Consider the following 254796-nt stretch of genomic DNA (forward strand, 5'->3'; position numbering starts at 1 on the left):
AATCATCTAAAGGAAATATTATTGGTAGTATAGTCAGCCATGATATTGAAGGAAATGTTATTGAGTAGTATAATCATTCATGATATCGAAGGAAATGTTATTGAGTAGTATTATAGTCATCAATGATATCGAAGGAACTTTAGTCATCCATGATATCAAAGGAAATGTTATTGAGTATAATTGAAGGCCGAATTAAAAAGACTAGTTTGCGAATGACGTCATGTCAACCGACCAAATATGCTGTACTGCGAAGGTCAGCAACCATCACGTTGCGCCTTTGCCCTGACGTCAGACGCAAACTAGTCTTTTTAATTCGGTCTTCAATTATAGTATAGTCATCCATGATACCAAAGAAAATGTTATTGAGTAGTATAGTCCTCCATGACATCAAAGGAAATGTTATTGAGTAGTATAGTCCTCCATGATATCGAAGGGAATGTTATTGAGTAGTATAGTCCTCCATGATATCGAAGGGAATGTTATTGAGTAGTATAGTCATCCATATATATCAAAGAACTTTAGTCATCCATGATATCAAAGGAAATGTTATTGAGTAGTATAGTCATCCATGATATCAAAGGAAATGTTATTGAGTAGTATATAGTCTTCCATGATATCAAAGGAAATGTTAATGAGTATAATTGAAGGCCGAATTAAAAAAGATTAGTTTGCGTATGACGTCCTGTCAACCGGACCAAATAGGCTGTACTGCGAAGGTCAGCAACCATCACGTTGCGCCTTTGCCCTGAAATTGACAGGACGTCATACGCACTAATCTTTTTAATTTTGTCTTCAATTATAGGTAGTCATCCATGATACCAAAGAAAATGTTATTGAGTAGTATAGTCCTCCATGATATCGAAAGGAATGTTATAAAGTAGTATAGTCATCCATGATATCAAAGGAAATGTTATTGAGTAGTATAGTCATCCATGACATCAAAGGAACTGTTATTGAGTAGTATAATCATCCATGATATCGAAGGAAATGTTATTGAGTAGTATTATAGTCATCAATGATATCGAAGGAACTTTAGTCATCCATGATATCAAAGGAAATGTTATTGAGTAGTATAGTCCTCCATGATATCAAAGGAAATGTTATTGAGTAGTATAGTCATCCATGATATCAAAGGAAATGTTATTGAGTAGTATAATCATCCATGATATCAAAGGAAATGTTACTGAGTAGCATAGTCATCCATGATATCGAAGGAAATATTATTGAGTAGTATAGTCATCCATGCTATTAAAGGAAATGTTATAAAGTAGCATAGTCATCCATGATATCAAAGGAAATGTTATTGAGTAGTATAATCATCCATGATATCAAAGGAAATGTTATTGAGTAGTATAGTCATCCATGATATCAAAGGAAATGTTATTGAGTAGTATAATCATCCATGATATCGAAGGAAATGTTATTGAGTAGTATAATCATCCATGATATCAAAGGAAATGTTATTGAGTAGTATAATCATCCATGATATCAAAGGAAATGTTACTGAGTAGCATAGTCATCCATGATATCAAAGGAAATGTTATTGAGTAGTATAGTCATCCATGCTATTAAAGGAAATGTTATAAAGTAGCATAGTCATCCATGATATCAAAGGAAATGTTATTGAGTAGTATAATCATCCATGATATCAAAGGAAATGTTACTGAGTAGCATAGTCATCCATGATATCGAAGGAAATATTATTGAGTAGTATAGTCATCCATGCTATTAAAGGAAATGTTATAAAGTAGCATAGTCATCCATGATATCAAAGGAAATGTTATTGAGTAGTATAATCATCCATGATATCAAAGGAAATGTTAATGAGTAGTATAGTCATCCATGATATCAAAGGAAATGTTATTGAGTAGTATAGTCATCCATGATATCAAAGGAAATGTTATTGAGTAGTATAATCATCCATGATATCGAAGGAAATGTTATTGAGTAGTATTATAGTCATCAATGATATCGAAGGAACTTTAGTCATCCATGATATCAAAGGAAATGTTATTGAGTATAATTGAAGGCCGAATTAAAAAGACTAGTTTGCGTATGACGTCCTGTCAACCGGACCAAATATGCTGTACTGCGAAGGTCAGCAACCAATTATAGTATAGTCATCCATGATACCAAAGAAATGTTATTGAGTAGTATAGTCATCCATGACATCAAAGGAACTGTTATTGAGTGGTATAATCATCCATGACATCAAAGGAAATGTTATTGAGTAGTATAGTCATCCATGATATCGAAGGAAATGTTATTGAGTAGTATAAAGTCTTCCATGATATCAAAGGAAATGTTATTGCGTATAATTGAAGGCCGAATTAAAAATACTAGTTTGTGTACGACGTCCTGTCAACCAGACCAAAAATGCTGTACTGCGCGCGAAGGTCAGCAACCATCACGTTGCGCATTTGCCTTGACGTCAGACGCAAACTAGTCTTTTTATTCGGTCTTCAATTATAGTATAGTCATCCATGATACCAAAGAAATGTTATTGAGTAGTATAGTCCTCCATGACATCAAAGGAAATGTTATTGAGTAGTATAGTCATCCATGACATCAAAGGAAATGTTATTGAGTGGTATAATCATTCATGATATCGAAGAAATGTTATTGAGTAGTATTACAGTCATCAATGATATCGAAGGAAATGTTATTGAGTAATATATAGTCTTCCATGGTATCAAAGGAAATGTTATTGCGTATAATTGAAGGCCGAATTAAAAAAGACTAGTTTGTGTATGACGTCCTGTCAACCGGACCAAAAATGCTGTACTGCGAAGGTCAGCAACCATCACGTTGCGCATTTGCCCTGACATCAAATGCAAACTAGTCTTTTTAATTCGGTCTTCAATTATAGTATAGTCATCCATGATACCAAAGAAAATGTTATTGAGTAGTATAGTCATCCATGACATCAAAGGAAATGTTATTGAGTAGTATAGTCATCCATGACATCAAAGGAAATGTTATTGAGTAGTATAGTCATCCATGACATCAAAGGAACTGTTATTGAGTGGTATAATCATTGCTGATATCGAAGGAAATGTTATTGAGTACCGTAGTATATAGTCATCCATGATATCGAAGGAAATGTTATTGAGTAGTATAGTCATCCATGATATCGAAGGAAATGTTATTGAGTAGTATTATAGTCATCCAGGATATCGAAGGAACTTTAGTCATTCATGATATCAAAGGAAATGTTATTGCGTATAATTGAAGGCCGAATTAAAAAGACTAGTTTGTGTATGACGTCCTGTCAACCGGACCAAAAATGCTGTACTGCGAAGGTCAGCAACCATCACGTTGCGCATTTGCCCTGACGTCAGACGCAAACTAGTCTTTTTAATTCGGTCTTCAATTATAGGTAGTCATCCATGATACCAAAGAAATGTTATTGAGTAGTATAGTCATCCATGACATCAAAGGAAATGTTATTGAGTAGTATTATAGTCATCAATGATATCGAAGGAACTTTAGTCATTCATGATATCAAAGGAAATGTTATTGAGTATAATTGAAGGCCGAATTAAAAAGACTAGTTTGCGAATGACGTCATGTCAACCGACCAAATATGCTGTACTGCGAAGGTCAGCAACCATCACGTTGCGCAGTTGCCTTGGCATCAGACGAAAACTAGTCTTTTTAATTCGGTCTTCAATTATAGTATAGTCATCCATGATACCAAAGAAATGTTATTGAGTAGTATAGTCATCCATGACATCAAAGGAAATGTTATTGAGTAGTATAGTCATCCATGACATCAAAGGAAATGTTATTGAGTGGTATAATCATTCATGATATCGAAGAAATGTTATTGAGTAGTATTACAGTTATCAATGATATCGAAGGAACTTTAGTCATCCATGATATCAAAGGAAATGTTATTGAGTAGTATATAGTCTTCCATGATATCAAAGGAAATGTTATTGCGTATAATTGAAGGCCGAATTAAAAAAGACTAGTTTGTGTATGACGTCCTGTCAACCGGACCAAAAATGCTGTACTGCGAAGGTCAGCAACCATCACGTTGCGCATTTGCCTTGACGTCAGACGCAAACTAGTCTTTTTAATTCGGTCTTCAATTATAGTATTGTCATCCATGATACCAAAGAAAATGTTATTGAGTAGTATAGTCATCCATGACATCAAAGGAAATGTTATTGAGTAGTATAGTCATCCATGACATCAAAGGAACTGTTATTGAGTGGTATAATCATTCATGATATCGAAGGAAATGTTATTGAGTAGTATAGTCATCCATGATATCGAAGGAAATGTTATTGAGTAGTATATAGTCATCCATGATATCAAAGGAAATGTTATTGAGTAGCATAGTCATCCATGATATCGAAGGAAATGATATTGAGTAGTATAGTCATCCATGATATCGAAGGAAATGTTATTGAGTAGTATAGTCATCCATGATATCGAAGGAAATGTTATAAAGTAGCATCTAGTCTTCGATCATATATAAAGGAAATGTTATAAAGTAGTATACAGTATTGTCTGAAATAAACGATTATTACAGATGAAAAATAATAGGAATTTTGGTGAAAAATAATGTATTTTTCTATGATAAATAGCATTAACATGTCATCCACAATTTCAATAGCATAGTCTTCCGTGATATCAAAGGAAATGTTATAACATAGTCAATGAAATATTATAACATAGTATAGTTCCAGAGTATAGTCATCCATGATATCAAAGGAAATGTTATAACTTAGTAGTCTTCCATGATACCAAAGGAAATGATATAGCATAGTCAAGGAAATGTTATAACATAGTATTATAATAATAGTTCCAGAGTAAACGATTATTACAGATGAAAAATAGTACATGTAGGTATTTTGGTGAAAAATAATGTTTTTTTTAATGAAAATAGCATTAATATGTCATCCACGATGATCAAAGTAAATAACTGTTCTAAAGTATAGTACAGTCTTCCATGATATCAAAGGAAATGTTATAACATGGAAGCCTTCCATGATACCAAAAGAAATGTTATAACATAGTCAAGGAAATGTTATAACATAGTATAGTACTATAGTTCCAGAGTATAGTCATCCATGATATCAAGGAAATGTTATAACATAGTAGTCATCCATGATATCAAAGGAAATGTTATAACATAGTAGTCTTCCATGATATCAAAGGAAAGTTATAACATAGTATAGTCAGCCATGATATCAAAGGAAAGTTATAACATAGTAGTCATCCATGATATCAAAGGAAATGTTATAACATAGTCGTCATCAATGATATCAAAGGAAATGTTGCAAATAAGTGCAGTCATCAAAGAAAATGTTATAAAGTAGTATAGTCATCAATGATATCCAAAGAAATGTTATAAAGTAGTATAGTCATCCATGATATCCAACGAAATGTTATAAAGTAGTATAGTCATCCATGATATCCAAAGAAATGTTATAAAGTAGTATAGTCATCAATGATATCAAAAGAAATGTTATAAAGTAGTATAGTCATCAATGATATCAAAAGAAATGTTATAAAGTAGTATAGTCATCAATGATATCAAAAGAAATGTTATAAAGTAGTATAGTCATCCATGATATCAAAGGAAATGTTATAAAGTAGTATAATCATCAATGATATCAAAAGAAATGTTATGAAGTAGTATAGTCATCCATGATATCAAAGGAAATGTTATAAAGTAGTATAGTCATCAATGATATCAAAAGAAATGTTATAAAGTAGTATAGTCATCAATGATATCAAAAGAAATGTTATAAAGTAGTATAGTCATCCATGATATCAAAGGAAATGTTATAAAGTAGTATAGTCATCCATGATATCAAAGGAAATGTTATAAAGTAGTATAGTCATCCATGATATCGAAGGAAATGTTATTGAGTAGTATAGTCATCCATTATATCAAAGGAAATGTTATAAAGTAGTATAGTCATCAATGATATCAAAGGAAAGTGTAACAAGTTACGTAAACACTTTGAATTGTGTACACAAAATATACATTTTATGAGATTGATGTTAATAAATAAGACAAACTCATGCAGTGTTGAACATGTTTGTTGTTTGTTTTGAACAATAGCTGCCAGGTGTCATATTAAATTTTTAGTGTACAATCTAGAATGCAAAATTGTCAAATGTCTATAGGGCAGCTATTGCAGATAGGGCCTTCTGGCACTAATCCCTTAAAGTATTGGCAGGTTAAATCATACTACCCTGACATAGATATCATGAAAAAATAAACGAATTAGTCATTCCAAAAGTGATGTACATTGGAAAAAGTATGCGTTTGACAGACTCTGGGCATATGGGAGTCTGTAAGGGCTGTGCAATAATTATTCCCCGGGGGTCAAATTTCGAACGGTCGCCAAAAATCGCTTGCCCCCCCTCTCGTCCTGCCAAAATCGCTTGCCCCCCCTCACGGCCCGCCAAAAATCTTTGGCCCCCCCTTTACACATGCCAAATATTTGGGATCCCAATTTGCAAATCTTAAATGGTTTAGATATATGTTGCGAGCAGGACAATTTACATATTAAAGCGTTCCGTACTGTTTTCCTAAGCCTTTTTAGAGCGTTTTATTTAAAAGGCGCCCCATGAATGTGTGCCAAAATTGCTTGCCCCACCCCCTCTCGGCTGGCCCCAAATTGCTTGTCCCCCCCCTTTCGGCTCGCCAAAAATTTCTTGCCCCCCCCCCAAATTTTACCCTCCCCCAGGGCTCATAATTATTGCACAGCCCCTTAGTGGTGCATGGTGTAGCTATGAGCAAAATTGGTTGAAAATAAGCATATTTCTACAGTCTATGAAATAAGCAAACTGTGGCTAAAAAGTCAAGATATCATGCCGGCCAATTACGCGGGGGGGGTTCAGCTGCGCCGGCATCCACTACTCAAAATATTGGACATGCCTATCGTCTATCACACGGTAGAGGACGGTAAAAACAAAAATTCCTATCGTTTATTCTCTAATTAAAAAGTGTTAGCCCCCCCAAATAAAGTTTGTTTCCTGTAGCGCGTATTACGTTTTTGACGGCTGTATTTTTATTTACAAAGAAAAAAACACACCTCAAAACCGGAAAAAACGCAAAAAAATTATATAAAACACTGCTAGAGTAAACATTTACACATCACCCGGCACATCACACAACAAACGAGCGCAGTGAAAAACTACTGGAGAAAACATCACACATTTTTTTAATAGTTATTCTTCCTTATTATGTACGGATTTGCGATACAAAAAAAAATAGAATTGTCTCTAAAAAATAATTTTGGTACATATTAGCACCAACAACTCACATGTAAAATATGAGCATGCACAGCACCCTCGTTCAGCTTGAAAAAATTCTAGAAATTTCAGCCTCTCTGAGTCTAGCTTGCAAATGGTAAACTTTGGAGGTGCATAACATCGTGCGCCATCATCATCCCAACCTGCATTTTGCATTTTTTTAAAGTACCAAATGGTTACATTACAAAAACCAAGAAAAAAAATTGGGATCTTGATGGCGCACAAAATCAGCAAATCCAATGATTTGATGAAAAGCGCCCTCGTGCAAACTTCAAAGCATCATAACGGGCTGCGCCATCAAGATCCCAAGTCCGAACAAGTTTGAAATTAAAGACCTCCATGGCAAGTTTCATTTTTCAGCAAAAAGTTTTTGGGATTTCATTGGCGCACCGAGTTAACAGAGGTCAAAGGTCAAAATTTCCTATTTTCGCACATATTTGCACGCCTGTATTATTGCGCGCCAACGTCACCTGACTCTCCGAATAGCATTTCATCAAAGAAGAGTTAATTCTCTGCAAGAACTGAAAAAATTAGCTTGGGATCTCTTGATCTTCATATTTTTCTGATTTTTTGAAAATGGACTTAGCCTCATTTTGGAGGTCAATTTGACATATTTTTCCCACTCGCTGTACAATGTGGGCTTTTTACTGCATCACAAAAAGATGCGCCAACAAGATCCCAATTTTATTTTTCATCGTCTAGCTTCTTTGGCGACCAGTAGACAAAAAACAAGCAACAGCTAATTGGGATCATGTGGGCGCACTAATATAAAAGAGGTCAAAGGTCAAGCTTTGTGCCAAAGTGATGCATATTTGCCTATGTGCAGCACGAAAGTGGAACTTTGACCCGCAATAAAAATGTGCGCCAACAAGATCCCATCTTACTTTTTGGATGATTGGATAAAGGGGCTTATGTATAACTGATAACAAGTAAAAGTGGGATCATGTGGGCGCACTAATTCAATAGAGGTCAAAGTTCATACTTTGTGCCGAATTGGCATTACTTTGCCTATGTGCAGCACAAAAGTAGAACTTTGACCCGCAATAAAAATGTGCGCCAACAAGATCCCATCTTACTTTTTGGATGATTGGATAAAGGAGCTTATGTATAACTGATAACAAGTAAAAAAAAAGTGGGATCATGTGGGCGCACTAATTCAATAGAGGTCAAAGTTCATACTTCATACAAAATTAACCAATTTTTAGCCTAAAGTTGCCGAATTCAGCAACCTTTCACTCAAATTTTGCAAAATATGTATTTTGACAAAATTGTTTTTTTACTCTCACCAACTACCATGATGGAATCAGCATCATCTGAAATGCACTCACACAAGTTTCTATGAGACATGTCTGGTGATCCCCATTGAAAAAAAATTCGGCACAAAGTATGAACTTTGACCTCTATTGAATTAGTGCGCCCACATGATCCCACTTTTTTTTACTTGTTATTAGTTATACATAAGCCCCTTCATCCAATCATCCAAAAAGTAAGATGGGATCTTGTTGGCGCACATTTTTATTGCGGGTCAAAGTTCCACTGTTCAGCTAAACAAAATAATGCCAATTCGGCACAAAGTATGAACTTTGACCTCTATTGAATTAGTGCGCCCACATAATCCCACTTTTTTTTTACTTGTTATTAGTTATACATAAGCCCCTTTATCCAATCATCCAAAAAGTAAGATGGGATCTTGTTGGCGCACATTTTTATTGCGGGTCAAAGTTCCACTTTCATGCTGCACATAGGCAAATATGCATCACTTTGGCACAAAGCTTGACCTTTGACCTCTTTTATATTAGTGCGCCCATGTGATCCCAATTAGCTGTTGCTTGTGTTTTATCTACTGGTCGCCAAAGAAGCTAGACGATGACAAATAAAATTGGGATCTTGTTGGCGCATCTTTTTGTGATGCAGTAAAAAGCCCACATTGTGCTGCGCGTCATTGTTCGAGTGGGAAAGAGGTCAAATTGACCTCCAAAATGAGGCTAAGTCCATTTTCAAAAAATCAGAAAAATATGAAGATCAAGAGATCCCAAGCTAATTTTTCAGTTCTTGCAGAGAATTACCTCTTCTTTGATGAAATGCTATTCGGAGAGTCAGGTGACGTTGGCGCGCGATAATACAGGCATGCAAATATGTGCGAAAATAGGAAATTTTGACCCTTGACCTCTGTTAACTCGGTGCGCCAACGAAATCCCAAAAAATTTTTGCTGAAAAATGAAACATGTCATGGAGGTCTTTAATTTCAAACTTGTTCGGACTTGGGATCTTGATGGCGCAGCCCGTTATGATGCTTTAAAGTTTGCAGGAGGGCGCTTTTCATCAAATCATTGGATTTGCTGATTTTGTGCGCCATCAAGATCCCAATTTTTTTTCTTGGTTTTTGTAATGTAACCATTTGGTACTTTAAAAAAATGCAAAATGCAGGTTGGGATGATGATGGCGCACGATGTTATGGACCTCCAAAGTTTACCATTTGCAAGTAAGGCTCAGAGAGGCTGAAATTTCAAGAATTTTTTAAAGCTGAACGAGGGCGCTGTGCACGCTCATATTTTACATGTGAGTTGTTGGTGCTAATATGTAGCAAAATTATTTTTTAGAGACAATTCTATTTTTTTTTGTATCACAACCCCCCTTATTCATGTACATAATAAGGGAGACTGGCTCTTAATACATTTTTTATAAATATTCTTGAATATGAAGAAATATGATTTTTTTGTGTGTGTGTCAGAGACATCCACTGTAAATTTTCATTCCAATTTGCAGCAAAATTTCATTTGAAGACCTGGATTATATCTAAAAAAAAACCGCATTTCGCATTTGACATTTGTGACCTGCTACAGGAAACAAACCTATTTTTTTGGCCTTAAAAGTTTTGCTCGTGACTTAAAAGTGACTTATATAACACTTTTTAATTCAATTTCATGGTGTTTGAATTTTACTGAAACTTTAACCTAAAAGTACAAGTGGAAGAACAACTATTTATGCATGATCAATTAGGCGTAAAATTCAGTGTCAGATGGCCAGTTGACCATGTGCCTGCGAATTCCTAAAAATGATTGTCCACTTCCCGGTCAAGTTCAAGGGCTTACAGAAATATTATTTTGGTCCAGTGACTTCTATTTTGTTGAAACTGGCATGAAAAATCAGGTGTTTTTCAGTTATTTTAAACAATACTTGTTTTTATTTTGACGCAAGTTTGTGTTCTTTCTCAGGTCACAAAAATTCGGCATGTGGGTTTCTTTGTTTTTATATATTTTTTTTCAAGCCAACTCGCTCAGAATCAATTAGAATGCTTGAGCTACGCTCGAATATTTTCAAAACTTCAATACACGTAGGCCTACATAATGGGATACCAGTGTTCAGCGATTTAAAGCGCCAATCACACAATTCTGTCATAATACTTTAAGGGATCGGATAGCGACGTTTGCACAATATATCTGTAGGACCTGAGAGCACACCAGACACACCAAATTGCATTCTGAATACGAGGAATGTCTTTCTGATATCAAAAATTGTTGATTTTTTTTTTAAATTCTCTCATGGCAAATTATTAAAAATATAATATTACTGACATTTAACAGTCTTCGAAATAAACTTTATAAATCTAATATGTATTTGATATATTTGACAAGAAATAAGCTTTATCAATCTAATGATATGTAGCTGGGAGGAAAAGCCGACAATCATTTGAAAATTTTGATCTTTCGTATCGAATATTTTCCCAAAAGACTATGGTCGAATCTTTCTCTCAACTACATGCACCCCCTCCCCACTTTTGAGGCAAAACCCCCAAATCATGTAAATTTCCACTTTTTGGGGCAATTTTGCGCAAAAGTTGCCAATTTTGCACCCCCTGAAATTCACTTTTTTTTTGACTGGCGACGTTTCACATCCTATCCTGGATGATACCGCTACGGGTTTCTTTGTTTTTATATTTTTTTTTCAAGCCAACTCGCTCAGAATCAATTAGAATGCTTGAGCTACGCTCGAATATTTTCAAAACTTCAATACACGTAGGCCTACATAATGGGATACCAGTGTTCAGCGATTTAAAGCGCCAATCACACAATTCTGTCATAATACTTTAAGGGATCGGATAGCGACGTTTGCACAATATATCTGTAGGACCTGAGAGCACACCAGACACACCAAATTGCATTCTGAATACGAGGAATGTCTTTCTGATATCAAAAATTGTTGATTTTTTTTTAAAATTCTCTCATGGCAAATTATTAAAAATATAATATTACTGACATTTAACAGTCTTCGAAATAAACTTTATAAATCTAATATGTATTTGATATATTTGACAAGAAATAAGCTTTATCAATCTAATGATATGTAGCTGGGAGGAAAAGCCGACAATCATTTGAAAATTTTGATCTTTCGTATCGAATATTTTCCCAAAAGACTATGGTCGAATCTTTCTCTCAACTACATGCACCCCCTCCCCACTTTTGAGGCAAAACCCCCCAAATCATGTAAATTTCCACTTTTTGGGGCAATTTTGCGCAAAAGTTGCCAATTTTGCACCCCCTGAAATTCACTTTTTTTTTTTTGACTGGCGACGTTTCACATCCTATCCTGGATGATACCGCTACGGGTCACTGACCAATCTCCGCCGAGAAAACAGACGGCTTGAGGAAGCATCCAGGATAGGATGTGACACGTCGCCCAGTCAAAAATAGTTCAAGTCCAGTTGACTAGACTTTAATTACCAATTTGATATAAAAAAAAATAAAGAAAATAATTTTAAAAAAATATCTCTATTTGTCACATAAAATAACCATTCTACATGCAACATCAATGGATGGGCTGTCATTTTAAAGCGTAAAATCAGTCTTCTAACTTAGTGATGCAATCTAGAAGTCCATTTTTGACGACAAATGCCGCGCGCGTGTTTCGATGTGATGGTCACATACGGTAGTTAAGTTTTTCAGGCTGTACACAGACAAAATAGTATATTAAACTATAATCCGTTGTTTTATTTCTCAATTGCATTTACATTATGATTTAATTAAAGTAGCCTTAAAGTATATAATACCTAAACCCTCGTCTACAAGCATGTAGAGGGCTTTAGATGAAAGCTAAATTAATCTTCCATAAACAACATTATAACGTGATGGAGCTTGAGCAAATAAATTAGAATGATAGGCCTATATAGCAATACAGGTGTATACAAACAAGTTTTATTGAAAGCCCGGGGGCACTCCCATATATTGACATACGACATGTGCCCATGAAAAGACCCCGTTATTTTTGGCAAATCCTACATGACCCCGTTTTTCCAGTAGCCTACACTGAATGACCCCCTTTCTTGAACAATTAGTCCTCAAAATATTTAGCCAAATAAATGAGTTTTGTCTATTTTGTACTGTACGATGTGAAATTTTGGGCGCTCCCACATAAAATCACTCAATTTTTGACATTGCCAACAACACCGAATGACCCCTTTTTCTGAAAATTTCTACACCGATAGACCCCTAGCTTCGTACGCTGGTGGTCACAGGTACGTCACGTCACTATCATAATTTATTCGAGTGCCTTCCACGGGATTGAAAGACCAATCTATTGTATTAGCATATTTGCGGCTAAATTGAATTAGCTTTCATCAAAAACACTCTATATGCTTGTAGACGAGGTTCTACGGTATGTGTTTTAGTAATGTAAATATATTGCTTGCCTATACTAATGGCATCATGCATTTGAATCCAATAAAATCGTGAATAAAATGGAAATATGTAGTTTATATATAGGCCTACATTACAGTTCGATTGGGGTATTCCAGTTGATATCCATACTACCCCTGTGGAATATTTTGGAAATATCTTCCACGGGGGAGTATGTTTTTTAAATGTACGGTAATTGGTCAGAGTTAATCATTTTGAAACTCGTACTCCTCCTGTACTATGGCTTCACCTACATCTTCCACAACTGGAGTGGGTATTTCAAATGGAAGTTATCCAGTTGTCTATTCTATTTGAAACTCATATTACCTCTGTGGAAGTGTTCAGCTAAATCTTCTACAGGGGTAGAGTGGATTTTACATGGAATAGCCCGAAAGATACTCCCATAATCCTTTGCTAGTAGAAATGTGACACGATATGACAAATGAGTCGTAGCCTATTTTGCCAAATTGTTGGCAACGTATTATAGAACTCGAAAAATATGAATTATACCTTGAAATTATCATGAATTTTGCATTATAAAAATTATGAATATTACCCAAAAATTATTAATTTATACATTTTATCCTAAAATTGTGAATTTTACCCTAAATTTATTGAGGGCCCTAGGGTACTTGGCCACCACCAAAATTATTGGAGTGCTGGGCCCCAGCACCCCCGGTTCCGGCCACCCTGTTTTAGGCAAATATGCTGACATTTTTTGCGCCCAAATGCCCCCGGAAAATAATCCGGTGCCAACACTAATTCAATTACTAACTTGATAAGAGTGCCAAATGGAACAAAATCGAAATGTAAGTTGTTGTGCAATTCTCGCGCTTCACAATACGATGCGCCGCCAGCGGTTGGTTTCGGCAGTCAAATTTTCGACTACAGAGTCGACATCGCCGTTCTAGCTGCTATACGCTGGCGAAGTTACGTAATTAATCGGATTAATTACCATAGCAACAGGTGAAAACAATTTTGAACATATCGCGCTGCACTACAAGCAGGTTACACTCATCACCTGTGTATGTCTGCAATCATAGATTGAATACAATACTGGTCTTTTCAAAGATACTATTCTTACAGGTGCAAGTAATCAGCATGATATGGTTCAATGAAGAGGTACCGCCTGAACGTATCATTGCAGCGCGGTATATTCAAAAATTGTTTTCACCTATTGCTATGGTAGTTAATCCGATCATTACGTAACTTCGCCAGCGTATTGAAATCACGCGAGTGTGATAATAAATATGTTGAAAACAGCTCCACGAAGGATTCCCTGTGATCAATAGATAGAAAATGGATCTACTATTATACAGCCTGTCTCAAAAAAAATTGTGCAAGTAAAAAGCGCCCTCTTTGGCAATTATAATATACCGTTGTGACATGATGCTTACATCAACATCAAGGGCGTAGTCTTAGCTCTGAAATGCCGTTTGTTCTGTTCAATGTGTTTGTTTTAATCTAGAGATTAAACGACGAAAGGGTAAAATCACAATTGTGCCACTTTTACTAGGGAATTAACAAGAGGGTTGTACATGTAAATCAATGATAGCATCAAGAGTTCCTTCGTGAAATCAAAAGAATGCATCAATTACACAACAATACAAAATTGATTTTACTGTTTTTACTGTTTTATCATGATACAGGTATAAGGATTCTCTTTTCCCAATTAAACCAGATCAAAAGATAAATAAACATTCTGCTGTAAAATTAAATACATGTGCATGTCAATGATTTTTGGTTAATACCGTTTTCCTTGTCACTCAAGACATGATAAAAGACAAACAAATATTGCACACTTATGTGTTAATGAACGCGTATTACTTGTTGGGAGATAAATTAAACAAAATAATGCACGCGCGCTGATGTTGATGTTGATGATGTGTTGACGAGCCCCGAAGGAGGAGTGCATTAGACTCATCAACATCAGTTATGTAGTCCTCTTCCATAGTAAAAGTGGCACAATTGTGATTTTACCCTTTCGTTGTTAACTAAACATATATCTCGAGATTAAAACAAGCAAATTGAACAAAACTAACGGCATTTCAGAGCTAAGACTGCACCCTTGACGTTGATGTAAGCATCATGTCACAGCGGTATTTCCTAATTGCCAAAGAGGGCGCTTTTCACTTGCACAATTTTTTTGAGACAGGCTGTAGTTGTAAACTGTTGCTTTAGTGTGCATTCGCATGTAACGTCATTATAATGGCATTTAAATCCACAATGATGCATGTTCCTGTATTGTATTCGTATTACGCGGGCTTTGGATGTTGACTCATTTTCCCATGATGCACTGCGTATTTTGGCCTCGACCCAGCGACCGCTGGAGGCGCATCGTGTAGTGAAACGCCCAGACAAACAAGTGGTATGTCTATGGTGAAACGCGAGAATTGCGACTCATTTGGCTTGATCACATCACACATTTGAATATAAACACTGCAATGGGTTCCATTATTATATACAATATTCACGACTTTATTTTGATGATTTGTATAGATTAAATTTCAAAACTACTACTCCTTTCCACGTTTATCGAGGAGGGCCTTCAACAAATATCGGAGTCTGCTTTCTTGCTGCTCCTCTTCCACTTCTTCCAATCTTTCTTCCTCTTCGGCAGCTTCCATCTGCGCAAGGTTCTCATCTGCACGTTTCTTAGCATCGGAGGCGTTGTTACCAGTACATCTGAAGAAAATAGAAGAAATCGTAATATTTTACTATTAATTTCATTTAAATGGTTTTTATTATTAAATTGCATTACTTAATACAGTCACAACATATTTTATGACATCCCAATTGCAATGTCAATCCCGGAGCAATATAAAATCGATACAGGTGAAGGTTGAGACTTTCAAAACAGTGGCGGCACCATAGATTTTATGGGGGGGGTGTTTTTTTTTGGGGGGGCGGGGGGTCCGAAAAGCGAGGACAAAATGGTTCATGGTGCAAGCGATTCATGGTGCATGCAGTTCATGTCACAATATGAATCACAAATCAGTTCCATTTTTGCTGGCCCTTCTGTAAATGCTAAGGGTTTCCTTGAACCAGTGAAGAGGGTAAAAAATCGGTCCACTTGACTAGCGTTAATAAATGATTCTATTGGGTCCCAAAATTAGTTTGATTTTTATAACCTGAATGAGGATGCAAATCTTGGCGTATTCTGCATTCCAACTTTCACCAACAAATATCCACCCTTGTCATCCTTTTTCCTTTTCACCCCATATTCACTAGGAAAAAAAATGAGAAAAGTTTAACGATCTCGCCCAAGCTGGCTATGCCTCTAAAACATGGATATCATCTACTTTATCAACTGCTGTTGATCCTCGGCTTCATCTACATTATAGCTTACCTCCCATTGGATTCTGCTGGTGTTCCTCGGTAGCAATTAATGTGGTAATATTGGTCGGTATGTAGACGATACTCAAATACGTGTTTCTTGTCACTATCTCCATCATGAATCGGATTCGAGCTATTCACTGAACGGCCACCGCTGGTCAACTCGCTAGTAGTGAATAATCTGCAAGTGGAGGAGATATCGTGATCAAGAGTATAAAAAAGTGATTGTTTTTCTTAGTATTGGTTACAAAACCCCGGTACAAAACTGATTCACTGGGTGTATATGCAATTCTCTTGGCAACTCCAATCTGTATCACTACACTTTTAAAACGATCTAGTCGATTAGTGAAATAAGATCTCACTAGATTTTCCGAATCAAATTTGGTCCGAATGACTATTAATTATTTATCGAAAATCAGATGTAGGCTACTCTGAAACACTGATATGCCAACAACCAGGAGCTTTGACCCCTGGACCCCACCAGGGTCCTAAGGTGAGCCCCTGGACCCCACCCGTTTAACGCATCGCGGTAAGCCTCTTGCACATAAATACTACAACTTTTGATCAGAAATTGGGAAATGTTTAAATCTTGCCCGGTCCGGTCTAGTTACGCCACTATGTGGTTCCCAGTAGTTTCTCTCCCTATGGTTAATATAGACATGGTCTGTAGCACAGACTACCCCGGGGGGGGGGGGGGTCTTCGAAAAAAAATTACGGGGATGTGCCACGCAGACTTTCGGATGCTGACTTTCTCTATACCTACTTTTGGCTGATTTTGCCACCCATCAGTATACCAATTTTCCACAAAAAGCACCCAAATTTGCCCTAATTGGGCGCTTTTAGGGGCACTTTTGCCTAAATGCGCCCAATAGGGCGCATTGGTCTCCACTGAAAACCCACCCATTGATATACCAAAATTGCTGAAAAGATACCCCAAAACCGTGGCACATCCCCGTATACCTTCAACCAGGGAGAACCCCCGGCCCCTCCGGGCAGACTACATTCTTCTCAGAATACTCCTCGGAATTTTATACCGTATCTCCTGGAATATAAACCGCAACTTTTTTTTTTTATCATTACAGTTCTACTAACCCGGTGGCGGTAGTACTCCATGAATCACACTTGCCGGTATTGGCGTCTCTTGTTAAACAGTTGTCACACTTCTGTGGCCCGTAAATAGGAAACCCGTCCATAGCTACGCCAATAAACGGGGCCGGACATGCGCCAGCATCAAAATCACCACCATTTTTAGTGCTCAAACAGCCGGCATTGAGACCCACTGCAGTGTCATCATCGTTTACATGCACTGGACTGGTGAAATTATTCCACTAAAAGAAACATAGAAAAATTGGAAACAATGTATAAATTATAATAATGAACAGGGGATAGAACTTGGAACCACGCATCGCACACTAGCATAAAATTACAACGGAAACACATGCATATGCCCTAGGCAGATAAACAAGAGAAAAACTTGCTCCGGATATACATACCTGTGCGGGGACTTGGACCTATAGTTATAATTTTACCCGATAATTTCTTTTTACAAAATAGTGAGAAACATTTTAAAATATGACAAAAGTATGAGGAGCAGTGGATGAGGACGCCACTAAACGCACAGCGTGATGTTGTGTCACCCTATAGACAATTTTCGTAATTGACCGCTTCGTCGCCGTTGGCGGCTTTGGCTCTGCTAACTCGAATTTAGCGGAGCAGAAAACTGAAAGCGAGGCCAAAGTCTAAATTACATACTCCCAATTATGCAAAGTTAATTTGCTAAGTAACTATAAGGACTATCTAGCTGACACTTGGTACGTAGTACAAGTAAAATAGAAGTATATTACGTTTAGCATTTTGCTAATTGTAATCTGCATAATTAATTAGAGGTTCTTAGAGTTCATTTTTATTTTTTCAAGTGGGTATTTCTACGAAAAGCTCCGTCAGTTTCGATCCAAATGTCGACAGAGGATACTTTTTAAAGTAGAAGAAAAAACAAACAACATAAATAGATAAATAAACTTACCCCATGATAATGGTACTCTCCATCATTATTAGGATGCCCACCACAATCGTCCATTGTTTCATCTGCTACAGCATCCGTATCAGATGAAGTATGCCATGTCCACAATGGTGTTCCGGTAATCGTTATCCCAACAAATCCATCCACTCCTTCACACGCGTCGTCAGCCCGTAGTTCGGGATTTTGGAATACACTTGGAATAACTCTTTGCCTGTATCTTCTTCTGATTTCCTCCACGTGTTGTCCAATCTACAAAGTTGTCAACATTCGTATAATCAGGGACGCCGTTGAATACAAAATAGTGGTAATTGGTTTCTGTTCCCGTCTTTGGGGCTGTGAACACCTTTTCCGTAATGGTCATTGAGCTGAAAGAGATTTAATTGGATAGAGTGAGAAGCAAATTGAGTTATATTAATACTATAGTATAAGTTCTTGAATTGTGTCACTCCTCATGGGAGCATTTTATTTTTAACAAAAAATTTAAAAATCAAAATGATATGATATGATATGATATGATATGATATGATATGATATGATATGATATGATATGATATGATATGATATGATATGAATTATGATATGATTATGATATGATATGATATATGATATGATAATGATATGGCCACGTGGGCAAATCAGTGGTTCACAGCAGGTTAGGAACATCAAGAGTGAAGAGGTACAGTAAAGCATCAGCCATGTGAAATAAGATATGCACTCTGCTCTTGAAGGATGGTGCGCCGTTGTCAGATACGTCTTCGACTACTCCATCTGGTAGGCTATTCCAAACGTGAACAGCAGGTCCTGCCAATGGATACGATTCTATAGAAACTGGTAGGGCCTACTGTGAGAGCATGGCAAGGCATGGCAAGGCATGGCAAGGCATGGACAAGCTCGGAGTGGGTATCTCTTCTGATTACAAATGGCTTTGGTAGCAGTGCCTTCCGATCTGGTGGGCACAAGCTGGTGTGAATTTTATAGAGGACTGTTGCTACAGCAACTTGACGTCTTTGATGGAGAGATGTGATGTTCAGCTCTGTGCTTGCTTCCTCTTCGCTAACACCTATGATTCGAAGGGCCTTCCTCTGGATAGAGTCTAGTAATTCTAGAGTGGTGGCGCTGCCACTCATCCAAGACAGTGAGGCATATTCCATCCCACTGCGAACTTGAGTCTTGTAAACGGTTGCTCTGCCTCTCATATCAAGTTTATTTACAACTCTCCTCAGAGCGCCTAGCTTCTGCCCTGCGCTGGATGAGACGATAGAAAATATGTTTTGTGACTCCCGGAATCTCCAGCTCCTCCTTCTCAGCCAGTTTGATGGTACCAAACAGAAGATCTAGCTTGGTTGGGTTCCTCTTTCTTGATATTGTCATTGCCTTACATTTCGATGGCTCGAAGGTCATCCATCTATCTAGCTGCCCAGATCCTCATTTTCTCCAGGTCTCTGTTTAGGCTAACAGTAACGGCTTCAGATGTCTCTAGATGTAATCTCACAAAACAAGGTGGAATCCTCTGCGTAAAAGTACAGCTAGTATTCACACTCATCACCCAGATCATCAATGAAGACAGAGAACAAAAGTGGGCCCAATATTGACCCAAGGGGAACTGATGCATTGATGAAGGAAGTACCTGATGACTGACCAGATAAGACAGCTTTGATGGAATGATCTGACAGGTAGCTCCTAATCCAGGTGAGCAGCTTGCCGGGTAACTGGGAATTAATGTTAACTGGGAAATCCCCAAGAATATAGAATAAGTGGATATGACATCATATGGGGAAAATGCGCAGTAATTTATCATACACATATCATATCATATCACAAGCGTATCATATCATATCATATCATATCATACGCATATCATATCATACGCATATCATATCACAGGTGTATCATATCATATATCATATTATATCACATATCATATCATATCACATATCATATCATATCACAAGCGTATCATATCATATCATATCATACGCATATCATATCACAGGCGTATCATATCATATCATGTCATATCCGGGGTCATATCATATCATATCATATCATATCATATATCATGTCATTCATATCAATTTATTTCAAATGATATAATTCCATGTCTTATCATATCATGCCAGTTCATCATATTATATTTTATCGTGCCATATCAATTCACATCTCATATCAATTTGAAAGCGCTCTTTAGCAAAGTCATAGTTCATTGAATTTACAACCGTTTGACAAAACAGGCGAAAATAGTACCTTTTTGCACAAGAGAACTGGCCATTGCTCATTCTAGTGACGCTAGTGTATGGACAATATAAGTGCGCCTTTTCATTTAATGACATAAAATTTGACAAATATTGTAAGGAACACTTGAAGTTTTAACTTTTAAAACCTACATTTTGGTCAAAAATGTGCTTGGATAGGTAGTTTTCAACAGATTTACCACATTCGCCTTACCACATTGCCACATTGAATTGTGTTATCTGTTGACCTAGTGACGAAAAGTATTTTAGGGGGAAGTGTTAGCTTTCGTTTGATATAAAAAAAATCCTGATTGGATGAAGAAAATACTTGAGGTTTCGACAAAATCCAATTACAGAAGCCCATTTCCAGCTAGAAGCTCCGCAGCTCATACGATGCTATGCACTCAACCGTGTAGTGTAATCAAAGACTGTGGTAGAGACATTTCACTGCTTGCTGTTCTCTGCTTGGAAGCTCTTGGACGAAAATTACTCAGTTGTATGGAGGTGGAAACTGTGCGTGGTTTATAAGAGAATCGGTTTTGTATAGAAACCTTTCCATATGCATCACACCACATCACATAAATATATCCACATCACATCACAGCACATCACATAACATCGCATAATTATATCATATCACATCATATATCTTATCACATGCCTATCATATCATATCATATTATCATATCATTTCATATCATATATAATTTCAAAGGTCTATATCATATCATATCATAATATTATTATATGTACATTAGTATATGCCAATCATTAGGTATCATACATATCACATCAAATCACATGTATCGCATGATATGATATGATATGACGTGGCATCACATCACATCACATCACCATAATTATATATTCACATCACATCACATCACATCACGTTTTATCTCATCAACATACATACCCACGTTACATCACACCATATCATTATCATATCATAATCACATGACCCAAGCGTGTTTCCACCAGGACCGACGGGTTAAACAACATATCATAATCATATCATTACGCATATCGTATCATAAGCGTATCATATCATATCATATCATGCCATATCATATCATATCATATCATTCATTATCAATTTATTTTAAATGATATAACTTCATGTCATATCATATCATGTCAGTTCATCATACATATCGCGGCATATCATATCACATCAATTCACATCTCATCACATCAACATATGTACATTACATCACATCATGTCCATATCACATCACATAATCATATCATATCATACGCATATCATATCACATGCGTATCGTATCATTTCATATACCATATCATATCAAACGCATATCATATCATATCATATCATATCACAGGCATATCATATCATATCATATCATATCAAATCATATCATATCATACGCATATCATATCATATCACAGGCATATCATATCATATCATTTTATATCATATCATGTCATGCATATCATAATAGATTTGAGAGTGACCATTCTTTTCCTTGCTCCTTGCTCTCTTTCGTCATTCTGTTTCTTTCTAGTTTTCTCTCTATTCATACAGGCCAGCATGCTTAGGCCATAAGCTTTTAAGCTTGCTTGAGCGTTTTAATTGAGCCTGGTCTCATCAGGACCCAAGTGTGTGTCCACCCGGACCGACTGGTTAAAGAAACAATAATACCATAATATTTACTTACGACGAAAGAGTGGTGTCATCAGTATAACTCGCGCTAGACCAGGTGTAGACTCCTGTTCCAGTAAAGAATTCACCTACTTGATCATCTGTCAGAGCATAGGACATCCCAACACATGAAATGATCACAGCAACGATAAAACAGCCATGAAGTGATAACATCTGTGAAAAACAAAATATCGGGATTCATTAAGGTCTGCTAGTCCAGTAGCAGGGTGGGTCCAGGTTTTTGAAAGGGGGACCCAAATAACTATATAGACCATTCTGGGGTGGCCGAGGGGGTACCCCTCTCGGAGTAGTAAAATATTACATACATTTGGTCAATATCCCCTTTCTCGCCAAAATAATCCCTAATGTTTTTAGAGGAGGGCAGATAGCCCCATGCTCCACCTTGGGTCCGCTCTTGCAGTAGAAAGAAGCTTAAAAGGAAATGCAAGAAGGGACAGGTCTAGAAAAATAAAACTTGCCTTTTCAATGAGTCTACCTGTTCAGTAATTCCTCATGTTTGAGTGAACTCTCCCATTTACTCATCTAGCGGGGACCCGTGCGAAGGTGCACTCTTCATGAAAAATATAGGTAGATCCAAATTAGAAAAAAAAATACAAAGGGACAACTTTTTATGTTAAACCGTTCAAATCCCGAAAAAAGTCAATATTTAGGGTGGTTAAGTCCTCTTTTGCATGTAAAGTAAGCGAATTTATTTAGGGAAAAGTTTCACTGTTTGGAAATTCCGTACCACCTCCCCCGAAAAAAAACCAAAACAAATAAAACAAAAAACTGGCTTCCTGACTAGGTGTGGTCGTGGTGACATTTTGATTCTCTATGATCTCAATTGTGCGACTATTTACCGACATAAGTCTCACCGTTTGGGTCACATAATGTTGTGTTTTATTGCAATAAAGTATTTTACAAAAAAAAAAAAAAAAAAACTTGTTTATCGCCGAGAAAGCAGGTTTTCAAAAACTAGACTTCTCAAATATTCGAGAAACCTGCACACTTTCTCGGCGAGAAACCCAAGTTTCCATCTTCTATTAATACTATAGTGATTTGCTTATCCGGAGGTTCGTTAAAATATCCAAAATTAAGATTTTGGTACCGTTGTTAGTATCATATCACCGTTGATAGTAACATAGCCTGTTTGTTTGTTTATTTCTTCTTTATACTGGGTCCATATTCAGGGGAAAATTTAAGTATACCCCTGTTCTTCCATATGGTCCCTGTTTGTTGTTAAGCCGAAAGCCGTACATTAAATACAAAATAAGACGCACATTTTACCTGAATCTGTAATTTCTCTGCTTAAGTACAAAGAAATTCGCTATTTGAATGGGGCTTCTACTACTGCTGTTTTCTCTGGGTTTTTTTTTTTTGTGTGTTTTTTTCGTGTTTTTTTTCTTTTTGCCAAATTTTCCATTTAAAAAATACCTAATGACAATTTGAATGACTTATCCTTCACTTTTAGACAATTTATAAACAATTTTAATTGTTTTACACCTTTGCTGGGATCACTGAATGTGCCTTTAATTGTAATAGACCCATTATGATAAAGGTTTAAGGGATCTGGAATGAGCGTTTTGAGCGTTTCGACAGTATTTTTTTGTGGGACATGAGAACACATCAGACATATCGAATTGCATTCTGATACGAAGAATGTCTTTCTGATATCAAATAATTTTCATTTTTTGAAATTCACGAGATAATACAAATTTTATGACAAATTATTAAAATTTGATATAGTTTCACATTTTTGATATATAACAGTCCTCGAAGTAAATTTTATAAATCTAATGATATATTCTTAAAGTGTATGTACCTGGGAAGAAAAGCCGACGATCAATTGAAAATTTTGACCTTTCATATTGAAGATATGGATTTTTCCCCCAAAAGACCTATTTTTTTGTGTTTTGGGGGAAAAACCCTATATCTTCAATACGAAAGGTCAACATTTTCAATTGATCGTCGGCTTTTCATCCCACCTACATACACTTTAAGTATCAATCATCAGATTTATAAAGTTTACTTCGAGTACTGTTAAATATCAAAAATATCAATTTTTAATCATTTGCCATAAAATGTGTATTACATGGCGAATTTCAAAAAATCAAAATTATTTGATATCAGAAGGACATTCTTCGTATTCAGAATGCAATTCGATATGTCTGATGTGCTCTAATGTCCCACAATAAATACTGTCCAAATGTTCATACCCCATCCCTTAATGTAAGCTGTGGAAAGTAATAATAATAATAATAATAATAATAATAATAATAATAATAATAATAATAATAATAATAATAATAATAATAATAATAATAATAATAATAATAATAATAATAATAATAATAATAATAATAATAATAATAATAATAATAATAATAATAATAATAATAATAATAATAATAATAATAATGTATTTGTGCTTACCTTGTTGTGTAGTATACCAGAAGTCTGGTCAAGTTGTATAAAGAAAAATAGCTGATGAGTCCAAGAAGTCCAAACGGCCAGAATGAAGAAAAAAAAACCAACGTCACATCTCTTTTAAACCAATTTTTTAAACCAATTATTGTGTAAACACTTTAATGCGCATGTCGAAGAAAACAAAATTGGTGGTGACCATGACCAACAAGCGCAATACGTCCAAGTCGCTTTTGTTAAATAAATTGTATTGTATTGTTGCGTCAGATTCTCTTTACCGAAATATCTGGTCACTATGATTTTAGACTACTCCGTAGTCCACTTGCCCATTGTGCATACTCTGGATATTGTATTTAAGCTTAAAACTCTGATTTAATTAATGTGTGCACAATTGATAGATTTTCACAACTGATCTTTTCAGTCACCGTACTCCCTCTCTTTGTTAGCTTCCCAAGTGATTTTCGGGTAAATAAACTGGTAGATTCCAAAATCAGAATTGTTCAGCATTAAAGTGAGCCATTATTCAAGATATAACATAAGTATGCTTACTTTTACTGTCACTGTTATTACACTTACACTTACACTTACGGTTTAATGGGAGGTGGATAGGCTAAAGTGCCTTTATAACCCCATATCTCTTCCAATGACTATCAAGTGCATTTTTGAAGGAGTTCACATTTTCTGCACTTATGACTTGCTGTGGGAGATTGTTCCATCCATTTACAGTTCTCTGGAGAAAAGTCCTGTCTACACTTGAGTGATTTGGTTAATCTTGGCTTGAATATTTTCATACTGTGCCCTCTTGTGTTGCTCTCATCAACAACTTGAAAGAATCTATCCTTGTCTGTATTTTCTAGACCTGTGAGGATTTTGAATGTCTCAATTAGATCTCCGCGGATTCTTCTCTGCTCCAGACTATATAGATTCAGCTCCTCCAGTCTCTCCTCGTAGCTCAGGTCTCTTAGTTCTGGCACTAGTTTTGTGGCACGTCTTTGCACTTTCTCCAAGGTTATGATGTCTTTCTTCAGCGTTGGGCTCCAAGCTTGTATGCAATACTCCAAATTATATAAACTCTTTATGACCATAAAACACATCAGTATAATTTTGAGCTCCAACAGGATGCGTTCATCATAGTTAATAATAACATAATTTTATTTAAATCAAAATTCGACTATGGCATAGTCTACTATGATTTATGAGAGGTATGAATGAAATGAAAACGTCCACTTGATGGAGAAAAAGGTATGTTTGCCATGCTTGCAGACGACACAAAGTACCGACAAGTTTTTGTAAAATGATAAAATTTGCATGACACACAAGAAACAAACAAACGTTGACGCATTTTCGCCTGGTCTTTGCAGCATATCACAGAAATGGACGTCCACCTTTATAGTCCATGCTCCAGATGGAATGGTGGTGGGTACATGGAATGTGCGGCAGATTTTGAGATGCATTTCCAGCCTTTGCTATAACAATCTTCAGAAAACCGGCTGTAAAAGATTCGGCAAAATGTGTGAAATCTATACCGCATTGAGCAGAAATAATCGAAAATTACTATTTTGTGGGTATCTTTTTCGACAAAATTTGTATATTTTGATGGTTTCAAAATCCCAGCCACACAACGATATCGAATTCCCACCTATGGGATGCTGTCCGGCGTGATATTTTATATTTTGTAAGCCTTTTTTCGTTAATTTTGCCCCCCTCCCCCTACCGCCATGGAAAAATCTTGGAAAAAAACACTGGGTAGAGAGAGGGGAGTGTGGATGGGGAGGAGCATAAAAAATATCAAACAGTTATCTTCAGCAGCTTGTTTAAACCATGTAAACGCACTATACCTATAAGCTCCTATAGCCTACCATTCGAGAAAAGTTTTCTTCAATAATTTGTCACCCTTTATGCTCTGATGAATAGTACCTAATTTAAGTTCCCAGAACTGAAGGTAACTGAAATCTTTTGAGCGAAACAAACAATCTAAGACTACCCGATGGGACAATGGTGACAGGTATTGCATACCAATCAATTTAGTGTATCATTTCTTGGAAGGTCACGGTCAATTTTGGTTTCATAACCAAGGATGAAATCACAGCAGCTGATAGGTGTATCCCATCATGCTATGCAGTTCCATAGTAGAACTGCACATGCCATAGAAAGTGTACACAAAATCCCTCACTTCAACTTTTAATTACTCACTTATATCAGCGGAGCTTAGACTTTTGTTTGAAAAAATATCCATAGCCCTCAATATCTAAGTGGCTCTTGTTTATATTTTGTATACATTTGCTATGGAGCAAGCAGATAGACTGCAATGCATGATGGGATACTCCCTTTAGCTGCTGTGGGATGAAATAAACAGTTTATCTTTTAAAAGAATAAAAGAGTGATTGCCTAGCTATTCATCAATTGCCATGAGCTACCATGCATGGTCATGGCCAAGAAATTCTGGCACATATCAAGGGCACCTTTTCAATAATCCGTCGATAACTACCCTCTAAAAGGGCTTAGAGCATGTAGAAAAAACGGTACGCAAATGTTAAAATATCACTAGGATCTACAACATGCTAGGGGAACAGTTCTTAAACCCCAATACATTTGTACATTCATTGAATAACCTTTGAAGATTTGGGTACAAAAACTCATACTCTGCAACTTGAGCTCAAATTTTGCACTATGATTACGTAATTGAGGTTATTGGACTATGCCATTGGGACGAAGCTCTTGCGGTCCATAGTGTATGCAAACTTCCTTTTCGCTGCACTGGCATCGTAATACACCATTAAGGTTAGTAACTATTTTAAACTGTTGCGATTTGGTAGTTCACAGCATCGTGCGAATGGTAATGATCTTTGACAAAATTGCATTGATTATTTCATAGCGAGCGTGTAGAAGAATTCAAATATCACAGATATACTTTTGTAGGTCCTGCGGTTCTTGAGTTATGTTATAAACATGATAAAGAGGGCTGACACAACAACACTTTTGTAAAACGTACCTAACTCATTAACATTAATAAATCAAGCAAGTTTTCAAAGTATATAATTTGTAGAATGAACTTTTGCAAAACATCAAAAGTGTTATCTTAATTATGAATGTTGATATCAACTGTGAATTTTGTTCATTTTTGAACAATTCCAAGTAAAAACGAAGTTGATTTACTCACGTTTTTAGTGACCTTTCACTACTACACTATATAGTGGCTTCATCAGACTGGCAACTCATCATATCTGACTGGATGCACTGCTGATAACACACTACTTCATCTGCTATCTACTGCTGATAGCACACTACTTCATCTGCTATCTACTGCTGATAACACACTACTTCATCTGCTATCTACTGCTGATAGCACACTACTTCATCTGCTATCTACTGCTGACAACACGCTACTTCATCTGCTATCTACTGCTGATAGCACACTACTTTATATACTATCTTCTGCTGATAGCACACTACTTCATCTGCTATCTACTGGCTAGTAAAACTATTATACACTGCTTCATCATTACGCAATCTAATGACATAGCATTACTTCATCTGCTATCTACTGCTGATAGCACACTACTTCATCTGCTATTGCTGATAGCACACTACTTCATATGCTATCTACTGCTGATAGCACACTACTTCATCTGCTATCTACTGCTGATTGCACACTACTTCATATGCTATCTACTGCTGATAACACACTACTTCATTTGCTATCTACTGCTGATAGCACACTGCTTCATCTGCTATCTACTGCTGATAGCACACTACTTTATCTGCTATTTACTGGCTAGTAATACTATACACTGTTTCATTATTATGCTACCTAATGATGGAGCACTACTTCATCTGCTATCTACTGCTGATAACACACTACTTCATCTGCTATACTGCTGATAGCACACTACTTCCTATGTTATCTACTTCTGAAAGCATACTACTTCATCTGCTATCTACTGTGTGATGTGCCCTGAGTAATTTAACATATGAAAATGTTTGACTACAAAAAACGATTCTCTTATAAATGCATCTAAGGTCAAATAACTTAAAACTGTCATATGTGCATGAAACTTGGTGGGTACAGTAAACATTTAGAACCAAATTTTTGAAGGTCATTTTAGGTCATCTGGGGTCACCCAGGGTCATCTGAGGTCAAATAACATAAAATTGTCGTATGGGCATGGAACTTGGTGGGTACAGTCAACATTTAGAGCCAAATTTTGGGAAGGTCATTTAGGGGTCACTAGGGGTCATATGAGGTCAAATAAGTAAAAATTGTCGGATGGGCATGAAACTTGATGGGTAGGCCTACAGTCACAATCAGCCAGGTAATCACGCCCAGCCGAGAACCGCCAAATACGGGTAACCGCCTAGTTTCTATGATTGCTGATGGTACATTACCCCATCTGCTATCTACTGGCTAGTAATACTATACCCCAGATAACACAAAATGTTTAGAAACATTTTTAACATGTTATATTTTGGTGTTTGGGGTTTTGGTAAAATCGTTTTATAACATTAAATGTCGGGTTATATAAAGGTCATCTGTCTGATAGCACACTACTTCATCTGCTATCTACTGGCTAGTAATACTATACACTGTTTCATCATTATGCGATCTAATGTTGGAGCACTTCTTCATCTGTTATACTGCTGATATCACACTACTTCATCTGCTATCTACTGCTGATAGCACATACTTCATCTGCTATCTACTGCTGATAGCACATACTTCATCTGCTATCTATTGGCTAGTGATGTTATACACTACTTCATCATTATGCGATCTAATTATGCGAACTTCATCTGCTATCTACTGGCTAGTGATGTTATACACTACTTCATCATTATGCGATCTAATGTTGGAGCACTTCTTCATCTGTTATACTGCTGATATCACACTACTTCATCTGCTATCTACTGCTGATATCACACTACTTCATCTGCTATCTACTGCTGATAGCACATACTTCATCTGCTATCTATTGGCTAGTGATGTTATACACTACTTAATCATTATGCGATCTAATTATGCGAACTTCATCTGCTACTGGCTAGTGATGTTATACACTACTTCATCATTATGCGATCTAATGTTGGAGCACTTCTTCATCTGTTATACTGCTGATATCACACTACTTCATCTGCTATCTACTGCTGATAGCACATACTTCATCTGCTATCATACTGGCTATAGTGATGTTATACACTACTTCATCATTATGCAATACGGTATAATGATGGACAACTACTTTATTTGCTATATTGCTGATAGCACACTACTTCATCTGTTAGGCTGCGATCACATAGAAGTATACTGTATACGGTATTCGCTGTTTTTTGCTATTTGATGGTTAAATACCACTAATTATGTAAACTCCTCAACAAAAGTTTGGAAAGTTTTTTCAAGCATCTGTATCTCAAATAATTTGTGACATATTCATATCGTGTTGCATATCAATGGATAGCTACAATACTCTCCTTTACAATGACACCCCATTTGAAACAATAAAATTTTTCACGGCTTTTCAGATGCCATGCAAACAAATAGTTACTCGTCGTATTTCCATGTATCGCCCAGGCCTATTAGTGGTATGTAACCTGATGGGTCAGGGCGCGCGAAGTGCACAAAACTATAGGGAATTTGAACATATTTAAAGGAAGGTACACATGACAATTGTTGCTTTATTTTTCTTCTGTTATGATTTTTAGGGGGCGACTCCCTTGCAAAAAAAAAATAGGGGATGTCCCTGTTCTCCCGCTTCCGCCGCCTATAAGTGACGGGTATGTGCCTACCGACGTCGGGAGGTATAGGAGCCAGTTAAATGTAGTTTAAAACAGGGCGGGGGTCATTGTGGGTATAACAAAATCTACCAAAAAAACGTTTCAAAACGTAAAAAGGGGTCAAGTTTAAAAAATCTTTCCTGTGTGGCTTTTCACCCTTTTTTAAACTTGGTCCCATTCAGTAAAGTAGTACCGTAATAACATGAAGAATGAGTCCTAATTTCTACATGCAACAATAAGACTGTTCGAAAGCGGTGCAATATGACGTAGGCTATGTATTATCAAAAACATTTGAAGGTTTATGTTTTATTATGTTTATTATATTGCGTGTTCATAAAGAGTAGTAGAGTATTATATATACTTAGCAAATTGACTGTCTGTCAACCTGTTACATATTATAGGCCCTACAATTTGTACATAAGGCGCAGAATCGCACAAGACGATGAAGAATAATTTAACAAAGTGAGTATTTGCTACTTTTGCCTTAATTCAAAATACATTATAACGTCTTTACGGAAAAACTTCAATCAAGCACGAACATTAATTAATTTACTTCACAAAATGAACACTGACAACTAAGAAAACAAACAAGTAGCCTAAAGATGACTTTGTATGAGTCTTTAGAAACTTTCATAAATGGGACCAAGTTTAAAAAGGGTGAAAAGCCACACAGGAAAGATTTTTAAACTTGGCCCCTTTTACGTTTTGTAACGTTTTTTGGTAGATATTAATTCTTTTTTTGAGGTAAAAAGATATTGCGCGGTAAGTGGTTCTTTGTAGCCATGCGAGGCGAAGTAGTTGGATATCCATATTTCGCGGTTAGCAGTTCTTTGTAGCCCTGCGGGGCAAACTTGTTGGATATCCATATTTCGCGGTTTGTGGTTCTTTGTAGCCTTGCGGGGCAAACTAGTTGATATCCATATTTCGCGATGAGTGGTTTTTTACAGCTTCGAGGGGCAAACTAGTTGGATATCCATATTTAACGACCCGTAACCACCCCAATCAGCTGGATGGGGTAAAAGAATTATTTAAAAAATAATAGCTGAACCCAATAGTTCAGCCAGGGACTGGAAACGCCATATTGATGACTATATAGAGTGTATTCAATAAACCCAAGTGGAACGAGAGCTGCTAAGTAACCGCTATCCGAACCATAAACACATGCATGATCAGACAACGAGTGTTCAATTTCCTCATAGCTTCTCACGCTGTACACACGTCAGTCGAATTTGGCGGTGTTGGTTTTTAGTTAGAGCGTGTTTATAGTGAGACAATCTTTCCGTTATTTAGCTAAACTACCGCGTAGTCTAGATTTGCAATGGTTAGTAAAACATAAACAAATATAGACTGCGTGGCAGTCCAGCTAAGTACCGCATAATCTGGCTCACTATAAACACGCTCACTGTTCACTTTGTGTTGAACATTGTATGTGGGCCGCACTGTAATAACATAAAGATCAGTCTGATCAGTGTGATGATATCATTTCAAGAGGTCAATTCCCGATTAACATGATTAAGCTAAACAGCCTATGTGGAAGAATTTTATGCATGAGCATTGAGCAACCACATCAATGATGTAGTAATGAATATCTTCTATTGTTATCGGATTAATTTTTACGACCTTCGATTACAAGGGAGTAGCACCGAGGACACGGTGTTTGATTTCACTCACGTAATAGATCAATATGACCTTCATCCAGCAAGGATCAGCCAAGCACTACAGTGGCCAAGCACGAAAGGTTTCTTGTTATCTCTTCAAGTATTTTTAACTTAGGTCTATAATCATAATGCAGGCCTAAATCCCGGGCCTAAATTAAGTGTCACTGTTCGAGTAGGAGGATTTGTTTGATATTATTCTTGATTTTGAATAATATTATAGTACCCGTTTGTTTCCTTAGCACAATATCGGTTATTAAAATTACAATTCACCACATACACATTCCAGTTTGCGAGAGGTTTATAATGAATAAATGAATAGGTGTTATTATTTCGTGTTTTAGGATTTTGTTAGAAAAGGGATGATTGTTGATCATGTTTATTTTATTGTTGTATGTATTTTCCTGTCATTTCCTGCAAACCTAATAAAGATATTTTGATAATTGAAAATAGTCTGTATCATAAATCGTAGAGGTTGAAAGAGTCAACAAGCGTCAGAAATTATAATTTGCCATGGAACTTCGGTCATATTTTATTTGAAATATAACTGGATGTTAGGGTCTGCATGCATGGTATGCATAGTATGATGATATACAGACACTGACCTTTCCCTAAAACTATTTTGCTTAAAAGCAGCAAGTTGTGTATCACACCCATCATGGGTTTGAACCCCTTTATTGTATTTTATTGTTAAACCTGAATAGCGTGATTACTTTTGAATGAGCGGCAGCACGCATACTTCTCCTGTTTGAGGATAGCTGGATCTATCTCCTTTTCCTCCCATCTTCTCTGTAGTACAAAGCTGTAGTTTTATCTAGTGTTTAGACAATGTTTACTCAACCATTGCTATCAATGGATGTTGCCATTTTTGACGACTTCTAACTTTTGGTAAGCCCAAAATGAATCAATAAAACCGTGTATAAGATATTTGCGGGGATATTTGGGCGCGATTACAAAAAATTAGAAAATAAATGGGCACTTCTGGGTTGGGTATCTATAGAGGCCCTGCATGAAATTATTGATTGGCTCCAAACAAAGGATTTGAACCGGTGTCCTTCACCGTAGTTATGGCGGAGTACAGTCCATTCAATCAAATGTTGTCATCAACCTATATTTGATCGTAGTGCAGTGTTATGTGTGTGAGACGAACTGTCACGGTAGATTGCAATCATGCTTTTGTTGAATGCATTTGAGTAGTCTGCCATATTTATGGGATGATAAGTCACATGCAATGCCTCTATAGATTCTATAGAATTTAAGTATGATATATTTTCGATGGTAATATATTTTCACTTTCAAAGTTTGTAGTTTTCATAATTGCAATTTCTGAATATTATATAAAAAGCACTAATAAGTCTATAAATGTAAGAGTATCGGATCATTTTGAATGTTAATAAATGCGAAACGCCGGCGGTAGACACCTGCGATATCAGGGATTGCCGCGATTCTTGCAGTAGCTTTTATGACTAGAATACAATAGTGGATACAATAGCGGATACAATAGCGGAACAATAGAGCTCTCTTACGGGCAAATAAACCTCGTCGCGTTTTGCTAAATTTCACTTCTTCTTTTTCATGAACTAACCGTTATTTCATTAAGTAACCGTTATTTTTAAAACTTGGCAAAACCTCGACGCGAGGTTTTTAATGAAAATAAAGGGGATTAATGATATACAATTTTGAAAAAGGGTCAGTTTGGTATAAAAGTTTGAAAAAAGGGGTCATCGGGTAAAAAACAACAACGAAACAATGAAGCAAAATTCTATTTGTTTTTCCAAATTTGCCAAATTGACAATACAAATTTGCTGAAATAAGATTCATAATTTCTGCATTATTTTATGGAATTTTGATGATAAAATTGACTTATTGGGTAGCCGCGCTAGAGGCGGTCATAGGGTTTGACTTTTAAAAGGGTGATATGGTACATGGTATATTTGACTTTTTTTTTTTTTTTTTTTGCGCTGATACTCATTGACCTGCAGCCACTGTGATGATGCTCTGTAATCTTTTCATCTCTACATGTGTTTTAAGGATTTTACGATCCCAGACTTTTTACCAGCTGTCATTTATAACTTTCTGATCCTGTAGATCATTTTTGGTGTGAATTGGATCTTTGTAACCAGTGAAATTTCATGATGATTTTTTGGATGGTCATCTGGATATTTATGAATATCTACCAGTACACACATGCTACCCAGCACTTGGATACTCAACATTATGGTTTTCTGATGCAAATCACTGAACCAGTATCAAGTACACTTCAGCTCACAAGTACTTTTCAGAAATCAATTTTATCAATATCAAGTACCAACAAGCAGCTAAGTATGAATGAAACTGTCTTGGATAATTGCTCACTATCTCAATCTGTTCATGCACCTCCTAATACCACAACTACAACTAGTAGGCCTATACAGTATAGCAGAAAGGAACTATTAGGCCTACGCAGTAAGGCTTCTAAGTGGTTACCTAATGATACGTACAGTACCTTAAGGGATCTAAAATGAGCGTTTATTGCGTTTCGACAGTATTTTTTGTGGACATGAGAGCACCTCAGACCTATCGAATTGCATTCTGAATACGAAGCATGTCTTTCTGATATCAAATAATTTTCATTTTTTGAAAATTACAATATAATACAAATTTTATGACAAATTATAAAAATTTGATATTTTTTCAAATTTTTGATATATAATAGTCCTCGAAGTAAATTATATAAATCTAATGATATATTCTTAAAGTGTATGTAGCAGGAAGGAAAAGCCGACGGTCAATTGAAAATGTTGACCTTTCATATTGAAGATATGGATTTTTCCCAAAAGACCTAATTTTTTTTTGGTGTTTTGGGAAAAAAATCCATATCTTCAATACGAAAGGTCAAAATTTTCAATTGATCGTCGGCTTTTCATCCCACCTACATACACTTAAAGTATAAATCATCAGATTTATAAAGTTTACTTCAAGTACTGTTAAATATTAAAATATCAATTTTTAATGATTTGCCATAAAATGTGTATTAAATTGCGAATTTCAAAAATCAAAATTATTTGATATCAGAATGACATTCTTCGTATTCAGAATGCAATTCGATATGTCTGATGTGCTCTAATGTCCCAAAATAAATACTGTCCAAACGTTCATACCCCAGCCCTTAAAGAACTTAACTTTCTTTCGTAACAGAAGCAGGCGTGCAGGTACCCATATCAGAGGTAAACATGCACATCCCAAATCAACCCATTTACCTGTTGCTGATGAACACTCAAGTGTTTCAACAAATAATTCAAGGAGTTCATCTTATGGTTCTCTCCCCAATCAAAACTCTGTCAATTTGTCTAATATCTCTGTTGGTCCATACCTAAACATATGCCAATGGAATGCCCCGGTGGAATGCTCAATCCGTGCGGAACAAGACAACAACATGCTCTGACTTAATCCTTGAACATGAATTGATGCTCTGTTTCTTACTGAAACATGGCTTGGCCGAGACGATGATGATGCAGTATCTGGCGAATCTATCCCACCAGGGTATACTCTTTTATTAATATTCCGAGAGTTGCAGCCAATCATTGTGGAGGTCTGGGAGTTATTTTCAGAGATGCCCTGAAACTGAAACTTATGCCATCTGATTTCAGTACCTCTACTGGTACCTTTGAACATGCTCTTATATCCGACAAACAAAGGAAAGTTATTTACGCTCTTGTATATAGGCCACGACCAACTTCTGCAAATCAATTAAAAACATCTGATTTCTTAAGCGATTTTGAAGATTTTCTAATCTACTTAAATTCTTTAAGTACTAAAATGATCTTGCTCGGCGATTTCAACGTCCATGTTAACACTCCTGATGATTATGATGCCAAGCACTTCATAACATCCTTTGAAAGTGCTGGATTTTGCCAACATGTGACTGGTCCCACCCACAAGTATGGTAACACATTGGATTTGATTTTGTCGCATCCTGAAGATGGCTTGTTTAGGGATACGTGTACTGGCACTCGCCTATCAGACCATCATGTTATTTTCTGTACACTTAACCTGGACAAGCCAACTGATGTGAAAGAGTCAGGAACTGTCGTAATTTTCGGAACATGGACCAGACATCGCTGAACAATGATCTTGTATGCAAATTTAAAATGCTTGTTTCTGAATCTAATAATAGTGACCTAGTCACTAGCAAATACAATGAGATCATTACAGATGCTCTTGATACACATGCTCCCAATACTAGGAAAATTTGTAGAGCCAGAGTCAGACAACCGTGGTATACCCAAGACATTCACAAAGCTCGTCGTGAAAGACGAAGGCTTGAAAGAAGATGGAGAAAAAGCAAGTCTGAGGCTCACCACGAGTTGTATATTGCTCAAAACAATGTTGTTAACTCAATGATTGAAAATGCTAAAATAACCTACTACAAATCTGAGTTTGAAAACGCAGATAGCAAATCTGTTTTTAAGCTTGTAAAAGGTCTCTTAAATAGCAGTAAAAAGGTTCTGCCAGACCATAGCTCCGCAAAGGAGCTCTCTGACGAGTTTGCCAATTTTTTCTCTGAAAAAGTTGCTAATATCCATAGAGAATTGAAGATTGAACAGAGTAGAATTAAGAATGTTGTTGATGTATCATATGATAATACTGTTTCTTGCAATCTTGCACACTATGATCCTGTTAATGAAGATGATGTTGTTGATCTTATCAATAAGTCTGCTAACAAAAGTAGTCTTTTGGATCCAATACCCACTTGGTATATCAAGCAAAATATGTCTGTTTTTGTACCTGTAATCCACCGTATTATTTATGTTTCTCTTACCACAGGGTATTTCCAGACGCACTCAAGCAAGCTATTATTATTAACCCATTGATAAAGAAGCAATCCCTGGATCCAAATGTTATGAAAAACTATCGCCCTGTCGCAAATATTCCGTTCATTTCAAAACTGATCGAGAAATATGTTTTCAGATGCATCAATGCTCATATTGATAAGTACAATCTTGGTGAAGAATACCAGTCGGCCTATCGCTCTCTGCATAGTACAGAGACAGCGCTTCTCCACGTCAAGACTAACATCATGCAGTACCTTTACAACCAGCAAGCTGTGTTTTTGGTTTTACTAGATCTGTCAGCTGCATTTGACATGGTAGAGCATAGTGTTTTGGTTCATCGTATGGCTAATGAAATCGGCCTAAGCGGAACTGCACTAGACTGGTACAAGTCATATTTTACCAACAGAACCACCAAAATTTGTATCAATGGTACTTTTTCTGATCCCTATCAGATGTACTATGGCCTTCCACAGGGTTCCATCGTTGGTCCAGCATCATTCAGAATTTACATCATCCCGGTTGGTCGTATTATCAGGAAGCATCAAATCCATTGCCATATGTATGCCGACGACATTCAGCTCTTTTTAAATTTCAATCCTTCTGATCCGATTTCCATTCAATGTGCTCTGTCAAGACTCTCAAACTGCATTAGCGAGATAAAACTGTGGATGACTAACAACATGTTGATGCTGAACGATAACAAAACGGAGTTTTTTATCGCTGCTTCACCACACAATAGGCGCAAGTTACCATCAAATATTCATCTTCAAATTGATAATAATGTTATCATTCCCTCTGACACTGTTCGTAATCTGGGTGTCCTCTTTGGTCAGCTTTCCATGTCAACCCACATTACAAGCTTGTGTAGTAATGTCACTTACCATCTTCGTAACATAACACGTATACGCCGGTTCTTAGACATCAGAGACACATGCCACCACATCGTTAGGTCGTTAATTCTTTCTCGCCTCGACTATGCAAATGCAGTTCTACTTGGAGCAAATGCAACTGACATCGCGAGACTTCAGAGACTGCAAAATTGGGCGGCAAAAGTGACTAATTTTCTGTGCAAAGAAGCGTGATCATGCAACACCGTTCATCAAAGAGCTCCACTGGCTTACTATCAAGAACAGAATAACATTCAAAATCCTTGTCATTGTTTTCAAGTGCCTAAATGGCTTTGCTCCATCATACCTTGCCTGCAACTTGTCTCTGTACTCACCTGCACGAACTGGCTTACGATCTTCAACTGACAGTACCTTAAAGAAAGGACTTAAAACACACCTTTTCACACAATGATTTTTCTTTTGTTCCATATTATTTGCTTGCTTTTATTTTTGTTTGTTATTTATTATTAGTGTATCATCACACACGCTGTGATATCTATGAAACAGCGTGTTAATAACACGGTGTTATAAATAATTTGTATGTATGTATGTACAAAAAAGGGGTCTAATGACAGGCTAGACCCTCCTCGGGTCCATGGAGAACGACTGGTAATGTAGATTATATAATATTAAATAAACCCGGATTAGGAGAGCTATAGAGGGTATGCAATACGACGTCACTCATGACAGAGTCATCCTCATTTAAATAAAATTCTGTCCTCCATAAGGTGCCACGGGGCAAATTGCATGATAATACATTAAACCAGGTGATAGGTATGAATGGATGTGGAATCGATCTAGAGACCTGTCCCTCTGTCATCTTAAGCTATTTTAGAACTGTCCTCCAACATGGCTGCCATCTCAATTGTTATATCGTTCCGGTTGGTTTATTGCATACACTCTATTATAAAAAATAAACAAGTTGGTGTGTAGATTAATTGAGTTTTCGTCGACGCACAGTGCTCCAGGAGCACTATAACTTTGTTGCCATTAGTTAGGGCTTAGTGGTGTGTTGGTTTTAATCTTTGGAGTGAAGGAGAAGGTGATTTTAGCTCTAATTAATAATAAATAATAATAAATAATTAAAATAATAATTATTTACCCAGAGATGGACCGAGACTGTGGGACAGTCTATCACTATAGTTGAGTCCCCGGGACTCTCACACACACTCACATGAGTATAGTCAAGTGTTATAGGCTGTACACAGACTAATTAAAGTAGTTAAAATATAATTCGTTGTTTTATTTCTCAATTGCATTTAATACATATCTGTTCTAAAGTAGCCTTAAAGTATATAATAGGCCTATATGTTTTCGTAAATGTATTGTCTGCCTATACCCAGCAAACACAAAACGTTTTTAAAACGAGTTAAATAAGTTATATTTTGGGTTTTAGTTTAGGTAAAACGTTTTAATAACATTAAAATGTCGGGTTATATAAAGGTCATGAAATCGTTTTAAAACGTTTTGTATGAAAAAACACACTACAACAATATTTTTAAAATGTTTTCGAAATGTCATTAAACTATTTTTGCAAACATTTTGGCCAAATATTTTGTCAACACTTAAATAATATTATGTTAAAATGTTTGCACCCAGCAAACACAGAAATGTTCTTACAAAACGTTTTAATAACATTTAAAATGTCGGGTTATAAAAGGTCGTGAAAACATTTTAAAAACGTTATTGTAAATATTTTGGGCAAACATTTTTTTGTAATATATTTGTTCAACCTCAAAATAACATTCTGTTTAGATTGTTTTGTATAAGTTTTCAAAAATTTTTTTGAATGTTATTAAAACGTTTTTATACCCTTTATATAACCTGACATTTAAATGTTTTCTGTAAAACATTTGTGTTTGCTGTGCAGTAAATTACCAGCAAATGTTATTTAGTGTTATGAAAACGTTTTATACCATTAATGTACCCTTTATATAACCCGACATTTAAACGTTTTCTGACAACCTTTTATAACCTTTTGCGAATGATGTTGAAAACGTTTTGTGTTTGCTGTGTATCTATGGTATCGGGTTTATGCAGAAACATGCACCCAATAATCCATCAAAATTGTGAATAAAAGAATGGAAATGTATAGTTTATAATACATGACAGTTCGCTAAATGTAATAGAAATTTGCTATTGTAAAATAAATGTGACACGACAGGGCAAAATGAGTCGTAGCATATAGCTAATAAAAATTCCTTTAAAAAGGAAATGGTCGTACCAAAGAAAGGGCGCATGTTGTAGGGTATTATAAATGTTTGACATAAGTATTGGAATTAGTGAACTGGGATAAACAAGCAAGCACGTGTAATATTTTACGATTTGAAAAGGTGTGATTAAAACGCATTATTTTGTATATTGCAAACACACCCCTGTTTATAAGTATCCACACAATGTCCCCATTTTGCATAGGCCTACTATATGAAAATGGGGATACAAACTGATAAAGATATCTTGAATCACGGTAGACCTATATCTCACCAACAGCCGACAACATGCTATGCAATTGTGATTTGTATTGAACCCCTCAACGTGGAGTTGTAAATGTATACGTTATTTGCGCTGTCTTTGTTTAAGCGTGGATGTCTACGGTTGCAGGTGTGTCCACGTTTGCATAGGCTTAGGAACCGGGGAGGGGACTTGTGGGGGCTTAGCCCCCTCAATATTTTTGGTCTAGGGGCTCAGGGGCTACAAAAAGAAGAAAAGTTATGTAAAATGTATTTGCCTACATAATACTACGGATGATAAGTTTTAATTATGCATGTAATCATTCATGACAATTATTGCATTTAATTACTGTACAACACATATTGTAAGTTTGATACATAAGACAACATTTTTACAATGTTATGCACATAATATTTTACGGGTTTTTCGAATGTACAGTGTACGGTCCTTATCTGAGAGGCTGGGACAAAATTAGTGTCTGATACTGTTGTATCGCGTAACCTGTCTGCCGCCCACAAACAGCGGTATTACACTTTCATTGGGCGAAAACGTTGACAAAAATCTGGCAATTGTACTGCCTGTTGTACTGTGCAAATATTACGGCCATAATATTTCTTTGCAACTTCCGCTATGGGTCAAAAGTGATTCTAGTATTCCCAATAATTATTACCTCTATCAAAAGATCATCGTGAGGTACCGTGTCTAGCTTGTATGTAATGGGTTAATTTTATAGTGAGTAATTAGTATGAAAAACTCCATCGGAACTGCATCGCACAATATCACTTGCGTCGATTCAAACTACAAAAATTGTGACGAAAGTTTCATCTCATACTAAACGTCATTAAATGTCAAAAGTGCTATTTAGTATTAGAATCCAAAAACAAATCAATTTGAGCAATAATGGCTGAAAGTCACTGCTGAAAGTGTGGCCAAATTGTTAGCAACGTATTATCAGTGTACTTCGGTTTATATATAAATGCGCACGTGCAGTGGCGTGCGCAAAGGGGGGGAAGGGGCACGCCCCAACTTTTGTTGGTCATTCGGGGGAAATCAGTCATTTCCCCCGAAATGACTGATTTCGCCCGCACCGAAAGAGTGCCAAATAAATGGAATAAAATTACAGTTGTTGTGCAATTAGGGACCATTCACAAACACTTGTTAGGGGGCTGATGCAAAAAGGGGGGCTGATGCAAAAGGGGGGGCTGAAACGTTTTTACCCTCCTCAAGGGGGGGGGCTGAAAAATATGACAACAAATTTTCCTGAAAAAATGATTTATATGCTTTTCTATGGGGTTGACCCATAATTTTCATGTCAAAAAGGGGGCCCTGACATTTTTGAGGTCTCAGTAAGGGGGGGCCGAAAATTTTCGCGATGAAATTTTTTTTGCATCATGCCCCCCTAACACGTGTTTGTGAACGGTCCCTTACGACTAAACAAACGATTCATTTAGCTTGATCACTTCACATATTTAAATATAAACATTGTAATTGTTTTCATTATTATATACCGACTTCATTTTGATGATTTGTATATTTTGAATTTCAAAAATACTACTCCTTTCCCCGTTTATCGAGGAGGGACTTCAACAACAAAATTCGGAGTTTGTTTTCTAGCTGTTCCTCTTCCTCTTCCTCTTCGGCAGCTTCCATCTGCGCTTCCTCTTCGGCAGCTTCCATCTTCGCAAGGTTATCATCTTCGCGTTTCTTAGCATTAGCGGCGTTGTTACCGGTACATCTGAAGCAAATAGAATAAATCGTGATATTTTAATAATAATTTAATTAAAATGTTTTTAATTATTAAATTGCATAACTTAATACAGGGTGTCCTAAAAATTATTAGTATACATATCATAATATATTCTATGACATCTCAATGTCACCTGGGAAAATCGATACAGGTGAAGGTTAAGACTCAAAACAGTGGCGGCACCATGGATTGGGGTGGTTTTTTTGGGGGGTAATTTTTTGGGGGGTCCGAAAAGGGTTGGATCAATCGGATCACCCAGCTTTAATCGCAAATCATGTTGAAGCTTGTTTGGGGTGAATTTCCAAATTCAGACACCATTTTGTAACCAAAACAGTTAATAACTGTCTATAGCTTCTGTCCTGGACCCCGATTCATGGTGCATTCAGTTCATGTCACAATATGAATAACAAATCAGTTCTATTTTTGGCCCTTCTGTAAATGCTAAGGGTTTCATTGAACCAGTGTAGCGGGTCAAAAATCGGCCAGCTGGCTTACATTATAATGATTCTATTGGGTCATTGCGCACACCAGTTGGTCATTTTAATTTGCTAAAAGGGTCCAAAATTAGTTTGTAGGCCTGAATGAAGATGCATTCCAACTTTCACCAACAAATCTCCGCCCTTGTCAGCCTTTTTCCTTTTAACCCCATCTGCACTAGAAAAAAAAATGAGTAAAGTTTCACGATCTCGCCCAAGCTGGCTACGCCTAAAAAAAACCCCAAAAAACCACCTAAACATGGAGTTAGTCTAGGCTTCATCTGTTATAGCTTACCTAGCAAGGGATGGTGCTGGTATTCCTCGGAAGCAATTAATGGAGTATGGCGCGTCGGTATGTAGACGATACTCAAATACGTGCTCCTTATCACTATCTCCATCATGAGTCGGATTCGAGCTATTCACTGAACGGCCACCGTTAGTCAACTCGCTATTAGTGAATAATCTGCAAATGGAGGAGATACAAAACTACTTAAAGTTCACTGGGCGTATGCTACTCAAATTTATACCACTACACACTCTTAAATGATGTAGTCGATTCTAGTAAAAAAATCTCACTAGATCTGAGTCAAATTTTAACCAATTCTAGACACGATTTTGGGTCAAATTTGACTCGAAAATGAGTGATATCTTATTTCACTAGAAATCGACTGGATGATTTTAAGATTGATTTATTTCACAATTCATTCATTCCTACTATTATTCCCACTACTGATGTCAACAATTTACAATACCCTACATCATGGCACTTTTTCTTTGGTACGCCCATTTCCTTTTTAAAGGAAATTTTATTTTAATTTAATTAAGTTCCCAGGGTAAGTTCAACAAATTATGTTATTAAGTATAAACACTAATGATTGTTGATCAAGAAATTGCACACCCCTCCAACACCACAACCAAATGAACCTGTAGAAGTGCTCTTCAGCAAAATCATAGGCGAAAATAGTAACATTTTGCACACGATTTGCAATTTAAAGAGAATTGGACATTCCTCATTAACATGAAGCTAGTATGTGGACAATGTGCTCTCTCATTTAATGACATAAAATTTGACAAATATTGTAAGTATCACTTGAGGTTTTGACTTTTAAAACCTACATTTTTGTCAAAAGTTGTACGTGAATAAGTTGATTTAGCGGGAGTGTTAGCTTTCGTTCGATATAAAAAACCTAAAACAGTGGCGAAATTCTGATTGGATGAAGGGAACACTTGAGGTTTTGACAAAAACCAATGACAGAAGGCAGTTAAAAGCCACTTTTTATCTTGATTTGAATCTGTTTTATCATAATTATGCAGTTTTATCATATGCAGTTGTTTCACCAAGCAATAATTTTTATGTAATTAATGTTTTATTATATAAATGACCTCAATGGAAATAAGCCCTTTTTAGGGCTTTCTTGGTCTATCCTTGGCATTGTATGTTGTTTTATAAATATGTGATGTATTTTAATGCATTTATTCTGTTCTGATGTGTAGTATAATGGGTTTTTTTTAATTGCCAAATAAAATCTATCTATCTATGCCTATTCCAGCTAGAAGCTTACACAGCTCTTATGATGCTATGCACTCAAGTCAACCGTGTAGTAAACACAGACACTGTATGGCAAGCCCAAGCGGACAAAAATGGCGAACATCACGCTGTGCTTATCGAGCATAACGCCGTGCATCGAACACACCACTGTACCTGTCGAGCATAACGCCGTGTACATCGAACACAACACGCCGTGTTTGTCGAACTCATAACGCCGTGTGCATCGAACACAGCACTGTACCTATCGAACATAACACCGGCCTGTCGAACATAACACGCCCAAGCGGACAAAAATGTCAAACCTCACGCTGCAGCGTGCTGTGCCTATCGAGCATAACGCCGTGTATATAAAGCCTGTCTCCCCGTCCGGGGGCGTTCGTATATTTTTTTCGTAGACTTGGGCATATTTTCAAATACCAGGGGTTCGTTTCCCAAACTGTGGGGACGCGACCCTTTTAGATGTCGCAGCTTTTTCAAAATGGGGTCGCAGGGTCTACCATCCCGGGGGGGGGGGTCCCATAAAATGACATGCGTCATGTGCCTGTCAAGCGACCCTTTATTTTGGGCAAATCCGGAAATCCTACACCCATCGACCCTGTTTTTTCATCAATCCTACACCCAACGACCCCATTTTCAGCAGCCTACACCCAATGGCCCCTCTTTTTAGATTTAAGACTGAAGACTGAAATTAAAATTTCAAACAAATTAAGTTGAAACATTTTGACAATTTTATTAAAAGGCATTGGGGTCGCGGTCACGTTTGGGAACATATTTAAACACGAAATAAAGAAATTTAGCTCAATAGGCCTAACGCATTTTTCAAATAAATAATTTAAAAAAAAGTAGCCCCTAAGTCATTTACGAACAGCTTGTTTCATTAAATTGATAACTAGCTATATGTAACCCGTCGCCCGTGTAATGACACGCCCGGGTGCTCACTTCAGTTGCTCAATAGGTTACTAATATATTAGAAAATGTTATAGGTTGTGCCCTCGGTTGTGCCTTAGGCCTATAGTATTCAGTTGCTCAATAGGTTACTAATATATTAGAAAATGTTATAGGTTGTGCCCTCGGATGTGCCTTATCATTATTGCGGGTCACTTTGGTCCTCCATATAACAGCAAACCCGCACATATAATGAGTACCTCCCCCTGAACCCGGCGTGTTTAGTTCGACATGCAGTGTGTTGAGTTCGATAGGCGGTGTTATGGTCGACAGGCGGTGTTATGGTCGATGTACACAGCGTTAGTATGCTCGATAGGCACCGTGTTGTATTCGATGTACACGGCGTTATGCTCGATAGGCACCGTGTTGTGTTCGATGTACATGGCGTTACGAGTTCGATACACGGCGTGTTATGTTCGACATACACGGCGTTATGCTCGATAGGCACAGCGTTATGTTCTACATTTTTGTCCGCTTGGGCTTGCCATAACTGTGTTCTCTACAAGGTACTGCTGCTTGGACAAAATTGTGTGCTCAGGTGTATCGAGATGGCAACTGTGCATAGATGCGTTTATAAGAGAATGCAGGCCGTCTTACAGTAAAATTTCCAGAGGAATCAAAATTCGTGTAAGCCGCAAAATATTGCCCAGTTTGTGTTATATTTTGGTTAAAATAATAAGACCAGGCCTTCGAAATCCCAGGTATGAAATATCCCTTGTCCGGTCGTCTATTTTGTTTTCAAACGAAATTGCTTTCATATAGTCCATTGCTTATTGTAATAGCTTCTAAGACTGTAGAGAGTCTACAGTATATGATTTAATTCATATTCTCTGAGAATTTTACACCGTATATTCTGGAACATAAACCGCAACTTTAATATTATGTTTATCATCACAGTTCTACATACCCGGAGGCGGTGCTATTCCACGAATCGCACTTGCCGGAGGCGTCGTATGATAAACAGTCATCGCACTTCTGTGGACCGTACAAAAGATGCCCATCCAAAACTATGCCAAGTAAGGGGGCCGGACATGCCATAGCATTGAAATTACTGCTTTTAGTGCTCAAACACCCGACATTTAGTCCCTTGGCTTGATCATCACTAGTATTCTGAGCGGTGAAATTATTCCACTAAGAAAAAACATAAAAAAACATAAATTTGAAAAAAATTTATATATATATATATTATGTATAAATGATAATAATATATGGATAGGCCTACAGGGGAAAGAAGAACCACGCATCGCACACCAGCACAATTTAACATTATTACAATGGAAACATAACATGCATATGGCAGATAAACCCTAATACCTGCCTGTGCGGGGACTAGAACGAACCCATAGTGATAATTTTACCAGTAATTTTAAAGGTAGGACTATTATACATTTTGATAAAGAATTTTGCACGTGGTTGATCAAGAAGGTAATCTTCAACCAACGTGCAACCAGGACACAATGCAGCTAAAACGATCATATACAAGGGCAAATTTAAATCTACAACTCTTCTTCGCTCAGGTCCACCTGAGTGAATATAATATTGATGTCTTAAAACCCCGGGCTTAAAACCAGAACCACCTATGTCCACAATTCCATGTTACTCATTTCGGTAATAAATGGACGGTTAATTCAGCCCTCCATCATAAATGTAAGGACTTTGGGGTATACGCATGGTCACTTGCATCTTACTATAATTGTTTAAAGTGACCATGCATATAATACCCCAAAGTCACTTGCATCATTATGGAGGGCAGAATCAACCGTCCATTTGTTGCCGAAATGAGTAACATGTAATTGTGGACATAGGTGGTTCTGGTCTTAAGCCCTCCATACATATACATTGGGTTGTGACCTTGAAAGTATTTCAACATTTGAACCGAAGTAGCTCCAAGTATAGACTACTTTCAGAATATTGGACTCGACTACGTCTCGTCCAATATTTTAAAACTCGTAGCTCTACCAATACATATGGGCTCAAAACCACTCATCGATATACCAAAATCGCTGAAAAGGTACCCCAAAACTGTGGCACATCCAACTAGGAAGAACCCCCCTTACTTTTTACTATATGGCTGTGAGTCATCTCCGAGGGTACGGAAAAGAAAATCAACTCATTTGGCACATCCTGCTACCGTAATATGCTGAACATCAAGAGAGTAGACAGAGTACCAAATAGGCCTAATACCATCTAGAATCTGACAGAGACAGCACCACTTGTTGAGACTCGTCAACTGAAATTCGTAGGGCATATACCCCTACTTGTCTGACGATCAGCCTGTATAAAGAGTAGGCCTATATATTATACATGGCAAGAGGAAACCGATGGCAACAAACTTTGTTCTGGAAATACATCCAGTGTCTTATGGAGGATATGGACAGCATGCTGAGTCAAGATCAACTATCAGCAATTGCGCAAGACCGAGGTAGCGGGAGGAAACTTGTGGTCGCCTGCTCCGCAGCCGAAGGATGATGATGATGCCTTGGGTTGAGCGGACTGCAGAGGGTACTTCTTGAAGTAGAAGGAAAACAAACAAAATCAATAAATAAACTTACCCCATGATAATGGTACCTTCCATTAGCATCAGCATGACCACCACAATCGTCCATTTTCTCAGTTGCTACAGCATCCGTATTAGATGAAGTGTGCCATGTCCACAATGGTGTTCCGTTAATCGTTATCGCAACAAATCCATCCACTCCGGTACACGCACCATTAGCCTGTAGTTTAGGATTTTTGGGGATACACTTCTTATAAGTCTGCGCCTGGATGGTTTTCCGATTTCCTCCACGTGTTCTCCAATCTGTATAGCTGGCAACATTTGTATAATCAGGGATGCCGTTGAATACGAAGTAGTGATAGTTGGTTTTTTTCCCCGAATTTGCTGTGAACACCTTTTCCGTAATGGTCATTGAGCTGAAGGAGATTGGATAGAGTGAGAAGCAAATTGAGTTACCGTATATACCCGGTTTCTATATCATATCATATCGTATCGTATCGTATCGTATCGTATCGTATCATATCATATCATATCATATCATATCATATCATATCATATCGTATCGTATCGTATCGTATCGTATCGTATCGTATCGTATCGTATCATATCATAATCATATCATACATGTCATATCATATCATATCATAGGCTATATCATATCATATCATATCATATCATATTACAGGCCTATATCGTATCATATCATATCATATCATATCATATATCAAGTCAATTATATCAATGTATTTCAAATGATATAATTTCATGTCATATCATATCATGTCAGTTCATCATATTAGGCCTATATCATATCGTGCCATATCGTATCACATCACATCAATTCACATCTCATCACACCACATCCCATCACATCATATCACATTACATGCCTATAATATCATATCATATCTATGATATCATATATCATACCAATCATGGGGCCTATACATATCACATCAAATCACATGTATCAGATGATATGATATGATATGACGTGGCATCATATCACATCACAGTATCCTATATCCACATCACATCACGTTTCATCACATCAACATCCACATCACATCATATATCATACCATATCGTATCATAATGTCACAGGACCCAAGCGTGTTTCCACTCTAACTATAAATATCATATCATATCATATCATATCATATCATATCATATCATATCATATCATATCATATCATATTGATACCATGTATGTCATGCATATCATAATACCATCATTATGCAGTTACTGTCCGTTTTTCCTATTCAGTGCACACACAGCGCTCCAATTGATGATTGACCTCTAAGCTCACTCACTGTATTGTAGGTATAGGCAATGGACTAGTTAGTGGGCTGGTGGGGAAACCCTTCACCCAATAATAGCCATAGAAGCTCACATGTGAATTATAATGTTCATCCTTAACATACTACAATATGAAGTAAAAAATGTCACGGGAAAGCTGTTGTCGAGCTGTTTTCCCGAAGAGAGTCTTCCAAAATTTCATAACAGTCGGACGTGTAATTTCAATGGCAAATTGTGCTTAACAGCTGACTCGCGATAGCTCCAACTTCGAACGAGCACCATCGTGTGATTGGTTTGATCAATTTTCGCCATAGAAGCTGTAAATAAACTTCAATTCTTTCCCTCTATGGTCATCTAAAATGATTAAAATGCGATTTTGGGAAGATTGTTGTTGAGCCCTCCCAAATATGGAGTTCTGACTGCCTAATGGGGAGTTAAAAAATGGAAAAACTTTTTCCAAACCGTGTTAAGTCTAAAATCACATGTTTCTCATTTACTTGTGTGATACGATCACAATAACTGTGACAAGTTTGACATGAGTTGTACCATCAACATGGCTGGATAACAATACGCAGACTATTGTTCTCGTTTCGGAAACAAAGGCCACGCTCAGTGCGTTTGCTTTAATTGTAATGGTGCATCCAACTGAAATTATAATACCTATTTCATCACAGCACATTGAATATCGCACAGGTAAATCAGAAATATATGTTTATGGATTTAACCAGGGCTATGAGACACATCCCTGATTTTAACATAGTTGAGCTGTTTTCAATGAGGTTTATCTTGGTTTAATGGGGTTTAAGTCCTGCAACGGTCGTGTTGAATTCTGCTGTAGACATGACTGCATAATGTACTATTAACTTACGACGAAAGATCTGCGGTGTACCCGGTATAACTCGCGTTAGGCCAGGTGTAGGTTCCCGTTCCAGTAAAGAAATCACCTACTTGATTATTTGTCATAGCATAGGACATCCCAACACATGAAATTATCACGACAACGATAAAACACCCATGAAGTGATAACATCTGTGAAAAACAAAATATCGAGATTCATTAAGGCCTACTAGTCCACAGAGTGGGTCCAGGATTTTGAAAGGAGGTCCAAATGAAAAAAAAAATCCCTCGCGAAAATACGATAATAGGCCATTATGGTTGAGAGGGTAGCCGACGCCTCTCGGAGTAGAAAAATATTGCACAAATTTAGTCAAAGTCCCCTTTCTCCCCAAAATATTGGTTCCCTATTTTTTTTAGAGGAGGGGCGGGCCCCATGCTCCACCTTGGGTCCGGTCTTGTAGTAGTAGGGGAGAGAGGGGGTAAGTTGAGCCACTTTTTACATTTCCTTTCACTACGCTCAAATAAATAAAGCAGGACCCAAATGCAGTGTTACAAATGAAACATATGTATGTTTACTTGGTTATGATACCACAAAATTTTAATCAAATGTTGGCACTTTCTCACAGTGAGACGCCAAAATTTATTTGCAAATTGGCTCAACTTACCCCAACGGTGGGGTAAATTGAGCCAGTCGCGGGGGTAAGTTGAGCCACCATAGAAATGCACAGTTATATGCCATAGCTGTGAAATTCAATTTTGCCTTTTTTCTAAATTGTTGTTTTCATGTATTTATTTCGAAAAATAGTTTGAAATAGAAGTAGTTTGATCTAAATATTGCATACAAGTAATTTCTGACAAGATTTTACTTTGAATAAAAAAATTGGGGAAATTTATGCAGGTTTTTCCTATGCTCAACTTGCCCCATAGCCTTTGGCTCAACTTACCCCATGTGACCCTTTTTGTCAACAACCAAGCCTCTCGGCTGACTAAAACTTGTTACAGTTGTAAATAGTTTTCTAAAATAGTGTTCATATATCACATCCTCAATACCCAGAATGCTATCATTAAAGCCATTTTCTTTCTGGGTGAAACATGAAAAAAATTTCCAAAAGTTCAACAAAGTGCGAAAAATGAACTTTCTAATGCCACCTTCTTACCATATGTGCAAGTGATTCCATATTACACTTGAGAAGCCTCTATTATGCCATATACAAATAAGTGGAACTGCAAAGTAAGAGAAGTTTTTAATTTTCTTTCTAGAGGGGGTGGATCAACTTACCCCCTGGCTCAACTTACCCCCTGGCTCAACTTACCCCACTCTCCCCTACTATACACACCACACAAAAGTATTACCATTACAACATGTAGTTGAACATTGATTCAATACTCAATCCCGGGCAATTCCGCGGGCAATATCCTGTCGATTTCACATGACATACTGCTTGGAAATGTTACTTGCATGATAGCTCATGATATAGGCTAATAAATGGGATGGAAGGTGTGTGTAACTTGTGGTGACATCATGCGCATACTGCAGTTACTGTCCGTTTTCCTATACACAATACACAGTGCTCTTTCCCATTGACGCGTGACCTTTACAAATAGCCCTACGTTAACAGTATGGGGATATGACTAGTTAACGTCGCTGTGTGAAAAATAACCGGCCAATATTAAAAGTACTCTTCTAAAGTTCTAGAAAATATAGTTTTTAACATGTCCTAAATTTTAGCTAATTTAGATGTTTGGAAATATTCGTACTTTGGTGTTTTAGTTAATGTTATAGGTAATAGTACATTGCCTAGTTAACGTCGCTGTGTGAAAAATAACCGGCCAATATTAAAAGTACTCTTCTAAAATTCTAGATAATATAGTTTTGTAACATGTCCTAAATTTTTAGCTAATTTAGGTGTTTGGAGAGGGTCGTACTTTTGTGTTTTAGGAAGGACATGTAAACGACAGATAACACCAAAAATATGAAGAAATTATTTCCAAACCGTGTTAAGTCAAAAATCATTATGTTGCTCATTTTCAAGAATGCTGGTTTACAAAAGCACGCCATTGTCTGATTTCGTGAACAAAGCCACACATAACATTGTTTCCTTTCGTTTCCTTTATAATCGGTTACCCAACTGAAGCTATGAATACCAGCTTTATTGCGATATCGCACATGAAAACAGTCACTTGTGCACAACCAGAGAAGATCCGATTTAATCAGTTGAGCTGTTTCAATGAGTGTTATCTTGGTTTAATAGCTTTTAATGGGGTTAAGTCCTGCAAAGGTCGAGATGAATTCTACTGTAGACATGACTGCATCATGGCCTATTCCGATGCTTACAACATGTGTAATGGCGGAAAGACGGGAATCCGTTTAACAAAGAAACTATATAATCCACAAAATGTCCAGATGCCTTTAAAATTGTCACCAAATGGTTTAATCGGTTTCTGCAAGGTATCAGGAAACTGGTTACGGATGAAGGTTGCACCTTGCACGGAAGCGGTGATGGGCGAAGATGAAAGTCAAAGATGGTTGACGTCTTGCAAGGGTTGGGGACGACTCGGGAATTTCAAATGCAATAATAAGGTCACGTGGTTGCTCCATAAAGGACATAATGGCATTTAAACACGTAATGAACACACAAGTCAATATTTTTGGCGCGTTTCAAGGTCATCCGGTGCCTTAGGCCCTTCGCACTTGATTATTAGTTTCCTGTTTACCGCCCGCGTCCAAAATTGAAAATCTCAAAATAATTAATTATTTTATTTTTATTTCTAATTTTCTCTTTAAAATAACTTTCAACTACTTCTACTTGCCATTTTCTGACTTTAATAATATCAACAATAATGATGAATGAACAAAGAGTACAACTCCACCTTCACTTATTTATAAAATCAAATATTGTTGTGAAATAATTAAATGCCCGCCCTTGTCAAAACGAGTCAATAGTTGCTTGTAATAGTTCAAACTAAATAAAGAAAATAAAAGATAATTAATAATCAATAATTAAAAGTCACCTCGTCCCTTTTTCAAAATCTTTAACAGGAAACTCATAATCAAGTGCGAAGGGCCTTATGGGCTAGCCACGTGAGTGACCTTCTTCTAAGTCCCCGGGTCTGAGTCCTCCAGACCTTGAAGGACCTTTGTCTTTTAAGGCTGGTAGTTTCTTCCACCCGACACATCCATGAACCATTCTCCCACCACCATTTTCCTGATACCTTGCTGAAACCAGTTCTTTACAGTTAGTTAAACTATTACGATGTAAAGGCATCGGGATATTTTGTGGACGAACGTTTCTTCGTCTCTGCATTCAATCAAACGGATTTCCGATTTGCCGCCATCATAAGCACTGAATAGGCGCATGATGTCACCACAAGTGACACCTTCACATCTTATCATTATTAGAATCAGCCAAATTCGTTGTGTTTGTAGGACAACGGAACAATTTTGCCGTCTTAAGGGCATACTACACCCATATATTGGTTTGATTGGTCTAAATAAATATTGTTTCATTTATACCTAGGCGATATATGCACGGATCATGTGAAATAAAAAAAAATATGAAAAAAAAAGAAAAAAAAGTGCTTTTAAACAATTGTAGTAAGTCATTTTAGCCCTATATATATTTTGTTTACTGTATCCTAGTTACTCAGATGCGTGTTTCATAACAAACCATGATTTATTCTATTCAACATGTTCAATAGGGTACATGAATAGAATACATTAAATCCTTTGTTATACTCTCTATAGAAAATCTAGTGGTGCATGCAAAATATATAAACACTTACACAATGGATCTATAGTCATTAGTCAATAATACTATAATGTGTTGTTAGGAGAAGAAAAGGCTATTAGGTCACCATATGTCAGGTTATAGGTCAATTGGTTCAGGTCAAATTTAAGCATCAATTTTGAATACACATGTGAGAGTTTGTGATATCATAATGAGGAATAATGTTGATATTCTGTCTTTAACTGGATATATATCGAGAAGTGCAAGGTGGATATACTAATATAACTTGGGATGTAAATGGTGAGTACAATTTAGAATGCCTAGTTAAGATGGATTTCACAAATAAATATAAAATAGTTACCAAAATCACAAACGTTAAGCTTACGGAAAACTACCCAATATGGTGGTACAGGTGACAAGAAATACAATTTTTTCAACATTGCTGTAGTATGGTTGTGGTAACCTGTTACCTGTGGCTTAATTAAGTTTCAGTGAAATAAAGTAAGTTAAAAATACAAAATATAGCTCAACATTGAAAATAGAAGCATTTTAACCAGTTCCTTTTTTGATAGTTGTGGAGCACCAAGTTCATGAAGTCATAAAAGAAATCAGGAACCACTTATTCCCATATTACATATCAACTTTATTTCCCTAACGTGTTAGCAACACATATCCAAAATTTTAACGAAATCCGTTGATAGTAAGCTTTCCAAAATGAAGTGAATTTAAATCATCAGTGATGTACCACCTTTTGGCTTCTACTTTTAAAAGCACGTAAGCTACGTTGATACCGATGCCACCAATAAAACGAGAAGATTTGCCCCTTCATTTTGCATACCACTTTGTCCAATTTTTTTTTGTAATTTCTTCACAAAATGCAAAAAAATGCAAAAAAAAATCAATGGGTGTAGTACCCCCTTAAGTAAGACATTAAATTCAAAGCACATTGTTAAGCGCCCAAGATAGTATGGCGCATGCACCCAAACCGCATTGACCAATGGTCCACTCTTCATGAAGAAGGTTAAAATTAGAAGGGGAAAAAGAATTACTAAGGGACCGCGATTTTATTTAAGAAAAAGATTCACATTTTGTTAATTGCGAACCCTCCCCTCTCAATAAAAAAAAATCCTGGCTACCTGTCTATAGGTGTGGTCGAGGTGACATTTTGATTCTTCCGACATCATGACTCGCCGTTTGGGTCACATAATGATTATGCTTCATTGCAATAAAGACTCGCACAATAAAGTATTTTACACACTAAAAGAAAAAAAATCTGTTTTTATAAAAAAAAATGATAATAATGAATTTTGTTCACCTTGTAATGCTGTATACCAGGAGTCTGGTCAAGTTGTAGAAAGAATATATTGCTGAGTCCAAACGGAATGAAGAGGTCCGAACGGTCGTAATGAAGAACAAATCAAATGTCACATCGCTTTTAAAGCAATTATTGTGTCAACACTTTAATGTGCGCGCATGTCGAAAAAACAAACAACAAACTTGGGTGGTGACCGTGACTAACAAACAAAGTGGCTTATGTTACATAAATTGTATTGTTGCGTCAAATTCACTTTTCTATCAATTTCTAGTGCCATTTCTATATTTCACGAACTACCCTTCTTTTTTTTTTTTTTTTTCTTTTTTTTTTTTTGAAGTTTTTTATTCCCTGTTCTTGGAACTGGTGGAGGGAGAAAAACATACAAAATGGGCCACCAGTTCCCAACGATCATGAATTAAATCATAATATTATAGTCAAAATTTTTAAGAACAGGTACAAAGGACAATCACAAAAGAGACAAAGACGATGGACAAAGAGAACGTTCACTCTTACAAACAAAACACAAGCACCAGTCTTGTGTCAAACAAGTGCACACATTACTTGGTTACACCCATCTTGATCCATAAAGGCGCAGGATTGGTCATTGCACAAATAGCCTTCAATTGCAAGAAAGTGTGCAATTTGTATAAATAGCACAAATTGCACAAATAGCCAGTTGCTTAAGCAATTTTCACAAATTGCATAAATAGCCACAGATAGTGCAATTGATGCAATCTATGTCGGACAAATTGCATAAATAGCCACAGTTGTTGCAATTTGTGGAATTTATGTCAGTAAATTGCACGAATAGCCTACAGTTGCAGGAAAGTGTGCAATTTGTACAAATAGCACAAATAGCAACGTATGTAAGCAATTTTTACAAATTGCATAAATAGCCACAGGTGTTGCAATTTGTGCCATTTATGTCAGTCAATTGCACAAATTGCCTACAGACAATTTTTACAATTGTAGAAATAGCCACAGGTGTTGCAATTTATGCAATTTATAAAAGCAATGAGGACAATATCTGAGTTGCTTCCAGTAAGCGCTATTTGTGCAATTTGTGCAATTGGTGGAAAGAAAATTTAAGGAAAAATGATACGTACGAGTGCGTACGAGGATGTTGTTTATAAGCAACAAAAAAAATCCGTCAACTACCCTAACTACGGTTACACTAAACTTTTCCGGGCTCGCGCTGCGCCATTTCTTTCGAGAACCGCTTTCATACTGAATCTGAGGCATCGCCGTAGCGCTGTCCCATTGCTTTCGAGAACCGCCTTATTACAAACCGAGAAAATTTAAAAGAATGATACGTACGAGGATGTTTAGAAAGAAAAAACAAGTCCGAAAACCGCCCTAACACTAACACTGAACTTTTTGGGGCTGCCTTAATCATCATCATCATCATCATCATCATCATCATCATCATCATCATCATCATCTCATCATCATCATCATCATCATCATCATCATCATCATTATCATCATCGTCGTCGTCAACATCATCATCATCATCATCATCATCATCATCATCATCATCATCATCATCATCATATTCATCATCATCACCATATTCATCATTATATTCATCATTATCGGAGTCATCATCATCCTAGGCATCATATCGGAGTCATCATCATCCTAGGCATCATCATTATAGTCAAAAGCTGCGTCGGCAGTGTGATGATATTATATCCAATTCATCATCCGAGTCATACTGAATCTGAGGCATCGCCGTCTTGTCATCCTCATCATCATGGTCATCATGATCATCCAAATCTTCATCATGCGAGGCATCGTCATCAACAAAATGTCACGGTTGATTTAGCTCTTATTCATGCTAATAGGGTAATTAGACTCCCAAAATAGCGCTGTCCCATTGCTTTCGAGAACCGCCTTATTACAAACCGAGAAAATTTAAGGAAGAATGATACGTACGAGGATGTTTAGAAAGAAAAACAAGTCCGAAAACCGCCCTAACTACGGTAACACTCAACTTTTCGGGGCTCCCCCAATTTCAATAACGCTAACAAAATGACACACCTTCATATCGGAGTCATCATCCTAGGCTGGCTAGGCATCATCTTTATAGTCAGAAGCTGCGTCGGCATATGATATTATATCCAATTCATCATCCGAGTCATACTGAATCTGAGGCATCGCCGTCTTGTCATCCTCATCATCATGGTCATCATGATCATCCAAGTCTTCATCATGCGAGACATCGTCATCAATAAAATGTCACGGTTGATTTAGCTCTTATTCCTGCCAATAGGATAATTAGACTCCCAAAATAGCGCTGTCCCATTGCTTTCGAGAACCGCATTATTACAAGCCGAGAAAATTTAAGGAAGAATGATACGTACGAGGATGTTTAGAAAGAAAAAACAAGTCCGAAAACCGCCCTAACTACAGTAACACTCAACTTTCAATAACGTTAATAAAATGACACCTTCATTCATTTTGTCATTATGCTTAGGCTTGGTTGGGGGAATGCTAATACACAAAATTTCCCGGTTGATTTAGCCCTAATTGCGTAATCATCGTCGTCATCATCATCATCGTCGTAAACATCATCATCATCATTATCATCATCATCATCATCATCATATTCATCATTATCGGAGTCATCATCATCTAGGCATCATATCGGAGTCATCATCATACTAGGCATCATCATTATTCATCATCCGAGTCATACTTAATTTGAGGCATCGGCATCTTGTCATCATCATCATCATAGGCATCATACGGCAAGTCCCGGCGCGCCGGCTAGTTAAGATTTTTACGGCAAATCCTGCCGGCGAGTTAAAATTTTACCACAAGGTTTGCCAGCGAGTTATAATATAGCAAAGTCCTGCCGGCGAGTTACAACAAGTCCCATAAGCGAGCTAAGATATTTACAGCAAGTCAACTCGCTTTTGAAACAGTGGACTTTTTGCAAGGGGGGGGGTAATTGCATAAATTGCACAAATTGCTCACGGCTAGAATGGACTTGGCGATCAATGTCATAATTTCTCATATAGTCGGCACGTTAAAGCCCTTTCCACCAATTGCACAAATAGCGATCATCGGAAGCAACTAGGATATGAGAAAAATAATCTAAGTTCAAAATTGCATAAATTGCACAAATTGCTGACGGCTAGAAAGGACTTGGCGATCAATGTCATAATTGCTTATATAGTCGCCACCTTAAAGCCCTTTCCACCAATTGCACAAATTGCACAAATAGCGATCATTGGAAGCAACTAGGATATGAGAAAAATAATCTAAGTTCAAAATTGCATAAATTGCACAAATTGCTGACGGCTAGAAGGACTTGGCGATCAATGTCATAATTGCTTAGATAGTCGCCACCTTAAAGCCCTTTCCACCAATTGCACAAATTGCACAAATAGCGATCATCGGAAGCAACTAGGATATGAGAAAAATAATCTAAGTTCAAAATTGCATAAATTGCACAAATTGCTGACGGCTAGAAGGGACCTGGCGATCAATGTCATAATTGCTTAGATAGTCGCCACCTTAAAGCCCTTTCCACCAATTGCACAAATTGCACAAATAGCGATCATCGGAAGCAACTAGGATATGAGAAAAATAATCTAAGTTCAACATTGCATAAATTGCACAAATTGCTGACGGCTAGAAGGGACTTGGCGATCAATGTCATAATTGCTTAGATAGTCGCTACCTTAAAGCCCTTTCCACCAATTGCACAAATTGCACAAATAGCGATCATTGGAAGCAACTAGGATATGAGAAAAATAATCTAAGTTCAAAATATAAATTGCACAAATTGCTGACGGCTAGAAGGGACTTGGCGATCAATGTCATAATTGCTTAGATAGTCGCCACCTTAAAGCCCTTTCCACCAATTGCATAAATTGCACAAATAGCGATAATCGGAAGCAACTAGGATATGAGAAAAATAATCTAAGTTCAAAATTGCTTATATGGCCAGCATTAAAGCCCTTTCCACCAATTGCACAAATAGCGATCATTGGAAGCAACTAGGCTATGAGAAAAATAATCTACGTTCAAAATTGCATAAATTGCACAAATTGCTGACGGCTAGAAGGGACTTGGCGATCAATGTCATAATTGCTTAGATAGTCGCCACCTTAAAGCCCTTTCCATCAATTGCACAAATTGCACAAATAGCGATCATCGGAAGCAACTAGGATATGAGAAAAATAATCTAAGTTCAAAATTGCATAAATTGCACAAATTGCTGACTGACGGCTAGAAGGGACTTGGCGATCAATGTCATAATTGCTTAGATAGTCGCCACCTTAAAGCCCTTTCCACCAATTGCACAAATTGCACAAATAGCGATCATTGGAAGCAACTAGGATATGAGAAAAATAATCTAAGTTCAAAATTGCTTATATGGCCAGTACGTTAAAGCCCTTTGAACCCTTGTCTTTTGCATTTACTTCTAGCTATTTGTGCTATTTGTACAATTTATGAGTGTGGCGAAATGTAAAATTTCCCTATACCTTAAGTATAGGAAATTTACTAAAACAACCAATCCTGCGCCTTTCTCTCTTGATCCTGCCATAATCAGTTTGAAAATAATTGAAGAAAAGGACAACAATTTAAGATGCTTCAAGATCAATGGTCCATTTTTTGAAATGGAGCCGCAGTTTACCTTTACTTTCAGCAATTTTATACTCAATTTTCTGCTTCAATTTGACCATATTCAGAAAGGCATTGAAACTAAGGTTAGTCTGTTTAAATCTGCACTTATGAATGTAAAATTTAAGGCACAGAAAAAGGAAATTAATACAAAGGTCATGTTCTGAGGTATCCCTGATACCAAACATTTTATCAAATTTGGAAAATGTAAAAGAATCCCCAGTGACACTGTTGATATAAAAACATAGTTCATCCCACATGGGAGACACATTCTTGCATTCACAAAATAAATGCAAAATTGTTTCGGGCAATTCATTACAAAAGTAACAATTGGGTGAATCCACCCTACCAATTCTGTGAAGAAAATTATTTGTACAAATTGCCCTATGAAAAACTTTAAAATAAAAAGAGCGTAACTGGGTTTCAATAGTACATTTAAAATTGCTACTATGCACACAGTTCCATTCAATTTCATCAAACACATCGAGACAATCAACCCATTTGTTTTCAGCTTCAACAGTGGCTTGGTTCCTAAGAGTTGAGTAGGCATGTTTTGAAACCTTCTCTGCATCTAAAAGCGAAGCAGAAATGGGCTATTCCAGAAAACAGATGCACACCCCCTATAGAGGAGTTCGGATATCCGGATTTCTTGTCCAGTCGTGATTGTTGGAAATCCAGACTTTTAAAGTGCCCAAAGGCAAAAAAATCCGGCAGAAAAATACCGTAGAAACCCGTCTATAAGGAATAGAAGCGACTGTGATGATAGCATATTTCACGCTAGCGCCCTCCACAATATTATATCATTATGGAATTTGAGCAAATCATTTACCGACACAAGCAGGTATACAATGTATTATTTTATCTTTATTTCGCATCTCACGAGCATAGCTCACTTGGCAAGGCATAAGACTTTGGTTCTTTAGATCGGAAGATGGTGAGTTCGAGCCTCATCACGGTCACACAAACTTTTATAAACAAAATATTGTTCAAACTTTTCATTTATATTTTCTTGCATTTTCTAAAGACTCCTTTCGTGATCATTTTTTTTTCATATTTAGTTTAATTTATTCTATTGTTTTTCTTTTATTGTTTCTTTTCTTTGTTTTTTTTCTTGTTTAATTTTATTTTTTCTTTATTTTTCTTTGATTCATATAATATTGGCAGGATAAGGAGAGGAGGAACTAAAGACCCATTCAGTGATTTGCTCATCCGGACGATCGTAAAAATCATCAAAATTCACCTTTGTCATTGTCATAGATGTGGTAACATAGCCTGCTAGTGGTTCAGCAGAAAACCGTGTGACACATAATATACATTTGGCTACATTTTATTATACGATAAATACGAATTTATTAAACATGGTAACAAATATTCTCTAGCAGATCGGTTATACGATGGAACTGGTAGGCATAGGCCTATTATAAATTCGATATTAAATATCTTCCTGACGAGACAGATCTGCGCATGTGGTCAAAGACGATTCCTTACTAGCCACAGACCGTCCGCTGGAATTAGTTGAATCGCTATGGCTGTTGGTCGGACCTCTCATCTCTCCACATCGATTGTGACCTATCCCCGACATTGCCCTTATGAACTCACATCCTCCTGTTTTATTTCAATACGCTGGCGAAGTTACGTAATAATCGGATTAACTACCATAGCAATAGGTGAAAACAATTTTTGAATATACCGCGTTATACACTGATACGTTCAGGCGGTACCTCTTCATTGAACCATATCATGCTGCACCTGTAAGATCTTTGAAAAGACCAGTATTGTATTCAATCTATGATTGCAGACATACACAGTACAGGTGATGAGTGTAACCTGCTTGTAGCGCAGCGCGATATGTTCAAAATTGTTTTCACCTATTGCTATGGTAATTAATCCGATTAATTACGCAACTTCACCAGCGTATAATGGCCGAATAAATTCTGACCATCACTTGGCTTGTTGGATTCGTCTATACTACAATTCGCTGTCGAAGTGACGTAATAATCGCAATAACTACCATCAAGCAGATTGCACTAATCACCCGCGTATGTCACCAAACATAGATTGAATACCACTCTTTTCATAAATACTAATCTTACATGGCAGTGATTAGCATTTCTTTGACAACTATGGTTTAATGCATAGGTGCCACGTGAACGATGAAGTGCAGGGCTATATATTCGAAATTGTATTCATCAATTGCTATGGTAGTTAATCCGATTAATTACGTCACATCGACAGCGAATAGCCTATAGTATGGGTTCAAGTGGAACAAAAATAGTGTATGTCCATTGCTAGCTATGGTAATTAATCATGTTAGTGTTTACATCACTACTTCGGTGAAGACAAGAGAAGTGTGCCTTCTCTACCAACGCCTGTGATATAACAGGTGCAAGCGAAACAAAATTGAATGACCAGAATAGTTTCCTTTGTCAGATGAATTGATTGAAGTTTTTGAAGACACTCTATTCTTGATGGGACAATAGATTCAAATATGGAATAATTATTATTCCTCATCTATTTTTTTTTATTGAAAAAACTGCAATTGTGGCAACAGAACAATATTTATTTTGATTTCATTTCAAGTAGAAACAAAATCGTGCTTAGCCAAAAACGCACCCTACCTCAAGAATTGGGATGGCACAAAGGTGCAACATAGGTTTTTATTGCAAAGACGAGGACAGACAAGTAGTTACAACACATCTGTCTAACCGTGGGTTTCGCTATTATTTAGAATAAATGCTTTTACTAGTTTCTATAAAACCACAAAATTACTAAAAAAACTATAAAAAAACTAAAACAAAACAAAACAAAACAAACAAAAAAAAAAACGCACCTAAAATTAAAAGTAGAAAGGTAGATTTGAAGAAAGATAAAAAAAACAGGGCAAAAAGCTAAAATTAAACGAGAATGAAAAAACGGAACCGGTGCCCGGACCATGCTCTCTTCAGCATGTGTTCAGTTCCAAAGTCTGACGCTTTATCAATTGAGCTATACGATCCTGATATACGAAACAGTCGTTATTATGTCAATACAATTGATTGGTGTTACAACATACTTAGATGGAATGCATAGCCACCCAGTGCCAGTATATATTTGCTCAAACTCCAAAAATACAACAAGCAACCAATTTTATTGAGGGCGTTTCTTAGGTATATCCTTGTAGACGGGGTTTTACGGTAGTTTAAAATCAGAAATCCTCAATTTGAGAGCCCATTTTCAACATTTCCGTGATTTGTTCTTCATTTGATTGGATTTCCAAGCTTTTCCCAGTAACATTGGCAACTGGAAATCCAGTCGTTTTCAGAAAGCAGACTTAGAAATCCAGACATTTCTTTGATTGAAAATTTACTCCTCTATAGGGGTGTGCACCTATTTTCTGAATAGCCCAATAGTATCAAAAATGTTTTCTTGAATGTTCTTAGGGTTCTGGAACCAATCCAAATAAATCCCATTCATTAAATAATTGTATTTTCTCCTGTCTTTAATGGAAATATCAAATTCTAAAACCAAATCTTCAAAGGTTTTAACTAAATTGTGACCCATATAAAGATCTGAAATGCAATGGATCCCTTTTTCATCCCAAGTAGGGTAAAAGAAAAAACTTTTTTGTTTTTAACCGAACATCTTTGTTCCACCAAATTGGGTCCTGGAGATGGAAATCAGACCAGTTTAATTTTTCCTTCATCTTGCATTTGTATAAATACCATAATTTGATAGTCTCAATTAGCTGACAATTTGACAGTGTATTTAAAACACAATCTGGAGCATCTGTCTTCAACAAGACAGTATAACGAACTACCCTTCTTAGCCATGTTATCTGAAACCGCCACGCTATAAACAATAAACTAGATAATAAACGTCTAAAAAAAAGTAACTAACCCCCTTAAATAGTGACCATTATTCAAAAACGGGCGATTGTATTACAAATCTGTAAAATGCGTTGGAAGCAGAATTTATTTCTGCACATTTTGACGATTGACTAAATATTGACGTCACAGCGTACATTTAAATCAATGTAACCCAAGATTTGAAAGTTGCAGTAAATTCTATTGATTTGGTGGTAAGTGCAACTTTCAAATCTGGACCTCGCTATATTAAATTGACCGAAGTTTATTGTTTTCTGGGCTATCGTATCAAATGAGGTGTCAAAATGTGCAGAAATAAATTCTGCTTCCAACGCATTTTACAGATTTGTAATACAATAGCCCGTTTTTGAAAAATTGCCATTATTTAAAGGGGGTTAGTTACTTTTTTTGAGATGTTTATTATCTTTACCATAATATCTGGTTTAAGAGGGGTATAAAAAGAAAATGTCGTATGTCCATTGTTGTAGAAAAAGGTCCGCTTACCATGCTTTCCGTGCTGAAGTTTTTGTAAAAATAATCAAAATTAAACAAACTAAAAAACAAAACTAAAAAGAAACAAACTAAAACAACACAAAATAAAAACAAACGTTTAAGCATTTTGACTGGTCTTTTTAGCATTTTCAGAAATGGACGTCCATTGTTATACTATAATCCATGTCTGGTGGTTCCAGGTGGAATGGTGGATACGAGAATGTGCGGTAGATTTGAGGTGCATTTACAGCTTTTTTGGTATTTTCAAAAACTGGGTTTTTCCACAAAGTCTGGAAAAGATTGTGAAAAATGTGTAAATTTTTAGGAAATTTTGCAACAAATTGGGCAAATTCACTGTCATTTTGAGCAAAAATAATCGGAAATTACCATACCGGTATATATTTTTGGGTATCTTTTTCGTTAAATTTTGTATATTTTGATCGGGGGGGTCTCTCCCTGGTTGAAGGTATATGTGCCACGGGTTTGGGGTACTTTTTCAATGATTTTGGTATATCATGGGTGGGTTTTTAGTGGAGATCAGTGCACCCAATTGGGCGCACTTGGGCAAAAGTGCCCCTAAAAGAGCCCAATTAGGGCACATTTGGGTGCTTTTTGTGAAAAATTGGTATAGGCCTACTGATGGGTAGCAAAAACAGCAAATAGTAAGAATCTTTTTCGAAGACACCCCATTTTGATGGTTTAAAATCCCAGCTGCACATCGATATCGAAATCGAATTCACATCTCATCACGGTGGGGTGCTGGTCGGCGTGATAGGCCTATTTTAGATATTGTAGGCTTGTTTGGGCAACTTTTGCCCCCCCCAACCGTTCCCCCTTGGCCCTGGAAAATCATAGCTACGCCAACACTGGGGAGAGAGAGAGCGGACAGGGAGAGAGAGCGAGGGAGGGACAGTTAGAGAAAGAAGGGGAGGGGGAGCATAGAAAATTTCAAACAGTTATCTTCAGTAGATAGCAAACCAGCCTATAGCATGGCACAGTGTGTGCTTGTCGATTTGCAGCCTGGGATTTGCAGTAACACTGATGACATAATATGCAAATGTGATGTTATGTGTTATGTGATGTACGCGGATAAATACTAGTCATAGGGTTAAGCAAATACCCGGTAATTATAATTTACGCATGCATAAACGAGTTAAATACCAAAGTACCCTTCGAAAAAAGTTCTCTTCAATAATTTCTCACCCATTACGCTCTGATGAATAGTACCGGTACTTAATTTAATGCTTTACACGCTAAATGTTAACAAACTGACGAAATTTTCAAATATCACATACGGTAGGCTGTCTCAAGAACTGCTGAACCAATACTAGGCTTGTTTGTACTCATTTGAATGCATTTTTCATGCTGAAACCAAATATGGTAATCAAAAATTGAATTTTGACAATTTTTGAAAAAGTTTGAAATTTTTGACATGTCGTCTGCACTCGACACCCGCGTGGAGAGGGTTAAGTTCCCACAAGTGAAGCTAACTGAAATCTTTCGAGCGAAACAAACAATTTGAGACAACGTGATGAGACAATGATCCCAGGTATCTGGTCCCAGGTTATTGCATACCAACGATAAAGCAAAATCAATTTAGTGTATCATTTCATGGAAGGTCACGGTTAATGTTGGTTTCATAACCAAGGGTGAAAATCAATGATCGTTTAAGAGAATAAAAGAGTGAAGTATTTGAAGTAATGATTCAGATCAGTCTAAATTATTCAATTTTAGTCTTAAAAGGGCATTTCGTGATCCACAGCATCACCCCCCCCCACCACTTTTCTCAAAAAAACCGCCACGTTAAACAATAGACTAGATAATAAATATCTTAAAAAGTAACTAACCCCCTTAAAAGGGCATTTCGTGATCCACAGCCTCATCCCCCCACGTTTCTCAAAAAAAGTTGAGATTTTTATATCACCGGAAACCTCTGGCTACATAATGTTTATATACAAAACATTTCTTGCAGATTATTTCGTTTAGCAAAGATATCGTGAAATTTGAATTTCGTTCTGGTATACCAGAACGAAATTACAACACATTGTCTATAGAACAGTGTAATACACATAATCATGCATAACTCGCAAACGCAAAATCGGAATCAACTGACATTTTGGGAATAAGCTTTTTTCGTGGATATCTACTGAAAATTGTCATAAAAAGAGGATGCTAGGATCACGAAATACTTCTTTAAGTCGTGATTGATTCAGACATACAGCTGCAGTGATCATAATATTTGCAATGAACGACCTAGACTATGCCATAGTCGAATTTTGATAAATAAAAATATGTTATTATTAATCATAATGAACGCATTCCGTTGAACTCAAAATTATACTGATGTTTATTACAATTAAAGTGTTCAATAGTAAAATGGTCATGCATAAAGAGTTTATAAATAAGTGACAGTAAAAGTAAAGTATACGTACACCTATATGTTATTGAATGCAACATATCTTGCATAGTTATAATGACTCACTTCAATACTGAACAATTCTGATTTTGGAATCTACCAGTTTATGTTTATTGATAGCGAAAGCCCGAGTAAAAATTCACTCTATACCCTTAATATGATCCGACATTGAAACGTTTGTAAAACGTAAATTGTGCTTGATGGGAAGTTGTAAAATGGCAAGGAAACTAAAAAACTGCTCATTTTGTATAAGAAATCTGCTGTGCTATTAGGATTCCTGGCATCATTTAATTTCTGAAAATGTATACATTCATGTATTTATCATCATTACTTTTAACGATACAATACAAAACGATATCTCAAAACTGCCCCTGACCTTCCTGCCCCCTGGACAATAATTGTAATGTTATACGTGAAGTTCTGGTTTATGTTTTCCCTTCGCCAAAGATTCCCATGGCTTTAATTATTGGTAAATTATACTGAAAATTATACTGATGTTTATTACAATTAAAGTGTTAGGCCCTATAATTATGTGCAAATTTGTTTTTAAAAATGGGGTGGAGGATTATGTATCCTTAGCTTTGGGCGCCACAAGCCATAGCTAAGCCACTAGCTTTACATCCCAACACAAGAATATCCAACTTAATTGTTCGATAAAGTAAACAAAACAATATACTGTCGATCTCATTTTCCGCCAAATTGCACTTGACTGAACCGTAACTTACAAATGTGCTATCAGCATGACCAGATAAACAAAATGGAAATCTGCAGAAATTTCTACTGCTCAGTGCCAGAAGTGGGTAAGCGCAATAGTTGCCACGTGTAGCTGCCATGTGCAGATGTGTACAATATACTGTGTGTAAATTGCCAAATGTTCACAGGGCAGCTATTACACCGGGCTATTACACTTACCCACTTCTGGCACTGAGCAGTAGATTTGCCGATTGCGCCCAGATGACCGTAGAAAAACAAACCGTGGCGTGACTATCTTCTGAAAGACAGTCACCTTATGAGAAACCTGTTGCAGGGACTTGTTGATAAACAAATTATTCGACTGTCGGTATGTCACTGATGATATAAATAAGTTAAATAAAAGACACAAATTTGGTAATAATTTGACTTTTTCTGAGGCGCATTGGAGGTTAGCATGATCTGTAGTGTTGACACCAATAAAGCTGTCACACGAGAGGAATGGCATGGGTGGATAAAGGAGATCCCAGTGCTTGATATTAGGGGTGTCATTTTTGCCTCGTGTGCTTGATTTTATTCTATGAAAACGCGCAAAACTTTTTATTTTGATATTATCAGCCTTAACTCAAGAACCGCAACACCTATGAAAAATATAAATGCGATCATTTGCTTTCTTGGGTCAGTTCTATAGGATATGCATGTGTTGATATTAAGAAGAACAGTATAGCGTAGACAGCGGGGGTCTCTCTAAAAAATGTATTTTGTTTAGTCAAATGGTTAAAACTGGAAAAATGTGGCTTCTGCCATCCCAATTGCCTTAAAAGGGATCTCAAAATCCTTTTAGCGAGTCTACTATCTGATCTACTATCTACTGCTGATAGCACACTATACTTCATATGCTTACATGTATCTATGGCACACTATATACTTCATCTGCTATCTACTGCTGATAGCACACTATTTCATCTGCTATCTATACTGGCTAGTAATATTAGACACTACTTCATCATTCTGCAATCTAATATTAATAATAATAGCACTACTTCATCTACTGATAGCACACTATACTCCATCTGCTATCTAGGCCCTACTGCTGATAGCACTATACTTCATCTGCTATCTTTTCTGGCTAGTAATATTAGACATTACTTCACATTCTGCAATCTAATGATATCACTACTTCATCTCTGATATCTACTGCTGATAGCACACTATTTCATCTGCTATCTACTGCTGAGGAGCACACTATTTCATATGCTATCTCCTGCCGATAGCACACTATTTCATATGCTATCTACTGCTGATAGCACACTATTTCATCTGCTATCTACTGCTGATAGCATACTATTTCATCTGCTATCTATACTGCTGAGGAGCACACTATTTCATATGATATCTCCTGCCGATAGCACACTACATCATCTGCTATCTACTGCTGATAGCACACTACTTCATCTGCTATCTAATGCTGATAGCACACTACTTCATCTGCTATCTACTGCTGATAGCACACTACTTCATCTGCTATCTACTGCTGATAGCACACTGCTTCATCTGCTATCTACTGCTGATAACACACTACTTTATCTGCTATCTACTGCTGATAGCACACTACTTCATCTGCAATCTAATGCTTATAACACACTACTTCATAATTATGCTATCTACTGCTGAAAATACACTACTTAATATGCTATAGCACACTACTTCATATGCTATCTACTGCTGATAACACACTACTTCATCTGCTGGCTAGTACTACTTCATCATTCTGCAATCTAATGATGGGCCACTACTTCATTTGCTATACTGCTGATAGCACACTACTTCATCTGCTAGAATTGATTTTTTCTTTAATTTACTGTTTATACACCTAAAGGAAACCTATCTCAGGTGATGGGAAAATAATTTAGTTCATCTGTCACAATAACATATTTCATCATCTATCTTTATACCGCTGACAGCACACTAACTTCTATATTGCTTCTATCGCAACTCTATCTTAATCTTTTTGTTGTTGCTGATATCACACTATACTTCATCTGCTCAACCGCTGATAGCAAGGTACTTCATCTACTATTACGGATAGTACTGCTACTACTTCATCTGCCATCATCTGCTATCTACTGCTGATAGCACACTACTTTATGCTATCTACTACTCATTATGGTATACACTATACTTCATCGGGCTATTTTAAAAGATGGTATACATTATGGTTTTAACTTCAGTAATTCATCTATACTGCTGATAGCACACTACTTTATCTGCATGCTATCTACTGCTGCAGATAGCACATTACCTCATCTGATATCTACTGCTTACAGCACCAGTGACGTAGCCAGGACATTTTTTAGAAGGGAAAGGGGGGGGGGGGGGGGCGGGTATGGTAACTTTCAAGGGAGGGGGGGGGATTGGACGAAAATTGTCAAAAAGGGCTAAACTACAAAAAGAGTCTCATGCATATACCGCTGACTAGAATGAGGTATAGAGGGTGTGCGTGGGAGTGTGGGATGTGGGTTGTGGGGCTGTGTAGGGGTGTGGGTGTGGGTGGGGGTGGGGTGTGTGGGGTGGGTATGTGTGTGTGTGTCTGTCTATGTGTTTGACCTCCTTCAACAAGCTTTCCTTGAACTTTTCAGTCAACCGGGACTGGGCACAGTTACTAGTATAGGCCCCCCTACTAGTATATAAAAATCTAAATGAGTGGTTTGTTGGATAGGCATATGCTGACAAATAGAAATTTGAAATCAAAACAATATTTAGACAGGTCATACAAAGAAATAGGAGTCCAACCATAAAAGACACAATGCTTATATTTCATCTCAGCGATCTCACTCACGCGGGCGTTAAAAAGCAGGTCAAGTTCATTATACTTAAAACTTGTCAAAGCGCAATTAACCATAATGACCATGCGTTTTGAAGTCGCCTCATAAACAAGGTGGTGACGTTGGGGGTATTTCCAAATCGTGTTGGTTCAATTAAGTTATCTGGTCCAAACAAGATTACTTGCGGAGGAGTTCTGGTTGATTGAATTCAGAACGGCCGAAGTGGTGATGGTGGGGGCGGGGGCCAAAACAGGGTAAAATTGCAACAAAAAAAACGCACTGGTCCGTTATATAGCAAAATTGACCTTCATTTTTGGCTAATCTTGAATTGAAATTTTACCCTATAAGCTCCTATAGTAAGATATGCAAGGCTCACAATGCTCACGCCGCCACTGTCGATCTTATACCTAAACCAAAACTCAAGTTGGCCTTCCTCACGGTGAGTTTGGCCCGGAGTTTGGGGCCCACAAATTTGGGCCTGGCCCAGTAGCCCCCCCCCCCAAAAAAAATCCGGCCCTGCACATCACCACCATACTTTTATAAATTGCATATTTGTATTCATCGTGCAATTTTCTTTCAGAAAATATATATTTGTATGGTAGGCCTATAATAATTAGTCATAGTGCTATGCTAATTTGAAGATTGTAAGTAGTAGCCTAAAAATGTGAAAATTTGGGTATACACAACGCGTAGGGGGGTGGCGAGTTCAAAACTTATACTTTTGACATGCGCGTGTTATACGTGACATTGACAATCCAGAGTATAGGCCCGGAGTATGTCTGTTATAGCCCTACCACAGAGCCTATTTTAAACAGACTATATATCAGTATACTCCAAGACACCATCCTGAGAACTGAAAAGCCCAGTGACAACCCAATGATCGCTCACCCTTTTCTCGGGGTGAGCGGTCTCTGGGTTTACCTCTTAGCAGTTCGCATGATTTTGCACAGTGTCTTGGTATGGTGTATAGCCTACATATATATAACATGTATAAATTCTGCATAAATAGTAATGCATCTGTTACAAATACGCCTATAGCTTCAGAACTAATAATTGTTTCCACAATATTTCTGCATAGAAAGAAGGATGATTTATTTACGCTCATTTTGATACCCCATTTGTCAAATGTTGTTCAACATTAACAACACAGTACAAAATGTAGTGCCTTTGAAGAAAAAAAAAAATTGAAAAGTTGCACTTTACCGCGATCAAGACGAATATAACTAGGTTTCTACCACTTATCGGACCGTTACCATTGACATTGTACGGTATACAGTAATTTTAATTTGAAGGTTTTGAATGAACATATCCTGGATAGTGCGTTATCAAAAAGTTACAATCGCATTTTGAGAGACGAAATCACTCTAGATGGCGCTATTTTCCAAGTGAACTGCATGCATCAAGTGAACTGCAAGCATCGACTATGCCATAGGCACCACCAGTGTTCGAAATATGCCTCAAAAAGTTACAGGCCAACCGGGCTTGACCTTAAAAAGTTACCGGCCAGCCGGGCCGGCAACTAGATGCCGAGTCAGAAAAGTTACCGGCCAGGCCAAAAAGTTACAGGCCAATGGCCGGCTGACCGGCCCTATTTCGAACGCTGGGCACCACCACCACCACCTTCACCACCATCGCCACCCCCGCACCAACCACCACCACCAGACACCACTATACCCCCCTATACCCCCACCACTACCACTACCACCACCACCACCACCACCACCACACTGAAAAAAGATTAATTCGTCAAAAGGAGTCTTGACAAATTAAAAGTTATAAATAGTCACTGTATGAAATATTTTAACATCATGGGACACCGTAAGAATGTGCGCGCTTATGTGAAAATGTTTTTTCATCTTGAATGATAGAATATTTCATACAATGACTAGCTTTTAATTTGTTAAATAAGACCCTTTTGACGAATTAATCCTGAGGAATTAATCTTTTCAGTGCACCACCACCAGCATATTGAAAGTCACACCCACTAGACAACATCAACAGCATGTTTGCTTTTTGAGAAAATTCCATTAGGAAACGAATTTGGTGAAAACCTTCTGTTAAACCTTCCACCAGCCTGGGTGGCTCACGCTCCAGTAATTTCAGATGATTGAGCTCAGTAGGCCCCCCTAATAGGCCTACATCAAAGAATGTCTTCCAATTCATGAAAACAAATAGATAATCAGCTTATCGGATTAAAAGCTTAGAGGGAAGGTCTTGCTGCTCAGCGAGTGTTTGTAATTATCAGAAGGTTTTCTCCAAATTCATTCTCTAAAAAAAATGCACCTTTTGGATTTGAAAGCAGTGAAGTTGTGAAGTTCGCAGGGATCTAGGCTGGTCCGACTTCACAAATTGCGCCATCAAATTCAAATTTACACTGGATTATTCGAGAGACATAATTATTTTGATGGCGCTCTTTTTCGAGTGGAATTTTCAGACGGAGTTTGATTCAGGGGTGTTTGAATAGCACTTTTATTTTGCCACCAAGAGCTACAAGGCTAGAGGGCCCGGGGCCCACCCGGCCCACTTACATGTAAAGGTGGAATCACTTGTTGGGGGGGGGGGGCTGATGCAAAAAGGTGGTCCCTTAAAAGTTTTGACCCTCCTAATGGGGCGGGGGGAACTGAAAAAAAATATTCTTGGGAAAATTGAGTTTATATGCTTTTCTATGGGTTGACCCATTTTCATGTCAAAAAAAAGGGGGGGGGGGCTGAAATTTTTGAGATCTGAAAGGGATCGGGGGCCGAAAAATTTTCGCGATTAAATTGTTTGCATCAGGCCCCCCTAACAAGTGTTTGTGAACGGTCCCTTAGGGAGTGTTCACATACTTCGGAATTTTGTATTTACACTATTTTTAGCTATTTTTGCCCATGCATGATCTGAGTAAAAAAGGGCTTTATTGTTACACTGTGCACACGTAGCGCGCAAGAATTTTCATGTTCTTGTTCTTTTGCTATTTTCTTGTTTCAACTTTTTTTTTAACCATCCTCCTTTAGTAACCAAAACATTTTGGTCTCTTTGTGCAACTTCAAACTTTTTTTCGTCCCCCACGTTTTGCTCAGCCCCCACCAAAGTATTCACTCCTTAAGCTCAATGTGTATTACATCCATATCAAAACGATGCACTTGTAGTTGGCTGTTACATATGTGTGTTGCTTATTTTCGAGTTTCAAGTTTCGAGTGATAATTTTCGAGTTTTGAGTGATCATTTTCGAGTTTCGAGTGATAATTTTCGAGTTTCGAGTGATCATTTTCGAGTTTCGAGTGATCATTTTCGAGTTTCGAGTGATGATTTTTGAGTTTCGAGTGATCATTTTCGAGTTTCGAGTGAGGATTTTCGAGTGTCGAGTGAGGATTTTCGAGTGTCGAGTGAGGATTTTCGAGTGTCGAGTGAGGATTTTCGAGTTTCGAGTGAGGATTTTCGAGTGTCGAGTGAGGATTTTCGAGTGTCGAGTGAGGATTTTCGAGTGTCGAGTGAGGATTTTCGAGTGTCGAGTGAGGATTTTCGAGTGTCGAGTGAGGATATTGATAAAAGTTATTTCTTTCTGACGAAACAAGTCTGAATACGACTTGAAACTATGGGCGACACAAATTTGGCATTTTGAACACTTTATCGGAGAATGTGCCCATGATAGAACCCATCGGATTCAAAATATAAACACAGATTTTATTACATTTCACTCTGCAGTGTTTTACGCAATGGCTATCTTCAGGTGAATTAATGAAAACACGACGAAGACATTTCTAAATCAAAAACTCCGTAACCTAGTGGATTCAAATACGTTAGTGATTTTCATATTTTTGCTATAGCTTGATCATATACATGTAAACTCTTTCAAATGATGTGAATAAAGACCTGCCCTAATGCCCTCAATATGTATATTATATTCTGTTGGCTCATATTTAAATTAGAGTACCATTGTCTGTTGTTTGGGAAGGCATTTTAATTTAATTTAACATTTTTTGACATCTTCAGTATAACAAATCAGAGCCAAAAATGTAAATTTAGAGCATTTGTATGAAACTCGAAAATGGCACAATTTCGAGTCTTGTTACTCGAAAAATGATCAAAATTGAGTCTTGTCACTCGAAAATGATCAAAATCGAGTCATGTCACTCGAAAATGAAAAATTTCGAGTTTGCTCCAAAATTGATTTGTTGCCATAAATTGGCTTAAATACCACATATTTTTAACTTAAGTTGGCTCATGAGGCATTTTCTGGATATTAGTATAAAATGCTCAGCATGTTCTATACGGTCTGCCAATAATCTCATGCCCCCCCCCCCACGGCTTGCCAAAAATTGCTCCCCCCCCCTTTCGGCTCGCCAAAAATTTCTTGCCCCCCCAATTTTACCCTCCCCAGGGCTCATAATTATTGCACAGCCCTAATCTGTTTAAAACCTGCTTCAATAGAGCAATTTCAAAATGCCTCATAACCCACCTTAAATACCGCATTTAGTGCAAATACATGTACTAAATACTGCAATGTTGAAATTGACATAGAACCTATCGGATTCAAAATATAAACACAGATTTTATTACATTTCACTCTGCAGTGTTTTACGCAATGGCTATCTTCAGGTGAATGAATGAAAACACAACAAAGACCTTTCTTAATCAAAAACTCTGTAACCTAGTCTGGATTCAAATACGTTAATGATTTTCATATTTAGGCTATAGCCCGATCACAAACTCTTTCAAATGATGTGAATAAAGACCTGTCCTAATGCCCTCAATATGTATATTATATTCTGTTGGCTCATAATTAAATTAGAGTATCATTGTCTGTTGTTTGGGAAGGCATTTTAATTTAATTTAACATTTTTTGACATCTTTAGTATAACAAATCAGAGCAAATAGTGCCAAAAATGTAAATTTAGAGCATTTGCATGAAACTCGAAAATGGCGCAATTTCGAGTCTTGTTACTCGAAAAATGATCAACATCGAGTCTTGTCACTCGAAAAATGATCAAAATCGAGTCATGTCACTCGAAAATGAAAAATTTCGAGTTTGCTCCAAAATTGATTTGTTGCCATAAATTGGCTTAAATACCACATATTTTTAACTTAAGTTGGCTCATGAGGCATTTTCTGGATATTAGTATAAAATGCTCAGCATGTTCTATACGGTCTGCCAATAATCTCATGCCCCCCCCCTCGGCTTGCCAAAATTGCTTCCCCCCCTTTCGGCTCGCCAAAAATTTCTTGCCCCCCCAATTTTACCCTCCCCCCAGGGCTCATAATTATTGCACAGCCCCTAATCTGTTTAAAAACCTGCTTCAATAGAGCAATTTCAAAATGCCTCATAACCCACCTTAAATACCGCATTTAGTGCAAATACATGTACTAAATACTGCAATGTTGGAAATTGACATAGAACCTATCGGATTCAAAATATAAACACAGATTTTATTACATTTCACTCTGCAGTGTTTTACGCAATGGCTATCTTCAGGTGAATGAATGAAAACACAACAAAGACCTTTCTTAATCAAAAACTCTGTAACCTAGTCTGGATTCAAATACGTTAATGATTTTCATATTTAGGCTATAGCCCGATCACAAACTCTTTCAAATGATGTGAATAAAGACCTGTCCTAATGCCCTCAATATGTATATTATATTCTGTTGGCTCATAATTAAATTAGAGTATCATTGTCTGTTGTTTGGGAAGGCATTTTAATTTAATTTAACATTTTTTGACATCTTTAGTATAACAAATCAGAGCAAATAGTGCCAAAAATGTAAATTTAGAGCATTTGCATGAAACTCGAAAATGGCGCAATTTCGAGTCTTGTTACTCGAAAAATGATCAACATCGAGTCTTGTCACTCGAAAAATGATAAAAATCGAGTCATGTCACTCGAAAATGAAAAATTTCGAGTTTGCTCCAAAATTGATTTGTTGCCATAAATTGACTTAAATACCACATATTTTTAACTTAAGGTGGCTCATGAGGCATTTTCTGGATATTAGTAAATGCTCAGCATGTTCTATACAGTCATAGAGTAGGGCAAAGTACACTGATCAAAATATCTTTTGTTTGAAGTAAATCAGACATAATTATGGTTTTCATAATTCCGTATTCATTCCATTAATCACCCAGGGCAGGGACTGCCTTTTGAGGAGAGCGAGAGCAATCACTCTCTACTGCTCTCCTTAAATCTGGTATAGGAGAGTGATTTTAGCTCTCCTTAGTTGACCATTCTCTCCTTACATTCTATTGTAAATGCTCTAAACAGCTCTCCTTGAAGGCTCCAGAAGAGCTATTTAATGCTCTCCTGCAAATTCCAAAAGAGAGTCCCTGCCAGGGCGCTTATCAACATCATTTTGAGTGAGTGCTTATTTTTAGACATTGTTTACATACTTGCAAACGTAAACAATGGTCCAAATTATTGATTTTAAGTTTATACATGGTTCCATGTTTGATGTGTAATTGGTTTCTGCACATAATGATAGGGGATCATGTGTAATAAAGGCACTTATAGGGATATGTACAGTAAATGGAACAAATACGGTATATCAATTTAATTTCCTCATTTTGTTATCTGATTGTTTTGACAAATAATCAAAATTATTAACCTCTTAAAACATGCTTTAAGAGCAATTCCACCTTAAATACTGCATTTAGTGCAAATACTAAAATATATACTACAATGTTGAAAACTGACATAGAACCTAGATGCAAGTCTGGGTTCAATATATATATAAAAGCGCAGTGATTTATAGTGCGCTACGCACAGGCACAACGCCTAGACGTTGATCCACAAGCCTCAGCACACTTTACTAAACTCAGATTTTCCTCGAAAATCCTCACTCGACACTCGAAAATCCTCACTCGACACTCGAAAATCCTCACTCGACACTCGAAAATCCTCACTCGACACTCGAAAATTATCACTCGACACTCGAAAATCCTCACTCGACACTTGAAAATCATCACTCGACACTCGAAAATCATCACTCGACACTCGAAAATCATCACTCGACACTCGACAATCATCACTCGACACTCGAAAATCATCACTCGACACTCAAAAATCATCACTCGACACTCGAAAATTATCACTCGAAAGTCGAAAATCATCACTCGACACTCGAAAATTATCACTCGAAACTCGAAATCCTGACTCGATACTCGAAAATTATCACTTGAAACTCGAAACTCGAAGATAAGCAACACACGTTACATATGTTCATTTCACATAAGGCCGTATAAAATTAATATTTTGGTTCTCGTCCAGAGGATTTTCATGAATTGATGAGGGAGGAGGTGTTTTTTTTTTTTTTTTTTCAGTGTAAAATCAGCATTGTCTGTAGTTTTCGGTCTTTTCCAACATAGGAAACGATGAGGCACTTTTTTTTTTTCAAATGTGAGATTCTGAGGTATAAACCCCCTAGAGTACCACAAAAAGACTTGGAAGGGGTCCTTGTTCTCTAATAAACTTATTTATATGTATGAAAAATTCATAAATCATTCCAAAGTCTAAAATAATTGAAAAATCTAAAAAAAAAAAAAATCTGACAAATCCCAGAAATTGTGGAGGGAGGGGACGAGAACAACCAAAACATTAATTTTATACGGCCTAATAGTTAGGAATACTAGACTCATCTCAAGTGGAGGTAAGAAGTGAATTTTATAGCTCCAAAGCTTCTAATTTAGCCCAATTTTAGTTCACAGACCCCACAAAAATGAAATTTCAGTTATCAAGCCCCTATTTTGCCCACTAAAATAAGTTTTTAGTTCAACGTTCGGCGCTCAGCACCGCACACTCGTACTCCTATATTATACCCAAATTTAAGTTGAGTGGAGTCGAGTCATTGATTATCCACCCGGACCACCCCGATTATCCATCATGAGAGTTAGCATACAGGGTGTCACAGAAAAAATTACCGTGTGAATAAAATTGAACGTCGAGAAATAGACGCCAGAATCAAACAATTTAAAATGTAGCGCATAGCCTATTTCATTGTGCATCACATATGAACATTTTATTTGATTCAGTTGATTGGTTGCGAAGAAATTACCGATTACATAATGCGCGCATCAATGCAGTTCATTCCAAGTTTGATCAACAGGCGCTATTTTCATACTCACTCAATTAAGCTGCCTAAAGTTTGTGTATCTCATTAAATTTAGCCCACATTATCTATTTTATATTCCAACGGTGTTATGTTATTCATGCTTTCATTGAAGATAAACAACAGTTTATCCGAGAAAACTTTGATTTCTGCAATTGGAAGGTTTCCAACTTTAATTTTAGGTTGTGCAAATATTTTATATTTTAACTTTCCAAAGAACATTTCAGCCAAGAATGACAGCTTTACATGTAATTTTTGATACCATGCAACATTAATGTTGGAGTTTTAAAATATTTAAACTTTGCATTAAAATTACAATTTATTGGAAATAATCCAAAAACATTAATGTGTGTGAGAATTTTTTAAGCCAGCTGGAATTCTTTATGCAATAATTCTTTATAGGCCCTACAACATTTATATCAACATTAACGAAAAATATATTTACAAGTAGGCCTACCGAGCATCATCTGGCATGCAAGCTTTTATTTTGTCAATATCGTGCAGGTTTTCAAATTTGAACAAAACCTAATTAAATGTTTTGCAAGAAACAGATTATTTAGAAAGAACAAAAAATATTTCTCCGAACAAAATATGAAGCCCATTGACTAGTGCGCATTGTGTTGAATGATCTTTCGATCAAACTTGGAATGAAGTGAATTGACGCATGCGTTATGTAATCGCGCATTTCTTCGCAATCAGTCAAACGATTCCAGAATAATTAGCGTATAAGATGCACAATAAGATGGACTACACGCTGATATTTTGATTTTTGAATTCTGATGTCTATTTCTCGATTTACGTCCAAATTTATTCGCCTGGTAATTTTTTCTGGGACACCCTGTATTAAATTTGGGCTATAGATTGTTTTGATTTTGAGCCAAATTACACTATGTGTGGGGTGGGTGTGGGTGGGTGGGTGGGGGGTGTGTGTGTGGAGGGGGGGGGGGGTCAACGATACCTCGTTCAACGAAAAACAACCGACTATTATCCGTTTAAACCAGGGGCGTAGCCAGCTTTCTTGGTCAGGGGTGGCAAAATAAAAATTTCGGGGCACAGACGAAAAAAAAATTGCAGTTGAGTCGTATACATACATAGGCCTATACCGGTTTAGTTTTTTAGAGACTTTATACATATCTTCGAACTTCATCAAAAGTGTTGTATTTTACAATCATACTATTTTGGCACATGATGGGGGCGAATTTTGGTGGAAAAGGGGCTCCTTGCCCTTTTTCTTTTCCTTTGCGCTCTAGATTTTCTCTTTCATTTTTTGTCAGAGGAGCACTTCTTTGTCCCTCCACCCCCCCTCCCCACTGGCTACACTACTTGTTTAAACGGATTCTTGTCATTTTGGGTGGGGGGGGGGGCTGATTTTGAAAAAGTTGACCTTTTCTCAACATTTGAACCTTTTTGGACAAGGGCGGACCTTTTTGGACCAAAAAGGCATAAAACCTAAGTTTTCGCTCGCTACTCTCGCATATGGGACTTTTTGGCCTTTGGCGATGGGGGGGCGTCCACCCCAGTTACGGGTCTACTACCCTAAATAGGCCCTACCCTATTTAGGCCTATTTCTAGCGTTTAATATCAATCAGTCCGTGAGTGACTTGCCTCACAAAATTTGACAAAAATGACTTGCCAGCTTCACAGAGTTTTGCAATTTTGAAGTTCTTCTTTTTAGCTGAGACGAAACCCATTGGACCGATGAATAACATGTTGCTCTTGGCCCTTTATCTTTAGAGGAATCAAGTTTGCAAAGTTTGCAAGTCTCTGAATATCCTTTTTTGTGTGTTTCTTTGTTTGTTTATTTAATTGTTTCTTTTTATTATTAGGCCTATTATTATTATTATTATTATTATTATTATTATTAGGCCTATTATTATTATTATTATTATTATTATTATTATTATTATTATTATTATTATTATTATTATTATTATTATTATTATTATTATTAGTGTTAGTGTTATTATTATTATTATTATTATTATTAGTGTTATTATTATTATTATTATTATTATTTATCATCATTATTATTAGGCCTAATTGAATATTTTCTTCATCCAACAAGTTTTTGAAAGACTTTTTTAAATGTCTTAACCCTGTTGTTCTGTTACACCACTCCCCAAAAAAAAAAAGAGAAGAAGAGGAAGGAAAATATTAAAATTGTTACTTTTCTTTGAAAATCTAGTTTTACTTTTGAACTAAATATTGGAAAAGGGACAGTGCGCTGTCACATTGACGATGTCAACCTATCAATCATGTAGCGAACGGAATGTTGGGAATGGAGCTGAAACATGCGCAAATATCTGCGCAGACTTCGGCAAAGTGCCGGAATCCAACATGGCGGAGACTGTAGAAGTCGAAATGACAGTAGATCATTGAGTGATGTAAGCCGGTTTACTGGGAAATACACGGCCTACAGAGATGTCTCGACTCGCCGATTACTTTGCAGTTGTCGGTTACGATTACGATAAAGATCGTGAGTAGAAAAATTGGTTGATTAAGTGTAGTTTTTGGGTCAAAAACGGGATGTTTTATGGGCGTGAACTATCTTCCTCTTTACTCTGAATGTTATACTGTGTGTGCATGTATTGCGTGTTATGCATGCAGTTCACGAGTATTGAGATTTTAGGCCGGCTTTGTTGTGGACAGAATTATGTAATATATTATATGATAAACAGTTTACCATGCTTTTAAAGTAAGTGTGAACCAGACGTTTAACAGTACATGAGTACAAGAATTCTGGTTTTTGAGATTCCAGTAAATTTAGTATTTTCTGTTGAGTCATGTGACAATAATTTTAGTAAACATCATCACATTCATTCATAGTGTCAAAACTATGTCAGTGCATGTGTGTGTGTGGATTGTTAGTTGTGCACATAATATGCACAACAAACTATGGCGTGCATGTATGACAATTGACATGGTCACATGGTGGTGTTTATTTTGAGTGCACATGATGACACGTGTGTGTTAAAATGACAACAACAAACACAGTCACAAGCCATCAGTATCAGCCGAGGTTCCAGTAACATCAAACATGTATTGATTATCTATTGATATCTTGACGTCTCCACTTTTCAAATGTATAAACTCATCAAGGTGCATCATCAAAAGTCAGTACATACTAGATGTTTGCTGATATTCGTACTCTGCTTGTATTGTCCCGGCCCTACTCTGTCATCAACACAGTCTTTTGAACCATGGAAATTAGGCCAAGAAATGTATTAAAATAACATACGGTACTTGTATATTGTATATTGTATATTGCCCCCGCCCTCAAGGGTAGCGCTAAGTTGCTTTTTGGGGTCCCGGACCCACCAAAATAGAGTTGGGACCCCCTGTTTTTAAATTTTCTGCAAGTTCAGGGGTCCCTGCAGACCCCCGGTTTTTCAATCTAGCGCTATTGCAGATATACTATTTATGCTGCATTTGTGCAACTGGGACTCACCAAACTCTACTCCGGACCCCCTACTTTTTTATTTTTTTGCAAGTTCGGGGGTCCCTCATGGACACTCAGTGTTTAGTTCTAGCGCTACCCCTGCCCGCCCTCACACGCTTTTGGGAGATTTTCAAATATTTTGTTATTTTCATCTTTGCTCCTTAACTTTCTTTCTAAAAATTTTTACACAGAAATGAAGTACCGGTACCGGGTATAAAAAAAAAAAAAAAAAAAAAATAATAACAGGGCCTCCCTCACGATTTTTTTTAAAAAGCCTGGATGATATGTTATTTTTTTACTTGTGTAAAGCTGATACTCATGAGTTCCTGATGCTAGACTGATTCATTCCTTGTCGTTATTAATACTGGTTTGCTGCAATAAGCGATTGAGTATAAATGCATCTTTAGAAATTGACTGACTATTGTGTGTTCTCAAGTGGGTTATATTAGTAGTAGGCATGTCCACTAACAATTGAAGTACCTGTACTTTTAAATTGATTCAGACCTATAAACTTATTGGTTGGGACTTGATGAAAAAAACCATTTTGGCGTTTTAATTATAATCTTAATCGGACATTCCATTCCAGAGATATGGAACATGTTAAAAAGTTAGAGTCCAAAAGGAATAATAACAGAAAGTGCAACTTTAAGGTACTTTTTCGTACCGTAATAGAGTTATCTGGAACGTTATATTTGCTTTAAAAATAACATCATCATGAAATAAGATCATCCTGACATCATCATTGACATACAACAAATAAGACCTCAAGCATGATCATTGATGGCTGCCATGGAAAATATCACCATAGAGGAGCTGAACAATAAGTGCATGTATTTTAAATTACAGTGGTAGTCTTAAACATTGTTCAATCTTATGATCAGCACAGTTTATCTTCAAAAATGATTATTTCAATAATTAAAACTTTTTAGCTTGACAAATCCATTAAATAAGTACTCACAACTTTAGCTTTCGCCATCAGGGCTGATGGCTTGATCACAAGTGAATTGGTCCACTGCTTTTCCTGTGAAAAGTCTTGTTGACATTTCCCGGAAGTGAAGATGTTTTTGTTTTGAGCAGTGGTACTACCATAGACTTCAAATACTGGTGACTACCATAGACTTCAAGTGCTGGTTGGGCGTTACAGTTTGCAGTCATATTCTGTCTTGGGTGCGCGGATGACGAGGCCTAGATCTGCTGCTGCAGTGAATGATAGTACGTGTCTTTATGTGTGCCAATGGAATACAATGAACTGGTCAGGAATTTTGAAGACCAAAATTTACCCTCAAGAACTTCAAATGGGAGTCTCCGGAACGGAACAGAAATTGATGGGGGGGGAGGAGGAATCTCCGGAATGGAAAAAGCCCTTGAATAAGGAAGTCCTAAGGGTGGCACTAAACATGTAGTGCAGTGCAATATGGAGTGCGGCACAGTGCGCCAGGCTCACTGTAGACTGAAGAATAGGTCCTGGTTTTTGTCCTGTTTTTTTTTGTGTGTGTGTTATGTTTGGTAACTTTTTTTGTTTTAGGGAATGGATTGGCTACCGGTACCTGTGGCCTTACTGGCCTTTCGGCCATCTCTTTCATGTTTCTTTGATGGTATTTTGATGTACAGTAATGATATTTTAGTGCGTATGTTTGTAATTTTTATGTGAATTGTGGAAATAAATAAATGAATGAATGACTTTGAAAGTGGCTCAAATACTGTAGAATTCCGTATACAAGCATATATAGTATGCCTCTAAATAATGTTGTTTTTTATGAAAGAGACGACACGGTTGTTGTGGATAATTTTTAGACTTATTTTGTTCAAAATTCAAAAATGATAAGAAGGAATAGTTTAAAATCAATATTTTGGCACTTGACAGATGGCTCCAGAAATTAATGTGGAGTGAAAAGCTTACTCAGAAATATATATCGGTACTCAAAATTTGGGAATCTTTGGAGCTCGAAAAATTAGCGTGTTGACAGGCCCAAATTTTCAAAACATTTAGAAATTTTGCCAATAACAATCAAATCAAAATTAGGCTTCGAAAACTATCATGTCAAATTATTCCCGCAGAGGTTTTCTACACATCTATATGAAATGAATGTTTCAAAAAACACAGTGTGCATGTTTTTAGGTCGAAACTACTTGACGATTAAAGACAGGGGCATGAAATCTCCTCTTTTAAGCTGAATTCCTCTTTTTTGGAAATTTCTTTGAGGCAAAATTTTATCTTTTCTTTCATTTTCAGCCCATTTTGAGCATATTTCAGTGCTTTTCCTCTTTTTTGAACAAAGTTCCTCTTTTTTTCAATAGAGGTCAGTCACACCCCTATGAAGACTGTATAAAAAAATCAGTGATAATTAAAACTATAGGCCTCCTTATGCAACTTATGAATCATAGCTGCTAGATGCACTGATGTTTATCTTACTGAGCTGTTTATTATTATTTCTTGACAAAACTCACTTTAAAGGCAGCAGCCTACATATAAATTTGCCCAAACTTTAGCCCAAAAGATCCTCTTCCTTAAAAACAATGTTTCGACAAAAGGACTCACTATGGAGAGTAAAGGGAAAAGATAAAGTTTGTGTTTGTGTCTGTCTAGCCAGTGTATGGCCTTCAGTGATAAAGCTGCAATCATAGACTGTAGAAAAATTAGTTTCAAGCATGCAAGAGTGAGGGAACTTGGTGGTTTGATCATGTTTATCGACCATTTATTTGCTTACAAGTGTGAGCATAGATTTCAGAATTAGAAATACTACTCGAAGCTTTGACAGGACTTGATTTAGGGTTTATTTTCAGGTTGAAGGAGAAGGAACTGAAGCATTAAAAGCATGGCTCTGATGCATTAAAGTCTTATGATACAGTGGCAGGGGCAAAGTTTCAGGGGGGGGGGGGGGGGGGTAGGCCAAATGGAAATTTTGTGTTGATGCCATCTGCTAAATGTACCCAAAGAAACTTTTACTTACAATCAAATGTACAAGGGGCCAAATTGGGTTTTAAATTGTTGTCAATATTGTCCTGGTAACAGTGGTATTTCAATCAAGGGAATGCTAGTTGATACGCCACTATTATGTGGAAAGAATTTGCTTTGCTTTTTGTGTGAAACACATTGGAAATCATTTTTAGAGCTATGCAATAATAAGTTAAGTGACTATTTAAAATGGTTTGAAGCCCATTTTAGGAAGGAAAGGCTTAATTTTGACCATTTCCCAAATCAGTGCATATATAAGAAAATTGGCTAATGTCGTAATTCTATCAATAAACTAAGGTTGTACAATTTAATAGATCTAAATTTGGTTGAACCTAGACAAAGGGCTTTGTAGGAAGGAAGTGCTTCATTTCATATAGTTGGTATGTCGTCACACCTTCCCATCCAAAATCTGTCAATTGCTATTAAATGTTGATGTACTTCACCATTGCTGGTACATGTTTACAGCCTATTTAGATCATGGGATGGGCATATTAGGCATGATGTGGGTTGTGTCATCGGTATTATGTTTATAAGTTCTCTTATGCCATATTTTTTTGTGTCTTGTCCCCAGATCATGTCACAAATAGTCCATGTACCTCATCATTTCCAAGAATTTCATGAAAAAGGATTACAACTGCTATTACAATTTTGCATTGCAAAAAAATAAACCAAAACAAAAACACCTGCCCGTGTCAATTTGTGATAATCCTCTGATTGAGGACCAAAACTTAAATTATTACAAACAGGTCAGGAGAGCTTGCTTCGCCCAGGGTGCAAGACGTGTAAAACAAAATAAAACAAGCAAAGATCACAATAAATAAAGGATACAAACCAGAGAAAAATTAATATTATACAAGTGTTACATACATGTAGGAAATAAACTGATTCAGTGTAGTAATAAGACTGAAACTATTCATTGAGATTGAACCCCAGACCATTTTACTGTTATTTCATCTGGATTATATTTAAAATAGAAGGATGTTTGAAGCTATATTTTAACATTTGTTGAGGAGGAATCAGGATATGCCCTAACATTCTAAATTTTTACATGATTGCAATCACGTTGTAATTAGTTAGTAAACTCGCACGTTTACCCTGAAAAAGACCCAAGGCATTAGGTACTGTAATAGTGACAAAATCATGAGATTTTGAATGAAACGACAGAGATCCTTGTTTAATTAATTTTAATGATCAAAATAATAGTCTAACATGTACTGCGATGCCCATAACTCTGTACATACACCGTGATGATACGTCTCGGCGCTTCTCTATGGCGCCTCTACTGTTTGGACATCAGCGATCCGAGGTTTCAGAACTGACCAAGTTCTAGGGGAGGTGCCTTTAATTTCTGGAATAGCCCATTAAAAGCTGGGACAGACTGAAAACTAACAGTTTGTGGAAAAGAAATTACAAATCTATTTTTTATGGAAGTGTTACAACATGGCTTTAATTTAAATTAGCTATAAATAATTTTCATTCATAGAATATGGTTTGGTCTTAAAATCTATACTGCTATATATATAGTAGAAAACTATGGTACAAAATTTCATTAAAAAATAAATTTTTATGTTTGATTGCTGAAAAACTGACAACCCTCCAAATCTAAATTTCTATTTTGCTTGATTGTTCTATATTTTATGTTTATCATTTAATACTATGTTCCGATATTTCCATGGTACTGATACCATTACATAGCATTAGTCCTGCATTACATGAAGAAATAATATTTTTTACACTCCAAAACTCTCAAAATAATTCTACCAGATAATTGGCTGCCAAAAGAGTGTGAAACAGTTAATGGTCACTGGTCTCATCATAATAGAGATATTGTTACAACACTGTTACCAATGCAAGCAGCATAGTATTGTTGGTATATGGTGCTATTTTGAACTGGTAAACACTGTATACATTTTTGCGGCAGTGTTTTTTGTCAGTTTTTTTTAACTGCATGCAAGTCTTTTGATCAAAAAGAGCAGAGCAATAATTGGATTCCAATGGCTCACCTTTGCAATGATATACTTGTCACAAAATTTTTGTTCAAATCATGTCTTGAAAATATTTTATTTCCCAGAAACATAAGTGCAGTAGAATGCAATAGCTGCCATTTGCAATATTTCAATAAATGCACTTACTTTTAACCAATAATACTAGAAAAAAAGCCACCAACAACATGTAAAGGTGATATCTTGGGGTTAGCTTAGTGGCCATCAGGAAAGTATATACACCTATCCGACTTAGCCATTACTGCGGTGTCCCGATGTAAAATACGGTGTCCCGAGGTCGGGGTTCCATCCATTATTTATTTTGTGCTATAAAGTATTGTACCGGGAATTGTACACAACAGTGATATTCAATACACACTCATGAGTATTGAATTACGAATTAAATCTCCCGCTCTGGTACATCTGTGTTGCCGTCAATAGAGGGCCAAATACAGTAAACGCTTCTCGGATTGGTGTATAGAACATCAACACTTTACATGCTCTCTATAATGAGCATGATGAGGGATTGTGCTGCAAACAATAGGTGTTTTACAAAGACAGCTATTCCAATATCTCTGATTACATTCTACTGCACTTATGATAGTGTTACACTCTGCTGATTTTAACAAAATATTCCCTGCAAAATTGCTTATTTCCAACCATTTCTTGTTTTTGTCTTTATTTGACAGGCAATAATATCCCTCCAAAGGGCAACATTCCCCGAATTAGGAATTACCGTACTGACGCGAGTATAGTCCCACCTTCGAGTAAAGTCCCACCCCAAATTTTGAAGAATTTCAGAAATTTAAAAAAATTTTTTTTTTTTTTTTTTAAGTTATTTATTTTTCGGCCTTGGGTGTCCCAGGACCTGGACCTAAATGCTAGGATCATTCATGGTTGACCTAAAAAAAAAAAAAAAAAAAAAAATTCAACATATTTGTATTTTAATATGAAAATTGATACTTGGTATTCATGTCATAATCTATTAATGATTTCAAAATGCATTCAAATTCAATGCATTTTGAAATCATTAATAGACATGATGACATGAATACAAATTATCAATTTTGTATTAAAAATACAAAATATCTTGAAATTTTTTTTTTTTTTTTTTAGATCAACCATAAATGATCCTAGCATTTTTTTTTTTTTTTTGTTTACTACAAAACTCAAAAAATAAAAAATTTAAAAAAAAAAAAAAAAAAAAAAAATTTTTTTGAAATTGAGTATAGTCCCACCCCCAATTTTGAAAAATGTTCACCTAAAAACGGGGTGGGACTATACTCGCGTCAGTACGGTAATCATATTTCCGTAGTTTTCAAGGCATTATAACCTTTTTAAATGTTCTGTATTTGTCATAATTCCAGGCTGTTCTAAAGTTAGTGTTGAACCCAGAAGAGCAGATATTTGTTCCCAGTGATGAACAGTATATAGTCTAATATTATTTTGATTGATTTTTTAATTCCAAACTTTGAACTTTCTGTTAAAATTCCATCATATATAATATAAAATCATTTCCTCTTTCACAAATAACAAAATTAAAGGCTGCAAAATTAAACCATTTGAGCGTTATTTGTGTACAGAGTTACCGTTCATGTGGAAGGGTGGTGAAAGCCCATTCAGAGACGACATATGACCTTGACCTTAGATTGAATCGGCTGAATCATTGTTAAAAACAAACTTGAAAATATAGACTCAACGACAATGCAGGTTGACTGTGGGCGGCAAAATTGTTATTTTGAAAAAATGAAAAATGTTTGTTCATTTGATTTTTGAATCAATAAATATAGTTCAATTGCAAGTATTTTAAAGATGAGAGAGCAGGTTTATTTATGAATATCTTTATTCTATTAATATTTCATTATTTTACTCATTTAAAATACTAAAATACTTGTGATTTAAGGTGCCCAGGTTGCTGCAATGATTGTCAAATTACCAGAACGTTGATCAAAATTTGATGTTTTGCTTAATATTTTGCCTGTTTTAGCAATCTAGAACAATCTGTGTACATAGAATCATATGTGTGTAGAAATCCTATAATAACTTGCCAAATCTATTTTGGGCTGCGCAATAATCATGAGTCCCCTAACTCATTAGAGGGCCAAACGGTATGACAAAACTTGCTTGCCCCCCCCCTCTTGGTGTACCTAAAATATATCCCCCCCCCCTTATTGGCCTGCCAAAAATCAATGCCCCCAATTGCAAATTTCATTTTTGGGTCCCAATTTGCAAACCTTAAATGGTTTTGATATATAAAGCGAGTAGGAAAGAACATAGTGTATGTGCAGCAATGTTGAATAATATTAATGACCTACATGTAGTTATGATTCATTTAACCAGGGTAAATAATGTTGGGGCCGGAAAGTTCGAAATGTGGATTAATTCCTGATTGCTCAAGGTGTTTGTTGTGAAGGTTTCCATGGAAACAAAAAGCTGAAATCAGGATCACATTTAAACAGAAAATCCTTTACGGTAAATAAAAGAGCTTTAAACTTCAAAGTCACTTTTGTAAAGTTTGAGCTGGCTCCTCAATAATGATGCCTGAAATCAGTGTTGCTATTTTAAACCAAAGCAATGCCCGTAAGTCGTGCTACTTTTAATCCTTTGTCGTCTACAACTGCGCATGCATGTATTTGTGTTACCGGTGTACTTGTAGTGACGACTGAAAACTTGCCGTTCCTATCGTGTCAGACGCATGAAAATATTTGTGCATGACTTTGGTCGTGGGCCATAACACAGCCTGTGTCATACATGTACCTCACCGTTGTGAGAGGATTATGTTCTGATATGTTCTAAAAATATGTGTTAAAAAACAAACATGGTTAAAAGGTTGATTTGGGTACAACTGCGCAGTTTCAGTTCCCCAGATTCTGGGCAAAAGTCTCAACACTTTTTAACACCTGTGTCTGTTTCTCCAATTTCCTGTTCCCTGTTTTCTCAGTCGTCAACCTGGACGATTTACCGACTGAGGGCAGTGCTCAGTCTGAAGGTACCCACCCAATAAAGACCCTGGAAAGTCTACTTTTCAGCTCTGTTGCATTAGCCCTAATGTCCCAGTTGCTTTTTGGCGAGGGGAAAGGAAAGAAGGATGAAAGAAAGAAAGGTGTGGTTTTGAACCCCAGACCCTTCGGTGCCATGCCTGTGCACTGGCCTACCTTGCTACTGGGGAGTAGCTTGCCTGGCCAAGCTTTCCGTCCCCATATGACTGTTCGCATGATGGCGCAATAGCATCAAGTGGGATACCTGCTTGTGCCTACGCTTTCTGAATTGATGTTTTTTGATGTTTGGTAAGGTTAGGGTTAAATAACAGTGAACTATCCAGAGAGGTTGCATTACACACTCAGCAAGTCTGTGAGGGGCACAGACTGCGGCTAAGATGAAAACGCCAATGTTCAAGATCAGTGTGTTTATTAGAAATAAACATGCACCAAGTGGGATCAGAATTATTTAAGGTAGCAACCCAAACGGGTACCAAAGCTGTTTTGAATTTGAATGCAAAAAGTGTGATGAAAACAAAACAGCCTACAGGTGATGAATGATGTTATTGTAGACTTTATAAATACACAAATTACACATGTCTAGAAAAGTTTCTCCGGAACAACACTTGCTGCTAGTGCCAATGCGCTTACTAATAATAAGCTCACTGTTGCGTTTTCCTTCCTACAAGATGTAGTACAAGTAAATTACATTCATGAATTTTAGTTGTTCAGTTGTAAGTGATAAGACCTTGATTTCTGGCTTTATTTTAATACCCAGCTGGTAAATTTGAAAATACAAAAAATAGAGGCTCACATTTTTTTCATGAAATAACAAAAAAAAGGTTGTATATGCAGAACTTTTGTCAAATCAGCAAAAGAAGGAAACATGTTTTTCCCAAAAACATATGATGTTGCTTTAATATGGTACACCCAGTGTTGATATGTAGGGCCTACATTGTAGGGCAATCCTTGTCACAAAAACCAAAATTGAAACTTACAGAATGTGTCAATGTGTGCTGCAGACTATAAATGATTTGAATTTATATCAACATAGTCTATGGTCATGTTCATGTATGCGTGTATGTATGTGTCTTTGCGTGATGCATTTTCAAGCAGCGTCACATGTTACATGGCCATTTGATCCAATCTGTGAATTATACTACTTATAGGTTAATGAAGCGCGTATTACTTATTGGGAGAGAATTAGACAAAATAATGCAGCGGCGCTGATGTTGATCGTCTAATGCACGAGCCCGAAGGGGGAGTGCAATAGACGCATCAACATCAGCGCAAGTGCATTATTTTGTCTAATTTCTCCCAATAAGTAATAAGTTTATTAATCTATTTCATACACGAGAAGAAAAAAACATGATTTTTACTTTTTTATGTAATAAATTATCACTAAAAATGTTGGAAAACAGACCCAAATATAAATGCATCAACCCGCCCGAAACATGAATCAATCCTACGAGACGCGAATGCGCGCGAATCAATGCGAGTAGTAGGCGGAGTGCACAATATACACAATCAATGCATGTTTCGTACTTTTCTAACAGCCTTTCTGATTGGCTGCTTTGATATAGGAGTGTATGAAATTTGAACATCACCACTGAGCAACTAGAAATTAGTTTTTTGTTATTTTTAGACAGATTGGAAGATGCTCCCATACAGGGGAAGAGCTAGGTTTTCAAACAAGGGGTCCAAAATTTCAAATTTTGTGAAATTATGGATCCAAAACAATAGAATTAAGGGGTTCAAATGACCCTTTAGCAACTCCTAAATGGTAATTTTGTGCACCAAAAGCTAAAAGAATGCGCCTATGACCCCATGGCGCAAGTTAGCGCTACCCTGCTCCCACAACAGAAATACTTCTCATCAGACAAATGTTCTTTTAAAATATCCTATAAAACTTTAAAAAGCATTTTATAGAAAAATAGAAACATGTTGATCGGGAATCATTGATCAGTATTGAAACTACATGTACTTGTACCGGTACAGTACAGTACACTAAATGTACCTGTGGCCGTGTCAAATGATGCTGTATGGAACATGTACTGGTACGCGTACAATCTACATGCTATACATTTTGCTCAGAATAATTATATTTTTGTATCTAGTCATATCATATTAGTTGAAAGCACTTTTTTTCATCTTGATAAATTGACAAGGTTACAAGCAGGTTGAAAATAATGTAACAATAGATAGATAGAAGGGTTGTGGAATGCTTTCAGTGCTTGAACTGCAGACTGGGTCAATGGCATCATTGATTGTCGAGTTCTTTGTCATGGTATTTAGACGTGTGGGGTGGGGAGTCTGACAGTGTAGGAAAGTACGTAGGAAATGCCCTCAGTCTGAGATGAGCTGGTTTCCCATTGGACGGACGCGTTACCTTGCTAATAATGTAACAATAGTCTATACTATGTAGACACGACAGGTTGCAAAATTCTTTCAATGATTGAATTGCAGACTGGGTCAATGGCATGCATAGATTCTAGAGTTCCTTTTTGATAGCGTTCAGACATTTGTGGCGGTGGGATTTTGACAGAGTAGGAAATGCTGTCTGTCAATGGAATTTGTTGATCAGGATATTTGTTAGTCAGAGTAATTTCAAAGAAAGGGTGAAAATAATAAGAGAGCTTGAACCAGGGGCTACTTTGGCAAAAAAGTAGCTCCTGGTTCACTAATACTTGGAGTGAACCAGGGTCCACTTTGGATGAAACGGGCCATTTCCAATCACGAAGGGCCAATAAGAATACAAATGTGCTGGATGAGTTAAATAAGCACTAGTGGTATTGAATGTTATATACGAGAAAGTTCGTATTTGGTTCACCATCCAGGTCTTCCCTGGTCAATTAAAATTAAGATGAAACCAGGGGCTATTTCAGGGTTTCTGGGGGCCAAACGGCTCCCGTCTCCCACTTATTTTCACCCTTGTTTCAAAGTGGAATCACCCTCCACAATTGTTTTGTCCACTATAAGAGGTACATTTGGTACATTTTTTCCTTAGAAATAGAACAGATGGACTCTTACCTTTCAACCCAGACAGGTAACATTAAGGCGAGCACTATGATCTCAATTCTCAATATGCTTATGCTCATCTGTCACAACATTTCTTCAATCTCAAGATGTTTGTACATTCAAATGAGGCCTGTAGCCAGGATTTATTGGGAGGGGGGAGTTGTGCTGGGCTAAAAAGTGGACTTTTTGAGATTTTTTCCTTCAAAAAAGGGCTGATTTTAACAATGTTTTACTGAAAACTGGATCTTTTGTGATTTTTTTACTTCAAAAAAAGGGTTACAGGATTTAAAAAAAAATTTGGATTGGCATTTGGGGGATGTGTACTTCACAGAATGACCTTTGAATGTGTTGAGTACAAAACTCATACTCCACAACTTGATGTCAAATTTTCAGATATGATTGGAGGTTACCGACTGTGCCTTTGAATTGAGATCGTTTAATAGTTCTTGCCCTGCTATCAACAATGTAGTTATATTTTTTGCTGATTTTCGTAATTCCTGCGTACATGTACACTGATTTTGACATGGTCATGAAGCATACTGCACACTCAAATAAACCGTGGTATGGTTTCAACCATGTTTTTCCCTGTATGTACAGGTTTTGCTTTATTTTCAGCATGTTGCACTAATGTTCAGATTGTTGATCAAAGGAATCTTTTATGTAAGATACCTGTTTCAGAGCGTAATAGGCGAGAACTATTTGGTTTTTGTTCTTGTGCGAGTCACTAAAGTATGCTGGCATAAATTCACCAAAGCGCATTCGCTTAGGTACTGTGCCCTGCTGTGTGTGTATGCCATTCTATATCAATCCATACAAGCTGATCAAGTACAGGGTGTCCCAAAAAAAAGAGGCCCCTCATTGCGCCCTCTTTTTCTCCTATTTCTGAAAAGTTGATTAAATATATTTTGGTATGTAAAGAAACCTTTAATCGTTAGCTTTAATAAACCAAAACAAATTTTTCAATCGGCTCACAACTTTTGAAGATATGCCCTTTTGAATAAAAGTACCCGATCTTCACTCTGTCCACGGATAGCAAAGAGAGTGGTTGGGATGGCTCATGCTGTGGAGTGGCCTGCACGATCACCAGACCTCACACCACTTGATCTTTTTCCTTTGTGGCATAATCCAAGATCTTCACAAACGTATTACTGAATGCACAAGGATGGTACGCATAGCATAATTGATGCAATGAGGACCAGGACTGAAACCTGTATTCGCCAAGGAGGCAACCAGGTAGAAGGCAGAGCAGCACATTAAACTCACTTCAGAAGAACCAAAGACAAAGCAAACAGCCTTTTAGGGCTACCTTTTATCCTAAAAAGATAAATGACTTATGTTGTAAATAACAAAAAAAAGCAAGAAACAACAAAGTAAGAAATTAAGAAACATAATAAAACAAAAATGCATAAATAACTAAGAAAAAATAAGTAATTGCAAGTAAAGCAAAACAAGTCCCATTCGGCATCCATTTTACCCACAAATTAATGACACTATTAACAAAATCCATTGCCAATAAGCCCATTCCATAAATAAAGTTATTTTATAAAGTTATCATTGAGGAATGTTTGATATTCATGCATGGTATGTGTACTCCTTTTCAATCTTTGAAGTAGCCAAACCTTCTCCGTGGACAGTGTGAAAAACGGGTACATTTCTTTAAAAGAGCATATCTTCAAAAGTTGTGAGCCGATAATTGTTTTGGTTTATTAAAGCTAACGACTCAAGGTTTCTTTACATACCAAAATATATTTGATAAACTTTTCAGAAATAGGAGAAAAGGAGGGCGCAATGAGGGGCCTCTTTTTTTGGACACCCTGTACTAGGACCCACCACATATCAGAGGATTTGAAATATGGATGACCACAGGATGGTTATTAGAAAGGATCATTTGGTCATCATCTGAGTGAAAATAAATATGCCAGATATTTGGTTAGATCATCAGCGAGTGAAGTGATGTTCTAGTTTTAAGATTCAAAGAGGATGCTGTAAGGTAGCACTACTTTCGGGCTCTGTTGCTATTTAGTATACTATCCAGAGAGGTTGCGTCAGCGAGCATAGCGCTCGATTAAACACAAAAACTGATTTAAGATTAGCTAGTATCAGTACTCTGTGGCGAAAAACATATCAAGCAAGTCCAAACATTATGCATGGTAACAAATATAAAAAAATGCAGCTGGATACTATAATAATGCAAATTCATCATGAACTAAATGATTTGGTGTGATTCATGGTGATTATTAAAAGAAGTAATTCTGTGAGCTTTGCACTATGATTCTGTGAACATTATTGCGCTATGATTAGTTTTAGAGGTTAAGTACATGTGTGTACATGTGGCCTGGTTTAATTGTATGTGACATAGTTCCAGGGGTCGCGCTAAGTTGCGTTCTTGCGCGCCACGCGCATTTTTTTAAGTTTGAGCGCATCTATTCATTTTTGCATACCAGTTCGGGGGTTTTCATGCGCGCAGAAAAATGAAAACATGTGAAAGAAAAATAAAAGCTTCGATCTCCAATATTTACGACCTGTCCAGAAATTATGTAACATATAATGCAATAACATAAATGTTGATGTGAAGTCGCCGTAGCATTGTAACATAATTTAAAAATAAAAATAAAATACACACCTCCAGCGTAATTTAACACAGATTGTGATATTGTATAGAATCACTGATGAGTTTTATTGCAGTACTGAATGACGACACGTCACGTGAGTTGGTAATTTCTAATTCTAGGGATCGGTAAGGAATGCTTCAAGGGTGGTGTGTAGAGATATGCCAGCGGTGAAATCTGAGGCCGTAGAAGGAAAAGGTGACAAAATTTGCCCTTGAATTATGTTTTATAGTCAAAATACTCCAGTAATTCAATAAATATCATGATATTTGGCCTAAACTTGAACTCATTAGCAATGAAATGTCATTTTTATTGAGTAAATCATGGCTTTTTCACTCGTCACATGTGACTTGCAATGCTGTTGAATTCTGCACTTTGCCAAAGTTGAACTGCATTTTATGGAATTCGCGAACTTTTATGGTAACATAAAGCAACACTTTTATAGCAAGTACACTGCGTGGGGAGTTTCTTTAAAAGCCAGATAGTTGGTTAGGGAGTGATCGTTATTTACGACAGGGGGTAATGGGCGCTTTGAGGGGGAATCCGAATTTTTTTGGGTCTTGAGCCTGAGGGGGAACACAAAATTTTCGTTGAACCAGGAGGGGGAGCGAAATTTTTTGTCGATATTTTTCCAAAGCGCCCATTACCCCTGCCGTAAATAACGATCGGTCCTTACATGACATTGCCTTAATAGCGAGAATCATGGCGTGAAAGGGAGATCGCGTTTTGCCAGGCCATAAACTATTTACACATAACCCAAATCCCAAAATCTGCTACTGATATATTGAAACGGGCATTCAATACTTGACTAGAGCCCCCCTCATTTTAGGATGTGACCGCATATTTTTAACACTTTCAGGGGGTTCAGGGGTTCTGAGAACCCCTGGATTTAAAACCTAGTGCTACCCCTGCATAGTTCAGGTACGTGTGTGTACGTAAGGTGCTGGCGGCAGGAAAATTGCTTGATATACTAGTTGAAACACCTACATGAAATAAGGGGAGGGAGGCTTTGCTTGTTATCCATAGCAACAGCATGCAATTAAGAAAAACAATTAAACCCAGTTATGTTTGTAAAGAGAGGATGCTACAATTTTGCTCAGTATTTCCAATTAGCCGGATCAGGTCCACGTTAATTGGCTACTAACTTCCCTTGGTCTATGGATATTAACCATACAAACACACAGCAATTGCCCAGCGTAGATAGATCCATTGATACTGTTTATAACTAGAGTCATGTTATCACCATCATGCCCTGCAGATATAAACCAAAGATGATTCCTGTTGCGCCTGAATAACTGCCTGATATTGCAGACATTGACTAGCTAGCTTGGACCAAGTCCACGGCAGCACAGATGAATGCCTTCCCATCATACCATTGGCCCCTGAACATGTTTAAAGCAAAACCTCATATGTAACCTGTTGGCTGTTTTGTTTTAAACATGTTCAGGGGCCACAAGCACATAGAAGGTTTTTCCTGCCCAACGACGACAAGTATATTTTCGTCATCTTGTCGTAAGTTCCCGTTTAATTTGAGTAACCATGTTAGGGATGAAATCAAAGCTCGACTTAGTGGTTAACTGCCGGTTTTGTCCAGTTCCATCCGGTATAGCCAGGTATAGCAAAATAGTTTGTGATCAAGTGTAATCATGCAATGCATCAAGGGAAGACTTTGATTTTCTGCTTGTACCAAGTCCAAAACCAGTTTTACTATGAACTGAAATCCTATGCCCAAGTCATCCACCCCATATCCTTTGTTTATTAATGATACTACTACATGTATACAGGTGCTGACAAGTGAACTTTGCCCTCCAGGGATGTTGCAGTTATTAATAGCGTGTGGTTTAGAGGGCAAAGTTAGTGTGCATTAATATGTATTCAGTGATGTGAACTGTGCAGGAAAAGATTTGGTTTAATCGGAAATCCATTTACAGGCATCCATCTCATGTTGTTGGCCCAATTCATATGTAAACATCACTGTAATGTGGATGTTGGCAGGTGAACATTGCACTCTGGAGATGATGTGCTTGAAAAATCTTCCATAGTTTAGAGCACAGCTCTTCAAATAGAGGATATGGTTTGAAACCAAAGTGTGATATTGATAATGAGTGTGAAGAACTGTGCCAGCAAAGATTGGGTTAATGTGTAGCGGGATATCCACCCGTCATCTCCTATGGGATGTGCTGTCTGGATGATGGGTTGCCATGGCGAGCCTTGGCATAGATCATCCATGGTTGGCTAGTGAGCATTGAGGAAGAAGATGAAGATGGTAGATGGGATGTGATGTGATGATGTACATATTTATTTATAGAATATTAAATAAACTATATAGGCCCTACTATAATCTTATTGCCAAATTGTGTGGATGTTTTGTGATTTTTAATGGTACTAGTAGATAAGAGTTTTGTGCCTACACTGGGGCAAATATATTTCTTGCTTAGCAGTACATGTACAGTATAATGTGGAACTATAGTTGATGAACTAAATTCTCTTTCATGTATGTATGTGTATCCTTAAAGAGGAAGCCTCGTCAGAGCGGTTCTTCTGGGGTAAACCAAACCTGCCTGGTTATCAAATTAATCAGTGACAAGGTTGTCTCTGAATTTAACAGGTGCTAATTGATGTTTTAAATATCATCCATCAATGTGCACCTGTCAAATTCAGAGATAACCTTGTCACTTATTAATTTGATAACCAATCAGGTTTGGTTCACCCCAGAAGAACTGCTCTGGTGGGGCTTCTTCTTTAACTCCAAAAGTTTGTCCACTAAAGTACCACAACCTATGGGATTATCCATTGCTGTTGCCCATCAATGCGATTATCAGAAACTTCAGAAGCTACATGTATGACGAGGTTAAGAGATGTATGGAAGAGGTATGATTATCAGAGGCTCTGGACAGTTAGGGATAGGCGGCCTACATCAGGGACTACCTTTTGAGGAGAGCGAGAGATATTGCTCTCTACAGCTCTCCTAAAATCTGAAGTGATTTTTAGCTCTCCTTAGTTGACCATTCTCTCCTTACATTCTATTGTAAATGCACTATACAGCTTTCCTTGAAGGCTCCAGAAGAGTTTTTAGTGCTCTCCTGCAAATTCCATGGCCGCATACAGTGCTGTACGGTGCAAAAACTGATTGAGGAGCCAATGGCTCCTAACTTTATAAATTTAGGCGCCCAAATTTTGCTCCCAGGTAAAAAATCTGAGGTGCCAACGTAAACTGAACAGCCACGTGTGTTGAATGTTCATAGCTGCTGTACTCTGATCTACATATTCCCATTGAACGCTACATACTTCATACGCAGCATGTACAGTGTAGGCCTATATGTTTTCCAGGAAGTCCCCATTGAGACATGATTATGCATATTCTTAGCATACATTCGTATTCTTGAATGCTACATTACATACATGTTTTGTTTTTTGGCGATTAAAAGCTTCAGCAGTTGGTCGCCATTGGCGCCAGGGATTGAATATTTAGTCGCCATCAGCAAAAATCTAGTCGCCAATGCGCCTACAGCACTGGCCGCATAAGAGAGGTTGGACTGGCCGCATAAGAGAAGTTGGACTGGCCGCGTAAGAGAGGTTGGACTGTAATATTTATATAGTCGGGGTAACCCGGAACTTCAAGTTGAAAATCTAAGCTTCAACTGATCATTCATGTAGGGCAATCAAGATTCTGCACACCCTGAGCCTATAAAATTATAAAACTATAGAATTACTAGTGTTTACATGTAGAATCAGAATATATTCCTGTTGTGTTTAGAAATGTTGTTTGGATTATAAATTGATTTTCAAAAGCCACATCTGTCAGCGCTGAGATAGAAAGGTCTCTGGTGTCAAGTGCAAAGGTGTTGTAATGGCATCCTTGGTTAAATTGCTAAACACTCTTTCAATTACCAGTAGTGAGCACATGAATGAATGACACATTTTGTTGTCATCAATGTTCTGTGTGGAGTGGAAATAGAGGGCTGAATAGGGACCAAATTTCATGCACTACATGACCAAAAATAAATGAAAAATTCCCACTACTAGTAGTATCCCGATAAAAAACCTGACTCGCCTCATTCCTGTTAATAAAATATAATGTATTGGAAATTAAAAAAATAAGAAAATAAAACTCTTGGAAAATACCTCAGTGACTTTTAGGGGCACTTTAAAACAAGGCAACATATAAGACATTAAAACATCACATTTGTCATAATCTTAGTCTGGAAGACCTGTTTAGATTTTTATTTAATTTATTTATTTAGACATTTAGCCTACTGGATTACAGGTGCACTGAAAAGGGTGCATTTTTTTATACGTAGCCAGTTGTCACCTGACAAATTTTGTAGTGGGTCATTAGGGGGATGCTAATTGGGTTGAATGCGGTAATCGCACAACCCAAGTAATTGCAACATTTTACCCGGACTACAAAAATGTAGTAACTATTGGCAATAGTAGCACTGTTATATATAAAATGTGTAAAGTAATATTGCCAATTTCCTTCCTGAAGAGGAAAGTGGAAGCTATTGCAGCAATAAAAATAGTAACGAACAGTCTCGATTTGTTTTGTTTTATATTAGCAAAACTTTTTTATGAAATGTATCTTGTGTCATAAACTGCAAGTGCTGGGAAATGCAAAATGTTCATACAAATAAACTGGCCTCAAAAAGAAACTTATACTTTTTCACAAGGTCATATCTTAAAATCCTCTCGATAAAAATGAACAAAAATTGCCCACAGGATTACTTCAATACTCTACTCTAAACACATGTCAGTAACCAAGCAGTTGTCCAACTGACATAACAGCAAAATGTACTGACATGGAACACCTTCCTGGTCCAAAATTCACAACCCAATGGATTTCTGTTGTTGGGTTCCAAGTATTCGCTTGTGAATGTGGTCTCGGAAGCTGTTCCGTGTCAGTGTATTTTACTGTTGTGTCAGTTGGACAACTTCTTGGTTACTGACATGTGTTTAGAGTAGAGTATTGAAGTTATCCTGTGTGTGATATTTGTTCATGTACAGGCGAATAATTGGAACTCAGCCAAAGAAATCTGTTGGGCTGTGAATTTTGGTCCAGGAAGGTGTTCCGTGTCAGTGTATTGTGCCGTTGTGTCAGTTGGACAACTGCTTGGTTATTGACATGTGTTTAGAGTAGAGTATTGAAGTAATCCTGTGTGCAATTTTTGTTCATTTTTATGGAGCGGATTTTAAGATATGACGTTGTGAAAAATTATAAGTTTCTTTTTGAGGCCAGTTTATAAGGTAAAAAACTTGAAATTTCCTGAGGGGGAACTAAAATTGACATTACACTGCAGACATTCTGTGACAGATGTGAATATGACTTGAGAAAAGGAATAACTTCAAATAATTCTAATGTAAGAGTTGGGATATGAGTGAAGGATTTAGAAAGATTTTTGACAATTTTTTAGACGTGGGGAATTGTAGGGATGCCTCAAATGCACCCCTGCACATGAACTGTGGAGTGTGGATGCATACTTATAGACCACTTGACATCATTGTTTATCAACAAAGGCGAGGGACTGGTCTATTGATATGCTTGAACGAACCGCTAGTCCGCTACACTGTTCAATGGCTTTCTTGTATTATATGAAATGTGGTGGGCAATTTAAAAGCACGTGCCCTGAGCAAACTACGATGTGTATGCAAACTGCAGGGCAAAGAACAGTGGAAATTGCCATAATTTGCGTGCAAACTACCGGGCAATGATGTCACATGATAAGTGGTCTATAGTACCACTATCCAAATGATCCTCTGTGGTCATAGTACATTTTTATGCTGTTGTCAATCAAGTTGTACATTGTTCAGGAACCGTGGATGCCATGATCCACAGTTCCTGTGGGTCCGCAATTGCACACAGGTTGGTCATGTGTGTACAGTGTTTACAAGCACACCAGAAAGATGAATGTTTTGGTTTTAACAGCAGTGACCCATTTTTCAACCACACGTTTTCAGGTGACAGCTGAAAATACTATCTGGACATTTGCACAGCAATCAGTCAGCTGTTGACAAATGTAGCAAAGATTATTCTGCAAATTGATTTCTTTTCGCAGAATCAATGATATGAACTATTAATTTTTTCTATTTTCCAGCCATTTATTTTATGATTTCAACATTGTGTCCAGCGCACAAATGGGAAAAAATTGTCAAAAATAACTTAAATAGTAGATCATTGCCCAGCATATATAAAAACGCTTCATTAATAATTGGTTTGAACTGTATGTTTTTATTTTTAGTACATCCCTGTGGGGTTTTCCCTCGTTAAAACTCTAGTTCATGTACGCATCAATTCAGCGAGTCCCCTGAAAAGGCTGGTGGGATGAATGGGTCAGCGTGTAGTAGTGTAGATAAAACCAACATTCTCACGTTTTCCCGATGCCCTCCAGTGATGGGTGCACACAAACTTGTAGTATTACATGTTTCTAGAGTGCATTCACAAGATACTGGTATACCCAATTCTGGGTTATTGCTTGGAATGGATGAATGAATAGGATCAGCATGCTTATGTTATGTATAAAGTAAAAGGTACCCTTCTGATTTTGTTGTTCTACACATGCCTCCTGGAGACCACTGCATTAAACTTGAATTGCCATTCTAAAGAAAGGAACCCAAACTACTTCTATTTGAAATTTTTTGAGGTCAGTCAGCCGTACATTATTAAACTTACTATTTAAATACGGTTATTTACCCAAACTAAATTTGTGTGAATTTGAATCATAACTTTGCTATTTCATACTTTTTTCATCAAATAAAAAGTACAATTGAATAAAAAAAATTACATTCAAATAATTGTTTAATTGTTTAATTCACAAAATGCGGAATTGTGTTTGCATCTATACAAATGGGTAGTGTGTATTTGAGGTGTAGCTAAGGCCAAAAAAAAAAGAAGATGTTTGCTTGCCCTCAACCGACCGACCCTAATTTTGAAAATTGGAAAAAAATTTTTTCTATTTACTGTACAACAGAATACTGTACCGACCCTGTTATTGGAAATTCCAGAAAAAAGGTTTTTTTCTTTTCAAATTTTTGCATTCTGAAGATGTAAAAAAAATGTATTTTAGAGCTTGTATTCCACATTTTAGTTGTTTTGGAATGTTAGTTGATTCATTTTGACACCAAAAATGTATTATTTTTCATATTTTGAGCCTTAATTAATACAAACAGTAGAGTTTGCTAGTAATTAGAAGAAAAAAAAAGAAATAAAGAAATCCAGATTGACCGACCCAATTGTTAAAATTCAATTGAGGGCAAGCAAACAATTTCTTTTTCTTGGCCTAAAGATGAACAAAATGTCAAAAATTTTCCCAGTGCAGGTGATTTTTTCCCTCTGAATGGCAGATTCTTTTAATCTAAGATTGACCATTGGACCACATATAGCCATGTTTTGTCAGCAGAACCAGAGCTACATTTATTCTTTGCCTTTATTTGTGATCGCATCAAGTTGAAATGAAATCTGATAGCCAGCAAAATAAACAGGGGTATAGTAGTAGCCTAGCCATTCATTCATTCACTCATTCATTCATTGAAGCACTACACACACAAACACACAGCTATCACCAAGTACTATTTGAGTGCTGTTACTAGTTATTTGAGTTAAAGGTTACGCACCTCTGTGCATTTGTGCAGCATTCCATTTAAGTGTGAATTTTAGGTGTTTGAAGGGTTTAGTACATGTGTATATTATTATGTATACACCTTCTTGCAGGGATCAACTTGAAAAAAAAACAACCACATAAAATCGCTGCCCATTTCTAATTTGCACAATAGAGATTAGAATAAAAATGTTAAAAAGAACTGGCATGAATTTTGATAAATGCATCATTTCTTTAAAACTCCATGGGCAAACTGCGGAGTTATAATGTACTGTAGTAATGATAACAACAATACATTGTAATAATAACATCAATAATAATATTTTTATTTAACAATATCAGTTGACAGTAAAACTGATCTCATAAATTACAAATAATGCAGTTTGCGGAACATGAATAAATTTGGAAATTCAATGAACTAAAATCGCATTAATTTAAATCTGCATTCGAAAAATACAACAGCTGCAGCCGAGAGCTGCAGCAAGAGTTTAAAAACTACTAAAGTAAAGTTTCATTGTACCTTTTGTTTGTTACCATAATTATTCACTTTCTAGGCAGATTTTGAACCCTGATATTGTCATCTTGGTTTATTGTCAGCATGCTATAGGCCTACGGTACAGCAAAGAAAAAGTCTGTACTATAATCATGATAATGAAATAGGTCTTCGATCACCCTCAGCTGTCAGCTTTGTATGAAATAGCCCAACCAATTACATGTAGTTGCTTAATTTTTTTCTGTAACAAAATACTGAAACTGGTGTACAGTAATGCATCATCATTGGGACATCAAAATAATACCTGATCTGTGATTGAGCAAAGTGGGTCATTTGTCGCAGAAAAAAATTCAGTTTTCATTTCATTTCTTGTCAAATTAATGGGCTGCATCATGCTGAAAATTTCAGTAAAATTGGACATATTTTTCCTCCTAAGATATGGTTGGTTTTACTTTGCTGAGATTTATGAATTATACAAGAGAATTTGTCTTGGATGTCAGGAAGCGACTTAAGGCCCATTCGGCAATTTGCTCATTCGGAAAATAGGAAAATCATCAAAATCATCATCAGTTTTTTTGCACCTCTTTAAAGAAGCATAGATGTGCTAATATAGTGTGCTAGTGGTTAAGCTAAAAGCTTTGTAAATACCACTGTTTCAGGGGTGGAATTTCGTAAAGTGCCACAGGAGTCCAAGTGGATTCTCGCAAGAGAGTTTTGCGAGAGTCCATGGATTCCCGTAAATGGATTCTCGTTGTACAATCTTGCAGGAGTCCAAAAGGTATTATATGTAGGCCTAGGCTACGTAAAATGCATTCAAACAAACAAACAAATAAACTAACAAAGTTAAGTTTTTAATATATGTGTTATCATACTCTCACTTCCATATATGTCATTGCATCTTTGGCGACTTTTCCTTTATATTTTGAAGGCTTTGAGTTTTAAGGCGTGTTGAACTTAAACGTAAATTCGCTGAGCCGATCATTTCCAGCGCGAGTCCACATGGACTCTCGCAATAGGACTTTTACGGGAGTCTCTGCGAGAGTCGACTCTCGGACTCCCGTCGAAATTCCACCCGTGCTGTTTTCTTTGTTTTTCCAAATTATCATTTCAAAAATACCTACATGTAATGATAAGATGTTTTAAGACTTATTATTCGCTTATAAGCAATTTATATACAATTTTGATTTTGGTACACTTTCGCTGGAATCACTGATTGGGCCTTTAAAAAAACGACAAAGAACTCATTTTATTGATGGCAAAATATGCCTTTGTCTGGCGGGGTTTGTCTATGTTAGCTGGTAAAATTGTAGAAATAGTAAAAGAAGATAGAAACTTGTCATGCTCCCCAGACAGAAAAGGGCTTGTCTAGGCCAAAAGTCACTATGTCAAGTTTTCATTACTTTCTACCCTCTATATCAAAAAGTAATTTTTGTGAAAAAAAATGTGATTGACATTTATCTTGATACAATGATGACAAAGAGGAAACATTTTCTCTTTTGAGTTTCAAGTGACATCATAACTTGATGTGCTATCCCAAGGGCCTCAGTGTTTCCTTCCCAAACACAGGTGCATGAGGACTGAGGAGGGTTTAGTGAGTCAATCAGTAAAAGCTAGATTTGTGTTTAATTTGATACATTGTAATTTTAAATTAAAAAGCACACAAAATTGTTTAACTTGGGTGTACTATTGGTTGGTGACTGAAGTCAAGATTTCTACGCGGATTGCGTAATGAGCTATTGGCGCATGCTTATGTGAATTTATGCGAGTGTAAGTTGGTACTTTATTCATTTGTGTGGTAATAAACTTTAACTTAGTTAATACAGTTGTCATCTTAACAATGACAGAAAATTTTTCCGATCATATCTGTATGATTTGACCTGATGCCATTGCAGGGGCCTCTGGTCATCACAGTCATTCCTACATGTACTGCTGAGACATCTGACAAGTGAAACACATTGTGAATAGAAGAGATGTGTATCTGAAATGATACAATATGTAAGGACCACATGCAAGCAAAATGTCACTGAAATTGATTTGGGATATGATCAAAGTTAGTTTTAAATTTCTTTTGCAGCAACATTTTTTTTATGTAACGGTGTGAACCCGTGATGACAGGCAAGAGTGCCCATCAGGGTTCAAGCGCTTTTAATCGTCATTGCGTCCTGGGCGCAAAATTTTGAAAATGGGTAAATATGGACGCACTGAATTTCTAAATCCAAGGAGGTTAAGGGGTCCAAAAAATCTCAACTGGACGCATCCAAATCGCAGCCGGATTTACTGTGTAGAAATAAAAAAATCCTCCCATTTAACAATGTTAACTGTTTATCTACATAAATGTGTCATTCATTTTCAAAATCGGCCACAAAAAGTTGTTGTTTTTAGGAATATCCAAGGCTGGGCGCCGTCAATTTTCAGTTCATATCGTCGCCGGTCATTATTATAGCCTTCCAAAACTTTCAGAAAGTCCGGCATTCTAGGCCCCAAATTGCATAATATGCACATCATATTCCAAGCAACTGAACCCCTAAAATGGTGAATTATGGACTAATTTACTTCAATAATTGATATATCACACAGTAATACTGATTTGTGAAGTAGAATTTACAGTAACTTCAGTCGTTTTGGCCGTATCGCGAACTTTATGAGATCGAGTCCACCATCTTGGTTTTAAGATAAACAAAAATATACTGCCTATAGAGGGCAGTATAATTATTGACCAGCCTCAGCAGGTGGTAGACATGGAATATATAGATAATATAAAATGAAATAAAATAATTAAATTAAATTAGATTAAATTGGATTAAATTAGATTAAATTAGATTAAATAAAAATTAAATTAAATTAAATTAAATTAAATTGTTAAAAAATTAACTTTTTTGGTATTTTTCAATTTTTTTTATTTTTAAAGATTTTGGCGTTTTGGACCCTTTGTTTTTAGGTTTGGACGCCCTATTTTCAGACTAAAGGTGGGGTTAAGGGGTCCAAATAGCTTCCACTGGACCCCCTGTTTTAACCCTGCACCGCTAACCCTGGTGCCCATCTCTTTTTCCAAATGATTGGGCCATACTCACTCCATTTAAACATGAATGTAGCTGTGGAGGGATCACTACACCTCCCCAGCGAGTATGTTACATTCCTGGCATTGAATAAAACCGGTACTCATCTGTATACCTAGGTGGGGAGAGGCAGTAGGGTGCAGAGACTTGTTTAAGTGACCACATGAGGATTCAACCTACAACCTCATGTGTAAATCAATATAATTTTAAAATGAAAATCACATTACAATGTAGAAAAGATTACACAGTTTTGCACCCAAGGCAATAAATGGTATCAATTTGCCTGCTGGATAGCAAAAAGGCTGATGACCTTGTACTTGGTAAGTTTTGAGGGATGGCTCTCTTCAAAGATAATGTATGTATTGTACGTACATACACGCATCTGGACATGCTCACTTGTGCAAAATAAGCACTATACTGTACATGCACCTGGCACACATTTCCAGACACCCTCACACACACCATACTTGTAAACTTGCAAATGAGAACCTACATCTTTATTCTAACTGAGGACCTTGCTCACCCAAAGCTAAGCTCCAAATCTGTAGACCCATCAGACTTTTTACTATCCAACTGAGACATGACACTAAGTGAGGACTGGTCTTATAAGCATTTTTACGTTGTTTGCAACACCCTGGTACCAGTGGTGTTAGCAGGTTTTAAAAAAGGGGTGGGGCAAAGGTCTCAATTCCCCAACTGTTATAAAAATTTTACTAGCTAATACCCGATTTTAGCCCCATTGGGTGTATTTCCCTGAATGACTGACAAAATGCCCCCCTTATGCACACCATTGAGTAAACCATGGATGTAATCTGTTGCGGGGCATCCCTGATTACTCTGCTTTGTGTGCACATTATCATTTACAGGTCTTTACAGATGCACCCCACCCCACCCATACACCCACCCCAGCCCCCCCACACACACACACACACACTCATTACAAATAAAAAAACAAGTCGTCTTTTTAAGAATCAGTCTCACACACATACAAATATCTAAATGAACTATCCAAGGATCACTTTCATTCTTGCCAACCCATAACAATCCTAGTATAGGCCATTCATAGCCTACTACTCATGAAAATTTATGAAATTAATTTCAACAGTTGACAAATTTGCTAGCGCAGATAAGATTGATTAGGGATATGTATTGTGAATTCACACCACATCTCTAATAGTGCTCAGCAATGGGCTATTCCAGTTGAAATCCATACCCCCCCCCATTTAAGAAATGACCGTAATCATAGGGAGTATGAATTTCAAAAGGGGGTTACATGTACCTGAATGGGTGATTCCATTTGAAATTTACAACCCCTGTTGGGGTGTATGAATTCAACTGAACAGCCTCATAGGCAGCTGCCATGCCAGATAGCTCCCTATATTATGTGCATTTTAGAAGGTGAATTTTAGCATAGCTTCAATTGGATTCCTACGTTTTTATAACCAAAGCATTTTACTAGTGAGGAAATACGATACTGAACATTAGGTCAATGTTTCGGGAGTTTTGAGTGTTGAGTTTCAGCGTTAGATAGATTTTCAAACATAATTAAATGAACTAGATGGCTTTACCTTTTGAGGAATTTTTGGGTGAAGGTTCAGTGTTACCTTATTTTGTTTTGATCTGTTGTTGTTTATTTACATCGCAAGATATTTTGCTTGTTGTTTTAGATATTCATTACATCAAGTTATTTTTGATTATATAAGGTATTTGGTGAAGGATGAGATGACATTGCAAGTTTTTCAACAAATTTTTGTCCACTGTGGAATACTTCAATGGTAGGTATGCATGCAGTTTCCGCATTTGTTGCATGTATACATAATGGTGTGTAAAGCTATTTATGGACAGAGTCTAGCAAGCATAATATATAGAGGTCCACTATATAGGGTCGCAGTGGCGTGCGCAGGACATTGAAAGCGGGGGAGGGGGCAGGTTGTTTAGTTCCCCCGAATGGAGTCTGATTAGGAGTATAAACGAGCGGAATGACTAATTTCCCCCGATTTCCCCCAAATGACCAACAAAAGTGGGGGCCTGTGCCCTGTGCCCCCCCTTGCATGCCACTGTAGGGTCTGTGGTTTCATCCATTTCCATCCAGTTTATATAACGTACACAGAATTTACATTGGTGTGCACGTCCCAGATTGACAGCGATTACACACACACTAATACTAGTAAAATACCATTACTCAACCATTGCATAGGTCATACTATAAAATATTTTTATCTGCAATACATGCAAATATGTCATTATGAGAGCAAGAGGCAACTGCACTTTCAGATATGATTTGTCCAGTCTGAAAATAAGTTAAATTTGCAGGATTTTTATGATTATTGTACATGTAATTGGTGAAAGTCCACTGTTCTGCGGCAATAAGTATTTTGCTAATTGTTATTGTCCCATTAATAAAGACTCATTGTTGTAATTTAATTGTGCAACTCTGATCTTTTCCAGATCATTGCAGGTGTGCTATCACTAGGATCTACAACATGCTCATCTATCAGGGGCACAGTTCTTCAACCCCAATACATTTGTACATTCATTGAATGACCTTTGAAAATTTGGGTACAAAAACTCATACTCTGCAACTTGAAGTCAAATTTTGTACTGTGATTGTTTGATTGAGGTTATTGAACTATGCCACTGAGATGAGGCCATTGTGGCCCGTAGTGAATATAATGGCTGCAAATGTCAGAGTGAAAATTAAATTCCTGAGAAAATTATTCAAGTTGTTTGGTAGTATAAAGCTAAATTGTGTGAATTCTGCAAGTGACATCCATGGATCCGTGAAAATTTTCATGCTTGCCAATATTTGTGACCTGAGCTGATCCACTCAGGCTAAAAGCGGAAATGTTGAAAATTGAGTTACTCAGTACCCAGGCATGAGAATTTTCAGTTTAAAAACTGAATTCAGTTTTTTTATAGTCAAAATTTCCGCAACTTTATTTAATTTCAGCCTGTTTTTGGTACTTTTTGCCCAATTTCACGCCAAGATTTTCAGTTTTTCAGTTTTTTTAGGAAAGTGCAGTCTCATGCCTGAGTACCTACATTTACTGATGTTGAATCCCCTGGTCTCTTGAGTACTTCATTGGAAAGTATAAACCTTTTATGTTAATTTTCTTATGTTTTTTATTGTTTTTCTCCTCACTTTTTGCCTCTCAGTTTCATTATTGCCGACTTCAGCCTGATTGGATCAGATCTGGTCACATAATTCACATTTATTTTTTTTGCATCTCAGGCTTTGTGAAAAGCTATAAAATAAATTTCACAAAAATAATGCAAAAATAATGGTTCTGTTGAAATCACTAACATTTCTTGCCACAAAAATATTGTGTTTACAATAATTATGGCCATCATCAGTCATCAAAGCAGAATAGATCAGTGAGGTGGCTTTGACCTTGACGAAAGCCATTAATTCACGTCTGATAGCCTGCTGCGTGCAATTTGCATACTGTATTTTGTGCATTTTTATAGTAACTTGTATACTATATAATATGTATATGGTAATGATATGATGAAGTTGAAGATGATTATAATGATAATAAGGACAACAGTGGCAATTATGGTGGCAAATTTGCGATGATGAATGATGATTGTGATGAATGATGATGATGATAATGAACACGATGATTATGGTGTTGGATGATGATGATGATTGAGTCTTTATCCAAGACTAATGTGCGTCCATATTACCAGATCTTGCGCATGGTCTAATTTGATTAATTTAATGTAAATTTTACCTGCTTTGACCATTTGTACAAAATAAGAATGAGAATGGGTTGGGTTATGATGAAGACTGAAGTCAAACTTGTGAAGAACATGATGTATAATAATGATGATGACAATGATGATGATTATAAACTAGCGAAGAAGAAGATGGTGATACTGATGATGACGACATTGATGATTATGATGAAGTCAAATTTACTGAAGAAGAAGATTATGATAAGGATGATGACAATGATTGTAATGAAGTGGAACTTGTGAAGAAGATGATGATTATGATGATGACGATGATTATGATGAAGTCAAACTTGCAAAAAAGATGATGAGAAGATGATAATGATGATCATGATGAGGATGATGATTATGAAGTAGGAAAAAGATGATTATACCCTCTGCTGATGAAACTTACAGCAAAGATTATTATACCCTCTGCTGTAGCAGAGCATAAAACAGAATCCTGCCATCACCATTGACCATTGACTGGGAATCCACAAAGGTTTTAGCCAAGGATGATAGAGAGTACCCTCCTTTAGTGAGGGGAGGCATCCAAATCAAGAAGAAATTGCCAGAACTAAATCGCTATCAAGGACTGGAATTTGCCAACCTTATATACAATGCCCCTTATTCGACCAAAAGATGCCAATGGTCAACAAAAGGGCAAGTTCATCACAGCATCATAGAACTTCTTCTGATGAAGATGTGTGTCACACATCGAAAATTCTAGGTTAATTGAATTTTTGTGCTGAAAGTCAGTTTTAACTTTTAGCAAAAAGTTGATTATGATAAGGATGCAGATGAGAACACGAAGAGGATGATGATAATGATGCAATGATAAAACTTATGATGAAGTGGAACTTCAGAAAAGAAGATTATTTATTTATTTTGTTTGCACTTTCTTTACCCAGGGTAGCTCCTTCAATGTCAAACACTGATTTCCAAGGAGGCCCTGCAAAATATTGATGATGATATAATGAAGCTGAACTTAAGAAGAAGATATTGATGATCGTTATGAAGTTGAACTTGAAGTTGTTGAACTTGAAGTTTAACTTGAGAAGAAGGTGATGTCAATGTCAATGATTGACAGCACACATCGTCATCATCCCTATATCTTCGTGTCAAAAATTGCCATGATAGTACGGCGAATCCTCTCGTTTTTCAACAGCTACGCATGGCAAATATGTTCGAGATGGGCCGAGCGACTCAGGCTAAGCATACCATTTACACCATATGACCACCATATGAGATACCACAGAGTTTCTATTCTACACATTATTACGATTTATGCATGCTCTAGTACCCCATATGATGTTGCTATTACAAGAAAATTTGATTTGTTTTCAGGTAAAACCCAGGTTTTGTTTCCAGTACACTAGCTTGAAATACAATACACTAATTAGCGGCGACTGCTGTTTGTTGTGTATATATTTTACTGCATTTTATCCATAAAGATTTTTAAATCGCCGTAAAAATTGTGATATATTTAATTTTGAGAATTACAATTATACTTTAGGTATAAAGGAACACGTTAAGCCCATTCAGTTAAGATCCAGGTGCTTGTATAGAATATTCAATCATATGTAAACTTTCTTTGTCTGTGTCAATAATAGAATATTGATTTCAATAGAATTGAATACGCTCACCAACGGAGTATGGAGCTGTATGGAAAAAATATTTATAATACAGGGTGTTGACACTGTGCAGCAGTCATGGTCACCAGTGAAGAAGAAGATGATGACAAATATGATATGTAAACAAACTGATGTAGGAAACTACTTAAACCCAAATTTTGTAGGTGACCTGCTTTCATATAGTGCATGTAATAAACGGTGTAAGCCAGGAAATGATCACAGAACATTTCCCCGATACACTATACTACTTTTTCAATAAGTCTCACCATGACTAGCTTGATATGTAGTGACATATCTCATAACATGATGACACAGTTTGTAATGCACCATAGGACATGGTATAACATTACATGTAGGTGAGAAGATCTGCCAGGTAAATACTTAATTACATTTTGTTCATGGAGTGCATAAAGATGAAGTTCAATAATACCATGGCTTGAGGTCAGAAAATTGGAAATTGATCCGTAATAAATTGCTTTCCTAGTGCTTACGAAAGTTATTGGAGAGCTGTCATAAAAGTGGGTATTTTCAGAGTTTACAAGTTGAGGACACTGAAATATCAGAATTTTGCTACTTTGAAAGTTTTAAAGAAAGCTAGGTATTTCGGCATCAACAGAGCAAATTTATTCTAAAGAGGAAGCCCCACCAGAGCAGTTCTCCTGGGGTGAACCAAACCTGCCTGGTTATAAAATTAATCAGTGACAAGGTTATCTCTGAATTTGACAGGTGCTAATTGCTACAATTATATTAAACATTAATTAGCACTTGTTAAATTCAGAGATAACCTTGTCACTGATTAATTTGATAACCAGGCACGTTTTGGTTCACCCCAGAAGAACTGCTCTAGCGGGGCTTCCTTAAAAACTGGGTGATACCCCTTAACCCCTGCCATAGCCTGCTACCGGTATTCTTGGCCACCTGGCCTTTCCATCTGGCCAAGGGCCAGATCGATTTTCAGGAAATAGATCTTTACTAAGGTACATCTCTGGAAAACATGGCCAGAAAAATCATAAAAAACCCCAAACAAATACAAAACAAGAAAAGGGCATAATCACTCGAAGAACATGAGGTAAAACAACATATCTTAACAAGCAATGTCCGCCCTGTTGGTTTAGTATACCGCCTAGAGAGGTTGCGCGTGAACCATGCTCACTAAGTCCATGAGGACCACAGACCGCTGGCTATATTTTTACTTGTTCTATCAAAGATATAGGTTATTTTCATGTGTAGATTTGAGTCATTTTGTCCCGGCATTTTGTATGTCGTCATGTATCATTAGCCTGTATGTGAGTCACATATCTATCTACGAACCTGGCTGCTGTTGCCAAGAGTTCGTCAGTTCCATGTGATAAAAAGTTGTCAGTTGGAATTAGTTTACGATAATGAATCTCATTGCTGAAACCATGCTGATGTGATCGGTGGCGTAGCGTGGGTCATCCGATTGGGGGGTCACCGGCTCTGATGGGGGGGGGGCACAAGACCAAAATGATCGACTGCGCAGGTCAGCAGCCTTTGCCCTAACGTCAGACGAAAACTAGTCTTTTTAATCGTCAAGGAGAACCATATTGAATGTTGCCGTAAAGATTTATGACATCCAAACCAGAAATGGATAGTGTTGAAGTGGAAGGAGTAAAAAGACGACAAAGAGAAAGTTGTGTTCTGTTTCATATTTACATTTTAATAACATCCATGTGTAGGCTTTCTTCTTGTCCAAGCCAACGTAGTATTGTCAATGTAATTCATATCTTTACCAGGTCGCAGGTGTACTCGTTTCGAATTCAAATTTATGTCATTAAGTTGTGATTGAATTTAGCGATGTCTGAAGTCGCTATTTCTGGTGCAGGATTTCATTACATTTTGGCTACATTTATATCTCACTAGGATCCACAACATGCTCATCTATCAAGGCACAGTTCTTTATGCCCAATACATTTGCACATTCATTTAAAATTTGGATACAAAAACTCATATTCTGAAACTTCAGGTCAAATTTTGCACTTAGATTGTTTAATTGAGGTCATTGAACTATGCCATTGGGATGAGGCAATGTGGTCCATAGTGTCTGGGACATGACTGGCATCAGTTTCTACTGGATGTGTCATTGGAAAAGATTAAATAACTTGGTTTGAACCTTTACAGTATTACTATTGCAAACTAAGAAAGATATTTATGGCAACTTTAAAACTTCTTTGGCAGTATTAAAGAGATTGTCATTGATCTGACTCAGTACACCGGTCGATCTTACCGCTTCCGATGTTGATTAAGATACTTCTTGCATCGATCCCAGATGCGGAAAAAACCAATAGTCATTTTGTCCCACATAAATGAATAAATAACAAAACCCCCGATCCCCGGTGGACTCACCCAAAAGGTGACGTCACACCATATGATCGCCCTTATCCTCCTTGGTCTCCGACTGACACAGACGTGCCTATCGATTGTTCATAGCACTGTGTATCAATTTCTCGACCAAAAGGCGAGATATACGGTTGTAGTTTCACACCTTAGGTACAACCAAACCGGTATTGTTCGGCCGAGGATAGTTTTGACGGCATTTTCTGACGAAAAAGTGACAACAAAACGATCCAAAACTTAGCCACATATCGTGCCTCCGTTTGTATCACGGGACACACGAGCAATTCAAAATGGCCGCTCGTTGGCGCCATTCATTTTGTTTCCCACGTAAACAACCATTGCAGCCTGTAAGTTACAATAGATGTTTGTACATACACATTGTATTTCATGTACGGTAGGTTATTGTTGCTATGTTAGGGTGATTACTCTATCGTTATGTCTTCATTACCGTCCAATAAAGACGAGTTAATCAGATATTCATACGGTGGGGATTAGTAGGGACCCGTCTGACATTTTAGTAATAAAGTTAGCCAGTCCTTACTTTACCACTAACGTTAGCGACCAGCCTCCGTGCTCAGGTTTGCTTACTGGGCTTGAGTCGCGTGTTGGGGGGTAGTGCCCCCTCCCTTTTCTCCTCGCTTCGCCTCGGCCCTGTCGGGCTTGCCCTTCCCTGGTGACGGAGCGGGACCCACACCCGCTCTGTTTCACCCACAGGGAGTGCTCACGATCTTCTAGATGTCTTTCTTTTGCTTAGGACTCTCCGAGTTCCAGCTTGACGATTTGGATAGGCTCCGTCCATCGCCATAAGACGAAGAAGAAATCTACCAAGGGCACTGGTAAGGTCGATCACGGTGGATTCTGCTGTGACAGCCCCTATGGGTCATGGCAGGTCTGCTTAAGGGGCTCCGGTCCCCGGACAAGCAGGCGGTTCCTTCGGGACTGCTAAGCGCGTCCAAAGGCTCAGCAGCCAGCGAAAGCACTGACTATACGTCGGAGCAAAGTAGCAGGCAGCAGAGCGGTAACCACCAGCGAAAACCCTAGCGGGTTTTGCAGCAGGAGGATACCAGTCGACACGGTAGATTCTGCTGTGACAGCCCCTATGGGTCATGGCAGGTCTGCTTAAGGGGCTCCGGTCCCCGGACAAGCAGGCGGTTCCTTCGGGACTGCTAAGCGCGTCCAAAGGCTCAGCAGCCAGCGAAAGCACTGACTATACGTCGGAGCAAAGTAGCAGGCAGCAGAGCGGTAACCACCAGCGAAAACCCTAGCGGGTTTGTAGCAGGAGGATACCAGTCCTCTAGCGAAAATCCTCACGGGTTTTTAGCAGGAGGACACCCGTCTGTTGCAGGCATATCTACAGGCTCAAACAGCCACAGTAGTAGCTAGCGACGGGCAGCATGCAAGGGTACCCGGGCTTGCCTGGGTTGAACCCTAGCATGCATGGGTTCAGCAGAGACGATACCGCTGCTAACGCTGTGGGTGTAGTCTTAGCAGAACCAACTGGGGTTGTCACACGGCAGCGTTCCATGGCGGGACCGCCGAGTGATACCCTGGGCCCTAGAATAGCTGCTGGCTGTCCACAGGGACTGGCTGGCGATTATTCAGGGGTTGGGCTCGCAGTCTCTCACGGGACAGCGACCCAGGTGCATTCGGTGGCAGCTACAAAGACGAGCTACGGCTTGACTTCAGTGGTAGCCGCTATGCACCCGCCCATAGCTGCCGTGAGTGGTCCGCCACACACAGCGACCTTGGGCGAAGCTCTAGAGGGTACAGTAAGTAGCTTGAACAGCCTAGCTGATCAACAACCCACTTATGTCCTCGAGAGCCAGCGGAGCGTGGGTGATCCATTACCGTCAATGGGTCAATTACCCTCTCTTGATCGATCACTGTCAAATCAACAGGGCATAGCTCCATTGATTGACGCTGCCTATTCAGGTGGCGAGGTGATTGATCGGGGTATGCACGCTCAGCTACCCGTGGTACTAGGCAAGCTCCCTCTAGCCAAGGGACAGCCGGTATAGCGGGTACCCATACACGCGGCTTGATCCCTTGCGGGGAACGCAGTGAGGCATGGGTACAGTGGTACACAGCCGGAGCCCTCACGGGCACCCTACGCTAGTACCACGCCGGTACCACGCCAGCACACAGCTTGATCCCCAAACAGGGAACGCAGTGTGGCGAGGGTACAGCGGTCCACAGTTGGGAACCCTCACGGGTACCCACGCTGATACCGCACCGGTACCGCAGCACCGCTTTAGTCGCCACAGTCTCTGTGGCAACAAGGGGGAGGCGGTGCTGGTACTGCAGTACCATGGGGTTACCCTGGTGGCGGATCCTTCAGGGTCAGCTGCCGGCTGGGTATGCCCGTGGTACCCGCCGCAGGGTGTTTCTTCCACGGCCTAGCACCGTGGCAAGTGTCGCCTAGCGATGGCCACGCAGTACCAACATCAGCTGTTGACCAGGCCAGCCGGCATGGAGCTAACCCAGATCTTGATCAGGGTAGGCCCGTGCTGCTAGCGCTAGGACGACGGCTGCGAGAGCATGCGGACCCAGTGGTGCCATGGCGGATACCTCAGGGTCTTGCGGAGTACTCCCTCTTCTGCTGGCAGGTAGTCGGCGAGCCACACAGTGGTTATGCCTTCTTACCCGCTTTCAGATGCCCGTCCTCAGTTACCGTCATCATCGGAGCATGATACGGATACTGTGGGCGAGGGAAAGGAGTCGGAAGCTGAGTCCGGTAGTGACATCACTACAGTCTCCTTCCCCGCTGCCCCGCGAGGGGAGTAACAGCACTGGTCTTCCTCCGGACACCCCCTAAGGGGGAGTCCATGGAGGAGGACCAGGGGATCCTTTCAGTAGGATGCTCAGCTGCTGCTTCCTCACTGGGGACGCCTGCACTCTCATTCCCGGCAAACCTCACGGGTAGATATCGTAGGGCTGTCGAGCTCAGTAGAGCTATGACGCCGCGCGTGCTTGCACGCTTCCTCTGCGTGTAACGCGGGAGGACCACGGACCTACCTGAGGGGATCCGAGAGGGACCCAGATGTCGTCAAGCGTATCACGCTCAGACAACATCTGAGCTCTTCCATGAGGTGAGCCTATTAGCGGTGCTAACAGCTCGCCTCAACGAGAGCCCCATGGGCCTAGCCCATAGGGTGTCCACTCAGCGCCGGGGGGGGGGCCTGCCACTCCAATCGCTCAACGCGATGGAAAGGCAGGGTCCTTTTTCTCTTTGGATGCTTCTGCGCCACGGTGGAGGACCGTGCAAATAAGCTACCAACGGGAGCACTCTGAAGAGGTCGGAAACTGCCCTTACCATGGGTAGGAGCTCCGACTTCAGCAGGCCGTGCACCACCAACAGTACCCGAGCCCACTACCTCTGCAGCACCCATTTCTGGGAGGCGCAAGGGTAGCACAGGATCAGCTGGCAAGCCCCGAAGAAGAGCAAGCGCTCTTCCAAGGGAAGCTAGGCAGAGCATTCCTGGGGGGCTCAGCGGTTTTCCACAGGGGGATCTCCCAGTGGACGACCGCTTATGGCTTTCACCCAGAGGTGGGAAACCATCTCTTTGAGCGCCTGGGTATGGTCAGTGGTGAGTGGGGGTTACAGACTGGCAACCCAGTCTCCCCACATTCGTCTGCACATTTCAGAGGTCCACAGTAGTACCGTCAGACGGCCCCCAGCGTCGGGCACTACTGACAGGGATCACACAGCTTCTCACGAAGCGGGCGATTGTCTGGTCTACCCCCGTTCTACGGGTGATCTTGGAGCCATTGGCTCCAAGGAAGACCGGCGACGGGAGCCCCATCCGAACCGCAGGCTGTTGAACACGTTCTTCAGGCCCAAAAGGTTCAGAATGGGGACTCTCGCCTCGGTGCTAGCCTGCCCCATCAGGGGCATGGGAACAACATCGCTAGATCTCTCGGACGCCTATCTGCATATGCCAATCGCCTCTCAAGATCGGAGGCATCTGCGCTTCTAGGTACAGGATCAAAATTACCAGTTTTGATACCGGCCATCCGCCTGTCCATCTCTCCCAGGGTGTTTAACACTCTTGGTCAGAGCGGTGGCAGCGTACCTGAAGCACAGGGGTGTCAACATCAGTTGCTACCTGGACGTTTGGCTCATATCACGGACGCACTCCACTGAAGACTACGGGTCTCATGGGGTTGATAGTCCGTGGGTGCGGGACCCTGGATTTTTGATCAGCTCAAAAAGTCCAGCGTGGTCCCGACGCAGACACCACTATTTGTAGGGGCCCGGATCACCCTCACGGAGGGGTTCGCGGTGCTCTCACCCGAGCGGGTGATTTAACATGGTGCGGTGTGCCTGACTCTTGGCCGAGTCTCGGGCAAAACCCGCTGTGGCATGGATGAAGGTGGTAGGCCTAATGGCCAGTATGGTAGACCTCGTACTGTACTGCCGTTTCTACGTTAGGCTTACCCAACTACACCTTCTAGCCTGCTTGCAGGCCCAGTCGTCACCCAATATCCCTCGCGGTTCCGTTGTCGGAGATCGCGCGAGAGGAACTCTGGTGGTGGACCCATCAGCCCAATTTGACCCAGGGTGTCAGGTTTCCTGCACCCCGGTATGTCACGTGGTGACAACCATAGCGCCAAAAGCGGGGCTGGGGGTCCACATCCACGGAGACTCCGTCTCGGGCCTATGGGGGCCATAGAGACAGAGTTTCACATCAACCTCCCTCGCTTAGGAGGTGATCGTGGAATCACATACCGTTGTCCTGACGGATAGCACAACCGTGGTAGCCTACCCCAACAGACGAGGGACTCCGGGCCACCACGATTGAGCCTGCATGCACGACACCTGATAGGGTGGTGCAAGTTCAGGCAGATTACGATGAGAGCGATACACATCGCGGGCGTCACCAGCATCCTCGCGCACAATCTGTCACGAGGAAGGGTGTCGGGACCAGCAGAATGGTCCCTTGCTCCGCAGAGTCGCTCAGACGATCTTCAAGGGATGTACCACCCCTCGAAAGATCTGTTCGCATCTCATCGCAATCATCCACTGCCGTGTACTGCTCAAGGGTCGCGGACCCCCAAGCATTCACCGTGGACGCTCTGTCCATAGACTGGGGAGGGCTGACAGCTTATGCAGTCCCTCCGATCTCACTACTCATGAGGGTGGTGGCCAAGATCGGGTGGGAAGACTGCATTGTCATTCTGCTAGCGGCAAGGCCGCTGGCACTCCCAGTACCAGATCTACTCCGGATGCCCGGAGCGGAGGTACCCAGTCTATCACTAGAGCACCTGCAGTTAGCTGCATGGCCCTTACCAGGGAACACGCAGCGGAGGGATACTTTTCATCAGAAGCTGTTTTTCTCATCGCCGGGGCTAGACGGAAGTCTACCCTCCGTACGTATAGCCAGAGTCTGGCTCCATACTACGCTTGGGGCAATGAGACAAATAGCTCTCCCGCTAGAGCCTCTGTGCTGCTAGTTCCGGAGCTTCTGACAGAAAAGTTCCAAGCAAGACTTCAGCGGGCCACTGGGGCCAGCTATAAGTCAGCTGTCCTCTCCATTCACCGAGGTTTCGAGACGGGTCGACTATCATAGCCGATGGTTACCTTATTAGTCTACGCCTCGACGGTATGTTCAACGAGTGTCTACCAAAAAGGAAAGTGATCCTCCTAAGGGATCCCAACACAGTCTTAGATTACCTTAAGGGTCACCCTTTTGACCTTCCGTCAAAAGCGACGCTTAAATACGTAACTCTCAAGATGGCTTTCCGGTTTGGCGTTGGCTTCGGACGGCGGTGCTGAGTTGCACACGGTCTCGAGGTTAGCTTCCGTGTTCACAAACACTGGAGCGACACTGTTTCGGCGCTCTGTTCTCGTGACTACTGAGCGGGCGCGGTGCATACCGACATTCGTCCCTCTCCAATCCCCAGGGTTGGGCAAGGTTCGGCTGAAGCCAAAGATAGGCTGGGGTGTCCGATAAGGCGCTGCAGCACTATTTCTTCCGAACACAAGCCTTGCGAGGACTCACGACCGCATTCATCACCCTTACAGAGCCTTTCGGTCCAGCCGCTGTCGCAATGGCTGGTCCAGGTGTTGGTGGGGTCCGGGGATCGCGAAGGTTTCGCGTCCCACGACCCACTCGACACTGAGCTATCTCATCATCTTGGGTATACCGCTCGGTTGTCCCTTGAGGAGATCTAGCAGGCGGTGTCCCGAAGCCACCTTCGCCCTTCTCTACGATACTTCCGCTTACGTTAGTAATCAGAGACGGGCGGGAGGTTTACCGGGACATTGTTCGGCGATCATAATACGGTGGTGTACGGGTACCAGGTTTTCAGACTATACAGAATACTCAGCATGGTAAGAACCAGTGTCGCTATTCTTAACCACCAAACTTATTAAGTAAGGAGGTTTATGTCTGTGATCGCGTGGTCTTTTTGTTTCCCGACCGTTGGGGAAAATATTTTCTGACCTCGCGAAAACCATCGTTACCGCCCCGATCCCTGATCAGATGCTGACCAATCTTGTACCTCCATCCGTCGGTTACTTGCTAGATCGATCTTTCAGATGTTGATGCAAGAAGTATCTTAATCAACATCGGAACGGTAAGATCGACCGGTGTACTGAGTCTAGTCCCAAACAAAATGTTTGGTAGACTCATAACCGTGCGATCTTACCTTTCCGATGTTGATTATCCCGACCCCGCCACCCCTACAAGTTTGGTCCGGTAGGGGATCCCAAGTCGGATAAGGGCGATCATATGGTGTGACGTCACCTTTTGGGTGAGTCCACCGGGGATCGGGGTTTTTGTTATTTATTCATTTATGTGGGACAAAATGACTATTGGTTTTTTCCGCATCTCGGGATCGATGCAAGAAGTATCTTAATCAACATCGGAAAGGTAAGATCGCACCGGTTATGAGTCTACCAAACATTTTTGTTTGGGACTAATTTATATTCAAAGTCATTTCATTTGTGTACATGTATAAATGATAAACTTTTTTAGTATCTTGATATACTTTAGTACAGTGGCGGCGCCAGTGGGGCATGGGGAAGGGGTTGCAAAGTGAATTTCAGGGGGGGCAAAATTGCAGCAGAAAATGGAAAGTTTGATAATTTCGAGTTTTTACTGTCGGGGGAGGGGGCAACAGGGCAAAAGAGTTCTGATTTGCTTCACCTCAAGTTAGATAGTGACATTCATGCTTATTCCCGGTAGCGCCGCAAGAGCACAGACAAACCACCCATGTACTCGTATGTTTTGCAGGCTCTACGTATTTAATTTAAAGTGCGCAATTTGATACTTTGACGAAAAACCATTAAAATACGCACCTACAGGGGGTCCTACATCAGTACCAATCTTGAAGCGAGCCAAAGTTTAGCAAACTAAAATTCCCAGCAAATTTGAACAGAAAACTTTACTGTTGCAGGATATAAAGTGATGGTTTAATATGTCAACCGTTGCATAAAAAGTGCAGAGATTTCACCAATTTCATTTGAATTAGAAATCTGTAGTGAATTCACAAGTGAATACAGACCTACCATTTGTCTTTCTTTTGTTCCTCTTTTGGGGTTTTCTGAAGTGAAAAACAGGAACAGTGCTTCTTTCTGAAAATTTCAGTGATATGGCAATTTCAGCAGAAAATAATGCAGATTTCACTTTCAATATATTTACTATATTTCACTATTTTGAATGTATGGCACACCTCAACTCTTTGAATTTGTCTGTTCTGGTTTGTAAGGTTTTGGCCTTTAATAATGTCCCAGCCTTTCTGACTTATACGTAGGTTGGCAGGTCTGTGAATAAAACGGTGAATAACTATAATAGGAAGTGGATTCATGCAAATGGTAGATATTTACCTAGCTGGGGGGTTTACACCCCCAGCTAGGTACTGTAATGCTCTCCGATTCTTCTTTCTTTCTTCTTCTTCTTCTTCTGGCAACAAACTTCAAAATGCTTCTCCTCCTACATGTTACACCCTACAATTACGTAACTTGCACATATATATAGCCTATATCCAGTGCCCATATGGTGCAAACAGAATTGGGATCAAAGGTCATTAAAGGGGCATTTTCGGTATATAACCAAATATCTTCAAAATGCTTCTTCTGCCACATATTACATAGCACAATGACGTCACTTACACATGTGCATCGGCTTTACCCAGTGCCCATACCTTGCACACAAAATTGGGGTCAAAGGTCATTAAGGGGGTAAAACCTTACAATTGCATTATCTGGACATCTGTAAGGAGTATGGGCTCAAACTCGATACAATAAATCTCATGACCAGGGGAACATTTTATGGGGTCAGGTCAAAGGTCATGCAGAGGTCAAATTTTAGAAACGCATTTCCTGGACATCTGTAAGGGGTACGGGGCTCAAACTTGGTGACAACAAACTTAATGATCAGGGGAACATGTTGGAACACTTTGCAGGGGTCAGGTCAAAGGTTATCCGGGGTCAAATCTTTATAACTTCATTTTCTGGATATCTGCAAGGGGTATGGGGCTCAAACTCAGTGACAACAAATCTCATGACCAGGGGAACATTTTGCAGGGGTCAGGTCAAAGGTCATGTAGAGGTCAAATTTTCTAAATGCATTTTCTGGACATCTGTTAGGGGTATGGGGCTCAAACTCCACAACAACAAACTTACTGACCTGGGGAACATTTTGGAACACTGTGCAAGGGTGTCAAAGGTCATCTGGGGTCAAATCGTAGAATATCATTTTCTGGATATCTGTAAGAGGTACGGGGCTCAAACATGGTGACAACAAACCTCAAGACCAGGGGAACATTATGGAACATCATGCATAGGTCAGGTCAAAGGTCATCTGGGGTCAAATCTTAGAATTTTTGGACATCTGTTAGAGTACGGGACTCAAACTCGTAAAACAAACCCCATGACCAGGGGAGCATTTTTGGAACATTTTGTAGGGGTCCGATACCTCCACAACACCAACATGCCCCAGCTAGGTTTGTGGTCTATGACCACCATTTGCCACTAGTTTTATCTGCTATCTGCCTTGAAAATGGCCCGTAGCCAGGATTTTTTGTTGGGGGGGGGGGGGTGCTGATTTTGAAAAAGTGGACTTTTTTCAAGGTGGTGCAATTCTGTGAAAAGTGGACTTTCTTCCCCAAATTTAGACCTTTTTTGACCAAAAAAGCTTAAAAAATCCAATTTTTGGCTCGCTACACTCGCAAATTATAATCATTTTTGGACCTTTTGTATACTTTTCAAATTGGGGGTGCACCCCTGCACCCCCTGGCTACAGGCCTTTGTAAAGTTTTGGCCTTTAATAATGTCCCTATTTCTGACTTCAGTATACGTAGGTTGGCAGGCCTGTGAATAAAGCGGTGAATAACTATAATTTTAGGAAGTGGATGCATGCAAATGGTAGATCTTTTTATCTGACATTTGCCTTGAAAATAAAGATAGATCTAGAAAAGTAAAGATAGGTTATATCAGGGAAGTGCAATTTTTATATTAAGATCTCTGACTCACTATACCATGCCTAGCAACACACTACACTAGCCCTAGCTGTTGTTGAATGAAGAATAAGAACAGTCTTTGTTTTGGAATGTAGAGTTTGTGAGCATTGATAACTCAATACATTTAGGGGTCTTTAGGTTACACATGCACATACTTCAAAGGGTTTCAAGGTGCCAAAACAAGCCCATTTGAAATTACCATAGTTCAAGCATATAATTCAAGAACTCTTTGAATGTCTGATGTATTACAGTAACATACATTTATTTTGTTTGTTTGTGTGGCTAGTCTGCGCTTTATTGACAGCATGTTTCCTTCTTAATCAGTGGTGTAGCCAGCACTTTTTCAGAGGGTGGGGCAAAGGGGGGAGGCAGGGGGGGTGGCAACTTTTGAGGTGGGAAAACTTTGATGAAAATGTCTGATGGGCTAAAAAGTACAAAAAAGGCCTAAAAAACAGCTGCCTCAATGTGTTGCTGTTGATGTCACTGCCAAAGCAGGGTGAAAATGGTATTCTTATATTTGTGTAAATAACTTGAAATAATGTATAATAACAGGAAATTTACTTGTAATTTATATAGCCTATATAACCACCACCCACTTTAGTAAAATTGGTGTCCACAGGGAGACTGAAACTTAAAAGTTTTGAAACATTTGAGCTACCAGTCAAATATTTTTCCCGTCAAATGTTTTTGACTGTGTGGATGCATTTGGACATTCATTTCCAATGAAAATTCAAAGTTCCAGCAGGTGCATACTGCTTATCCACTAGAAAAAACTTGGTGGTTCAGCTGAAACTCAGAATAAAGTGACAGTTCACCAAAGTTAAACTCAGGGTTTCATGCCATGCCAGACACATTCACAATTTCATGTGAATGACACAAGTTTGCAAGACTCTCCCACACTATCCAGTCAGGCTGCAGTAATATAATGCTGTGGCTGCAGTAATACAATTTGTCTTTTTCATACCAGAATGTTGATAAAATTTTACCCATCCTTTTATTTTATTTTGTAATTTTTGTATTAACAAGTGAAAATAAAGTTGTCAATATATCACAGCAGCTTTTGCTTTATATGAGGAAGAGTACTTGATAAATTTTTCACATAAATTTGACACACACTTCACTTCAAATTGTTTAGATTTAAAAGCGATAAATATCGAAATGAGTGTGAAAATATTTCTGTTGAAATAAACTATAGAGAAGTGTCTTGTTCGTAAACTAATAAACTACTATGACCGGACAGTGTTTAAAAAAAATGACAGTGGCTGCATGCACAGCAGCTGAAGGGAGTATCCCATTATGCTTTGCGGTACCATTATAGAACTGATTGTGCGATAGAAAATCTACACAAAATCCCACACTTCAACTTTCAATTACTCTCTTAAATCAGGGAAGCTTAGACTTTTGTTTGAAATAATATCACCCATAGAGTAATGTGACTCTATCAATAGCTCTCAATATCTAAGTGGCTCTTGTTTATATTTTGTATACATTTGTGCTATGGAGCAGGCAGATATACTGCAATGCATGATGGGATACTCCTTTCAGCTGCTGTGGGCTGCATGTACAGGAATAATTATTAATATTGTCTGGTACTGTACAGTCAATGAACTTGCCTTGTACAATACAAAACACTTCAAATCTTGCTCCAAAAATTGTGAACCCGGCTTGCTAAATTTGCAAATTTGAATACCTCTCTAAAAAAAGTAGTTTTAGTTTTATTCTTGTGGCAACTTTACCTCATTTATTTAGCATGTTTTGATTTTCAAATATTACAGATTTTGCAGAAAATATATTTTTGCAAACAGGGTCCTGTTGTGAAGGTGCTTTCAAAATGAATACAATTAGGTCAATGGTGCTATTGAATTGGCACTGAACTTGTATTGTAAACTTGTGTAATGAAATGGAATAGATTTGAACTAGACAATAATTCAAGCTATTTCGAGAAGGGCAGAGAAAAAGACAGAATTTCATTGCATTCTTTTTAATTCTGTAAACAAATGTCGATTTTGTTTCCTCTTGTATTGTTAGATTGAGGCTTGCAGGGATTCAAATTTAAGGAGAATCTCCTTAATTAATACTTTGCAAGAGTCAAAATTGATTATTCTAAAATAAAGTCCATTGTGAACACAGTAAGAGCGAGAGACATCTGAACATAGGGGTCATAGGTGCATTCTTTTAGTTTTTGGCGGCCAAAATTACCATTTAGAGGTTGCCAAAGGGTCGTTTGAACCTGTTATTTCTATTGTATTGGATCCATAGCTTAAAAAAACGACCCCTTGTTTGAAAACCTAGCACTACCCCTGCATGTGAATCTGTGCAGAATAGAAAAGAAGCACTGTCAAGGCTGTGTAAACTGATGTATTGAATTAATGTCCTATATCCTCCTATTCATTCTTTTTGTTTTTCCTTCAGCATCTGGCCTACAAGGAGGGAATGGCAAGATTTTGCAGAGATTCCCAGAGAAAGATTGGGAGGATGTACCATTTATAGCAGGAATAGAATTGGTAAGTCAACCATCATTCTGTGATCAATCAATAGTAGTATGTTATTATTTATATGTCAAGGTCATCCTGTCTCTGCGCATAGAATGCGGAAGTCAATAATAATGCTGTCAGGATTTTATCCAAGTCTAACATGAATCGGGTGAAATTTACAAAAGTGAAAATTAATTTCCAAAGGTGAAATGTGGTTCTTCAAACTGTTATAGGATCATCATAGACTAATCGATTATTCACCAACAGTCAAAGTTCCTGTGCTTTGTATGCTGTGATTTCTCGAAAATTCCTGAGGGCCAGCGTTGCATGCCTTCCGTAAAAGAGTGATGTTGCGTGTCTTCGCGTTTGCGCAAAAGACAGTAAAAGATGCAGCATGTGCGAGCAGTTTTGTCTGTCGCACTTCATGGAACGATCAGACCTCATTTTTTAGCGGGTGATGCTGGGACTTTGGCTGTTTGTGATTAGTCTGTTTCTCTTTAGTCCATGAGGATCATAAACTTGGGACTGAAATCACTCTTTGGGATGAAAACCAAAGTGAATTGCAAATGGGGTTACCTGAATGAGTGATTCCATTTGAAATTTACGTCCCCTATGTGGGAGATTTAGGTCATATCTTCCATAGGGAGTGTATGAGTTTCAAGTGGAATAGCCCATGGATTGAGTGGTCAGTTATGGGAAGTAATTATGAGGGTAGTTGGTTCCTGTTGATTGCATAGAGACTTATATTAAAATAACATGTAATTGTATATTCATGCATATGCCACATGTTGCTTGCTTGAGTGTTAACCCTAACACTTCAAGGCCTTTTTGGCGACTGGAAATGAGAGAAGGAAGGAATTAAGAGAGAAAACAGACAAAGAAGTTGTTTGCTCTGGTGGGTGGGATTCGAACCCGAGACGGCGAGACCCCTTGCATGCCAAGCAAATGAAAGCGTGCCTATATATCACTTGGGGTGAATGCGTCATCACATCCTGTGGGATGCACGCACACGCCTGAGTAGTATTTTGTAGGTCTGTTAGGGTTAATGCAGGTTGTCATAGTACTGAACTTTTTTATTTTTCAGTTTTTTATATTTTATCTGTACTTAGAGCTGGTGGGGGAGGGAAAGCATAAAATACATTCAGGAAAAAATAGAATTTGAACCAAAGATCAAGATTCCATTTCAAAATCATAATTAAAAAAACAGACAATGAGCCGGTTCAAAGACCCACAAAAGGAAGATGTTAATCCAGTGTTTATTAAACAAAAAATCACAAAAAAAAAGAAGTCTTAGTACTGAACTTATGTGAGTGGTGTTAGAATGCATATCCAAATCTGTCCAAACCTCCAATTATGTTGAATTGAAATTGCATTTGAGGGAGTTTAAAAAACTTGAAATCAATTTTTCAGGGTTTTTATATAATGTGGAACAAACTATATTATATGAATAACCTATTTATGATATCTATCTACCCATTTTGTCTCTCAGTTTTGTCAACCAGGAGGATGGAAACTCGTCTCCAAACCGCACCCTCCCACATTCTATGTGTCGGTCTTAACGGACATCGATGCGGGACGGCACTACTGCGCCCGTATTGACATTTTTCGAGGCTACGAATATGACGCCGACAAAACCGGACGATATAGAGGAGGATGAAACAGAGACATTAGTGCATCACACATTGATGTTTGCACCAAAGAGTTTAGTGTTGATATCAAGATTGGACTATTTTGATACATTGAGGGTAAGAATTACTTAGCTATGTTCAAATTGCTAACAGGATTTGTTTGTAGGTTTAATACCTGATACTTTTCACCGTAGAAGTGACGTAAGGCTACCATAGCAATAGTTATACAATTTTTGAATAGATCGTCCTGCACTACAACGTTCATGCGGTACCTATGCAATGCATTGAACCATAGATGTCAAAGAAATGCTAATCACTTGCACCTGTAAGATTAAGAGTGGTATTGTATTCAATCTATGATTGCAGACTTATGATACACAGGTGATGCGTGCAACCTGCTTGTAGTGCAAGGCGATATATTCAAAAATTCATCTATTGCTAAGGTAGTTCATTTGATTATTACATCACTTCTACAGCAAATACTGTGATATCATGTGTGCGATGGAATTTGAACTAGATATTTATGACCTCTGCTATGAAAGTTTGTATTATGTGATGAATTTCTGGTCATTGCCGAGAGTTGAATTTTATTCAACTTTGTTGTGATTTTGCAGAGCGACACAATTTTGATTGGCTGCATTCACATTCAATCAAGGTCAAGTTATCAATGACCTCCCTAAAAAGCATGAGCTATCATGCTGTAAGACCTACATGAATACCTTCATAGCAATTCGCCAGCAAAGTAGTTACATAACTCCCTGGTAACTGGATCACGCACCTTTTGGAATTGGTAGTATATGCCATAGACTTTGTGTTGCGATCATTTTGATCGTGATGCAGAACTCAAAAGCGTGATCTAGTTGACATGGTGATAATCGGATTACACATAATACTTCGCCGGCGAATAGCGATACATCGCATGGAGTATATTTAAATTCAGCGTGCGATACTGCCATCTTTTTTCTATTGCAGCATCGTGCAATGAATTGAAATATACTCCATAATAATGGAGTATACATCAGGCTTTATATCACAAAATACCAGCACTTGTAGATTTGTTTAAAATATTGGCATTTAAGAAACTTCAGTTTCTCTTTACAGGAGTGACTCAATTTCTGAGGACACCAATGAGTATGATGGTTGAAATGGGCAATTCCATTTGAAAATCATATCACCCTTACAAAAGATTTTTGGAATTCCATCCAAATCCAACAGTTTACTCAGTGTATTCCAAATCTAACTGTTTTCATGCATTATAAAAAAAAGTAGGAAATGTATTGGAATGGAATTTCAAAGAAAATTGTCAATTTTTTTTAGGCCAAATTATGCGAAATTCAATTGAATGTTGCAATTGTATTCAAATGGAATTTCAATGTCACATTTGCCATTTTAACTTGGTTGGATCTGATTGCATGGCAAAATATCGGGGTTTAGAGCAAGAAAGGCCTGTCTGCAATAGCTGCCAGGCCTCATATGTGTACAATATAGAATGCAGAAATGGTCAAATTGTCTATAGGGCAGCTATTGCAGTTAGGCATAAATATATTTTTGAAACACATCATGCAGATTACATAGTATCTATTATTCCATAATATTACATATATGCATCACCTTGAAGTGGTTGCCTTTTAAAATAAAAGTTCAAGGATCGAGAGATTGATAGTGAAAATGAGTAAAATGTGTGAAGGTCATTACATGGTAAAGGTTTTACCATGAAAAACATGCTCATCCATCAAAGCACAGGTCTTTTAGGGTAATATATTTGTGCATTCATTTAATTACCTTTAGATGTGTTGGGTACAAAAACTTGCACTCTACAACTTGAGGTCAAATTTGAGGTATCAGTTTTGAACAAGGTCAGTGAATTGTGTCATCGGTAATGAGACCATTTTTGCTTGCGGTTTTCAAACCTCTCCTGAAATGATGTCACATACATGTAGCACAACTGTCATGTAGCACAACAATCCAAATTTCAGGTTTTGTGCATAGTGCATTCAAATGAATACAGAGCTGCCTGATTGTGTAGTATTGGTTCTGTTTGTTCTTAATATTGAAAAATAGTAACTTTTAAAAATTGTGAGTTGGGCAATTTTTGATCAGTGTGATAATTTTATTCCATCCTATATCAAAGCAGCCAATCAGAAAAGCGGTTAGAAAAGTATGTGGAGTGCATTGATTGTGTATAATGGCACTGTGTGTAATATGTGCAGTGCTTTTGCGTCGCGTAGGATTGATTCATTTCTCATGCGGGTTGATGCATTTATATTTTCCAACATTTTTAGTGATAATTTTGTTATAAAAACAGCAAAAATCACTTTTTTTTCTTGTGCATTAGACGCGTCAACATCTCAGTACAATATTTTGTACAATTTCACTCCTAACAAGTGATACAGGTTTATAAAACCTATAATAATGTACAACACTTGAACCTAATGTGGTTAATGTTATTACTAAAAATTGGTTTCAAAATTGTTTAGTTGTTGAAACTAATATAATTATAGTCAGCAAAATAATTGAAGAAATTGAGATGATGACATCATGTTTCATCAAACCACATACCGTAAAACCCCGTCTACAAGCATATATAGTGTTTTTTATAAAAGCTTAATTAATTCGAAGCAAGCGTTAATATACCAATACAATTGATCGGGTTTTCAATAATACTTGTTTGTATATGCTTGGATCCGTAATTTATTTGCTCAAACTCCATAATGACGACTGGATGAATGTAGCTTTCATCAGAAGCACACTATATGCTTGTAGACGGGGTTTTACGGTACTTAGTCCCCCCTGGTGGTAATTAGATCAAACATGGTATGAATATAGTACATTTAGAGGTTTTACAACAAAACACTGTCTTCTGTGACTATGCAAGTGATTGCATTATTGTTACAGGAGGCTACCCGGTAGTTGTAGATCACTGTTAGTAATTCAAGTAACTCGGAGCTAATACCAGTATGTCCTGTTGTAATATAACCTTTAGAGGATGTTTGGAAATGAAATTAAAGAATAGGACATGCTGTCTTGTGAGTTCAAGAAAGGTGTATCTACATAGTTGCCTTTTTGCACAAACTAAAAACTCATCACAAGATTAGACGTACCTCATATTTTCACTCGTAACATTGGACTTTCATCAGGGGTCAGTGACCCAAAAACTTTGTTGTATACTCTTGGTAGCCTGTATCATGCCCCCATCTATTTATGGAAGAGTGATTTATAAATTATGATGTCTACCAACACAGACATGCTGATAAAAAGATGGTGTATATTTATCTGAGGCTTATGGCAGTCCTTGTACTTAAGACTGTCTTACACTAATTTAGCAATGTATACCACAATATGTATTCCAGGATGTAACAAACAATACATGAACTTGATCCATAGCACTATATAGCTACTACACTTCCTTAACAAAAGTACAAAGTGGGATTTTATATCATGATTTGAAAGTGTGATGGTTAGCTACTAAACATGATAAGTGGTGATTTCAAGTCAGATTTTCCCCTTTTCAATTACCCGGTATCTAATAATAGTAGTACTGCAGGAAACCGCAGAAAGGATTGAAATACATTTTGCGAAGTAGTAGAAATGAATGTGTTTCCTTTCTGGTAGTAGCTAGATGCGAGGTCAATAAGCTGTAGGCAATTTAAAAAGCACTTTTAACATTAAAATAATGTCAATGCTCCTGAAATCTAAAAATATTATAGTTGAACAGCGGTAGCTACTGTACTGTTTTTGTAAATCTAGTAGCAGTACATTGTGATGAGATCTGGCTATATAACTGAATTCATACTTGATCGCTTTTGCAGAAAAGCGAATCACTTGGATGATCAGTGATTGATAACAAATAGATTGGACTGCCTTGTTTACTCTCGTGCCTGTACCCTCTGACCGTGCTTCACATTTATACGCTAGCTAGCTAGCTTCCTTTCCTGTACGCTCGTGCTACTTGGCGCTACTTACAGTTCGCTAAACCACACCCCCGCATTTATCGTTGATCCCTGTGGGCTAAGGGCTAATGTCCGTGGTCGGTTTGGTGCACTGAACATGCATGAGATTAGCTTTTCAGGTATTGAGTATGAATTAAGCTATAAGATTTACATGTATGCATACAATTAATGTTATTTTGTTGGCTTTCAGTTTATCATAAAGAAGTTCAATTTAAAATGGGATTGATCAACTTTGATGTATGACATGAACATACCACAATGTGGGAAATACTGGCATCAACATTTCTCTTTACATATACAAAGGATGTTGTGTAATATCAAACCAATTACAAATAATTAAGAAATATTGAACATTAAGAAATTCAAAAATATTTAAAGCATACACAAATGGTCAAGAGAACTCAGAAATAATGATCATTATTATTAATAAAACATCATATAGATGTTTCTAGGACACGGCAGCATTTGCTTATTTCTTGAAAATATGATGTTATTGTTATAAAATTTACATTTTTACTTGAAAATTACCCTATATATTTAATAATTATCCTCTTGAAATGACCAATGTACTGATTGTAGAATATCAAGTTCTAGAAAATTTAGTGAAGAGTATTGGCATATTCATGCTTGAATGATCTTTTCTAAGAAGGTAAGCTTAATGGAATTTATCTGGTGGCCGCTTAATGAATTTGCTGACAGGGACATAGGCGGATTAATGGAACAAATGCATTTACCATAAATATAAACATTACATGGTAAAGTAATATTATAAGTAAGCAAATGTTAATTCCGGAAAGGAAAATAAGACTTAAAGGCCAAACACAGTGCTTTATTTTCTTGTTATATAACGTATATGCCATGTTAAAATTTCCTTACAGGAAAATTGTCACCAACATTTGGGCTATTATAGAGAATTCTAGGGAGCATCTTGGGTCATATGTCACTACCACCTTGTATTAATAACACTCTTCTTAGTAGTGTGATAAATTGACTATTAATGTTTTATTTTATTTTTGTTTTCTTTCAGAATTGCCTTGGCTTAATCTACACAGTTTATATTGACAATATAGATGTCCCCATAGAGACGGTAGTAGGCAATATCCTAGGGCATATACAAGTACCGCCACCTGGGGGTCCCCAGGTAAGAATATAGTACCGTATACAAATATTGACTGCTATGAGGGGATGGTTGTGTCATAGTGTCATTTTCATGGTTTTAAGATCACTGCTGGCCTACATTAAAATGTTAACCATGCCGGAATAAAAAGCAGTCAATATTTGTTTTATATACCAAATCTAAAGATTCTTGTCATTTGTTTGGTTAAAAGCATCAATTTTGGGAAGAAAAATTAATAGTTTCAATGCGAACGGCACAGATTGCAATGTGCAATTTCCGCATAATTATAGCGCATGAAAACATTAACGTGTGTGTAATATCATTTTACGCTTGGAACAAATCGCACACAGAACTATGCCCGGGTCATAGTTACTTTTGCAGGCTATGCCAACACTTTTAGCCAATCCGATTACGGGAATCTTTAGATCAGGTATATAATAATAAGTATGAACTTAAAAGAATGCCGTAGAATTCCTAAAGGAATCAATGTTTTGGCTGTGTTCTCTAAAGGGTATTTAAAAAAATTCACACAATTTGAAATGCTCTTCAAAAAAGTACATGAAATACATGTATATAATTAACAATGCAAAGAAATACACCCAATGTGCATACTGGATTTGCAAAATAATAATAATAAAATAAAATATCTTATTCCTGTTAATGGGCCAGTGATTTGTTTGATATTCAAGATATGTGGTTGTATTCAGTAAAATTAAAAAGATTGGAAACAGCAAAGTAGTGGACCATAACACACACGTGTTGACTATTCGCTGGCGTAGTGCATGTTAGAATATGACCGTTGCTATGTCAACTGACTCGCGCTTTCTTTGTTACGAACCACTGATCCAAATGATCACAACACAAAGCCTATGGCATATCATAATTCGGAATTGGTGTATGAGCCTAGGCTTGAACCAGTAACCAATGGATACTAACGTGTACTATGTCAGCGAATACCAACCAAGTCCAAATATGAAGAGGAAAAAAGAAATTTGTAAATACTAATATAAAATGTTTGTTTCTACAGGTTCGGTTTTCTATAGGTGCAGGCGACAGGCAAGCCTTACAACCGCCTCTTAGTGATTCCCTCCCCATCAGCAGAAATGCAGTAGCTATGCTTATACAACAGATAGGTAAGTGTACACAAAGAATGAATCCCAGATTATAACTGAAATCAGTATGTATGGCATGATCTGATCCACTCAGACCAAAGGAGGACATTTTGAAAATTGAGTTATTATCATGACTATAGTCTGTCTTGTCTCAAGTGGAGAGTAATGCTATGTTGGATTTTGCAGTGACAGATTTGAATCACGCATGCTAACATGCTTAGAGGGTGATTTGTCCATATGCTGGTGCAACAACTCACGGATTTGAATCTGCAACTGCAAAATCCAACATGGCATTACGCTCAACTTGAGAAGAGACACACTTTAACTTGCTCACTATGCTATAAATCCCTGGTATACTTAGTTGCAAAGTGATGAGCTTTTTATATGTCATTTGCTTATGTTTTTCTATTGTTTTTTGCTCCTTATTTTTTGCCTATACATATGTCAACTTTGGTCTGATTGGATCAAAGTTGATCCATTCAGCTTTGATCAATGTTACAGTTATGAGCAGATTTACCACTCAAATTGTTATGTTTTTTGTTGTTTAAATACACAATGTTTCAACTATAGATGTTTTCAAAAGTTTTCGAAAGGCAGCCATTTTTTGTGACCGGGTCATCAGGCAACTGTTGGACGCAGCACTTATGCTAGTTGGACTTTGGGTAATATGTGTCACTGGCGAGCTTGTGTCAATTTACGCGATCGTAAGAACAATCACATAGGCACTTGGTGCAAGAATGCTCACATAGGCACCTGGTGCACATGACCTGGTTTTCTGAACATTTCCGGTGTCAATTTGAAAAGATCTATAATGCCACTATGTAATTTATATGGTACCTCTAATGAAAATTATTCATTTGTTTTGGTGCTAGGATGGCTCGTACATGCCATCATCTAATGCTCTTGTATTTAATTTTCTTTTTCTTTTTTTCTTTCTCTCCAGGAATTCACAATACAATGTCATTATTTAGTGCAGCCATCACAGACTGCAAGATTCTATTTCACTCCAGTAGCTATTCAAGATTAACAGATGCATGCAATGCATTACAAACTTTAATATACCCTGTCAAATATTGGTAAGTTGACTCCGAATGATTCTTTTGCAAGTGTCACATATGGGGTGTTCCTTACACTGGGTCAAAGGTCATACAGTATCATTTGCATGTAATGCATTACAAACTTTAATATACCCTGTCAAATATTGGTAAGTTGACTCAGGACGATTCTTTTGCAAGTGTCACATATGGGGTGTTCCTTACACTGGGTCAAAGGTCATACAGTATCATTTGCATGTAATGCATTACAAACTTTAATATACCCTGTCAAATATTGGTAAGTTGACTCAGGACGATTCTTTTGCAAGTGTCACATATGGGGTGTTCCTTATGCTGGGTCAAAGGTCATACAGTATCATTTGCATGTAATGCATTACAAACCTTAATATACCCTGTCAAATATTGTTAAGTTGACTCAGGACGATTCTTTTGCAAGTGTCACATATGGGGTGTTCCTTACACTGGGTCAAAGGTCATACAGTATCATTTGCATGTAATGCATTACAAACTTTAATATACCCTGTCAAATATTGGTAAGTTGACTCAGGACGATTCTTTTGCAAGTGTCACATATGGGGTGTTCCTTATGCTGGGTCAAAGGTCATACAGTATCATTTGCATGTAATGCATTACAAACCTTAATATACCCTGTCAAATATTGGTAAGTTGACTCAGGACGATTCTTTACACTGGGTCACATATGGGGTGTTCCTTACACTGGGTCAAAGGTCATACAGTATCATTTGCATGTAATGCATTACAAACTTTAATATACCCTGTCAAATATTGGTAAGTTGACTCAGGACGATTCTTTTGCAAGTGTCACATATGGGGTGTTCCTTATGCTGGGTCAAAGGTCATACAGTATCATTTGCATGTAATGCATTACAAACCTTAATATACCCTGTCAAATATTGGTAAGTTGACTCAGGACGCGATTCTTTTGCAAGTGTCACATATGGGGTGTTCCTTATGCTGGGTCAAAGGTCATACAGTATCATTTGCATGTAATGCATTACAAACCTTAATATACCCTGTCAAATATTGGTAAGTTGACTCAGGACGATTCTTTTGCAAGTGTCACATATGGGGTGTTCCTTATGCTGGGTCAAAGGTCATACAGTATCATTTGCATGTAATGCATTACAAACTTTAATATACCCTGTCAAATATTGGTAAGTTGACTCAGGACGATTCTTTTGCAAGTGTCACATATGGGGTGTTCCTTACACTGGGTCAAATGTCATACAGTATCATTTGCATGCAATGCATTACAAACTTTTATACACCCCATCAAATATTGGTAAGTTGACTCTGAGCGATTCTTTTGCAAGTGTCACATATGGGGTGTTCCTTATGCTGGGTCAAAGGTCATACATTGTCATTTATAAGAAGGCACCGTAGACTTCAAGAGTCTATTTCACCCCAGTAGTTCACCTGTGAGTAGCTATTCAAGATTGGCAGATGCATGCAAATGATGCAACACATTACAAACTTTAATATACATCATCAAGGACAATTTTTTTGCCAAGTGTCGCATGTTGATGTATAGAAACAAGAGATTTGCTGTTCAAAAAGCCCTCTTGAGATCTAACTAGGTTTCACACAAAAACAGAAGACAGTACATGCTTGAATGGTTTTGGTGTTCCAAGAAGACTTGTACATACAATTTTGGTAGATCTTGGCCCTGTGCCTGTTAACCCCATGGGTACTACCAGCCAAATTATTGGCATATAAAAACTATTTTGATTGGTTATAAGGAGGACTACATCACATATGTGACTCCTCGCCACAACTGAGCCCGGATGTCGCCAGTGCCACTATTGAGATATGCTCCATCGAACTTAACAATAAACAATAGGAAAGAAAGGATTTATTGACTGTTTTATTGATTTTTTTCTTCTTTATTGTTAAGTACTATAGACATGATATACATCATTTTAAAGCTAATTTCAAGCAGAATATTTTTGCTGAATATCTCAAAAATGATGATTGGCGACATCCGGGCTCAGTTGTGGCGAGGAGTCACATATTAAGCCAATCAGAGATATGTTAAGAATAGTGAATAGGGTTGAAGGGAATTAAACTTAGTATTGTAATATTGTTAAGAGATGTGAAAGCTCTATTTTTATTCATTACTCATATGATTGTATCATGTAATTAACCAATCAAAGGCACTCTCTGATCTTTCTGTTGAGAGCGTTTTATTCTTGACATCTAATTATCCTCCCCCCCCTTAATTTCTTTGCAGTTATGTATATATTCCTGTGCTCCCCGCCCCGTTAACAGAGGTGCTAAACACGCCTACACCTTTCATTATGGGAATTCACTCATCACTTAAACATGAAATTGCTGAATTGGTAAGTATCTTTCTTTTTTCTCACTATTTTGAATGTGTGTGTTAAGAAGGTAAACTATGTCTTAATGTACTATGGATAAGGATTTGGGAGAGACCCAAATCCTTAGTGATTTTAGTGTGCTATGCCAAAATCACAAGGCCACACTTGACACATTGTTGCTGACTACTGGGGTACATTTAACAAGGGGCCTGCAGCCAAAAGTACACACTTTAAAGTGGCAAGTTTTCTATTTTACAGAAATAGGGGGAAAAATCAGCGAATTGGAGTAGAAAAACAGAGTGGAAAATGCAATTTTAAGCTTATTTCCACCTAACATTACTGATATTTTCTTCAATCCCTTTTGCCTTGCCTTTAGGACCATAGTAATCTTAAAATCAAAGAAATTAACCCTTGTTTGGCTCTCCGATAGATGCAAACATCTGCCAACACACCGTTTTCTTGGTTTATATTTGGTCAAACATTTTTTTTAAGTTGATAACATACCCTAGAATTGGTAGATTTTAGGGATTCTGTAGAAATTTTTTTTATGAAATCCCAATGCAGGGTTTGCATGTGTTTGGTTGATAAAAATGCCTTTTTGGTGGTAAAAACTAAAAAAGTGCTGACTATTTTAAAACAAATTATGAAGTATCAAATGTAATTTTCTATAGCCAATATTCAAGGAAAAACTCTTAAAACACCAAAGTGCGATCCTGTCATAGCGGTAGCGATAGGACATGGATGCCAAAAGGAAGTCGCGCACGCAAATATTTTCATGAGTTTGACACAATACGAACGGTAAATTATTCAGTCGTCACTGCAAGCATAACACTAATAACGTGCTTAGTTGTAGACGATGAAGGACTTAAGGCCAGAGTAAGGGGAGACACATTCGTCCACACCCGAATTTGAGATTTCTTGTCTTGATATTTATCAACACCAAGATGTATTCTTTCACTTGAAACTGATAAAAATACAACTTCCTAATATTTACTTGTATTTTTGCTTGATTTATTTCACTCTTTTCAACTTTAAAAAGTCACATGGCTCAAGACAGCTTGACATGCGAAATATTGTGATTTATGTCAAGTGACGCAGCGCAACTCTCTTGCCGTATGTCCAACGAGTCAAGGCGCATTCGGTATGTTGTTAACGCCAGCAAATGTGATGTAAACAAAACAAAAATTTGCAGTGAAAAAAGCCACTTAGATTTTTTAATTATTTTGGATTTAGGCTAGGCGCACTAAAACAGACATTATAGATTCATTGGTGCAAAAAGATGCATATTCAGACCATGCACCAGATACAGCTTTTACAAGCGTGAAAGTCTTGCCGCTTTTAAAATATAAGGACGTTTTGTGCATAATTTTGACATTTTTTACTAAAACGTCGATTTCTCAGAGTTCATTTTTAACAATATTGTACGATTTTTGTGACAAGATAACTCGAAAAATATGCAAGCAAAAGGTAAACCTTTTGCACCATCGTTTAGAGCACATCAAAGTCTAGGGAAGGTTTTCTCATTTTTTCAAAATGTTTGTTTTGAACAAAAATATACACCATTATGTGCAATTTTTAGCTTAATAGAGTGACAAAATTGCTTTTTTCACATGTTTTTTGCAATATTTCGAAAAATAAGACGAAAATTTAAAATTTTTTTAAAAACCTTCCCTAAGTTCACGTCTCTTCTCCATGAAAAACAAACTAATTTTTTTTTACTCCGAACGGATTTTTTTTAAGTTGTCACAAAAAAAAATTGGGGTAAAAAAGTGCATTTTTGTGATTTTTTTCAAAAACTCGAGATGTTTGAACAAATCTGACGTCACCATGGGATTCCTTGACTCATTTCCTTTCCAAAAATGTATAGTTTTATATACTTTGGACATACAATTAAAAAATAATGATGCTCGAAAAGGTCCGTGTTCTCTCCCATTACTCTGCCCTTAATCTAAGCTCTGATATACACAGACTCTCTGAGTAACCTTGTTTTTATTAACGATCTTATTTTGTGTTGTATTTCAGCTCGATGTAATAGAAGTGGATTTAGATGGCGGGTACATCCAAATTCCAGAGTGTGTCAATCTACTACTTCCACCTGAACACATTAATGACAGAATACAGGAAGAAATTACAACGGTACGTTTTTTTTTGCCGTGTAAAAGTACCGTCATTTTGCCATTTTCTGCGATTCCTTTTCTCTGATGAAGGCACCAGATGAATAGAATACGACCAAGTATTTATATAGCGCCCTCCAAGGACCACAGCGCTTTCCAAAAGATCAAATAAAATACAACATCTTAAGTGAAATTTTTAATAAGTTCTAAAAGGCTGAGGTAACAATTGTCATAATTTTGTGTTTATCATTCAGGTGCTAAGACCAGACTTGAAGGCAGCAGATCTGGCATTCCCCAAGCTAGACGATTCACAGTCAAAGGCCGAGATGTTGGATAAACAAATCAGGGCAATCTTCATGAGGTTACAATCAGAACTACTCATGGGTTATAGGATATGTTTAACTATCATCAGAATACACCCCAAACCAGTCATGTCTTTTAATAAGGTAAGTTGTGTGTTGAATTATTAACTTCAACACTACGCTATTTTTCGCTCACCTGGAACGTTTTCACTAGTCCGACTAGCGTCTTCAGCAGATGGTGATGCTGTGATGATATCTTGTCTACGATCGTGTGTTGTCTAAGTTGTGTGTTGTTGTAAGATTTTTTCATTAAGATGATAGCACTTTCAGATTTGTGAAGTTTGTGATCATGAAACTAGGATTGAGTGCAGATATTAGAACTGGGGATGACCCCCTTCTATTTTTAGATAGCTATGACACTTAAGGCAGCTGTGTACTCTCAGACATGCTTGTAGTAAAAGTGCAATAACTTTGTAATTATTAGCGCAAGACATATAAAAGTATACATTTTTATAAGGGCAAGACATCAATAAATCTTAATATACATACAGATTTGGGGTAAAAACAACAATTATGAAAAAAAAAAAAAAAAAGTGAGTTTTTGGCAATATTTGTCAGGTACATCATAACAAAAAAACACTCTTTCCAAAATATTTTATTTTGTTTTAGCTCAATCTTGAGGTTCCATTCCAAAAACGTTTTTTTATTTTTTTGATATCGGCCTTAGTTTTTGAGATATTGACCATATAAGGCATCAAATTGAACTTTTTGAAATTCACAAACGCCTATTTGCACAAAATGATGCCTAAAATCAGAAATAGACCAAAATATAAAAAAATGAGAAAACCGTTTCTTGAGTCGATCATGCTTTTTACGATGATAATGTTTGCTTACCTATAGATGCTGTATTTATTGAGTTATCGTGTACCTAAATCGTCATTTTACCGAGAAAATGAACATTGAAATAATGGCTGTTGAAGTTTAAAGTGGTCACATTTTGCACTTTCATCGAATCTCGCAGGAGAATGCGGCAGTTTTTGTTTTTCTACCTTATATTACGGGAACATCGGGTTAATCCACAGCCCCTTGAGAAGTTTGAGCGAAATCCATTCATAACTTGATATTTAAACGGGCGGAAGAACTTGAAAAACCCACATTTTAACAGCTAAAAAGGAGCCATTTGACCACTAGGGTTTTGTGAAATCAGTGCTTGCGTGGTGTTTCCATAAGATGCGCCACGCATGCAGATAAGCGTCGCGTATGCGTAGCGTATTTGTGCGTTAACAAATTTCGCGACACGCAACGCGATGCGTTTTATGCTGCGTGTACCCTGCTGGTACAACAAAGATTTGCTTTCCTTTTCAATTTCAAACACGAGTGGAATAGTGAAATAAAATCCTTAAAATATTACAGTTGGAGTTTACAAATCTGGATTTTTATTCCTTGTATTTATAAAAAACATAACAAAGTACAAACATATCAAAAAAACTCAATTTTGCGAAAGAAACAATGTCTAGAGTATACAGCCGCGTTAACATGCACAGGGTTGACACATCTGTACTTGGGACCATGTGGCTTTGTGTGACTGCCGGAACACGATACACTGCACACACACTATCTATGCCTGCATGTGCTAAACAGTGTATGCGGTGAGAAGGAATTCCACAATTAGATTCTGCACTGCTTCACAATCGGAGAAATTAATTCTGATAAATTAACCTCACAGTAACTAAACATAATGGCAGTATTCCTGACCTTATAGGAAAATTTTGGATTTTGGGATAGGAAAATTAATTCAAGCCCATGATCGACTCAAACTCACACAAATCTTATTATTCTGGCTGACGACCTTAGACCGCTCGACCATTTCACCATCTAATGATCTTCTTATCTGTCTGTCTGTCTCTATGTCTGTCTCTCGTTGTGCATGTCTTTCTGCCTTCGTTTTTCTTCCCTTTCACTTTTTCTCGCTTACAATTAATTCTTTCAACTACTTAATGTTCAAGCCTTGCAGTATGCTCTTTTTCCTGTAAATTCCAAGTTTGGCATTCTCTTCTCTTCTCCTATAACAACAACTGTGCCTACCCTTCATTACGCTTATGTTAACAATTAATGCATTATGCTGTTTTGCTTTCTTTTCAGGGCAAGTTTCTATTCCACAGAGGCCAGGTTGGGGATGAATTTATGAGTAAAGTACTAGATGGAATGGGATTCAATGCATTTGTAGGTGAAAGGGGGCCACCGTACAGGATTTGTGATATATTTGACAGGGTGAGTACTTAAGAAAATCTCAAACCAGGGACTATAAAGTACTAGACGGTATGGGATTCAATGCATTTGTAGGTGAAAGGGGGCCATGGTACAGGATTTGTGATATATATGATAGGGTGAGTGAGTACTCAAGAAAATCTCGAACCAGGGACTCGAACCAGGGACTATCTTTTGAAGTTGAGGTTAAGAGCTGTAGAATGCTCTTTTTGTCTCTTCAAGAAGTGCTTTAGAAGAGCTGTTTGCACATATGTGACCCCTCAGCACAACTGAGCCTTGAAGACGCCAATCATCCTTTTTGAGATATTCAACCAAAATATTCTGTTTGAAATTAGCTTTAAAATGATGTATATCATGTCTATAGTACTTGACATTTAAGTAGTGAAAAATCAATAAAACAGTCAATAAAACAGTCAATGTGTTTCCTATTGTTTATTGTTAAGATCGATGGAGCATATCTCAATAGTGGCACTGGCGACATCCGGGCTCAGTTGTGCTGAGGGGTCACATATATTTTGTAGTGGAAAATCTGTATTCTAAAACATGTTTATGTATTATTAGTGCCTGGGCAAATCCACAGTTTGTTTCTGCAAATTCCATGTTCAAATTTTGCCAATTTTGTGTTTTTCCGTGTTTGGAAACAAAAAAGTCCTTATCCAGCGATATTCAGTGCTCAAATGAACTAGTTTGATTTTAGACTGTATGTTACTTTCACTTCAGATGATACCAAATTGGAAAAAAAAAAGCAAGCAAGCAAAAAAACAAATAAAAAACAAAACAAATCAATACAAACAACAAAAACCATTTGCAAGATTTGGAGGATTTAAACAGTTACAAAACCATCCAATAATAGATAAATTTGAAATCATTTGATATAAAATGTGTGTATTTCAGATAATTGCCAATATCCAGGACACGCTATTACAAGAGGAGGGCCATCACGCTCAGGAGAGGGCCATGAAGAACGTTCAGGATATAGCTGACCATATCTTCTTAAACGTAAGTTACGCAAGTTTAAATATAAAATTTATCCTAGGAAATCCAAGTAAGTGCCAACTTGAACAAGGTTTTTTTTTTGTTGGCACACAGGCTGTGCACTTTTCTTGCCGAAAGTGGTATGGATCTGACTCTCCAAATAGCTTGTATAGTTAAAAAACATGTCACTTCTTCATTGACATTCTCCATAAAGACTTAATGATGGTTAAAGCTAATGATATTTGCACTCAAATATTGAGACAAATAAAGCTGTCACTCAAGAGGAAAGGTATGTGTTCTATAAAGGAGATCCCAAGGCATGATATAAGAGGTGTCATTTCCGCCACATGTCCATAAATTTTCCCCAAAGGGGTAAAAACGCAAGAACATATTGGTATGTTTTTTGGCCTTAACTCAAGAACCACAGGACCTGATATTTTAAAGTAAGCTGCATATCAAATTTAATTTCTTGTATTACTTTTGTACAGGAAAACCCTAGTAAACAGCAATACCTTCAGAAGGTTCCACTCCCAACAGATGGTGCTCACACACGCATCTACCAGATCCCCTTCCCTAAACTGGATGAGATCAAAGTTCTAGAGGTCATCGATGATGGTCTGGCAAAAGCTGTAAGTGCAGACAATTCAGTGATTTCATATTCGTACATATTGTATATTTGACTACCTATCATTTGTGACATATTTTATGATGTAGAAAACTTCAAAACAATAGAGGTTGTCAGTGTGCTTTCAGTATGTCATATCAGCCATTCATAACCTCATTAATAAACGCGATGCGTGCGATCCAATTACATTTAGTTATTTGTGAAAACGCGAACGCAAATCGAGGTCATTAATAACTCACAATTGACCGCAAAATGCGTAATTGTTCCAATGGCGCACACAATTGACCGGCGTTTGCGTGTTGTTGTCGTCAAACAAACTGCTTGCGCACGCTGGCCAGCCGTATTTGGATTGCGCGCTACCATATTTGCACAGATTGTGATACGCACTTTTGTTATTGGTCGTCCTGTTTTAGCCTGATCGATTTTTGGAAAGGGAAGATGTAAAGATCATCTATTTTTATAAACTTTTGAGCAAAATTTTGTGTTATTTTGTAAGGTGAAGAGATTAAAGTGACGGTTATGAATGAGGTTAATAACTTTGCATCGGTAATATGTCGGGCATTGTGAACAATCTAAACATTTTGCTACGCCCTCGGGGGCTCGGGGATATTCCTCGGTTCCAAAGGCAAAATGTTTAGATTTTTCACAATGCCCTCCAAATAACCGATGCGCAGTGATTAACCTCTAAATCTTAACCATTGTTATATTTAATAGTGTAGGCATTTGGGTATTCCATTTGAAATCCCTACACCCCCTATGGAATACATGAACTTAATCTTCCACACAGGGAGTGTGAATTTCAAATGGGGTTACCTGAATGGGTGACTCCATTTGAAATCTACACCCCGTGGGATATTGTTGTATTCTGTGTATTTCATTATGCATCACACAACAGGTCAAACATTGTGGATTATGTTCACAGTTAACCCCCCATTGGCATTTTAATAGTACAAAACTGTGCAGTGACCCAGGAACTGAACCTGTTGCACCTCAACAACTTTCCATTCATACACACTCATATCAGGTCAATACAGAGCCTTGGGAAAATTTGATTTGAGTCAGTCAAAATTAGGCTATTCCATTTGAAATCCATACACCACCTATGGAAGACATGCCCTTAATCTCCCACACAGTGGGTGCAGATTAAGGTCATACCTTTGATTTATTAACAATTAAACTATCACATAAATGATATCGAAGGACTGACAACCTGTATTGAGATATGTAACCATCCACACCAAATTTGAAATATTGGACAGCCGAATTCTCCTCCAAATAAGCTTTACAATGATTTTGCTTGTTAGCAAGGTAGCAAACAAATCAATAAATAGATTGAGAAATCCTTTGTTTTCTATTGTTTATTGAACGGCTCAATGGACCTTACCTCAGAACTAGTGCTGCCGACATTAAGGCCTCTTTGTGGTGGATGGCCACATGATATTAACCAAACTGTTCTTATTTATCAACATACAAAGAAGAAAGCAACACCGGTATAAAAGTTGTCATTTTGGGATGTTTTGTTGTGAAACTTTTTCTTCCCAATTGCAGAACGTAATGCCAATTTTATTTAAAGTTGTGTTCTATTTAATAACTACATCCCATTTTTAAATCTCTGTAGGCCCAATACCTTTACTTCTGTCAATTTTATGGCATGTGCAAAACTGTTGTAATGTCATTTTGATATTGTGCTGTGAAAAAGGCATTGTGGCATGATTGTATAATTCTACCAAAAAATGAAACGTTTGAATAACTTTTTGAGTATTTTGTGTTTTTCTGACCTCTCTAAATGGAATTTATTGGACTGAATTTTGTGACTTTTAAAAATCTCACCCTCCCATTCTTGTAGTGTAGAGAAGTCGTTTTGGGAAAGGTAAAATTAGAATATTGGCTTATAATAAATGGTGTGGTTCAATGTTTAGATGTTTGTGCTATATCCATCAGGTATTTACAATTGGGAAATTTGATGTTTGTCACTTATTCTGTTTCAATAACTGCTTCATATTACTGACTTTTTGGTGTATCATTCGTGTAAGAGAATACCAAACAAATCCCAACTCTAATCCTAACCCTAATCCTAACCCTAATCCTACCCTAACCCTAACCCATAACCCTAACTCTAATCCTATTTGTATTTCGTGCTCTCTTACACTAAGGATAAACCAACTTTTTCTTTACCAAATTAAAATCTTGCATTAATTAATTAATTATTAATATGATATTACCTTTGGTGTTTAAATAATCTGAAATTATAATATCTGATTATTAATACTATTCTGATTGTTCTTTCTCTAATGATTTCTCTATTGATCAGTTAATCAGTTTGAAGATTTTAAATAAATAACCTTGACAAATAATTTACCTTTTTATGAATATACAAGAGGAATTTGAATTAGATTAATATCACATTAAATGGTGTACCAAGTAACTACATATTTGTACAGTAGTACGATATAGAATGTAGTCCAACTAGTCAAATGCACCACAAGTGCACAAAATAACAAAAGGACCCAGAATAGACCCTTGAGGAACACATCACCTAGATCAAGGGCCCAGAATGGACACCCGAGGTACACTGTCTGCACTTAGTTACATTGGAATTTCCTCTTGCATTTTCTTCCATGTGTCACCTGCATCTATCCTGAAAATGTTTTTTGTAAGTTTCAATACCATTTTTCAGTTTTGTTTTGATTTTTGATTTGATCACATTTGTGTTTAGCATTGCATGATTTGATCCCTGGTTTCATGTGTTTTTTTGTGATGTTTTTGATTTTTGCACCTTTCATTTACATTGTTTTTCACGTCAGTGGTTTATGTGTCACACATTTCTTGTACATTTAGATATTGTCACCAATCATGTGAGCTATGATTTATAGGTTAATGAATGTGTATTACTTGTTGGGAGATAAATTGGACAAAATAATGCATGTGCGCTAATGTTGATGCATCTAATGCACGAGCCCCGAACGGGGGGAGTGCATTAGACGCATCTACATCAGTGCAAGTGCATTATTTTGTCTAATTTCTCGAGCAACAAGTAATACGCATTCATTAACCTATTTCATACACGAGAAGAAAAAACATGTGATTTTTGCTGTTTTTTAAACAAAATTATCACTAAAAATATTGGAAAACAGAACCAAATATAAATGCATCAACTCGCCCAAAAATGAATCAAGCCTACGTGATGTGAACGTGTGTGCAAGCACTGCGAGTAGTACGCGGAGTGCACAATATACACAATCAATGCATGGTTTTGATTTTTCTAACAATTTCTCTGATTGGTTCGCGCTATCTAAGAGTGTATGAAAGAATGGCAATACTAGCATGCTAACTGTGCACCTTTGTTGCTGAGCGAACATAGGGCTATTCCAGTTGAAATTCATATCCCCCGTGGATGACATGACCTTATAATCTTCCACACAGGGAGTGTGAATTTCAAATGGGGTTACCTGAATGGGCGACTCCATTTTAAAATCTACACTCCCTATGTGGGATATTAATATCATGTCTTCCATAGGGGGTGTATGGATTTCAAGTGGAATAGCCCATTTAAACCTCAAAGAATAGGCACTGATTAGTGAGGTATTGAATGATAAAATCTGTATGTTTGAAAAATATGGAAAATTTTATGAAATAATGTAGATGCATTTTTTAGTTGTGGCTTTATGTGCATTTTCTTCTGTGTATGTATAGCGATAGTGGCCGTTGAGAGTGCTATATCTTTTTGATCAGTATTAGGTCTCTGACCCAAAAAATGCACTTTTTTGATTTTGTAATTTTTGCACAGCATGTTGGTAGTGTTCAGGCATTCAATTATATGCTTCTCTAATGGGTTATTCAAGTTGAAATCCATACACCCCCTATGGTGACATAATCTCCCAAACAGGGGGTGTATATTTCAAATGGAATCACTTATTCAGGTAACTTCATTTGAAATTCACACTCCCTGGGTAGAAGATTAAGGTGTTGTCTACCATAGAATAGCCCAATCAGTGATTATCCTCAAAATAGCGGGTAAGAACGAAAGGTGTGTGATTCTTCTAGGATTTGAGAATAGAAAAAAAGATGTATATAGATGCTATAGGGTCCACAACTTGTAAGTTCCCTCTAAATACTTTTTAAAATACATCGGAAAATATTTTACGAAATGCAAACATGTAAAAAGGTATGGACCAAATTATAGTGTCACACATCATTGCATTCAGTCACAATGGTTCATTATGTAAAAAAGAGACCGTTTTAAACAGTGTTAAAAGTTGCAACTGAGTACATAGGAGTCAACTCTCAAACAATACAGTAGGCCAGGCCTATTCATGTGTTTGTTGAAGAAAACTTGACTACTCTGGACTCAGGTGCAACTTTTAAAACAGCCTCTTTTCTTACACAATTAACTATTGTGACTGAACGCAATGATGTGTGACACTATAAATTGATCCATATGTGTAAAACAAATAGGGCAGTACATACCTTTTTGTATTTTTACATTTCGTAAACTATTTTTCGACTTACCCCCTATTTATCAAAACATTCTGGGAACAAGGGTGTACTCCGGTATAAGCCCAGTACTAAATTTTGGCCAAGTTTTTAAATCAAATCAATGCTTTGCTCTCATATTTAAGAACAAATAAAAAAAAAATCAGTTGATAATTAACATTCCACACTTATAATTTTAAGAAATTGACATAGATGATAGAAATTACTGGTAAATTGGGCATATACAAATGACAAATGGGGAATAATTGTTCTTATTTTTAAATTCAAGCACTAGCCCTACCCGGTTATAAGCCCACCCCCATTTTTGAAGTGAAATCTGCCATCTAGGGGGGGGGTTACGGTATTAAAAAAAGTATTAGGGGGAACTTATAAGTTGTGGACCCTATATAATAGATTGCAATAGCTCACTTTAATGATTGGTGCAACAATGTGTTATTCCAGGTGAAATCCATATCCCCTGTCTGGAAGACATTCAGGACCTTAATCTCCTACACAGGGAATGTAGATTTTAAATGGGGGTTGCCCATTCAGGAAGCCCCATTTTAAATTCACAATCCATGTGTAGAAGATTAAGGTCATGTTTTCCATAGGGGGTGTAAGGATTGCAACTGGAATAGCCCAATAATGGGATTAGCTGTGTGTTTGGTATGGTTCTGAATTCAATTTGATCTCCCAGGTACAGGTGGAATTCTGTAGCCAACGTGAAGCCGACTATGCAAAGCCAAATATGTATTCAGACAAGTAGGACCTGCTTTTTTCTTAGTCACAGGTCATAGATCTGTGGTTGTGCAAAAAAGACCAACCAAGAAAGTCTTAGAAATTTCCAGGGGGGGGGGGCAGAACAGCCTGACCATTGACCAAGCATGTCAAATAGTGCCAGAGTTCTTTCAAATCCGTCACACAAATTAACTTGAATTAAACTGACAAGATAACAAAAAGAAAACTAATAAAAATAATCTCAGTAGCACTGTTTGCTTGCTTACATTCAATATTAAATACTTTATTCCTGGTAGTTTCAAAAGCATCTGGAGCCATACCTTTCATGTGGATTTGTTAGTTACTTTGATTCTTCATAGGTAGCATGTTTCTGATTTAATTAGTCAGCGCCACTTATAGGCTATGGGATATAACTTATGTTTGTGTTAGTACTGGTTTCTTATGTGTGTCAAAACATATCATTGATTGCTGTGCTGTGATAATGTTTATGTTGTGATTGATGTATGATGTGAATGTTATGTTACTATCTTATTGACAATAGCCAGGCCTGATTTCACAGTATTTGCAACATAGGCAAAGAAATGAAAGAGAGAATAAGAACTTAAGAAAGTCCCGTGTGTGCAAGTATACCATATGGATTGGCACACTGAAATAATTTTCTGTAGCAAAGGCTATAGAAGGCAAGCACACACAAAGCTCATTGCGCTCATATCTAAGCTAGCCAAAACTAGACAATTTTCCCTTCTGCAAGTTCCATTCTAACAAGGTACATGATGCATTCTCATGTTTGCTCTTCTGAATGCATAAAAGCCTCAAACGTATGGTAATTAAATACCAAATGTTACAGAACGTTAAGATGAGTTTGCACTGCTTTTAAGATGCTTTGAATTTGGGCCCTGAACATGTGTTTGATGTGTTTTTGTGAAGTTTGCACAGACAGTTGTCTCCAACTGAAGATTTTTTTAATGGAAAATGAGAGTGTCCATGTGATCACTGACCATATGATCACTGTCCATCACTGTGATCATGGTCCATCACTGCGATCACTATCCATGGCTCTCTTTATTCTCTCATAGGGAGAGCAATAAATAGCTCGCCTACACACACAGACAAATCATGATATTTACTTCAAATCATTCTCCTGACAACTCTCATAAGCTTCCTCAAGTTAGTGATGTGTAGTTTCCCTGCACTTTTATCATAAAGCTCAAACTAGCCTTTTGTTTGTTTAGTACCTAGAAACATGTAGTTGTAGAAACAAGCACTAAAATTTGTGACCTACAATCATGCGCAGAAATGTTGGGACACTTTATGCATTTGATGCATGCCCACTTAACTTCAACAGTGTTGACTACTGAATGGAGTGGCCGATGATTGTGCTATGTGTCTACCCTAACATTGCTTCCAACTAGATAAAAGAATTATTTCTCACTTTGCCCACAATTCAGATGCTTTCGGCTTTAAAAATGTCAAGTGTCCCAACACATTTTGCACAAGATTGTAGGTAAATTAAATAACCTGGTAATACTGTTTGCAGGACATGTACACAAAAAGATTTTTGAGTACCACAGGGTTTTTCATATATCTTGTTGTACCGGTTTGAGGTTGTTGCTAGTGTTTTTGTTGATGTGTTCAAAGTCAGGTTTAGTATATGGCATCTTAGTTTAGATGAAAGTCTCTTGAAATCTACTGTATAAGTGGTGATTTTCAAAAGGGTTTTATTTTAGCGAATAGAGGTTAGGTCGCGAATCACAAATATGAACTTTGTCCGATTACTCCGATATGAAATTATTGTTATGGCATGAAATTTGCAAAAATACTTAAACACACAAAGGCCCCATTTGTCAGAAATTGCGAAAAATTCAAGAAAATAACCATCTATACAGTAAGAGGTTAGAGTAGAGAATGCAGAATTTAAGTAGCACAGTGCGTAATTCTATGCTAACTCTGTCATATTGTCTTGTCATGTGTGGGAGCCAAAATATAGTGTACCCTCTGGCATATATCGGCAAAATATGATAATAATTGGAGTCTTCTTGATCACCGGTCGAAGCGATAATAATATTTTGCCCTCCATTAGATACACCCAGTAGGCAGCAAGTCTGGACTCTTTAGTCAAATCTCTTTGGATATGTGTTAACCCCATGTTTACTACCAGCCAAATTATTAGCCTCTAAGAACTATTTTGATTGGTTATAAAGAGGGCTGTATCATTTATTGAGCCAATCAGAGAAAGTGTAAGGGCTGAAAGGGATTATGCTAAAAGTGCCAATAGATCTGAAAGCTCTATTCTGATTAGTTACTCAGATGATTATATTGTGTAATTAACCTATTACTAATAGTATTAGAGGTGCTGTTAGAAATGCGGAAGTGGCCATGGGGTTAAATTGCTGAATGAACACAAGTATACATACAAGGGGGTATCCAAAAGTTTTTGACATCACACAGAAGTGAAAGTGCTATACCGATGAAATTTTGTCAGTGTAATCACTGGTCCTTATGTACATTATGGTCCAAAAATGGTCTCATAAGTATGTTTACTTTCTTCACAGGTGGCGCTAGATGGGAAGTAGGCGCATAACCTTTTCGTGATAAGATCCTCCACTTTCTTGAGTTTTTTCACTGTGGCGCATCATCCGTAAGTGATGGACGTCCACTTCTTGGCTCATCTGTGAGGGACATGTGGCCAGTTTGGAAATTCCTTTTTCAAAAAGCAATAGTGCCATATGATGGGCAATCATCACCGAGATTGCTTTAATTTCATCATAGATTTTCTGAGCATTGTAGGCCTAACCCTTCAAATGCAGGAACTTAATCATGATGCGTGCCTCAATTTTCACCATATTGCAGGTTATGCGCCTACTGCCCATCTAGTGCCCCATGTAAAGAAAGTAAACATACTTTTGAGACCATTTTTGGACCATAATGTACATAAGGACCAGTGATTACACTGACAAAATTTCATCAATATAGCTCTTTTCCTTCTGGGTGATGTCAAAAACTTTTGGATACCCCCTCGTATATACAAGACTAAGGTGATTAGAAAAAAAGGTCTGACTTTGAATGCAATATAATATATATATAACATAGTTGCATGTAGTAGTACCATTTTGTCTTTAATATCAGCCTGCTTCTTTCAATGTTTGTTGCATGCTCACACACCACCTCGCTTTGCTTGGTATTTCTGTCTGTCTGTGTATGTTCAACCGTGCGTCTGTGCAACCATGCGTCTGTTCATCCATCCATGCCTACAACAGTCTGTTAATCGGTGGTGTAAGACCTCTATAGACGAATCATGTACAGACGAATCAACCGTATCAACACCAACTTCTTCTCCGCAGTTCTTGCAGAGCATCAACCCCAAGGCCACTAAGATCAGGTCGCCCAAGGCACAACTGGTGCCGGCTGGACCGCAGCCCACATCCTTTGAAGAGGAGATGAACAGAGTGAATAATAGTGCAAGGAGATTGGAGGTGTTACGGATGTGTATAAGCTTTATCTTTGAGAACAAGATCCATGATGCTCGCAAAGTAAGTGAATCTGTCATAAAATTGTAGGGGATTTGTAAAACTTTGGAAAACAAATTTCATAGTAATATTACAATAACTGCAACTCAAAATTTTTGAAAACAAAATAACAGCAAAATATAATTTACGATGAATGCTGTTGACTATTTTTTTCCAGAGATGACAATCCCAAGATTTTGAGCATTCCAATATAAGCTATGATGATTACATATTTCTTTTCTGAAAGAAGATTTTCCGCTATCAGTTGTTTAACCACAAGGATGGCCTTGGTACATTGTAACTTGCTGGTGCATTTTGAGTGTCACTTATAAATACTATGATGATGGAGGAGATAGCCTATCACTTAAAAAAAAACATAATAGAATTTGCCCCCAAGTTATTGTAAAGTCTGAGAAAAGTAATGATTTCAGAGCATTAAAGGCTTTATTTTTTCTAGTTAAGAGGTGACCTTTTTCCCCAAAAACTTGTCGATTGGCCTTCTTACGGCTGTCAGCACATTGGTAATTTTGTGACCCCTTGTCTCAAAACTCTGGCTATGTTCCCCGCTAAGACTTTTTAGAAATTTTTGTTGTTGACATTTCTGGTCCAATTTACAATGTCGCACATCGTTGCGTTCGGCCTGGCAGCGAGCAGAATCTTGGACAACTATCCAGTTATGGAATAAAGCAATTCTGCTTTGGCCTGACTTACTGTACATTACATTCTGCATGCTTTGTGAGAGTTGAAGGGACCAAAGTGCAACTTTCAAAACTGATCAGATGTGTAAAACAAAATTGGTTACCAATAACTTTCATAATTGTTTGATTTTGTAAACTATTTTTTGAGCTATTTTAAAAAGTCGTAGAGGATACTTAAACTTGTGGACCCTTGACTAGAAAACTAATAAGTAATTGAACAAACTATCAATTTGTGTTTCTTGTTCCAGCTCTTCCCTGCAGTACTACGTTCCTTAAAAAGCCGGGTGGCGCGGTGTGCCTTGACATATGAGCTAGGCATGCATGTGCAACAGAATCGTGCAATGTTAGAACAGCAACAGTTTGACATGGTAGTCAGACTCATGAACTGTGCACTTCAGGTAGGTCAAAGTTTATGGTTCAAAGGTCAATTACAAGTAGGAATATTTTGATTGTTTTTATCCATGAAGGGCTTGTGTGAGAGATGAAGAGACACAGAGAATGACAGACTTGAGACAAAAGATAAACAGGGAAGGGGTAAAGGTGAAAATCTGAAGAAGCAAAGATGAAGTTAGGTGGTGAATAAAAGGAAAGAAATGAAGAGTAAGAAAGAAGGAGGAGATGTACAGTAAGAGAGAAGAAGGAAGATTTAAGGAAAGAGGACAAAAGTGGGAACATTAAAAAGGAAATAGGACAGAGAATAAGATAAAGAAGGGTAATAAAGGAGAGTGAGAAAAGTACATACATGTATTTTACAGATGTTTAATTCATCATGTATTTCTTTGTGTGTTTTACAGGAGGATTCAGCCAGTGAAGAGTTTAGTTTAAGTATTGACGTCTTACCGTTAGCTCTAGCCTTCTGTAGGGTAAGTCAGTGTCCAGTGTATTGAACAATTGAATAAGATTACTTAAGTATTGCAAGCAAATTGACATCAAATGTAAAAAATGCTATCTAAAGGAGTATTTCGTGATCCCAGCATCCTCTTTTTATGACATTTTTCATTAGATATCCAAGTAAAAAGCTTATTCAAAAAAATTCAGTTGATTCTGATTTTGTGTTTGCGAGTTATGCATGATTATGTGTATTACACTGCTCCATAGACAATGTGTTGTAATATCATTCTGGTGTACCAGAATGTAATTCAAATTTCACGATAATTTTTTGTACATAAACATTATGTAGCCAGAGGTTTCCAGTGGTATAAAAATCTCAACTTTTTTTTAGCAAAGTGGGGGAGGGATGATGCAATGGATCACGAAATGCACTTTTAAGCCCAAATTATATTATTTCAAAGAATTGAACATGATTATATCAACCCATATCTTGCATATTAAATTTGCTAATTTTGTTTGTTTTGGTTTCCAGAAACTATGTACAGGAGTAATACAATTTGCCTATAGCTGCGTTCAAGACCATCCTGTATGGGCCAGTATACAGTTCTGGGAGACAGCTTTCTATATGGATGTAGAAAAAAATATCAAAGGGCTCTACTTACCCCAAAATAACGATGATGACTATAAGAGCGATGTAAGTGTTAAAACTAAGGTTCGTTCATACTTCACTATGATAGTATATGGTGGCCTCATGTGCTGTATACTTTTGTGTCATGTTATTTGCATATCTATATAAATAAAATAGTCCAGGCCCTAGCTAGAACCCGGCCTACACCGGATAGGGCAGAGATTTTGACACTTGATTTGGGTTATTGGACCTTTGAGGTTAACGAATCACAGAGGTGCTTTTGCGAAAGCGGCTGCGAATTCGAGAAATCCAAGATGGCCGCCGGCGGCCAGTTTGAAAATTTTACATTTTAGTTTTCACTCAATATTCATGTGTAATACATCATTCTATAGGTTTTTGCATACAAGGAATCAATTTCTGACATTATTTTTATGATTGAAGGTCAGTATAACATGTTTACATTCAAATTGGCCGCAGAATAAATGCAAAAAGATGGGGTTTTCATTAAAATGCATTTAGAATTCAATATTTTAACTTATTTGATGTTAAAAATAACCATGGGATGCTGATATTATGGTGACAACAAAGCATAAGTCGTCTATGTCATTTCTATCATCTCCTGGCTATGTTTAAAAATCAAAATGGCTTCGGCCAAAATAGTCTTTTTCATTAAAATGTGTTACAGGAGTATTATAAAGTACCAGATTTACAGTGAACTGGTGCCAAACATTGTGGTCTTTTGTAGTCAAAGTATCCCTCTGGTAAAGGGGTAACAATATGACATCGGCATCAATTAATATTATCTCATATGGGCATGTAAACATTCAAAATGGCCGCCAAAATGGCTGCAAAACATGATTTTTCATTAAAATGGTATTTAAAACAGCATTTTAATAGATGTTGTGTTAAATATTTCCATGGAACGCTGATATAATGTTAAAGGGATATTTCTATCCCAATTTCTTCCTGCTCATGTGTTTTTACATTCATAAAAGAATCTTAAATCCTAAATTTCATGCAAATCGGACATTCCGTTGGCGAATTATGGACTATAACATACCGTATATTTCAATGGTCCATAGGATTGTGTGTTATACTTTTCGTTGGCGACAGAATAAAATTCAAAATCGAACATGTTGGCGGTTTCTCTGGAAAGGGAATATATTTGCAAGATTCCTCTTGCACTTGATCATTATGCACCTAGTATATAAGGGGTCCCGTTGGTATGAGCATGCCGGCAGAATCATTTTACGACAGAATGTTAACCATATGCCATGAAGCTGAAAAAATGACATCTCCTGTAAAAAACTGGTATCTTGAAAGTTGGTGTAACAGTCATTTAAAATAATATAATATACTCTTTTAAATGACTGTTAAAATTGTTCAAAGGCGGAGTATAGTACAAAAAAAATCTATATTGTTGTCCTATTTGAGCACTTTTTGACTGGAAATAGCAATATTTCAATATCATATTTCTTTATAATTGGGAATTTGTACATAAAAAGTAATTCATCACTCAGAATAGTTAATAATGAACAAAAAAGTCAATTACAATTGTTATCCACAGCCTTTCAGTTTTTCGTTATGGGTTTTATAAGATGATTGGTTAACGTTATTTCCTTGATTTTAGCTATTTCCTCAAGAATGACCCATGATGGCGCAAAATGAATTATATTTTTTGATTATCTTGGAACTATGATAGGTGATATCTTACCGCAGTTGTAACTTTAGAATGTTTTATTGGAAAGAAATATGGCAATAACACACGGTTGTGCATAGAGGGCCAACCTGCCCCGTTTGGTGGGCCAACCTGCCCTGCCTGGTTAATTTTCTTTTCGCTCTCTCCTACAACTACTATAACTTTTGTATAAGTCACAGAGCCATATAAATTTGTTAGCATTTACCTAGAGTAAACAGCTCTCAAGTATCAAATTGAGAGCCTCCTAACCCACAAACTGAGCTCTCCAGATAAGTGGGGAAAAAGGGGCCAACCTGCCCCGGTCTCCCTTACTAGGTGCATAATGATCATGTGCAAAAGGAATCTTGCAAATTTATCTTATAAATTTATAATTTATATCTAGAGAAACGGGCGAAATGTTCGATTTTGAATTTCATTCTGTCGACAACGAAAGTATCACACACAATCCTATGGACCATTGAAATATATGTTATAGCCCATAATTCGCCAACTGAATGTCCGATTTGCATGAAAATTTGGGTTTAGGTTTCTTTCATGAATGTAAAAACACATGAGCAGGAAGAAATTTGGATAGAAATACTCCTTTAACATTATATCAGCGTTCAATGAAAATATTTAACACAACATCTATTAAAATGCTGTTTTAAATATCATTTTAATGAAAAAATCATGTTTTTGCAGCCATTTTGGCGGCCATTTTGAATGTTTACATGCCCATGAGATCATATTAATTGATGCTGATGTCATATTGTTACCCCTTTACCAGAGAGATACTTTGAATACAAAAAGAACACAATGTTTGGCACCATTTCATTGTAAATCTGGTACTTCATAATACTCCTGTAACACATTTTAATGAAAAAGACGATTTTAAGGCCATTTTGGCAGCCATTTTGATTTTTAAACATATCCAGGAGATGATAGAAATGACATAGACAACTGACCATAATATCAGCAACCCATGGTTATTTTTAACATCAAATAAGTTAAAATATTGAATTCTAAATACATTTTAATGAAAACCCCATCTTTTGGCAACCATTTGGCGCCATTTTGAATGTAAACATGTTATACTGACCTTCAATCATAAAAATAATGTCAGAAATTGATTCCTTGTATGCAAAAACCTATAGAATGATGTATTACACATGAATATTGAGTGAAAACTAAAATTTAAAATTTTCAAAATGGCATGGCGGCCATCTTGGATTTCTCGAATTCGCAGCCGCTTTCGCAAAAGCACCTCTGTGATTCGTTAACCTCAAAGGTCCAATAACCCAAATCAAGTGTCAAAATCTCTGCCCTATCCGGTGTAGGCCGGGTTCTAGCTAGGGCCAGGACTAAAAGGAAGTCGCTATATCTTGTCCAGAAGCAGGCTCCGAGATGATTTGACTTTCAGCTCTGATTTATTCGTACATTGATCGGGTACATATTGCCATTAAACCATCCGACGTTCATTTTTTCAAAACTATTCAATCACTATGGAAATAACAAAAAAAATGGTCAGTTGCTAGGCCGTTGAGGTCAATAACCTTATGGGTCAGGTCATGACAGACAGCAAACGCGTCAAGTGACGAGTCACGCACCTGCGCGTACACAGCACCACGGTTTCACACGCTTTACCGCGCATGGTATGGACGCACTCAATGTTGGCTTACCGTGCGTAGGCCTGTGTACGTGACTGACTTCTTCTGCAAGACAGTGGCGGATCCAGGAATTTGGGGAAGGGTGGGCACACTCGGAAGTTTTTGCCGCCACCTTCTTGAATGGCTACGAAGCACCATTGTGTCGCGCGCCGTGCAGGGGGTTGTGTCCCCTCAGAATTGGAAACTTTGTCAAAGTAAAGACCTTGAAGCCATTTCGGGGATCATTGGGTGTAAGCTGATGCAAAAGGGGGTCATTTTGGGTGACAGATTTGCAAAAAAGTCCACTTTTCAGGGGGTATGTTAAAATGTAGCCAACATGGACCGAATTAGTCGTTAAATGTGCAAAGGTTAAATGTTAGGGGTGGGTGAAAGTCCACATTTTGGGAATTCTGCGGCCCCAAATCCTGGCTAAGATATATGTTTAGCTATTAACAATACGGAATTGCTTAAAATGTTTTGCAGCAACATGTTTCTTACATGTTTTATACTATTATAACCTGGAATTGAAACATTTTCTAGCAACCTCTACTAACCTTAATGTTTTATGTTTGTTGGGATAAAGTTAAAATCAATCATTCTGTCACGAGCTGTTTCAAAAGTAATCTGAGGATTGAGTGAGTAGGCCTACCAACATTATCACAGGTCTGGATAATTATGTTTATCAAGCTAACATGATCATACTGGATGAATAATCTACACCAAGACACCATGATTATCATCACCGTTTACCATGTTTACTAACCACTCCAGTTTACTAACCGCTCCCGTTTACTCAACTAGCGGGGACGCGCGAATCGCGGGGCTCCCGCTAGTCTAGTTTATGAATATTAATGAGTTCATTTGCATATTTGGCCTACATTGTCATTAATCCACTCTGCAACTTAAATGCGATCACCGATCAACTTAAAACTTGGTATGGTGATAGGATGTGGTGGCCTGATGTGCTGAATAGTTTTGTGTCATTTTATTTGCATATTCATGAAGATTAATGAGCTCATTTGCATATTTTGCCTATATTTCCATTAATCCACTCCAGCTTAAACACAATCACTGATCAACTTCAAACTTGGTCTTGTGATAGTATTCTATATATTTAGCAACCTTTGTTGTGGAGGCCACCTTAATTACGAACCACGTAATTCTAGTTGTTTTTGAGAATGTAAGGATATATAAGTGATCAATATCTTTCATTATAGGTAATAAACGACGCCCTCGTAGGCAACCCAGATTCCTCAACACAAATGACCAATGGCTACATTCAAATAGGCGAAAGGACAGCGTTAGAAATCGCCGCCGATCAGATCAGAATATGGCCGCAACTCGGCGCCGAAGTGCAAGACGAACTGATCCAGAATGAGGAGAGCATTGTGTATAGTCAGGCCATTCATTACGCCAATAGGATGGTGTGTATGCGCGTACCGTTAGATATCAGTAAAGGACTGAAGAATTCCATTAGCATTGAGGGGGATAGTGGCGGAAGCAGTAATGTCACGTCAAGGTGAGTGAAATATAATTAGGCCATTCATTACACTAATTTGCCAATTACACGGTCATCTCAAAATGAGATTCTACCCCAAAGTGTGTGTTGCGTGTGCGTAAGCCTGTCAAACGCGTGCTTTAATTGCCGCGTACACTTTCAAAAAGCCTTCTGACGCGTTGCTAAAAAAGCGCGAGAAATTAAAATAAACTTTTTGGAGCATGAGTTTGCATGGAGTACTTTGTTTTGGTAGCAAGATGGCGGATCTGTGTAAAGGGTAAATAGGATGGTGTGGAATGTGAAATCAACACAGCTTAAAATAGGAGCTCTTGTAATTTTATTTTGTTGAGGTTCGTACCATGACCATTAGGCGACGAAAAAAACCCTTTTTTATGTGTTTAGAGAGAATTTTATTTAAATTTTTCCAAAATTATGTAAAACCAGCCATGTTTTGGCCACAGTTGATTGATTTTGATTTAAGATTTTTTGTAAAGATATTCAAAACATTTTTAAAATATGTTTGCAAACAAGCATTACATTGTTGCCAGATTTTTTAAGCTTTCGTTGATATTTTGGTGTCATTTTAGCTTCCAGAAAGGAAAAAAAAATCCTGACCGACAGGCACTGTTAGAAAAGTCGTGCCTCCGTAAATCGCCTTTACGGAAAAATATTGTGCTTTATAGTACTTCCTTGTCTTGATTATTACAGTAGTGTCGGTGGGAGCGACAGCTACGATGGCGACAATACCTTCGAAGAGACAGGAGCAGCAGACGTGGCATTAGGCGTAAACAAATTTGTCTCGCGATTCGTAGACAAGGTGTGCACGGAGGCGTGCGTATCGCAAGACCACATCAAACAGCTGCATTCTATGATAAGCAATATGGTGGATATGCATATAGAGACATTAGAAGCGGTGAACAAGGAGAGCAAGAGACTGCCACCAATCAAGAAGGTAGGTTGCTTAAACCAGGATAAGATTATTCCATTTAAAATCCACACTACCCCTGCGGAAGATTTAGCTCAAGTCTTCCACAGAGGGAGTATGAGTTTTGAATAGAATAGACAATTGGGTAACTTCCATTTAAAATGCTCACTCCAGTTGTGGAAGATATAGGTAAAGCCATAATACAGGGGGATTATGTGTTTCAAAATGATTAACCCAGACCGATTACATTTGAATAGCATACTCCCCTGTAAAAGATATTTCCAAAATCCTTCACAGGGGTAGTGTGAATTTCAACTGGAATAGCCCATTGACCATAACAAGACAAATTGGCTAGAAGAAGCTAAAAGTGGCACAAATAATCTAATTAGTAGCTCCTGCTTTGTCAGATGATATACTCTTCTCAATATCAATCTCTTGTTGATTTAAAGGTTTTCTTAATATGTATACTTCATTCAGTGCCATGGCCAAAGATTTGAAAGAAAAAAAACACCAAAAAACATGTCAACTTTGACCAGGATGTTGGAAAGGGAAGCCATTTGTGCTGCATTATCTAATGGAAATTCTTTTTAAAAGTCATTACCTAGGTCTGTTTGCTTATTTTACCTGGCCTTGTGTTACAGTCCAACCTCTTTTTATCTGGTCATGGTAGGACCAAGCATTGGCCAGATAAGTGAACAAAGTGAAGAATCAGGATAAGTGAACATAATTTATGTGTAATTCTGCATAGAATGTCCAAAGTACTAAAATTTGGACAATTATTTCTCAAAATGGGTTAATAACACTGACAGGTGATGTACTATTGCTGTATGCAACATAGATGCGTTCTTCTAAATATTTTAGAGCACAACTTGAGGTGTCATCGTCTTAAACACATGTTTTCCTATGAAGATCAGACAGCTGGATGACAGAGAGATTCATATTAAAGAGGTCCGGTTAAGAGAGGAACAAAAAGGCAGGAACAAAAGACACAAGAAAACCAATGGTTATTAACATTACGCTCGAAATTTTTAGATAAGCTTGAAAATCATATATCGTTTTTTCAAAATATTCATTATTGGACTAGCTAAGTGGACATAAGGTCACATTTTACACTGGACATAGTATTTCTCATCATTTTCCCTAAAATGTTCCATTCTCAGCCTGCAATCCTGAAACCAAGCCTGCTACCAGGAGAAGTGAAGGTTGGCGACGGACTCAGGGCTTATCTCTTGCCAGATGGACGTGAAGAAGGTCAAGGAGGCAGCATGGGTGGCCTGACCTTCCTACCGGCAGAAGGTGCAATCTTCCTGACAAACTACAGGATAATCTTCAAAGGGATACCAATAGATATACAAGGTAAGTTGATGGTTTATTGCTTCAGTCTAGTACATAATTAGTTTTTAGGGTTATTGAAACAAAACGATAGGAAAACGCTCTGCAGGGATGTCGTCTATTTTGCTTAATAACCTTTTAAACCTATGAGGGCAGCATGCAGATCAACTATGCACATAGCCAGGAGGGGTTGGATGCGATATCGCAATTTTTAACATCGCCCTTGCATTAACACATAATTATGAATTCTTCACAAACAATTCTAAATGTGTTATGTGGTGCAAAAGCCAAATTATATTATTCTAAAACTGCTTTGCAGGACAAAGTTCCCCGCTGTAAGTATGTTGTTTTTGAATTTGTAATTGCTAACCGTCTATTTTGAACGGGTTTCAGCCTTGTAGTTTCGTCAGCCTCATATGTCATGTGTCGCATACCGCCTGCACATAGCAAGGCCTGTATAATTTTTGTAGACTGACACCCTCAGTTGTCAACATTCAGTATTGACATTTGAGAAACATCCTGGCAAATTTGATATCAGACTTCCCACTAGAATCTGGTGGTCAGAGTTTGCACAGTTGTGTCCAAATTAACCTTTTGATCACATTTGTTTTTGATGTATATTTTTAGCACTCCCAGAGCGCAATTCTGTCACAGTGGTACGGTCAGACAGGTGCCGATAGGAAGTCTCCCTGTGGCACATAACCAAAGTTGTATGCAAATGTTTTCATGAGTTTGAGACGATATGTATGTTAAGTTATTCAGTTACTGCTAACAAGTATAACACAAATAACATGTGCAGTTGGTAGACGACAAATGATTCCAATATGTGATTCTTTATATATTTATTATTTTTGCTCATTTCAGCCTGTGAGCAGGTGGTAACCAGAAGCTTCCCACTTTCATCCCTATACAAGGAGAAGAAAATTAACGTAGCACAAATAAGCAATACACATCACTTAGAACAGTTTCTGTCTGAAGGATTACAGCTGAGGTCAACCACATTTCAGGTACGCCTATAACCAAACTTGCCTACTTCGTCAGCCATTCCACATAATGATATCATTATATGTTATTACATGTTGATACAACGTTATATGAACTGGCCAGCGACTTACTCAGTTCATATGACGTTCTTAAATTTATGCTGGAAGCTTGAACAAACTAAGTTGAATGAGTCTTATGTACTTAGAACTGCCTCTGCTGTATAAGTGGTCGTTTTCGTGTACAGAATTTTTTGAGATTTGTGATAAAAGGGACCTTTGTGCGTGTTGGCATTTTTATGTAATTCATGTTACTATAAAAAAATTTGCCTCTAAGTGAGCATTTATTTTGACATACGAAATGAAAGGCAGACAGTCCATCCTCCACAAAAACAGTATTTGGAGTTGAAGCTGATACAGACATCTGTAGAAACATGTATTATTGTAAGACCAATCTATTGTAATGTTTTTGTGGAGGGTATCTGCCTTTCATCTCTTTCGTCCAAAAAACCCTCATTGTGCTTGTTGGTGGAATTCTGCAGTATTTGTTTGAACTAAATTCACAACCTAACCTTTAGTCAAGAAATTTTCAAAATTAAAAACTGGAGAAAATTAATACTTAAACATTACTCCTTTTCACATGGATACGCAAAAGTTTTGCTCTCCCCCTCGTGAATAGGTTGCTTCTCATCCTTATTGCGAGGTGGTTTATTAAACATTACAGAGTTTGTGCTTAAATATCCTTTACCTCTGGCTAACTGTAGCAGCATGCAGACTGATATTGGACTCATTTGTCATTTTGACATTTACTGAAAAAGCTACCTTTTCCAGCTACCTTTTTCAGATAGGAGTCTCGGTTGAGCAGCAATTAATGTAGCTTGCAACACAGCATCTTCATTCAACATTGTGTTACCACTTCCCTGGTCATGATTGAAATCTTTTAATTTTGATTGCAGTTGATCAAGGTGGCTTTCGACGAGGAGGTTGGCATGGAGAAGGTGGAGCTATTCCGCAAGAATTGTAGCAGATATAGATTCCCACCCACCATTTACCAGACTTATGCATTCCAAGGAGCCGTCATCTCACCGGCATACACTACGCAAATGAAACACAAAGAAAAGAGCGCCACACTTAGATACATGTAAGTACTTGGGGTTTGAGGGTCACAGGCACAGCTTTATTGATTTATTTAGTTTATTTATAGAGGCCCTGCATGAAATTATCGATTGGCTCCAAACAAAGGATTTGAGCCGGTGTCCTTCACCGTAGTGCAGTCCATTCAATCAAATGTTGTCATCAACCTATTTGATCGTCGTGCGAACAGGTGCATTGCAGAAGAGTCCACCCCACCAGCAAAAGAATTTGACAAGACATGGCGGGTGGGATGGAAGGCTTGACATTTCTAAACTTAATCATTGTTTAAAACATGCATCTGGCTTTGATGTGTGCTGTTTAGGTTATTTTTGGGTGAAAACATTCTATATAGAAAGACTTCAAATTAATTTTTGGATATACTGGATGAGGATGGCAGATGCTGGTCTAAAATATGTGTAAGTGCCTGATGGAAGGTAGATCAGTCAAATGAGGATGGCAGATGCTGGTCTAAAATATGTGTAAGTGCCTGATGGAAGGTAGATCAGTCAAATGAGGATGGCAGATGCTGGTCTAAAATATGTGTAAGTGCCTGATGGAAGGTAGATCAGTCAAATGAGGATGGCAGATGCTGGTCTAAAATATGTGTAAGTGCCTGATGGAAGGTAGATCAGTCAAATGAGGATGGCAGATGCTGGTCTAAAATATGTGTAAGTGCCTGATGGAAGGTAGATCAGTCAAATGTATATTGTACCGATGATAGAAAGCACTATTAGACGTTTAATTTGATTTTCCTTTCACCAGGAAATTTGCAACTAAATCATTCCTGAGATCTTCTTCAAATAAGAAGGGCACACTAACCAGAGGAGGGCGCCCTCAAACAAGCAAGACATTGCGAAAGGAAAAGTATCTCCTTCCCCATGAGACTCTCACGATGCAGAGGCCGCCGGCTCCTGGAACGGGAAACTCGTCGACGTTACCGCGCAATCTGATGTCGGGGAGTCTTGAGAGCGTCGCCACCGATTCCAATAATAGCAGACCGAACAGTATGTTGTATGACGATGAAGATCTGTCAAGTAAGTGACGTTATTTTTGTGTTCGAAGTTTTACACCGATTGAAGTTGCATAAAATAATATTTCATGCTTTCATTGATCAGATCCTTGGTGTAAGATATTCATGAGTTAGACTAGTGTAAAGACTTCATTGAAGAATTAAGCAGCTTACAAAATAAAGCTGTATAATCCTTCAATAAAAGATTCTGTGCTAGTCTAATGCTGTGTTTTTGTACACTAAGGATAAACCTAATTCAGAATATTTTCACAATTAGCATTTTAGAAGTATGGAGGACACAATTGGACGGTACAGCATGGAGTGGATAAAGTCTGTTGAATTTACCGGGTTTTGCCCACATGAAATACTGCCGTCTTGTGTACACCATACATGTAAAAAGGCTAATGGGCTGTATCTACTCAATCATAAACTGTTTGCTGAGCAATATCTTATGACCATCATAAATATTGTATTTAATCCTGGTGAAGAATACATCAATGTTTGTAAACAGATCTACCGTAAAAACTTGATAGTTAGCATATGTGCTTACTATCGAGCGCTTTTAAAACATGCAAACATGAAAAGCCCCATCCACAAAAGTGTCCACAAAAGTGTAAACATGAAGAGCCCCATCCACAAAAGTGTAAAGGGTTTTGAGCAAATCATTGATACACTTAGTTATATATGAACAAGTAAACCTGCAAATGTGTGTCTCAACCCCATTAGCTCAGTTGGTAAAGCGCTAGACTTTGGAACAATTTCATGTTTTCAAGAGCACTTTATAGTAAGCACATATGCTAATTATCGAGTTTTTACGGTATTACGTTAGAGAATAACAATAGGGATGAAGTTGATTTATATAACAAGCAAAGAATTCAAAGAGAGAATCTGGATAAATGCTGTTATCTTTAAGGGGGTACTACACCCCTGGCCAATTTTGTGTCTGTTTTTGCATATTTTTTTCAAAAATTATAGCGCATTGGTGACAAGTAATATATGTATATTATAGGGGCAAGGACTACAACTACTGCACTGGAAATTTTATTGCAGCACAGACAACAGTTGTGGAGTTACAGTCAAAAATGAGGGAAAAACCAATATTTGATCAATAAATCAATAACTACTTGATTTGAGTTGCTGAATTTTCAGTACAGTAGTTGTAGTCCTTTCCCCTACAATATACATATCTCACTTGTCACCAATGCACTCTAATTTTTGAGAAAAATGTAAAAATAGGCACAAAATTGGCCAGGGGTGTAGTACCCCCTTAAGTAGTCCTGAGGCATAATTCTTGTTACTTCCTCCTGATAACTGTGATTTTTAAGTGTTATGTTGTCTATGTTCACATTGGATGCTTTAGTGGGTCAATATGTACATGCTTTGATTACATACAAGTGCTTGGTAATACTGAAAGCTGTTAGTGATGGTGATTGACTACTAATTCAGACCCTTCAGGCCATACAGCTTCCAAGATATGCCCCTCATTGGTCCTATAATTTGGTAAACCAAGATGGCAGATTGTTTCAGTGTAACATGTATATTGTATAACTTTATCCAGCTTCTCTCTTTATATTCCTTGATAACATAATCATTGCTGATGCTTGGTTAACAGAGGGTGATGATTCTAAAGTTACATTATGTAAATATAGTTGCAACGGTTTTCACACCTACAGAGTAACAAGAACCATATCAAAGGAAAAACCTCCCAAAATCCCATATTTTGGGTTTTTTACCTAACCCTAACCCCCTAAGGGCTTTTCGGCGACGGGAAGGGAAAGAAGGAAAGAATAAAGAGAGAAAAGAAGTTGTTTGCTCTGGGTGGGATTCGAACCCGAGACCCCTCGCATGCGAAGCACTCGGTCGGCGACACTTTGCCACGGTCTTGGGCTTCGCTGGCCAGCTGAAACCGTGCCTATATATCACTTAGGGCGATTGCGTCATCACACCACGTGGGATGCATGCACGAATAGCGCATATATCAAGTAGTATTTTGTAGCATTCAGGCGGGTTAGGGTTAAGGAAGCCTATACTGAGTTTCGATAGTGGTAACCTAACCCTAACCCCGAAGGGCTTTTCGGCTGACGGGAAGGAAAGAAGGAAAGAATAAAGAGAGAAAAGAAGGAAAGAAGTTGTTTGCTCTGGGTGGGATTCGAACCCGAGACCCCTCGCATGCCAAGCACTCGGTCGGCGACACTTTGCCACAGGTCTTGGGCTTCGCTGGCCAGCGAAACCGTGCCTATATATCACTTAGGGTGATTGCGTCATCACACCACGTGGGATGCATGCACGAACAGCGCATATATCAAGTAGTACTTTGTAGCATTCAGGCGGGTTAGGGTTAATCCAGTGAAAAAATTACCCAATTGAGTTTAATTACCACTTTCAGTGAATAGCGGCTTTTAAGATTTTGAAATTAGGCAAAAGAACAGCTTTTAAGATTTTGAAATTAGGCAAAATAAAACTTTTAGCAAAGTGTGGCATTATTTTCTAAGGTGCTGCAGGTCATTTTTTTAAAAGTAGCTTAATGTGCTGGTACAGCACTTTGCGGCAAAACTTTTTAAGTTTCCAATTTTTAACAGCAATTTTCATGCAACATCAAAGAAAAGGTGCAGCAAAACATCTACACAGCTTTTTAGTTGACTCATTGAAAGGATAAAATAACGCAGCAACTAGCATAGAGCATTTGCGGAATTAAAATGTTTGCAAAAGTTTTATACTCTGATCAGAATAACAAGGCAGGTTCGGCCAGTAAGACATTGAATAGATGTGTCCGCATTTTGTCATCTATTTTGTTCATGTTTGCAACTAAGTGGTTTTTTAGTGAAGTGTTAGACCTGCCAAATTAATACCGATCAAAGTATAACAAGTCCATTGGTTGCCTAGCATGATTGCAAAATTCAGGGGAAAGTAATAATCATCTTTTAAAAGATCAAGAACAAATTTGGATGAAGTTGTTCAAACAGAATTTGGAACAGTATTTTGGTATTTCAACAAATCAAAAAAGAAATTATTCGTTAAAGAGTTTTGTCATTATGATTTGGTGGTAGTTATGCATGCATTTGAACCACAAACTGTTGTTGTTGTAAAGAAATTGTTTATGTTGTTGGAGAGATAGAGGATAAAATTGAAAAAAAAAGGTTAAAATTAAAGAAAAGGGAGGCAAAATTGAAGACTTTTACAATAAAAAAATGGTAAAACCCCAAAAGCATAAACATTGAGATATAATGCATGCAATCATATCATGTGTGAGATCACCAACTGTACATATTGTGTTATAATATCATCTGTTGCAGTAGTATGATTCCTTTCAATAGAGTAGTATGATGTGATGATGTAGACCATGTCACCTGCTAAATCACAGCAAATAAGCAAACTAGTATCATTGCAGGGGGATTTGAACAAGGGGCTTGTACTTGACACACGAAGCAACATGGTATGTGCTTTTGTGTTATGAACAAGCCTCAAAGGTATATTTGCAACTATATCGCAAAATTGAACTTTATATATGAAATTTTGGGGCAGTGCAATTTTCAAACTGGAACTTGAAGTGCAAGAATGATAAATTTTGATCAAGATGTGTCTCAATTTTGTTGTTCACTGTAAAGGTTGTATTGCAACAGGCTAATTGTGGGGTGCTAATTGCATTGAGATTCAGGTGGAATGGAGGTCTGGTAGTGAGAAATTATTTTGCACAAAATGTTGGAAAACCATCAAACACATAGCAACAATAACACATAAAAAATGTACATTGCAGGAAGTGCCTATACACGACATGTTATGCTTTATTTATCATACACATTGCTATAGCAGTATATTATGCAATGCTATTATTTATGCAAAGTTCACCTCAAATTGCTGCTCAGGCAGGAGGGATTTTAAAAGTCCTGATGTGTTTTTCCCATTCATTCAGGTGACATGGTCTATATACCGGGATGCTTTGTGTCAACCCTAAGGGCTGACTTGTGTTAACCCATTTTAATCGTGGTTTATTTCAGTGTCTTAACCTGGTTTAAGTCATTGCTGGGTGAATGATTAACTGTTGGTTTATCTGTTCCTTCTGCACACAGACATAGATCTAGCATGCGCCGCATTGAGGCCACCGAACAAAGGGCGTACCATGTCCGATGCCTCAGGTTAATAATTTTATAAAACCAGTTTTATTTCTTTTTATTTCTGTTTTAACTAGGTTTTAGTGTGATAGTGTTAACTAGTTTCATTGTGTGAATGGTGCCGTGCTCCACACATTCCATTGCCTTTCTTAACCAGGTTTTGGAATTTTCATGTTGCTTTTTAATCAGGTTTTCAGATAACATTAAACCTAGTTAATAATGCTAATATATCCATTTGTAGTGACTTAACCATGTTTGAAAGCTAACAGTTTTAACAAGTTCATGAAAGTGTTAAATTTTGTGATAATATTTCATGTCCTAATATGCTTCATCTTCTTATGGACATCTTAACATAACGTAACAGTGATTGTCGTTGTCATTCACTAATTGATTCTAATCACTAATTGATTCTAATCACAGGCATATTTTTAAATCTTGAAGGTCATTCAAAATTAACATTTAGCTTCAACAAGGACATTCAATTGTGACAGTACTATCAGGAACCATATTTAGATATTTGTATTTTTACATTGTTATCAAAGTATTAAGATAGTCATGATATTAGAAGACTTTATAAAAAGTACTAGTTTTCATCACGATAGCAAAGTTAGCAATTATGAATCTTTATTTAATAATGTTAACAGTTTTTTCGCTTCTTTTTAATGAATAAATGTAGTATAATAGTGTACATAACTAAGAAAATCATCAGAGATTCCCATCCATAAAGGATAAAAGTAAGAATTGTAAGATAGCTCTTATTTAAGATAGATATTTCCACAACTAATCTTAATTTCATTAATGCCAAAGGAGATTTTTTTGTCCTTCCCTTTTTTGCTTTTCAGATAAGAGGATACCAATTCCTCTTGAAACAGGTGAATTTTTATTTTAGGATTTTATTTTTTTTATATATCAGAAGTTATTATGCTCAAAAATTGATATCTATATATCTATCTATATATCTATTTATATAATGATAATATTATTTAGTTTGTGTGGTAAATCTGTGTAAAGTTGATGTGCAGACCCGGGAGTGTACCCATTTCAATGATTAATTTCAAATCAGTAGGCTATTATTTTATGAATATTGAAACAAAATGTGCTCAGTACATATCCTGATTCAGGAAGTGTGAAATTGAAATGTTACAAAAATATTTTTTAAATATCCTATTATTTTAGTTTATTCTTATTATTAAGCATATGTTGAGGATTTAGTTCTTGTGGCACTATACCCTTGACACCTTAAACACAACCCCCCAACTTAACACCAATAACCCTACCTTACCACTAACCCTATCCAAAACCTCAACCCTTAAAGGTGCACAGGGTAGAGGGTAGTCTACAATTACATCCAATTAATGTTGTATGAACATTTAAGGGCAATGTGTCGCATGCAGTGACCATTGCCCCACCCCCAGTGGCCATTGGACCACCTGTTACCACCATTATAGTCCCACATGTTTAGTCTGTGCAGCACAATTTACCTATCAAACTGATAATGTCCCACAAGCGTTTAGCTTAATACCTAAATTATATTACAAGTAGTAGACCCCCTTATCCTACCCTTATTTGTATTTATGTAACCCACGGTGGTGTAAATAATGTAAACCCTAGAAAATTTAGAAAAAGTTTGTTCCTGCTTGGCTACTCCCGTATCACCTGGATGTGCTTGTGAAGTTGTGGCGCTGAATGGGCTATGCCAGTTTAAATCCATACACCCCTATGGAAGACATGACCTTAATCTCCCACACAGGGGGTGTAAATTTCAAATGGAGTCACCCATTCAGGTAACTCCATTTGAAATTCACACTCCCTGTCAGGCTGTGTGGTCATGTCTTCCATACTGGGTATGTTGATTTCAACTGGAACAGCCTAAAGTATGTATGTATGACTGAAACGGTAATAACTCTGATAGTGTATGTTCTGTTCGGTTTGTTGTTTCGGATCCCTATCTAAAACGTGAAGAGCTCTAGACAATTCACCAAGTGTGAATAGCGGCCAACGCAATAACAGCTTTTCACTGTACAGTAAAATAATTGGTTATATATATGTTAGGATATATTCATTCAGTCATTCATTCATGCATTTCCAAGTTTTATATCTATTTTTCGATAGCAGCAGCACCATTATGCTAATTTTGCTTTTATGCCTTGGTGTTTTTTCCTTTTTTTTTCAGAGCAGACAATATTTTTGTGTGATTTCTCTCTTTGTATTTTGTGTATTTGGCACCCATCTAGGCTGGCTTTTTATATGATGTGCAGCAAGTGGATTCTTTAAATATTTTGGATTTTCGCATGTATTTTTGACCTAGATTGATATATGATTGGGATGGTCCATTTTTTTAGTTTTGGGAGAATGGCATGCTTATATTAATTCCAGTTCCACCATGTTTTTAATCCAGATTGAAAGTTTGGTCATTTTATTTACTGATAATTGGAGCTGAAAAAATGGGGGAGTGGAATTTATGGGGGAAGTGGATTTGCAATTTGTTCCCATATGAGATCAAAATATTTTGAACGGCAAAATCATAAATGCTTTCTCCCGATTTTTTGATGAAAGTTGTTTGATCTGGAATTTAATTTGGTTGGAATCCAACTTGTTTTCATACCAAGGGGGAGTTTGATTTCAATTTGATTTATTTGAGTGGGCATGCAGATCCTAATCTGGGTCAAAAGTGTCATGTGAAAATTCCAGTTTGCATCAAAGGTATAAGGTTTGCCCTTGTAATAGCCTTCTCATGTGATATTGATACATACAGCTGTAACACTGCAGATTCATATTGCTGCTGCCCCAGATCACTGTGGCCCAGCCACCAGGCCTCAAAATTCATGCAGGCCACCTCTGGTGGCCTTAGACTTGGCCTTGTTGCCTCTCAATGTTAAATCATTCTCTAGTACTTATTTGGCCAAGACTCAAGGCCTTCATGCACTTTACTGATTGGCTTTGAAATGAGTGTTCTTGAAAACATGATAATTTTCAGGCTTTTGGCGGCATTCAGGTGGTTTTGTTGTCCAAATTTACACATTTTTTTTCAATCTGTTTTTGGGCCATTTAAGGCCGAATTCATGCCCTTTTTCAGGCAGTTGTCAAATAAGTCATGCTCATGCCTACGTGAGGACTGCCAGCAACTTAGTGCTTACTCCAGAGTAGCAGTATAGCACCAGTCCAGTACCAGTGTGTGTACAGTACTGTATGTGTGATTCCGATATGTGTACTCAAGTACCAATGGAGTAGATGCAAGGCATTGTACCTCTAAGGCTGAGTTCACATAGGAGTATACTGTATACGGTATACGCTCATTTGATCAGGCTGAGTTCACATAGGAGTATACTATGTTAACTCAGCCTGATCGAATGAGCGTATAGCGAATACCGTATACAGTATATTCCTATGTGAACTCAGCGTAAGGGAGTAGCAATACGAATGTAGTAGTGATATGATGTGTTAATTACATATAGATGTGGATACAACAAGCTGTAAGTGAGCCCTTTGATACAACTTTGTTTCTATATTTGTGATATTTTTTAAAAGTAAACCCAGTATATATATATAGCTTTAATTTCCTGCAAATGCTGCACCATTGTATTCCAGATAGCAACACCCAGGTGAATATCTTGCTTTGGTGGTTTTGTGGTTTCACATCATTTATGTTTACTTCATTTATTTTGTTACTTATTTGTCATTTTGTTTTTAAGTTTTGGTTACCATGGGAACAGGTTATTATGAGACAATTTGGTTCTTGGCTATACGATACAGGTCTATGTACAAAAGTTGATTATTTGTAAGAAAAAAGGAAAAATGATATGAACTACATTAATCTTCATCAAAACTGTAATCTACATCCATAATCCTAATCCTCATACATTATAATCCAGATTCTAACTCTTAATCCCATACCTAATCTGAGCCTTGATCATTGAAGCTCTCTACACAGTTTGGTCTCACATCATAGTTGACAACTCTACACTATGTACATGCTATGAACCAAACCTCCCATTGACTGCTTAGAGCACAAGCCTGTTAAGTGGTTTCAAATCAGTCACTTGCTAGACTATGAGCATTGTAATGTATAAAGCTAAGGGTAACAGACATTTCTGATATTTCGGATCAGACTTAACATATATGTCTGCAATCAGATTTTAATAAGCAACTGCATTACATTTCTGAAATATCCAATGCCCTTGGCTTTACATGCACCAGTTACAATACCCAAACTCCTGTTTACAAACAACTGACCTGAAAAACAAAACCCCTCTTAAAGGCCCTTTCAGTGATTTCACAGGAACATTAAAAAAAATGGAAATTTGTCAGAGTTGCTTAGAAATAAAGAATAAGTCTACAGAATTTCATTAAACCACTTTTCCCCTGAATACATCGACAAATTAGTCAAAAAACAGAAGTTTTAGAAAGGTTTTCTACTTCAACTCAGATCGACTCGAGAAAATCGAGATTTTCGTACAGTGCTTTGCTTAATCGACTGGAAAAACTTCCTAGTCCAGTGTTTCTAACACGGGGAAGTAGAGTCTAAATTGATTTAAAACAGGCGTTTAATTTTTGTAGTAGAAAACAAAATAAGCAATTAAAGGTCAGTTAGGTCACCGAGGCAAACTAACGGTCAATTCAAATATGAAAAACAGTTAAAATTGTGTATTTTGTTTAAAATAGTAGCTACTGATGTAATAAGTAGTAGAAACAATACATAACGCGTGTTAGTGCGTGGAGAGTGAGCTTCTTTCGATCTCGAGTCGGACTTTTTGTACTGTCAGTATCAAAAGTCCAGAATCATGCAAATGCTTTATTTTGTCTAAAATACACGACTTTCGACCGAACCACTAGCAGGCTATGTTAGCACATCTATGCCAATTACAAAGGTTCCAAAATCTGAATTTTGATGATTTTTACGATCGTCCGGATGAGCAAATCACTGAATGGGCCTTTAACAGGGTTGTTCTCCAAGTAGTCGACATGTGATTGGTTTCAATATCAAAATCAAACCAATGTTAAGCAGATAATTTCAAACTCAAAAGTCATTTCATTGGGAAAAATAAACCAGGGAATAAAACACCTGCTATGGAAGACATGACCTTAATCTCCCACTCAGGTGGAGTCACTCATTCAGGTAACCCTATTTGAAATTCATACTCCCTGTGTGTGAGATTAAGGTCATGCCTGCCATAGGGGTGTCTGGATTTCAACTTGACTAGCCCTAAAAAGCAGACCATCAAACCAAGTACACTTAAAACATAAAAGGAGCCATGGATTTCTTTGAGGACCCTCAAATTATTTTTTATACACAACATAGCTATCAACTATATAAGAAAGAAAGACCTACACGGCCTGCAAAAAATGTTGGCTTATTTAGAGGCTGAAAACCAACCTATTTTTCTTTTTTGATCTTTTTTGTTTGCAACAATAACTCTCAATGTGCTAGGCACCTAGCCTTTGCAGGAACTTTGATGATCACAACTATTAGGCTATTCCACTTGAAATACATACACCCCTTATTGAAGACATGACCTTAATCTTCCACACAGAGAGTGTGTATTTCAAATGAAGTTACCTGAATGGGTAATTTCATTTGACATGTACACCCCTGTGTGGGAGATTAAGGTCATGTCTTCAATAAGGGGTGTATGTATTTCAACTGGAATAGCCAATTTAAGAAGTGTAATATGAAGTCACTGGTCATATTTTCTGAGAGAAAATGATAAAAGAGTTCAGATTTTGAAAACAAATGGAAAGAGTGCATGATGGTATGTTTTTCAATGTAAAAGTGACCGAAATGTAGGAATTTCCATGCTATATTATGTGAGAAGACTGAATTAAAACTGGCAGTTGCTGCATGTCCATTGTTGCGAAATTGCATGGACAAAACTTCAACTTCCATCCAGTTCATTGCCAAATTATAGTAGAATGTTCATGTAAAGAGCTAAATAAATCACATTTTTGCTTATAAATGCACTTACAAATGTTGTTTTGTAGTGTTTACTGGTAAGGTAATGTTTGTCGTGGGCCTGTAATAAACTTCCTCTTAAAAATTTACCTGTGGCGTTTATTAGGTATACAGTATTGAAACGTTTTGAGAACCCAAGATTGGCTTCGCATGTACATTTGGCCTGATAAACCTGTATGCACAGCACCAGTTATGTGACAGAAATGGGTTTAATTCAGCTCCTCCCAGGATCAGTTTATATCAGTGTGGCCAATTGGGTACCACTTACAGACTACAGGTTGTTAATTCAACTCTTGACCTTTAACTTTGCAGTCATAGATGAAGTCGATGTGACGAGTACCCTGAAGCCGGTAGACGTTCTTACACCACAGAAACTAATGGATAAGATGTACGTGCAGGACTATGAGAGACTTGGTTTTGGAAGTCCTGGTTCTCAGCTGCCAGCTAGACCAAAGCAAGGAGAGGCTTTCAGGATATCGGAAGTGAATTTACATTTTGAACTTGCCAGAAGGTAGGTTGTCTGATGTCTATAGTATGTGTAGAGGTGTGAGCGTGTGCATGCTGTTGTATACATCAGCAATGAAGAACATGTATACGAGCCATCACTGTAATTGCCTGCAAACAGACATCCATGGTTCAGATTGGGGTTTGGACTGTGTTTCTAGTTTTAAGATTAATATACAGATTTAACCCACCAGAGTCTGGTCCTAAGTCCAGAGACCTCATTGTTTGATGCCTACCCATGACAAGTTGATATGCAGCTCAAGAAATACTTCAAAGAGGCATTATAATGGAGTGCTCATCTGTATAAGGGTGAAATAAGGCTCTGAAGGTGACTGCGCTGGTGCTCTACCAATGAATTACCATTATAGCCATTGACCTCATTTTCCCAGTGTAAGCAGATGGTAAAACTTGCAAGTCCACAGTAGTAAGGCATGACAAATTTGAACATGTGCATCTCCTGTTGGATAGTAAAAACCGAATGAGGGGGGGGGGTCAATTTTTATGGTTGCTGGTCTTTGTGTGTGGGTGGGTCCTTGATGGTACATATATGTTGGTGGGTGGGTGTGTGAGTGTGTAATGGTTGTTAAAATGGTTTTAAACTCTCAAGCCACAGGTTCAAAATATCTGGTAAAGGTCAAAAGTTCAAATCATCAATTCACTTCTGTGATGTTTTGGAAACCGGTAAATTCAATTTATCTTTTTTACAATGTGCAGAAAAAAGCCGAGATGTATTTTATTTTGTTGATTGCCCTGATTTTTTTTACAGGATAATAATAACATATGACATGTTGTAGTGATTTATGGAATGTGTGAGCCATAGTGGTTAGCACCAGTGTGTGCAATTCCATGTACATTATAACATTGTGCACTGTTTGTTTTGCTACACAGTTACCCCCCATTGATAGTGGTTCCATCAGCACTCTCAGACGACAGTATCCGTCGCTTAGCCAAGTGTCACAGACAGCTACGATTCCCTGCGATAGTTTGGAGGCATCCGAGGACCAAGGCGCTATTACTACGGTCCAGTGGGTTCCATGGGAAAGGCGTCATGGGGATGATCAAATCGTCCACGTCACAGAATCCAAGAGAAAGTAGGTTTGATAATAAACTTCTGGTTTTTGTTCTTTTGAGCTTGATATCGAGGGGTGAGAGCCAGATAGCCTCAACTCACAAGCACCTGCTCCCTCAAAATGATTATAAAGTCGCCAGGGCACTATAGAAGTTACTGTCCATTAATCATGACAAATTCAATACCAAACAAAGAAAGACATTGTGGAGGAAATATTGATTTTTGAAGACCAAAGCAAGGTGCCAACTTTATGCTCATTTTGTGAGAGCTGGTAATAGTGAGTTACAGCTTTTTGGTTCTGAACCCTCGATACATCAATTTCCTACACATTCCTAGTAAAATTATTGAAACAGTTATAAGAAGATACCATATTTGACATATCTGAAATTGTCCCTGCCAAATGAAGTTTGGAAAGGGGATTATAAAATGAGCTGAGATGTATGTATGGCTGTGTGTTTTGGCTGTGTGTCTGGCTGTATGTGCAGAAAATGTGAGCCTTTGCAAAGAAAGCATAATGTGATGTGATCAAGCAACACAAACAATTGTCACTGTGTGGCGCGCCAGTAAGTTGGTGGGTGGTAGAGATCTCTTTGACCCTGACTATATGTGACCTACCACGAAATGAGCATCAAGTTTCGCGATGCCCTAGCTACTGCGTTGGTGTTCTTTGTTTCACACACATCAAGATAGTAGTATGTCTGTATGTCCTTTGTGAATGGAGGCACAATGGGTCATTCACGAAGGACATACTACTGGCGTGTACATGTGCACAGCAAACAAAGAACATAACCATGATGTATCAAAACTACCAACTTACGATTTTATGCTCATTTTGTGGTAGCAGGTCACTGGGATAAGTGCATTAAGGTCCAGTCTGGTGAGACAAAAAAATAACCCAAACTAATTCCACTTTTCATGAATATATAATGACCCATTGCCTGGATGCATATTGTTTGATTGTAAACTGTAGGTAGTACCGATACCAGCTCTGGAAGCAAGAGCATCGAGCAAGACAAGTTCTTTTCAGCAATAGTGTTTAACACACCCTTTGGTAGCTACCATAAAAGCGATTCACTCGTGAGCCTCAACGCAATCCTCCCTATGTCTCTCGGGGTCGACGGCTCCGACACCCCAACGATAAGCCCACGTAGAGTGGCTAGTGTCAGCGGTACACTCCTTAACCGTGGGTTCTTGAGGTCTAGCGGCGGGAAGACCAGTGGCGGTGGTGCTTCTAGTTCCACTATGAAACCAGGTAAGTCTTATGATGTGTGCTCATTTGCATAATTTGTTTTGCATATTCATGATTTTGTATCTGCTGTCTAGGTCTTGAATGAAAGTGTTGTTTCACGCTTTAATGTTGTGAATGATATTGTTTATATATATATGTATTCAAATTTTAAAATTTGTAAATAAAGCGATGTAATTGTGGTTATTGTTTCCAAAGCTTCCATGTTTTATGCTTTTTTTGGCTTACATTGAAAAAGAATTTAGAATTGGTAATAAAAAGTACTCTCAAGTAGGCCCTCATGTTGCGATAATGATCTGGGAGTACATCAGAGGCCAGAATAGTTTAACAGGCTTTGCCGTATGAAATTTGCAGGGGAGCTTTTAATCGCTTTCCTTGAGTGCTACAGGAGAGCACTAGGAGAGCATTTACTGTATATGTGGTTTTTATTGTTACACCAAATGTATGCGAGCAACAAAAAGCTCTCCTCAGCTTTATTTGAGGGGAGTGATGGGGAGTAATCGCTCTAGCTCTCCTCAAACGGCAAAGCCTGGTTTTATGTTCACTGAGAGTATTGTTCATTATTATGTATATATTGTATATATATTGCACCACATTTTACCATGCTTATTCAATATTTTTGCTAGAATGGAGATTTTTCCCCCATTGTCAAACCTTAGATTGCTTCACCATGGACAATTGCTGTCAAAGTTTTATTATGGCCTTTAGTTGTTCTATAAAATGTAGAGATTTATCCGTATTGATTTATATTTAGATAAACAAAAAAATATCCAATTTTTTAACTACCTGATTGCCCTTTGGTGTTTTGGTGATACTAAGGGGAATGTCAACGTTTTGTTGATTTTTTTTTATCCTTCAATTCTCAAAAATATCATTAAATTTGTACACACAAAAAAAGCTTTTATGATTCAAATAGTATTGAAAATGGATATTAATAATGTTTTTACCAAACCTGCTGAACAATAAGTCTACAATCATTGGAAAAATAAATGTTGGCACACTTTGACTGTCTTTTGTTGAATATCTGTCCCTGCACCCCCATTCAGTGTTGGACAAAGCCACGGGTCATTGGCACCCTCTAACATTGAAAGATGCGGAAGGGGGAAATACACTCGCCTCTCCTTTTTTATAGTTTTCAGCACAGTACTTCAGTGGTCTGCCAATTTGGCGCAGTTTATGGCGTATACAGAAGTGGTGTTCTGATTGGCTAATTGAATCACGTCATCATGACATCAGCACCTCATTCGCTGGTCCATCGCGTGACCTAGTTCTTTTTATGCGATAATCAGATAGAACAGACTGACATCGCTGATGTATTTTGCTGAATGGTATAATAGGGCATGCATTTCAAGTGTGCCAACTATGGCATGTTGTTCAAGTATGCCAGCTATTTTCCCATGATTGTTGTGGAACTCTAAGTTTTTAACTTGAAATAAAATAAAAACATTGACAAGACATTGTTTAAACTTCACCACTAAGGTTATTCAGTTTTTATAGCACCATGTGATTTTTTTAATAAGAATCGTAAAAATTGAGAAACAACCAACTGATTTTTCCCTTAGTATCACCTAACTTACGTGTTATTATCTGTAGTGTATGTTGTGTGTGTTCACTTTGACACTCTTGCAATATTGTCAGATATGTTTGTCTTGTGTTTTTGTTTGTCTGTGTGGACCAATTACTTTACAAATTCTGAGCTTCATCAAACGAGGAAGAAGCTTGCATTTCAATTTTCTACCAAAAAAAAAAAGAACTAGCCAAAATATTAAGGTTAAATTGTGTTTTTACAAGACATTTTAATCATGCGTGGGGTGGATCATAATCTAAGAAGTCCATTTGTGTGTGTTCATGTTTTTCATTTGTACCCGTCTTTGTCACTTTGTTTGTATGTCACGTTTGTCTGTATGTATGTCTGTCTTTTTGTACAGCCTCCAGTCAGTCTTTCAAATTTCTCTCTCTTAGAAGAGGTAAAAATAAAAAAATAATAAAAAGAAATGATTTATGCAGTGGGATAATCCAGTTGAAATCCATACACCCATATTAGACCTTAATCTTCCACGCAATTACTTAAATGGGTAACTCCATTTGAACAACACCTCGTGTGTGGGAGGTTAAGGTCATGTCTTCCATAGGGGTGTATGGATTTCAACTGTAATAGCCCAATTATCTAACAAACCTCAACTGTTGGTACTTGCTACAACATAACTTACTAATGTCCTTCCATCCCTGTCAGTCAATTAATCGTCAATTACCAATAAATACTGATCAATAACCAATAATTGATAACTAATTTTGCTGATGTCAATCAACAGCTTCTCTGTTGTCAAAGCTTCACCTCAAACTGGACGATAATACCAGTAAGATTTACGGATTTTCTTTATACCATTACATACCGGAGCAAAATCATAGTTCTTGCCAAATGTCTGAAAGTTTTAGAGAAAATTTTCATCATGTTGTAGCAGCACTACCACCACTTTCATGGTACAAACTAGGAACAAGGAATCAGATTCAGTAGTATTGACTAATTTGAGTGCTTTTGGATATACCAAGAGTTTTTTAAGTATTTGAAATACAAACCAAAGTTAGTTTGATAGTGTAAGAAATATAAAAGCTGAAAAATAGTATAGAAATACAAATTTTTTTTTGAAGGCACACAAAATCAGCAACTCTGATAGTACTAGTGACTGATGTGAAAAAATTTGGATTTAAACTATAATTAATGTTGTTGTCACTTAAATTTATTCACTCTTTTTATTTGATCTGTCAGAAATCATTGTCTCACTGAGATTATTTGGTCAGAATTTGTATACTTTCAAAGTTTTGAATTGGGTTCAGATTTTAGATATTTTTTGATATTTTTTTTGTTGAAAATTGATCATCAAACCCAAGTTTTGATCTAACAAACCAAATATGTAGGCTATTCCAGACGAAATCCATACACCCTGTATGGAATACATCACCTTAATCTTTCGCACAGGGAGTGTAGATTTCAAACTGACTCACCCATTAAAATACATACTCCTGTGTGAAAGATGAAGGTCAAGTCTTCAGTAGGTGGTGTATGGATTTCAAATAGAATAGCCCAAACCACAACTGCTGTTCTGATTCCTGGAGCCACCCATCTATTCATATATCTCCATCATGTCGGTATATCATCCTCTAGAGCGGATCATTGTGTTCTGGATCATATAGATAATATGCATGCCTTTATTTCCTTGCAGACCTTTCCTTAACCGTTTCATTTTACACTTTTCCAGGAGCATACATTGTCACAGACAATTTTGCAGCGTAATTTTACCGGAATCATGCAAAAATGAAATCAGCGATTTGCGCCAAAATTCGAACCATTCCTGATTGAATACGGGCATGAATTCAGGTATAATTTTGGCTGATTTAATATCAAAATCATATTGGATACCTTTTCTCTTTAGTGTTTTTGAACAGGTACAATTTTGGCTGATTTGAAAAAATAAGTGATGGTAAAATTTGCGATGTAGGCCTGCTGCTGTATGTTGATTAAATTCAGTTATAAACAACACAAGTCAGGTATGCCATTGCTTACAAAAGGTTTTATCCTCTGGAAAAGTGTGTTATGAAATGGATGTCAAAGACGGTCTTAAGCTTTGCCACGTTAGCTTGTGTTGCATGAAAATTGCTTATGGGGAGCCATAAACATTTTGTGACAGGGATAGCATAATTTAAGGGTGTACATGAGTGTACTGCTTGCTGCTTATTCTGCCTGCAGGTTTATATTTTTTTAAATCAAGAATTTTCATAAATACATTTTTTTTGAGGGTGGATGAAAGAGGGCAATTTTTTGTTTGTTTATCACAATGTCTAACCTATCCAATTGTGTAGCTAGATACCTTTGTTCCATTTATGCATGCTAGGTAGCATTGTGCTATTCTAGTTTAAATCTATACACCCCCTATGTAAGACATGATCTTAATCACCCACATAGGGTTGCACATTTCAAATAGAGTCACCCATTCAGGTAACACCCATTTGAAATTCACACCCCTGTGTGGAAGAATAAGGTCATGTCTTCCATAGGGGTGTATGGATTTCAACTGAATAGCTCATTTTGTAACAGACAACACTGAATGGGTAGCTCCATTTGAAATTCACACTCCCTGTGTGGAAGATTAAGGTCATGTCTTCCATAGGGGGTGTATGGATATCAACTGGCATAGCCCATTTTGCATGAGTTGACATCCTTCACCCATCTGTATTGTTTGTATTGTTTTACATTAGGCAATAGTAACTCTCTGGAGCATATATTGAGAGATTCAGTTACTTCCACATCCAGTTATGAAACCTGTGTGGAGGATATTGATAGCGATAGCTCCTCGGACTACCATTCAGAGATTGAATTTCGGGAGTATGATGATGAACAGCCAGTGTCATTGTCAAATTCAGATAAACTTGCTTCCCAGAATCAAATGGAAGCTCAAGTCGATTCCCCAAATCATACAGCTGAAGTTGATTCCCCAAATCATAAAGCGGAAGTTAACTCCTCAAATCATAAAGCTGAAGTCAACTCCTCAGATCATAAAGCCGAAGTCAAGTCTTCAAATCATAAAGTGGAAGTCAACTCCTCAAATCATCAAGCTGAAGTGAATACCCCAAATCATACAGCTGGTGTCAAGTCCTCAAATCGAATCAATACGTGAACTGATACCCCAAATCATATTGATGCTGGCATCAAATCTCACGCTGAGATTAATGGGAAGGTAAAATATGTGAAGCGAGCCAAAAAAGGTGTACCTCAAAAGAATCCAGCACAAACCGAATCTCAGGTAGAAGAGTTGGACAATACCAAGTCTGTAGAAAATGAAAAAAAAAAAAAAAATGCAGAAACAAGTTTACCGTCGAAGATCAAGAGAAAGCATCAACAAAGCGTGTGCATTTTGCAGTACCACCAAAGTATGTGACTTTGAACGAGTCTAAAGTGTACCATCTAATCGACTGGGATTTGCGGAGGAAGTCGGAATTGTGTGGTCAAGAAGATCCATCGGAATGCGACGAAAGGAAGGAAGTTGGGAATACTGAAGCTCCAAGCACCAAAACTACAAGTGAAAGTGGCTCCAAAGCTACAAATGCGAGTGATATTCCAGGCTCCAAAGCTACAAGTGAAAGTGTCATTTCTGGCCCCAAAGCTACAATTGAGAGTGACATTCCTGTCGACAAAAGGAAGGAAGTTGGGAATACTGATGGTAAGGATATAAAGAGAGATCACAATGATGAGAATGGCTCCAAAGCTACAGGAGAAAGTGACAATCCAAGCACCAAAACTACAAGTGAAAGTGGCTCCAAAGCTACAAATGCAAGTGATATTCCAGGCTCCAAAGCTACAAGTGAAAGTGTCATTTCTGGCCCCAAAGCTACAATTGAGAGTGACATTCCTGTCGACAAAAGGAAGGAAGTTGGGAATACTGATGGTAAGGATATAAAGAGAGATCACAATGATGAGAATGGCTCCAAAGCTACAGGAGAAAGTGACAATCCAAGTACCAAAACTACAAGTGAAAGTGGCTCCAAAGCTTCAAATGCAAGTGATATTCCAGGCTCCAAAGCTACAAGTGAAGGTGGCATTTCTGGCCCCAAAGCTACAATTGAAGGCAACATTCCTGAGCATAATTCTACAGGAAACCTTCATGATACCAATGCAAAAGAAAGTAATGGTATTGATACAGAAGAGAGGAACCATGGTTTGAATGTTGACATGAAGAATAGCACAGCTGCTAAAATGGATACTTCAGAAAGAGTTACCGAGATGGACATCCCAGAAAAGGCAAAGGTGACACTGGGAATTGTTAGTAAAAAGAACACACCAGGACTAGCTCCAAGCAAGAATACATCAAAAGTGGTTGCTGAAAAGGATATTGACCCATGGGTTCCTAGAAAGGCGACTTTTGAAAGGGTTGCTAAAAAGAATACCTCATACAAGGTTGCTATAAGGAACTCATCTGGAATGGTTGCTAAGAAGGTTGCTACAAAGAACTCAACGGGAATGGTTGCTAAAAAGAATACACCAGAAGGGATTGCTACAAAGAACTCTTCAGGAATGGTTGCTAAAAAGAATACACCAGAAAAGGTTGCTACAAAGAACTCATCGGGAATGGCTGCTAAAAAGGATATTTGGGTAAAGAAGGTTGCTACAACGAACTCATCGGGAATGGCTGCTAAAAAGGATACAACAGAGATGGTTGCTACAAAGAACTCTTCGGGAATGGTTGCTAAAAAGGATACACCAGAAAAGGTTGCTACAAAGAACTCAATGGGAATGGTTGCTAAAAAGGATACACCAGAAAAGGTTGCTACAAAGAACTCATCGGGAATGGTTGCTAAAAGGATACACCAGAAAAGGTTGCTACAAAGAACTACGCCAGGACTGTTTGCTAGAAAGCATACATCAAGAATGTTCACTAAAAAGAATGCATCTAAAAATAACACTTCAAGAACTGCTGCTAGAAAGGAACCTTCAGGAGTTGTTCCAAGAAAAGATACTTCCGGAAGGGTTGTCAATACTGGAAGAATAGTTGCTGAAAAGGTCACTTCAGAAAGGGATACATCAGAAGGGGTTGCTAAAAAAGATACTTCAGAAAGGGGTGCTAAAGAGGATACTTCCGAAGGGGTTGCTAAAAAGGGTACTTCAGAAAGTGCTGCTAAAGAGGATACTACAGTAGCAAAGGTTCCTAGCAAGGATAATGCAGGGATGATTGCTGAAGAGGGTACTTCAGGAATGGCTGCTGAAACGGATTCTTCAGAAAAGCCTGTTGACACAGATATTTCTGAAAGGGAAGCAAAAAAAGATCTTATCGACTTATAGACCTAACAAAAGAAGGTCATCAACTCCGGCAGTTGCTGCAATTGCAGAAGAGGGTACTTCAGGAATGGCTACTAAAAAACAGATTCTTCTGAAAGGCCTAATAACACAGATATTTCTAAAAGGGAAGCAGAAAAGATCTTATCGGCTTATAGACCTAACAGAAGAAGGTCGTCAACTCCGGCAGTTTCTGTGATTGCGGAAGGAATGGCTGCTGAAACGGATTCATCAGAAAAGCCTGTTAACACAGATATTTCTGAAAGGGAAGCAGAAAAGATCTTATCGGCTTATAGACCTAACAAAGAAGGTCATCAACTCCGGCAGTTGCTATGATTGCAGAAGAGGGTACTTCAGGAATGGCTGCTGAAACGGATTCTTCTGAAAAGCCTGTTAACACAGATATTTCTAAAAGGGAAGAAGAAAAGATCATATCGGCTTATAGACCTAACAGAAGAAGGTCGTCAACTCCGGCAGTTTCTGTGATTGGGGAACGATTGGCTGGTGAAACGGATTCTTCAGATATTTCTGAAAAGGAAGATGAAATGATCAGAGCAGCTTATAGGCCTGGCAGAAGAAGGTCATCAGCAGCAGCAGTTGCGGTGATGGCTGCTGTTAGTGGAGCAACAACGGCCATTGTAGATGCAGCAGCTGCTGCAAAGGATACTGCTGAGAAGAGACTTGGTTTAGATTCAAAAGAAGTAGCAGCAGCAGCAGTTAAGGCAGCGCTTCAGGAAGCAACGACCGCTATCGTGAATGCGGCCAATACCGTAGCCACAACCGTCGGTGTTAATGCTGAAGAGAGCAAAAAAGTGACTTTCACTGTGGGCGAGGATGACAGTGCACATGGTACGACCCCAAAGAGTGATAGTCCTTTAGAACCCATCAATGACACACCCGTTTTGAATTATACTCCTGGAATTCAGTACTTTGAGTATTGTATATTGGATCCATGTGAAGGAGGTGATTAGTGATCAGCATTGTATTATAATGCATTGTGATGGGAATGATTTGAATGTATCCAAAGTAAGATTTGAGTCTGTTGTGCATTTGGTTGCATTATGTAGGATTTTGAGGCACAGAAAAAAAAATTCACTGTTTTTTATTTACTCGTTTCCAAGTTCGTATTTACTCCAATTTTAGTACCCACAGATGTCAAATGTGTCTCAAATTGTGGCTTATTAAAACAGAGGAAAGCAGTAGGAAATTTATTGTAACCATTTAATATTAACAATCTTTTTCCCCTTAGTGCTAAGAATTTATTGTGATATTTAAAAAAAAAGAACCTTAATGTTGTATGCATAATTGCATGTATATGTATTACAGAAGCATGGCCTTAGCTTGTGCATGTTGGTAGAGTAGAATAACTCCTGCAAGCTTATGCATGCATGTTATGGAGTAATAGAATAGCTTGTACATGCTCATACGTGCATGATGTAGAATAGATTATATATATTACATACAGTGAGCAATACATAGATACCAATGATGAAACTTTATAACTATGCACAACATTTCTCATATGGAAGTCATTTTACTTAAAAATAGAACTCGAGGTGGGACCATTTCATTTGGTTGAAAGATGGAAAAGCCTGGACCAACTTTGTAGTTGGCCTTTTTCTGGGCCATGGTGCACGGTAATACAGTGCCCATGGTAGATTATTTTGTGTCTGAGCTTGTTTGAGCACCTTGATGCATTTTTTTTATCCCTTGCCCCCCTCATGAATTTACATCAACAAATTCCTTTATTATTGTAATTTTCTCTGTGAGCAAGTTGATAAACATTTCAGTAATTCATAAAACAGTCATACCCTAGATACATACATACCACATATTTCTGTTAACATTTTTGTGTCTCATCATTATTCCATTCCTGTATTCTATTGTTTTATTGTAATTTTTATGCTATGTTGTGACTGGTTCTATTGTTCTGTTCTATTGTTTTAATTTGCCATTTCAGACCATTATTTTGATCAATATTTTTTCATGGTTAATATTTCACATATTGGGCTATTCCATTTAAAAATCCACTCCCTGTGGAAATTTTTGGAAATATTTTCCCCTGTGGATTTCAAATTGAATGAACACATTATGCAGTTCCATTTGAATGTCATACATCCTCTGAAAGATGCATGCTAAATCTTTTTCAAAGGGAGGGCAAAAGTTTCAAATAGAGTTGGTTAATGTGTAATTCCATTTGAAATTCATACTCCCTCTTTGGAACATATTTCCAACATTTTTAACAGGGGGAGTGTGGACTCAAAATGGATTAGCTCATTTGGTTGAGATGGTATGTATGGTGCATGAAACGGCTGTCACCAGTGTTATGCTGTCGGTGGACTGGTGTCCAAAGGCATCTCATAGGTTCATGTGTAAAATGCAATATATCTGAAGGCTGTCTTAATTTTGACTGGAAATTGTGCAATTGTGACAAAACATTTGCAATTGTGCAATTTTGACACAAAAATTGGCAATTTTCACTAAAATATTTCCAATTGCACTAAAAATTGTGTAATTTTGACTTAAAAGTTTTCATGCATGTAGATTGTAGGGTATCAAACAGCACAACACACATACCATCTCAACTTAACACTTTTCATCCCACATCAACTTGTCCACTTGTTTCGCTAAGATCTCAAGCAACACCATGTGCAATGGCATAGTTCCTTATCCCTAATATGTTTGTATAATCATAGCTCGACCTCTGTATGTGTTAGGTACAAAAACTCATACCCCTCAACTTGAGGTCAACCTTTGAGCTATAATTTTTGAATGGAGGTTAATGAACTATGCCACTGTGACTGAGACCATTTGGGCTATTCCAGTTGAGATCCATAGACCCCCTATGGAAGTCATGACCTTAATCACCCACACAGGGAGGGAGGGTGTAGATTTCAAATGGAGTCACCCATTCAGGTAATCTCATTTGAAATTTACACTCCCTGTGCTGGAGTTTAAGGTCATGTCTTCCATAGGGGGTGTATGGATTTCAACTAGAATAGCCCATTATGTCTCATAGTATTTTGCCTTACATCATCTCCATTGGATAATATTGTGGGGTTGTGATCTTCAGTGGCAGCACCAGCATTTGGAGGGGGTGGAGTGGGGGGGGGGGGGGGGCAATGAAAATTTAGGACCACAATTTAGTTGTTGGGTCATGGAAAGTATTGTATGGATGCAGGAATGTATTAGTTGGACTGTGTGAAAGAAGTTGCTTGTGGAACAAAACTGGGTGTCAGGGTAGACATTAACAAAATAAACCTGTCCGTCAATGGTTTTATGGGATAACCATTCTAAGTTTTATTTTTAAATAGAGGCCATTAAAATAGGTATTTAAAGTTTTACAACCACAATGTTAAATTTGTATGTTTTTTGTTCAGTATTTGAGATAACTTGGCATTTATGTTTTGTTTTAGTTGGAATATGTTTTGAAAGGTTTTTCACATCAAAATTTTGATTTCATGTTGTTATGTTTTGTTCAAATTTGATACATTTTTTTATCCAGTTTTAAGGGCTGGGGTATGAGCGTTTGGACAGTATTTATTTTGGGACATTAGAGCACATCAGACATATCGAATTGCATTCTGAATACTGAAGAATGTCATTCTGATATCAAATAATTTTGATTTTTGAAATTAGCAATTTAATACACATTTTATGGCAAATCATTAAAATTGATATTTTTGATATTTAACAGTACTTGAAGTAAACTTTATAAATCTGATGATTTATACTTAAAGTGTATGTAGGTGGGATGAAAAGCCGACGATCAATTGAAAATTTTGACCTTTTCAGTATTGAAGATATGGATTTTTTTCCCAAAACACCAAAAAAAATTAGGTCTTTTGGGGAAAAAAATCCATATCTTCAATATGAAAGGTCAAAATTTTCAATTGACCGTCGACTTTTCCTCCCTGCTACATACACTTTAAGAATATATCATTAGATTTATATAATTACTTTGAGGACTGTTATATATCAAAATTTGAAAAATATCAAATTTTATAATTTGTCATAAAATTTGTATTATATTGTGATTTTCAAAAATGAAAATTATTTGATATCAGAAATACATGCTTCGTATTCAGAATGCAATTCGATAGGTCTGAGGTGCTCTCATGTCCCACAAAAAATACTGTCGAAACTCAATAAACGCTCATTTTAGATCCCTTAAGCTTTTGTAGCTTTTTGTATAAATTTATGTTCAATTATGTTGCATTTACATCAAATTTCAACCTTACAGTTTTTATTCATGTTCAAGTTTTGATTATGAAATTTTGTTCATGTTTTAGATGTCTTTATTTATCAAATTAGAAGATTCGTTTTCATGTAGTTTCAATTCAGTTGCAGTTTAACATTTTCAGGAAATGTACAGCATGTTTTTAACCAGTACATTTCTCACAAGTTCCCTCATTAAAATGCTTGATTTGCATACATGTGCATATTTTTGCATATTGCCTGTTCAGTAAACAACTCACTGTTATGTAATTGCATGAAAGTTACAGCATGCAAGTAATGTTGTTATGTATTGCTTTTGTTTTGACAACAATGGATAAAATTGTCTAGAAATTTAAAGGTCAGAGGTCAAAGATCAATGTCAGAAAAGGTGAAAGTGATAAACAGGTTATGAATAACTTTGGAATTTTAAAATGTCTTGTGACTGTAAAAATTTGTTCCAAAAATGAACCAATTGCCCCAAACCATCAATAACCTTTGACCTGCGACCTTTGAGATTGACCTATTTTATCCATGGCGGTCAATTTGCATGTATTCATATCCATTTTTATAATTAAAAGGTTAAAATTACAGGGAAATGTGCTAAAATTGGAAACTGGGTTTTATAAAACAACTAAACCATGAGCATACAAGAACTTTAAATATAATCAAAATCAAGTCATATGATTGAATTTAATTTCTAATAGCACAAAGGGGCAAATAATTTGGAAGAAAAAGGGGGTAAAATCATGGTTTTATGAATATCATTTTTGGTGAATGCAATTTAAGCATCAGTATGCTGCATTGGAAAATTAAACCAGATTTGTTATATAATATTTGGGATATATGGGACAGATTAACTCATCATTATATTTGATCAATTTGTGAAAACAAATTGAAGTTACATAAGTCATACATTACATGTCTAAGTTGAACCATTTCAAACCCTTACTGTGACATTCTCATCCATGGTTTCCAAGTTCAACATTCCTTTTGACCAAGTGAAGCAAAAGTCATAGATATGAGCTTGGAAACTTTGTGGTAATACAAATGTAGGTTCCTCGTACAGGTGTGTAAAATATTGTCAATTTGACGCTTTTACACTTGAAACGTTTGAAAAATTTCAATTCTAACATTTTCTGATTGCAAAAGTGCCATTGGTGTCATAAAATCACATCAATTTTCAAGTTAATTTAGTTTTGTGACTTGGATAAATTTGTGAACAAGTGAGGAGATATGCTTAAGTATTGCCAAAAATTCTCATGAATTGTAAGAAATATGTTGGTGCAACGGCTATGTATAATTGTATATCAATCCTCACCACAAGTTTTCTTGTGCGAAAGTACTGTCCAGACATCCAAACGTTATGGCAAGTTCTGTCTAGATGTCCCAAAGTTTGAGTTTTTGATTGAAAACTTTATTCTGATAAAGGATAAGAAAGGAAAATACACAGCCGTTGCACAGTTTCCTTGCATTTACCCAATGAGTATGTCACTGTAAATCAAGCTGCCCATGGTCATGTCAGAGCCTACATAGCCTAGTCCTACCAGGATGGAACATTATTTTCTCCTCCCCACTTCATTATATGCTTAAATCAAAATTTAATAGAGGATCTTCTGATTTCAGTTTAGTCTAAGTTTGTAGGCCCCTTTTGATGTGCAATTAAATTCAAGGAGAAAAATGTTCTTTGTTGTAGGACTATAACAGCCTAAAACCAGCCATATATCATGTGTTCACAACTACAGCCAAGCCCATCCATAATTTGCCTTCCCATATTATTTTATTTTATTATTTTTATTTCATGGAGCTTATAAAGAGATTTTCTCGGAAAGATTCCTCAGCGCTTGTTACGGAGGACAAGTTTACACATAATGACAAGTTTCCTCCTGTACCAAAATGCTATTCCATTTGAATATATACACCCCGTAAGTCAGATATTAACTTAATCTTTGACACAGGGAGTGTGACTTTCAAACGGAGTTACCTAAACGGGTGACTCCATTTGAAATCCGCACTCCCTGTGTGGGAGATTAAGGTCATGTCTTCTATAGGTGTATGAATTTCAACTTGAATAGTCTATTTTCCCCTGTACCAAATCAGCTTCACAGTAATTTCATTTGTGTGGGAATGCCTCAATATATACTAAACGATGATGTGGTGTGGTGATTATTTGAATTGATGACAAATAATTTAATTGATTTTAATGTTTTGCAGTGAAATGAGATAATGAAAATTAAACTTCAGATTCCTTTCATATTGTGTGTGGTGATTACTAAAGATAATCATAGCACAGAAATTAGAGGGGAGGTATTTAGATAATTTTGGCACTATTTCTATTATAACATTAATATCAGAACTGAAAATGAATGCATTGTGATATTTTTATCAAAAACTGACTATATTTATATTGTATCATTGACAAGTATATTGCATTCTGGAGAGTGGTAGAAATCTAAGTTGCCAAAGGCAGGAATACTCATTCAGTTACCAGAAAATTACTTTCTTCAATATATTTTTTAATTGAAAGCAAGAAAATTTAATAAATTTATGGAAATGAGAATCTGAAAATTAACTTTCATTGGTCTTCTATAACTCATGCTTGGTTACCCCCTTTATAGCTAACCTCATTCAAGTATACAGACGCTATGGACCACAATGGCCTCATCCCAATGGCATAGTTCAGTAACCTCAATTAAACACTCATAGTGCAAAATTTGACCTCAAGTTGCAAGGTACGAGTTTTTGTACCCATATTTTTTAAGGTCATTCAATAAATGTACAATGTATTGTGGTTAAAGAACTGTGCCCAGATAGATGAACATGTTGTGGATCCTAGTGAAAGCTAATGCTAGCTACTCATTGTTGATAACTAATTTCATGTATGGTAAAAAGTAACATGTAGATATTAATGTTTATATGCAAATGTATGCTAATGCTAATCTGTACATAATCTCTAACCCATGTACATACTCCCCGATAGTTAAAATTGCTTGAGCCCTTGCTTATTCATCATAACAGCTATGCATTGGTTAATATTCATTGTACATATTAATATATGCATGTGCCATCGAATGCCATTGGCTGCATGCTTTTTATGCAAATAATATTCATTTATTATATCTGAATTTGAAACCAAAATTACCTTTTTCAACTTTTCATTTTGTAGAAGGTATTTGTTTGATTTCATACAGAAAAAAAGGAATTTTAATTTTTTAGATATAATTTTGTCAACCAAGTCTGATTAATATGTAAATAGGGTAATATCAAGGAACAAACATATCTATTTAAGAAATCACTTTACAGACCCAATTCGACACAGGCCTGTACGTTGATGAAAACAAGTTTTTTGTCAATTATCAATTTTGTTTCCTATTTATCAAGTAGGTCATACAAGGCTTTGTATAGTATCAAATTAAAGATATTACAAGTGTGTGTACTCAGTTGCTTATTTCTAGAGAAAATTGCTACATGCTCTTAGCGCAAATATAATGGTCCCTGGTAATGTAAGGAAATATTTTTGCTCTTTGTATCAGCCATGCTAAGGAGGAAGTGTAAACCCTGTATTTAATAAATCTGCATGTTGTACAAGTATGAAATAGGACTTAAAGTAGAGACCTTGGTTTCTCTTTAGTGAGATAACCAGAGAAGTGATCCTGATTTTACATTTTTCATCAGCTTTCAGAATTAATTTTCAATGGTAATCATTATGTACTGAAGATTGCTTTGAAATGTACGGGCACCAAGGCCAAGTCTAAGGGTCCCTGAGGCCATGGCATTGGTGGTCTCCCTGAATTTTGAGGCCTGTCCCATGTATAATGCCATGTGAAATCACCATATAGAATTGTCACGCATGGGGTTCAAAATAATGTACCTAGTTTTTTCAGGGAAAGATAAATAAGGAGATTGCAAAATCCCTGTGCACAGAGCTCATGAATTACAGGATTTTTGCAAGCTTTAGTATTCACAAATATTAAGTGCAGAGTGGAACAAGTGCTAGGCCCAGTGTACAGTGTGATGTTTTAGGTGCCTTTTGCCGTGGTGACACAAAACATCGGGCTATCTATATACTATTTTCTTCTCCAATTGCAATATGTGATCATGTGAGAGGTATTCCTCTCATTTAATTGTGGGCGGTACAAATTCTGTTCTGCCCTTGTGCATGCATGATCCATACATACCATCCTAAATATCTCCCCTATGTCACCATATGAAAATGAATCCTAGAACCAATGTTATTTGTTTCTAAATGTAGCTTTAATCATAGTTTACAACTAACCATAGTAAGTTTATAAAAACCCTAGACCTAATCCTAAATCTAAACCTATTTATTATATTGGTCCAAACATACCCTAACTAATCCAAAATAGCCACCCTAAACCAAAAAGATCTCCCTATAGAGTTTCATTATTTCCAGATTTGATCTAATGTGCAATAATGTTGGTTTGATCTGCATTACTTATACTTGTTGATGTAACCTATTCTTAAAAGAAATTGTACTAACCATGACAATTCAAATAGATTTATACTGGTGTTTTTCAGCTATCCTAAAACCTTACCTTACAGATTGAATAATGAACATACCATATATGATATGGTATTGATAAATAATCCCAGTCAAATTTGTGTCTAGTTTGAGACCTAAGGTCTTGAAAATATGATTTCAATATATTATAATGAATTTGGTACTGTATTCAGAAGCTTGAGATTTCCAGCATTAATATCATGTACTTGGATTGACTCATGTGTACATGTAACTCTCATTAGCATGTATATATAATGCACTGAGATGTATTTTAACACAGTACAAGCAAGTTCATATTTACACACTTATTTTCTTAGGTTTGGGTGGATGAAAGTGGAAGTAGGGAAAGTTCCTGGCCCTACAATAAATGCTTGTTTCTTTGATTACTTGTATGAAAAATCCAAAAGAATTAATCAGCACACGTCTATACATTTTGGTACATTTTCTCAAGCTTTGTGGATAAAATCCCAATTTATATTTGTCAATAAAAATTGTATGGATTTTTCATTTATTGAATTACCATTACTTTTAGATTTAAGTGCCCAATGGGCTATTCCAGTTGAAATCCATACACCCCCATGGAAAACATGACCTGAATCTCCTACACAGAGGGTGTAGATTTCAAATGGAGTCACCCATTCAGGTAACCCCGTTTGAAATTCACACTCCCTGTGTGGAAGATTAAGGTCATGTCTTCCACAGGGGGTGTATGAATTTCAACTGGAACAGTCTAATCCTAATTACTTAACCATAACTGTTGAAATCTAATTTCAGTACCGTAAGATCCTTAACCCTGATGTTAATCCAAGTAATTCTAGTTAATCCTAATCCTAAACTTTACCATAATCCTAATCCTAAACCTTACCCATAATAATTTAGGTGGTAACCCATAAACCTATTTAAGTTTTACCATAGTATGACCTGTGCAAAATGAGCGACTCCTGCAAGATGATAAAGTTGTAATTAGTCTATTAAGACATGCTTAAATGCTTAAATTGCATGTAATTATCAAATGTTTTGCATTCAGCATTTGGTTTTATAAGATGCTGATTTTGCATGGTTCATACATGTTTTTTACATTTTAGTTGTACTATTAATGTATTTTTACTTAAAAGTTATGACACATATCATGGTTATATTATATTGAGGCATTTTCATACAATATATTGAGGCTTAGTTAGAGAAAGTTCATTAAAGAGAGTAGATTGATCTACATCAACATTTCAATAACTTCAAATTTCATAATAACAGCAAGTTTCAGCTCTTGCTCATTCCATCTGAATAGTTTACGCACATGATTTAGTTAGAACATGTGCTGAAAAGATTTTTCCGCAGCATCATTTAAATGCAGTGGGGAAAGAAGCTAAGAGTTCAACTTATTTTTCACCACAACAAATCTTAATTTTGAATATGATTACAGTTTTGATAAGTGTGTCCTTATCCTCAATGGCTTCTTCCTCCCATTTCCCATTGTTATATAAACAATAGCAAGACTCAATCTGATTTACTTGCTGTTGGATACAGTACCTTCAAGATGGTTCTCATCCCCACGCTCCTTCCTCCATGCATTTATTATGCACTATAAATCTGATTTGGTACCATCGTTTTTTGGATACAGCGCTCCTTAAGATGGTTCTCATCCTCCCCACGTTCCTTACTCCATTGGTACCATCATGTTTTGGATCAAGTAACCCATAAGATGGTTCCCATCCTTCCTTGCTCCTTCCTCCATATATTTATCATACACTTTAAATCTGACCTGGTATCGGCTGGTTTTGGCTGTGTGTATCATCTATATAGGCTCCTCCATGAAAATGGGCACCTTGAGAGGGTTCGGTTTGGCGGCTCGCCTCTCTCTCTCACAAAAAACATTCACTCTTGGCTCCCACGAGTCAACCGCAATGGCTCAATCACCGAACTGGATTTGGCGTCGCCATCAAATATGCGGAATCACGACCCGAGGAAAGCGGCGCTGTATATATTTGGAGAGAAGTCGCAATCACGGGTGAGTAGGGGGTGAAAGAATTTTGGAAATAAGGCTAATACGGGAACCTAGTTTGTGCAACTTTGCGTCTGGAACCACCGGACTTCATCAGGTAACTGACCCGCTGGACTGGTCAATGTAGCAAAGTTGCAAAAAATAAGTTTCAGTATTAGATTTAGTTCCAAAATTCTATTTACGATTACTGGATGACTAAGAACATTCACTCATTTATGGAGAAAAGAATTGAAAATCAAAACTGATTTGTATCATAAAACGTTGACAGGGACCTTGTTGCTTAGTACAGAGTTAGCACCATTCAAACTTGGTATGTATGTACAAACATACTTCATTTCAAACTGTTCGGTAAAAAAATGTTTAATATTGTTTTCCCAAAAGTTTTAAAACTGCTTAAGACATGTTCCTTGATTGTGAGTGATGATTGGCATCTTTTCGTGATCAAAAACGTTCCGAGTGCATATAGACTCCAAAAATCTGATAGACTGGAGGAAAATCTCAAATATGTGCTTGTATGAAATGGTTGAGGCATTTGTGAGTAAAAGGTAGTGTCCTAGCCATCTCACCTAATTTGGACCTGCTGAATCTAAAAATAGTGGAATACCACACTTTATTTTGAGTTTGTGAATTTTATTTGAGTTTGACCTCAAAATAGCCCCTAACATGACCCAATACATAGGGTTATACAGAGTCAAAAATTAAGCATGCTCTGATTTAACTCAAAAGCATATTAAATTATCCATCTGGTTGTAAGGATCAAAAAATATATAATTTGTGTGTGTACTACCTGTGGTTCCGGCTTTGTATGTATGAGTACTTAGTGATGTTTTAAGAACTTTATTGGGTGTTTTTTCCGCTTTATACAACATTAAAAATGAATATGTCAAGAATTTGCCAAATTCACTCGCTTGGCTTTGTGCACCAGATAATGATTCGCTGACTGTGATTTTACCTACTTCTCTCTTCAGGTGATGAAACTGGAGCAATACAACAAGTGTGATTTTATCCCGTATGACTATGTAGAAACAAGACATATCAAGACAAGCTTCAAGAAGCTTATGAAGGCTTGTTTACCTAGCAATCTTAACACAGACCCAGAGCTGGGATTTAGGAAACTTGTAGAAGAGTCAGAATGGCTTGTTCAGGTAAATACAGGATGGGTTTTTATTATTATTTTTTTTTTTTTTCATTCTTTCCTTCTGTACAGCTAACTCATGCTCCTATTGACTATCTCCTCCGCTGTCTTCCTTTTTCTCATTAGGTAAAAAAATGGCTGTGTTGCCCTTAAAAAATCAGGATTGTCGGTCGGACGGATTTATGTTTTTAAACCTTCAGTTTTTAAAAATCCCTAAATATTAAATAAGGCTACTTCCATTAGGGGCATTTGTCAATTGTGACTACTGGATAATAGTTAGATAATCAATTTTAAGACTAGTCTTTCAATAAAACAGTAATTTTTAAGTGGAAAACATTGAGATTTTGAACTTGTCTGTAAAAATCATCATTCCTAAAAAATAAATAAATGTGACTCTGATTTTTCAGGATTTAGGGTTTGTCGCTGAGGGCAACACAATTAAACAATGTTTTGCCTTATGATGTCTGCAACTCTTGTTAAGAGGTGGATTAAAACCTGAAATGTGTTTATTTTCTACCAACTATAACATAACTTGTGTAATTTATATCTAACAGATACAGAGTATCATGCAATTAGCAGGTGCAGTAGTAGATCTCATGGATCTCCAGGGTTCATCTGTGATGATTAGCTTTGAAGATGGCTGGGATTTCACCACACAGGTAAGAATGCTAGTATACATTGGTTCACCTTAAGTTCTGTAGTGAGTGATGTAGGTGCATATTTTGCTGGTCGCAGTATCAAATCGAGCATGTAAAGTTTATCTTGCAGAGTGCAAATGCACGCAAGGGCGACTTGAAAGCACACTTGCAGCGCAACAGCAAAAAACCATTGTTGTCACTACCAAACTTGAAGTGCATCAAAGAATAGTAGGCTATTATGCATTTTATATATTTCTATTTTGGTGTCAGTGCTGCAAGTATACCAACATGCTGCCCTTGTATGTGTATAGATGAAGTTAGTGCTTGCGATTTGATACTGTGACCAGTAAAATATGCACATTTGTCAAAACAAAATTCAAAGTGACATAAAGTGTAAAGTGTAGTTATTGATGTAGTTGATATAATTTTATCTGGAGTGACAAATGCAGAGTGGGGGGTATGTTTGTGGGAGGAGGGTGTGTGTGTGTCTCCAATCATTGTTTGTCATTTGCAAAATACTCTTGCCTGAGAACTTTAAAATATATAATTGATATCATATGAAAAGGTATTTTCTAAACTAAAGGTTAATAACTTTATGGATTTTGTGCCACCTGATGGGAGAACAGTGCCAGTGCGTTGATTGGTCATCCCAGGTTAAATAAGAATTAAATAAATACTATATATGTGTGAATAGGTGCAAAATACAAGATATGCTGTGAATGAGAAGGAAAGACAGAGAGGTGGTTCTCCATAATATAAACCCTATTTCCCTATGCATAACAGACAAAAACAAACCACTAACATTGCCACATCTACTTGCATAATAGTGTTTAAACTTATTTTTTTTCTCAGGTCTCATGTCTAGCACAGCTGCTCATGGACCCCTATTACCGTACCATAGAAGGCTTCCGTGTGTTAGTAGAGAAAGAATGGATGGGTTTTGGGCATCGCTTCACGCATCGTAGCACTCAGACGGTCACACATCAGACCAGTGGCTTTGCACCTGTCTTCTTGCAATTTTTAGACTGTGTCCACCAGGTAAGGCTTACTATATACCATGTATAAAGGTAGAGATATGCTAATATGTGTACATCCATATCAAAACGATGCACTTGTCGGCTGCTACATGTGTCTCATTTCACAAAATCTAGCATAGGAATACAGAGACTCAACTCATGTGACTTGGGGTCATTTCAAAGTGATCTCCAAATTGATGGGTCTGGAATACAGAGAACTTCCTTAACCATTTTGACTGAAATGAGACACATGTAGCAGCCAACAAGTGCATCGTTTTGATATGGATGTACACATATATGTGTATCATACTAAGAAGTTGCACTAAGTGTAGCATTTATAGTGATGAGCGCAGAGCACAGTGATTTATAGTGCGCTACGCACAGGCACAACGCCTAGACGTTGATCCACAAGCCTCAGCACACTTTACAGGTGCACTTAGTATGTCTCTACATTTGTTCACTTAATCGGAAGAGGGCTGACCGATAATTAGAATTGTTAGCTTGCATGCCCAGTGTTAATTCGCTACAGTTAAAAGTCAAGTCAACACCAAAGTGACGCAAGTCCTAGCAAGGATTAAATCACCCGTACAAGGCTTCCATCTTTTGATCAAGTGAATTGTTTCTTGATTGCTAGTATGATATGGGCTTAATAAATAGTGTTTATATAGGTTGCATAAATACTTTTATTGCCCTGAGGCTGGAGCAGACATTTTGTGTATCGTGATGGTGATGGGTGTAAAATGCACTGTCCAACACCAGTCTTGGTAATCTGTCAAGAGGCAAAGTGGAAACATTGCGTGGATGAATGCCTGACCCTATTTAGTCCACTTGAACATGCAAGCTAGATGTCCACTTGAGTCTCAAGATTAATAGAGGTTATCCACTTTACTCATGCGTGACTTCTAACAAAAGGCGCTGGTTCCCGTAGTATTCCTCACATGCAGGTACTTCTTTTGAAAGTCCTAAACAAGGTATAGGAGTCACTGGTAGGATATGCAGCTTATAGAACACGGATAACCTCAATACTCCATAAGTAAGCTGACACTTGTCCTTGGTTGAATGTTCTGTGTAAAGTGCCCTGGGGTGCTCACAATATACAAATGTACTAGTAAAAATCTGTGGCTGCCTACAGCTTCAGGTTGGTAGAGGTGCGCAGCATCTCCCTCGGCAGTAGAAGGGATAGGGTTTGAAACACTATGGTTAGTAACCGGTTCCAGATTCCAATAATGGGTATGATCATGGTGGTCAATAGCAGGACAATGCCTTATAACATCATTGGCATAGTGCTTCTACTTGTAATCACACTGACAATTCAATCCATTTATGTCTTCCTACAGGTTCAACAGCAGTTTCCCATGTCATTTGAATACAACCAGTATTACTTAGAGGTGCTTGCCTATCATTATGTGTCCAACAGATTCCAAACATTCATGCTGGATTCAGAATATGACAGATTTGAGGCTTGTAAGTATCATTGTACAGGCATGAAAAAGATTTTAGCATCATCTTTTTAGGGTATGGGGGAATGATATATACATGATTCAACAATTCTTCCTATACCTTTATACAGGAGCCAAGCATTGTTAATCGGTGATGAATCCACAGTCTAGTAGCGCATACGCGAACACAAGGTTACGCTATACGCGTTACGCATGAGCGTGTAAAATTCGTCATGCCTGGAACATAAGCACTCTCTTATGTTGGAGGTAGCAGCTAAATATTACCGCTTTATTCTTTAAGTTTTATTCCTGGTATCAACAGAGAAATCCCCAATTGTCTTGCAACGGACATTCCGATTGAAATAATCATGTGAATTAGACGATCTTTAGCTTGTTTTCATTGTTGAAAGGGATTCAATCATGTTTCACCATTATTCATCACCAATGAACAACTCGTGTTCGGCGCGTCTGCATGGTTTACTTCGCTCGGGCTAACGAGGACACATCGTTGTTAATCGGTGATGAACAACGGTGAAACATGATTGAATCCCTAAAAAAAACTTACTTTCAAAATTTAAGTTGATTAAACTTTTATATTTGAAAGAAATGAAAGCTGGTATTATCAAGTACTGGATGTGACCTGTCAAACATTCTAACTCTATTTTAAAATATTATTAAATCAAGATGGTATTATGTTCAACACGTTGCGTTTAAAATCTAAAAAGGAGGTCAAGTCCAAGTACTTTACCTCCTTTTATAAGCAGCATTTGAAAATGGCAAAAACAACGAATCACCCAAATTTTTCTTAATGAAACTTTTTGAAGATAATAGATCAGGGGTCGTCAATTTCTCCAGCAAAAGTAGACTTGCCAATGGTAGCCACAAAGTAACAATATAATATTTTGCAGAATTCGTTTTACAAATTAAGCGTACTGCTTAGGCCAAGAAAAAAAAATTGTTTGCTTGCCCTCAAATGAATTTTAACAATTGGGTCGGTCGGTCGGGATTTCTTTTTTTTTTTTTTTTTAATACTAGCAAACTCTATTGTTTGTATTAATTATGGCTTAAAATATGACAAATCAGACAATTTTGGTGTCAAAATGATCAACTAACATTACAAAACAACTAAAATGTTGAACACAAGCTCTAAAATACATTTTTATTTACATCTTCAGAATGCAAAAATTTGAAAAGAAAAAAAAAACTTTTTCAGGAATTTCCAAAAATAGGGTCGGTATTCTTTTGTACAGTAAATAGAAAAAAAACCTTTTTCAGATTTCCAAAATTAGGGTCGGTCGGTTGAGGGCAAGCAAACATCTTTTTTTTTTTGGCCTTACTGTCCAGCGCCTATTATTTTCCACAAGGTCCTATGCACACACTTGATGTCACGCGCGTCCACCCGATTTGTTAGCGCGTAAAAGGAACCTTGCAACATATTTTACCTTTCTGAATATCAAATGACATAAGCTTAATATGTCGTTATCACTTTGCTCTTTTTAAGTTTCAGCCACACAAGCGTTTGAAGACCACAAGTCATCTAGGATAGATATGAGTGTTGGCTCTGGCTCTGGTAGTAGCAGCACCAAGAAGGGTCCTTGTAGATGTGTATGGGAATACATTGATGAGATTCACAAGAAATCACCTCTGTTGTATAATCTCTACTATGCCCAACATGTCCAGGTGAGATTTATCTTTGTTCAAATATACTTTTTTATTTTTCCTATTGGTTGTAATGTACAACATTTGTGACCGTTCATCACAAAATGGGCTGTCAAGTTGGCCTTTTTTTCTTTTTTTTTATTAGTCAGACAAATTCTCCTCAAAATAAGCTGTACAATGATATTTTGCATGTTGATGTTGCATGTTAGGAATGTAGTAAAATATCAATAAAGAGGTTGAGAAATCCTTTCTTTTCTATTGTTCGTTGAAAGAGTCAGTGTACCATATTACGGCCCCTTTGTGTTGGATGGTCACATTTATGAGCGTTGAATGGGTAGTGCAGTTTCACCCCAACTCCCCCTGTGGTTTTTGGCTAATGGAAAGGAAATAAGGAAGAAATAAAGAGAGAAAATGAACAAGAAAGTTGTTTGTGTCCCTCAGGATGCAAACCTCAGACCCCCAATGTGCCAAGCACTTGAACAGTGACCAGTAGCCGCAGGTGTTTCACTGGCCCAGCCAAATTATATGCGTAGTGGCTTTGTGCTGCTTGGATTATTTTGGGGGGGTTAGGGAAGGTTAGAAGACACCCTGAGAACATTGATACAACATTCATTTATTTAGAAGATACAGCATTCTTTTATCTACATCTATTCTTTTACACCACAATTTTATCTACATTTACCTGTTATTTATTCGGCAAGTCCATGAGGTAATACACACAATTTGCTAAGGAGCAGTGTCTTGCCTGCACGTACATGACACACATACTGTGTCTTGACTAAAACGTGAAGGCTTGTTACATATTGCGCGGCAATAAGCATTGTTTGGATGCTAAAAACTATTAATCGGCAGTAGTTGATGGTAAAGATATTGAATGGAAATTAACCAATGAATGGAAATTAACCAATGAATGGTCTAGAATTATGTATGAGTGATATAAAACCTGTCTATCTTTATGACTTGTCATTTGCGTGTGCAATCGCCTTCAATCGAGGACACACATGCACTCTACATTCCAACCGCGGACCACTCGGCAATGGGGGACCATCCTCGGTTAGTGGTCTGCAAACGACCGCAATTGCATGTATAACATATTTACAAAATATGTCCTCTATTGTTATAGAAGAGATAACGTCCGCAGTTACTAGGTTAAATTCCATAACCACAAAAATACACAAACAAAAGGGCGAAATATATTTATATGTCGATTGAGTACGGATTCGGACGTCCACGCTTGCATAGTCCAAAACAGTGTCCACGTTTGAAGTCGATTGCACGTAGGGGGTGGGGTGGAGTGTGTGTGTCAATCTATCTATATGTCTCATTGTGTATCTGTCTGCTTTCTCTCTCTCCCTTGATATTTCCTCTCTTCCCATCTCATAGAAATCATTCTCAATTATTTGGTTTCTCACAGGTACTAAGACCATACACAAACATCTCCACTCTCAGAGTATGGGAGTATTACCTCAAAGAGAGCTTCTTTGGGGGACCGTCGTACGACAGGGAACTCTTTGAGAAGGCGACCTCTGAGGACAACGAGGCACCACTAATGCCAAACGATAGACGGATCGTGGATGCGAGTTATGATTCTGTCAATGAAACGCAGCAGGATCACCAGAGATTACAGTTAGAGGTAAGTGACCAATACTATATAGCGGGTAATTTTCCTGAGGTTTTTATTTTCGTGCTTTAAACTGCAAATTTAAAAGGCTGCGTAAATATTTATACCCATAGGCTTTAATTTGTAGCTGTTTGTATCCCTGTATTTTGAGCCAGACACTATGGACCACAAAAGCCTCAACCCAATGGCATAGTCCAATAACCTCAATTAAACAATCATAATGCAAAATCTGACCTCACGTTGCAGAGTATGAGATTTGTGCTCAAATTTTCAAAGGTCATTCAGTGAATGTGCAAATGTATTGGGGTTAAAGAACTGTGCCATGATAGATGAGCATGTTGTGGATCCTAGTGAGAGGGGCAACTTGCCCCACCACCCTATAGCACAAAACCTCATACAGTAAAACCTCATAATAACGAAATCGGATACAAGAAAAACCCTGTTATAAAGAAGTATTTTTCCAGAACCAAGATACAAAATTCTTTTGTTATTTATTGTTTTTACAACCCTGATGTAACGAAATTTGGATATAAAGACTAATTTCTCTGTCCCTGTCAACTTCGTTATAATGAGTTTCCACTGTAGCATCTAAAAAGCTAAAAATGGCACAACATTAACTATAATCACCACAAGACATAAAATTGGAATGTTGCGCCTAACACCACCTGTCACTCAAAGGTAGACACTGCTGTGATTGGCTGTCTAACTGAGTGACTGATTATTGGGTCTGTGTCACCATCAGTGGCGGCACCAGGATTTTTTTTTCGGAGGGGCATTGGGGGACAAAGTGAATTTCGGGGGAGGGGGGTGGAATTGACAAATTTTGCGCAGAATTGCCTCAAAAGTGGAAATTTACGTAATTGTGGGGTTTTTGCCTCAAAAGTGGGGGGGGGGGGAATGCCCCCTTGCCCCCCTGTAGCACCCATCACCATATTCGCAGCATCGCTTCATTCCCTTGATGATATTGCCAGTGTTGATCTCTGCCAGTAAGTAGAATTCATAGTAGTATATCCCACATCAATCAGTAATTGTAGCAGGTTGCAATTACAGGGAGCAGGCCAACCATGGCATCTCATCATTTATTTGTTATTTCAATCTAATCTCACTCAGTTGATGAGATTTCCAGTCCATATGTGTGGGAGGGAAATAAGGTGGGAGTTCCTATTAGCTCATATTTCATTTAAGATGCTTTGTTGATCCACTTGATGGATGGTGTGGGGAGGGTGGGGGTGTGTCTGTGTGCGAGTTTGGGTGTGGGTGCATTTGGGGTGCTTCTGCAAATGTGGACACATACAAGACTTATCACATTTAAACTTTGGACCTATCATCCTCGGTTTGCAGAGGTCTGCAGTAGGTCGCTAGTTTATTTCATATTGTGTATAATACACACCCCCACACAAAAAGTTTTGGTCCTCGGTATTTTGATTAAATGTTGATTAAGACATCCTCATTTGATAGCAACATAAAAGGTCCGCGGTATCCGACACATACAGGTAGGGGTGGGGGTGTGTGTGTGTGGGGGGTGTAATTGTATGTGAGTGGTTGTAGGTATATGTGTGAAAGGCTTTTTTTATTGGGTCTCCCCTTACATATCAAACTTCCATTCCATCTTCAGCAAAAGAAACAAAAACAGCAGAACAGGGAGGAAGCCATGTCATGTAATTTTGTTTGTTCCGCAATGTGCTGGGGGGAGGGGTACTCAGAACAAATTACCATACGGGGATGCGCTGCAAACATGGTTAGCATTTTCAGCCTTTTGGTATATCAATGACCCCTTTTGCTAGGCCAATTTTGGTATATGGATGGGTCCTTTTTTTTTCAAAATTGTCTCCAAATTTTGGAGGTAAATTTGTAAAAACCAAGACAATTTGGGTTCAATTTAGCAAAGATTTTGACTTTTGGTATATTGATGAGTCTAAATTTCTTGAAAAATTGGTGTATTGATGGGTCCACTTTCAAATTCTCAGTGGCACACCCCTACCAAAACCAAACTTAAGTACCCCCCGGAATGAGATCTGACAAGAAGTGACACTCATCAAAGCTGACCAGTTGCAATTAGACAATCAATTTGTTGAAACCATATGTCCAGTCTTGTGTCAAGATTTCCTCTATGAAGCTCTCAACGCCAATGCATATTACATGCATGCTTTCACAAAAGTGTTTGTGCAGACGTAGGATTGAGTAATATGATATGTGTTAATTACTTTTCCAGAGTTTATATGAATAATATAAAAACACTTGAGCTTTTGTAGTTGGAATTTTTCCACCTTTATCAATAGCCATTATACAATCATGATTGAATTTGTCAGGTCTTTAGATAGCTTGTTTAACTCCCTGGACACTACTGGTCATCTAACAGTATTCTGATTGGTTGATAACTTGAAATGCTAATTTCAATTGCCAATTATGACTAGGCTTTAAACTATTTATGGTCAAACTTGCACTTGCAGATGATCTTATTAATACCCTCCTTGATTGGTTCAAAATTGGACACAATATTCATTTTAGCCAATCGGCAGGTAGTTCTCATGGGGTTAATCAGCCAAGTAGACTATCTATGCTATGCAGTTAGTAATAGGTGGGACTCATAACATCGTGGATTGATACAGCGTACACACACATCTGACATGCCCTGTCGTGACACCTGTTTATCATATCATAAAACTTCATATCCCAAAAATGATTTTCCAAAACTTTTGAAAGCTACATCAACAAGAATGATCAGTGAGCAGAGAAGGAAAGTTGTACAATCATGTGATTTTTGTTTAATTTAGATATCTGTGTCAAAAATAACAAGGAAGAGAGATGATCAGTGAGGAAACAAGTAAAATAGTAAAATCTGTGATTTTTGTTTCACTTTTGTTTCATTGTTCATTTTGCCCATATATGTATCCTAAGTTGGGATTTAACACAAATTTCTTATACTGGAAGCTTGTTGTTATGACAATAATGAAAATGTAATTTGTTCTGATCGAACATTGATAGTTATTTAAAGATTTATTTTTAACCGTGATCTGTGCATGGATAAATAGTGTATATGTATTGATTCAAGTTCTATGTTAACTCGAATGTTTATTTAGCAAGTAATTATCAATGACAAACATTTCATACAAAATCATTTATACAGTACCAGATTCATTTTAAAAGAACTGTTCTGGAATGATTCTAGACATAAAGAAGATAAATTAACTGCAGTACAAATAATTTGTAGTAATCATAAAGCAGTGGTATAGATTTTAAAAAAGTACTGAAATGTGGAGATGGCAGCCTACATATTCACATTGGACTTTGGCTGCATTAATTACTAAGGGGGCAAGACAATAAACATTGCACCAAAATTGTAAATTAGTGTCTGTTTGTGAGATTGCTTATGTTTAGGGGAACAATTTGAGACCAGTTTCAATGATTTTGGACCATTTTTAAACTTTGTGCTCTGTAAGAAATTTTTGACATTTGACCTTATGGCCCATTCTCCGATAAAGCGTCCAAGTTTGGGCTCAGGAATTGCAAAATGCCAACCACGAAGAATTCGTGAAAATCATTCAGAATCGTAAACTTTAATAGTTTCAGAACACAAAACAATGCATGGGTGATTTTTCAACAATACTTCATTTTTGAGCAATATTACTTGTGCGCATTGGGGGTAACGTATCAGTGGTAACGTATCTGTGAAGCCCTTTCCCACTTTTGTCTTAATCGTGCAAGTGTAAAAACTTACCGACTTAATACACATACTTGATCAGTCATCACCCAATGTACTAAAGTCTGGTATGGTATTTGGCTTCATTTATCACAGCGTTTTTTCCGAGGGGAGTAGAATTTAGGTAACGTATCTGTGAACGCATGAACGTAACGTCAGGATTTTTTGCCATTAATAGACCTGATTTTTTTACTTTGAAACCATTGTGTTATGTACCACATATATAATATAACTATAGAGCCTGCTTGATCCATAACATATGGGAACATTCATATAGCCAGTTATTTTGACAGATTGTTATTCATTAGAAATATGGTAACGTATCTGTGAACAATTTTGGCGACATAGTCTCAAAGACCTGTTGGAAAAAATTAATAACTTGCGTTGTGATGTTTTATACTTTATAATTAGGGCATGATACCACTTAATTAGGGCATGATACCACTAATGAAAAGTACCTATAATCCATTATTATGCGCGCATGTTTAACGAACAGGGACACATTATACGGAACATACCTTGGCTGGCGACATGGAGGAAAACAATGGACATGCATAATCAGCTTTATTGTTTTATACTTTCTAGGCATGTTACAACCTCCAGCCCCACACATTTTAGAAAGCAACTCCTAAGTATTAGTTATATTACGGTAATAAAAGTAATTTCTTTCTGACGAAACAAGTCTGAATACGACTTGACACTACGGGTGACACAGATTTGGCTTTTTTTGGACACTTTATCGGAGAATGCGCCTTACAGAAGTTACTCATATTTTCAATTAGAAATTCTTAAAATGTTAACAAACTGATATATCAAAAGCTAGAAATTCTTAAAATGTAAACAAACTCATATATCAAAAGCTAGAAATTCTTAAAATGTAAACAAACTCATATATCAAAAGCTAGAAATTCTTAAAATGTAAACAAACTCATATATCAAAAGCTAGACATTCTTAAAATGTAAAAAAAACCACTCATATATCAAAAGCAAGTTTGCGGATTCTGCCTCCCCATATACAAAGAGAACAGCATCTGCTATGTTATTTATTTGTAGATTGTATGTTTACTTTTGATATATACAAATATTGAGTGTTTATGAGTACAGTGGTAAGAATATTTCCATGAGATGAAATATGGACAGGTCCATTTAACCAGGATTTGCTGACTTTAATGGAACAGTTTATATTTCGCCAAATGAAAATATTCTTTCCATTGAATGAATAAAAACATTCAATATTTGTATTATATAACTTGTATACAAATTCCTTTTCTTCCACTTAATTTTATAAATCACCAGAAAATAAAATATAAACTATATTTATTTTAGAAGCAACACCTACACTTTCCCAATCTGTTCTCACTCTAGCACATTATATGCCTTTCATAAAAATGTACCATGAATATCACAAAATTATTGAATAGCATGGAGCTGTATTGTTTCTGGTTTGTCTGGACTTCTTTCATCTGTTTCCTTTGAAGGAGTCACTGAGCTTGATGGTAAATTTGCAGAACTCTTATTGGTCCTAAGATGTCTGGAATCCTGTTGCCTATTCTGAACTATTTCAGTACATTGACCATGGTATAGTCTCTCACCCAGCACAGTTATCAGTGTATACAAGAGTGGATTTATAGTAGAATTGATTGGTAGAATGAGTGTCACTGTCCATGCAAAGAATGTGGAGGAGACTGTGACCACCCCACTTTGCACCAGTATCCCCGTTACGATAATTGGAAACCAACATGCGAAATCAGTCGCCACAATTGCCACAACTTTGACGGAAAGCATAATTTGCTCGTTGAATTCCCCCGTTCGGGTTGACCTTCGCGAGGTCCGATACACTTCCAACATGATTCCTATGTAGCAGAATAGTATGATTAACAAACAGAGCAAGTTCAAGCCTAAAAAGATTGCATAAGAAAAATAGATGCCTGGTATCTGTTGGTCAGGTGTGGCCTTCGTGTAAAGTACTATAGGGTCATAGAAGTCATAATTTAGGTAATCATGGTTGAAATAATCAAAGTCATCTTCAGATGGCGTGGCATTGAAGATATTGGTATGTATGAAATTGTATCAAATCAAATCAAAATCAAATCAAATCATGAATGTTGCAAGTGGTAAACCTATACACAGATGAGAACTCTCATAAAAACTTGGTGTGGAAATTGTAGATGCCACTGCAGTGATAACAATTACGGCTATCCACATGCATGACACGATAGTAAAACTTGCTCGTAATCCCAATGTAGCCAAATATGGGTACTTGACACCTATGAACCGATCAATGCTTATTAAAGTCACAAAGAACACAGAGGCTTCACTGGATCCAATACCGAATGCCCCTGCAATACGACATGTGATGCCAGTTCTCCAGGTTTCAGATTGCAGAGGGAATGCCTCATCGTAGTAGGCATCAGCAGATGCTATGATGAGAAGGTAGACACCCATGAGGAGATCGGACATTGCTAGATTGGCTAGCAGCAAAGATTGAGTTTTGTTGTCGTAATCTGTGGTCGCTCTCCACCACAGCACAAATAGGTTAGTTACAATGCAACTGATACCTAGGCAAAATGCTACAGCGCTCAGTGACGGCTGGGATAATAACCTGTCGCATGTTAAGTAAGGAGAGGCTGGCTTCTGAGATGTGCAGTCAGTGACATTGGGTAAGAAGCATCTGCAGATGACTGCTTCATCAACTCGTAAATGTACTGCAGAAGAAAGCCCTTCAAATGCATTCTTATCAATTTTAGACAAGTCATTATTATGCAATCGCACTAGTGTTAATGACGAGAGGTGGCCAAGTCTGGGGATGCTTTGTAATTTGTTATTACTTAGATCTAACACTTCCAAGTTACCTAACTCATCAAAGAGATCGGTAGGGAGTGTTGAAAGGCTATTATGAGCAAGATTCAAAGCTCGTAGACTGTCGTTCATGGGATTCAGGGCTCTGGGTTGTATTGTAGTCAGGCCATTATTCACCAGATCCAGTACCTCTAGGGTTGGGACGTACTTAATGATGCTAGAATCAAGAGCAGACAATGAGTTGTGACCTAGCTGTAATTCAATTACACTTTCAAGACCTTTAAAGTTGTCTTTCTGTAGATGGAATAAAGTGTTGTAACTCAGATCCAAATGTGATAACCTTTGTAATGTCTGAAAAGAAAGTACTTGTAGAGAAGATAGATGATTATGCTTCAGCTCCAACCAGTTCAAATTCACTAAACCAGAGAATACACCAACTGTGATGGTAGTTAGTGAGTTGTAACTTAGAAGCAATGTTAGTAAACTGACAGTCTGGTTAAACAGGTTATCAGGTAAGGTGGTAAGCGTGTTGTTACTCAAGTCTAACCAGATTAGATTGGTTAACCTGTTGAAGCAACCTGGTTCTAAACCATCCAGCCGGTTTCCTTTCAGATCCAGGTACTGGAGTTGGTGACCTAGTGTGCAGAAAGAACAGGGGAGTAACTTTGTCAAGTTCTGTTGGCCTAGATTTAAGCTGGTTATATAGGGGAGATAAGTGATGTATCCTCTCTGTAGCGGGTTAGAACCACATTGAGATGTAACCTCTCGGTCGCTCAATGCACAGGAACAGTTGATTTGAGGACATTGTAGGTCACACTGCATGCCGTACCAATATTCTACACAACTGGTGACTACGTAGTCATACTCCTTCAGTGGTACACAGCTGTCCTCTTCAGGTTCATGTGGGACTGTAATATTCTGAGACTTATTTGAAATGGAGTTTGTTATTCTCACCGTGAAATTTCCTCGGAAGTATAGTTTTGTAGAACTTCTTACAGTCGTATTACAAAACAAGAAAGTATGCAGATTGTAGACAAGGTAGGGTTTTGTCCAAATGGGTGTTTGATTGAGTGATTCCATGTAGAGGAAATCCAATGCATCAATGAAATCAGTTGTTATAACTTGCATGAAGTAAGTTGTATTTGGTGGAATCACTGAAATTTGGATAGAGCACTGGCTGGTTCCTGGCCTTTGGAGGATCTCGTAGTGATCCCATTCAGAAGTGTTGACCGATGCCACATAGGTAATGGAGCAGCCGGTCTCCTGGAACTTGATATTATCTAATTTAGCTAGTAATGCACTGCTATACACACATGCCAAATATAGCATGAAATGCAAATGTGTATCGAGAGAGAGAGTTTGAAACCAAACCATTTTGATGTGAATATGGTAGCAACACTTCTTGTTAGTTGGTTCTTCTTCTATTGTAGTATGTACAATTTCCTACCACATAATGCATAAACCGTGTGATTAAAGTGTAATTTTTATGCTCATTAAAGTGTAATTTTTATGCTCATTAATTTTCACCCATTTTGTCCTCTTCTATGCCTGCACAAAATTAAACTTGCGTAAAATCTTTTATTTAGTTTGTACGTCTATGTTGAAAAGTTGAAATTAGCACAAATGAAAGACAAGCAAAATTGTTTAAATTGTTGCAGCGCAAAAAAATAATCATGTGAAAATTAACAACTTCAACATGTTGTGTTTTGATTAATAATTATGATATACAATATTCTAGGAAGGAAGGAAAGAAAGCTGGATTTACCAAACACAATATACTTGTTGGTCTTTTATTACACCAGGAAAATGATCTCTATTGGGCTATTCCAGTTGAAATCCATACACCCCCTATGGAAGATATGATCTTAATCTTCCACACAGGGAGTGTGAATTTCAAATTGGATTACCTGAATGGGTGACTCCATTCAAAGTCTACACCCCCTGTGTGGGAGATTAAGGTCATGTCTTCCATATGGGGTGTATGGATTTCAACTGGAATAGCCCATTTGCCCATAATGCATCTTGATTTATCACCTAAATATGTGGGATAGGGCATCTGCATAGTATGCGAGAAGTCACAGTTTTGATTCCCATGTCAACAGATTCTCTGATTTTTTTATCAGTAGTTTACATCAGTGCTTGTTAATTTCATTTGTTTGTAAGTTTTAATTGAATTTCAGAATTGTATTCCAAGTCCCTCGCCGGCCCTCGTCATCCGAGCTTCTTGACTCACTCCACTGGCTACCCATCGAAAAATGCATCATGTTCAAAATCCTTTTATACATCTACAAGTCGCCGAATGATCTGTCACCAATCTACCTGTCTGATTGTTTGAAGACCTATATCCCAACCAGAGATGGTTTACGCTCGGCATTAGATGCAACTCATTGGTGATAGCTAGGTCTTTCAGTGTACAGGGCCCAAATTGTGGAATAACATCCCTTTAAACATCAGAGTTGCCCCCACTGTAGATAGTTTCAAGAGTAACCTGAACACTCACTTATTGCTGCTGTTTTTAGCCTACGTTTATTCTTTCTCGATTCAGGAATTATGTTTTTATGGGTTTTTTTTGTAAAGTGCTTTGATCAGGTACTGGAAATGCGCTATATTAAGTGCTGTTTATTATTAATTATAGGTGAACTACAGTAATAATTTCATTTGAATGAACATAGTATGACGAACGTCCATGTACACTGTGTGACGAACTGACATGTACACGCTCATTGAAGTTAATCCAATTAACTCTGATTGGCTGGTATTTCCAATGTTTTTGATTGGTTTGATCAGTATTTTCCGCTTGTCCACATTTTGTATTTTGAAATGTGGTCGGAACGCATATTGAAATAAAATTTTTATTATATATAGGACTATGATTAACGATAGGGCCAAAAAAAAAATTGTTGTGTTGCCCTCAACCGGCCGACCCTAAATCCTGAAAAATCAGGGTCGCGTTTTGTTTTTGTTTTTTTGTGAATGATGATTTTTACAGATTTGTTCAAAAAATCAATGTTTTTCACTTATAATTAATATTTTATTGAAAGACTAGTCTTTAATTGATGTCTAACAGGTATCCAATCAAAATTGACAAATGTCCCCTAAATTATTGAAGAAGCATTATTTAATATTTGAGGGGATTTTTAAAAACTGAAAAAAAAAAAAGAAATCCGACCGTCCGACCCAACTTTCCCATTTTCCCACTTGAGGGCAACACAACAATATTTTTTTTTTTGGCCTAGTTTAGGGTTAGAATTGGGATTAAGATGTAAAGTTACAATTATCACAATTACTCCCATGTCTGAAATATCTTCAGCTCCCATGCAGGTATGAACATGCTGTTTGAAATTGAGCAGATATGATTTAAAACCAATCAATTGATGAGCAGACAGTTGCTAAGTAATTGTTTTCTAGTGTCAGAACTGACAAGCGACCAGACAGTTTTGTAAATTTATCATTTTTCTGTCTGCAATCTAATCAAGATGTGAAATAATTGTAAAACCATCTGTATAGATCCACTCAAGTGAAGGGGTTGAGTATTTCAATTGGGACCTATAAATGTTTCAACCTTTAAAAACATATTCAACAACTCTTCCTATACCTTTGTACTGGAGCCAATTGTTAATCTGTGATGAATCCACACTTTTACAGAGTAGCGTATTCGCGAATGCACATTAACGGAAGTGTGTTTTTATGTCTTTTGGGGGAAAAATGTGTATCTTCAATATAAAAGGTCAAAATGACTGTCGGCTTTTCTTCCCAGCTACATTCCCTTTTAAAGTACATATCATAAAATTAATTATAATTAAGTTTACTTTGAAGACTGCTAAATGTCAAAAATTCAAAAAAATATCAAATTCTAATAATTTGCCATAAAATTTGTATTATATCACGAATTTCAAAATATCAAAATTATTTGATATCAGGAGGATATTCCTTGTATTCAGAATGCAATTCGAAATGTCTGATGTGCTCTCACGTCCCAGAAAAAAATACTATGTAAATGTTGCTATCCAAGCCCTTAAAAGGCTTATATTATACTTATAAATGTTGCCCTTTTCCCTATATTGGCCCTATATTTTTTTCAAAATTTCCCTATATTTTTGCAAGGGGCCACTTGAAGCTCTGAGTTCAGACGAAATGATTTAACAATTACCTTATTTGGATAACTGATAATATTCACAAATATATTAGGATAATGAAGTTGAAACTGAAACAGTGCATAACTGGAGATTCATTTTAATGATCGTATTACACTCACATAATGGACATGCCTCATACAGCAATAAATCAATCATGATTAATATATTGGACTGGGAGCGTGACAGCTATACGATGTTGCTTTAAAGCCATACTGTACAATCTTAAAATATAAAATTGGTTAATTTTTTTAAACCTGATTTTTTGGCATATTTGTAATCTTTACATATATCCCAACTTATATCTAAATGGAATCAGCCAAATGTAAAATAGCCAGCAGGTTTCTTTTTTCTTTTCTTTTTTGAGTGAAGAATAACAATTAAAATTTGATGGGATTGTACAGTATGGCTTTAAAGGGGGGTGATCCGGTTGTCTCAAGAATGTTTTGTACGTTGCATTGAGGTGCATTACCAAAATAACTTGGGATTCCAATTTTTCAGCTCAATTGCTTCATAAACCCCATTACAACGAGCCTTAGGATCTCACCTATATGGGCTATTCCATTTAAAATCCACACTACCCCTGTGGAAGATTTAGCTATAGTCTTCCACAGATGGAGTATGAGTTTTGAATAGAATAGACAAATGGGTAACTTCCATTTGAAATACTCACTCCAGTTGTGGAAAATGTAGGTAAAGGCATAATAAATGGGAAGTATGGGTTTCAAAATGATTAACCCTGACCAATTACATTTGATAAACATACTCCCCTTTGGAAGATATTCAGGGGTAGTATGGATTTCAAATGGAATAGCCCAATTTGATCCCATACTATTCCTTATGGGTGTGGGCTTTATTTTTCTTAATATTTGAGCACAAACACCGCTAGCTCAGGTACCACTCACCTTAAATGGGAAATGAGGCTGTCAATTGGGTCACCTACCTTCAAATTGATAGGTAGTATAATATTTGTACCACCAGCACAACTCTCCATGTTATTAAATCAGGTCGTCGATTTAAAACATGCTTCTATTCGATGTCAAATTTACATCACATTTACATGCTGTATGATCAAGCATGAAGGTCATTATTTCTAGCATTACTAAAATAAAATAGAATATAAAACAATATTCATTGCATTATTCTGATAATGCTACTATAATTTATTAGGATGTAATTGTCCAGAGCAAATTAGGTGAAATATCCCAGCAAACACCAAACATTATTGAATAATAATATTTATTTGAATTATTTGCAAAATACAAAAAAACCTTCATAAAAGGTTAGAAATGGTTGTCAGAATAATTATGTTCAAATGTTGGGCTATAAAGGGGTAAATAAAGGTTTTAAAACATTCTAATTGCAATCAAAAACATTTTTGAATTTCTGCAAAAACATTATAACATAATATTTGTGTATATTCTCAGTCATCCAGGTATATAAAATATCAAGTTGATTTAAATTAAAATCTGGTCAACTGGACTTACTATTTATTGACTGGCGACGTTTCACATCCTATGCTGGATGCTTCCTCAAGCCGTCTGATTTTTCGGATCACTGACCAATCGCCGTCGAAAAATCAGACAGCTTGAGGAAGCATCCAGGATAGGATGTGAAACGTCGCCAGTCAATAAATAGTAAGTCCAGTTGACCAGATTTTAATTTAAATCAACTTGATATTATAACATAATGTTATTTAAAGAGCATTTTGTGAAGCCTCATCCCCCACTTTTCTCAAAAAAAGTTGAGAAAGCTCTGGCAACATAATGTTTATGTACCAAATTTTTCTTGCAGATTAATTCGTTTAGCAAAAATATCGTGAAATTTGAATTTTGTTCTGGTACACCAGAAGAATTACAGCACATTGTCTATGGATTATGAAATACAGATAAATCGTGCATAACTCACACGCACATAATCGGAATCAACTGGAATTTTAGGAATAAGCTTTTTTGTGGATCTACTGTTATAAAAAGAGGATGCAAGGATCAAGAAATACTCCTTTTAAAAGGGTATTTCGTGATCCACAGCATCATCCCCCCACTTTTCTAAAAAAAAGTTGAGATTTTTATATCACTGAAACCTCTGGCTACATAATGTTTATGTGCAAAAAATTTCTTGCAGATTAATTCGTTTAGCAAAGATATGAAATTTGAATTTCGTATACCAGAACGAAATTACAACACGTCGTCTATGGAGCAGTGTAATACACATAATCATTTTTTGTGTGTTTGCTAGAGTATCAAACTTAATTGTTTTTATTTTAGTAGTTTTATTCATATAGTTATGGAGTGTCATACTGAAGAATCATCGTCATGTGTCCACCGTCACATGCGTGTTCATATCACTGTTTTGTCCAGGACCTACTCTCCTCTTTCTCAAACTACATGGTTGTTCCGTATCTTTACATGCTCTCTTTTTTCTGCGATCGGCAAGCACCACGCTTACAGTATACAAGAATGGATTGATAGCAGAATTGATGGGGAGAATAAAAGTTACCATCCACGCACACACAGAGGCCGGCTTTCTCTCCACTCCAGTCTGGACTAAAATACCGATCACTATAATCGGACACCAACAACAGAAGTCTGTAGTCACAATGGCAGCAACTTTGATTGTCAAGCTTATCTGCTCCCCCATTTCTTTAGTTTGCTTGTGCTGCGCAACTTTCTTGGAAGATATATAGACTGTTCTTATAATCTCTATGTAGCAAATCAGTATGATTAAGAAACACAAAAAGTTCAGACCAAGGAACATTGCAACAGAGAAAAACATTCCTGGTGCTTGGCCTTGCGACGTGGTGATGTTTATAGAAAACGGAGTATATAAGGAGCTACCCTCACCAACTTTGAGAGTCGTAAAACCCAGGATTTGTTGCTGAGCAAGCGGTAGTCCGATGCACACATGGGAGTTGTCGTAGAATTTCGGATACTTCCCAGCTAACACAGAGGGCGTTATGCCAAGTATCATAGCGAATATCCACATTACTGATACAGCAACCCACGTAGATGATCGTTGGAGTTTGTAGGTCGAATGCGGAAGTCGGATGCGTATAAATCGGTCGATACTTATCAGAGTTAAAAAGAACATGGATGCTTCACTGGATATAATTGCTAGAGCGCCTGCTGCCTTACATAAACTACCAGTCCTCCAAACTTCAGAATGAAGAGGAAAATAATCGCCAAAGTAGGCATCCGCGGATGCTATGATAAGCATGTACACGCCCATGAGGAGGTCGGACAAAGCAAGATTACTGAGTAAAAGAGATTGCACTTCGTTTTCTCGTTGGTGTCGTAGCTTCCGCCATGCTAGTACAAATATGTTGCCAAAGAGGGCGCTTGAGCCTAATATCCACATGAAAAAGACAAGCGCCATCTGCGATAAAAGCCGATAGCATGTGAGGTATGACGATCTTGGTTTCACCGCAGTGCATTGCGGTATTGATTTGGCAAAACATTCGCAGATTTCAGGCTGGTCTACAGACAAGTTTGTCAGCGCGTTTAGGCTGCTAAACATGTTTTGCTTCAATTGTGTAAATTTGTTTCCTTGGAGAGGTATCATTTCTAAAGACGGAAGGTGACCCAGAAATGATAGGCTTTGTAAGGCGTTGCTGGATAAGTTTACAAGTACTAAATTGGTCAGGTCCGTTGTGTAAATATCGATGACTGAAGTTGTTTCATTCCAAGAATTTAGAATCCAGCTTCTAACAAGACATTCACCCCAAAACACACTGTCTTCTAGTCTAACCAAACGATTTACTTGCAAAAATAACTCGGTTAGATTCCACAGACCTGCAAACGTCCCTGGTTGAATATACTCTAACTGATTATGCGATACGTCGAGCCATTGGATATTAGGCGTATTTACGAAAACGCCTTTCTCAATGTGCGTAGCATGTTGTGTTTCAAGTCCATTAACGATAGCTGTCCTAATCCAAGAAAACATCCTGGATTCAAAGTAGTCAGTCGGTTGTAAGGTAACATTAACACAAATAATGATGTGAGTTCTTTAAAACTGCCTACTTCTATATGCTGCAAATTATTATTACTAAGATACAAGGAATGTTGGTACCCAATCCCGTTAAAAAATCCAGAAGACATTTGGTGCAAATTGTTGTTCTCCAGAAATATGAAAAGAGATTGGAGTCCATCAAATGTTGATTTGGGCATGGTTGTGATTCGGTTGTTGCTTAATTCCAAGAATTCCAAGTGTATGTTGTTGAATAAACCAGGTATAAGTGTAGTTAGTTTATTAGAAGAGAGATCCAAGTTCACTAAGTAAGCACCAACTGATTGAAATGCATCATGGGATAGCTCAGTAAGATGTTGCGAGGTAAGGTTCAAAGTTGAAATGTTGTACTCGAAGACGATGAGACCTTCAACTTGCTGTCGGGGATAATTGTGTGTGCATCGTGAAACTATTCTCCGGTCACGTAATATGCAGTCGCAATCATGCGAGCAAGCAAGATCACACACTGCATGATCCTTACACTTCACGGCATAATCAAAATTTTCCGGGTTTGTGCAATTTGTAAGATCATGCATGGATGGGTCGGAAGAGTTTTGATGATAAACATGATCGCAGGTATTATTTGGTTCGCTTGAGGACATTTCTTGTATCTGGAACTCAAGATTGCCAGATAAATATAGATAAATCTGACTACCGGACACAACAGCAGAACATGGTGCTTGGTAATCGGTGAAACTGGTAATCCTGTAAGGGCAAGCGTCTATGTCCCCAATTCTTTCAGTATAAAGATAATCCAGGTGACGGAGTTTGCCATCAAGTATATGAATCAGAATGGATGCATTGGAGGATGACTGGATTCTTAACAAACATCCTGTGGCTTTTTTGCTTTGTACAAACGCAACATCTCTGGATGAGGGTGTAGTTGAGTTGTCATATATACTAGTGTTTGAAGGAAAGCTTACCGAGTTCTCTAAACATGAGGATCCAAGTATGGGGACAACATGGAGCGTGGCTGCTACAATTGTATCTCCATTTAATTCATAATCAAGAACCATCAAAACAAACATCACAGCAAGAATATATTTCAAGAGGCTGCGAGCCATCTTCATAGTGACCCGTTTGGTTGGTTAAATTTTTCAGCTGACTCTCATAAGAATCATAGTTGCTAATTCAATTAATGAGCGAGAATCTTTGGTGATGATAGATGTAGAAGACATTGATTCACTGATGCCATAATGTTTGCTGGTTCGTTGCACAAATCTGCTCCCAGCTAGTGAGATATCTGCTGTTACAGTCTGACACGAATATAGTCAAATTGAATGAGTTGATGATCTTATATCATTCAAATATATAGTTTCTTACAATTTATACCATGTATGTAACATCTGTTTCCACAAGTGTCACTTTTGTAGATCAATTGAAAATTTATTGGATGGAGTAATGATGACTTTGATGACTGACGACTTGCAACATCCTACTGTTAAAAAGAAAGTTTCTTATCATCACACGCTGTGCCAGTTGACACTTTTCTAATATAGCCATATCTGCTCAGTTGGTAGTATCCATGTCTGCCATTACTTACCAAATAAAATTCATTTCATCTGTGTCTAACAAATCACTCTTGATATCACATAACACAAATCTGATATGCAAGCAGACGACGGTATTAATCAACTCAAAACTAGATGGCGTACTTCACAGACCCTTTTCTAATTAAGTTTCTGTGCTTTATCCTGTCTCAGTATGTTTATGTCCTGGCAGTGTTGTGAAAATCGACACTGATGCACCTGCAGTTACACAATACAAAAATATCATATTATGCAAGCGAATGCTGCATTAACCCCATGAGAACTACCTGCCGATTGGCCAAAATGAATATTCTGTCCAATTTTGAACCAATCAAGGAGGGTATTGATAAGATCATCTGTAAATGCAAGTTTGACCATAAATAGTTTAACAGCTAGTCATAATTGGCAATTGAAATGAGCATTTCAAGTTATCAACCAATCAGAAATGCTGTTAGATGACTAGTAGTGTCCAGGGGGTAATCAAACCTAAACATGTTTTTTATCCCCGGGGTATGGTGAGGATGTTACTGTGCCAGCAGTATTTTGCAAACTGACCCCAATTGTTATCTCTGCTCATCTATATTTCACATTAGGGTGACTAATTTCTCGGTTGATTTATAAATGTTACATCGGTACTGTGATAGAAAGGTGTGATTCTTTGAAGCATTTAACTACGCACAGTCTGGAATAACAATCACAAGCAGATGGAGCAGAAATGTTTGAGCATCTTAAGGGCTCTGGTAGCAACGTTTGGACAGTATTTTTGTGGGACATGAGAACATATCAGACACATCGAATTGCATTCTGAATATGAAGAATGGCCTTCTGATATCAAATAATTTAGATTTTTTGAAATTCGCAATGTAATACACATTTATGGCAAATGATTAAAAATTGATATTTAACAGTTCTCAAATTAAACTTTATAAATCAAATGATATGAACATAAAGTGTATGTAGCTGGGATGAAAAACCAACGATCAATTAAAAATTTGGACCTTTGGTATTGAAGATAGGGATTTTTTTTTCCCCAAAAGACCAAAAAATTTTAGGTCTTTTTGGGAAAAAATGTATATCTTCAATATAAAAGGTCAAAATTTTCAATTGATCGTCGGCTTTTCATCCCAGCTACATACACTTCATATCATTTGATAATAAAAGTTTAATTCGAGGACTGTTAACTATCAAAATTTGTGAAAATATCAAATTTTAATAATTTGTATTATATCGCAAATGATATCAGAAGGGCATTCCTCGTATTCAGAATGTAATTCGATATGTCTGGTTTACTCACAGCTTCCACAAAAAAACCCTGTGCAAACGTTAATATCCGATTCCTTAAATGTTCATCTCTTTATAGGTCATAATGATAAAATGATAGAAAATAAATGTTGGACAGTTTGCATAGTATGGTACATTAGCCTCATTCTCATCAATGGTAATATCTGACATTTATATGGCAGTTATGTATGCCTATTAGTTTCCGGTGTTGGTTGTTTTGAACGAGTCAAGGGTTTAGTGTAGCAAGCAGACTACACTCAAGAAAACAGCATTTAAAAATGTCACGTATTGGGCTATTCCATTTAAAATCCACACTACCCTTGTGGAAGAATTTGGAAATATCTTCCACATGGGAATTTCAAATGGAATGAGCACATTAGGCAGCTCCATTTGAATTTCATACACCCTCTGAGAAAGAAAGATTTCAGCTGAATTTTCCGCAGAGGGAGGGTGTGTTTCAAATGGAGCTGCCTAATGTGCAAATTCTGTTTGAAATTCATACTCCCTCTGTGGATCATATTTCCAATATCTTCCACAGGTGTATTGTGGATTTCAACTGGAATAGCCCATTATGAAATTTTCAGAAGAGCCATACCTTGTAATTTATGTTGAAATCTGTCATTTTCACTTAATGTGAAACCTATTATTTTGGGATTAGTGACATTCACTGACATAGTTTGATTGATGTGTGGTTTAACCTATAAGTATTACCAGGGAAGTGAAAAACTGCATATAAACAAGCATTAAATCAACCAAGACTAAATAATGAGAGTATCAAAAAGACACATCACCTTCAGTGTATCTTGCATCATAAATTTATTCCATTTGAAGAGAGGATGAGTCGGCCCCATGTGTAGGTAGGTGTAATTGATGTTCGATTCAATTTGTTAATGGGCTATTCCAGTTGAAATCAACACTGGAAGATTTTGAAAATATCTTCCATAGAGGGATTATGTTTTTAAATGTAATATGCCAGGGTTAATCATTTTGAATCCCATACTCCCCAGGTATTATGGCTTTACATATATGTTCCACAACTGGAGTGAGTATTTCAAATTGAAGTTACCCAACTGTCTATTCTATTTGAAACTCATACTCCCTCTGTGGAACACTTTATCTAAATCTTCCACAGGGGTAGTGTGGATTTTAATGGAATTGCCCAATTCCTGAAGCAGATGAAATGTGTAGATGTCTAATGGGATATTTACTGAATCATTACTATTAATTCATTAAATATGAGACTATGAGTGTTGGGTTGATACACATAATAGTGATAATACAACATACACAATTTTTACTTAGCAACATTAAAATAGTAAATAACAGATGAGACAAGACCAGGTCATGAATCTGTAAATTAATTCTTTACACAGCGGTAAATTTTAGACAATCAAAATGATTCTCACTTTGGTAAAGAATCACCTTGATTTTGCAACATAGAAAAGTGAGTTGCAAGTTTTGGTTCCAGTATTAGATTAATTTACAAACTAATGTTTTGACCTACTGGATGAATAATCTACACCAAGACACCTTGATTTACACTACGCAAGGAAAGTAATAAATAAGTAATAGATAAATATGATGCATCTTAACTTCCACCAAGTGGATGTCAAGGCACTATTGTGAAGCACAATTAAATGTAGCTATAATCCAACAAGTTACACAGAATAAGATGGGACAGGAATTTTGAATGAAGTCGGGTTTTAGAATGCAGGAGGAAAACAACAGTACTGTGGGGGGAGGAACATGAAAGAACAGTCAGGGAACAACAACCATGCTCACTTATGGCAGTGGGGGAATCGAACCTGGACCATAGTGGTAAAAGGCGAGTGCTTGGCCCACTACACCAACTCATCCTTCTCCTGTTTTCTCCCTCTGATGAGACTCCTAATTTTATTGAATGGGTTGTTGAATATGTTATTGATCCGAATTTACACTCAAAATTTACCTCTTTTTTTTGTGTTTTCCCGTTTGCAGGAAATGAGGCAGTTGGAGGATGACCTTGGACACAGTCCACAGAGATGGAAGCAAAGATTGGACATCCTGGAGCATAAATTCATGGCTCACAGACAGCGAAGTATGGCCGGTCAGCGAAGTATGGCTGCTGTCAAAGAAGCACTATCATCAAGTATGACTGCGCACAAGAAAACTACCATTGATATTCTTGTCAGGGTGAGTTTCAAATCATTATTGGATTCAAATAGAAATCCATGAGCCAGTGATTGGGGCTAGTGTTATTGAAGCCCGATCAATTCAGGCATTGAAGTTTAATTTTTGGGGGCACCCATTTTCAAGGCCCTGGGTAAAGGCAAAGAAGGGCACCAAGGTCACAATTGAAAAAGGACAGGCAATAGCCAGTGGCATCCCTGAAATTCAAGCCCTGATTGGCATGAGAGACTACAATACAATTAATAATATTAGCATTCATTATATAAGTATGCAAAGAACTATGACCCACATGGATCTATAATAGGGCTACGAAAAATTTAACTTTTAAAGTTAGTTGTTGGAAACTACTCATCTAAAATAATTTGTAGTTAAATTCAACATTTTTAGTCAGTGCTCTCAGCTTTCGATCCTGGCAGAATTTTCATCGAAGGCAAAGCTATAAGACAACACACAACAAGCATATGTTAAACTATGGTATTTCTACAAGTACACCGTCATTTATCACAGTACGGGTGCAGCCCAGTGGTATAGATTTCTTTTTGACATGGGAATTGGGGATGGTGTTGGAAGGAATTTCTTGTAGTATCGTGAATCCAGCACCCATTGCGACTGAATAAATTGATGACTCTTATGTGTGCAAAAAATTTGCCATATTAAAGCTAAAATGGTGAAATATGTGCAAAAGTGGAACAAATTTGTGCAAAGCGTGCAAAAATTGGCACTTTTTAGGCTACACTGGCCAATATAGGGGTAATTTGGTCAGAAAACAACATACAGGTGCCAGCTTTGGGACCGGATGCTTGCATGAGCTATCCCTCCTTATCATAATATTGGGGGGGCTTACCCCCCCCCCCCCCATTCCCCCAGGATTTACTCCTATGGTGCAGCCGATCCTTGTGTGAATGGTCAAGCTTTCGTCAGATGTGTCTCTGACTTGATAAAGATTCTGATAGGATCGAAAGCTCAGTAAAAAGTTCGAAAATTTCTTGGTGGCTGCATGCATCAGCATCAGATTCAGAAGATGCAATTTGACCTACTGCTTATCTCAATCATTATGTTCTTTATATTGCAGGGTAAGAGTTCTGGTGACCAGCAGCCAAAAGGCTTCCAAATCAGTCATAGATTTGAGGCTCATAGCTACATGACGCCAACAGAGTGTGACTTATGCTCACAGCTTCTATACGGTGCTGTCAAACAGGGTTGTAAAGGTGGGTATTTATTCAATTGGGATATTCCAATTAAAATCCACACTACCCTTGTGGAAAATTTTGGAAATGTTTTCAACAGGGGGGAGTATGACTTTCAAAATGGAATAAACACATTGGGCAGCTCCATTTGAATTTCATATACCCTCTGAGAAAAACCTAAATCTTCCAACAGAGGGAAGGCGAGTTTCTAATAGAGTTGGTTATTTCAGTAATTCCATTCAAAATTCATACACCCCTATAGAAGATATTTCCAAAATCTTCCACAGGGGTAGTATGAATTTTAAATGGAATAGCCCATTATATCTTTGAATGTATGTAAAAAGAAAACAAATTGATGCAATCTGCATGTGTGGGGGGGGTGGTGGGGGAGGTGGTTATGTGGGTGTGGAAAGATGGTTTATGTGATGGGGAAGGTGGTTGTGTGGGGGAGGTGGTTGTGTTCCTGCACTTGTAATCAAGCACAAACAAGGACACATCTACCTACTCTCTTGTTATTCTTTTTTCATGTCAGGCATGAAGTGTACAGATTGTGGGTATAATGCTCATGCTAAGTGTGTGCCAGATGTACCTAAACAGTGTGCAAGAAGAGGCTCGGCTAAAGAGTCCAGTTCGTCGACACCAAGGACGGTGTCAGAGGAGACTAGCTCGGCTGTTGGTACGCCCTCAACTCCAGTAGAACCCGGGAAGTGTGTACTGTATATTTTCACACTCAATTATACAATTATATGTACAATCAGTGAATTGTGTATTGGGGATTAGGACTCGTACCCCTAAAACATGATGTCAATTTAAAAAGATTTCAACAATTAATACAGGTGTTTTGTAAAGATAGCTACCCCAGGGGGATACTCAAGTTACACATGTATGACAAGAAATTTCCAAAACATACCCTAAACAGGATTTGTCCTTTTGAGCTTAATACACCCCTGAACAGGAATTTATTGTGATTTTGCAACAAATTTTACCCCCTAAACAGGATTGCGCCTGAAAGATAACCCTATGCAGGATTTTATCTGAAAGGTACCACTCTTACTGGTCTTTGATAAAATAAACCCTATAGTATATGTTTTTGTTTATAATTTTCTAATATTTATGCTTGGGTGATGTCCTGATGCAAAACATGCGATTTGTGAAATATCAGTATCCGAAAATGACCTCTGAACACGCCAGGCTAGAAGTTAAAAACAACCCTTTTCCTTGAAAACCTTTGTTTTTACCCCATAAATGGAATACACGCTCATTCTCTGAAAAGGACCCGTAATTTGAGTTTTCTATGTGTACACTATGAAACTTGAGTGGTCCCCCTGTTGCTTTTGAGAAATGGTAAGCTTCTTATGTACTGAAATACAAGCTGACATCACTGCATATTTAATGATGCAAAAAAAGTAGTCATATAATATGGCCTGTTTGTCCTGTTATGATACTCTTTCTCTGAGGAGCCAGGCTATGGGTGGACAGTTCTGTCTTCTTTCTTTCTTCTTTCTCCAAAGTTATTACTTGCTGTGTTAAAAACAGTATATTTTGGTAAGAAATATTTTACAAAAATGAATAGAATTATGCTTAACTGTAGAAACCTATTTGTATAAGGATATTTTGAACTAAATCGGTAATAAAAATTTCTTTTAGGACATATATGGAAAGAAAAGCAATGTTTCGGTTTGTTGCCATATTTTGGTGTTGACTTTTGTTGAAAGTAACATTCAATGTTGCCTTCGGTTACGCCAAGTCTGATGAATAACTTGAAGAATTTACATTTTAAAAGAATACTCTTGGAATTGTTTAGCCATAGTCTGCCTCTTAATGTTGTTCAATGGATATTGTATTGGACAGTGGTAGTAGTTTCTCTATTTTTGTGTGCATGATTTGTACAGTGACTATCAGTGAATTTCTTTCTTCAAGCAGCAATATGAAAAATGAAAAAGTGCGACAACTTGTATAGTTTGATTTGAAATTATCGGCAATGTATGCAATGATACAATGGCAACAGACTCATATGGATTGATGAGTAATCATCAAATGTTTAATACTAGCCCATGTCCTACATTGGGCTATTCTATTTGAAATCCATATGCCCTCTTTCAAGACATGACCTTAATTTTCTACACAGGGAGTGTGAATTTCAAATGGGGTTACCTGAATGGGTTATTCAATTTGAAATCTACACTCCGTGCAGGAGATTAAGGTCATGTCTTCCGTAGGAGATGTATAGATTTCAACTGGAATAGCCCATTTTGGGGAAAATCAGAATAAAAAAAGCAGAATCAAAATCAAAATCAGAATCAAACTATACAACTTGTGTATGATATTATCTGCTCTTATGGGATCCTGGTGGTTTTGCATGATGATTCAAGGAGGTGGTGAGTGACCCAACCATAAAATTTTGATATAATGCATTGTTTGATGCATTTTCATCCCTTATGGACCAGGGTCCAGTGACCTATACAATTTTTTACCTTGGCAATTCAGTGACGTCATGTGCGCATTTCATTGGGCGCAGCTTTGAATCACTTGCTCAGAGAGCATTGTCATAATATGCATGCATTTAAAGATGCTGCGCATAGATGCATGCGTGAATCCGCTGCCTCAACTTGTTGACGTCATTGTCTTACCAAGCCGAAAAATAGTATAGCAAGGAATTTTCATCACTGTACATCAAAGATAATCACCCGTCAAAGGTTCAAGGAGACAAGCTTAAGATGGAATGACTTGTTTCTGCACCATTAATTGTGATATTTATATTCACTACCTGAGTTCACAAACCTTTCTTATAAAATCCTCCCTATTACATCTGTTAAATTTATCAGATATTTACCTGTTCTAAGAGAACTGATTCTGCAATTTTCCCCAAGTTGGGGACTAGACACTAGGAACTCAAGCATTACAATCTCTAAGACAAAGTTCCTTAACCTCAATACACATCTATTCTGAAAGAATGACCTTTGGGTGTGTTGGGTACAAAAACTCATGTTCCACAACTTGAGGTCAAAATCTGAGCTTTGCTTGTTTAATGGGGGTCATTGACCTATGCCATGGGAATGAGATCATTATGGCTCATAGTAAGATATATTGATTAATTGAGTTATCACCAATACACAGTACTCCAGGAGCACTATAACTTGGTTGCTGGCTTTGGTTTATGGGAAGGGATTACAGTTGGGGTTAGTGCTCCATTAGTACCATGTGTTGAGGATAACTCAATTTTACAAGATATTTCTGTGCCAGGACCCATAAACAGTTATTTCTTGAAGTGTTCAGACATAACATGGGATATACCACATGTGCTGCCTTGTGTTAGTATATCAATAATGTTATTAGATATGCAAAATAAATATGGTACCAGCACAGACTAACTACAAACAGCCAAAGTCTCTGCATCACCCGATAATGAAGGCCAATCGTTCCATGTAGTGCGACAGATGATACTGCTACACATTTAGGGATTCAATCATGTTTCACCGTTGTTCATCACCGTTTAACAACGACGCGGCCGTGTCGTCTGCGTGGTTTACTTCGCGAGGGCAGCTTTAGCTGCCCGACCGAAGTAAACCACGCAGACGCGATTTGTTAAACGGTGATGAACAACGGTGAAACATGATTGAATCCCTCTCAACAACGAAAAGAAGCTAAAGATCGTATAATTCACGATTATTTCACGAGGAAATGTCAGTTAATCATTGTCACTAAGCCTTACAAAAATTCGATGATTTCTCTGTTAATATCAGCAATAAAACTACAGAATAAAACGGCAAAGTTTAGCAGCTACCTGAAAAATACTGAATTCAACTTGTAAGCTTGCATACGCACAAAGGTTCCAGACATGACGAATTTTACGCGCTCTTGCGTAACGCGTAGTCTTTCGCATAAAGGCAAAGACGTGCAACCTCTATATCATATACAGGAAGGCACGCAAAGCTGGTGTGATTGTTAGACATGCACGATGAAACAAATGAATTCACAGCATACAAAGCACAGGGACTTTGACTGTTAGTCTGTAGAAGTCTGTGGGTACCAGTTTTTGAATGTGACCTTACAGCCAAAGTGATAAATGGCAGCTATCTTTGGAAAACTTTGATTTATAAAGGTCTATTATAAAGGTATCTCAAATATGAAAATACACAAGGCAGCATTTGGATATTGTTGTTGTGCAGCAAATACCTAGACTAAATCCTCCAGTCTCGAATATACGCACGGCCGCTACACTGTGCTGTATACGAGGACTGAACACCAAACGTGTTCTGAGCGTGGAGGACTTTTGAGCTCATTAATAAAACGCGTGCGACTTCGCGCGCTTCGCGTCCCATGGCGCATTGCCATTTAAGGAAATTTCCGCGGGTAAATTATCTACTGACTCGCACGTGAATAAAACAATTGTTTTTTAAGGAATTTTAATGAATTTTAAACTTGTTCTTTTTGTATGATAATTGCTTTCTTTCCTGCAATTTATATTCCCTAGGCGCGGCCTATCAGTATTTATATAATAGTATAAATACTGTTTAGTTTTAAATAAGCCTATTGCTTCAGTTATTGTTATATTTTCCTTTCACCTTTCTGATTCTGTTTAATACTCTGACTTCTTCAATTTTCACTCGGCCATTATGTCGGTCCGGTTTTAATTGGGCATATTTTTGCTTTGTTTTCTTTAAACTTAGGCCCACGCTCAATTTTGTGGTTCATCATCGTGTGTAACAAATTTCATGCTAATTAAACAGCCCAAACTAACCTGGCGAAGTCACTTAACATGAAAACAAATAAAGTGCTTGTGTGTCGCCCGAAGGCTCCATTGGCATTGTTTTTTGTGTTTTTGTTGTTGTTGTGAACTTGTTGTTTTTTAATTACTTCAAAATGGATGGTACCCAGCAAACACAAAAACGTTTTAAAAACGTTTTAAATAAGTTATATTTTGGCTTTTAGTTTAGGTCAAAACGTTTTAATAACATTAAAATGTCGGGTTATATAAAGGTCATGATAACATTTAAAAATGTTTTGTGTGAAAACACACTACAACAATATTTTTAAATGTTTTCAAAAAATGTTATTGTAAACTATTTTTGCAAACATTTTTGCCAATATTGTGTCAATATTTAAATAACATTATGTTAAAATATTTGAACCCAGCAAACACAGAAATGTTCTTAAAATGTTTTTTTCAAAACCTTTTAATAACATTTAAATGTCGGGTTATATAAAGGTCATGAAAACGTTTTTAAAACGTTATTGAAAATATTTTGGGCAAACATTTTTCGCAAAATATTTTTCCAACCACAAAATAACATTCTGTTTAGAATGTTTTGTATCAAGTTTTCAAGAATGTTTTTGGAATGTTATTAAAACGTTTTTATACCCTTTATATAACCCGACATTTAAACGCTTTCTGTAAAACATTTTTGTTTGCTGAGCAGTAGATTATCAAAAATGTTTTTTAAGGTTATGAAAACGTTTTATACTCTTAACATACCCTTCCGAGTTCCGACATTTAAACGTTTTCTTACAACTTTTTATAACCATTTGCGAATGATGGCGAAAACGTTTTGTGTTTGCTGGGTAGGCTTGTTTCTTATATTTGCAATTACAGTGAACAATATTTATAACACAGTCCACGCTTATATATGCCGCGCCGTAGAGAATGTACAGCCGAGTTTTACGGTGCACCCACGGTAAAATAGAAAGTCAAATGAAATGTTTTAAATTCCGGTCGCATAATTTTTGTTGTGTGATGATGCGACTTGATCTAATATTTTATAGTATTTCATTCATGTATACAAATTTAATACCGGTACCTGTCAAGACCATTTCAAAATCAGAAAAATGCTTAGCCTTCTTTAACAGTAGATTTTAGAGTTTGAAAAAAAAATCATTTGAGTTTGTTTTTATTAAAATGAAAAGAAATTAGAAATATTTGTATTCCCAGGTACATGTACATCATTTGTACATGGTCGTTATTTATCGGGTAATTCGGGTTATTTAGGGAACAACCCAAAAGTTCGATGAAGCCCTATAAGCGACGCCCCCTGTATCCTATAATATACGGGTTGGAATTTTCGATAGTTGTCACTTACGTTAGAGGGGAGGGGGGAGGGGGTTGGCCTTCTAACGAAAAGGACTTTCGTTTATAGGGCTTCATCGAACTTTTGGGTTGTTCCCTTAGGGGGCTGTCATTTTCTTTGAAAGGGGGGTGGGTCATGAATATACTGGAGGGTGTCATAGCATTTTTTGACCAAAATTAGGGGGGGGGGTAATCGGGTTATAGAATTATAAAGGGCTGGTGACCCAAAATTTTCGCGCGTTGCGCGGGCAATCTTTTAACTTACGATCAAAATGTATGCACAATCTATAGTTATATGATTCAAAATGTTGGCGCGCTCCGCGCACCTTTTACACAAGGCGCAAAATTTTAACGCGCTCCACACACTTTCTTCGCATTTAAGTTTGGGTGCGCTTCGTGCCTTAGGGGGGCATTTTCTTCGGCGGGGGTGGGGTCATGAATATGTCGGTGACCGGAGTCAATTTTTACGACCCCCTATCGCGAGCTAAATTTTTACAACCCCTATCGCAGGTCAAAATTTGTATGACCCCCCCTTCCGCCTATACAGACTGAAGACAAATTATTCATGGCCGGAAGTAAGGCGCGGAGCGTACCCAAATTTTAGAGCGGAGTGCGCGAAACACGTTAAAAATTTTGATCGTAAACTTGTGTAAAGAAGGAACGCGGAGCGCGCAAAAATCTTGCATTGTATAACAAACGATTGCGCACACATTTTAGTTTTGAAGTTAAGGAATGCGCGCGCAGCGCGCAAAAATGTTGAGTCACCAGCCCTTAATAATTCTATAACCCTCCTATTTTGGTTGTTAAAAAATTTTTGGTCTCAAAATTCTATGACCCCCCAGTATAGGCCTATTCATGACCCCCCTTCTGAAGAAAATGACAGCCCCTTAGTTCCAGTGATGAATAATTTGTAGTCAGTCTGTGTAGGCGGAAGGGGGGGGGCAGGCATAAATATTTTTGACCTGAGATAGGGGGTTGTAAAAATTCAGCCCGCGATAGGGGGGTCATGAAAAAATTTACTCCGGTCACCGACATAATTCATGAGTCATGACCCACCCCCTTCCGTAGAAAATGACAGCCCCCTAAGAGGGGTCATGAATATACTGGAAGGGGGGGGTCATACAATTTTAGACCAATAGGGGGTTATAATTTGTTGACACCCAAAATAGGGGGTTATAGAATTATTGAAGGTTGGTGACTAAAAATGTTCGCGCGCTCCGCATGCATTCTTTTATGGGGGGTCATAAAAAAATTTGCCCGCAATAGGGGGTCATAAAAAAATTTGCCCGCAATAGGGGGTCATAAAAAATTTGCCCGCAATAGGGGGGTCATAATTTTTTTTACATATTCATGACCCCCCCTGCCGAAGAAAATGACATCCCCCTTATTACGTTTAGCTATCACTGCTATTAAGACAAACAGCAGGGTGTGTCTGGCATTTTGATAGGTTAAATTTAAATTTTGATATTAAATTTCCATAAATAGTTGACTTTCTTTCCATGAAAATAATGGAAAAAATGTCATGGATGCAGCTCATGCTAGCATACTAACGCCGGGGTGAATATGCTAGGACTTTTAGTAGGCCTATAGGCCTACTACAGTCATGACTTGCTAGTATATTTTAGGCCAACAGGGGCTAATGTAGGGCAGGGCCTAATTATAGTCCAAACCTCATACGGGAGAGGATCGAGAGGACATCATGTTCAACTATAGGCCACAATTGAATTGTTGTCATGTTTTTGCTTACCGTTTTTCTTTTGTATGCCTGCAGCTTCTGACATGATGACACATTGTATACTCATGCATGCGGTACATGCCAATTGGCGACATTGGTGCTTGTTCAGTCAGATCTCGGCAAATAGTACTCAGTGTCCATGTCCATGTCACAGTCAGAATACACAGTCAATAATAATGATGACATGGCCATGCCCATGGTAACACTGTCAACATCAGCGTAAAACTCCAGTCAGTGTCAGTACCATGGCCATGAGTATACCTCATGACTTTGGACATGTTGGAAGTTGGAACTAGCATGCAACAATGCCGGGCAAAAATCATGACATCAGGCAGTTTAACAAATAAATTATAAAAGCAAATCAACTGATTTCTCCAGGTTAGCCTCGGGCCTAGGCCTCGCTGTGCTACGGCTATCCGCTAAATGTTTTGTTGGTACAACATTCTGCATGAATGATGGAGTCTTGCATGGAAGTCTCAGAGTTTTGATCATTACATGATTGCAGTGACACGATATTTTCAAGTAGCAGTATTCTATTCTCTTACCAAGTCAGATGCTAGGCCTGTCTACAAGTACAATCAATCATTCAATGTGATGCCATGTATGCCATGACATAGGCTTCATGACATAGTTGGTCAGAAGTAACACGGTTTGCATGTATGCACACGGTCATGGTGCATTGAATTGTCCGTTTTTGCACGGCAACTTGAGATGCAGACAGAAAGACACAGTCACTGCCGCAAGAATGAACTTGTTTTATACTAGAATAGAGTTGATTAAATTTGTCGCCACTCAGCTGGGCTCAGACAGTGCGTAAAACAACATCATCACCATGACATGTATAAATAAAATATTTAAAAGTATAGCATAAGCATAGTGTACACACATGCACATTGCGGTTGCACACACATGACAGTGACACAGCAGCACTCATGCACTCCCGGCAATACTATCCACACAGATTCTTCCAAATCAGATTATGTACAACTCTTTCTTCACTTCCAGATTAGTCCAAGCGATGTTTGAACACTTGCCGTTCATTATACCTTGTTTATTATTCCACAAATCGGTATATCATGTCCAAAAATCATTAAAATGTGTCTTCCACACGGCGCCGTGGTTGAATTTCTCGCATCGGTGTTTAAAATTCGGCGTAAATGGCGCTGATTTGAGTGATCTCTGGCTACACTCCGTATATGGACTGTATAAGTCCATATATGGATAATAGCGCGCTGATATTTCATTGTACCAATTGAGTTAGCGTTTTGCGCGACCCTGTATATACAGGGTCGCGCATGAAAAAAGTCCTCCATAAAAATGCACGGATCGCTCTCAGGCCTCGAACGAGCCGCCGCCATGTTTGTCCGCCATTTTGCGAGTGAGAGGCCAGGGACTCAGGCTAAGCAAATACCTCCTATGTACTTGTGGCCCTTGAACATGTGTAAAACAAAACTGCCCAGAGGTTACATGGGAGGTTTTGCTTTAAACATGTTCCGGGGCCATTGACACATAAGGAGGTTTTTCCTGCCTAATAAATGACGATATGTCCAATTTTACTTCTGAATCTTCACTTTGTGTATGCTATGTATGAATGTTAGTAATGGTTGCGCTATGTATGATTGGTGGCCTATGTATGTATATTTTGTTTCTTTTTACCTCCTAGCTATTCCCGAGTTCACACCGTCAATGCCAATTATACAGGTCAATGCTCATGGTATGTGTCAAATCCTACCAACTATATATATACTCTGTCCATTATGAAGTGTGAAATCACAGCTGAATAAAGAAATGGATAACAGCCAATTTGTAATATGTCTTAATCGTTAATGATGGCCAATCGTTCTGTGAACTACACAAGACAGAATTGAGCTATTCAGGTTGAAATCCATACACCACCTATAGAAGATATCACCTTAGTCTCTCACACAGGGGGTGTAGGTTTCAAATGGAGTCACCCATTCAGGTAGCCCCATTTGAAATTCACACTCCATGTGTGGGAAATAAGATCATATCTTCTTTAGGGGTGTAGTGATTTCAACTTGAATAGTTGGGGCTGTGGATGGGAAAATTTATGGTTTAATTTGACTTTTGTAGACTTAAGGTGGTACGAAAGGCAAAATCAAGTTGCTCTGATTGAGATTAAAATAGACTTGTTGCAGAGAGATATGCAAAATAATCTTAATTCCAAAATTTGAGCCAAATCGGACAAACGGTTTTTGAGATATTGCTGTTGAAAGATTCTTTGTATTCTATTGTTTTTGCCAATATATTGATGAAGTTAATGAGAAAATTGGCAAAATGTGCTCATTAATAATTTTTGCCAATATTTTCCCAATATTTTATGAATAAACCTTCTTACTACTTTTACCTTTAATAATTTTGACCTGAAACTTTGCCAATGTGTCTCTATGACCTAAACCTTTAACATGTGATTTTCCTGCCCATCTAATTTGCATATTTGCATAATTAATTAGCTTTAAGTATAATGCTAATTAATTATGCAAATATGCAAATTAGATGGGCGGGAAAATCACATGCTAATGTTTTAGGCCATAGAAACACATTGGCAAAGTTTCATGTCAAAATCATATAAAATAAAAGTAGTATGAAGGTTTATTCATAAGATATTGGTATAATATTAGCAAACATGAATATTCATGAGCACATTATGCCAATTTTCCTCATTAACTTCATCAATATATTGGCAAAAACAATAGAATACAAAGAAACTAAAATCATGTATATCTTGACAACCGTATGTCCGATTTCCTTCAAACAAAAACTATTTTGCTCAGTGTATTTAGCTTAACTTATTCAATCTATTCAAATGGTTCTAAATTCAGTTTCTGTTTTCCAGAAACATCGTTTCGAACCCCCTTAATGCCCCTGTCAGACTATCATACTGCTGCGGTAAGCCGCAGGATGCATCAGCCATAGACAAGCCATGACTGTGTCCGTTTGTCTGCAGACAAGCCATGACTGTGTCCGTTTGTCTGCAGTATGCATGCGCCACACTGCTCAGCGGCAAACAGCATTTGAATTAATTGAATATCATTGAATTAATTGATCCATCAGGTTCTGAACCCTTAGAATTTATGAATAAAATACCTGAAGCTCAAAATGCCATGCATATTTTGTTGGGCATTAGTGCACTTGAACAATTTGCCCTCCTGAATATGCAGAAACATAGTTGCCTAGAAACTACAAGGACTACCAATTGTATGCAAAGTCTATGTATGAAACATAACATGGCATATATTTATTGGATTGCAACAGTGTCTTAGCTAGCCACCCCTCATTTACTGTCTAGGTGTGTCACCAAGACGGGCAAATTTAATGATATTGTCAGATGCTAAATTGTCAAAATAGTAATTGAGAAAGTTCTGTGACCTTATCTCTGTGTCACATTGATGTGAAGGATAAATAACACACATTCAAACTGAATGAACCTTCTGAGGGGTGTAGAAACTGGTTTAAGTCACTTATGTCAAAAATTTGACGGGCTGTTTCATTCATTTGTCCGGTACTTGTATATATCTAGCTAAGACCATAGGTTGCAGTGCTGCACCTCAGTTGGAATCACAAGGACATAATGTTTCACTCTGATATTCAGTGTTATCAATTTTAACATAACACAGTACTGATATTGCTGAATGATTTCACACTTCATCCTAGACAGAGTATCTCAGCGGAAGAAATAAAATGATTTCCCACAATGCATTGCAATGTTTCTACCAAAAATTTGAATAATGGTCCATTTTAAGCTACAAGTTGTATATTGATGGCTTTGGACTTGGCCTGGTTTTGCCTTATCTGATCCGAATCAAAATTGATAAAAATGTCTCCGTTTGTCGTTTTGTTGTCCAGGAGGCATTCCTGTCACTCAGGAGCTTCCTGTCCCATGCTCCCTTGGCTCCACCACTGTTATAACTTTTCACCTCGATCATGACATGAAAGATAGGCAGTGGGGAAAAATGTAGTGATCAACCACAAATTTAGCCTTAAAGGGACCCTATTTTTGTATGTGCGTTAAATGAATTATGGGAAAACATTCTATCAACCTCTGACTTTCAAGCTAATTTCTTAAATTTATTTAATTTTTTAAGTTAAATATTACTTTCAGATTTTCTACAAAATCTGTTTTTCTTTATCTACATTTTCCTATTTCTATATATTTTTAGTTCACTTCTAAAGTGCATGATTTGCTTAATGTTATGCAATAGTTTATTCTCTTTAGCGAATGTAAATTAAATAGTTGTAGATAGAATGTTAAGTTTTCATGATTTTTTTGTATAGCCAAAATATGTTGCATGTTAATCTATGCATCTGTTTAATATACTTAAGTGTTATTGATCAATTATTGTAACCTAGATTTTCTTTTGAATTCATGCTAGAACTGGGTAAGTAAATTATTCAAACATTTATATTTTGGGACTAAATATGCTTAATAGAGTTGTTTGTTACATATATGGAGGTGTACATCAATCAAAACTGCTGACATTTTCCAAAACTTGCATCATCAATTGCGTTTCAGGTATTTCTGAATATGAACAGTTCCATGCCAATATAGCAGAGACTAGGACGCATGAAGGGTATCTCAACAAGCGTGGTGCAAGACTGAAAGGCTGGAAACAAAGGTGGTTTGTGCTGGACTCACAAAAACATCAGGTTAGTGGACATAGTTAGGCTTATTCAAATTGTGATTGGTGTAGCCTGACCTACCCCAATTTTTCAGAGAGAGAAAACAATATGTAACATGATCAAATGAGTCAAGAGTGAGGAATTTCATTCATGAGGAATGAGTCACATGTCAGCAATTTTCAATTAGAAGTTTTTTACATCATTTTCTGACAGTACATGAATGCTACATTTTGATGCAAATGCCATCAAAATCGGACATCTGGTTACGAAGTTATGAGCAATTTATCAATGGCTGAAAACAATATAAAACAAAAGAATTTGAACACTGTTTTTGCCAATATCTCAAAAAACAATATTAGAGACATCCGACTCATTCCTCTTGATCATGTCACATATTTGGGGTCAGAAAATAAAATAAACTTTAGGGTGCTTTTTAACAAATTTTGGAAAATGCACCAAAAAGACACTTAGTTATTCAATAAGTATGGAAATGTGCTGTTTTTGGAACGATCGGTCCTTGCATTTGAGAGATTTGATTTGCATTGCGAAGGACCCTGCCATGACTCTCCAGTCTGGTAGGAGGGATAACATCTTTTGTGTGAATAGAAGCAGAGAGCACATGGACCATTTTAGCAGAGAATAAATCTCGCAATGCAAATGGAAATTGGCTATTCTATTTGAAATCCACACTACCCCTGTGGAAGATTAAGCTAAAGTCTTCCACAGAGGGAGTAGGAGTTTTGAATAAAATAGACAATTGGGTAACTTCCATTATGAAATACTCATTTTGAAGATATAGGTAAAGCCATAATACAGGGGGAGTATGGGCTCCAAAATGATTAACCCTGGTACAATTGAAAAACGCACTCCTCCTGTGGAAGGTATTTCCAAAATCTTCCACAGGGGTAGTGTGGATTTTAATTGGAATAGCTCAAATGGGTAAAAATTAGCCTGTACATTACATACAAAAGTGCTATTTCAGAATCATACATCAATACTTATAATGTGACATGTACTTTTAATCACTGCATCTATTTTACTCTGGTACTTTCTGTCCAATTTGATTTACAGCTGCGATATTATGAGACGAGGAATGACCAACACTGCAAAGGCTTCATAGACCTCAAAGAGGTAGTCTCTGTACAGCAGGTGTCTGTGCCGCCAATGGCACCCAAGAACTACGACAAGTTTGCATTCTTTGATGTAAGTATCACACCTGAAACTTATTTAAGTGTTTTTTTGTTGCTCAAATTTATATGTTTTCTTTTATTTTCAGCCCAATTTGAGCTGTTTTATTTTTATGCTGTTTTCTGCTTTTTTATGGATTTTTCAGCTTTTTCACTTAAGTTAGATAGTTTTCAAAAATTAATGAATTTTTTTTTTAATTGAATTTTTCAAAAAATTTGGGTAAAAAAAAAGTGTTTTTTTGTTTTGTTTTGTTTTGTTTTTTCTCCCAAACTGAGCAATTTTGCTCATTAGACTTCACAGATGGATTTGTTAAGTCTTACTTTTATATACTTTCGACCAGCAATTAAGTAGTTATGAAGCTCAATAAAACTAACCTTAAGTAGCAATAAAATTGATATGAACCATTGGGACATTTTGTTAGCTGCAACATGAGACATCTTATATGTAAAAAGAATTAGGAAGGATTAAGATTTGAATATCTTATATGAAATTTGGTACAATTTCAACTAAATATCATTACATTTATGAATAGCCACAGAGATATGTGTCTAATTAGGAATCTCATATCTTAAAATTTTGTAATTTTTTTGTGTATTTTCCCTCTCAAAAAACAAACAGTTGCAGACGACCAAGAGAGCATATAATTTTGTAGCAGACACAAAATCGGCAACAGACGAATGGATTAGGCTCATTCAAGATTGCTTATCGTCATGACGACCGCCACCTGCCCCTGCCTAAATGGCACCACCAAGAGGCGAACTTTGGGCAGTGTCATCATTATTGGCTGATATCTACCAGGATCTTGCACATATTATGCCTATCCCCAGAGGACACATTTCTTGCACATGCATGTGTAGAATGACTGATTGTGTATTGAGGAGCAAGTATTTCATGATGCAGATTATTGAACTGTACCATGGGAAGTGAGACTGATAGTGAAAGTGCCCTCAGTGCACCCTGGAATGACCATACCCTGCGCATCTGATGTGCTTTATTGCTGCTGTAGGACACTTGACGTGGATGTTTGGACTGGATATACAGGGTGTTAATAAGTCTGTTGTCTTTGCAAGAGTGATACAGAGTAGAATAGTAAAGATGCATGGCTGCCTTGTGTGGAACATATCAACAGAATCTGTAATCTAAAGGGAAATTCCAAAGATAAGAGTCAGCTAATTTAAACTTCACACATGGCAGCTATGAAGGGCAGAGTCTACAATTTTAGTATGCTCTCGAGTTTTTCATTACAAAGGGCAATGAAAATATGCAAAAAGTGCAAATATGTTGTGCTCCATAATATTTCAACTTGCATGCATGTGTCTTAACTTCATTTGCATATATGCAAATAGATGTACATATTGTATAATGTTTCAATGTGCAACCAACTCTCGGCTTCATTCATCAGTGCTCATGCCCAATTTTGTTGTTGTAACTTTATTTTTTAATATGGGTTATTATTTTATAAGGCATTGCCATACATAAGAATACTTTTTTCTAAGCATTAAGTGTATTACAAGACTGTTTGCTTAGCATCATGGGCATGTTCCATAATTTTCAGTTTTCGGTGCAGAGTTATAAAAAATTGAAAATGCTTGTCAAAAGTTTGTGCAACTTGTAACTAATTATAAGTGCCTCAAATCTAACACAAGTCTCCTAATTTAACGCCAAGTGTATTTAGTAATAGAGTATGATGTAGACTGGAAGCACTCAAGTTTATTACAGGAATAGCTGTCCAATCCCATCAACCCTAAACTTTTGTTATAAATACATGTGTACCTGCATGGTACTCGGAATTCTGCAGGGACTTGTGATGGTTTGAGGCACTTATAAGACATCACAAATCTGGTAGAAATTAAGCTGTGGTGATTTTAGCATCTGTACTTTTGCCATAGAAAATATTTCATATTCCAATAGGTATGTTTTCCCCCAACAAATATTTGTTTACAAGGCTCGTAATTCTGTATGGTTTTGATAAGGCTCTAAAAGTGTGTCTGTAAAACCAATATATCCCTTCTGTTACTTCTCAAATAGAAAAAACTATGGGCTTTTTCCAGTTGAAATCTATACACTCTTTGGAAGACATGACCTTAATCTTCCATACAGGGAGTGTGAGTTTCAAATGGGATTACCTGAATAGGAGACTCCATTTGAAATCTTAAACCCCCCTGTGTGTGAGATTAAGGTCATGTCTTCCATTGTGGGGTGTATGAATTTCAACTGGAACAGCAAATTCAATTATGAGTACCTCTTGTGATGAAACTCTTTCTTTGTTATAATTTCAAAAGCAATATTGTTTAAATTGCCTGGATTATTTTTTTTGTAGTGCTGAAATAGTAAAATAATTGCTTAGTAACCATAATTGCTGACCAATCAGGGGTTGGCTTACATATCTCGCTGTAAAGCACAAATATGAGAGAATGTCTATGATTGGATAAATGGATGACCATGTGGTGCTGTTACCTGGGTTATGCTGTAAGTGATAAGGGAAAAAAACCAGTTGTAAAAATTCTTTAATTTTATTTTCATTTGTGTTGGTGTGATTAATGAAACAAACAATAACAACTAAAAGAGTGTAAAGTTTATTTTTGTGAAAAGAAAACAGTCTGGAAAGTGTACTTTCAACAAAAAAAAGAATTATTATGGAAATGTCACATGGTTAGGAGATGCAAATGTGTGAACACAAAATCAGAAAACAATGGTGTTTTGGTCCAGAATTTTGTATGTATCATTGACTTTGGACCAATGTATAGTTTCTCATTTTTTGTTGTGAATATTTATACATGATTATTGATATAGCGGTTGAACTGTTTAATTTTAAGATTGTTGCAATTTTAGGGAGTATTTGATTATCCTTGCTTCTTTTTCCCGTTAAAAGTATTTTTTGAGATACTGCGTCAGTATTGATGGGCTGTTCTTGCACACAGTAATGTACATTACAATAAGATGTAATGGCAAAGTGTTATAGCTGCTGATTGCTTTTACTTATGGGAGAGGTAGACAAGTTCCCAGGATGCTTAGCAAGGATTTGATGGATTAATTGATTGATTGATTGATTGAATGATTTATTAATTGGTTGAACAATTGATGGAGCGATTGGTCACTTAATTGATAAGTTGATTACTTGATTAACTGATTGATTAATTGATTGAACAATTGATTGAGTGATTGGTCACTTAATTGATCAGTTGATTGATTATTGATTGATCAACCAATTGATTGATGGTGAACTTATTGATTGATGGATCAAGTGATTGAATATCAGTTCAGTTGATTGATCAATCAACTGTTTGATGGATTCATCAATTGTTCATTTGATAGATCGATTGAGTGATCAAATCAATTTTGGTTAGACTATCATGAAATAATCATGGAAATGATTATGAAAATCACCAGTTAATTACCATTGCAAAAGCATTCTGTGAATTCAAATCTGCAATTTCCTATAATCCAGATTATGCATTACTGCTTTGAAGCAATTTAAAAGGAATTTGGATTCAGTGTTGCCAGTACTTCCAACCAATGTGCCTATGACGTGGCTACTACCAGTGAAAGGTAGCCCAATGATGACTAAAAATCTTTCTGATTTGAGATATTGTGTGTTAGATCTAGCCAATAGGTAGCTGTGCGCATTCATAGATTTAAACCAGCTTGTTACTTTCATCGTTAGTATATGATGATTGCTGTATACTACTACTGCTATTGTGCAGTTTATAATCTGTATATTTGGTAACAATTTTAGAGATAAACATGTTGATAGGAGTATCATATGGAGCCCAATTGGGTGCCTTATCTCATTTGGCCAGAAGTATTGAAGTAGCTCATCTTATTGGCAACACTGTCAGTAACACATAGATTATTGGTGTCCTCATAAAGGTCAGTAGAAATGGTGTCATACTATGTCAAATTGACCTTTTTGGAAAATCCCATAAGCCTTTGCGAGTACACCTGAGATGTCGTCATCTGACGTCACGTCGATCTGCGCCGATGCGCACATCATTTATCGAACATCATTACTGCGCATTGTAAGTCAGCGTGACATCAAATCACGACATCTCAGGTCTACTTGCAAAGACTTATGCTTATGGCAATAACCAAAAAGGTCAGTTGAAAGCTGTGACATTAGTTGGCCACCATTTTTATTTCTGGCCCATGCGAGGACAAATCTAGATTGTAGTAGCTGTAATACATCGTCTGACTATGTTACACATTGAAGCTGTTGTTTAAGGTAAAAAAGTCAGAAAATGAAAATTTAAGGTATTTGAGGTCAGGAAACAAAAATATGTCAGGTTCTGCAAATCTTCTGGTAAAATGCAAAGTGAATTTATCTTTTCGGTATATCCCAATTATGCGAACATCAGTAACGATGTGCGTAACGCCATCGGTGTTAGATATTTTAGGGTTACATAGCAAAGGCTTTTCGGATTTTTAGAATTATCTATTGCCCGATATCTTGAACCAGGCTATTATACTTTGCACTTATGTATTGACCTTTTTCGGTAAATCCCATACTTCCTTGCGGTTAAGTCATCATTTGACGTCATGCCAACTTGCAATGTGCAGCAACGAAGTTCGTTAAACGATATGCGCATCGGCATGACGTCAAATGATGACATAGGGAGTTTAACCGAAAAGATCAATTGCCTCATCCACTGAATGGTTTCAGACTACTACACATTTTAACCTACTAGGGGTTACCCGTCTTTCGTGGTCACCGTCTAAACCTATCGGTGAAAATACATTTGCGGGCTTATTACCCAACAGCTGTGATGTAACATAGTTAGGCCTAAAAAAGTTTTGTATTGCCCTTAAAATTTGGGGTTGGTCAGTTAGTATTTTATTTAAAAAAAATATTTTGCTGCATACAATATTAGAAAACACAAGCATACTACAAAATACAATGGTAAGCAATGATTTATAAGGTTTGTCAGGCTTGTGATTTTAATATAGCGACTCCTCAGTGCCAGAAGTGGGCAAGTGCAGTAGCTGCTCTGTGAACATTTGGCAATTTACACACAGTATATTGTACTCATCTAAACATGGCAGCTATTGGACTTACCCACTTCTGGCACTGTGCAGTTAATATCAGAGTTGCGTGGTATGGATTATAAACCGGCAAAACATTTTGTGAATTTTATAGCATTATTTGAAAATTCAAATCTGAAAACAAAAAAACGACCCTATTTTTAGATTTTATGGTCAGTCGAAAAAGGGCAAAACAGATTTTTTTAGGCCATAGTCGATGCGTAGAAGAGAATCTGTTGTGTATTTTGTTAATTCCATTTGCTTTCATTGGGGTGTGAACTTATCTTAATGTTGTCCAAAAACTGATGTGTGTTTAAATAGTAATCTTGTGTATTATTTTTCGAAATTATGCTGCTATGGTTGGGCATCGTCTTGAGAATTTTTAAAATAAATGGTAATGAAAAATATGTTAATATGAAAGTAATAAATAATATATGATATTGAATATTTGAATATTTGAATGCAAAAATTTGATTCGTATGAATTATGTAAATTGGTACGTAGGGGTGTGTATACAATACACCACAAGGTGAAATGTGCATCAATATTTGGAATATGTGGTGAACGCAGTATTGTGGGTGCACATTAAGAGATGTATTGAGCAATGTAATCCATGCACACCCTATGGAAGACATGACCTGAATCTCCCACATAGAGGGTGTAGATTTGAAATGGAGTTGTCTATTCAGGTAACCCCATTTGAAATTCACACTCCCTGTGTGGAAGATTAAGGTCATGTCTTCCATAGGTGTATGGATTTCAATAGCCCAGTCTTATGTTAGGGATATTGTATGTGACAATTCCACTGGGAAAGACACCTTTTGGCTGCATTTTGGTTTATTGGGCTATTCCCCTGTGAAAGATTTGGAAAATATCTTACACAGGAGGAGTATGAATTACAAAATAGAATGAACACATTAGCAGCTCCATTTGCTCGCCCTCTGTGGAAGATTCATGTTGAATCTTAATCAGTGTGTATGAATATCAGATGGAACTGCCTAATGTGTTCATTCCATTTGAAATTCATACTCCCTCTGTGAAATATATTACAAAAATCTTCCACAGGGATATTGTGGATTTTAAATGGAATAGTCCATTGCAGAAAGTACAAACAACTCAAGATATGGATATAACACAGATACTCAAAATACATCAGATCTGAAATTGCTAAATAATTTTGTAATAAGAATGTCAAAGTAAAGTTGTATGGTGTGAACTAAAAGATGTAATCTTCTCTTTCAATATTATGTTAAGTTAAACAAGGGGTTAAGGGGTTTTCTGGTGGAACTGGGTGAGACATGGGTATTGAAAGTTTCAGAGGTTACTACATGTATCAGATCTAAAGTGGATGTGGCTAATGGTTGACAAAGAATCAAACTGCTTAGAAATGGTACTTTGGCTGTTGACATCTTTGTCTTTAAAGAAGAGTACAAATGTTATTTCTACGTTGTGACCTTTGACCCATGATTTTACCAGATTAGTTGCATTTGGTTCTGGCGTATATTTGTATACAATATGGGTCTTTATACAGATTTCAATTACTATTAAGGAAGGCCCTTATGGGCTTACAGGGTAGCTTTATACATGTATTAAAAGAAGTTATTGTAAAATAAGGTTTTTTTTAAAGGGCTATAACAAGGAATTGTATGTAGAAAAACAAAAAGGATATGATTTAGAAGATAGGGCATAAGTGATCAAGGAAATGTTCTTTTTCTAGAAATGGACCAATTTTGCTGTATACATTTCGGACAGAAGCAAGGTTGAAGGTTCTGTATATCCTAATTGCCAAATTGTCAAAGTTACATCAATTGCATAACAATGATATGAGTTTATTTATTGTGCACAGCCAAATGGCAAGTTATTTACTCGCTTTTCTTGATTGGGATTCTCCAATTAAAATCCATACACCCCCTGTGGATGACATGACCTTAATCTCCCCACACAGAGTGTGTGAATTTCAAATGGGGTTACCTGAATGGGTGATTCCATTTGAAATCTACACTCTACTCCTGGAAGATTAAGGTCATGTCTTCCATAGGGGTGTATGGAATTTTACTGATTAGTCCATTGTTGGGAACTACTGTTCCATTCTATACTGCTAGTATGTTAAATAACCAGCACACTATTTAAAATCCTGGCATGTGCAGTTTGCACTGGTAAATTTCCACCAGGACTTGAGTGTGTTTCAGTATGGAATGGCCAAACTTGAGGAGCTTGATTGTGTAGATATATATGCTTGTCCTATGCCTGTCAAAACTTGCATTGGACAGTACAGTCCAACCTCTTATACAGATCTCTGTTAATCTGGACATCTGATCTTCGTAGGAAAACATGTGGTTGACACCTTAATTTCATGAAGCATTTAGTCAATGTTGCATAACACATGAATATCATTTTTCAGTGTTATTACCAGTAATATTTAGTTGTCCAAAATTGAGCAATTTAGACATTCAATGCAGAATTTCTCTTCACCTACCGTAAAGATTTGCCTAATGGCGCACTTGGGCTCCTTTGCCTAGCCTTGAGGTAAATTTCATGTGCAAATAGAGAGCTCCTATCCTTCTCTGAAATCCAACGAGAATTCAGGTTACGTGTCCTTATTTTCTGGTGGGAATTTTACACAAGGGCACTTTTAGGTTGTGCCTAAAATTCTACTTATGTCATGGGAGCCCATTGCGCCATTAGGCGAACCCTTACGATATTGGCCAATGCTTATTCCAAGAGGTTGGACTGTATCAGCTTCCCCCCATCAAAATATTTATGAAACATGTGCCCTATTTTGTACAATATAATGAAGGTTAGTACATAATTATAAAATCAGAAATCTTGCATATTATGTATATGGATCTAGTTTTGGGTTATGTTTATTTTACTGCAATGAGATATTTATACTATGTTTGGAGAAGAAACTCTTTGCGAAAATCTAAATTATTTTTAAATTTAACCATTTTTTGAATTGTTTGTGATATAGAAGTTGTGAATTTATTGGAATACTTGCTCTAAGTTATTTTGGTTAATGAGTTTCTGGAATAATTGCTATGATCTGTATGGCTTTATATATACCATATAAATATTTGCAGGGAGGCTTTTCTTATAAGAGCAACCTGACTGTAAAGTGGATGATGTTAAAAAGTTACCAAATGGTACTATTCTTTGGATCACCTCAAAAACGGAAGTGATGTCAGTGCATTTTTGCGGTTGCATTGCAAGTGTGTTGACAAATTGCCCTTGTACACCTCACCTGCGTGTACGCTCTGTGTGATTATGTGCACAATTTGAGACTGCAACCAGTGAAATATGCACCTGTCACTACCAAACTTGAGATGCAATGGTGGTTACTGGTAGCTGAATGTCGCCTCCCAAGTCATGTGATGGAAGAAGATTATTTCTGAAGGAGAATGTGGTCCTGGTTCAGGCCCGCATCCATTCCTTTGTCTCTGTTTTTATATCACACCTCTGCTGGAGGTATTTGAGTGTAATCAAAAGAGATGAGCTAAGGTTATGTTGCTGGATAGAGGCCAATGTGGTACATATGCTGCTGTATGAATGTGTTCTTCTGATGCGTTTTATTTTTCGCAATTTTTGTGATAATAAATTGTATCAGCGATAAAACTTAAGGAAGAAGAAATTAACAAGCAAAGTTAATGATTTGAGAGTAAAATCACAGGAGAATATATTTCACAAACATTTGGGTCTATCAGATTCCCAGCAAGAAATGAAATATACTCTTACAGATATTATGTGGGAAGTCGGTTACTGCTTTGTAAAAAGTAATGCAATGTACGAATTATTTATTTCATGTAATTTCAGACTACAGGGGCATTTTATTTAATATTTATTTAGTAATTATTATGTAACCAATCATGGTGTTGATAATAAGCTTAGCATTATCCACTTTTACCAAGCAGCCAAACTCTCTCTCTCTCTCTCTTTCTATCTATACTTTGTTTCAACTTGAGTTTGGTAGTGATCACAGACTTGAAACCAGAGAACCAGGACTCAACCGCCATCTTGATAAACGCATGGGGCAAAAATTGGGGGTATTCATGTTTTGCTTGAAATGCACCCGTAATTAATCAGCGCATGTGCGTGATACTAGACACACTTCATGCTGCGATGCACCGACTGCGTCAAAGGAGCGATGCAATGTGATTATTACGCAGAATTATTTTCGTTTGTTTCTGAATACCCCCAATTTTATCCCTGTAACTGACCGTGCTATTGCATGTTGCAGTATAGGGAGTCCTGGTTCTCTTGTTTTAATTCTATGGTAGTGATAAAGGTGCATATTTTACTGGTTGCATTATCAAAACCTAATCCCACAGACCGTATACACACACGCATACAAAAGCTGTTTGTAGGAATGCTTGTGGCACAACTGCTTATATAGTCACTGAGGCAAAACAAAGATTAAGGTCAATTATTGCAAAGAGATTAGACTTAAGGAGCCCTGACTCCAAATAGCCCAGTATGTAATGTTATGGTAAATCTGCCACATTGGTTTGTCACACATTGAGACTAAAATAGTGCACCTCCAGTATTTGTTGGCAAATGCCTTAAATTTGAGCTATAGTTACATTCTTAAGCTTGAATGTTACAATGGTTTGCACATGTAGTGCTTAGAGTTGCATAGCGTACGCTGTTGGCACAATGCATTAGTCACAGAACGCAAACATGCACATCCTTTAAATCTAAATTTGCCAGGCGCGTGGCAAAATAATGCAGAGGTATACTATCTTGCCCTCAAGTAATGCACAAACATGGCAGAGTTGGTACTCTTTAAGTCTAATCTCTATAGTTTATTGATTAATTGCAATTTCCCAATGCAGCCTACACCACATGCAGATCTGTATTCCTTGAATCCAGTAATAGTAGTGATAATAGCAGTACTGGCCAATCCCAATGGGCTAGATGGTGAAAAGTTATATGAAATGAGTCCTGGCCAGAATGCGTAGGTACTGGATATGCGAGTTTGTGGTGGGGGTTTCAGGAAAGTAAGGTGTACACACAGCTTAACTTGTCTCTGTAACTAACTTATAGGAGGAGGAGTTGTTTGGCTGTGTTATACTGGCCAATTCAAATCCTTTCCCAGCTCAGTAAGCACAATAATATAGGCCTATCCTTCATATTTTGCTACATTTATACACATTCATGCGCATACTGGTTGCTTTATTTAATGATACTATAATACATATTGGGGCATTTTTAGGTACAATATGGCTGATGTTAATGCTGACAAGACTTGAAATTTAAAATTTGGGGTTGCAATTTTTAATTTTGTTATTTGCACTACTCTGTGATAAGTAGTATTGCTATAGGTAGTTGCACACTGATTTTAAAGCTGCTCTTGAAACCTGTGTGCCAGTTTTGGTTGTAGCTGGGGTTGTTTCTTCATTCACTTCCAATAAACGCCCCCCTTTTGGAAAAATGCAACGCCCCTGAGGCGTTTATTACAAACAATACGGTATTGATTATGATAAAAGTGGTTAGATCATCACTAACTTGAACTGATTTGGGCGAGTATGATCATACAGGTTTCTTTCTACAGTGAGTCGCAAGCATGGTGTTAAAGGTGCCACATGTATTGGCTGCAATGTAGAATGCATAGTTGACTATTCACACTGTTGAAGCTGAGAGCCAATTAACTCTAATTAAAAGCTTTGATCTCATTACAATGGGAATTGAGGTCTTTAATTGAGATATTCCAGTTGAAATACATACACCTCCTATGACCCCAGACACCAGATATGACCTTAATGGAGTGTGAATTTCAAATTGGGTTACCTGAATAGGTTACTCTATTTGAAATCTACATTAAGGTCATGTCTTCCATAGGGGTGTATGGATTTCAACTGGAATAGCCCTGGGCCATTGAATGGAGATATTGAGCAATGTTGTATCTCATCGGAATGATCTCAGTGCTGACACTTTTGTATGTGCAAAAGGTTTAGGACAGTGATTTTAGGCAGCTTTGGACGTACTCTCTGTTTTGTCCTCTGACTGGATCCCAAAATGCGTTAAACCCAAAAGACACCGAGCTCTGTTGACTATTTGGTCTTCATGACTGACAAGTTAAGATGGTGGATTTCCCACAGCACTATTGCATGGAGCCGTCTTGGAGTTGGAGATCTTCCTGTGTAATTTCTGTGGATAAAACTATTTGGTCCTCATGAGTGACAAGTCAAGATGGCAGATTTTCCACAGTGTTATGCATGGAGCTCTCTTTGAGTTGGAGATCTTCCTGAATGAATGAATGTTTAATTTCTTTGGGGAAAACCATTTGGTCCTCATGAGTGACAAGTCAAGATGGTAGATTGTCCACAGTGTTATACATGGAGCTCTCTTTGAGTTGGAGATCTCCCTGAATGAATGAATGAATGAATGTTTAATTTCTTTGGGGAAACTAATTGGTCGTCTGAGTGACAAGTGAAGATGGCAGATTTTCCACAGTGTTATGCATGGAGCTCTCTTTGAGTTGGAGATCTCCCTGAATGAATGAATGAATGTTTAATTTCTTTGGGGAAAACTAATTGGTCGCCTGAGTGACAAGTGAAGATTTTCCACAGTGTTAAGCATGGGGCTCTCTTTGAGTTGGAGATCTGCTGGTAATAATGCAACATAATGATATAATATTATTAGCGCAGTGCTTGCTTTGCTTATTTGCTAGCTGCCTTCAAATCGCTGCCCATTGTATTTAAAAACTTTAAATCTTATTTTTTTTGTAGATGTGTAAAAATTCATAGAAATGTTAAGCAGAATATATCTTATTTTTGATTGGGCTTATTATAATGAAGCATATATTACTGATTGCATCACTTGCCAGGTTCAAAACTACAAGTCAATCTCATTCTTGCTGTCACAGTTCATTGACATGCATTTCACAGTTTGCTGTGACATTTGACCTGTAGATAAAAGAGTATATAATAAGTGGGTGTAGTACCCTTAAAAGAGGTCAAATGCTTAGTTCGCCATGATTGGTATGAACTGAGTTCTTAGAGATGAGAGACTGTAGTCATTGGTGTACAGTTAAATATCATTGTATAGTATAATGTTATAAAGTGCAATTTATGTATCACAGACAATATTTGGTTCTGTTTTTTTTTTTTTTATATATATATAAAAGGAATAATATTGTGATAATAATAAACTGAAAGAAATAAACTTGAGACGTTGCGTTTTGTCATTATGTAGTAATATAATAATATAACAAGAATATCAGATCAACAAAATGATGCAATATAGTACTGTAAAAAGGTGCATTTGGAAATCAAAACTCTGAATACTTTTGCTGTTTGTAGGTCAAACTCTCAAACAATATATATTATATAAAAATATTTGTTGGTGTAAGTTTACAACACATGTAATCTGACAATGAGGAACTGAAACACAAATAAACAACTGAAACTGAATTCCAAGAACATCACATGATAAGGCGAATGGGCGTGCCAGGTTTTGTATTAATCCTGAAAGTTAAGCAATTCATACATTGTGTAAATATATGTTTGTTTTCTAAGATATAATATTTGGTTCTCTACAATTTCCCATCAATTATCACTTTCAAGATGGCTGTAATTCTACTGCAATACATCAGCTTTGTTATGTTGTGCTACACCATAGTACTGATGTCAGCAACCAATCAGTCACTGTGTTACCCATCGGGAAGTATTGCCTGTAAAGTCTACAACCTTACAATGTTAGATTGTAGTGCCAGAAACCTAGTGTGCATACCACCATTACTAAATGATGATTCTTTGACAGCGCTTACTTTAAAAGGTAACCAGCTTAATTTAATCCCTGATGACGCCTTCAATGGACTCTACAACTTGCTTGATTTGGACTTGTCTTCAAACAAAATCGCATCTCTTTATGACAATGGCTTCAAAGGACTAAACCAACTCTTAGTGCTTGACCTGTCTATGAATAAATTAAAATATTTGTCAGGTACCTCATTTAGAGACCTTTTATCACTACAAACCCTTGATCTTGGAGGCAATCTAATCGCCAATCTCACTGCTACATCATTTACATCATTGACAAGCCTGAAGGTTCTTGATATTGATATTACTATTATCTCACCCAATGTGACAAGAACTCCTTTTATTTGCCTCTCATCTCTGCAGAGTCTTACAGTGAGAATAGATGCATTTTCCGATTGTAGTGACACCAAAGAGTTCTTCACTGGACTTACCAAATTAGAAAACCTGGACGTGGATGCCTTCTGTACTGATTTTTGCTTTTGCTCGCTTATCTCAATGCATTCATTAAAAATGACAAGTGTTAAAATTGATCAGAACATAACTGTTAAATGCTTTGAGCAAATTCCTCTGAAACACATCATAGTCTACACAACAAAAGTGGTTCACTCTCCAGACAAGTACAAGTACCTGCATTACCTCACAAACTTTACTCTATATTATACAGCCCTGTATGCAGATGATAACAATGCAGTCATACAGGATTTAAACTCACTGAATTCACCACTTCAAGATTTATCTCTTTCATTCTTTAATGCTGTCATCTTAAACTCCACAACATTTGAATGCGTGTCAAAGTGGAATGCAACCTTAGCTGTACTTGAGATCATTGCTGAAGAATTCTGGATTGAGGGTTCACCTTTCACATGGTTTCCTAAGCTTCAGATACTACACATAACAAGTGAAAATGACAGTCCTGAAATAATGAAACGTTTCTCAGTGCACGCCTTCAATGGTTTAATACAATTGCAAGAATTACATTTAAACAATTTAAATTTCAATGCTTTTACATCGAATGCACTAGGTATATTCAGCAAATACAATTCTCTGAAGGTTTTGGACCTGGCTCACAATGATATACGGGGTGATATCACACATGATCAGCTTTGTTTGATACCATCACTTGAGAAGTTAGATTTATCAGATAACATATTTGGACTTTTCTCATGCAGATCTCCCTGTGGCCCAGGTTTGAGCACATTGCTTGCAAAAGCATCACAAAAAAGGTCTGGCCATGTAAATATTGTAGAAATATGTCATAATATACCCAATCTGCATGTTCTGGATGTCTCATTTAGGGTTATATATCTTGATAGCTGCACATGTGCAAAACTTGTGTCCTTACATCTTGATGAATCAACACTTTATATAGTGGAAGATAGTGAGGTTTATGTGCCTAATTTACAAAGACTTCATATTGCAAAGCTTCGAATAAACACAGGTATTCACAGTCCCCTTCTTCAAAACATACAACAAGTACTCAAGGTATTTAGATCACAGAATTTGCAAATTCTAGACTTGAATTCCAATGAAATTTCTACAATTGATAGCGAAGATGCCATATTTCTAAGTAATTTGACAACATTAGATTTAAACAACAATCAACTAACAATGCTCAGCAATCTACAATATATGAACAAAATACAAACATTGCTTCTCAGTGGGAACAGAATTAGAAACATCCCAGAGTCATTTCTATTCAAATCAAACCACCCAGATTTTCAAGGTTTGGATTTGAATAATAACCCATTGGAATGTGACTGCAGTATTATGGCATTAAGGAACTGGTTACTGACGGATAAAAAGGTGAATCTTTGTGAATACTCTGCTGATTACAAAAACTATCGCTGCTTTTCACCAATTTCAAAAATAGGACTCAGTGTAACCCAGGTACATTTAGACTGCAAATCAAAACTCTGGATGTATATATCGATAGGTGTGGCATGTTTGCTTGTTGTTGTCATTACAACTATATTGATAGTACGTTATCGCTGGCACATTCAATACATTCGCTTCCTCCTGTTCAACAGACGACCATATCAAAACTACCTTATTAATAATAATGATGATGATGATGTTCTTGGTGATGATGAGGATGAGGATGGTGCACCTCGTTATGATGCTTTTGTGATATACCATGGACAAGATGAAGATTGGGTAGATGGGGAACTTCTAGCTAACATCGAGGAGGGTGAAGAACCATTCCGACTTTGTCTAAAGACCAGAGACATACGTGCAGGCAGACTCATCTTCAATGAATTGTCACTTCATATACAAAGAAGTCGCAAAGTTATAGCGATTCTTTCACCTCATTTTGTTGATGACAATTGGTGTCACTTTGAACTCAACATGGCACATCGCAGGGTTCTGGAAGAGAACCCCAATGTCCTGATCTTTGTTCTCCTGGAAGAACTTCCTCAAAGGAGATTAACTCTGCTGCTTAGGCAATTATTCTGCAGAGTTCTTTGCATTAAATGGCCTGGTGATGGTTATGGACAATACCTATTCTGGCAGCGTCTTAGAGAAGAACTCAAAAGGCCTGTGCCGTTAGATAGACGCATTCAAATATAGCATATGTTTGTAAACCCAATAAATAATACATGTAATTAAAATAGCAATAATATGTACCCTGCTATGTAGATAATATAATAAAGAACTTATGTAAATACAAAATTATACTCCCATATTACTTTAAGATGGGTGACCCAATTGACAGTCTCATCCCCTCTTTACCCCCTTCAAAATGCAGAATTTGGTATCAGCTGAAAGCTCATACTCATTAATATATTAAAATTAGGCGTTCCCAATCGGTAAATTTCAGAAACAATCATAAACAAAATTAGTCTAGACTGTGGTATACTACGTAAGTCTACGTTTGAGACTAATTAGACAGTTTTTTGATGATATCTTCGGAAATACATCGATTTGGAAGTCCTAAATGTCATTATGTTAAAGAGAAAAATAGGATCTTTCATTTGATATCAATATATTACAATGATCATGATGATTATCATTAATAAAAACAATGTAGACTACCAGTATTCACTCGGTCGGACATCCGGGAACATTGTCCCCTTCGTCCCCTTTGCACAAGCGTGTGCATAGCAACCAGCTCGAGAAAGGGGAACATGCGCACACTGGTTTTACAAGGCTATTTCCCCTTCGTGACGTCAGCCCGACCAAGAGAATCATGCTGTAAAATGTCAGTTAGTCACACTTACACAAAACATTTTTTTTGGTCAACCTCGGCATCTTACTTCAAGAACAGATAAATATTCCGATTGTAGTGACACACAAGAGTTCTTCACTGTACTTACTAAATTAGAAAACCTGGACATGCAGTCTTTCTGTACTGATTTTTGCTTTTGCTTGCTCATCTCAATGCATACATTAAACATGACAGGTCCTGAAATTAATCAAATCATTACTGTCAAATGTTTTGAACAAATTCCTTTGAAACACATCAAAGTCTAAAAGTTTTTTTTTTTTATTTAGTCAAGTATGTTTGATTTCCCCTTCAAAGTGAAAAATCATCAAATTTGACATTTTGTACTGTCATCTATTTTGCTAAATGAGTAACAGTGAAAATGTATTTCTGCGCTGGAGACAGAACATTCCTTATTTTGCTTAGATCTTTGGCTTATGGCTAAATGGTCCAAACATTTACTTTAACTATCATTATTGTGTTTAGATTTTTCATTGCATGGTGGAACAGATTTTCATTCATCATTACAGCATGTTTGTGCTCTTGAACGTGTTGAAATGCTTGAATTTATGATTCAGAGGGATTTCTGATTTTCTTTTCTTTATAGTTGCGATATTTCATTTTGAAATATGCTCAAACATATCGTTATGAATTCGACAGACGGCCGAATCCGGATTTGGCAAATTTATTTTACGCATGCATTACTTTTGAATTCGAGAACAAGGGATCAATATTGTACATAATAGAGGGCAGCATATCAATTTTTTAACGGAGATCAGCCGATAACAGCATGATAAGTAATCAAAAGAGGGTGGCATACTAGGGTTAGCTAACAGTGCATCCCAGGACGGTCAACGACCATAACCGTTAAAATATCGATATGCTGCCCTCTTTAGGTAAAGCATTGATCCCTTGTTCTCCAATTCAAAAATAATGCATGTGTAAAATGAATTTACCAAAAGCCGAATCCGGATTCGGCCGTCTGCCGAATTCATAATGTGAAAACCGTTAAAATATCGATATGCTGCCTTCTTTAGGTAAAGCATTGATCCCTTGTTCTCTAATTAAAAAATAATGCATGTGTAAAATGAATTTACCAAAAGCTGAATCCGGATTCGGCCGTCTGCCGAATTCATAATGTGAAAACCGTTAAAATATCGATATGCTGCCTTCTTTAGGTAAAGCATTGATCCCTTGTTCTCTAATTAAAAAATAATGCATGCGTAAAATGAATTTACCAAAAGCCGAATCCCGATTTGGCCGTCTGCCGATTTCATAACGTGAAAAAACAGTGGCAGTTTCAGGTAGGTGGGTTAAAGTGACCGCTTATAGGTTGAATTCCCAGTCTGCCTAATCATGAAGCTCCTGTGGCCAAGTGGTTAAGGCGCTGGTCTCGTAAACCAGAGGTCCTGGGTTCAATTCCTGGGCGGGATCACTTTTCCTATTTCCTCCTTTAATCATTGCTCGATGGTGAAACTGTGAAAATGCAAATAGAATTCATAACAATATAAACAAATCGGTTCTCTTTGAAATGTTAGTAACTAAGGAGCGGTCACAGAATTTACATACGGTTGACAGTTATGATATTTAAGAGGTAATGCTTAGTCAAACACCCCGCAGGTGTACACACACACTCCAAACAAATCATACATAAACAAAATTGTGGTATTTTACAAAATAGATGCAGGCCTTTTTTATTTTCTCACATTTCATTACATTTAATACAATCCATAATAATAAAGCACATTACATTACATTAACATGGCAAGAACTGGTAAGATTTTTGAAAAAGAGTCATCACTCAGGTCCATAACAGAGAAAATATCTTCAGCTTCCCATAATGCATTTCACCCATTTCAATTTTCTGCACTGATTTGCTATCTACTAGCAACCATAGACTCTGAATGGTGCAACATGATATGGGTTGATAGTAACAAAATATTGAACAGAGTACATCCATATCTTGCAAAATATGTATCGACCCATGTTTAACCAGTCTACATGTATTCTAAAAAAAATAAAGTATATTATAACCGGTACAAAATAATGGGAGTGTCATTTCATGAAAAGAGGTGATGTATCATGCAAAGGATTCTGGGAAGGGTAAGATGTCTTGTAGCCTTAATACACAAGCAAGGGCATGAAAAGAGAGGAAAGGTTTTTGAGAAAAAAAGTATTTTACTGATATTTACATACATTATAACTTGATCAGGAAACTACTTTTTAAATATCAAAATTTAACAAAAAAATCTCTCCTTTCCTTTCATGTCCTCCTTTCTCTTGTATATTGTGAATGGGCAGAAATTCACCGGGGGACAAAATTGAATTGCAAAGTCATTCCCACTGGCCCTCAAATCTGTGCAGTCCTGAAATGGATGAAAATGAGCTATTCCAGTTGAAATCCATACACCTCCTATGGAAGACAGACCTTAATCTCCCACACAGGGAGTGTAGATTTCAAATTGAGCCACCTATTCAGGTCACCCCATTTGAAATTCACACTCCCTGTGTGGAAGATTAAGGTCATG

The 254796-nt window shown here is 37.3% G+C and overlaps 3 protein-coding genes across 3 annotated transcripts; 1 reads left to right on the forward strand and 2 right to left on the reverse strand.

Moving 5' to 3' along the window:
* Positions 1 to 14992: 14992 nt before the first annotated feature.
* LOC140167232 (uncharacterized) lies at positions 14993 to 22348 on the reverse strand. The gene is made up of 5 exons (XM_072190577.1): positions 22223 to 22348; positions 18316 to 18677; positions 17385 to 17620; positions 16306 to 16473; positions 14993 to 15641 (listed from the first exon to the last, which is right to left on the reverse strand). Exons 2-5 carry the CDS (start codon positions 18367 to 18369, stop codon positions 15473 to 15475), a joined length of 627 nt encoding a protein of 208 aa, XP_072046678.1. The 5' UTR covers positions 18370 to 18677; positions 22223 to 22348; the 3' UTR covers positions 14993 to 15472.
* A 19259-nt stretch (positions 22349 to 41607) lies between these two features.
* On the reverse strand, positions 41608 to 49730 carry LOC140167233 (uncharacterized). The gene is made up of 5 exons (XM_072190578.1): positions 49589 to 49730; positions 47476 to 47836; positions 45831 to 46054; positions 42725 to 42892; positions 41608 to 41941 (listed from the first exon to the last, which is right to left on the reverse strand). The coding sequence occupies exons 1-5, from the start codon at positions 49693 to 49695 to the stop codon at positions 41758 to 41760; spliced, it is 1044 nt and encodes a 347-aa protein (XP_072046679.1). The 5' UTR covers positions 49696 to 49730; the 3' UTR covers positions 41608 to 41757.
* A 30187-nt stretch (positions 49731 to 79917) lies between these two features.
* On the forward strand, positions 79918 to 241757 carry LOC140168135 (myotubularin-related protein 13-like). Its single transcript, XM_072191449.1, is given in 45 exon segments — positions 79918 to 80058; positions 125286 to 125377; positions 126837 to 126938; positions 126940 to 127092; positions 131953 to 132066; positions 133070 to 133175; positions 134098 to 134230; positions 136461 to 136569; positions 138571 to 138684; positions 138917 to 139108; positions 141107 to 141235; positions 142127 to 142231; positions 142696 to 142836; positions 144679 to 144702; positions 151385 to 151573; positions 152496 to 152645; positions 153042 to 153110; positions 153611 to 153772; positions 158248 to 158549; positions 159237 to 159480; positions 160614 to 160809; positions 161650 to 161792; positions 162722 to 162906; positions 163662 to 163933; positions 167976 to 168041; positions 168860 to 168889; positions 174280 to 174478; positions 175360 to 175562; positions 176511 to 176792; positions 179099 to 179143; positions 194150 to 194242; positions 194245 to 194354; positions 195317 to 195493; positions 196038 to 196142; positions 196974 to 197159; positions 198475 to 198601; positions 200078 to 200256; positions 201650 to 201868; positions 221284 to 221478; positions 222548 to 222683; positions 223195 to 223364; positions 232124 to 232175; positions 234996 to 235129; positions 236174 to 236305; positions 236909 to 241757. Coding segments are annotated over 45 exon segments (6417 nt in total). The 5' UTR covers positions 79918 to 80003; the 3' UTR covers positions 237005 to 241757.
* The last annotated feature ends 13039 nt before the right edge of the window (positions 241758 to 254796 follow it).

This window comes from Amphiura filiformis, chromosome 13 (genome assembly GCF_039555335.1).
Source record: "Amphiura filiformis chromosome 13, Afil_fr2py, whole genome shotgun sequence".
NCBI classification, from domain to species: Eukaryota; Metazoa; Echinodermata; class Ophiuroidea; order Amphilepidida; family Amphiuridae; genus Amphiura; species Amphiura filiformis.

Coding starts and splice junctions, on each gene's coding strand:
- LOC140167233 (XM_072190578.1), bottom strand. CDS start 49,695: ATGTCCTATGCTATGACAAATAATCAAGTAGGTGATTTCTTTACTGGA. Junction 42,893..45,830: donor TGGAATAGCACCGCCTCCGG/GTATGTAGAACT, acceptor CTCCATTTGCAG/ATTATTCACTAATAGCGAGT. Junction 41,942..42,724: donor CCAGCACCATCCCTTGCTAG/GTAAGCTATAAC, acceptor TATTTGCTTCAG/ATGTACCGGTAACAACGCCG.
- LOC140167232 (XM_072190577.1), bottom strand. CDS start 18,369: ATGGACGATTGTGGTGGGCATCCTAATAATGATGGAGAGTACCATTAT. Junction 17,621..18,315: donor GAGAGTACCATTATCATGGG/GTAAGTTTATTT, acceptor TGTTTCTTTTAG/TGGAATAATTTCACCAGTCC. Junction 16,474..17,384: donor TGGAGTACTACCGCCACCGG/GTTAGTAGAACT, acceptor CTCCACTTGCAG/ATTATTCACTACTAGCGAGT.